Source organism: Leguminivora glycinivorella, chromosome 9, assembly GCF_023078275.1.
Source record: "Leguminivora glycinivorella isolate SPB_JAAS2020 chromosome 9, LegGlyc_1.1, whole genome shotgun sequence".
Classification (NCBI taxonomy): Eukaryota; Metazoa; Arthropoda; class Insecta; order Lepidoptera; family Tortricidae; genus Leguminivora; species Leguminivora glycinivorella.
In genome coordinates, this window is record NC_062979.1 from 20754118 (window position 1) to 20981538 (window position 227421).

Here is a 227421-nt window from a genome sequence, read left to right on the forward strand (position 1 = left end):
TATCGTCTTTCTAACCATGTTAGTTGATTTTGGCTAAACATTCTAAATTGTATTGATATGACCGTACAAATATACGCGTTGCCTGGAATTAAACTTTATTTATTTTTATTATGCTAAAAAGAATCCACCATAAATCCTTTTTTCGTAGAAAAAATAACGAGAATGATAAAAAGGAAGAAAATCTGGCTGTTAAAAATCCAAGAAATACCTATGAATCGTTTACTAGGAAATAAAATAAGCTCTAGATGTTATCGTCAGATGTTGGGATTCTCAGCTTTCATTTCATTATAAGAATGAAAAATAAACAGCAAATGGGTAGGGCACCCGATTCCTCTAAATACGTAAGCAGTGAGAGTATTTTCCATGAACTAGTAAACAATATTAACTTGTTTTGTATTAAAAAGCAAAGATACAATAATTACCAGTAGGGAGCCATAAGTATCGAGTTATCGACTATCTAGTGCAGCATTTTCTTCGTCCGCATACCAAACTTGTCTAAGAAACGAAGCCAGCGGCACAACATAGTACATATTATATTATGCCCAGGGACATAATTCCGTGAATAATTCAAGTCTATTAAACTTGACTGAGCTCTCGGATATTATTTTAGCAATTATCCAAAAGGCGTAAGTAAAATTAGATCTTTGGTTTTACCGTTTCTGCGTAGGATGGAGCGTGGGAGTCATCGCTTTACACTTGAAATGCCGGTAAGTATCAGGATTATTTCGTATATAAGACTTTGTCAATATAAAAGGATACTACTTGGTAAATTGTTAAGCGAAAGGAATTGAAGCGTATGACGCACCGAAACGGTCGGAATAAAATCGACTAAATCCCATATCGCTTGTCGGTAGTACATAATTATCAGTGAATAAATTTCAATTTATTTATTCAGATGGCAGTAGCTGGTAATGGTTAGTAAACAAAAACCGAAAATAGACAGTACAGTGAATACAGACAAAGTGCCAAATATATGTATACACACCTTTATGTACAGCCTGTACAGGCAATAAAGTTCTACCGTTCAATAACCTACCGCAGCTGAAGAAATACACATACAAAGGCTTTCAATGGAAGTGACATACCACATTTCATGGGTGAACAACCTTTCCAAAGTTTGCCTTACATATAATCTCCAGTGTTTATAAGCTTTATTTGAACCCATCCTAATTCCCAAACAAACATTTCTCGCTAATGTTTTCCCGAGAACGTATTTATTTAGCCTCAAATGAAACCAGTCAGTGTCTATATTCACTGTCAGATCCAAAAGGTAATATAAGTGTATGAATAGCCATGTTGATACGATGTTTTGGTGATGTTGGCAGTATTGTATCTATTATCCGAAGTTCGGCTCGCCTACGCGAGTCATACGTAGGGTTGCCAGATTGAACTTATCGGGAGAAGCAAAATAAAACCAAATTAACGGATTTTTCAACCCGATACTTCAAGATCACGAAAGTACGTACGTTATATATTGTTTTGAAAATGTTAAATTGATAATGATGATTAACAAACTTAGTTATTTAGTTAACCACGTGTAGGTGTTATTCTACGAGTATGTAGGTATACAAAACTAAAATGGAGTCGACGACATCCAGAAAATTGCGGGTCAAAACTGGATGAAACTAGCTCAGGATCGGGACAAGTGGCGTACTAAACGAGCGATAAAGGTCTGATATGATTAGGTATTATTGTGTATATGCATTTATTTCTTGCCTTTTCCAAGGGGCGCAGCAGCAACGTTTGCTGTTTTAGGATTTTTTTTCTTTCACTAAATCGGACATGTGAAAAATCGGTAGAATCCTGCCAAATCCCGTCCATCTGGCAACCCTAATCATAGAGTAATTTATAGACGAAGGCAGGCTCTAATTCATAATCATTACAGTGACATGTCCGCGTTTGTTTACCTGCTACATTCTCGTTTATTATCGATAGCCCATGTATTGATATACTTGATATATAGTCGACTAGACCTTGATGCAATGCATTAAGATTTATATTGTTAAAATATACTATGTCTGTTTGTCTGTAACTTCATTCTGGTAATGAACACCCCATCATCTACTTCCCACTACTTTATTATAAATATGACTTTATTTATGTAAGCGACTGAGTGTTTTTTTTTTACCATCCAGCCTACCCGCTTCACAAGCAATATAACAAAAGTTCATCATATTTATTTATTGTACATTACCTACCTAATTAAAATGTTCAAACAAAATAAAGTTTGAAACCAAAAAACAACAAATCCCTGTTATTTTACTACTCGAGCTCGCTTCGCTCGGTCTACCACCACAAATCGAAGTTCTTTATCGATCTCCACCAGAGTAAACGATTCAATAGAATAACAAGCAATTCTTAAAACAAGAGTTCATCAAACACTCAACGGGCTGAAATCTGAATTTGTCTCGTGTAATTGGCGCTCCTGACTGCATCAAATTGCAGCACTCTGGTGGTACGATGGCGCTTGAACCGAACGCCTCCGTGCCAAATTTCCTAGAAACTACAGCGAGCGAACAGTAGGCCAGCTTTAGGATTCTTTTATACCAAAGATTGATGACTTCTGGGCGAGCTCACTCCATCGTAGACCACGTAAAGACGTGGTCTACGATGGAGTGAGCTCGCCCAGAAGTCATCAATCTTACTCTTGGCCACAGACTAGCCAAAGGCAAAGGCCTTTGGCTAGTCTGTGGCCAAGAGTAAGCCCATTTATAAAAAAAAAACGCATCACGTTACAAATAGGTACTGCACGCTTGGCTCGCTTGGCTGTGATACTAACACCGCTGCCCTGTCACCAATTTTGGCGCAGTAAGGTAAAATTACATTGAACTGATTTATAGCGAATTAAATGCAAATTCGCAGCTCACTGTACCAGTACTCGACAGTATCCCGATAGATGCCAGTTACAAGCCTAAGTCAATGTCAATAAATGTGACAGTAGTGTTATTTATTGGGCATTTTAGCGTGTCAAGTTAAAATGAAAGTTCATCAAACACTCAACGGGCTGGAATCTGAATTTGTCTCGTGTAATTGGCGCTCCTGACTGCATCAAATTGCAGCACTCTGGTGGTACGATGGCGCTTGAACCGAACGACTCCGTGCCAAATTGCCTAGAAACTACAGCGAGCGAACAGTAGGCCAGATTTAGAAGTTCTAGCGACGATTTTATACGGTGAATATTAACGTTTTATAGAACTTTAAGTTACTTTCCTACTTTTTTCTTTTTTCCCATTTTTTTTCTTGTTTTTGAGATTGAGTTTAGCTAATTTCGAGTTGAACACATTTTATCTGTGTGAAAATAGAAAACCATTTAAATAGAACATCCATTAAATAAAAACTTAGTTAAGTTGCTCAGAGGCTTCGCCGCTCTCCTACTGGAGAGCAATGCTGATAAATATGTGTATGCTGACACCTAAAATAAATAAATAGCTCAACACAGGCAAACACATGATATACATTTTAGATATAAGTATATTCTTTTAAAATAAAAGCGAATTAAAATGTATGTGAGTAATTTCTAAATGTGGTTCGGATTTACTTTTTTTTTATCCTGATGGTAAGCGATCACCGCCGCCCATGGACACCCGAAACACCGGAGGTATTGGAGGTGCGTTGCCGGCCTTTAAGATGGATGTGCGCTCTTTTCTTGAAGATTTAGATTTACATACTTTGTTAGTCCGCCTGCTGTATTTTGCTCACTGCGTGGCCTTCAATATTAAACTGAACAACATAATGCCTTGCCTACTTACCAAATTATGCCCCACGGGACAGCCAAAATGGAGGAAGTCATATTTTTCTATTTAATACTCGTTTGCCTGTGTTTTCTGCTGTTTCGTAAGCTACTTCGCATACTGGGTTACTGGCCCGACAAAGTATGGGTAACTACTTACCATCTGATTACTCTACAAAAGTAACTACACTTAAGTAGCAAGTTTAGTAGCGGAATATTATATGATAACGAAGTTCGTGGCAAGTACAGTCAGCATCAAACGTAGCGGGTCAAATATCGCTTCCGAAAATAACTGGTGATTCAACTTTTTTTTGTCTGTTATTGGTTACAGTCCCCTGAGTCACGCTGGTTTTATGCAAAATTATGCCACTGAAAGCATGCAAACATGCGTGTAGCCCATGTTTGTAGGTGGCAAATGAAAGAAAGGGCTTGTTAACACCAGAAAAATGGATGTCTGTATAGTTTAAGTAGCATAATTTTGGCATAAAACCATCGTGACCGATCTGACTTGGCTAGTTTTCATATAAAAATTATATTATGACCCTCGCAAGTTCTAAACTTGTTACTTCTTATTTTATTATTCCGAAATTTGGCTTGCTGGTAGAAACTAATTGCTGGAGAATAATTCGTATATGAGAACTCGCCAAGTCAGACCTCAGGCTACAATATATTATCCTAAGTAATAAGAAGAAATGATATTTTATGTTGTCATAAATAAATTTCAGGACGGACCATTGAACTTGGCACCCATTTACATCTCACTTCTTTTTTCGTTGAAGTCAACAACCAAGGCATATAGGTATCATATTATTGAACTTGGCTCTCATTTCACATTTATGTTTTTGTTGGGATTTAAGTTTTCATGGCAACTGCTAAGAGTGGGTACGGTCACGGACTTTAATTTTGATCCACTTCTAGCTCATTTTATACTGGACATCTCATAGTTAAGCATAGTTAAGCTAAGACGTGTCCAGTATAAAATGAGCTAGAAGTGGATCAACAATTAAAGTCCGTGACATACATCATGAGAGCTTAATTATAACACCAGATATTTCTACTTGTGCTAAGTCAGCTTCTGAGTCTACATGAGTAACAAAACGTGAACATCGGTTAGAAAAGACAGAACAACCAAATCGAGCGCAGCTGCGGTAAACATTCAATCTCAGACGGGTCTGGGTGCGTAGCCGAATGGCACAAACGCTCACGAAACGAAACGCTCGTAGATATCTATCTCTATCGCTCTTGCGTATTGGCGCGACAGAGCCAGACTACATTTCGCGGTGTTTCGTTTTCGTTTCGCATCGGAGAAATGACATTCGGCTTTGGCACCTGAACCGAACTTCTACTAACAACATTTTATAAAAAAAAAACGTTTATTCTCAAAATAAACCCAATAGGTATGCCCCTTCGATATGCCACGACAGGTTATTGTATAAGAAATGTGATGTTTAAGCAAAAAAAATACCTATATCGACTTCCTCGCACTATGTATCAGCGTTGCGAGAAAGCGAGGAAATGCTGCACGCATCCTTGACGCAACTTCATGTCTCAAGTTTTCAAGGGCCTATTTTATTTAGATTTGAGCTAGCTATAAATATACTTACTAAGTCTTAGTTTCTTATGTAAATAAAAGTTTTCTATGACTATGATGATGAAAGACTATTTGACATAGATTGACTTGGTTCTGTGGTCCTAAATTAACTCAAAATTTTATTTAAAAATGCCTTTAATTTGTATTACCATATGTTGATAAACTGAACAACATAATGCCTTGCCTACTTACCAAATTATGCCCCACGGGACAGCCAAAATGACACAAGACTACATAAATGATGAAACACTGTGGGATACAAGTATTGCTGAAAACCATTAATTATATAGCTTATTAATGATGATATTGATAATTCAATGTATTTTACACAATTTTTTTGACATTTAGAATTTATTCTAGAAGTTTTTATACTAGTATTTTTTTATACTAGTATTTTTTTATACAATTTAGATTGATATCATTTTATTAAATCAATGTAGTTTTAAAACAATATTGTTTATTGCACCAATAAATTGCTCTGATATTTAGAATAAGATGAATATTGTACACTGTTGACAATTTAAAAGTGCTTATTGTAAGCCTATTTGAATAAAGAATATTTTGATTGATTGATTTGAATGGAGGAAGTCATATTTTTCTATTTAATACTCGTTTGCCTGTGTTTTCTGCTGTTTCGTAAGCTACTTCGCATACTGGGTTACTGGCCCGACAAAGTATGGGTAACTACTTACCATCTGATTACTCTACAAAAGTAACTACACTTAAGTAGCAAGTTTAGTAGCGGAATATTATATGATAACGAAGTTCGTGGCAAGTACAGTCAGCATCAAACGTAGCGGGTCAAATATCGCTTCCGAAAATAACTGGTGATTCAACTTTTTTTTGTCTGTTATTGGTTACAGTCCCCTGAGTCACGCTGGTTTTATGCAAAATTATGCCACTGAAAGCATGCAAACATGCGTGTAGCCCATGTTTGTAGGTGGCAAATGAAAGAAAGGGCTTGTTAACACCAGAAAAATGGATGTCTGTATAGTTTAAGTAGCATAATTTTGGCATAAAACCATCGTGACCGATCTGACTTGGCTAGTTTTCATATAAAAATTATATTATGACCCTCGCAAGTTCTAAACTTGTTACTTCTTATTTTATTATTCCGAAATTTGGCTTGCTGGTAGAAACTAATTGCTGGAGAATAATTCGTATATGAGAACTCGCCAAGTCAGACCTCAGGCTACAATATATTATCCTAAGTAATAAGAAGAAATGATATTTTATGTTGTCATAAATAAATTTCAGGACGGACCATTGAACTTGGCACCCATTTACATCTCACTTCTTTTTTCGTTGAAGTCAACAACCAAGGCATATAGGTATCATATTATTGAACTTGGCTCTCATTTCACATTTATGTTTTTGTTGGGATTTAAGTTTTCATGGCAACTGCTAAGAGTGGGTACGGTCACGGACTTTAATTGTTGATCCACTTCTAGCTCATTTTATACTGGACATCTCATAGTTAAGCATAGTTAAGCTAAGACGTGTCCAGTATAAAATGAGCTAGAAGTGGATCAACAATTAAAGTCCGTGACATACATCATGAGAGCTTAATTATAACACCAGATATTTCTACTTGTGCTAAGTCAGCTTCTGAGTCTACATGAGTAACAAAACGTGAACATCGGTTAGAAAAGACAGAACAACCAAATCGAGCGCAGCTGCGGTAAACATTCAATCTCAGGCGGGTCTGGGTGCGTAGCCGAATGGCACAAACGCTCACGAAACGAAACGCTCGTAGATATCTATCTCTATCGCTCTTGCGTATTGGCGCGACAGAGCCAGATTACATTTCGCGGCGTTTCGTTTTCGTTTCGCATCGGAGAAATGACATTCGGCTTTGGCACCTGAACCGAACTTCTACTAACAACATTTTATAAAAAAAAAACGTTTATTCTCAAAATAAACCTAATAGGTATGCCCCTTCGATATGCCACGACAGGTTATTGTATAAGAAATATGATGTTTAAGCACAAAAAATACCTATATCGACTTCCTCGCACAATGTATCAGCGTTGCGAGAAAGCGAGGAAATGCTGCACGCATCCTTGACGCAACTTCATGTCTCAAGTTTTCAAGGGCCTATTTTATTTAGATTTGAGCTAGCTATAAATATACTTACTAAGTCTTAGTTTCTTATGTAAATAAAAGTTTTCTATGACTATGATGATGAAAGACTATTTGACATAGATTGACTTGGTTCTGTGGTCCTAAATTAACTCAAAATTTTATTTAAAAATGCCTTTAATTTGTATTACCATATGTTGATAGCATCCGTAATTTAAAAGCAAAATGTTACCTACACAGATTCAAACTCAGAATCTCTAGCTCGAAGGCAGCCACTAATGTCTAGGCTAAAAGGTCGTCTATTTACTGTCACATAAAAAAAGACATACCTACTACATCAATGAACGTCCAAGTTGGACGGAGCTCCTTTGACAGTCTTGTTGAAAAGAATCCAGAATAGAATAGTTGAGTGGAACGGAACTCGGCCACCCTGTATAACTTGGAGTATTTTACTGACCGGCCTATTCAAGCTGACTATAGTACTACTAATAGTAGGTATAGTAGATTACTTATGTACAATGAGGTGCAAAATTGCATGGAAAAATTAAGAATTTTAACTTCTGATTAGCAGAAACGTCTGCAATCGATGCCACTAGGCTTAGAATAAATTTAAAAATGGAAAATGTCTGCCTTGGGTGAGACTTGAACTCACGGCCTCTGGATCAATTGGCAGAGCGCTGGAATATTGATCCAGAGGCCGTGAGTTCAAGTCTCACCCAAGGCAGACATTTTCCATTTTTAAATTTAAAATTAAGAATCTTTTAAAAAAAGAGCTTTTGCCCGAAGCTTCGCTCGCGTTGTTTGAAAATTGCCGAATACTCCATACAAACTTCCACCCGCCATTTTAGGTAAATGGGGGGTTAGAAAGAGACAAAAAGTAACTTATGTCACTCTCCATCTCTTCAACTACCTCTACTTAAAAAATCACGTTACTTCGTCGCTCCGTTTTGCCGTGAAAGACGGACAAACAAACAGATACACACACTTTAACATAAAAATTATAAAAAACAGTTTTGATATGCACTGATTCAAACTTTCACGATTTTTACATATATTTAAAATTGCAAACGGGACTTCAGCCAGTCTGCTCCGAGACCACGGGGACAATGCCGTCCTTGAAACGTCGGAGGTTAGTGTTTAAAACATAGTGTTTAAAACATAGTAAATACGCGATTAAGTCCCGTTTGCAGTTTTGATATGTACAATTTGAGCTCTTTCTAACGATACCCTACATGACCTGACTTGACATTTACATTTTGCCCCCCTTTAATTTTGGTAATTTTCTAAAATTAATATTAATAAATAAATAAAAACATACTTTCAATGTATAAAGGTTAACAATGTCAATAACTATTCCAAATTTCAAATCGATACTTCTCTAGATATTTAGGAATGTGACAGACGGACAGACAGACGGAAGGAGTCGCACCATAAGGGTTCCTGTTGTACATTTTTGGTACGGAACCCTAAAAATATAGCGCGGAGTACCATTAACGTAACTGCTAGTTTATGTATTTTTTTAAATTGCTATCGGCCATCTTAAGCGCCGGAACATTAATGTGAAACACGTACTTAATTCAAAAATTTGGCGCTGCACGTGCCTAATTCTGAATAATTCTATACGAATATTAGACATCTTTCTAACACAATGTTGCCAGATTATAATTCTGTAAATCTGTAGGCTGCGGCCAAAATATCCGTAGAATTCCGTAGATCGCAATTTAAAAAATCCGTAGTTCTACAGACTTTTCCTTTAAGTTTTTATGGCCGATTCCGTCTCTAGAAAAAGCGGAAAATTTAAAAAAAAATAGGATAATTAAAAGCCAAAAAGAATTAAAATTTCGCGCTTTTTTACAAACACACACACCTCTATTTGACAGACTATATTGAAGCATAAATAATGAGTAATGAAAAGTAGAAGTGTATGTAGCACTTCTACTTTTTCGCCATATTATTACAGTGCGTACCTACCAAAGGTATTGGTACGCTTCAATTCCGTTCCCTTTTACTACATTAGTGTAGCCTTAGAAAGTTAGATCTTGTACAGCGTGAGCGGCGTGTAACGAAACGCAAAAGTATAAATAGTTGCTATAGTCCGAATTGAGTCCGAAGCACATCCGAAGCGTGACAGACGGGAATCACGTTTCATTATTAGCAATAACTCACAATATCTTTATTGCTCACATGTATAATTTAGTAAAAAATTGTGTTATTGGAATTCCGTAGAAATTTCAAAAAAATCCGTAGGTCTGTGTTGAAGCCCCGAAATCCGTAGATCTACAGACTTTTCCGTAGATCTGGCTACACTGTTCTAACATGCCACTGCAAATGAAACATTCAAAGATATCTCGAATGCTTCACGAATATGAATGCTGTATTTACATGGATATTTGGTAATTTATCACCAGCTGCTTGCCAATGCACAGGAGCATGATTCTGTGAAATTTATAGTTTTGTTTCGATATCTTTCTTTCTTGCTTAAGTGGGATTGGGCAGGGCAGGTTTGCCGGATGCACCCGGAACGGTGGGCCAAAGCGACGACTGAGTGGATACCGCAAATTAGTCGGGGCAGAGGACGACCAAAGAAGAGATGGCGGGACGGCCTCGACGTATTTTGCAGCGACTGGCAAGAGCGGGCATCAAACAGTGAGAACTGGAGAAAGGAAGAGGAGGCCTTTGCCCAGCAGTGGGACACCATATTGGCTAATAAAAAAAGTCTTGTTTCGATGCGAACTTGCCCTATTGAACGATTTGTCTATTAATACAAACGTCGGTAAAACACAGCTCGAGGGGCGATTGACCTAAAGTAAAGCTTCATAGAGTCAAAGACAGTTTGTTAACGACGTTTCACCACATCAACTGGTAAAGGCTTTCTTTGCTATTCGAAAACAGATAGCAAAATTGCATTTTATCCACAAGGGAGCAAAGTAATTTCATACAAATTTTAACTCGATGTCTTAATCTGGCTGCTAGATTTTACCTATAAATGATGATTTTGAATGATAAATATTGAATAAATTGATGGATTTCATTAATTTTGATGTTTTATAGTCAGTATTTTGTTCGTGTTGGTGTGGTGAAAAATTTTGTGTTTCACTCGGTGGCAAAGTTTGTTTAACCTTCGTGCCTTGAAACCCTCGCATCGCTCAAAATTCCACTTTTTAATATTGGAATCTTTCGCTTGCTCGGGTATCAATATTGGCACGTGCGGTTAAACAACTACTTTGCCCCCTTGTAAAACAAATAACTATTGCCATACAGTTGGCCCGACGCTACGCTCGCGAGACGCTAGATGTGGGGGGGGACCTAGATGTTCTTGGCGTTCAAAGGGTTAAACGGTACGTGCATCTAAAATGAAATATAACGATCTCCCCATAACTATCGACATAGAATCAGCAAGAATCGATAAACAACCAACATTCCAAGCGTTGTCATGCTGAACTAAACAACAGATTTTTCTGCTCTTACTACACGGGTCAATATACCTAAAGTTATTACTTGTAGAAACTGTAACATGCTAATCACCCAGACCGTTGGCAAGGTCAAATCAAAACCACTTTTAAACCGAAACAAAATGTGAATAAGAACCAACCTCCATTCTTGGCTGGGCCAGTGCCTAATAGATTCAAATCACACGTTACGACGATTAACATACAATCAACATCATATTGACGGTTAGTGCTTATACGCCAGCGGACTTTCAAGGAGGAGCATATTCATGATTTTTATGGCTATTATGTAAGTTTTGGACCGTTACGTAGCTTTTTAATGCATATAACGGCTGTTATTTCTATTTTTAGGGTTCCGTAGTCAACTAGGAACCCTTATAGTTTCGCCATGTCTGTCTGTCCGTCCGTCCGTCCGTCCGTCCGTCCGCGGATAATCTCAGTAACCGTTAGCACTAGAAAGCTGAAATTTGGTACCAATATGTATATCAATCACGCCAACAAAGTGCAAAAATAAAAAATGGAAAAAAATGTTTTATTAGGGTACCCCCCCCTACATGTAAAGTGGAAGCTGATATTTTTTTTCATTCCAACCCCAACGTGTGATATATTGTTGGATAGGTATTTAAAAATGAATAAGGGTTTACTAAGATCGTTTTTTGATATTATTAATATTTTCGGAAATAATCGCTCCTAAAGGAAAAAAAAGTGCGTCCCCCCCTCTAACTTTTGAACCATATGTTCAAAAAATATGAAAAAAATCACAAAAGTAGAACTTTATAAGGACTTTCTAGGAAAATTGTTTTGAACTTGATAGGTTCAGTAGTTTTTAAGAAAAATACGGAAAACTACGGAACCCTACACTGAGCGTGGCCCGACACGCTCTTGGCCGGTTTTTTATTATATGGAAGCAAATGAGCAGATGAATAGTTTCATAGTACTTAAACTACATATTAAGCTGTTTATAGGCATGGACACCCGCTACACAAGGCAGTTTTTGCCATCTGCCATCGAGTACCAAATACATGTATGAAACTATCAATTTTTCGCATTGCACTATTCGTATATACTGTATCGCCTTTAACTCAAACATTGGCTGCTAGTATTGTCTTGTTACCGCGATAGTTACTCACGAAATAAAACTATGGAAACGGATTAAATCGCGTATAATGAATTTACAATTCATCCCGGCGTTTCGAACACTTTACAGCATTTTTTAACATAGTAATGGTAAATTTTTTGGATTACCATTATCTTGCATAATTTTTTTTGTCATATTTTACCTTCGCATAACAACGCTTGGCAGAATCCTCTTTTCGCAGATTGACTTTTTGCATAAATTTCTTGGCATACTGTCTTTTTGCAGAATTATTTAAAGCAGAGTAATACAATGGCATAATGGTAAATTATATAATAGTCGTATAATCGATTAATTGTTTTGTCGAAAATTGTGTCGCATTCAATTGACTTAGCATTCTGTCATTTCGCACAATTGTCTTTGGCAGAATAATACATTGGCATAATGTTGATGCGCAGAATAATGTCACTTATGTTTTATTTATTTTTTATATTAAAAAGGGTTTTCTGGTTTACTCACTGTCAACCTAACACGCTCCTCCTCGCTTCGCTCGTCGTCGCACCTAAACCGACTCTGTGACATATAAGATTATTTGAGAGTATTTTGTCTGGATAGGGATTCTAACCTAATCTACATTTCTGGTAACATGTCAAAATAAATTCGGTGGATCGTCTATTCGGTGCAAAATAAAATTACAGTCAGCAACATGAGAATTATGCGACATAAAATGCTGCAAAATTAAAGTCGACGATATTATCAGTATGCTATTACTAATTCGGTAAAATGTAATGTATACTATATACAATTCTGCTATATTAAAATCGACAATATTAGAATTACAATTCTGCCAAATGAATGATATTTATGCTATATGACAGATATGCTATTTGTACAATTATGCAAAAGTATGATTCGGGTAAAAATGTTTCTGCGAAAGCTGCTATGCCAAATGTATTTTGGACAATCGATATTCTGCAAGATAAAGGGAACCCAAATTTTTTGAATATTGTATAACTAGCTTTATTAATAGTTTGTGAACCTGCCTTAAAAATCTATATTATTTATAACGTCGGGATGAATTGTGAATTCATTATACGCGATTTAATCCATTTCCATAGTTTTATTTCGTTGGCTGCTAGACTACCATTTCTATATTATTATATTTCTGCAGGTAACTTGCACAAACTTTAATTTAAATAGGTATACAAATTCGCATTATCAACTCAACTAATTACTATAAAATCTGTCTGCCAAAAGTTAGTTCTTAAACCGCATTTTAATAAACATTAACAAACTAAGAACAGCTCTTCAAGAAGGATTAGTAAAATTACTTAAGCAAATGTAAACTCGCAACTATCCCAAGTTTAAGTTTAAGTTAAAGTTTTAACCCTCCTGCAATCTGCTCCCCTCGGGGGGTTAAGCTAAGCTAATAAAAGAATAATTGTAAGTTGATTTTTGCCCCCACGCGTGTCGTAACTTGATTGTCGCCAACTTACCCGTGAATGGCTTCCTTGTTGATAAACTACAGTAGGTCCGCTTTGTTTGATTTGTGTAATTAGAACTAGTTATAACGTAAGATTCCCGCTAATCGCATGCTTCTAGCGCTCAACAAATAATGTGCCTATTTATATTTAAATGTCCTTATTATTGGACTTGTGTACCTATATTTATTGAACCGTTTATCATGAATAGGTAAATGATTTTGATTCTGTGTATTTCAATAATATCGAATAATAAGGGATTGAAGAAAAAAAATCTACTTTATAAGTTTTAGCTAACTTCATAATATCAATTCTAATGACCTATACGAGTAGGTATACTGACGTATCGGTATACTGACAAGAATCAATAAATAGTTATAGTTTGTTCAGAAAGAGAATAGTCGTGAAATGTGTGAGCCCCTTGTATATTCAGTGATTTATCTTTCCGCACAGATTAGGGTAAACTCGCCTCCTTCGGTGACACGCCTAATTCGGTGATACAGGCTTTTAAGCACTATTCCGAAAGGCGATTTTTTGTTGTTTCACCGAATTAGGCGTGTTACCGAATGAGTCGAGTTTATCCTAGGTATATTGTGGCAAACCTACTGTAACTTGTTCCCTGTACTCATATTGCCTATTAAATTCACAGCTAGTAAAACGAGGAGCTAATTCCGAGTTACATTTTATTGTGTTTGCGTAACTATTTTACTGTCACAAGTGTTATGGCGGCAAAACAAATTCACTTTCGTTACTTTCTAAACAGTAGCTTTTATTACGATAATCAAAAGCTTTATGAAATATTTGTTCGGTTCTTAAGACTTTTTGGAAAGTTGCAATTGAAATTTATTGATATTAGGACGCTTTGAAACGTGAAGAATGATTTTGTCGATGTTTTAACAATGTTTGAATTTTTGAATGTTTTAACTTCCCCTTAAAGAACTTTATTGGCTTGAACGTTTGCATTTTAAGGGTTAGGGTAAACTCGCCTCATTCGGTGGCACGCCTAATTCGGTGATAAAAGCTTTGAAGCACTATTCCGAAAGACGATTTTTGGTTGTTTCACCGAATTAGGCATGTCACCGAATGAGGCGAGTTTACCCTACTTGATTGCTCAAAAATTAGAAACACTTGACCCAAAAAGTTAATTTAATCTACACTTTGTAGAATTTAATTTTAGGGGATTTTGTTAGAACAACTGCCTATAACACCTAACTGCGCCTGTGTGGTGATGGGTTAAGAATTTCACCACCCCATTTCTTCCCGTGGGTGTCGTAGAAGGCGACTGTGGGATATGGATTAAATTGTGGCGTAGGCGAGAGGCTGGCAACCTGTCACTGCAATGTCACAGTTTCGTTTTCTTTCAACCCCTTATTTGCCAAGAGTGGCACTGAAGCTTTAGTAGTTTCATGAGCTCTGCCTACCCCTTTATGGGATACAGGCGTGATTGTATATATGTATGTTGTTAGAACAAACTTTCTTACCTTGTGTGTGCCAACAGGCCAAATTTTGACTCCTACCTCGAAGAGACCTGGTCAGAATCGCTTTTCCTTCGTAACGTAACCTCTCCCTATTGGTCTTCTGTAGTGGTGGCGCGACAGAGTCAGACTGCGTTTGGATCGCCACTTAGTGTCAACGATTGTCAATTCGGCTACGCTCTTCTATTCCTGCTGCCGAGTACGAGTAACATATGTAGTAGACTTCCTTTGGAACTTAAGAGGGTTCAATTTTCCATACAAACGCTCTCGACTATTTCCTCCCTGGTTTTTGAAAATAGAGCAATGATTTTTTCAACACAGATTATTATTATTTTTATCTGTGTCGGACCGTTTAGATTTTTTTGATATTCTTATTTTTAAAGACGCTAGAGCCCATGAAAAATTTTCAAAAACGGCCTTATTGATTATGGCGCAAAAAAAGGTGTGGTATTCAAAATTGCTAATAATTAGCCAAAAAAACTAAACGTTCCGACACAGATTATTTCATTGTATTCAGATTCTCAAATTTCCTTACGATTGATTAAGTTTTGAAGGAGGAAAAAGTCGCGAACGGAATCTCGATTTTAAATATTTTATGGCAATATGTATCCTTTAACCGAGTTGTTCTGAATGGACAATTTTTTTTCGATAAATCTAGTTAAAAACACTAGTATACCTCTATTTAACTAAAATTCCCAAATTGAAAGGAGGGCTCGTTTCCATTTTAGCATTTTCGCTCCTGTAGCATCTAAAGCCCGACTCCTAACCACAATCAGTCATTTAAATACGCAATCTCTTCCTAAATATAATACAATACATGTTATAATATAAGTTAGACTCGTGCGGGGAACGCGCGTTCTCGGAACTGCACGAACACGATACAAGATAACACCAGCGCGTGTCGCATACGTGCCCAGAATGCTGCGTCATGGAATTAGGCACACATAACACACATTCTACTTTGCGTCATAATGTAACGATTTCTTTTGATATTTCTTCCGGAGGGTGCAGGAGGATTTAAATCAATTGTCTATTTAAGAATGAGCTCCAATAGATACGATGTAGATCGGTACGTAATGTCAGTGTCAAAAGTGACGTTTCTTCGGTGTTAACCCGCCGTGTTATGGGATATTCCTTCTTTAGATATCAAGTTTTAGATCTATGTCTCTAGTGAAAACCGATGTAAGTTTCCTTTTAACTTTCACATACGCGAAATCTACCTAATTTTCACTAAAGCCATAGAAACAAAACAAAGTATATATTGTTCTTTTATGTTGTCGACAGGACACATAAAACCAATACTTAATGATTTCTTCACGAGAAAGTTAAGGAGACCCTAATTGCCTTTTCATACGAACTATGTCCTCATTCTTCTCTAACATTTTTTTAGATGTTCTGACACAATTTGGTATTTATATTATACCCTATAGATAAGCAACTACGAAGTTTTCTAAGTATTACAAGAATTTAAATAAAATGTAGAATATTTTAGAAAATCATTAAATGCAAAATCACTAATATTTAAAAATAAAATAAAGTCTTCCTTCAGCAAAATGGTAATCTGCTTTTTACCCTGTAGGTATAAGTAATCTGCTTTTTACTCCTCTCCACCTAATAAAAAAAACTAAAAAGAAGCGTAGTAATTAACACACGTTATATTATGTAGGTAGGTATGTAAGCATAATTCATAAAGTCAATATCCAGAGAGGAAAATGGGGACCTTTTCTACCGAGAAGCGACCGTCCCCTTTTCACTTAATAATAAAATATTAGGCAAGATTCCATTACCACCAAGTGCCTTACGCGAGACATGTTCGGAACAGACGCACGGATTTGAACCAGGGACCGGCCCGCTATCCCTTATTCGGGGTTTTGTATGGGTATTTCGTTAGGCTTAACTTACCCTACCCTTTTGACGCGATACCCTTTCATTTTGCTTTTAAAGCCCTAACGAAAGCGCTTACCTAAAATAGCCCAATACCCTTTCAAAACCCTTATCATCGGCTCAGCCTAACGCCATAAGGGTAAGCTTTATATTGGGTTTTATTTGCTCTCCCTTATAGAGCATATCGTGCGAATTTCAATCCTGTACCTCGGTCATAAAGCAAACTTCGCTTCGAACGGAATAGCATGCGATCGGTGCCTACGCCGGTACTGTGTGAAGTTCGCGCGCTTCCGTTTGATCGAAGCCGCGTTAGACGAAATAGGGTTCGATTTTGAATAGCAAATAGTTCGGGTCAAGCGCAACGTCACAGCGCTCACAGCGCGGTGCAGCGCTTTTTTCTTTAGTGTTGATACGGCACACGTTCAGAGATCATTAAATTAATTAACTCCCGGTGTTTATTTTGTTAATGTTTACGTTTTTGTTCATTATTCAATTATTGACACATTGAATTGAATACTCCAGTGCTAGTGTACCTATTTACCGATAATGCCAAAAACGAAAACAGACGCCGTTCATCGGTACTTTTTGTTCAATGTTGAAACAAATAGAAGTAAATGTAGATTATGTGATAACCAGCTAAAGGTAAGTAACCTATATTTTTTTATTATTTTTGACTACCTAACTTAACTTTTGACCGCACGGTTAGGTGGTGAAGCACGTCAATTCATTACTTTATTGTATAAATACTTAGTATTTGTCAATATCTTCAACGACATTCACATTGATTTGATTGCTAATAATATAGATGGTTAACCAAATCTTAGTACAAAAAAATGGCGCGAAATTGAAATTTTCTAAGGGAATTAAACCCTCACCTCTATTTTTTCAATCATTTTTTAAAATAATGGCTCGTAGATTATTCCATCAACGTCAAGGTTAAGGAAGGCATGCGTTTTATGAAGACAATTAGCCGGCGCGGCGAGCCCAAAATTGTTTAAATTTGCCGCCTTTTTTTAATGCCAAGATTTGTTTGACCTGACCGTCTGTATGATGTATGTCTAGTGATTATTCTTTTCACACTAAATCTACATAGGTATTAGACCTATGTAGATGTAGTGTGAAAAGAATATTCACTCACGCGTTTGTTGTTGCAATATTCACGTATGAGTACCTACATGAAGGTCATTGAGTAGGTACATGCATCAGCGTGCGTAGCCGAATGTCATTTCTCCGATGCCAAACGAAAACGAAACGCCGCGCCAGTTAGTCTGGCTCTGTCACGCCAATACACACGAGCGATAGAGATAGATATCTACGAGCGTTTCGTTTCGTGAGCGTTTCGCGAGCGTTTGTGCCATTTGGCTACGCACCCTGTGCTTAAATCAGGCAGGCAATCATGGTCGCGCGATAAACGATAAAAAATGACACGTGTTTTATCCTTTAATGTCAGCGGGAAAAACGCATTTTATCCACTAGTGGATAAAGTAATTTGACCTTGAATATAGTCAAATTTTCAGTTTAAATTTTAAGTTTTTCAAGTTCAAATTTCGACCGCGCAACGCTAAATGCCTACAATTATATTCACGTAGAAGTGCTACCACTAAAGCCTCCGCCACACATAAAGCGTTTTGATAGCGTAGCGAGCGTTAGCGGAGCGCAATGATAGCGGTGCGCCGGACGAACGCTGGCCTTAATCCGCTCGCATTCCGCTCGTAATCCGCGCTCGTAAGTTCCCGCCGCCGGCGTCCGCTGGGCGCAACGCCAGCGTTCGTCCGGCGCACCGCTATCATTGCGCTCCGCCTACGCTCTCAAAACGCTCATGTGTGGTGTGACGTGTGACCGAGCTTCAAAATAGCTAAGTAACGACCGCACCGTACACGTCAGTGCGTCCTTTTCGCACTTACAGAAAGAGCAAAAAGGACACACCGACGCGATAGACTTTCTCACACTGCACTGGAGCTGATGATTTAGAAATTTAAAATGTAACGAACGCCGTGTCTTGCGTCTGCGACGGTCGCGTCGCGTCGCCTACTTCCATAGAGTCGAAGGTTTGATTGCGTCGCGTCGCATCGCCGTCGCGCGATCGTCGTTCACGCAAGCCACGGCGTAACGAGTAACAAGCGCGATATTCAAATTTTCTATAGGATGATAAACATTTGCCGCCACATTTATTAAATAAGGGGCGAATGCTTAATCAGTGTAGAGTGTAGTTGCTATTTTCTTGTTAAGTTAAAAATAAGTAAGGTGCACCGGGACAATTTCGGCTATGGATAGGGCAATTTCTTCTATATTTATTAGAGTGACATATGTGTCCACTGGTATATGGTACGCGTTTTCGTGTATGTGTGTGTGTGTGTGTGTGTGTGTGTGTGTGTGTGTGTGTGTGTGTGTGTGTGTGTGTGTGTGTGTGTGTGTGTGTGTGTGTGTATCTGTATATATCTGTATATATATATATATATATTATATGTATTGTGTGTGTGTGTGTGTGTGTATCTGTATATATCTGTATATATATATATATATATATTATATGTATTGTGTGTGTGTGTGTGTGTGTGTGTGTGTGTGTGTGTGTGTGTGTGTGTGTGTGTGTGTGTGTGTGTGTGTGTGTGTGTGTGTGTGTGTGTGTGTGTGTGTGTGTGTGTGTGTGTGTGTGTGTATGTGTATGTGTGTGTGTGTGTGTGCGTGTGCGTGCGTGTGTGTGTGTGTTCATGCAGTGTAATAAATATTGTAAAACATGAAAATATGAGTAACCTAGTTTAAATTGCTTCACAAGACGTCAAAAGACGCAAACACAAAATAGGTACAGTCAGCGGCAGAGAAAAGTATACTCCCTTTCGTACACATTTCTATTCAAGTAGGTCTACTTTTCTCTGCAGCTGACTGGACAAAACAAACATAAGGTATAGCGGGGCAAATGTGATAGGTGGACAGCTACTATAATGTTATACAAGTTTTACGTTGTTAAATAATTATATTGTAGGTACGGTCAGCCAAAAAAGTGGTTTAACCATATTTCGATTCCATTTATAAACTCATAAGGTCGAAAAGTGGTAAACCACTTTTTTGGCTGACAGTACCTACTACGGCTACTACCTACACTTGTCACATAAAATATGGCACTCATGTTATGGGACACATGACAAACAAGTTAATCGTGTGTAACATGGTAAATATTTCGATTAGGGGTCCAGGGGGACAAATTCGACTGCCAGATAATTAGTGACGTTATCTGGGTAAATGGACCTTATTGTCGGTGGCGCTTACGTCCCGCGGCGTCGTATATTGGTATACGAAATTCGCTCATAACGCCGTAAGCGCCATCGACAATAAGGTCACTTTACCTAGATAACGTCACATTTAAACACTATAATTAGTATATTTTTAGCAAAATATCCTATCTACGATATTTTAGACACTTTCCCTTCATGTATGGGACATGGTAATGATAAGAATTGCTTGCTTGCAGTGTGAAAGTGATGAAAACTGCTTGCTTTATTTAATATAGGTACATGTTTTTAAAGATCTCGTAAAACTATAATTTAACGTTATTTCTTGCAGGGGAAACATACCAGCAACCTGAAATGTCACTTATCAACGAGGCATTTACCTGAATACAGTGAAGTTATCAATATAAATAAATCAAACCAAACATCAAGAGTTTCAGACGAGACAAATGGTGAGAATAATAAGAATCGCGTAGAAAATCTCAAGGATCTATGCATGCAATTAATTGCTGTCAATGGGCGCCCTCTTGCACTAGTAAGTGACCAGCCGTTCAAAGAAATTTTGAAACTGGCAGCAATGGCACCAAAAGTAACAGCACCAACAGATTTAATTGCTCAGAATCAAATCAAAGAAATCAACGAAAAATCTGTTCGAGCTTTAATACCTGAGACAGCGTACCAAATAAAATTAAAAATTGCTGCAGAAATTCGTGAAAAGCTAATCAGTGTAAAACTAGACTCAGCTACTTGCTCCGAACGTAAATTCTTCGCAGTTAACATTCAATACCTTAATAACAATAAAATTATAGTCAGAAATTTGGCTGTTGCAGAAATTTTTCAAAGTCAAACCGGCGACTATTTAAAAGAAAAATTGTTAGAAATACTATCAGAGTTCTTCATTTCCACTGATCAAATTTACTCGTTGACTACTGACAATGGGGCAAATATGAAGAAAATGGTTAAGTTGTTGAAGGGTAACTATTGTTCCGAAGACTTATTTGAAGACACGCCTGCAGATAATTCTGATTCTGATATGTCTAGCGGTGAAGAAGAAAATGAGGAGCAAAATAACGAAACAGAAGAATCTGCCAATTTGGAGTTGACGTTGCTGCAAAATGCTCTCAGTAGTGATGTTTACAAAGTGAGGGGAATGTTATGCGCAGCACACACTCTACAATTAGCAATCAAAGATGCTATTAATGAAAATGTAGAGATCCAAGTAACTTTGGACTTAGCCAGGAAGATTGCTAGGATTCTTCGTATTCCTACAAACAGGAATTTGTTGAAAATGGCACATTTAAAAGTGCCTATCATTGATTGCGCAACAAGATGGACCTCAAAATATGATATGCTCGTCCGTCTTCAATCCTTAAAAGGATTTTGTGAAAATATAAATGACGTTAACATGTTAGCCTCAGTTCAGTTTTGGGAAGAAATCGATAAATTCATAACTTGTCTGAAACCGCTATATGACTGCACTCTGTTTCTTCAAAGAGAACAATTAACCGTGGGAGACTTCTATATGCAATGGATAGATTGCAAATCCGAGGTTAGCAATATGCATAATCATTCCTTCGCCACAAGCCTTCTTAAATATATGGAGACTAGGGAAAAAAGCCTTTTAGAAAATGATGTCGTTCTAGAAGCCCTATATTTGGATGGCCGCGTGAACGTCGTCTTATCACCCGAACAATGCCAAAAGGCTCAACGTCTGCTGCAAGAAACTAGAACGAAGCTACAGAATTATAAAAGCACTTTACAGGTTGATAATGACATGAGTGACAGAACCTTAGATCAAGGAATTGAAATGGAATTACCAGAGTCACAACTGGAAATTAGACCATCATCAAGCACCCGCAAATTCGCTACCTTAGAACGGCTACTATTGGAATCTGAAAGAGCTGTTTATTAACCAAAAATCTGTGCTAATCGCTAGCAATGCAATATTTGCATCCCCATAATTACGAACATTAAAATAAAAACAACATTTCCATGTAACATTACTAACATTTGAGAAAAAGCCATTCAATTTTAATTTTTCTAAACAATGACCTTCGCGCCGCCGCCAGCGTTTTATTTAATTTAAGTTGCAGCGCGAATCTTTAATTTGTATAGGTACCTACTCATAAAAGGTAGCTTTCATTGGTTGAATGACCATGACCATGGTTTCGTTTAGTTATATACCTTCCTATCCAAATTGAGTTTTAAATGTGAACAAAAGAATGAAAACTAAAACTATCATTCGATGTATGTATAATATATCGTTACGTAATAAGATAAATATTTACTTACCCATGTCTGATTTCCACATTTTCGACCTTGTTTTAAACTTTTTAACAGTACCTAGGTATGTAACATATTACGTAACACGATACGCGGCAACAACAACTGGTAGCTGCAATCGTACTAGAAGCGAAATGAATTTACAAGTTTTACAACCCCTTACCTAGGCACGTACCTATTTTCTATCCTTTTATTACACTAGCTTAGATATGGATGGTGATAAGCAATAATGTGTCAACCCACACGCCAACCATTTTGAGAAAATGGCGTCTAAATATTTTTTCTCATTTTTTTGTGTTTCTCTTAAAAAAAATTGTTTTTTATATAGATTGTTGTGTTTTTCAGCTATAATACGTTCAGTAGTAGTGATTATTGTAGCTTAATTTCAAAACAAACTTCAATTTGACGAAATAATGCCCTTTTCTTTTATTGCGAATTGTTCGACGACGTCAAACTTTTTCAAGACTGTGTTATGATACTTAACCCACTTTTGCTAATTGTTTAAAAATATCTATGAGTCTTAAATAAACATGTTAAAGCACATAAATTGTTATTGTAAAATACTCTACCTATGCATATTTTTAACTTTATAAGTGTTAAGTAACATATCAGTCATGGTCACTTATGTTATTAGGTATAAATAATAAAATAATAATAAATATTAAAGGACATTCTTACACAGATTGACTGAGACCCACGGTAAGCTCAAGAAGGCTTGTGTTGTGGGTACTTAGGCAACGATATATATAATATATAAATACTTATATACATAGAAAACATCCATGACTTAGGAACAAATATCTGTGCTCATCACACAAATAAATGCCCTTACCGGGATTCGAACCCGGGACCGCGGCGTAGCAGGCAGGGTCACTACCGACTGCGCCAGACCGGTCGTCATGTAGGAATCAATACATTATTTATTAATCAAACCTTTTAATGATTTTTCTACTCCCGAACTGTTATTCGTCATTTACAGGATTGTGCGTATCGAAAAAACTGAAAACGCATTGTTTGGTTCTGTAATCATGGCAACGCATTGCATTAACGATACTGCGTGCGTGCGCGGGAAGGCTTTGGGCAGCTGAGCTGACAGTGCAAACCTTTGCAATACAGGAAACAGTGTGAATTTCGCGAGAATTATTTAAAAAAACTATTAAAAACTAAGTGCATGGTCGTTGTAAAAGTATTGTATGCAATGGTGTTTAACTGACTCCAAAATACTCGTGGAAAGTACGCCACTCATATTTCTTGACCTCCTTTAAACGCCTGTTGAATAAAATACTATAAATTAACTATTATAGTAATGATCATTTCTAGACACATATTTAAATTATCTGTGCTTTTTCAACAAAAAATCGTTACAAATACCAAATAATCATCTTTAAAAAAACAAACTACTTATCTAAAATATACAACAAAATATTTTTTTACGCTAAGAAATAGACTAAGTCATTTAAATTATGAATAACTCATGACTTGTACAAGAACAAAACATAAAATATCTTTAACAAAATAATAAACTACCATTCAGTAAGTATTCAAAAATCAAACAATATTTTTATGCATACATTAACACGTCTTAATGTAATTAGTAATTATAAAAAAATAGTAGCTTATATTAGATTTTTATATAAACACGTACTTGTAAAAAATGTTTGCAAATTATAATAACGAATATGTATATTCATGACTTAAAATGTTCAATTTCGTACTGAATTTACCATTCATGTGCAAAAATATACTAATGGACTAAGTCATAACTTATTCAAACATAAATTAATATGAACAGTTATATTTTACAATATAGTGTCATGGTACTTACACCAAAAACGAACAATTTATGACCCGAATATAATTTAACAATAATGACTTATGTTTTATAACACGGGTCGTAGCATAAAACAACGAATAAAATATCATTTTGCAATAATCATTCAAGTCTCATAGTGGGTAACTATGTCATTTTTTGCATTTTGCAAGAATGAGTCAAGTGTAAAAAAATCGTTGAGTCAACCCTCATAACACATTATTGTAATTTAAATATGTCTTCTGCCAATTACTATAATAAGTTAAGGTTCTTGACACATTAATGCAAAACAGGCAACACACGATATAGGATTTGTGTTAACCTATTTTTTTACTTTTGGGATAGTAAAAATTTTCAAAATGAAAAGGTCATTTTTGCAAATAGAAGTTTAAAAATCCAGCTATAACATGGCATTAAAATCTCATTTTTTTAGTTTTTGTGGGTTGACACATTATTGCTTATCACCATCCATATATACTAAGCCTGTCTCTTTCACGCGAGGCTCGACTACGCAACATCAAAAGGGAAAGCCTTATAAATAGCGCTTAAAATAAGGGTAACCCTTATAAAAGGATTGCAAGCCATATCGGATAGCGCTAAGCCAAATGCACAGGGCTAGTTTTATTTTTTGCTAAGTTTTTTATAAGGGCTAGTCAAATGAATGGGCTTGCAGTTTCAAAGGGAGAGTCTCTCAATGGGTTGTCCTTATATAAGGGATTCCCAATGAACGGCTTGTAGCGCGGAAAGGGTTGTCCGGTCCCTGAAATTTGAACGCAGATTCCTCGGGCGAAAGACGTGTGTTATTTGAGAGGCGGTGTTATTAAAATTCATATTTGTATGCCAATTTGGTTCGACCTATTCCCTGAGTCTTACCGCGTAGTTTTACCAGTTGAACCATTGGGAATTTTCTTCCCAATAGACTTACTGATTGTAAGACTTTGCTTTTTTGTACGAAACCAGACGCGACAACAGAACCGTTTCGACGGAGCCCCGCTGCGCGGGCTTCTTTTTCTAGATTGTTTGCCCTTCGGGTATCTATAAATAGGTACCTACGTAACGAACCTAACACCTAGCTATTGTTTGGTTGTGTTCGAAAATGGCGCAATTCTACTAGAAGGCTTTCAATAATTGTAAGATTATTGTAATTTCTGCATAGATCAGAGCTTGTAAGCTCTTCTTTTACGTTAGAAAGGTATCTAATAATCTTACATAATTTAAAAAGGGTAGTCTTATTTAAAACTTAATTTCATCTCACACGTGACACTCCTCGAGTTGCAAGGTGAAGGCTTTCTATCAGGCGGACCGTATGCTTATTTGCCACCGACGTAGTATTAAAAAAATCATCTTACAAGGTTCAAATAAAAAATACAGTCTAGTTATATTGTGGCGTAGGCGAGAGGCTGGCAACCTGTCACTGCAATGTCTCAATTTAGATTTCTTAATTCATCCCCTTTTTGCCAAGAGTGAGTAGTGAGAGTACTGAAACTTACTAGTTCATGTGTTCTGCCTACCCCTTTATGGGATACAAGCGTGATTATATGTATGTACGTATTCTTATACATAATTTATACATTCACATTATCCGATCCAATATCGGTCCGACATCCGATATATGATCGGATAACGTGAAAACCTACTAAGTCTAACAATTTTGTTAGCCCCTCTGTACCTTATATTCGTGTTTGTGTATAAATATACATAAACACGAATATAAGGTACACCGGGGCAAATCTCGACTGGGGGACAAAAGGCGTTTTCAGTGGATACAAATGTAGAAGTCAACATCATACAAGAAGTTACAATTACCCCACCAGTCGAGATTTGCCCCGCTATACCTTAAAATACAATGCCTAATACATTCATTGAAATAGATACAAACACTACCAACACATCGAAGCACATACACTCAGTCCACAGACCATTCACGCCGGTTCACGGTACGCTGCCTACATTATCTCCCATATGCTCTTTATTCGTAATTATATTGGAGTTAGTGCGGAGCGGAAGCAGTAGCTACTGTTATTTAGAAAAAGGTTGTAAAGACATGGGAATGTTAGTGCACTTACGACGTTTGGGGATGGGGCTTGAGAACTGCGAGTCATCGGCGCCTGAGCATGGGCCACAGACATTGTAGTGCACAGTTTATAAACTTAGTACAGTTTAGAGACCAAACTGGTGAAGGACAGGCGCTCAGGGTACGTAGCCGAATGGCACAAACGCTCACGAAACGAAACGCTCGTAATCTATCTCTGTCGCTCTTACGTATTGGCGCGACAGAGTCAGACTACCTTTCGTGGCGTTTCGTTTTCGTTTCGCGTCGTAGAAATGCCATTCGGCTACGGCATCAAAGTTTCTTCACATATAGTAGTAAAACCAGTTCAAAAGACAGACACAGTTGTTTCCAAAGTTGTTAGGGCGTTGAAGGTTTGTCACCAGACCCGTTTCGTAAATGATAAGCGTCAGTACACAATTGTTAGTGCATAATTTCTTGTTAACCAATACTGATGAACAACTATCGGTCACAATGATGACTAAATGTGGTACTGAATCCACAATTAGATAATTTCTATCAAGACACGTTTTTTCCTTTTCTGTTTCTTTTTATTAGCTTTGCCGAAATTTTAATAAATATATAATATTAAATCATCTATGATATTTAAAGTACTTTGTTTTAAGATCACGAACGAGCTGTCCGAGATAACCGTTTATTCGCTTGTAAAGTCTGTTAAGTTAAAAAACTGTTTATGATTGTACTGTGATAAAGATGGTAAAGTGATGAAAATTATTAATATAATTTTATATTCATTTATTTAAAGTGGTGATTATCTACGGTCGTGCATAAGTGTAATTTTATGGACATAATATAATTTTCCCCAGTTCTAATCTAATGATGAGGGCGTATTATAGGCGAGACGACTAAAAAAAAACTAATTAGTCCGTCAGTTAGATTATCAAAGAATTTTAGACAAGTATTTTTCTTTTTTCTCGCAAACGAAAAATGACGACGGTACAGTGCGTTGTAGTTTTACGCCATTTTTTTATGTAGTCGTCATCCCGATTTTAAAATTATATTTCAACTTAAAAATTGGGTAATGTCTATTTTTGGACTAAGAAGTTACAAATAGACCACGTGACCACGTGACTCCCCCCCCCCCGGGCACGAAGTTGGATCAGTTGTTCTGTTTGGTGCCTACGAAATATTGTTAAATTGTTTCATCTGTTCATTCCTCGATTCCGTATTAATTTTGTGGTAATTATTTTATTTTCGTTATTAATCAAAATAACCCTCGTACGCAAATAATTCTCGCACATATCTAGAACATGAGATAAATCTAAAATAATACTTTTTGTAAGAAAAAGTGTATATGTTTGGAACCCTCAGTGTGCGAGGTCGTCTCGCACTTATTTGTTTTTTTTACAACATAGAAACAACAGCAATGTACTGACAGTACAGTACAGCCAAGGTATTAAAAATATAGTTGCGGAAAAAGTGACAAAAACATGTATCCACGACCTTAACACAAGGACAATACAGCCGTGTATACGTATATTTGGCGCTTTGTTCGCATCTATATTTGATACCCTTGAATGTACAAAAAGCTGACTGCGTTCTCCACAAATATCGCATCAATCTTCGATATCTCGAGCGCGGATAAAACTTTCGCACATAAAACAAAATACTTCGCCAGATTGCGGGGAGCGAATAAAAACATACATTTCTTCCTGAATGTAACATTTTTTATATCATGACAGAGTTTTATGATAATTTTTAAAACGAATCTGGGTGCAACGTTATAGGCATAGAGCCTGGTTTGGAGCGGGATATTGAACAATTTAATCAGAGTTTTTCTTTTCTTATGTCTGTATACAAACTTACTGTAAACATGCCTAACTATTGACAATATATCTTCACATAGAAAAGTATCTTCTTAGTAGACTATTTTATAAATTACATGATATCTTTGTTTAGATAGATTTTTCTAAGAGGTACCTATTTCTGCACTTAGACCTGAGATAGGTACTTACTTACACTAAGTGCGTTTTCACATTATCCGATCCGATATCGGATGTAGGACCGATATCCCATACATTGAAGCCGCCATCTTTATTTTTTGCCTTTGAAATCCTTCCGACATCCGATATCGGATCGGATAATGTGAAAACGCGCTTGGTTTTAGGTAGCAGCAGGAAACACAGCTTCACTACATAAAGAATGATAGAAGAATGTCACATCCTATTAAGGTACAACGGGGCAAATCTCGACGGGGGGGCTAATGTAACTGGTCCATTTTTTTCAATGTTTTACAATGTTTGCGTTATTAAATAGAGTGTCCACCGGTTATACAGTCATGGTAGGCGTGTTCAGTGGATGCATGTAGAACTCAACATCATAGTGTAATAATGAAAAAAATGGATTAGTTACAATGCCCCCCCAGTCGAGATTTGCCCTGCTGTACCTAGCTTTGACCACACTTACGCAGTTTATATTATATTTACAAGTGTGTCGCATATTAATGCCGCAGAATATCGATATTTATCAAAGACATATGTAACTCTGTAATATAGACGGATAAAGTCTAAGAAAAAAACGTACCTCAAAGCCATAGAGAAAAAGGTACGGTTAACAAGATGGCGTTACACCTTTGGGGAACGCTCGGCTAGATGGCGCTAATATTAATACTTAACATTTTAACACATAATATCAAGCTAAGAATATGGGCCAAATTGTCAAAACTGAGGTTCAAAAGTTTTAAGCCTGTGTCGAGAGATGGCAGTCTATGCACTGTGATTACACATTTTACTTTGACAGTAACTCTCTATAATACTCGATCCTCTTTGATATTTATAGAACATCAATCAGTCCGTGTCTCAGAATGTATGATTCCCATATTGCAAGACTACTTACACAGATTCAGGAACAACGTTTTCATGCCTTTAAAAACCCTCTCAAATACGCTTTTCAGCCTCAGAAAATATACTCGCGTAAAAACTCAAGAATTCACTTTTCTTTTTCGCTAGACAAAAACCTAGTCTTAATAACTAGATACGAAGCACGCGGCCCTGGGGAGCGGAGTGGAAAGAAAGACGAGTTTTTGCGACTCCGCATAAAGCGCTACTCCCACCGAAGGCGAGTAATCGAATGAACTATTCGGCGATGGAAAGTGAACTATTCGGCGATGGAATCGAACAAAAGATAGTCGCCCATGTAAATAACCTAACCACAAATTTAAAATTAAAAAAAAACCTCCGACATAAGGGACCGATTTCCATGAAAAAGCAGTTCCCGAATACTTTGTACATAGCCACGTCAGCAAATTTTAATTGATCCTATTTTGTTACCAACATTTATTATTATAAGTCGACTTTCGTAAGATACTCATACGAGTACTGTACTGAACTGTATTTTCTTAATTATAACAATTATCCTGTATATACACAGGATAATTGTTATAATTAAGAAAATACAGTTACTAGAGAACCTTAATGACGAAATAAAACTTACTAAAATCTCAATTCATCAAAAAAATCTTGGTAACAAAATAGGAATAATAAAAACAAATTTAACTTTTTCCTTAATTTTTGTACAAACTTTTCGAGAACTGCTGGAAACATGGCTATGAACACTCCTGACTAAAACTAAAACTGAATCTAAATCGGTTCATCCGTTCAGGAGCTACGATGCCACAGATAGACACGCACACAAACAAACGGACAGACAGACAGACAAACAAAATAAATCTAAATCGGTTCATCCGTTCAGGAACGACGATGCCACAGACAGGCACGCATACAAACAAACAAAATTTTAAATTGTATACCGAGGCATGTCTACCGTTTTTGTAAATAAATAAAATGAAAAAAAATCTAAATCGTTTCATACGTTCAGGAGCTACGATGCCACAGACACACGCACACAAACAGACAGACAGACAGACAGTCAGACAAACAGACACGCCAAACTTATAACTCCTCGTCGTTTTTGCGTCGGAAAGCGAGAGCGATTAGTTCATCGCTCGGTGACGATATATTTATTCGTTTCTATGATAGCTCCGCTTTTGGTGGGACCAGTGCCAAAAGTCAGGACGACTACACGTCAGACCGATAAGCTAGACTTTGTTATTACTCTCGGTAATTTGTTTGTTCATCGCTGTTTATTTAACCCCCGACGCAAAAACGACGGGTTGTTATAAGTTTGACGTGTCTGTCTGTGTGTGTGTCTGTCTGTGGCATCGTAGCTCCCGAACGGATGAACCGATTTAGATTTAGTTTCTTTTGTCTGAAAGCTGAGTTAGTCGGGAGTGTTCTTAGCCATGTTTCATCAAAATCAGTCTACTATGTCGCGGTCGGGGGTTTTAAACAGTTATTTTCAGTACAGATGGTGTTTTTTTTACACACTAGTGCGAGAAGTGGTTCATTATATGCCAGGTCGAAACTTCGGAGGCTCATCTGTACTGAAAAACGTCGTACGATACACGTGCGAAAAGGAAATTCGTAACTCGTGTCGATTTAAAACACTCCCTTCGGTCGTGTTTTAATTTATCGCCACTCGTTTCGAACTTCCTTTTTTACGCACTTGTATCGTAATGTACTATTGTTATACAAGGGGGCAAAGTTGTATTTTAACGCCGAGTGTGGAATTGAAAAACGAGCAAGTGAAAGGATTCTATAGTTGAACCACGAGCGAAGCGAGTGGTTCGAGAATAGAATCCTGAACTTGCGAGCTTTTTAACACACGAGAAGTAAAATACATTTGCACCCGAGTGTAACACAAAACTTTTTCCCTCACTATAGCGAGGAAACTACAACGCAAAAAATGCGTTTATCACTGCTTCCAGTAGTTCCACATCTTTATTACTAGATTCACCTACTTTTATCAAATTTAAAGCAGTTAATTTGACTTTATTCAAGGTCAAATTACTTTATCCACTAGTGGATAAAATGCGTTTTTACCCGCTGGTATTAAAGGACAAAACACGTGTTTCCGAGCTAGTGAGGGGAAATTTTTTTTAATTTTGTGGTTAGGTTAGTGTTCGGACAAATTGTCTATTTGCAAATACTTACTTGTATTCTGATTGATAGAATTGGTACTTAGCCTTTCAGAGATAGCTTACACATGCTTACACCAGAGAATTTGGGACGGATACCGCTGTGTCCGGGTGGTCTAGTGTTTCGAACTTCCTTTTTTTCGCACTTGTATCGTAATGTACTATTTCGTAACTAGCGCGACAGAGCCAGACTGCGTTTCGATCGGCGTCTAGCGTCAACGATTGTCATTTCAGGCCCCGTAGCCGAATGGCATTTCTCCGACGCCAAACGAAAGCGATACGCCGCTGGCTCTGTCGCGCCAATACGCAAGCGCGATAGAGATAGATATCTACTAGCGCTTCGTTTCGTGAGCGTTTCGTGAGCGATTGTGCCATTCGGCTAGCCACCCTGGGCCGGCAGGTACCAGGAATGCAGAGTGTACACCTGTGCTGATAATGAGTTCTGGATAAATGATAATTGAATCATCAAATACCTCATTAGCTGACGAGGCAGCTAATGTGTAGAAATTGAAGGCAATGCGTGAATGTATTCTCGTACCTACTTACTGACTTAAGACTACCAGGCCAAGATTACAATTCACACTATTCACAGGTTCATTTTAAACGCAAGGCAAGAGTCCGTTTCGTTCTCATAGCGCAAATATTTATCTGGCTACCGCCGGCAAACAATTGGCCAAAAAAATATAAAAATACCAGCGTATAGTCAACCAATCTGAATCCTAGGCCACCGTAGAACCCTTTCACAGTAAATGTCAAAGTGACTGCTACCACAGAATATATAATAGTACAAGTACAGAAGGCTCACTCCTTTGATGTTCACAAAACGCCGCCATTCTAAATTCTTACCTACATTAACAAACGGACCGCACGCGTGCAGACGACATTGAATTCTATTGCGCCGCGCAAAGATTGTCGCCACTGAATGGGCCGCGAACTCGCGGCCGCCGGCATGTACTTGTAGCGCGGCGAAAGGATCGCAGAGTGAGCCGCCCCTGCTGCTGCAGCAAATAAAGCACGGTATCAATACGACAGGATTCTAGAGTGGCCTAGGATTCTAATTGGTTGACTGTACACTGTACAGTCATATCATAGAAGTTTTACCTATTACCAAAACTTAGGGGATATCCAAACACACGTTGTCACACTTTTCAGGAATATTTTTCTTGCTGTAAAACTACAGTTCCTAATTTACCCACCTCACCTCCTGATCCAAAATCCAAAAAATACAACTGTGCACATTACAAAGCCTTTGACAACTTATGTCAAGAGAAACCTTTTCACTAAAGAGCAATAATATCAAACCACTTGCTTTGTAATAATAAGGTGACATGCACTGAAAGCGCTCTCGAATTATCAAAAGAATGTCTGCGCTGACGATGTTCTTAGATATTAAAAAAGTTTGAAGCTAGGTAGTCTAGAAAAAAGTAACGTGAATCGTGACTGTAAATCTTAAGATATTCACACTTCACTGAGCTCAGTTGAATCAAATATGTATAGCAGCTTTTATGTCAATTTTTAAAGCACAGTTAACTTAAGAATGGAACGTTTTAGCGACGTCTGGCATATGAAAGCGTGGACACAGAACGCTCGACTTGGTAATATGATATTTCCAAAACAGTTTAGACTCGGTATCTCCGTCGTAATAGTGCGCTATCAAAGACTCGTAGCGTTATTCCCCCGTTTGCAAAATGTGTAAAAGAAAACAAGTTGAATAGAAACATTGCGAGCAGGTTTGTGTAAGTAGATATTGAAAACATACGCCCCCGCTGCCTCGCCGCTCATTTTTATTCTGTTTACACGAACCAGCTGCCTCTTTCGTCGTTAAAACTGAATCGGAAATAGCACAAAACATCCATTTTAATACCGACTTTAACAGCTTCATTTCCATCCGGGAGGATCATAAAAAAATCATTTTCATAATTTATAAACCTTTTTATTTACATACGAACCTATTTAAATATCAGCCGATAAGAATACGACTACACAATAATTTACAGTCTTTTGAATTAATACTTAACAACTTCTATACAAAGTATAAATTAATAAATACTGAGAAGCAAATTGAAATGCAAAATTTGGTATCAATATTGTACAAAAGATTGTTACTATATACAATGCTCAACAATTTCTATAACAATGAATTAGCAAACTACGCTAAGGTTTAATAGAGGTATAGAATCGATTACGAGATCGTCCGAGGTTTTTGCTGTGGCCAAAGTCGGCTCATTTGCGCTAGTGAGATAAATGCCTACATTACCACACGGCCGTGCATAGTTAGCAAAATTGTGTGACATTTGAACAAGATACAATCGCCAGCTGGTCAATTATCGTCTGTTCGTGATCAACTGAACGGAATTACTAATTGCGTTTTCGGTTCGTTGATTGGCAATGCATTATATTCTAGCGTTTACCATGTTTAATTAGTGTTTTTAGGGTTCCGTACCTCAAAGAGGAAAAACGGAACCCTTATAGGATCACTCGCGTGTCTGTCTGTCCCTCTGTCACAGCCGATTTCTCCGAAACTACTGGACCGATTTACTTGAAATTTGGCACACGTATGTAAACCTGTGGCCCAAAGACGGACATGTAATTTAATTAAATGAAATTTAATCACAGGGGTCACTTTTGGGGGGTAAAATTGAAAATTAAAAATCAAAGTTATTAAAACTATATTGTGTTACATATCAAATGAAAGAGCATTTTATCAGCATCTGAAATATATTTTTTTTATATTTTTTGTTTTGGTAATTTAGAAGTAATTTAAGAAAATAAGCAAAAAATGACCATTCCCCCCCTTATCTCCGAAACTACTTAGCGTAAAATTTTCAAAAAAATACACGAGATAGCCCTCTCCATGTAGATTACAGGAAAACCTATTAGAAATCTACAGTCAAGCGTAAGTCGGACTTAAGAGAAAAAACTCAGATTACGAATTTCACTCACTGCCGCTGCAAGTAGTTACTAAACGTCTTAAAATTGTGTAATCGAGTTGGACAGGTATAAAGAAATTCATTTCTGTCTTTTTCTTTTTAGAACTTGATCAATTTTTTTTTCATTTGTACAAAATGACTTAAGTTCCTACTAAAAAGGAGGCGCTTAAGACCGTTTATAAATTGACTGAGCAAAATTTTATTCAAATCGGTCCAAAAAAAGGTGTCTGTTGACGAAAACATAGAATTTGTGCCACCGAAAGCCCAAATCTGAAGTCCATTTTGCTCTATCTCTTATCGTTTCCGAGATATATACGTAAAGTCTTGAAAGTTCGAAACGTTAACTTTGCCATTGTTGCAGACCGCGTCCGCAAAGCTTCCTATCGACGGCTCGGTGGAGAGAATGTGCTGGAGCTCGTGCGACTCACTCTTTCGTCCCGGGCCTGTACCTTGAGCTTCGATGTCGTCCTCAGCAATCAACCGTACCGATTATGATTTTGGATTAAACTAACTAAAAAACGAATCAAATCAAATGGTTTATATTTACAAAAATCAACGACTCTAATTTTAACGCGGTTATAAAAATACTCCTAAGCTAATATCCTAACGAAACGCTCGGTACGGACGATACGTCGCGATGCTGTCGTTTTCTGCTGCTGCCGCTACCCGTCGTGGAGAGTGGCTGGCTGCTGGCTGTAGGCTGCTTGTAGTAGGCTGCTGGCTGCTGGTTTTCCTTGGAGGCTGCTGGTTCTTCTTGTTCCGGTCGAATTCGAATGTCCCATACCGAGCGATCGTTCCTTTTATACCCCTTTTCAGAATGCGCCTACGCTTCACGGAAAGAAACATTTCAATTTATTCGCCCAATCACGACTCGGCTGAGCGCGAGGCTCCGTGCGATAGAGAGGTAAATAATTGCGCCCGATAGGCGACGGATGGCGCGTCGTGATTGGTCGAACGCGTTACGGCGCTCGATTACGTGAATTTAACGCTATCATTTTTCGTTCAAATCCTAATTACTTATAAACTAATTAGGCTATCGCTTCGAAATTACGTAACAATGCACCTGACACTAGGGTCATTCACCTCGAGTGGAATGCACCTGCGTTTGTTTACGTTTTTACACAATAGAAGAGGTGATTAGCCGTCCGGGCCATACAATAGACTGGTTTCTCAGCTTGCCTTGAGCTCCATTGTTATCGATAACGGCATATTACTATGGAAATGTTAGGTTATCGTGTTACGTAAGTTCCCAGCTACGTTTTAAAACTATTTACATCTTCATATGTCTTATAGTTATCGAGTTATTGGCTTGGATTCGAGTAATCCTAAGGCAATTTTCGGGTGAAAGGAAAATGATTTCGGAACTTTGAGGAAATATTTTTAGCCAATCAGAGGAGAGTTCGGTTTTCTCGCTCTAAGCCTCTCACGTTAGTGCTTATTGGCTATTAATCGTAGTCCAATGGACAGTCTGAGTTTAGATTGAACTTTGGACTCGGTTTCCGCGACTTGGGAAGGAAGGAATATGGGAATTGCCTGCTATCGAATACATCACATATGAGTCTTATTATCATACTTAATAATCGGAATTGACAAAATTAACTTAACTAACGCAGTTCTACCCGTTTCCTACCTACGAAATAATCTTTATTGCGAATACAGTCTTAATCGAATTCTTATGCTATTTTACATATATTTCGACGCGTCGCTAACATTTTGTCCCCGCAGTCGAAGACTCCTGGTGCATGGGTTGCGACGCGATGACCGCCAGCCTGCAGCTGGGCCTGCGTAGCGTCCCGTGCCTCGTTCTGATGTCAGCAGAGCGGACCCGTCCATCGGGTCCCGGGTAGGTAGTCTCGACGACGCCTCGGGGCCACACGCTGCGTGGACCATTGGGTTCAGCGACGATGACCACATCGCCTGGTTGAAGTTGCCGCCCTCCGTCGTGGGACGACTTCCTCGGTGCCAGTAGAGGAAAGTACTCTTTGGTCCAGCGCCGCCAAAAGTGGTCGGCAAGCGCTTGGGCCATCTTCCATTGCTTCTTTTCGTTCTCGTCGTAAACGCCAATCATCGGTAGGTTAGCGTTATGAAGAAGTAGAAAGTGTGCTGGAGTCAAACTTTCTTCGGAGTCTGGATCGACGTTGACATGTGTAAGTGGTCGTCGGTTGACGATATTCTCTATCTCGGCGAGTAGAGTTTCGAAAACTTCGGGTTTCGGTGCTCGTTCGTTGAAAGTGTAGGACATCGCTATCTTAACTGTCCTTATCATTCGCTCCCACGCGCCCCCGGCCGAAGGATTGCCAGGTGGGATGAATTTCCACTCCATTCGGTTCTGAGTGGCGTAAGTTTGCAGTACAGGCAGCCATTGCCGGTACGCCTCACGTAGTTCCGTCGCCGCCGCCCTGAAGCACGTCGCGTTATCGCTGTACATCGTCCTGGGCCATCCTCTTCTCGCGGCGAATCTTCGTAGTGATAGTAGCGCGCTGTCGGTTGAAAGACTGTGCACGCTTTCAAGGTGAATAGCGCGCGTCACTAGGCACGTGTATAGACACACCCAGCGTTTTTCTCTGCGCCGTCCGATCGTGACGAACATCGGTCCCATGTAGTCTTGTGCGGTGTGAGTGAAGGGACGTTGATACGCCTGTAGTCGCTCGGGCGGGAGATCGCCTAAGGGCTGCGCTCTCGGTGTTGCTCGTCGTAGTGTGCATAGCGCGCAGTTTCGAGCTACAGACTTCACGGTCGGCCGCAGATGTAGTATCCAATATTCTTGTCGCAGTTCGTTGATTACTGCTTCGTTGTGAATGTGCGCTGATCGTCGGTGAGCTCGCAGGATGAGTAGACGGGTGAACGGCTCGCGGCCATCCAGTATTATCGGTTGTAGCGCGGTGTACAATACTGGAGCGCTGCCCAGCCTCGTCTTCATGCGTAACACGCCGTCATCGCCTAGCTCGGGTGCCAGGTCGTATAATCGCGATTTGCGATCGATGAGCCTATTCTGGCTTAAGGCTCGAAGCTCTTCGGGAAAGCTTCGTCGTTGACTGTATTGCAACCACATGTGTTCTGCCTTTCTCAAATGTCTGACTTGTAGCTGCAAGGCTTTATTCTTCGTTCTCATTTTCTCGATGAATAGCAAGACGTTCGCTGTCGCGTTCAACAGTCTGTCGTAACTGCTAAACCGTCTCACGTCTGGCAGTACGCTCGAAGGGTCTGGCTTCGCTGAGATGATCGCCAGTGATGTCTCGGTTGACGGCCTCGCCTTCCTCTCAGGCAGGTCGTCTGTTCGATTCGATGTGTGACTAGGCCATGATGTCTCGGGTCCATAGAGAAAGCGCGGTCCTTCGTACCACTCGTCCTCGATGCGCACGCTCTGCGCTGGTTGACATCTCGTCGCTCGATCTGCGGGGTTCTGAGCGGTTGGTACATACCTCCACGCGTCTCTATCTGTTTTCTCGGCGATCTCCGCAAGTCGGTGTGACACGTACGGACGATAGTTTCGCGCGTCATCGCGAACCCATCCGAGAACAATCATGGAATCTGTCCAATACGTCACCTTTGTCACAGGATAACGCTGCTCGCGTAAAATTGTCTCCGCCAGCCGCACGCCGACGACTGCTGCGGTTAATTCGAGCCTGGGAACTGTCATTACCTTTAGCGGGCAAACTCGGCTTTTCGCTATAGCTAAGCTCACTTGCGTTTCCTCCTCGTCGTTCGATACTCGCCAATATGCCGCCGCGCTGTAGGCCTCGGTCGATGCATCACTGAAAATATGCAATTCTCTTCTAACTGCACCGGTGGGCGTGGCGTATCGTCGGGGTATTCGCAGCGCGGACACGTCGCTCAGTGCCCTCAGCCACCGGAAAAAGTCCTCCGCTTCCTCCGCCGGCAGCCGCTCGTCCCAGTCCGTGCCCTTTGTCCACACACGTTGGAATATGATCTTAGCGCTTATCATATACTGCGCTATGAGGCCTAATGGGTCGTAAACTGACATTACGGCACTCAAAAGTTCCCTTTTAGTGGGCGATCGCTCGTACCTTTTCACGTCGTCTGGCACTCGTAGCATTTTCGTGTTGTACCCCAGCGTATCCGTCTCTGGGTCCCACGTCATTCCGAGGACGGTCTGTTGCTTTTCTCCGAGATGAGAAGGTCCCGTCGCTCGCTCCTCCGGATCGATGTTTCGCATTAACAACTCGCTGTTGCTAGCGTAGCTGCGCAGCCGAAAGCTAGCCTCCGCGTGTGCTAGTCTCACCTGTGTCGCTGTTGATATGAGTTCCCGTTCTGTCTCATATGATGCCACATAATCGTCCATGTAGTGATTATTATGGATATCGTAGACCGCGTCCGGATAGCGATCCTTGTTGTCCGTCGCATTCCTATTCCGCACCGAGTGTGCGAGAAAAGGAGAAGAGATGTTACCGAAACATACCCGGTTTAGCTGGTACGTCCACGGTGTCACGTCACGCCGCGATCCCCTCCAGATGAAGAGCTGACTATGCCGATCCTCTCTTCGCAGCTGTATTTGAAGGAACATTTCCTGTATGTCCGCGGTGACGGCGAATTCCCACTCACGGAATCGAAGTAGTATCCCCAGCAGGCTCTGTAGTAAATCCGGTCCCGCGAGGATGAAATCGTTCAATGCACATCCCTGACTTTTCGCGGCGCAATCGAATACAGCGCGATACTTTCCTTTATTTAAATTGTAGACGCTGAAATGGGGCAGAAACCACATCCGATCTGACTGCGGTGGTTCCATGATGCGCTCTGCGTACCCCTTTTCCAGAAGCTTGTGTATCTGTGCTTGATACTCGTTGGCGAAGTCAGGATCTCTCGACATGCGGGCTTCTAGATTGCGTAATCTCGCCTTCGCCATGTTGAAACTCGGTGGCAGCTTTATGTCGTCGGCAGCCCATAGTTGGCCGACTTCGTATCTCTGTCCTACCTTTTTTACTGTTCGTTCGAATGTATCGATCGCTCGCTGGTCGTCGGGTCGAATGTTGTCCTTTGCCGTTATGCCAAGCGCCTCGACTGCCCAGTGTTTCTTGACCTGCTCCACGAGATCACTGTCGTCACTGTGGCAGTGCATCACGACCTGCTCGTTATTTGGTACATACCTCGGCATTCGCCCGAAGAAAACCCATCCTAACGAGGTTTTAACTGCGCACGGCTCGTCCTCGCCGCCCTGCCTCACCTCCGTCGGGTTTATAAGATGACTGAAGTCTCCGCCTATTAACATCTGCGGCACGCCCATGCCCGTGTAGCACTCGTCGCCCAAGTCCGCCAGATGTTCGTATTCCAATAGACGCTTCTTATTTAATGACTGCGAGCGTATCCCTAGTCCGTCTACCGTTTTTAGGGATATATCGTATGTCAAGCCGCCACGAGCGGGGCTTACTTTAGCCTTGACCGTCTGTGTCACTGAGCTAAGTTTCAACCGCTGAATACCTCTTATGCATAGCGGCTCGTCTTGACCGACCGCGCCGATCTCGTCCGCGACGTCCTGGTCGATCATTGACAAGGTGGATCCATCGTCAAGGAAAGCGAAGATATGCGCCGTTCCCTTTGGACCTGATACGGTTACGGGTAGTACCTTTAGCAGCACGCTGTAGTCCGGTGTTGACGACACGTACACGCGGGCGTCGTTCTCGTCGTCCGCAGCTCGCGGCTCCGTCGTGTCCGCTGGCTCGGCCGATGACGTCACTGCTGACGATGTAGGTACTGACCTGATTTCTTGTGTTAGCACCATAGCCGTATCCTCACGCACTTCCTGCGGCGAGTCCGCATGAAGCAGTCGATGGTGTACGTGAGGACAGCCTGCAACGCCGCACGCTTTGGCCTTGCATTGTGTTTTCATATGCTTCGCGTCGATACAGCGATAGCATATACGATTTAATTTCGCCCACTCCCATCTAGCGCCCACGGATTGGGCGGCTAACTTGCGGCAGTCCGGCGTCAGGTGACCGCCACCGCAGAACAGGCACGTCGTCGAACGGGATGTTGTGGCTTGACGTGTCGCGTACGTCACTTTCTGCACCTCGTGTTGACGTCCTGTGGGAGCTCTCGGCGGGTTGTGCGTTGCGGATATTTTCACGCGAGCGCCGGCTGCGCGCGCGTGCGGCACTGATAACGGCGCCTGCGCTCGCCTCGGGGCGGCGCGGGCGTGACAGAAGGACATCTCCTGTTCGCTCTCCTCCATGAGGAAATCCGCCAACTGCAGAATCTCCGGGTCCTTGCTGTCTCGATGTTTCTTCGCGTAGTCGCACCATCTGCTTCGAAGATGCGGCGACAACCTGTCCGTAACCTCTCTGATGAGCATGGGGTTATCGGCATAGTGCCTTCGATCGATATCCATAACTGTAGATACCACGTTCATTATTTTTATCGCGAAAGTGTTGAGGTCGTTCGCGGTAGGCCCCAACTGCGGCAACTTTCGCAGGTCGTCAATCGCCTTGTCTAACAATACCTCGCTGCGTCCAAACTGCTTTTTCAGTATTCTCACGATCATATCGGGTCTGGTGGCTGTCGATAACACGTGAGACACACACGTCTTTGCGTCCCCGCGTAAAGCCATCCTGAGCCGCGCCACGTTCTCGTAGTCAGTAAACTTATACCGCTTCGATGTCTCTGCGTAGGTATTGTAGAAACTTCTCCACTCGCTGACGTCTCCGTAGAAATGCGGCAGCTCGAATATATCTTTCGGGGCTGGACGGGCCGCCATCTGCATCCTCTCGAACAGGTGCAGCATGGACTCTGCTACAGTACCTTCGGTGGCGCGCGTGTGCGCCGTGTGCGGAGTACGCGCGTCCAGCTGTGGCGACGTCGATCGCTCGCGACGCGCCGGCGGCGTCGTCGATCGCCTGCGTCGCTCCGGTGGCGATATCGATCGCCTACGCGACTCCGACGGTGGCGATATCGATCGCCGATATACCTGGCGGTCCGGTGAGAGGCCTCGAATATGCCGCTCCGCCTGCGCAGGTCGTCTCGGAGTCTCGTACTTGGGTAGAGGTTCGTCGGTTAACCTCTTACAAATGGGTTTTGACGTCGCGTCTCGCGAGTTCTCTAGCCATTCGTCTAATCGATCTTGATTCGAATTCCGCACGCTACCAGCAGATTCGTGCTCGTCTGCGCTATCCGCATTAGCGCGGATCTGCAGTTTTCTGGCGTCTAGCCGTTTACGTACCATGTCCGCTTCTAGCTGCAACTCCCTCCGGGATATCTCCGCTAGCCGTTCGCTGGCCTCGAGCTCCGCCTGAGACAGCTGCGCTTCTATCACAGTGCGACTGCTCGCATGTGATCTGACGGACTGAGCTTTAATAATTGGTTTATTTACCTCCTTGGTAGTTTCCTGCAGCGACTTTCGTTTCTCGGTAGTTCTGTCTATGACGGCAGCCTTGGGATGTCTAGCTGGGATCGGCGTGGGTCTGGAACGACGCCGTAACCGCTTGGCTAAATCCCTTCGCCATAGCAATGTCGTGTCGTAGGACGGTGACCTCGGTGTCTCTACGGTTAATCCATACCTGAGTGTGCTGTTAGCTGTCGCCGCGCCCATCGGTTGCGCGCCGGCGACGCTAAGCCCTTCCGTTACGCCAGCGGGTCCGGAGGGAGGTGAGGGAGGGCGCGCCGCGTCGGCGCCCATCGCCCTCTCAGCGCTTGCGCGTGCGGCCTCTCGTTCGCGGGCCGCCGACGCGCCTTCGTCGAGTAGTTGCTGCCTCTCCTCTTCGCTCGTCACTGACGCAGCTCGGTTGGACCTGGACCTCGTCCTTACCATCCTGTCGTCGCTCATGACAGGTACGTCGCTGTAGACCCGTAGTCCGCACGAAGATCCGGTTCGAAGGACCAGAAACTGTTGCAGACCGCGTCCGCAAAGCTTCCTATCGACGGCTCGGTGGAGAGAATGTGCTGGAGCTCGTGCGACTCACTCTTTCGTCCCGGGCCTGTACCTTGAGCTTCGATGTCGTCCTCAGCAATCAACCGTACCGATTATGATTTTGGATTAAACTAACTAAAAAACGAATCAAATCAAATGGTTTATATTTACAAAAATCAACGACTCTAATTTTAACGCGGTTATAAAAATACTCCTAAGCTAATATCCTAACGAAACGCTCGGTACGGACGATACGTCGCGATGCTGTCGTTTTCTGCTGCTGCCGCTACCCGTCGTGGAGAGTGGCTGGCTGCTGGCTGTAGGCTGCTTGTAGTAGGCTGCTGGCTGCTGGTTTTCCTTGGAGGCTGCTGGTTCTTCTTGTTCCGGTCGAATTCGAATGTCCCATACCGAGCGATCGTTCCTTTTATACCCCTTTTCAGAATGCGCCTACGCTTCACGGAAAGAAACATTTCAATTTATTCGCCCAATCACGACTCGGCTGAGCGCGAGGCTCCGTGCGATAGAGAGGTAAATAATTGCGCCCGATAGGCGACGGATGGCGCGTCGTGATTGGTCGAACGCGTTACGGCGCTCGATTACGTGAATTTAACGCTATCATTTTTCGTTCAAATCCTAATTACTTATAAACTAATTAGGCTATCGCTTCGAAATTACGTAACAATGCACCTGACACTAGGGTCATTCACCTCGAGTGGAATGCACCTGCGTTTGTTTACGTTTTTACACAATAGAAGAGGTGATTAGCCGTCCGGGCCATACAATAGACTGGTTTCTCAGCTTGCCTTGAGCTCCATTGTTATCGATAACGGCATATTACTATGGAAATGTTAGGTTATCGTGTTACGTAAGTTCCCAGCTACGTTTTAAAACTATTTACATCTTCATATGTCTTATAGTTATCGAGTTATTGGCTTGGATTCGAGTAATCCTAAGGCAATTTTCGGGTGAAAGGAAAATGATTTCGGAACTTTGAGGAAATATTTTTAGCCAATCAGAGGAGAGTTCGGTTTTCTCGCTCTAAGCCTCTCACGTTAGTGCTTATTGGCTATTAATCGTAGTCCAATGGACAGTCTGAGTTTAGATTGAACTTTGGACTCGGTTTCCGCGACTTGGGAAGGAAGGAATATGGGAATTGCCTGCTATCGAATACATCACATATGAGTCTTATTATCATACTTAATAATCGGAATTGACAAAATTAACTTAACTAACGCAGTTCTACCCGTTTCCTACCTACGAAATAATCTTTATTGCGAATACAGTCTTAATCGAATTCTTATGCTATTTTACATATATTTCGACGCGTCGCTAACAGCCATCATAGTCGTTCAGGCGCTCATGAGTTCTTTGTATGGAAAAGTCGAAAACCGACTCGCACTTGACCAATGTTCATAGAACGTTGTGGTTTTTTTTTTATTAGCAAAAATGACTTAAGCGCCTTCAGAAGTGTAGGTGCTTAAGACCGTTTGTAAGTTAAAGTTAGCTGTGATGGCTCAACGAAGAAAGATGATTTCAGTATCCTACTTATCAGGGCGAGCGGTAGCGAAGCCACTCCTATAGTCGACAAAGTTCCGAACCTTGTGGTACATTTTTTGAAAAAACTATCACGCCTATGAAGTTGTGCTTAAACATAGTAATTTATATTCATATCTAGATTTCATATCTGTAAAAAAATATTATTTTATTGTCATTTAAAAAAAAATCAAATCTCAGTTTTGTGTTCAATATTGTACTACTAACGCCATCTGTTAGGACTCTAAGGAGTAAGAAAACATCGTTTACTATTTTGTATAACTAACGCCATCTGTTAGAAAACTAAAGAGGTAACGTTGTATTTTTGACGTCTGTCAACTATGACGATCAATCGAAACTTGGCACTGGAAATGGCGCGTAATTCAATTTTTCTATGGGAATCAAAACTTAGCCCCTACATTTTTAATATTATGTTATGGCTCGTCAAAGTTTAGGAAGCCAGCCAGAAGCCAAGGGAAGAAAGGGAGGGAGAGAGAGGTTACCAACACGGTGTTTTCAGTCAAAAGAAAAAGTAAATTTTATTTATTTATTTATTGTTGAGAAACCCAATGTACTTAGGATATGTTTAGGAAACTCAACGATAGAGTTGTTCGCTGTCGTTCGCTAGATGTCACTGTTACCCCCGCAAACTGGGCAATGACTTGTTTTCGTAAAATGTATAAGTATTTTTTGATGTCCACATTTTTCGTTAGATGTCGCTGTACCACCTGCAAACTAGCGAACGGCATTCTATGGTTCAATAACATATATTTAAATTGTATTAATTTCATCTTTTTTAGGGTTCTGTAGTCAACTAGGAACCCTTATAGTTTCGCCATGTCTGTCTGTCTGTCTGTCCGTCCGTCCGTCCGTCCGTTAGCACTAGAATGCTGAAATTTGGTACCAATATGTATATCAATCACGCCAACAAAGTGCAAAAATAAAAAATGAAAAAAATGTTTTATTAGGGTACCCCCCCTACATGTAAAGTGGGGGCTGATATTTTTTTTTTTCATTCCAACCCCAACATGTGATATATTGTTGGATAGGTATTTAAAAATGAATAAGGGTTTACTAAGATCGTTTTTTGATAATATTAATATTTTCGGAAATAATCGTTCCTAAAGGTAAAAAAAGTGCGTCCCCCCCCCTCTAACTTTTGAACCAAATGTTTAAAAAATATGAAAAAAATCACAAAAGTAGAACTTTATAAAGACTTTCTAGGAAAATTGTTTTGAACTTGATAGGTTCAGTAGTTTTTGAGAAATATACGAAAAACTACGGAACCCTACACTGAGCGTGGCCCGACACGCTCTTGGCCGGTTTTGAATTTCGAGCCAGTGAATTGTTAAACTGCTTTGTTATTGCTAAAAGTGCCATCAGCATCACGTATTTTAATGCATATTAATCTATAAAGTAGGTCGGTATTTATCTCATTAACACAGCCAATATTCAGTTTACACGAGATAGGTCTGCACAGTGTGTTGCATCACCACAGAGTGCGGCTGATGGTGGCGCGAGTGGTAGTCTTGAGAGGAGTAGTCGGAGTCGATGGTGGAGTAGATGTGCTCGGACAGCGGGCGGTCGGCCGGCGAGCGCTCGGCCGACGTGGCAGACTTGCCGCACAGCGTCTGGCACGTGCTGTTCAGCACCGACGCGTCCATCGTGTACGTGTTTGAACTCCTCCCGTAATTAAGACGCTTCAACTTGTGACTGCGCCGTTTGGACATCGGCATCGCGTAACGTAATCTCTCCCAGAAACGTTTCTCTTTCCACGTTATCTCCAAACCCGTTTTGAAATATGACTTCAATTCCGGGTCTCGTGGGACGAGGCCCGCGGCGACTATTATTAATTTATGTGGATTCTTTCTCAGCGCCCGCTGCAGCGCCTGCCGGAACTCCAACTGTGACCACTCGGTCGAGATGAAGTTCTTTGTTAGGACTACGATTATGCGACGAGAGGCTTCGGTCGCCTCGACTACCAAATCAGGAAACTGCGCGTATGTCGCCTCAAACTGAGGGACGTCGCGATAATGTAAACAAAGATGGTAAGACGGGTAACCGTTCTCGAGCTCTCTAGCTAAGGACTCGATAACAAACTCTTCGTCTTTAGGACTGTAGCAGACGTACGCGTCGTAAAGTTTATCCGCGTCCTCGAACGCTCCCGCCAGAGGCGACAATTTGATCCCACAATTGGAGAACAACCACATTCTACACGCGTATCTAAACGTAAACGCTAGCACTAGTATCAATAAAATAAGCATGAACCCCGTCAGCGCGGACGCCACTAATGGCAGGTTGTTGGACACGAAGAAAGCGCTTATCACAGAGCTATCGCTTATTTCGCTGCAGACCGTGACATTTAGATTCAAAGGCTTCCTCGCCGGCTCGGGCCCGTTCACACACCACACGCTACCGATATCCACAACTTTTTCTACGTTCTGCGATATGTACGTCAAAAAACCTTGTAAATATTTACAGTCGCAAGACCAACGATTCCCGCCCACGAAGAGCGTTTGCAACTTTTTGTTATTGTCTAAGTGCCACAGTCCGTAATTCACGAGTCTGTTTCCGTCCAAGCGTAAAACTTCCAGAGCTGTCAAGGAATAAAAAGTTTCGTTTGAAATGTGTTCTATTATGTTATTCTGCAGATACAATTCTTTCAAGTTGCTCAACTTTGCAAATTCGAGCCCGCGTAGTCGCGTCAGTCTGTTATTGTCGAGGTGCAATATACGCAGCTCGCTCAACCGGTTGAACGTATCATTTTCGATATGCGCGATGTTACTAGAGTTCAAATAAAGAACGACCGCTTTAGGCATCGGATCGAAAACAGTCCCATTTAATTCATTATAAACATTTCCGTCTAAATATACATGAGTTGAGTCCGAAGGAAAGTTAAGTGGAACTAATTTTAGTTGTTTTAAAGAACAATCGATAACGCTCGTCGACTTGGTCGAGTCGTGATAACAAGAGCAGTTTTTAGGGCAGACGGTTTTGCAGTCACAGTTTATGGAATCGCAGCAATTACAGCCCTCCGGGCAGTGAGTCTCGAACTTACATAAGAAGTCTTTGATATGCAGAGAGCTGACAGGGAGGTATTTCACCCCGCGAACGTAGGATTCCTTGCAAATTACATTTTCTAGGTCCATGACTCGCGGATATTCCCGGGAATTCAGTGAGTTGATGAGGAGAAGCCATTTCATCGTGCAATCACAGCGGAATGGGTTGCCGCTAATGTAAAACTCCGGCAGGGCGCGATCGTCGGCCACTCTCGCGAGCCGCAAGCTGTTCAACTCCAAACTTTCGATCTCATTGGTATACATATCGACTCGAGAAAGATTTCTCTTTTGAAGGAATGTGTCCGTTTCCACGCTGGCTATAAAATTGTTATTTATAAACAGAAGTTCGACGCTATTTGGTATAGACATCGGCGATATGGCCACTAATCGATTATGGCTCGCGTCTAAAGTTTTGACCTGCAGTTCGTTCTGAATTTTATAATAGTTTCCGAGAATTTCTATAAAGTTAGCGTGAATATCGAGCCATTTTAAACTGGCGGGTACGAAAGCGTAATCGAACCAGACCAAATGGTTTTCTGATAGATTTAGCCACAGCAATTTTGTCAACGACACAAACACTCCGTTTATATCTGAAATGAAGTTGCTATCCAATCGGACGGCTTCCAATTGCGTGTTCTTTTGAAAGGTTTCGGTCTCGATGGACTGTATTTTATTTTTTGCCATATTGAGCACTTGTAAACTTGTCAAACCCCAAAACATACCAGCTGTAAGGTTTCCTATTTGGTTATCTATTAAACGCAAACCGGTCAACTGTGAGAGATTGTGGAATGAATTATTTTTAATTTCAGTTAGCAAATTCTCCCCCAAGTCTAAAGATTTCAAGAACGGCAACTGCAAAATCGCCTCGGGAATGCTCGTTAACTTATTAGAACTGAGATCTAACTCTTTTAAATCGGAACAGTTTCTGAAAGCGTTTTCACTTATGTACGATAATAAATTGTTATTAAGATTGAGTTTGTTTAGTATAAATAGTCCGTTGAAGACGTGTTCCTCGATGGCTTGGAGTTTGTTTTGTCCGAGATTGAGGGTGTGGAGGTTGAAGAGCGGGGCGAAGGCGTTGTCGTCGATGTGCGCGATGCTGTTGTTGCCGAGGTTGAGGATCTGCAGGAAGAACAGGTCCTTCACCATGTGCGCGGCCACGCGCCCCACGGCGTTGTGCGACAAGTCGAGCACCACTAATCTTATTAGACCACCGAACGTTTCATCTTCTATGCGGTCGCCCTTCAATTTATTCGCCGAAAGATCTAAAACGAGCAATTGTTCCAACCGATTAAATATCCTCTTGGGTAAAGTTTCCAGCTCATTATTCTGCATATAAATCTCTCGAATTTCTCTCGTATTGGAAAATAAGCCTTCCGGTAAATAATTTATTGCGTTGTCGGATAGGTTCACAACTTTTAATGATAGCAGGTCGCTGAACACTTCGCCCGGCAGCTCATTTATCTTATTGTTTTGCAAAAACAGCTGCGTGAGCCTCCTTAGGTGGAGGATCTCCGAGTCGGCCGGCAAAGCCATGATGTCGTTGTAGCTTAAATCTATTGTTTGTAAAGTCGAACCGCACTTATGTCCGAAACCGAGTTCATCCACAAATTTTAATTTATTCCGCGTAAGATTAAGCGAGATAATATTTTCCAAAGCACAGAACAAGTCCGAAGGGATTTTCCTAATATTATTAAATCCTAAATCTAGCGTGTGCAGTTCTCTCAGACCGTTGAAGGCGCCCAGAGACAGCTCGAGTTCCTTATTGGGGCCCCAGTCATTGTTCATGGAGCGTATTTTGAGGGACTTCAAGCCCCGTAGTCCCTCGAACACGTTGCCGGGCAGACGGAGTATCTTGCAGTTGGCGATGGAGATCTCCGCCAAGCCGTGCATCCTGCTGAAGTGGTGGTCGCGCAGGGTGCTCTCGGCCAGCAGCGGGCCGCAGCGGAGCGCGAGCCGCTCGGCGCCGTCCGAGTGCATCGAACCGATGTCCCGGTCCGCGGACAGGGCCCGCACGTCGCACTCCAGGGAACCGTTCACTCCGGACACACGAAAACAGGCGTCCGCGTCCGGCGCCTCCGTGAGCGCCGCGCCCATCACAAAACAAAACAATATCACGTTAATTATCATTTTAACCACTGTGTCCATATCATTTTGATCACTTGTCAAAGTCTGATGAATGAAAGTCGGATATTTACGTCGCGCACGTCCATATTTACTATTCAACTGTCGCTGTGGGTCGACAGTAGGTGCGGAAAGGTTCCGATAGCCAGGAGCGCAGCAGTGCGCAGAGAGTGGAGCGGCATGGCGGAGCGAGCACACGTACCCCCCGCGGCGGCGGAGCCGCGACTGCCGTACAATGAAATGCGATGAATGCGTTTGGCGCGGCAAACGGCAGAAGGGACAGGGGGCCTACCGCGGTCGTCCAAATTCAATGCTTCTGTTTCCCCATCTCTACCACCCGTGCGTTAAGTTACAAAGATGTAGACACGGAGAATTCAGATTGGGGAGTTCGCGGTAGGCCTCGAGACCACAACAATTCTATTGCCGCATTCTAAACAACCCCCGGTGGTTTTCGTAGGGAACCGTTACATCACGTGACTTTTACTTGATTACGGTTATTTTCTCGTACAAAGCGTGCGGTCAAAACAGATGTACACAATAAGTATTGTCATTAATCTTGGGATCACACTGCCCACAGTAGAGTGTGATATGTATTATGTAAGTATTACAAAAAGTGTATGTCCTATTTCATTGTAGGTATCCAATAAATGTTCAGTTTGAAACCTTCTGATCTGATTATATGCCATGTCCTTTATTCAGGTTACATGTAATTGATTACTTGTGTTGTTTTAGATATTACACACACACGCACTAATTCTCCTAAGTAATCCTACCAAATATTAACCGTAATTAATCAGGACTTAATCTAGGTAAGTACTCGTACATCATCATAACTGTACAAAATCATATTTTCCCAGAGCACAAAGGAAAGACAAACTTACCAAATAAAGTTTAGAATTTTAATATTTCCAAGGAAAGTTATTTCTGCGCCATGCAGCCATTTTACTCAATAGCTACTGGAGCTTTCCGAGTGCATTTTGTGACAAACTTATTGTTTCTCTTCACTTTGTACTTGCCAGTTTGTTTGACTGTATTGACTTCAGTTAGGTTTACAACTATGCACTATTAAATTACCCACAGTATTAGCAAGCTGAAGTGGCAATGGGCTGGCCATATTAGCCGTAGAACCGACAACCGTTGGGGTAAACGAGTTCTTGAGTGGAGACCGCGTCTCGGCGCCGCTGCCACGAAATGTTGTTGTTGCTTCCTTTGTTAGATTACGGTGATATCGCTTTTCTGGACCTTAGTGAGGAGTTGCTTGACAAACTCGAGCGGTTGCAAAACTTGTGTATCCGTTACATCTATGGTTTGCGTAAGTTTGATCGCGTATCCCAGTTCCGATCTCAGCTTGGCTGGCTGCCGATTCGCCGTCGTCGAGACGTGCATGTCCTGTCACTGCTTTTTAATGTCTTATTTAATCCGTCTTCGCCACGCTACCTTTCCGAAAGATTTAGTTACTTGGCTGCTGGCAGTAATCACCGTTTGCGATCTAGCGCCAATCTTGCTCTTGCAATTCCACCCAATAAGACGCGGACATACAGAAAATCCTTTTCTGTCTATGCCGCTAAATTGTGGAATGAGATACCGGTGTCCGTGAGGCAATCCCAATCTGTAGCAGCACTCAAGAATAACCTTAAAAAACTATGGCTTTCCGACACTTAATTTTTTTTTTTTTTTTATCGGATTGTTTTTTTTTTCTTTTCTCTCTTTTTCTTTTTCTTTAATTTTTATCTATTTTTTTTTTATTGTCGTCTTGCTTTGTGGTTCGAATTAATATCCATATACTTTTTGGTCTAAGTACCTATATAAATATATATTTTATGAGTATTTGTTTATTTATTATTATATTATTATATATGTATATATTGGTGTATTAATGTAATTGTATATGTATATATTTGTTACCATGTGTATACAAAATTTGCATTTAATTCTTTTAGTGGTTGTACATTTTTGAATTCGTCACTCATCGTTAATTCGCTTCTACTCATTTCCTCAAAGGTTGACTGGAAGAGATCCCATTAAGGGATAAGTCCGCCTACATTGTATATTACTGACTCTGTAACTGTGTCTCTTTTGTTTCCTTTATGTACAATAAAGCTTATACATACATACATACATACATACAAATGTTGGAACAATTTACCGCCACCAATCAGAAACTGTAAATCCATTACCTCTTTCAAGCACAATCTTAAACAGCATCTACTTGAATCTCAACTAAATGATTAACACTAAGCGGCCACATTTGCAATTATTTACATTTATAAATAATATGTTCGGTCAGTAGGTAAACACACACACACTTTCTCTATTACGCCCAAACATAGTTTCTGTTTAAGTGCTCTTACGTTCTGTTTAGTTATAAGACTTAGTTATTAATTTTCTGGGTGCCCTGAAAACCAGTGCCGTGTCTATTAGACACGGTATTCGCTGAGTGGCATCCTATTTGGTGTACTAGTTATTAAATATTACTTGTATTTATCATGTATATGTATGCCAAATAAATATTTTCTATTCTATTCTATTCTCGGCAAGCGTAGTGTAGGACGCCCTCAGGCAAGGTGGAGCGACGATTTGCGCAGGATGGCTGGCAGCAGCTGGATGCGAGCAGCCGAAGATCGGAAACGGTGGCGTGAAATTGGGGAGGCCTATGTCCAGCAGTGGACTGCGATAGGCTGATGATGAGTATTAAATTAAGCAGCATTAAGCAGTATTGTAGCATTAAGTTCGCCTTTTGTAACTGTATATTTTTACTGTGCAATAAAGTTTAAATAAATAAATTACATACTGGAAAAAGTTAAGGGTGTGCTATGACTATGACTATGAGCTTTTCTCATGTCGTTCACAATGACGCGCAAATTTGGGAATAGTTATTGTTCAGTACAGATGGTGGCTTTTTTACGCACTAGTGCGAGAAGTGGTTCATTATATGCCAGGTCGAAACTTAAGAGGCTCATCTGTACTGAAAAACGTCGTACGATACACGTGCGAAAAGGAAATTCGTAACTCGTGTCGTTTTCCTTTTCTTGGTAATGGTAAATTACCTTATTGGGCTGTTTCAAGATGGGGATTTCATAATGTTTGCGGATGATGGATGCGGTGGTGACACTTTTGAGGACTTGAGAGCAAATATTAGTAATACGTTAATAAAATTAATGGGTTTTTAATTAATCTTACTAAGACATCTATTATGCATTTTTGGCTAAGGGGACTTTACCCGACGCCTCTTGACATTACAATAAATGATATTAATATTAGACTTCCACAGGTTCATGACATTCGTTTTCTCGGTTTTATTTTTGACTGCGGGTTGAAGTGGGATAAGTAGTAATGTAGAAATTGCAGAACATTCCCAAAAAGCGGAAACATTCTTGAGAATGTTCGCAGAACATTCCCGCAACATGCAATTTATTATTTAAACAAGAGAATATACTTGAAATAATGTTTAAATGGGCATAAAATAAAACTATATGTTATTGTAGGTATAATATTGTCTATTACAGTTAGCTATTTTGTTGATAAGTGATAAATTAAGTACCTAAATTCTCACTATAAGTTGCTTAAATTCTCACTATACTTCAGGGAACATTTCGACTTTCAGAGTTTTAGTCCTGACTTTTTTAAATTAGGTACCGAACTATTATTTCTTGATGCCTGTTTTTGGTCATGCCAATATATGTATATACAAAAAAAAACAAACAAAATAAAAACAAAAAGATCGCTGTCAGGATCGAACCTGAGAACATCGGCATACGAAGCCAGCGCACTACCACGGGACTACGTCTTGACTTGCTGAGTTCGACGAAATTATGGTATAAACTACGAAGTTACTAAGTATTCTGATAAATTCTCGTTCTCTAGAACATTCTCAGAAGTTACCGAAAATTCTCATTAGGAATGTTCTGCAACTTTGGAAACTTCTCGACCGTGCATTGCTAGGGATAAGCAAATCGATGCACTGACCAGTCGGCTTTCCAAAGCGTCATTTGCATTGTCCCGACTTGCTCCGGCACTTACATGTGAAAACCTTCGTGTGGCATATTACGCATACGTAAATTCAATCCTTGCTTATGGCATTGACCTGTGGGGGCTAGCGGCTGATAGGGACAGGGTCTTCTTACTGCAGAAAAGAGCTGTTAGGATGTTGGCTGGGGTGCCGCCGCCGCCGTTTATTCCGACTGCAGGGCTTTTTCGTGAATTAAAAATTTTGACGGTGCCATATGTCTATACATATTTGAAGTGGCAAAATATATGTATCGACACAAGAATGAATATGTCCTACGTCGACCTGACCAGAGAAAGACTGATCGTGATATTAAATCTGTATTAGTCAGGCTCGCGAAATCATCAAACTCATTGGAAGTGGTGGGTATCAAAATATATAATAGTTTGAGCCGTGACATTAAAGAGGCGGCTTCTTATGAGTTGTTTGTTAAAAAGCTGAAGGACTTCTTAATTGACAAGGCATTTTTTACGGTCCGTGAATTCTATAGTAAGTTTAAAATGGTGAATGTGTGTTTTCTTCCTTTGACATTTTGTTTTAATTTCTTGTGTTTTTTTTTATATATAATTATGGTTAGTATTTAAATTTATCATTATTTTTTGACTATTTAAGTTTTATGTTAAGGGCTGTGTAGATGTAAGTTATTAAGTTATAAGTTTAAAGTATTGTATTGGTATTTCATTGTGTACAATTTAATTTATATTTATGAAATTATTTAAATACAATTAAATAAAGCATGTTAAATTGACATAAATAAAAGCAAACACACTTAAAAGTTGTTTAAGATTATTTAAATTCCTTATTTATTGTATTATTGTTTTTGTATTTTTGACATGTGTTGTTTATGACATTAAAGGTTTTGAATTGAATTGAATTGAATTTAAAACACTCCCTTCGGTCGCCACTAGTTTCGAACTTCCTTTTTTACGCACTTGTATCGACATGTACTATTTCAGTACAGATGGTGTTTTCTTTACGCACTAGTTCGACAAGTGGTTCCTTATATGCCTGGTCAAAACCTCGGAGGGCCATCTGTACGCGTTTCGAACTTCCTTTTTTACTCACTTATATCGTAATGTACTATTTCAGTACCTTTCAGGTGCTTCTTTATCACACTAGTGCGAGAAGTAGGTCATTTTTTGGCAGGTCGAAACGAAACTTCAGAGGGCCGAATTGATCTGGCCCCGTAGCCGAATGGCATTTCTCCGACGCCAAACGAAAGCGATACGCCGCTGGCTCTGTCGCGCCAATACGCAAGCGCGATAGAGATAGATATCTACTAGCGCTTCGTTTCGTGAGCGTTTCGTGAGCGATTGTGCCATTCGGCTAGCCACCCTGTACCGAAAAACGTCGTGCGACACACGTGATAATAAATTAATAGTTTAAAAAACACTATAAAACACGCTTTTATAAATGCACGTAAAAGCCAAAAATAAATTATGGATCGTTCAAGTTGTCTCTATTTGTGAGCTGAAGTTTAAAAACTATGTGCTTTTAATTATAATATTTGATTGTAAAAGCGTGGGGCGCTGGAACAGGAAAGACTTTTTGTATAACTTGCTGATAAATCAAATTATGCTATGTTACGGGAAGGAGGTTACACAGATTGACGCGCTAACTGGAGTTGCAGCATCACTAGTAGGTTCTACATTAAACAGTCAAATCAATTAAAAGTCAGTGTTCAAAGTAGGTACCAGTTTGTCGAACTCAGACAAAATATGCGCTAGTAGCGAGGAGAGTCGACAGTCACCGACACTTAGAACGCCGCTTTTTTCCGGTAATCAAAGTACAAATGGGGAAAGTGTCTACAGTGACAGGATGCAGAGTTCTTGTTCGTGGACGAGATATCTTTGGTTCTCTTTGGTAACCCTTAGGCGGCATATGTAAACGTTATGTTCTTATGCAACTTCATTCGCCAGGAAGTTCGGATTAGTATTTGTTTACAAGAAAGTCTTTCCTGTTCCAGCGCCCCACGCTTTTACAATCAAATATTATAATTAAAAGCACATAGTTTTTAAACTTCAGCTCACAAATAGAGACAACTTGAACGATCCATAATTTATTTTTGGCTTTTACGTGCATTTATAAAAGCGTGTTTTATAGTGTTTTTAAACTATTAATTTATTTTATACTTTTTAGTCATTAATAATGAAATACTTTTAACATTTATACATAAATTTATTTCAAGTAGGCGGATTTTACATGCCATTTGTGGCTTAACGTGTACTTATTGCTAATTGCTACTTAATAATAACTAGCGGCTACCTTCTTATTACGGTATTATCATAAAAATGTTTATACCTAGTAAGTTATCCGTAAAAGATAGACAATATAGACATGTGCCATCGCGGACTTTTTGAAGACATTAGAGAGACATACTTTCGCCATACATTGTTTTGAAGCTCTCAGCTAGTGGGATTTTGTTTGACTCGATTAGAAAATATTGTCACATTTCAACTAATTCAAACAAAATTTAAGTATTTCTTTTTTGCCGAGCCCCCTTTATTTGCTCTTAAGGGTCACAGGAAAACCATTACCCAACTTATTTTAAATACAACGTTGATCTTTCTTTTATGCGGAGGCTTCGCCCCACCGAGCCCCCTTTGTTTGCTCTTAAAGGTCACAAGAAAACGCTAACCCAACTTATCTTAAATACTACGTTGATCTTTCTTTCATGCGGGGGGCTTCGCCCCCCGAGCCCCCCTTTGTTTGTTCTTAAAGGTCACAAGAAAACGCTAACCCAACTTATTCTAAATACTACGTTGATCATTCTTTCATGCGGGGGGCTTGGCCCCCCGAGCCCCCCTTTGTTTGCTCTGAAAGGTCACAAGAAAACTCTAAACCAACTTATTTTAAATACAACGTTGATCTTTCTTTCATGCGGGGGGCTTCGCCCCCGAGCCCCCCTTTGTTTGCTCTTAAAGATCACAAGAAAACGCTAACCCAACTTATTTTAAATACAACGTTGATCTTTCTTTTATGCGGGGGCTTCGCCCCCGAGCCCCCCTTTGTTTGCTCTTAAAGGTCACAAGAAAACGCTAACCCAACTTATCTTAAATACTACGTTGATCTTTCTTTCATGCGGGGGGCTTCGCCCCCCGAGCCCTCTTTGTTTGCTCTTAAAGGTCACAAGAAAACGCTAACCCAACTTATTCTAAATACTACGTTGTTCTTTCTTTCATGTGGGGGGCTTCGCCCCCCGAGCCCCCATTTGTTTGCTCTGAAAGGTCACAAGAAAACGCTAACCCAACTTATTCTAAATACTACGTTGATCTTTCTTTCATGCGGGGGGCTTCGCCCCTCGAGCCCCCCTTTTCTTTACCCTTAAGGATCACAAGAAAACCTTAACCCAACTTATTCTAAATACTACGTTGTTCTTTCTTTCATGTGGGGGGCTTCGCCCCTCGAGCCCCCCTTTGTTTGCTCTTAAAGGTCACAAGAAAACGCTAACCCAACTTATTTTAAATACAACGTTGATCTTTCTTTTATGCGGGGGCTTCGCCCCCGAGCCCCCTTTTTTGCTCTTAAAGGTCACAAGAAAACGCTAACCCAACTTATTTTAAATACTACGTTAATCTTTCTTTAATGCGGGGGCTTCGCCCCCTCTTAAAGAGCCCCCAACTTTTTTACTCTTAAGGGTAACAAAAGGTCACAAGAAAACCTAACCCAACTTATTTTAAATACAACGTTTATCTTTCTTTTATGCGGGGGCTTCGCCCCCGAGCCCCCTTTGTTTGCTCTTAAAGGTCACAAGAAAACGCTAACCCAACTTATCTTAAATACTACGTTGTTCTTTCTTTCATGCGGGGGGCTTCGCCCCCGAGCCCCCCTTTGTTTGCTCTGAAAGGTCACAAGAAAACGCTAACCCAACTTATTTTAAATACTACGTTTATCTTTCTTTTATGCGGGGGGCTTCGCCCCCCGAGCCCCCCTTTGTTTGCTCTTAAAGGTCACAAGAAAACGCTAACCCAACTTATCTTAAATACTACGTTGATCTTTCTTTCATGCGGGGGGCTTGGCCCCCCGAGCCCCCCTTTTCGTTGCTCTTAAGGGTAACAGGAAAACCCTAACCCAACTTATTTTAAATACAACGTTTATCTTTCTTTTATGCCCGGCTTCGCCCCCCGAGCCCCCCTTTGTTTGCTCTTAAAGGTCACAAGAAAACGCTAACCCAACTTATCTTAAATACTACGTTGATCTTTCTTTCATGCGGGGGCTTCGCCCCCGAGCCCCCTTTTTTGCTCTTAAAGGTCACAAGAAAACGCTAACCCAACTTATCTTAAATACTACGTTGATCTTTCTTTCATGCGGGGGACTTCGCCCCCGAGCCCCCTTTGTTTGCTCTTAAAGGTCACAAGAAAACGCTAACCCAACTTATTCTAAATACTACGTTGATCTTTCTTTCATGCGGGGGCTTCGCCCCCGAGCCCCCCTTTTCTTTACTCTTAAGGATCACAAGAAAACCTTAACCCAACCTATTCTAAATACTACGTTGTTCTTTCTTTCATGCGGGGGCTTCGCCCCCGAGCCCCCTTTTTTTGCTCTTAAAGGTCACAAGAAAACGCTAACCCAACTTATCTTAAATACTACGTTGATCTTTCTTTCATGCGGGGGACTTCGCCCCCGAGCCCCCCTTGTTTGCTCTTAAAGGTCACAAGAAAACGCTAACCCAACTTATTCTAAATACAACGTTGATCTTTCTTTCATGCGGGGGCTTCGCCCCCGAGCCCCCTTTTGTTTGCTCTGAAAGGTCACAAGAAAACCCTAAACCAACTTATTTTAAATACAACGTTGATCTTTCTTTCATGCGGGGGCTTCGCCCCCGAGCCCCCTTTGTTTGCTCTTAAAGGTCACAAGAAAACGCTAACCCAACTTATTTTAAATACTACGTTTATCTTTCTTTTATGCCCGGCTTCGCCCCCGAGCCCCCTTTGTTTGCTCTTAAAGGTCACAAGAAAACGCTAACCCAACTTATCTTAAATACTACGTTGATCTTTCTTTCATGCGGGGGGCTTGGCCCCCCGAGCCCCCCTTTTCGTTGCTCTTAAGGGTAACAGGAAAACCCTAACCCAACTTATTTTAAATACAACGTTTATCTTTCTTTTATGCCCGGCTTCGCCCCCCGAGCCCCCCTTTGTTTGCTCTTAAGGGTCACAAGAAAACGTTAACCCAACTAATCTTAAATACTACGTTGATCTTTCTTTCATGCGGGGGGCTTCGCCCCCGAGCCCCCTTTTTTGCTCTTAAAGGTCACAAGAAAACGCTAACCCAACTTATCTTAAATACTACGTTGATCTTTCTTTCATGCGGGGGACTTCGCCCCCGAGCCCCCTTTGTTTGCTCTTAAAGGTCACAAGAAAACGCTAACCCAACTTATTCTAAATACTACGTTGATCTTTCTTTCATGCGGGGGCTTCGCCCCCGAGCCCCCTTTTCTTTACTCTTAAGGATCACAAGAAAACCTTAACCCAACCTATTCTAAATACTACGTTGTTCTTTCTTTCATGCGGGGGCTTCGCCCCCCGAGCCCCCCTTTGTTTGCTCTTAAAGGTCACAAGAAAACGCTAACCCAACTTATCTTAAATACTACGTTGATCTTTCTTTCATGCGGGGGACTTCGCCCCCCGAGCCCCCCTTTGTTTGCTCTTAAAGGTCACAAGAAAACGCTAACCCAACTTATTCTAAATACAACGTTGATCTTTCTTTCATGCGGGGGCTTGCCCCCGAGCCCCCTTTTTGTTTGCTCTGAAAGGTCACAAGAAAACCCTAAACCAACTTATTTTAAATACAACGTTGATCTTTCTTTCATGCGGGGGCTTCGCCCCCCGAGCCCCCCTTTGTTTGCTCTTAAAGGACACAAGAAAACGCTAACCCAACTTATTTTAAATACAACGTTGATCTTTCTTTTATGCGGGGGCTTCGCCCCCCAGCCCCCCTTTTTTTTGCTCTTAAAGGTCACAAGAAAACGCTAACCCAACTGATTTTAAATACTACGTTAATCTTTCTTTTATGCGGGGGCTTCGCCCCCGAGCCCCCCCTTGTTTGCTCTTAAAGGTCACAAGAAAACGCTAACCCAACTTATCTTAAATACTACGTTGATCTTTCTTTCATGCGGGGGCTTCGCCCCCGAGCCCCCTTTGTTTGCTCTTAAAGGTCACAAGAAAACGCTAACCCAACTTATTCTAAATACTACGTTGATCTTTTTTTTCGCCCCCGATGCCTTCTTTCATGCTTCCCCCGAGCCCCCTTTGTTTGCTCTTAAGGATCACAAGAAAACCTTAACCCAACTTATTTTAAATACAACGTTGATCTTTCTTTCATGTTTCCCCCTCGAGCCCCCCCCCCCTTTTTTTCTGTTCATATCTTCCGGCACCATCATCAGGCCTTGAAACCTAATCGTAGTCATAGTTCATTACAAGGCTTTTCTAAGAAGCCCAAAAACAGCTATGATACGATGTTCCATCATGTAGTTCCAGTTCATATCTTCCGGCTCCATCATCAGACCTTGAAACCTAATCGTAGTCAAAGTTCATTACAAGACTTTTCTAAGAAGCCCAAAAACAGCTATGATACTATGTTCCATCATGTAGTTCCAGTTCATATCTTCCGGCTCCATCATCAGACCTTGAAACCTAATCGTAGTCAAAGTTCATTACAAGACTTTTCTAAGAAGCCCAAAAACAGCTATGATACGATGTTCCATCATGTAGTTCCAGTTCATATCTTCCGGCTCCATCATCAGACCCTGAAACCTAATTGTAGTCAAAGTTCATTACAAGACTTTCCTAAGAAGCCCAAAAACAGCTATGATACGATGTTCCATCATGTAGTTCCAGTTCATATCTTCCGGCTCCATCATCAGACCTTGAAACCTAATCGTAGTCAAAGTTCATTACAAGACTTTTCTAAGAAACCCAAAAACAGCTATGATACGATGTTCCATCATGTAGTTCCAGTTCATATCTTTCGGCTTCATCATCAGACCTTGAAACCTAATTGTAGTCAAAGTTCATTACAAGACTTTTCTAAGAAACCCAAAAACGGCTATGATACGATGTTCCATCATGTAGTTCCAGTTCATATCTTCCGACTCCATCATCAGATCAGCTCAACAGTACCATATTATTGTATTGTCATCGGAACTACATATAGCTGCCAATTTTCATTACGCTACGACTCCTGGAAGATGGTTAAATTAGCCTCCGCAGATTCCATTACATAGTTAGTTACATACACGACGACCTAATAAAAGCGTGTTAATAAAAATGAAGCCCGGCACGCGTCTTCGTGAATGAAACCGTCGCCTCATATCTCAAGAAGGACGGTTATCAAGTCGTCTGTATGTTTTTTTTTTTTTTTTTTATGTTTGTTCCTCGATATCTCCGTCGTTCCTGGACCGATTTTGAAAATTTTTTTTTTGATTGAATGTATATACATACAGATTGGTCCCATTTTTCTCAGAACCCAGTTCTGATGATGGGATCCTGGAGAAATCGAGGGAACTCCTCAAATCTGAAAGGCATACATATGGTGATTTTTGTGTTAATAAAGGAACAGCATGCATTTAGGTACGGAACAGTGACATTTGGTGCAGTGGAACTGCTGATGATGGCCAGAACGGAACTCTTCAAATCTGAACGGCACGCTTATAGTGACTTGGGTATTTTTATACGAACAGCATGCACTTTCGTACAGAACAGTGACATTTGGTGCAGTGGAATTTCTGATGATGGTCAGAACCGAACTCCTCAAATCTGAACGGCACGCTTATAGTGACTTTGCCATTTTTATAAGAACAGCATGCACTTTCATCCAGAACAGTGACATTTGGTGCAGTGGAATTTCTGATGATGGTCAGAACCGAACTCCTCAAATCTGAACGGCATACTTATAGTGACTTTGGTATTTTTATAAGAACAGTATCCACTTTCGTCCAGAACAGTGACATTTGGTGCAGTGGAACTGCTGATGATGGCCAGAACCAAACTCCTCAAACCTGAACGGCACACTCATAGTGACTTTGGTATTTTTGTAAGAAAAGCATGCATTTAAGTTCAGAACAGTGACATTTATTTAGTTATGTTTGGCATATGTTTTGAAGTCAAAGTTTGTCAAGCTTCGATTTCTTATAATATAATCGGATTCATGAGGAATTGAGGAAACTCCTCAAACCTTAACGTTATACGTATATTCATTTGTGTTTCCATCTAATAATTAAAGCATTAAAAGCAGTTTTAAAAAATACTTTTTTACACATTTCTACATAATCCAACATTCGCAAGTAGCTTTCACCAGAACCCGAAAGGCGACGGTTTTTTTTTTTCTTAAAAATTATAATCCAATTAATTCCATTACTTGAGTTCAATGCATTGTTAAACAGAGTTTAAAAGAACTAAAACACTAAGGGCTACTTGCACCAACAAAAATGGAGGGTTAACCCACCATTTTATATGAAATTTAACAGTTGAGCCACTTAACTCATGGTTAGTGGGCTAACCCTCAGTTAAGTGGTGGTGCAAGTGGACCTAACGGACCCTAATTCAAACGGGGTTAAAATATTCAATCGTTTTACGTAAAGCTCAAGGATCAGGACGGCGTGATTTTTCACATAAACAATCGTCTTTGAACCAATGTTTAACCTTGGGAGCACTTTGAATTTGACCAAATTCCAATTCAGCCCTTCCTGTGGCCTATTTCACAAGCGCCCCTCCTGTGGCCTATTTCAGAATATGTGACAATAAAATTGGCGCCCGACAGCAAAGAGGATCGAGTTACGGAGTTACATATCGTCACTATTTTGAAAAAAATCTCGTATCTCACGCTGCTCCTCAAAGTTAAAACGCAGTGTCTATATGCATTCCATACATACTTACTACAATTTTCTTTTCATTGACAGACGATGATACAAGTTTTTTTTTAAAGTAGTGACGATATGTTAGTTAATACCCGACAGTGACACTACGCCGTCCATTGCTTGTTCAACAAGGAAATATTGGCGCCGAGTAATAATTATTATGTTACTTATCAACCCAGAAATAGGCACATAATAAAATTGTCAGTGTCAAGTGAAATAGCCCACTGGACTTGACGCCCGGGGCGTCGGCCTTGTCTTCGCCCTGTTCGCGCCGAGGCCCCGTAGCCGAGTGGCATTCTACGACGCGAAACAAAAACGAAACGCCGCGAAAGGTAGTCTGGCTCTGTCGCGCCAATACGCAAGAGCAATTAAATAGAGATAGATATCTACGAGCGTTTCGTTTCGTGAGCGTTTTGTGCATTCGGCTACGCACGCCGGACTCACTCTGGGTCAAATAGAACTAGAGAACTCACACTAACTAGGTTTAGTCGTTAACCAAACTAATTTTAGGTACAGGGTAAACTTTATTGAAACCACATTATCATTGTTTCGTTATTTATTTCTATCCTTAAGCTAGCTATTTACAATAAAATCAACTGCAAGTTACAAAGTTATCAACTGGGCTTGTCACAATAACTTGTCAACATCTCTTTTGTACGCAATAAATAGTCAAGGATTAATTCGCCTACTCGAAAGTTCATGCATGTCCCTAGCCGAAAATACTGAAATGTAAAAAAATATACCTCTTTAGTAAACCGAAACACATTGTAATAGATTACAGCGTGTAATTCAAAAAAGCGATGTTAAATGCATATTAACACACTTTCCAAAGTTTAACCCTTTGATTGCCTAGAATGTCAGCTGACGCGCTCTTGCATTCTGACAAGGTTCACGAAAAGCGCCGCGAATGAAAGGGTACTCAAAGGGTTAAATTCTTTTTTAAAAGGACTTCTACAGCTTATATTTTAAGATAGGTACATCTATCAGTAGTTAACAGGTGTTAGAAATAGTTCATGATGACATGGTATCAAAGAAAACATCCTTAGTGATAATATTTACAAAATCTTTAACTAAAGGCACAAACTATGTTTAAATTAAATTCGTTGACGTACAACAAAATAAATATCCTGAGCTATTACAACGGCAGATGTCGCTTATTGAGAAATAACATCACGTCTAATAACAATGTCTATGCATAGCCATTAGATATACTATCACAATACTTTAGAGTCTATCTTAACAACTATAAGAAGAAACCCACTGAGTGACTGTAAAATTGAACTAATGAACTTGTCAGTTGCAGCTTGGATCTTTTCAGTCTTACGTAGCCCTTACGCGGAGGACCTAACCGCCCAGCCACGACATTGGTCTAAGCGCGACAGCGGGGAGCGGCAGCCATACGCTGTGTCTCACATGTATGGCCGCCGCTCACCGCTGTCGCGCTTAGACCAATGTCGTGGCTGAGCCGTAAGTGTAAGGACTGAGTCACACTAAGTGGACGCTTGGAGCGTTCAGTTCGGCGGGATGTATGCAGCGTTGTATAAGCTTAAATTGTTTGCCCCGTCCCGCTGCATGCCGTGTGCACTCAGGCCCTACACTAACGCGAACATCAAAGTTGGCGAATTGCGAGCACCGTCCTACTATTCTCACAAAGTTACAGAGAAAGATGCCAGACATTATTTAAAATCGATGTTCTCGATAGGCCCTCAGATATTAACAATAGAATTGGTAGCTTGTTGAAACATTTGAATAGTTGTCATTGACTTAGACTTGTGTGTCTGATACAACATAACGATATACACTTTCTAATGATAATGAGCTTGTCTCAAGTTTGACTGTATATTTTCAGCTCTTTAAAGATGAAACGATACAAATGTAAACGTTAATCTTACTGGGTTTCGAATTTTTTGTTCAATCTAATTAATATTATTATTTTTGGCAACTTCAAATGTGTCGTAACTTTGCTTATAAAAAGCATTTAGTATTTTTATGGTATCCACGTAGTACATACATTATTAGTCATACACAAAAGATTCGCCTGTCAGGCGTCAATGTTATCAACTGTGAAACTAAACATTGTTTCATTCGAAAACATCCATAAATATTTTCGACATGACTGATTTATTTCATACATTTCATTATATGAGTACCTATGTCGCACTGCAAACACAGTTAAAACAGCAACCAGCTGTATAAAGGCCACATTTCTATTGCTATATACTTTTAGCTTCAAAAAATATATTATTTGCGAAATAAAAGCAGATTTTTACTTTGTCGTTTTTTTTTCAGATTTATAAGTGCAATTCTGCTATACAGTATTGCCTGATTTAGGAAAAATCTAAACTGGCAATCGCTGAGTAACTTGGCGATTACGAATTCTATTTTTATTAGAGCAAAACTTTCCAAAACTTAATTTAATCTAACGGAAAAACCCTTCAACCCAATAAAAATCTGCCCAAATTACACAAACTATTGACTAGAAAAACTAAGTAGACGGGTTTTCACAAGCAGGGGAGGAAATTCTCAGGATATTGTCACACTCATAGTTGCTGCACTCAAAGTTTTCTCACTTTGTCTTTTGCCACTGACACTGATCACAGTACGAAACCAGGACGCATTCAGATCATGTTTAACATCTTCAATGTAACATACCCTAAACGGTACTAGGAAAATTACATTATTATGTCATTGCATGATAACAATCTAAAGCAAGAAATTTATGAGCTCATCATAACGTAAGGTTATCAACATCCTGAGTTACTTTAACAAGGTGAAATATATATGATCTTTACCACTCGTATTAATTAACGCTAATGCATCACAACTTTTGTCCGCGTAATCTTTACACTATTTACTATCGCTTTTGATTTGATGCACTTTAGTCTGTAGTCACGTTTTTTTAACACGTTAAATAAACCAATACTAAAGAAAAACCTTATCATGTAAGGTTTTGAGTAGAAACTCAACTAACTTCATTAGCACTTGTACACATAATCCTAATGCACCAAAGCATCCGCGATGTCCTTAAACACTATCGCTTAGTATTGAGATTAGATGCATTCTAGTCTGTCACTTTTTAAACACATTTAACGACGACGCCATTACCGAGTTAGATATGTCGTAACTCAGCAACGTGATAAGTCCGACACTAATGTACATAATACGCTCCCGACGTAGCCTTGGCGGGTGGATTACTACTTGTCGATGGCGGCTAGGTGGTCGGGCCGCTCGCCGCGCGCGTGGCGCTCCCACATGGCGTGATAGAGCATCTCTAGGCCGGTGGCGTACGCTTTGCAGTCGAAGAGCGGGCTGTCCGTTCGCGCCGCCCATACTTTCGCGCGGATGGCTTTTAAACTGAAATGAAAGGGTCATTTAAGAGCCACTTGCACCAATGAAAGTGGAGGGTTAACCCGGGGGTTAACCCAACATTTTATACGGATTTTGACAGTTGACAACTCACTAACCCTGAGTGGTTGGTGCAGGTGGGCCTTAGAATATATTCATTGGAAGGGCCGCTACGCAGGAAATAATAGTGTTTAGGCGGTTCGTTTGTGGTATTTGATTGGTAGGCTGAATTGAACGTAACCTTATTAGGGTTACAGTCTGCAGTACAAGAAAACTAAAATCGCATACGAGTTTACCATCTCAATGGGCCTAGAGTCGTCAAGACCGCTATTTTTATTTATTTATTTATTTATTTAATCTTTATTGCACAAAGAAAATACAATTGTACACAAGGCGGACTTAATGCTATAAGGCATTCTCTACCAGTCAACCTTCTTCTTTCTTTTTGACACTAGAAATTTGAATATAGATTCAAATTACATGCTAGATAGTCTAAAAGAATGTAAAATGTACTTACTATTCCTTATCGGTTCCTAATCTTACAGCTATGTCTTGATATTCTTGCCTCGTCCTAGCTATTAATTCTGGGCATCCCAGTGTGTTGAGTTGTGAAGCTGCCACTCTGCAAAAAACGATAAAATCCATGTTTAAATAATCCCTAAGTGACATAGGTAGCCCAATGTTTTGTCGGGATAAAAGTAACAGATTATTATACTATAACGTGACACATCACCGTATGATGTTATGAGTTTCAATTTATGTATACACACTCGATTTCGGCCTGTCTTAGGTTCTGGAGGAGTCCACACAACCCACGTTAAATACTCTTACTTGCACATTAAAGTTCAGCCAGATATACCGCGATGGCGTCTCTTCAGTGGAATAACCACCAGAATCCTGGTCCACAGCATGCTAGTGTTGTGTCCACACAAAAATCCAGGTCTTTTACGGCGTGACAAAGGCGTGCCAGTCCACAGGATGTCCAGGCAGGGGAGCGTTCGGGGACAGCTGTAGTTTTAATATGTCCTCACCTCGAAGCTAACGTCTCTCCAGGTAGCGTGACGACGGGCGTGCCGGTCCATAAGATGTCCATACTAGTTGTGTGTCCGTTGCACAGGGGAGTGTCCAGGCAAACGTCAGCCAGCTGTCCTCGTCGCACGTGCTCTTCTTTGGCCGCTACGTTCGAGAAGATTATGCGGCCGGGTGGCAAACCTGTAAAGCAATAAGGTTTAGAAATACTGATTTTGATTATTTTGAATATAGTAGAACGACAATACACGCTTAGTTGTTTAGTGAAGACGAATTAGCATAAAGCAACGAGTTCAACGGACACAGTTATGCTTTAGTATGTACATTTACATCTGCAGTGTGAGTGGTTCAATCTTGTACAGCTGGTTGAAATTGCAGTACTCTACGGCGTCTTCAGCCAAACCGTTTGTTGTGGGGTGGTGATCACAAGATAAAATACCAAGTCTAACTCACCTAACTGTTGAGCTGTGGCTTGCAGATTCGGTTCCCCAACCGCAGGGAACCTCAGCAACCATAGCACGCTGTTGGGCACATGCTTCAATATGTACACCCACATATGCAATGTGAGTGGATCTATTTTGTACAGCTGGTTGAAATTGCAGTACACTACAGCGTCGTCCGGCAGACCGTATTGTTGTCGGGTGGTGATTACTATGGACTGTGGGACCTCCTCGCCGGTTGCCGCTTTGTTGTTGGTTTGAGTGGTGGCCAGGCCGTTTTGGAGTATTACACCGTTTACTGATGTCTGTAAAAGATTTGCACTGTTAATACATAGTCACGAATGTCACGTCAGTATTTTATAAAACAAAGTAGTTTTCATCGTGGCCAAAAAAATTGTGACATATTCCTAAAGGAAAAAAACCTATATTACAATTACAAATGGGACTGAATCGATCGTATAATAAATACTTAACTTACGTACTCATACGCGATTAAATCCCGTTTGCAATTTTAATAACATATTATGTGTAAAAAAAACATTAATTCAGTGAAAAACCTTATCATAAAGATTGATGGCGATATTCTTAAATGCGATTTAACTTCAGCTTCGTTTGCCTCGGTCGTTCCGATTTTGAAGAAAAGAGATAAACATAATTCACTGAATAAGGTGGTAAAACATGATAAGTATTATAACAAGTGTTTACCTGAACTTGTCCGGAAGCAATCATAGTCTCAATAGGCGTTGTCGTCGGTAACTCTGCAACTTTCAGCGATATCTCCACCGGGCGAGCTGCTCTCACCACTTCCTTAATCTCCTTAATATCCGTGTTCTCCACTAATGGCGACAGATCCGTAGCGTTAATGACCGCAACGTTGTCCGCTAGGCTGCCCAGGTTGTTGTGGGATTTAATTTTGTCGCTTAAGATTAGACGCTCTTGAAGGTGAGGGAACATTTGCTTATGATCACCGACGAAGTATGTATTAGGCATGTAAGCGAGCTTCTCACTGTATTGGCTGGCTAGTTCTAGAGGAGATGTGACGGCGTCAGTTACTAGATAGTCCATGTAGCTGGCTCCACTGGTTCCTGGGTAACCCAGCCACATGACTTGAACAGGCGCGGGTCGAAGCGCGAAAATCTCATTCCTAGCTCCCTTGGTGTATCCATTCATGTTCACAAGAATATGGATACCGTCTGCGTAGATTTTGTCAGCGGCCTTTCCGTTACAGGGCATCTGGGACAGATCTATGAAGTGCTCAGCCTCTCTGGCGATCTTAGAGCGGAACGTTGTGCCGTCATCTGTGCTTAGAGCGTAGCAGAAGATCTCAACCTTGTTACGATCATGCAATCCTGGTACAGATTGCATCAAATGCGATGTTGGATGGTTTCCGAAATCACTGCTCACGTAACCGATACGAAGACGGCCTTGGAGATCGCGAGGGAACTTGTATGGTGGTTTGTGTAGCACTTGGACTTTCTCTAAGCAGAGGTTCGCGTGGCGAGCGGCGATAGCCTTTCTAAAGTCATGTGTTAGTGGGTACAGCATGGAATGATGCGGATGGACAGATGGAAGCCTGTTCTTATCCAACTGTTCAGCAACAATGCTGACTAATTTCTTCATTCGTGCTTCATAGTCCGTCCAGTCGCATACGATTTGCAAGCAGTGTGCAAGATTGCAGTACGCATCAGGGAAGTCAGGCTTCAGCTTCAGGGCGGTTCTGTAAGACTGAATAGCTTCAGGAATGTTTCCTGAGTCTTTGTGGATGCTGGCAAGGTTGCTGTGGGCGTCAGCGAAGGCTGGGTTAATTTGGATGGCTCTGGTGTAACACTGGAGCGCTCCCGCGACGTCTTGCATCTCTTTAAGCGTGTTACCCATGTTGCTGTAAGCATCCGCGAAAGTCGGCTGGATGCGGATAGCCTCCTTGTAATGCATGAGGGCTTCATTGAGCTTGCCTTGTTGTTGGAGGACCGAGGCTAAGTTGCTGTGGGCAGCGGCGAATTCTGGGAAGACTTCCAATGCCTTGAGGTATAGTCTTGTAGCTTCTTCAATGTAGCCTTGTTCACGTTTGATGTTGGCTAAATTGTTGAGAGAATCAGCGTGTGAGGGGCAGAGACGGAGCGCGGTGTTGTAGCACTCTTCAGCGTCGGCGACTTGGCCTTTCTCTTTCAAGGCGTTCGCCAAGTTGCAGTAGGCGTCGGGGAAGTTGGGTTGGAGCTCGATGGCTCTCCTGTAGGTGTCGATGGCCAGGTCGATGAGGCCCTGCTCGTAGTAGACGCAGGCCAGGTTGCCGTGCACGACAGCGTTGTTCGGTGATAGGTTTAATGCGCGTAGGTAGGCGGCTACGGCCCTAAAAAGGAAGCAAAATTTGAACATAGACCGGTAAAACTAAACCTTATTTATCTCAACTGTCAAGTTAACAATCGCAAGGTCAAACATAAGTTATTAATAAATCATTGGCAGTTATTTAATTCAAGACTCATTGTGGGACGTCTAAGTAAATCAGTTTCATTAAAATGTATACGATATTTTCTTATTTAGGTAACTACTTTTTTTTCTAAGAAAAATAACGCAGAAATTTTCGTACCTGTCAAAAATCCTTGCTTCCTTGAGAACATTTCCCAAGTTAATGTAGGCGTCCAAAAAGTTGGGATCCAAGGCCACGGCCTTCTCAAAGTGATGAATGGCCAACCAGATCTCGCTCTGGGCGTTAAATACACATCCCAAGTTGCTCCATGCCACTGCAAAGTCTGGCCTAGTTTCGATGGCCTTCAAGTAACAAGCCTACACACACGAAAACACAATATTTTATTAATTGAACGACGTAAAAGGGAGTGATGGTCTGAAATGTCCGTTACGCCAAATGTCGAATTACAAAATCGGGTGATGCCTGGTCGGACCGCCCGTAGACAAAAATAGACGCCGCAAAAAGGTACTTGCCATGTCTATCATACAATTTTTAAATGGTGCAAATACACTTGATGCGTCTATCTTGGTCTACAGGACGCCAGTCGACCCAGCACCAAGCCCGAAAAAAAGTAATTACGCAATATGCACCCTAAATCAACTACGCCGAATGCCACACGATCGGCAGGAAATGCAAACGACCAACCGACGTGATATATGAACGCGACCCAAAAACAAGCGAGAATCGTTCGTGTTTCGATACGCTTCCACTTCCTAGCCGATGGGATGATGACGACATGACAGAGACGGGCCTGACGGAATGTTTAGTCTTCCCTACCGGTACACTTTACCTGGAGCGAAAACGTTTGCAGTTGCGCGGCGACCAGACGTTACCAACCGTTATCCAGCTAGATACAGCACCCAGCTCACCTACTGTCTTACCAGACAACACCTTGTGAAAATATAATAATAGAAATTAGTTGATTTTGAGTCAAACTATTTCACCGGATTGTCGTCTTAGCACACATATTATTAAATCAAATGTTTATGAAGGATCACAGCGAGCTCCGCTGTCTCGGCAGGCGTGAGGTGGATGACAAATAAAGAAAACTCGCTACGTCAACCACTAATGAACTACTGCCTCCCTTGATCCTTAATGCAATGTATAGTTACTACAAGTACGATTAGGGCGCGTCCACATTAGGCTCAAAGCAAGGCTAAAGCAAACTGTTATAGTAACTTTTAGAATAGAATGTTTTCACTACGGTGTTTACCTCAAAGCTTAATGTGAACGTGGCCCTATAAATTCTATTGATATTGAAGAAAACAGGATGTTAGTATTAATGATCGTATATTCGAGCATGAACATTAGCGCGCTCTCCGCTCATACGTTAACATCCCACACAAATTGCGTTACACAAAATCAGAGCTCCAAAATGCACACCACAAATTGCAATTAACGAAATGCGGAAAGTAAATCTTATTTGTGTGGAATATTACGGTTGTAATTTACGCTTTGATGCTGTCGCAAAATATCATTTACCTTTGCGGTGGAATAATATTTTGTGACCTTCAGTTGTGTGTAACGAAGTTGAAAACAGAATGGACTCGACGCAATTTGGGCAGAGATGCAAGATAATTAATAAAGTAGATTAAAACGTAATTATAAATTTAATTACATGCCCGCAAGCGTATTAAATACTTAACTGTGATAAGCCGATTTCGGGATATATGTTTAAAGATTAATTATTGTTATCTGGCATCTCTAGAAACATGTGTTTTCCACTTCGATGACACTAACGGCTTAAACAAAATCGCATTTAAATTAAAACAAAAAGTCGCATTATTTAAACCGTCATAAAATACAAAGTTACGCTGTGCTGAAATTACGCAATAGCAAAAGACGCAGGGCAAAGAGAGAGCACGCTAATTTAATATACCTCAAAGGAAATACAAAATGAATCCTGTTTACTTGAGCAAACCAGTGTCTGGAGCGTTATTGCGCTTACCTTTGCCTCGTCCAGGCGGCCCAGCGCCTTGAGCAAATTTCCCAGGTCGCTCCTGACGCAGTATAGGTCCTGCAAAGACACAATAAATCTTAGTTTGCAATCGAGGAGATTTACCGAGATTGTCGCGCTACGTTCTTATATTGGATTTGCGCTGGGCTTGCGAAGTCGCGGGTGCCTCACGGGACTTTATTCTTTTGTTAACGCTGGATGATAGAAGTCGTAAAACGTATTAGGTTCGCACCAAATTGGTACTAGAACATAATGTGATTATTTTTCTATACTTTCTTTTGACACTTATTTTTGCCGCTGTTCGTAGTCTTTAGTAACAAAATATTACACCAACATCAACATTTCCGTCATAAATTCAACTCATTCGAGAAGGCAATTAATGCGAATTCGGCCAAATGAGACTTAAGTGAATACCTGCAGTTTACCTGTTAAGAAAAAAAAGGGTAACCCAAAACGATTAGGAGTTAGGACCAACCAATTATCAAGCTAGACCACCCCTTTTTTGGTCGCGGGGTACATTGGTACCTCATCAACAGAATTTTTGAGAGAAAGCTATTGTCATTGTAAATTATCATTTTGAAATACGGCGGCCTTTAAGAGAAGTCAAATTTATTTTAAAGCTGCAAACTTCAGTGTTTGACCGTCTAAGGTTTCTTTATTAGACATTGAAAAAACTCCGAAGTCTTACCACGACCTATGAAAACCAGATGTACCTACCTATATAACGGTCTACCTTATTTTAGATAGCGAAATTTCAATATTATAATTTTTGCGGTAGGACACGCGCACGTATATTATTACATTATCTGTGGCCAAATACAATGAAATACTGCACACTATGCCTTTCAGCGTACAGTATAAGTACAAAGGGAATCTTACTCTGCAACGACTGCAACCTAGTGAGAAAGAGATGGTTTCATGCGATGGAACAGGGAGAACAAAATTCGAGACCGCTATCAGACCTCAGCTTTGTTAGAAAGCAGGACGGGTATTCTGTACTATTATTATTTACTGTGTCCGAAGCCAATAAAAGACTGCACCCCATAGAGTGGCCGCAGCGTTTGCGGTAATTAACTACAAGCGGTATAATGCATGGCGCATACTCGTATTATATTACTCGATACGCAACCCATTAACATAATATTATTGCACGGAATACGATACTGCAACGCCGGTTATACCTAGTTGCATATTACCTATACCAATTTGCTACTTAAGTTTAAACTGTTGTGAGCTCGAAGGTTACATGTAAAATTAGGTAAAAATAATTAGTTATAAGTATAAATTTTATCTATTCTGTCAATCAGACCGATTACAAAGCGCCACCTAATAAAAGACAGGGCAACGATACACAAAAACTCGAAATATGAAGTAACTTAATAGAGTACATAATTTTATTACAAACTCTTGAAGTCTCTAAAACCGCAGTATTATTTTAATGCCTCTCATTATAGTCCTTATGTAGCAGTCACATAAACTACAATCCTATGATTAACATTTCCATTTGATTAAGAATAAAATTACAGGCTGGCCCAAAATTACGTTGAAAAAGAATAGGGAGATGTTGAAATAAACCAAACTATCGATGTTACCGAAAATATTTTTGGGCCTATATATATTGTACATTTCTACATTCACCATGGATATTTCAACAGCATTCATGTCCATTTCGCAAAGTAGACAAATTGTGTAAAGACATTTTATTTAGATTCATAAGCTCGTTACGTTTCAGCCTACTTACGTAAATTCACCTAACTTAAAACTATAAATTATAGTTCGTAACCAATCACAAAAACCTAACCCGTTTATTGATTACAAAAATTAGGATATTTACAAGCTATAGCAATAAGTTAGACGAAAGTCATACTAGAGGTGCAGCGGCATATCGTTAATTTTTTGTTCTAATATTTGCAAAGCCTAAGGAGGATATTTTAAAGAAGATTGGATTTATTTGAACAAAAATTATTAAGGTTTCACATTTTAATTTGTAGGACAATCATTCGTGTAAGGACAGAAAAATAATTATACAAACGTTTGTCAACATATTTTTGGGCCACCCTGTAAATTATTTCCTTGCGAGTTTACGAATCGTTAGTTTTGATAACATTTCGATAACATTTCGGCGGTAAACATGTGGTTGGGACTACTTGGGACCACACGAAATGTTATCGGATCAGCCAAACACTTGTGCACAGTTTGTTTAGATTGTCTAAAGTAATCGATGGAATAGGGTTTGCAATCCGGATATTCGAATATCCGAATTATTCGAATATCCGCCAATATTTTTATCCGAAAATATTCGAATAATCCAAGTGAAATTATCCGGATAAACGGATAATTTCTATAAACATTATTTTTTATTTATAAGTAATATATTTAATAAATAGACGTCACTGAAACCAATTTCGATCAATTCTTAATACGGATAATGTTATTGCTAACAAGTTAACACCTATTTATCTTCAAAATCAAACTAATATTATTTCATTCTAGCTTTTCTAGGCAAATATTTATTTTATTTACAAAACAAAGAAAGCATTCGTGGAAAGAAGATGAAGTAAGCAGAATGCTTCACCCCACGCACTCAGTTCTTATCGAATATTCGATTAATTGGATGATTTAAAAAAACAGAAAAACTTTCGATTATCATTTTTTTTATATGAAAACGTTACCCCAATCTACTTTCATTACTGATAATAGCTAACGTGAAGTTATCTGTAAAACCGTACTTAATAAGGGAGATTTATACCTAGATTTCCTGGTCCCTTGTTGTTTTGAAATTGAAATTTAGCGCCTTACACCGAATTTAGCTGTTACCAGTTCCATAGCAATTTAGTACGCCAGAATTCCCTCCACTTCACTAAGAAATATAAGGTATTTTCCTTTTAAGTCCTTAGTTACATGCATACACAAAAGTCGGTCTAATTACTACTTATACTTCGAAATCCTAGTCGATCTACTGATCAGCTTGGAAACTAAAACCCATCAAATCGCTGCCGAGCAATTTGAAGCATTTTGGATTTGAATTTTTAAATAAGTTCACCTTTGTGCCTCCTCCTTCTTCATTCTTTTAAATTTGATGTCTTGTATATTTTATGTTCGTAGCACAATAAAAATTTACTTACTTGCATATTTATCACCTATCCCCTTCCATTGGTACTTTGGTACCAGCCACTGTGCAACTAAAGTCTAAAATGATCCACACCTGGATAGGAAGTGTCTTCGACTAACTGGTCTTCTCTTTTTATTATTATTCTGTTTTGCACGAGTACCTATATCTTTGCTCATTCCTGTTCTAATACCCTAACCAGGACGCTTTTGTTTAGAGCCTACGAAGAGAGTTTTCAACTTTTTATATTAAGTATCCGATCCGGTCCAAGATGGCATCTGGTACGGGCGTAGGCATTTATGCAAATGACTACAGTGGTAGTATCAGCAAGGGCAATTATGCCACTGTCTTCCAAGCCGAGACATATGCAATAATTGCCTGTGTACATGAGAATATAGTTAGACAAACCCAAGGGAAGAATATCTATATACTCAGCGACCGTCAGGCGGCACTCAAAGCCTTCACATCGCCCAGAGTTGACTCTAGACTGGTATTAAACGGCATTTAAGCTCTTAACAAGCTTGGAAGGCAAAACAGGGTGCAACTGGTATGGATACCAGGGCACGAAGGCTTCACTGGCAATGAAAATGCTGATGAACTTGCCAAGGCCGGATCTGAAGACAACTTCATAGGTCCGGAACCTTTTGTGGGTCTTTCACAAGGAACCATTAAAACGGCTATCTATCTAATCACCAAAAAGAGTGGGATGCCCTGGTAGGCCTGAAGCATTCAAAGCTCTTTATGCGGAGGGTGGAGCAAAAAGCTAGGAAAGCTAGACAACAGACAACTCCAAATTATAACGGAGGTGTTCACAGGCCATTACGGCATCAAAAGAATTTTGGCCAAAATGGGGCACGCTGACAACACTGATTGTCGTATGTGTGGCGAAGAGGAAGAGACCGTCAGACATCTAATGTGTGAATGTCACGCCCTCGCCAGACAAAGAATGAAGAACTTTGGAGCAGGCTACCTAGTACCAAAGGACTTCAGAGAGCTACCCATGAGCCTCATCATCCGATACGTGGAGATGGTCGAGAAGCTCCTGAATAGCTGCCTTCAGATCTTAGGATCGTAGGGGGTAATTGCACAAAAGATCCCGATGGGTCGAAATGTATCCGGAAGGGCCCTCGCAGATTTAAGATAAGATAAGTATCCGATCCGATAAGGACTGACTCCTATACATTCTCGAAATCATTCAAGGCGTCATCTTTGATTTTTGCCTTTGACATCCTTCCTACATCCGATATCGGATCGGATAATATGACAACGCTGTATAGCCCTATAACCATCATCATATCCAATGATGTTGTTTCACGTTCCACTCTACACAAGCCATCCTCTCTACCATCCATTTCCAAGGTAAAGGTGTTGTCAGAAAAACTTCTCCTTATACCTAACACCTAACTAATCACTACTACTGTCTTATATCAACAGCTCACTATCTGATTGCAAGATTCTAGTCATAGAACTAAAGATAGAGAGTTAGGTGTGTTTTAATTTCTACAGTTTGCTGATTTACGCAAAAAATAAATAAAATATGTAGGTAAATTTCGCATTATGGCACTCATCTATCTCAGCCGTTATCAATTCCACGCTTATACGCACCTGGAACATTAATTTTGTTCCATTTCATAAATTATCCGAAATTATCCGATTATTCGAATATTCGAATAATAAAAATTGTATTATCCGAATTATTCGAATATTAAAAACCCGTCGGATAATGCAAACTCTAGTCATGAACAACAAACTATTATATTATCCCATATATGTCAAAATTGTAAAGTGATTACAAAATGTCTAAAATTCATCGAGATATACCTATACCTAATTACCTAAAATTATAATATAACATGTCTAAAAAAACAAAAGTTTGACTATGTAAACACTTATACTTCCTCCTTTGTCAGTTGCTGATAAATGGTACCGAGTTATCGACAGATGTAATTGTATGTAAATTAGCGCGTTCCTTAATGTCAATAGTATGACGTAAGATAAGATATAGAATAATTTAGCGAGTTTTGTAGATGTGCTGATAGTGTGAGGATATTAGTTATGGATTGTGGTGCTTATTCAAGCAAATATGAACGGAATGATTTCAATGTCTGAATGAAACACCAAACAATAAACATGACTAAGCTGGATTTACAAACTCATATTACTAAACGGACTCTTCTAACATTTCTTACAATTTTATTGATCGTACAGTCAACCAATTGGAACCCTAGGCCACTGTAGAACTATGTCACAGTGACGTTATAAATCAGATTGTAAGAAATCTCTTACTGCTTGTCATTTTGACATGGTTGTAGAGTGGCCTAGGGTTCCAATTGGTTGACTGTACATAAGTATCAGGGCAACATGTATCGACTCAACTGCAGAGTCGAGTAAGTCGAGTTCATAAATATGTGTATATTATTTCACATTATTGCTATGAGTTAAGGTGAAGAAATTTACAGATATTTACTGTACCAACTAAAATGTCTATGGCCTAGGCAAGTTGCCAATCGTTTGCGCCGTAGCGCTAGCGACAACCCCAAGCTCCGAAGTAAGTTCAACTGAGATAAAAGCATAGTAAGAGAAACTCTCAGAATTTTTTATCTATTTTGAATTAAAATATCCTTATACATCCTAATCATGAATAAAGTTATTAATCAGAATGGTACATTAACTACACAAGTTCGAAACGAGTGGCGATAAATTAAAACACGACCGAAGGGAGTGTTTTAAATCGACACGAGTTCCGAAAGGCGGATATACTGTTCATTAATAAAGCCTGCTGATGCAGTTGTGATCATTTCACGTGCACTTCAGTTCGCGTCCTGCAGAGAACACTGCATAGTTGCATGCTGCAATGATACGATCGCGTGAGCTCACCCAGTGGAAAGGTGTCATGTTCCGGGTAGCTTCCCGACACCAGTTTCAACCTCATTGTGGAGAGATAAGGTTTATTAATGGTTGAATAGAGGAACAATGGAGGAAGCCATTTTGTTTTTATTTTTTATTCGTGGCTCAAGGCTTTTCGACACCCCAACTGAGAGCCGTTACTTGAAGGCATTGTATCTAAAATGCAGTGAATGTATTTAAAATTCGCAGTATCATTCCACAGAACAAAGAATATATATGGAATGCTACGATTTCGGTAGGTAGGTAGTTATTGAGAATTTGGCAGGTAAACGTTCTTCCCAACTTATTTATTTATTTATTTAGTATTAGGGAAACAAACAGCGGAAATTACACATAAAAGTAGCACAGTAAAGATATTACATTAGCCAATACAGTTTCCACTTATAGATAATAACATTTCAGTTGCTCAGAAAAGACACAAGAAATTAAATCATGCATAATATGATAATGTTTACAAGTTACAAGAAACCCTATCCATTATATATTTTACCCTATCCATTATATATTTTATCTATTTACCATGGAAGTAGGTGAGAGCGGTCAGGTGTATGTTGCTGAGTTTAGTTCGAATACAATACATAACCAAACACAGCTTCATATTGCATTATTGATTAGCTTCTACCAAAATAATTGGTCTACTATAGAACCTTCAAATTAAATTCTCATCAAAGCGCTAACTAACATACAACCCACATACATATTTAAAACACCTACTACATCACATCCAAAACGAACTGTTTGTATGGTCTCTCATTTACAACTTTTCGGCACTTGATATAGTGAGTCATCGGTATATTATATGGAAAAATACAACCACAGCAGTCACAGCACTCTATATAGGCAGTTTCCTCTACAGCTAATTCTACTGTGTATCTTCCTAATGGAATTTTATCGTGATACGAGTAATAACAGCATGTGATTGGATCTCAGACTATTCTGGTTATTCAGAGGTGACCCGAGTGTTACCAGAGCTAACACTTGGGAGTTAAAGATAAACAAAACAATTTTGGGGTTAATCGGGTGTATTATCGGGTGTTTAAGCAGATGGATGAAACTTTGTGCAGGGTATTACCTCTGAAAAGGCATCATTTGATTATAGTTTCAACTCAAAAACGCTCTACGAGTCTGCAGTTCAAAAAAATACGTATTAATTATGCCTTTCAAACTTCATACTAGACTCTGTTCGGAAATAGAAAAGTTGTGAATTGTGAAATGTATGGGGTCCAATACATTCCACGACTCTTCAGTTAATAACCTAACCACAAAATTAAAATTTTGAAAAAACCCCCGACCTTGACATAGTGGACCGATTTTCATGAAACATGGCTAAGAACACTATCGACTAACTCAGCTTTCAGACAAAAAAAACTAAATCAAAATCGGTTCATCCGTTCGGGAGCTAGGATGCCACAGACAGACACACACACAGACAGACAAACAGACAGACAGACAGACGGACAGACAGACAGACACGTCAAACTTATAACACCCCTTAGTTTTTGCGTCGGGGGTTAAAAATATGCCCATCTTCGTATACACAATATGTAATATTGAGGGTGAAACCCGATAAGTTAAGCAAACTGGTTTTTGAAATTAGAACTATGTGCAAATTCCACAAACTTCTTATTTCAAAGAAAAAAAATTCTCGATTTATCCGGTTTCGTCATAGATTTTAGCAGTTTGATCGTCATATTATAAACGTCGCGTCGGCCACACTGAGCGAATGACTGGGACTATTAATGGGTGGGTCATATAGGTTGTCAAGGTTGAAGTAACGCTCCTTATCGGCGTAAACAACGTTGTAGTACCTACTCGATTACAACTGATCGCTGGAGTTCATAGTGCTACGACGGCATGTTTCTGGCGACCTAGGGCGGATATCGAAAATCGACTCTTTGATTATGATGAATCTTTTTTTTAATTGCCAATAGGTCTTCTAATCGTTTATAGGTTCCATATTAATATGAACTTTCTTTGGTGAAAGCAAGATAGACAGATTTCGTTGATCGATATCGGGATATCGTATTTAATTAAAAGCTGACAATGACATACAATCATACTAACATTATTGTATTATTGTTTGAAAATTGGCGTTTAGTTCACAAATCTTTACCTTTACTGCTTTTAGATTCCACCATGCAGTGCACATGACATGACTTAACAGATCGAATCTAAACAAAGATTTTTAACCCCCAACGCAAAAACGACGGGGTGTTATAAGTTTGACGCGTGTCTGTCTGTTTGTTTGTCTGTCTGTCTGTCTGTCTGTCTGTGTGTGTTTGTCTGTCTGTGGCATCGTGGCTCCCGAACGGATGACACGATTTAGTATTTTTTGTCTGAAAGCTGAGTTAGTCGGGAGTGTTCTTAGCCGTGTTTCATAATCGGTCTACTATGTCGCGGTCGGTGGTTTTTTCAAAAAAAATTATTTTGTTATTTTTGTTATTAAGTCCCGATCTCTCTAAGTAACGGTTCGTCGATTTTTAACGTTCACCATCCCAACATTCACAAAGCTTATTAATTTTTTTCCGACGAACCAGTTAAATCCTCAACTAGAATTACGAACTATTGTAACGAAAGTACAGGTCAAACTACACTACCATCAGAGGTCAATTACCGACTACCGAGCTCGGTTATAGTGTAAATATCAACCTTAGTGCAATACAATAAGGTTTTACAATATTCTGGCCGTTAAACTGACATTTCCTCAACTTTATTTCAAACCAATAAGGTCTACCGATAAACAAAAAAGCAACGTTTTTTAGGGTTCCGTAGCCAAAATGGCAAAAACGGAACCCTTATAGTTTCGTCATGTCCGTCTGTCCGTCTGTCCGTCTGTCCGTCTGTCCGTCTGTCACAGCCGATTTACTCGGAAACTATAAGTACTACAGTGATGAAATTTGATGGGAATATGTGTTGTATGAACCGCTACAAAATTATGACACTAAATAGTAAAAAAAAGAATTGGGGGTGGGGCCCCCCATACATGTAACTGAGGGATGAAAATTTTTTTTTCGATGTACATACCCGTGTGGGGTATCAATGGAAAGGTCTTTTAAAATGATATAAAGTTTTCTAAAAAACATTTTTCTTAAAGTGAACGGTTTTTGAGATATCAGCTCTCAAAGTCGTAAAAAGTATGTCCCCCCCCCTCTATTTTTATAACTACGGGGTATAAAATTCTAAAAAAAATAGAGGTGATGCATGCTAATTAACTCTTTCAACGATTTTTGGTTTGATCAAAGTATCTCTTATAGTTTTTGAGATAGGTTGATTTAACTGTAATTTTTGACATAATAAGTTTATTATATTTGCTGCTACGGAACCCTTTGTGCGCGAGCCCGACTCGCACTTGGCCGGTTTTTTTTTTAGTAGGAGCAAGCAAACCAAGCTGACGTCTGGGGTCTTATCTCTTGTCTCCCTCACTCTACCTAAAACCACGCGAGCGTGAATGAAAAGTAGTAACTATAGTAGAAGCAAGCTTATGTCAAGTAAAGTTTGTGGATAACGTAGGGAAGGGGAGACTCCCCTTGCATTTAATTCCGTTCGTTATAGGAATGGCTTTTAAATGAGTTTGGCCGTTTTTGTCTGCAGAGAGTATATTATTATTATTTTTCTACTATAACTAATGTTTGAAAAACTCGCATGACACTCATTTTTAAACCACCGATGTCAATAGCTCGGACAGGTTATAGCAAATCAAATATGGTATGTACATAATAGCAAAAGGCACAAACTGAGAATTTTGTGTGTGGCTATTTTAAAACATCTTGTTCTATTTTCGAGTTAGGTACAGCTATTTTTAATGGCCAAACGGCTATAACCCATCCGAGCCATGTTAATGTTCAGAAATTTGCAACAAAACTTGTCTCAATTGCAAACAAAAGGGAACTGCTTTTGAAAACACATGACATACAGGTTGATGTAGCTAAGTAGCTATCCAGCCATGTGCTTTCAGTATCTTACTATCTAGCAGTGGCAGAGCGTCGATACAACTCGATTCCCAACAGGTTCCCTAAAATTCTCTAGTAGTTATCTGTAGAAGTCCATACAAAACAGATTCCAAAAACCCATACGGCTTTACCAACGAAAATTTTCACCGCCACTGCTATCTAGAGAGCTACGAATTTGCTCACCTCTTAAGTTGCTTGCAGCAGCTTTGGCTAAGTAGCAAAGTATTATAATGTTTGATAAATTTCACGATTATTTTTAGTAGTGCTGTGACATATTATGAAGACTGGCATCAGTCTGACAGTATGTCTGTAGTTCTCCAATGTGTTCAGGGTACACTCTTTGACCACACGGTCAACTCCAAGAAACCACGATCTTTGAACACATTGCCAAAGTTATCTGGGGATAAAAATAGTCTAGTACTTACAGGATTATATTGAAGTGCTGTGACGTAGGCCTGCACGGCCTGCTCCATATCCCCGGCTGCGACCAGCGCCGCAGCCAGGTTGATGTAGCCATCTATGAAGTCTGGCTTCAATCTGACGGCGTGTCTGTAGTTCTCCAGAGCCTCTTGCAGTTGACCACGCTCTTTGAACACATTTCCCAGGTTGCTAGGGAACAAAACAAAAAGGTTATCTAATATTGTAGATATTTGTATGAAAATAGAGCCTTAGGTTAAAATCAAAATATGTCTTACAAAATAAGTTAAAGTTGATTATCACTCTATTTGGAAATATGGGTCCAAAGAGCTGACCTCTACCATTTCATTAAAAACATACCTAACTGTTATCAATATCTGAACTTAAAAATAACACATAATAATCAACTTGCAGCTCTAATATTAGTAAATTGCTAATACTAAACATTGCCAGGAAAAATGCCCCAATTTTTAATGGCATGTGAGTGCCAAAACCGGCCTAATTATATCAGATTTATTGAGGCTAGGCAAGCTATGGAACATATTCAATCAAATTAGCCTTGGCGTGAGCGGCATTGCAGTCACAGCTGTCATAATTATGAGGGTCTTTTCTAAAGGTTAATTCCAGTTTGGAAAGCATACAATAATAAGAGTTCACCACTCTGGCTCATTTTGTATTGAAAATATGGCACTTGGTGATAAATGTTTTAACTAAGTTATAGCAACAGCAATCTAAGCTGTGTCTGAAATATGTATTTTTTATACACTAAGTTATTATCCTGTATCACTTGTAACAACCAAAAATATTAGACTATCGCCATAATATTGAACTTTGTGTATTGGTAGAATGCCGTCTACACCAGATTTTGTTGCATTCATTTTATTATGCATGAGTGTGTTCAATAGCAAACCCACAGTTATTCAATATCCCAGTAAAATTATGCCAAGAACACACATTGCTTTATTTTGTGTAAGTACAAGTGGTTTCTTTCATGCAAAATAAGCACAAACCGTGATGTGATAAGAGATGAATAACAATTTTTTTAGATGCTGCACACAAAGAAAACTCACAGTCACAGTTGTTTTTTAAACTTCATACTTGTTTTATAAATACACTTGCTTGAGTCCAGTCATAGTTTAGCAAACAAGTTAGTTCAGTAGTCAAACTATAAAGTAACATGGAGCTACACTTTAAAAATGCAAATTTTTGATGTTTCAGTACCTATAAAAATAATAACAAAGCCCAAAATACAAAGTTAAAATCCCATCCATCTTACCTATACGCTTCCGCCAATAAAGGATTTTGCTTTATCGCCAGCGTCGAAAAGTGCGCAGACTTGTCCAGCCGCCGGCACTGGAAGTGTATGGACGAGAGCAGCAGGAGGACTCCCGTGTTGGAGCTGTCCTGTCGCCAGAGCTGCATGCAGTGCAGCTCGGCGCTCTCGTAGTCACCCGCCTGGTACTCCCGGTGCGCGAGCTCTAGGAGCCCTAAAACAATTTTAAAATTTCAGACGCATTGTTCAAGAAAATCACCACAAGGCTATTTAAAGATTACAGTAATCCGAGATGTTCCAAGATAATTTATTTATCTACACTTACCGACTGTCGATATTTGCTGGATGTCAGACATCTTCAATATTACGGCATTTGCGGGGACACCGACTATTTGCTGAGGCTGTGTGGTGACAGATTGAGGCACAGCGACGTTGGCTTGAGGTTGCATTTTAGTTATCATAGTTCGTGTGATGTAATTAGTTTGCCATTAAATATTACATCATATTTACAACACGTAATTCATTTAAACGAGAAGTTAAAAACGAATAACACAATTTTTCCATGGGAATATTCCACCACAACACCACAAATCCGTAAGCCAATCAATGGGCACGCGGAGCGGAGGACTACAACCGGAAAGCCTTTCTTGCTCAGTTGTCAAAGTGATGCATTGCAGGTTGTCTATGGTTCCTGTCATATTGTATTTTTGTTTCTAAGAAAAGCGTTTAATAAGAGATTATATAAATTGTTTTGGTATATAAAAAAAAACTTTTATTTATTAGAAGGAAATTTGATGGAAATTAATAATGTATCATGAAAAAGTAATATGCTTACCATAGACATTAATTCGTTGTTATAAACCTCCTTTTACTACACATTTCCGGTTTGTGTAATTAAATTTAAGCGCGGGAGTTTCTTATTAATGATTTGTGTTACAAAGGAATTATCTTGTGTTAGTTTTTAGCATAGTTATTTTAAAATGTTTTAATGTCAAAGTTAAATATATCGCTGGCTACAAAACTTTTACAAAACCGTTAAATCTGAAAAAGAAACATTTTTTATATTTCTTTATTAATATTTTAAGGCATTTCTGTTTTTTCTTGACTGTTCATTGCCAGAAGTTCAACCACCATGTGGGCAAAGAGGTTTTAACACGGCTGTACTGTAAAGGACGAGTTGTGTTATGGCCGCTGCACACGTGGAGCCAACGGTTGGGCCAACCCTTGGAGCACCCTCTTGGACAAGCGTGTAGAGGGCTACTTGGCCGTATGTTGGCAGTTGTGTCCACACATCAAAGGATCTTGGCGCCAATGGCCAACTGCGTTCACACGTTGGTGCCTCATTCAGTTTGTTGTCAGCCCTCAGTGAGGACAGTAGTGAAAGATTTACGAAAATAATAAGTTTATCTATGCCAATAATAGTGTTGGTTTTAGGAAATACAATAATACCCTTGCAAATGTTTAATGTATTGCCTAAAAAAGATAAATGTGCTTATCAGAATATTCAAAAAATTGTTGATATTTCAGATAATTTAATTTTTCACGAGGTTATTACTTATTAATTACATTTTGCTGACAACGTGAATGACTCTTATCTTGGCCAAGGGGCTGCTCCAAGGGTTGGCCCCATGTGTACAGCAGCCATTACGTTTGGCATACTATACTCTGCTACACTACACTCTGCTCTGCCACATCAAACTTATTAATTGAAATTGGCAAATAGCGGCAAATTTAAATAATAAAGATTATATTTTGTCGAGTAGAGTAGTAGCCCGACCAAAGAATATCTCCTAGATACATTATCAGAAAATCCGTTAGTAAATTCGAATGAAATTATCGCCCAGAAGACTCAGTTCCGTACAAATTGTACTTATTTAATTTGTTTACATTTTTTTTACCTTTACATTATATGACTAGTTTTTTAAAGCTGCGCGGGGCCCGAGGGCCCCGCGGTCTTTCTTGTTGCTGTTTTGTTTTTTTGCTTTGCTTTTTTGCTTTTTTGTTTCTTTGCTTAGCTTGTTTGTTTTTTTGCTTTACTTGTTTGCTTTTTTGCTTTAGCCTTTGTGTGCTTGGAAGCACTCTCTGCCCGCAGCTCGGCCTGCGGCCTTCGCGTGCTTGGGAGCCTGTCAGACACGCTCCGGGCCTTCGGCCCTCCGCGTAGTTACTGTGGGGGTTGTAGGGAAGTTGGAGCTTAAACACGATCCAATAGTTAAAGTGTCTTGAGAAGCTCACGACGGGCCTGCGGCCTGCGGCCTCCGGCCCATCGTTTTGCTTCTCTAAGACACTTTTACTATTGGGTCGTGTTTAAGCTCCAACTTCCCGGACCGCCGGCGAGTCGATCAGGGACGCTCCGGGCCTTCGGCCCTACGCGGAGCTCGGCCTTCGGCCTTCGCTGGGTTTCGAAGCTCCGCGTCGGGCCTTCGGCCCGCCGCTACGCTTATTATGACACTTTTAATTATTGTTCTGCTTGGGAGCACAGTCTGTACGCAGCTCGGCCTACGGCCTTCGCGTGCTTGGGAGCACTCTGCCCGCAGCTCGGCCTGCGGCCTTCGCGTGCTTGGGAGCCTCTCAGACACGCTCCGGGCCTTCGGCCCTCCGCGTAGTTACTATGGGGGTTGTGGGGAAGTTGGAGCTTAAACACGACCCAATAGTAAAAGTGTCTTGAGAAGCTCACGACGGGCCTACGGCCTGCGGCCTCCGGCCCATCGTTTCGCTTCTCTAAGACACTTTTACTATTGGGTCGTGTTTAAGCTCCAACTTCCCGGACCGCCGGCGAGCCGATCAGGGACGCTCCGGGCCTTCGGCCCTACGCGGAGCTCGGCCTTCGGCCTTCGCTGGGTTTCGAAGCTCCGCGTCGGGCCTTCGGCCCGCCGCTACGCTTATTATGACTCTTTTAATTGTTGTTCTGCTTGGGAGCACAGTCTGTACGCAGCTCGGCCTGCGGCCTTCGCGTGCTTGGGAGCACTCTGCCCGCAGCTCGGCCTGCGGCCTTCGCGTGCTTGGGAGTCTTCAGACACGCTCCGGGCCTTCGGCCCTCCGCGTGGTTACTGGGGGTTGTAGGGAAGTTGGCGTCCCTCCCAGGGACGCTCCGGGCCTTCGGCCCTACGCGGAGCTCGGCCTTCGGCCTTCGCTTGGTTTCGAAGCTCCGCGTCGGGCCTCCGGCCCGCCGCGTCGCTTTTTAGACACTTTCATTATTGTTCTGCTTGGGAGCATTCTCTGCCCGCAGCTCGGCCTGCAGCCTTCGCGTGCTTGATGGGAGCCTCTCAGACACGCTCCGGGCCTTCAGCCCTCCGCATAGTTACTGTGGGGGTTGTAGGGAAGTTGGCGCCCCTCTCAGGGACGCTCCGGGCCTTCGGCCCTACGCGGAGCTCGGCCTTCGGCCTTCGCTTGGTTTCGAAGCTCCGCGTCGGGCCTCCGCGGCACTTTACTTAGATAGATAGATAGATAGATAAATTCTTTATTCAACCACAAACTTACATGCTTTGCAACCATTTTGCAACACAAAACAAAATAAAGAAAGAAAGACGAAATACTAAAAAGTACAATAATTAGGACACTTATTAATTTAACTGAAGTATTGGTCGTGGAATGTCAGTTGTGGTATAGAATAGGCGCTGACTCAGCATACATGCTACGGAAGCCGCAGCGCTGATCTTCCGTCAGAACCTTATAAACTTAAAAAATAAAGAAAGAAAGACGAAATACTAAAAAGTACAATAATTAGGACACTTATTAATTTAACTGAAGTATTGGTCGTGGAATGTCAGTTGTGGTATAGAATAGGCGCTGACTCAGCATACATGCTACGGAAGCCGCAGCGCTGATCTTCCGTCAGAACCTTATAAACTTAATACTAAGGGAACGACCTAGTGCAGCGCAAGTCTTAGTAAGTACTTATATTTTTAGACACTTTTACTTATATTTTTTTGCTTGGGAGCACTATCTGTACGCAGCTCGGACCTCGGACCGGAGCAATGACCGTTGGGCTGTGGAACGCTCCCTCAGGCTGGTAGGGAAATTTGACTTTGTCCCCTCTCGCCGCCGTTTTTGACTTTTCCAAAAAAATTTTCTTCTCATTTCTATTTCTGGCCCCCGTTCTTACCACGTGCCAAATTTGAACGCGCTCGGATCGAAAAAAAAAAAAAATTTTCAAAGTCGGCCATTTTGAAATTTTGTAAATGCCATTCGATGGATCTCAGATAACTGTACAACATTAGTTCAAGCACTTTTAACCTTTTCCCTACCGTTACGGAGCTATGGGGATTTAAAAAAAAAACCTCCATACAAACTGGTAGGGAAATTTGACTTTGTCCCCTCTCGCCACCGTCTTTGACTTTTCCAAATTTTTTTTTTCTCATTTCTATTTTTGGCCCCCGTTCTTACCACGTGCCAAATTTGAACGCGCTCGGACCGAAAATAAAAAAAAAATTTCAAAGTCGGCCATTTTGAAATTTTGTAAATGCCATTCGATGGGTCTCAGATAACTGTACAACATTAGTTCAAGCACTTTTAACCTTTTCCCTACCGTTACGGAGCTATGGGGATTTAAAAAAAAACCTCCATACAAACTGGTAGGGAAATTTGACTTTGTCCCCTCTCGCCACCGTTTTTGACTTTTCCAAATTTTTTTTTTCTCATTTCTATTTTTGGCCGCCGTTCTTACCACGTGCCAAATTTGAACGCGCTCGGACCGAAAATAAAAAAAAAAATTTTCAAAGTCGGCCATTTTGAAATTTTGTAAATGCCATTCGATGGACCTCAGATAACTGTACAACATTAGTTCAAGCACTATTAATCTTTTCCCTACCGTTACGGAGCTATGGGGATTTAAAAAAAGGACCTCCATACAAATTTCAATTGGCCTTCAAAGGGCGCCATTTTGAATTTTTCAAAATTTTCTTTTTGTATACTAATCTTGGGGTGGCTGTCTACCCGTGTGCAAAATTTCAGCGCGCTCGGACCATTTTGAATTTTTTCAAAAAAAAAAGTCGGCCATTTTGATTTTTTTTTAATGCCATTCGATGGACCTCGGGTGACTGTATTTTTTTTTTTTTTTTTTTTTTTTTTTTATACCACGTCGGTGGCAAACAGGTATACGGCCCGCCTGATGGAAAGCGGTCACCGCAACCTATGGACGCCCGCAACTCAAGGGGTGTCACGTGCGCGTTGCCGACCCATTAGAAACTTGTACACTCCTTTTTTGAAGGACCCCATACTGTAGTTCATCGGGAATACCTCGACAGGGAGCTCATTCCACAGCCGGAGCGTTCGTGGGAGGAAATTCCTCTGAAACCGTACGGTGCGCGACCATTTAGGTTGTAAGGTGTGTGGATGAGCGCCCTGTCGATGGCGAGCGGTGCGATGATGAAAAGTGGCCGTTGGCATCATGTCAAACAGTTCTTCAGAACACAACCCATTGTACAGGCGATAGAACACACATAAGGAGGCGAAGTCCCTCCTTAGACTTAATGGTTCAATACCGCCCGTGAGTTTGGGATCGTCGACAATTCGTACAGCGCGTCTCTGGATCGAGTCAAAGGGTCCAAGCTGGTATCCAGGTGCTCCTGCCCAAAGGTGACAGCAGTACTCCATGTGGGGTCTAACTTGCGACTTGTACAAGAGCAGTCTTTGCCCCGGAGTAAAGTATCCCCTCGCTCTATTGAGCACACCGAGCTTTTTGGATGCCAACGTAGCTTTCCCTTCCAAGTGACACCGGAATTGGACGTTACTCGAAATGTCGACTCCGAGGATCCCAATACTTCCTGACAAGGCAAGGGCTGTGCCTTGGAACTGTGGAACCACAGTAAATGGGGTTTTCTTAGCGGTGAACGCACACACCTGTGTCTTAGTGGGATTGAAACAGACTAGGTTGTCCCGACCCCACACCGAGACTCCGGACAGAATCCTCTCGATGTCCGACACAAGCTTTTCACGACTTTCCAGCACCATTGAACGAGGGATATTAGCACGGCCCGTGTAAAATGTATCCCCAGTACTGTCATCCGCATAGCAATGAATGTCGCCGATAGACAACATGTCATTGATATGCAGCAAGAACAGCGTTGGGGATAGCACAGAACCTTGCGGGACGCCAGCGTTTATGTCCATGCTATCGGAGCAGCTACCGTCTACTACGGCTCGTATGCGTCTGCCGGACAAAAAGCTGGCAATCCATTTGCATAATCCCTCGGGCAGTCCATAAGATGGTAACTTCGACAAAAGGCCCCTATGCCAGACCCGATCAAATGCCTTCGCTATATCTAGGCTAACTGCCAATGCCTCACCTTGACTCTCAATGACCGAAGCCCAGCGGTGAGTTAGGTACACTAGAAGATCACCAGTAGAGCGACCGTGGCGAAAGCCATACTGACGGTCGCTTATTAGATCGTGTTCTTCTAGGTATCCAAGGAGCTTCGAGTTAATTACACGCTCCATGACCTTAGAGAGAAGGGAGGTAATAGCGATAGGCCTATAGTTTGACGGATCCGATCTATCGCCCTTTTTTGGGACAGGGTGCACAAGGGCCGTTTTCCACGAAGATGGAACTTCCCGTTTGCTAATAGAAAGCGTGAAGAGATGCGTTAGCACGGGACACAACTCTGGAGCACAGCGTTTGAGCACAACTGCAGGTATGCCGTCTGGCCCGCTCGACTTGTGAACGTTTAAGGACAGTAGCTCCCGCCGAACATCCTTCTGGGAGATACGGATTTCCGGCATGGAGTGTGCGCACCGCGGGATGGTAGGCGGCACGGTGCTACCGTCATCACTCACAGTCGAGTTCGACATTTGTTGTCGACTGTATAACATTTGTTTGAGCACTTTTCACTTCTTTGTACCGTTACGGAGCTATGGTAATTAAAAGAAAAACCTCCATTCAAATTTCAATTGGCCCTCAAAGGCCGCCATTTTGAATTTTTCAAAATTTTCTTTTTGAATACTAATCTTAGCGCGACCGTCCACCCGTGTGCCAAATCTCAGCGCGCTAGGACCATTTTGAAAATTTTCAAAAAAAAAAAGTTGGCCATTTTGATTTTTTTTTAATGCAACTTTTTTCTACTCGGATACCTGTATGACATTTGGTCGAGCACCCCTCGGCTATCTCTTACGGTTTAAAAGTTGCCATACAAAATAAAAGTGGCCAGTTTTCCCACATTTGTAGCACTTTTCAATTTTTTTTTATTTCATTCGAATCGAGGCCACTTGGAGATTCTATGACCAAAATTTGAGCTCTCTACGACAAACTTGAAAAATCGTCAAAAAAAAAAGTCGGCCATTTTGAAAAAAAAATGACGGCGTCAAAAACTGTCCAGGGTCCTCTATGACATTTGGTCGAACACTCCCCGGCTAACTCTAACCGTTTGGCCAGGCCGTCCAACATTTTTTTACCCGGAACCGGTAGACCGACGGTCTGATCTATCCGGGGTCGCAGGACCAAACTCTATACGACCACACCAAACACTGCCACCTTCAAATCCCCCTTCTGCCTATTTTTTGAAAAATGTCAGTCGGGTTGTAGCTTTATATTATATAGACTAGTTTTTTAAAGGTGCGCGGGGCCCGAGGGCCCCGCGGTCTTTCTTGTTGCTTTTTGTTTTTTTGCTTTGCTTGTCTGTTTTTTTCCTTTGCTTATTTCTTTTATTGCTTTGCTTGTTTGCTTTAGCCTTTGCGTGCCTGGGAGCACTCTCTGCCCGCAGCTCGGCCTACGGCCTCGCGTGATTGAGAGCCTGTCAGACACGCTCCGGGCCTTCGGCTCTACGCGTAGTTACTGTGGGGGTTGTAGGGAAGTTGGTGCTTAAACACGACCCAATAGTAAAAGTGTCTTGAGAAGCTCGTCGGTCGGTCGGTCGGTCGGTCGTCGGGCGGCGTGGTCGTTTCGCTTCTCTAAGACACTTTTACTATTGGGTCGTGTTTAAACTCAAACTTCCAGGACCGCCGGCGAGTCGATCAGGGACGCTCCGGGCCTTCGGCCCTACGCGGAGCTCGACCTTCGGCCTTCGCTGGGTTTCGAAGCTCCGCGTCGGGCCTTCGGCCCGCCGCTACGCTTATTATGACACTTTTAATTATTGTTCTGCTTGGGAGCACAGTCTGTACGCAGCTCGGCCTACGGCCTTCGCGTGCTTGGGAGCACTCTGCCCGCAGCTCGGCCTGCGGCCTTCGCGTGCTTGGGAGCCTTCATACACGCCCGGCCTTCGGCCCTCCGCGTAGTTACTATGGGGGTTGTGGGGAAGTTGGAGCTTAAACACGACCCAATAGTAAAAGTGTCTTGAGAAGCTCACGACGGGCCTACGGCCTGCGGCCTCCGGCCCATCGTTTCGCTTCTCTAAGACACTTTTACTATTGGGTCGTGTTTAAGCTCCAACTTCCCGGACCGCCGGCGAGCCGATCAGGGACGCTCCGGGCCTTCGGCCCTACGCGGAGCTCGGCCTTCGGCCTTCGCTGGGTTTCGAAGCTCCGCGTCGGGCCTTCGGCCCGCCGCTACGCTTATTATGACACTTTTAATTATTGTTCTGCTTGGGAGCACAGTCTGTACGCAGCTCGGCCTGCGGCCTTCGCGTGCTTGGGAGCACTCTGCCCGCAGCTCGGCCTGCGGCCTTCGCATGCTTGGGAGTCTCTCAGACACGCTCCGGGCCTTCGGCCCTCCGCGTAGTTACTGGGGGTTGTAGGGAAGTTGGCGCCCCTCCCAGGGACGCTCCGGGCCTTCGACCCTACGCGGAGCTCGGCCTTCGGCCTTCGCTTGGTTTCGAAGCTCCGCGTCGGGCCTCCGGCCCGCCGCGTCGCTTTTTACACACTTTCATTATTGTTCTGCTTGGGAGCATTCTCTGCCCGCAGCTCGGCCTGCGGCCTTCGCGTGCTTGATGGGAGCCTCTCAGACACGCTCCGGCCTTCGGCCCTCCGTATAGTTACTGTGGGGGTTGTAGGGAAGTTAGCGCCCCTTCAGGGACGCTCCGGGCCTTCGGCCCTACGCGGAGCTCGGCCTTCGGCCTTCGCTTGGTTTCGAAGCTCCGCGTCGGGCCTCCGCGGCACTTTACTTATATTTTTAGACACTTACTTATATTTTCTTGCTTGGGAGCACTGTCTGTACGCAGCTCGGAACTTGGACCGGAGCAATGACCGTTGGGCTGTGGAACGCTCCCTCAGGCTGGTAGGGAAATTTGACTTTGTCCCCTCTCGCCGCCGTTTTTGACTTTTCCAAAAATTTTTTTTTCTCATTTCTATTTTTGGCCCCCACTTTTACCACGTGCCAAATTTGAACGCGCTCGGACCGAAAATAAAAAAAAAAAAATTTCAAAGTCGGCCATTTTGAAATTTTGTAAATGCCATTCGATGGACCTCAGATAACTGTACAACATTAGTTTAAGCACTATTAACCTTTTTCCTACCGTTACGGAGCTATGGGGATTTAAAAAAAAACCTCCATACAAACTGGTAGAGAAATTTGACTTTGTCCCCTCTCGCCACCGTTTTTGACTTTTCCAAATTTTTTTTTTCTCATTTCTATTTTTGGCCCCCGTTCTTACCACGTGCCAAATTTGAACGCGCTCGGACCGAAAATAAAAAAAAAAAATTTCAACGTCGGCCATTTTGAAATTTTGTAAATGCCATTCGATGGACCTCAGACAACTGTACAACATTAGTTCAAGCACTATTAACCTTTTCCCTACCGTTACGGAGCTATGGGGATTTAAAAAAAGGACCTCCATACAAATTTCAATTGGCCTTCAAAGGGCGCCATTTTGAATTTTTCAAAATTTTCTTTTTGTATACTAATCTTGGGGTGGCTGTCTACCCGTGTGCAAAATTTCAGCGCGCTCGGACCATTTTGAAATTTTTCAAAAAAAAAAGTCGGCCATTTTGATTTTTTTTTAATGCCATTCGATGGACCTCGGGTGACTGTATAACATTTGTTTGAGCACTTTTCACTTCTTGGTACCGTTACGGAGCTATGGTAATTAAAAGAAAAACCTCCATTCAAATTTCAATTGGCCCTCAAAGGCCGCCATTCTGAATTTTTCAAAATTTTCTTTTTGAATACTAATCTTGGCGCGACCGTCCACCCGTGTGCCAAATCTCAGCGCGCTAGGACCATTTTGAAAATTTTCAAAAAAAAAAGTCGGCCATTTTGATTTTTTTTTAATGCAACTTTTTTCTACTCGGATACCTGTATGACATTTGGTCGAGCACCCCCCGGCTATCTCTTACGGTTTAAAAGTTGCCATACAAAATAAAAGTGGCCAGTTTTCCCACATTTGTAGCATTGTTCAATTTTTTTTTATTTCATTCGAATCAAGGCCGCTTGGAGATTCTATGACCAAAATTTGAGCTCTCTACGACAAACTTGAAAAATCGTCAAAAAAAAAAGTCGGCCATTTTGAAAAAAAAATGGCGGCGTCAAAAACTGCCTAGGGTCCTCTATGACATTTGCTCGAACACTCCCCGGCTAACTCCAGCCGTTTGGCCAGGCCGTCCGACATTTTTTTACCCGGAACCGGTAGACCGACGGTCTGATCTATCCGGGGTCGCAGGACCAAACTCTATACGACCACACCAAACACTGCCACCTTCAAATCCCCCTTCTGCCCATTTTTTGAAAAATGTCAGTCGGGTTGTAGCTTTATATTATATAGACTAGTTTTTTAAAGGTGCGCGGGGCCCGAGGGCCCCGCGGTGTTCTTTTGTGCTTTGCTTTTTGTGCTTTGCTTATGCTTTTGCTTTTTGTTTTTGAGCTATGCTTATGCTTTTTGTTTTTGAGCTATGCTTTTTTGTTTTTTTGCTTTGCTTGTTTGATTAATTGCTTGGGAGCACTCTCTGCCCGCAGCTCGGCCTGCGGCCTCGCGTGATTGGGAGCCTATCAGACACGCTCCGGGCCTTCGGCCCTCCGCGTAGTTACTGTGGGGTTGTAGGGAAGTTGGAGCTTAAACACGACCCAATAGTAAAAGTGTCTTGAGAAGCTCACGACGGGCCTACGGCCTGCGGCCTCCGGCCCGTCGTTTCGCTTCCCTAAGACACTTTTACTACTGGGTCGTGTTTAAGCTCCAACTTCCCGGTCCGCCGGCGAGCCGATCAGGGACGCTCCGGGCCTTCGGCCCTACGCGGAGCTCGGCCTTCGGCCTTCGCTCGGTTCCGAAGCTCCGCGTCGGGCCTTCGGCCCGCCGCTACGCCTATTATGACACTTATAATTATTGTTCTGCTTGGGAGCACAGTCTGTACGCAGCTCGGCCTGCGGCCTTCGCGTGCTTGGGAGCCTCTCAGACACGCTCCGGGCCTTCGGCCCTCCGCGTAGTTACTGTGGGAGTTGTAGGGAAGTTGGAGCTTAAACACGACCCAATAGTAAAAGTGTCTTGAGAAGCTCACGACGGGCCTACGGCCTGCGGCCTCCGGCCCGTCGTTTCGCTTCTCTAAGACACTTTTACTATTGGGTCGTGTTTAAGCTCCAACTTCCCGGTCCGCTGGCGAGCCGATCAGGGACGCTCCGGGCCTTCGGCCCTACGCGGAGCTCGGCCTTCGGCCTTCGCTTGGCTTCGAAGCTCCGCGTCGGGCCTTCGGCCCGCCGCTTCTCTTATTTAGATACTTTTTGTTATTGTTTTGTTTGGGAGCACAGTCTGTACGCAGCTCGGCCTGCGGCCTTCGCGTGCTTGGGAGCACTCTGCCCGCAGCTCGGCCTGCGGCCTTCGCGTGCTTGGGAGCCTCTCAGACACGCTCCGGCCTTCGGCCCTCCGCGTAGTTTCTGTGGGGGTTGAAGGGAAGTTGGAGCTTAAACACGACCCAATAGTAAAAGTGTCTTGAGAAGCTCACGACGGGCCTGCGGCCTGCGGCCTCCGGCCCGTCGTTTCGCTTCTCTAAGACACTCTTACTATTGGGTCGTGTTTAAACTCCAACTTCCCGGTCCGCCGGCGAGCCGATCAGGGACGCTCCGGGCCTTCGGCCCTACGCGGAGCTCGGCCTTCGGCCTTCGCTGGGTTTCGAAGCTCCGCGTCGGGCCTTTGGCCCGCCGCTTCGCTTATTTAGATACTTTTTGTTATTGTTTTCTTGGGAGCACAGTCTGCACGCAGCTCGGCCTGCGGCCTTCGCGTGCTTGGGAGCACTCTGCCCGCAGCTCGGCCTGCGGCCTTCGCGTACTTGGGAGCCTGTCAGACACGCTCCGGGCCTTCGGCCCTCCGCGTAGTTACTGTGGGGATTGTAGAATTTGTACGGAAGTTGGACCTCCGGCCCGCCGCGTCGCTTTTTAGACACTTTTACTTATATTTTCTTGCTTGGGAGCACTGTCTGTACGCAGCTCGGAACTTGGACCGGAGCAATGACCGTCGGGCTGACAGAACGCTCCCTCAGGGTGGTAGGGAAATTTGACTTTGTACCCTCTCGCCGCCGTTTTTGACTTTTCCAAAAATTTTTTTTTCTCATTTCTATTTTTGGCCCCCGTTCTTACCACGTGCCAAATTTGAACGCGCTCGGACCGAAAATAAAAAAAAAAAATTTCAAAGTCGGCCATTTTGAAATTTTGTAAATGCCATTCGATGGACCTCAGATAACTGTACAACATTAGTTTAAGCACTATTAACCTTTTTCCTACCGTTACGGAGCTATGGGGATTTAAAAAAAAACCTCCATACAAACTGGTAGGGAAATTTGACTTTGTCCCCTCTCGCCACCGTTTTTGACTTTTCCAAATTTTTTTTTCTCATTTCTATTTTTGGCCCCCTTTCTTACCACGTGCTAAATTTGAACGCGCTCGGACCGAAAAAAAAAAAAAAAATTTCAAAGTCGGCCATTTTGAAATTTTGTAAATGCCATTCGATGGACCTCAGATAACTGTACAACATTAGTTCAAGCACTATTAACCTTTTCCCTACCGTTACGGAGCTATGGGGATTTAAAAAAAGGACCTCCATACAAATTTCAATTGGCCTTCAAAGGGCGCCATTTTGAATTTTTCAAAATTTCCTTTTTGTATACTAATCTCGGGGTGGCTGTCTACCCGTGTGCAAAATTTCAGCGCGCTCGGACCATTTTGAAATTTAAAAAAAAAAAAAGTCGGCCATTTTGATTTTTTTTTAATGCCATTCGATGGACCTCGGGTGACTGTATAACATTTGTTTGAGCACTTTTCACTTCTTTGTACCGTTACGGAGCTATGGTAATTAAAAGAAAAACCTCCACTCAAATTTCAATTGGCCCTCAAAGGCCGCCATTTTGAATTTTTCAAAATTTTCTTTTTGATTATAAATCTTGGGGCGACCTTCCAGCCGTGTGCCAAATCTCAGCGCGCTAGGCCCATTTTGAAATTTTTCAAAAAAAAAAGTCGGCCATTTTGATTTTTTTTTAATGCAACTTTTTTCTACTCGGATACCTGTATGACATTTGGTCGGCCACCCCCCGGCTATCTCTTACGGTTTAAAAGTTGCCATACAAAATAAAAGTGGCCAGTTTTCCCACATTTGTAGCACTTTTCAATTTTTTTTTATTTCATTCGAATCGAGGCCACTTGGAGATTCTATGACCAAAATTTGAGCTCTCTACGACAAACTTGAAAAATCGTCAAAAAAAAAGTCGGCCATTTTGAAAAAAAAATGGCGGCGTCAAAAACTGCCCAGGGTCCTCTATGACATTTGGTCGAACACTCCCCGGCTAACTCCAGCCGTTTGGCCAGGCCGTCCGACATTTTTTTACCCGGAACCGGTAGACCGACGGTCTGATCTATCCGGGGTCGCAGGACCAAACTCTATACGACCACACCAAACACTGCCACCTTCAAATCCCCCTTCTGCCTATTTTTTGAAAAATGTCAGTCGGGTTGTAGCTTTATATTATATAGACTAGTTTTTTAAAGGTGCGCGGGGCCCGAGGGCCCCGCGGTGTTCTTTTTTTGTTTTGCTTTATTGTTTTTTTGCTTTTGCTTTTTGTTTTTGTGTTTTGCTTATGCTTTTGCTTTTTGTTTTTGTGTTTTGCTTTTGCTTTTTGTTTTTGAGCTATGCTTTTTTGCTTTTTTGCTTTAGCCTTTGCGTGCTTGGGAGCACTCTCTGCCCGCAGCTCGGCCTGCGGCCTCGCGTGCTTGGGAGCCTGTCAGACACGCTCCGGGCCTTCGGCCCTCCGCGTAGTTACTGTGGGGGTTGTAGGGAAGTTGGAGCTTAAACACGACCCAATAGTAAAAGTGTCTTGAGAAGCTCACGACGGGCCTGCGGCCTGCGGCCTCCGGCCCGTCGTTTCGCTTCTCTAAGACACTTTTACTATTGGGTCGTGTTTAAGCTCCAACTTCCCGGTCCGCCGGCGAGCCGATCAGGGACGCTCCGGGCCTTCGGCCCTACGCGGAGCTCGGCCTTCGGCCTTCGCTGGGTTTCGAAGCTCCGCGTCGGGCCTTCGGCCCGCCGCTTCGCTTATGAAGATACTTTTTGTTATTGTTTTGCTTGGGAGCACAGTCTATACGCAGCTCGGCCTGCGGCCTTCGCGTGCTTGGGAGCACTCTGCCCGCAGCTCGGCCTGCGGCCTTCGCGTGCTTGGGAGCCTCTCAGACACGCTCCGGGCCTTCGGCCCTCCGCGTAGTTACTGTGGGGGTTGTAGGGAAGTTGGAGCTTAAACACGACCCAATAGTAAAAGTGTCTTGAGAAGCTCACGACGGGCCTACGGCCTCCGGCCTCCGGCCCGTCGTTTCGCTTCTCTAAGACACTTTTACTATTGGGTCGTGTTTAAGCTCCAACTTCCCGGTCCGCCGGCGAGCCGATCAGGGACGCTCCGGGCCTTCGGCCCTACGCGGAGCTCGGCCTTCGGCCTTCGCTGGGTTTCGAAGCTCCGCGTCGGGCCTTCGGCCCGCCGCTTCGCTTGTTAAGATACTTTTTGTTATTGTTTTGCTTGGGAGCACAGTCTGTACGCAGCTCGGCCTGCGGCCTTCGCGTGCTTGGGAGCACTCTGCCCGCAGCTCGGCCTGCGGCCTTCGCGTGCTTGGGAGCCTGTCAGACACGCTCCGGCCTTCGGCCCTCCGCGTAGTTACTGTGGGGGTTGTAGGGAAGTTGGAGCTTAAACACGACCCAATAGTAAAAGTGTCTTGAGAAGCTCACGACGGGCCTGCGGCCTGCGGCCTCCGGCCCGTCGTTTCGCTTCTCTAAGACACTTTTACTATTGGGTCGTGTTTAAGCTCCAACTTCCCGGACCGCCGGCAAGTCGATCAGGGACGCTCCGGGCCTTCGGCCCTACGCGGAGCTCGGCCTTCGGCCTTCGCTTGGTTCCGAAGCTCCGCGTCGGGCCTTCGGCCCGCCGCTACGCTTATTAAGGCACTTGGGGTGAGCAGTTTGACCGCGTGGGTTCGCCCCGCGGGCCTTGCGGCCCGCCGGGCTCACGTGCCGGCCCCTCTCAGGGACGCTCCGGGCCTTCGGCCCTACGCGGAGCTCGGCCTTCGGCCTTCGCAGGGTTTCGAAGCTCCGCGTCGGGCCTTCGGCCCGCCGCTTCGCTTATTTATATACTTATTGTTTTGCTTGGGAGCACTCTCTACCCGCAGCTCGGCCTGCGGCCTTCGCGTGCTTGGGGGCCTCTCGTACACGCTCCGGGCCTTCGGCCCTCCGCGTAGTTACTGTGGGGGTTGTGGGGAAGTTGGAGGTTACACACGACCCAATAGTAAAAGTGTCTTGAGAAGCTCACGACGGGCCTGCGGCCTGCGGCCTCCGGCCCGTCGTTTCGCTTCTCTAAGACACTTTTACTATTGGGTCGTGTGTAACCTCCAACTTCCCGGACCGCCGGCGAGCCGATCAGGGACGCTCCGGGCCTTCGGCCCTACGCGGAGCTCGGCCTTCGGCCTTCGCTCGGCTCCGAAGCTCCGCCGTCGGGCCTTCGGCCCGCCGGCTACGCTTGTTTAGACACTTTTGTAAGGAAATTGTATGGGAGCACATTCTGCCCGCGGCGAGGCCTTCGGCCTCGCCTGAAATTACTTGGATTTGGCCCGGGTGGGAGCCTAAAGTCGAGCTCCGGGCCTGCGGCCCTCCGCGGGGTCGGCCTTCGGCCTCCCACCCTGAAGCTCGCCCTTCGGGCTCGCGAAATTACTTGAAAAATTGATTTTGCCATAACGGCGGCCATCTTGGATTTTCGAAAAAAATTTTTTGACATTTGTAATCTGGGGGCCCATACCTCTAGGCATGCCAAATTTGAGCGCGCTCGGACCAACTTGAAAAAAAAAAAAAAAAAAAGTCGGCCATTTTGAATTTTTTTTGATGCAACTTTTTTCTACTCGGGCTCCTGTATGACATTTGGTCGAGCACCATATAGCTATCTCTTACGGTTTAGAAGTTGCCATACAAAAAAAAAGTGGCCAAATTTTTCGCATTTGTAGCATTTTTCAAAAATTTTTTTTATCGTTCGAATCTAAACCCTAGAGAGATTCTATGACCAAAATTTCAGGTCGCTAGGATGAATTTGAAAAATGACCAAAAAAAAAAGTCGGCCATTTTGAAAAACAAATGGCGGCCTCCAAAACTGCCCAGGGTCCTCTATGACATTTGGTCGAGCACCCCCCACCTAACCCCCACCGTTTGGCCAGGCCGTCCAACATTTTTTGACCCAGGAGTCGGAGACGAAAATCCATATTTTTCCGGACCACGCGTCGACCGTCTCTATACAACCCCGTATCGACCCCCCACCTAACCCCCCCCGTTTCCAAATAAAACATCTATATTAGAAATGAGTGGTTTTGCAGCTATATATAATATTAATAAGACGATTTACCTCCCAACACAGTTTAGGTTAGGTTAGTACTAAAGACTTTCACAGCTCTAACAATAGGTAAGTCAAACGGGAAGTGCCCTATTTATTTTTATTCCCTTGAGTAAGTATGTAGTATTACCTAAGAAGCGCCTACCCGCCTTGCAGCGCTTTTGCTGCATTACATTACGGAAGGGTAATGTAAGTAAAATTTTTCGTTTTCGTCCTTCTTCCAGATTAAGCAGAAGATTATGGAATATGGACCCTTTTGGCATGGAATGCCGAATGCCACGTATCATTTTATGGGATGACCTTGGCTCGGTAATGTATTCGGCATAATAACTAAAGCTCTGCCAGGCAATCATGGTCGCACGACAAACAATAAAACATCAGACCGTCTCTATCGCATTTACAAATAATTTAGAGAGAGCGCACACGGGCAACTTTTGCCAGCGACTTTTTTGTCGCGACCATGGCCTAGTATGAAAGTGCGCACACGAAGCGACACAACTTTTCATACAAATACGAAAGTCGCCAAGCAACTTTGTCGCCCGTAGGCGCGCACCCTTAGTGTGATAGGGACGGCCTGATGTTTTATCATTTATCGCGCTACCATACTTGCCTGCATGGACTTCTTAAATAAAACAACGGCAAATATCTTGAAAAGTGTATAATTAAAACATTTTTATTATCACAAAATACTTCAATTCATGTTGGACGGAAGAACATACATTACATTATTAAAGCTCACGATGGAAGATCATTATAACATGGGCAAATTTTTTTTTTGTTGTATGGTACCAAATTTGGCATGTCCTACCTCTTCTGACAAAGATTGCACAAATTCTATATCACTTTTTTACAGTCGTTTGATATTTATGCATAAATAAATAAATTGTCTTTCAGAAATTATTACTTTTGAATGAATATTAGTCATATTTTTAATAAAAACTTCTGTTTGAAGTCAACAAAAGTGTTGTTTTTCCCATGTCCTACCATGAAGTACTTATGTTTCATAGGCGTTAAAATATTATTTTTGTATCATAACAATATGTTTTTATTTACTTAAATATTTCTTTGTAAATTAATTTCTAATTTAAACAACGCTTTATCTATCAAAAATAGTTTTAGAATACTAAAAAATCATTTCAAACATAAACCACAAAAAGTAGCTCTGTGGAAAATCCTACTGAGTTACGGAGAAATTTCGTCAATATTTACTTATTTTACTACTAAAGTGGTAGGTTATTTTTTATTCTGGCAACATAATAATGTCTTGCCGTGTACGCCATATTGGTTTGTTATTTGTTGTCAGTCGCACGCCACAACTCGTGAAGGAAGTATTTGTTCGAGCGTGTTTTAGAGGTCCGTTTCTGAGTTCCACATAGTGACTACGTTTTCGAAGGTATATTGTATATTTTATTAAGAAACTACCTGTTCATATTACTAGTTAGTTTATCTATTTTAATAATATATAACGTTTATGGGAAGAGTTTGTATAATTTAATTTACAACCAGAATTTTGTTTCTCAAAGGCGTAACCGTTACGTTCCATTGAGAAATATTGTTTCTCAGTGAATGAAAAAGTAACTCAGTGGAACGATAAAGCCGCGTTATAAGTACACATTTATATTTTCATATCATATTACATTAAAAAAAAATATCGTCACTTTTTATATGGAAATTTAATTATTTTCATGAATGTGATGCAATATACAAAGAAAACAAATTACTAAATTAAGGGCCTCAATTTTCATACGTGAGGCGTAAAATGAGTCCAAAAAGTTAATATTTTGAAGACACTGAATATGTACACTTTTTCTGAAAAGGGCTCAGTTAATTTTTTATTTTTGTATTTAAGATATTAACATCCACGTAAAAAACAGTTTGCTTAATTGTTTGACGTAGTTAAATTAGCTCCATGTTAATCGCACCCTTAGTTTTATGTTACGTTCCACTGAGAAATTGTCCTAGCATTTTCTTAGATGTAAATTTAAATTTTTATAAGATTTTGTTAGCCTTACCTACCTGTGAGTATGATATTATATAAATTTAACATCTTCTTTACATTTAATAGGAGTTTATAGTTAATTTTTCTACAGATTTTTATGTTTTTACGAAAAAGTTTTGAAGTTTTTTGACCACAATGTCACTCAGTGGATATGTAAAAGTGATTTTTAGAGGGTTCTTTTGTGTTTATTCTACTGTTTTTTTTTAAATTTAAGTTCATTTTGTTTTGATTTCTAATATTAATAAAAGATTTCACATATATACGTCTTTTTTTGTTATTTTTATACATTAGTAAGTTTGTAACTCAGTGGATCACCCAGCTCCAGAAACACCGATTAAAAGTTAATTTTTTTCTCAGTTCTTACAAAAATGCTATTAATTTCATTGGATTTTATATAGATGAATGACTAATGAACACGAAAAAACAATTATTATCATGCAAACTAACAACATTTATAAAAACACAAGTTTTTCAAAACGCTACAACAAAATAAAAATCCGCCCACATAACGATTACAATACTTAGACTATATTTTATATTTATGTATTTAGCCTATTTCTAACAACAGTTCTGCTGTTTTTTGCTTCATTCTTCTTCTTTAGACCAATTAGACCTGACTTTATGGTATGAAAGATGAAGATGTATGGTATGAAAGAAACTAACTGATGAATAAAAATCCATACTAATATTATAAAATTTATAAATGGGAAAGTGTGTGTGTCTGTTTGTTTGTCCGTCTTTCACGACAAAACGGAGCGACGAATTGACGTGATTTTTTAAATGGAGATAGTGAAGGGATGGAGCTTTTGTCTCTTTCTAACGCGAGCGAAGCCGCGGGCAAAAGCTAGTATGTATAATCTTAATATAGGTAATTATACAACACATGTGAGTAAATTAAGAAGCATAAGGAATGTCATGGATATGTGACATACTAACCTCATTATTTAAGTAATATTTATTCTAAGCTTCATGTTTGGCGGTTTTCAAATATACTATTTTAAGTTCACTTCTTGTACCTAATACCTACCTACAGTTACAAAATCGTGAAATGGTCAATTGTTTGCATGTCTTTTATACATGACCTTCAATGTAGTCATCTTAGTACTAAGTCATGGACGGATAGTGACATGTTCACGGACGGCTAGTGACGTCATCTGTCATAAACCAAAGGAAACAAATGACTATGCGTATCCTATAGCATACGTGTCCACGAATGTGTTAATACCGTATTCGTAGATTCGTACGTATCCTGGCGAATAAAGAAATTCTATTCTACACAGACGAGTCGAGTAATCTGATTTATTAAAACGATATCAAAAACGCTATTTATTCTAAATAGGAGAGTAAATATGAGATTTCGGTGAGATCCTGCGGCACGGATTCGTGGTAGCAAACGTACAGTTCGCGTGGCTCCGGCTCGCTGAATACGCGTCTGAAAATAATAAAAAAATAATAGTTTTACCACATATAGGGAACTTGACTGTAGTAAAAATAAAATATTTTATACCATGCACGAAATAAAGCATCAGATAATTATAAGAAAAACATGGACAGAAGTTATTTTTAAATCTTATTTCTATTTAATAAGTCAGGAAGAAATATATAAAGTAACTGAATTGAAAGTGACGTCACTCAATTCAATTTCATATAAATTCCATATTAACAAGTCGTTCAAATTCGTTTTGACCACAGATGTCATATATACCATAGATCAAGCAAACGTATCTACTTAGCGTGTCAAATGAACTCAGTGAAATCCACTGAGTTGTCCGTCTTTACTCGCAGCTTGCAGCTTTCGGGCGTCAATTTTTGTAAGTTGAAGTCAACCAAAACATAAAAAATGCCTCGTTACGTGATATTCAATTGCAACAACACAAAAATTATGAACAATCAAGAGCCTGAGACATATTTAAAATTACAGGCAAGAATCAACTTCAGTACAAAATTTGACACGCTCGGCCCCTATACAAATATATGAATTTGTTTCTTCTATCTTTCTGTGGTTTTGACAGTTCTTAAAAAGAAGCTGATTTGACTAGAAGACAAGCAGCCTATTGAAGATAAAAGCCGGCAACACAAGTAACACAACCCCTCTGTGGGAATATCACCACAGTGACTTTGACACGACACTGACAATTATGTGCCTATTTATGGGTTCGTAAGTACCTAACATTGTTGCTCATCATCAATATTTTCTTGTTGAACAGATAATGAACGGTGAAGTGTCACCGTCGGGCGACAATTGTCACTAGTAGGCCACAGGACGGTTAAACAGGAACAAGGTAAAATAATGTAAATGATTGTTTCATATTTTTTGTTAAATCTATTAATTAATGTTATCGGTCACCATAGGACGACATATTTGTTTTATGAAAAATTCTCCTAATAAAGATTTAAAGATAAAATGTTTCTTAGCCGCGGTTGGCCTGCGAGTGACAATAATAATGTCATTATCCAAACTAATATTATAAATGGGAAAGTGTGTGTGTCTGTTTGTCCGTCTTTCACGACAAAATGGAGCGACGAATTGACGTGATGTTTTAAGTGGAGATAGTTGAAGGGATGGAGAGTGACATAGGCTACTTTTTGTCTCTTTCTAACGCGAGCGAAGCCGCGGGTTAATGCTAGTATCATATAAAGTGTAATATTGATGGTGTTTATACCCGACTACCCAGAAGTGAAAAGGCTGATTTTTAACCCCGCACTGGTACAGGACTGCCTGCGGCGCCCGAAACAGCATGGAGTACTCCTTCACGGCCACTAGTACTTTGTTGGGGTTAGGCGGCGTGTAGTTTCTTTTAAATCTGGAAAATAAAGTTTTTGTTGCGTTTTAATATAGCTTTCTATCAGAGAAAGCATTTATGCATGGAAAACCATAATTCCACGAATTTTACAGACTGTACTGAGTATAGACAGAAAGATAAATTCTCAAAACATTACGACCGGTCTGGCCTAGCGCGTAGTGACCATGCCTGGTACGCCGCGGTTCCGGGTTCGAATCCCGGTAAGGGCATTTATTTGTGTTATGAACACAGATACTTGTTCCTCATGGATGTTTTCTATGTATATAAGTATTTGTATATTATATATATCGTTGTCTGAGATCCTGCAACACAAGCCTTCTTGAGCTTACCGTGGTACTCAGTCAATCTGTGTAAGAATGTCCTATAATATTTATTTATAATTAATAAAAATAAATTGCTATCATAAAATTAAAGTATATTTTGGCATTACATTTTTTCGAGACTATTATATTTTTTAAGAAGTAGGGCGCTACAGCTTGGCAAAAAATCGAAAGCAAAAAGAGCAGAAATTGAACTATTTTTTTTATCATAGCAACACTTAACTATTCTCATAGAAAAGTGTCAAAATAGTTGCCACATACAAAACGGTTTACATTAGACGGTGGCGCCACTATATTTTTCTACTCTTTTTGCCTGGCTGTACAGAAAAGGTAAGGTAAACAACTGTTAGCTTTCGACATCAAGTTCATACTTTTTTCTACTCCCGTACTGTTATTCGTGAGTTACAAGGTCGTGCATAGAACTTTAAAACCCTACATAAAAGATGTCAGGACAAGTCTATCTAGTCTATACCCTGAAAACATTTAGTAGCAGTAGCACGATATAGCTGTTACAGTTCAGTAAATACATTGCTACCAACTTAACAAACCAATTCGCAGATCGAAACTCCTTCGTTTTCTGCTGCGTTCGTTGGCGACGCGTCGAATCGCATTCAAATGTATGAGAACTCGACTCAACTCGGCTCGATTCGTCTTAGTGGCCAGGCTTCAAAGAACCATACCATAGACAGTTTTATTTTCATGTTTGCACTCAAACTGCATATTCAAAATGGTAGGCGGTCCACTAGATAACTAAGATGACTGAAAGTAGGTATTTGTTGATTTATAATTTTCTTTCAAAATAAGTGCTTGGTCGTAGAAAAAGTATTGTATGCAACGGTGTTTAACTGAGTCAAAAAATGCTCGTGGTGTCTTTATTAACAATTTTCGGCTTCGCCTCAAATTGTTACCCACGCCACTCACCTTTTTTGACCTCTTTTAACCACCAGTTGCATAATAGTATTTTATGCAACAGGCGTTTAAAGGAGGTCAAAAAAGACGAGTGGCGTGGGTAACAATTTGAGGCGAAGCCGAGCCACGAGTATTTTTTGACTCAGTTAAACACCGTTGCATACAATACTTTTTCTACGACCATGCACATACTTTTGAATAGTTTTCTAGAACAACTTTCGTGAAATTCGCACTGTTTCCTACAAGTATTTTGACTTGTCCTCTGCAATGTTCCTGCCTCACCCTGTCGCTCGCACTCCCCCGCGCCGCCGCCCGCCCCCGGCCGGCGCCCCGCGGCCCGCTATATCCCTTAACGGCTACCTAACAATGCTGTAAGAGCTATATCGTATGCGTGGGTACGCGGGGCGCCGGCCGGGGGCGGGCATCTTTTATGTAGGGTTTTAACGATCTATGCACGACACGGTAAATGACGAATAACAACACGGGAGTAGAAAAAATACTATTAACTCATTGATTTTGTATGTGTTGGCCTTTATCAAATTATCAGTAGTCATAAACGTGCCTTAATAAGATTGGGCCTTTTTAAAAATAAAACTTTAGGCGGGAACCGCAAAAATCTTGACAGATGTCGGGGGTGGAAGAAAGACATTAAGAAAAACTAGAAAAGCAACCGTATAACGAAGCTGTGATAATTTTAGGAATTTTGGTATTGTATTGTCAGGGCCCGTAACTTTCATGGCGATGACATCAATTTGACGTCACGCTGCATATAGAAGGATTCAAATAGTTTTATTGTAATAATTAATCATTAATCAATTTTTATCATGTACAAATTACTTCAAAAGTAAGCTATTCATACGTGGAATAATTAATACCTACTTGATACGTGAAACGAAAAGGAAACAATTTGTTTTGTTTTAATAATTTATTGAGCTAGTGATGTGCCGTTACCGTAAATTACGAGAACTATGAGAATCCTCGGGTAAATTACGGGGTCACATCTCGGACACTAAAGTTCTCTGCACCGGTAATTAACGAGAAAGTTGTCTCTACCGGTAATTAACGAGAAAGTTGTCTTAAGTTTCGATTTTTCTTACTTTTTTTACAGAATTGTATTTTATTTAGTTCATACAATCTGTGCAAGAAATTTCGAAAACATACTATGAAAGGAACTAGTTTATTACCAAAATTACCGTAAATTACGGCCGTAAATTACGGAGAATCTTCTCCGCGAATGTTACCGGGTAAAATTACTGACAGAAAATCAAGTTTTTTCTCAAAAGTATAGTCAGATTAAAGTGGTGAAATACATACTGATATTCAATTATTTTAGATGTATTAACCTAATTTCATTATTTATACACAGTTTGCTGAAAACTGCGTTTTATGGGCATTGAGTTTGATTTGTTATTTATTGTTTCTTAGAGTTTGAATGTAATAAACCTAAGTCTAAATATATTATCAGGTCGCATTGTATTAGTTACTGCAGGTAAAAAAAAACACGTGGTTCTGAACTAGGGCTTGTGATATACGTGTTACACGCGGAACCGTAGCTACGTAGCCTTAGTACCGGCGGTGCTAAGATCCCGTACTACACGGTCACGTCAAAGATACGTATCCGTTTCTGGATTCGGCTACGTTCCCGCGAATCTCGGCTTCGGCTCCGCTCCGCTCGGTTGTTGAAAGAGAGCTTGTAAGTGTCGAACGGACCCTTCGCATTATGTGTTATACTCGTGGTTTTTGCATTGATTTGATTCCAGATGTTTTTTTAAGTAATTACATATTAGTATTATTCTGTTCTCTGATAACCAGACATTATGAGTTTGTACAAAAAAAACCAGAGGTGGTATTGGTGGGATTTTTGAATCTCACCGGTGCCTTGTTTTGTATGCAGCCGATGACTATTTAGTACGAAATAAGCCACCCGATGAGAATCAAAAATCGCACCTCAGGTAGGTACTAGGTACCTACTTGGGGATGTCGATGAATATGAAAGTCCATCCAAATAAATATATTAATATCTCTAATTAATATTTACTCCCTAGTAAGAAATGCTACAGGTAGACCAATGCAACAATTTAAAAGTATTTTAAGTGAAATAATAATATACACTGTTCATAAATATTATTACTGGCTGGACAACCGTCTTTCGTCGGTGAAAATACTAAGAAATAGTTGCACGTGCAGATAAAGATAACAAACAATAGTTTGCGGGCCATTGATAATAATTACCTTCAAGGCTTTGGGATTTACCTGTTATTAAGTACCATGTGTTCCTATTGTTTGTGAAGTTAAGTGAAAGCAAAAATAACAAACTATTTGACTACTTCGGATACTACCAACTATAAGACGCTGACTGTACATGTTAGATTATTTAAAAAAAAGTTGATTAATTATAGTCTGTGTCATGTGAATGAAAATTAGAATTTTACCTATTTTTTTATATGTTGATTATACGCGAATTCTTTTGATACACATCTTTTACAATTTGTACTGGTCTATTATTTTTGCCTCCAAAATAATATTTGCACGTAGAACCGATGGCCGTTGGGGCGGAAAGGTTCTCGAGTGGCGACCGCGTACCGGAAGGCGAAGCGTGGGTAGGCCCCCAACAAGGTGGACTGATGACCTGGTGAAGGTCGCAGGAGTCCGCTGGATGCGGGTGGCGCAGGACAGGTCATTGTGGCAATCTTTGGGGGAGGCCTATGTCCAGCAGTGGACGTCTTTCGGCTGATATGATGATGATGATGATGATAATATTTGCATCTTATTATTTTTGATCACTCTTAAAACTTTATTTATAAAATGCAAAAATATGGAAACTGAAATTAAAAACTCGCCCCTTGCATTACATTCGGGGGTCTTAGTGACACGCATAAAATCTACACTAAACGTCACGGTCACGACTGGATCCGATCTACGTATAAATAAGATACGTATCTCCGTGTACACGTAGCTACGTATCTTAATTACACGTAGCCGAATCACACGGAGCAAACGGAGCGGATCTCCGTTGCCGAGTAACACGGCAACGGAGATTCGGCTACGGGTACACGAAACACGGTCACGACCAGGAGCTCTATTCTGAACTGCAGGCCTGCAGGTTTGGGTATTCACTGATTATAATGGCTCCTGATTGGTCCTCAGTTTTTATCAGTTGGTCGTGTCTAAGTGGGGAAAGTGTGTGAATATCATAGATGGGTCATATTGTGCAGTTTAGTTCATCTTCAAGGGACCTACAGTAAAGGGTTGTTAATAATTGAAGAATGAGGCCGAAAGGCAAAGTTTTAGACTATTATAGAGAAACTACCGAAAATGGACGAATTAAGTACAGTTGCTTATTTTGTGATTTGGTGTACACCGCCAAAAATGTTACTCGTTTCGCTCAACATTTGGCTAAGAACTGTCAAAAGTGTCCTAGTGATGTTAAAACAGAGTTCAAAAAAAGTGATGCACAACCACAAAGCAGTACTTCTACGCATGCTGAGAACAGTTTTGGACGAGTATCTTCCGAACAACTCAATGATTCTACTGTGGACGAGGCAAGTTTTTAAATTATACTAATTATTTGGATTTTAAACCACTTATTTTCAAACACAAAGTTAAACAAGCTCTAAATTTGTTTCAGAAAACAATTCACAAGGCATTTGCAAGAGCAGTTTACGTAACCGGCATGCCTTTATCAATATTTGAACATCCTTTATGGATTGAAGCTTTTCATTTACTGAAGCCGGACTATAAGCCTCCATCACGCAAGATTCTTTCCACTACACTTTTGGATGAAGAATACACGGAAATGAAAAACGTGATATCAAAGAAAATTGAGCAATCGAAGGTTTTGCATTTAGCGGCAGATGGATGGTCAAACATCAGGAAAGATTCGATAATTAATATCATGATATATACTCCCAGACCATTTTTTCACACATCTATTGACGCCGAGACAAATAGACACACGGGAGAGTATTTAGCTGAAAAAATATCAGAAGTTATGGAGGATATTGGCAGCGAAAAGTTCCTCGGGATTATCTCTGACAATGCAGCGAATATGAAAAAGTGCGGCAAACTTCTAATGGATAAATATGAAAAGACCACATGGGTTGGATGTCTTGCACATACATTGAATTTGCTTATAGCAGATGTATTGAAAATGCCCGAAGTACACGAAGTGTTTACGATGGTAGTTGATATCGTGAAATGCGTGTTAAAATCGAATTTGCTTTGTGCAGAATTCAAAAAAATCGCGAGTGATAAATGTTTGAACGTAACTTTGGTGTTGCCTGTGAAAACGAGATGGGGAAGCTACTCACATTGTCTTGAAAATTTCATGAAATCGAAAGAGATTTTACAAACAATGGCAATCAATGAAAGTAACAGGGAATTTCAAAAATTCAAGAGCGAATTGTTGGAAGAAAATACATGGCGTATTGTTGAAAAACAAATCAAACTTTTCAAGCCCATTGTAAACTGGATTTTCAGGTTTGAAGGAGATGCTTGCACTATTCATCTAGTGCCTCAAGCTTTACAAGACGTTGAGAACTCTCTAATTAGTGATGTGGCTAAAGAAATATTCACTGAAGAGCATTATGCCAGTATTCTTCAAAAATTTCAAGACAGAAAGCAAAATTGTTTGAAGCCCATCCACTTGGCTGCAGTTATTTTAAATCCAAAAAACCAAGGGATACATTTAACATCTGAAGAGTACCTTGATGGCTGTTCCATAATAATGAATATTGCTGAGTGCGATGCACAATCAATTCTTCAAGAAGTATCAGATTATAAAAGTCGGAATGGTATTTTCGAAAAAGAATTCGTGTGGCTTACAGCCCAGTCGATTGAGCCTGTTGCATGGTGGCAATCACTATATCCAAACTGTTCGTTGGGAAATGTAGCACTAAAGATTTTATCAGTGCCGACAACTTCAGCGTCTGTGGAGCGATCGTTCTCCACATTCGCTAATATTCATACCAAGAAAAGAAACAAGTTGCTGACTGAAAGATGTATGAAAATATGCTATATTTCACACAACTGGAAATTACTTCACCGAACAGACCAACAACAGAGAACTAACACCTCTATGGAAGAAAGGCTTGAAATCGATTTTTCCAGAAATGATTCCGAAGACGACCTATCAGACTCTTCCTTCGATTTCTTATCAGTGTTTGACGAGGTTGACTAGACAAACAAAATGTTAGATCATCATCAAAGAAGTTAAATAATGCCAGCATTTAGGCAGGTATATATGTCATTGATTATTTAATATACATATGTCATTTTTTGATAGTAATTTATATGTATTTATGCTAAATTTTTGGAAGTAAATACACTTATACAACTTGTTGTTCCTATGTAAAGAAGATTTTTTTTTTAATATAAACCCCATCGTAGATTGTATTTTATTGTAAGATGATTAATCATAAGATGTTTTATTTTTTAATATTAAGTCAGATGATTATATTGCTGAATTTCAAATGTTTAGACATGTTTTTATTATTGTTGATTTTTGTAAATTTCTTCATAAATGTTCCAACATAAAGAAATAAATATATCTAGAAACCTACTTGACTGTCTTTCATTGTACCTTATAAATATGAATAGAAAAAAATAAAAACATTTGCACAATATTGTTAATATAATTATACTAATTTACCACACCTTGACATTAGTATGCTTAACAATAACATATAAATTAATCAAATATTTACAAGACATGAAATATGTTAGTAAATTTCAATCTTAACTGAATATGGTAAGGGTAATTTACCGAGAATTCTCGGTAATTTACGGTAATTTTCACCAATGAGAATTACCGTCACTGCGTAATTTCTCGGCGGCACATCACTATGGAGATTGGTCTTGTAATAAAACAAAGAGCAAAAAGTTCTTTCGTTTAAAACCAGAGCACAGCCGTCATAACTTACCGTACACTATGCTGTAAAAGCTCATGTATCCGTTTACTCGCAGCCCGGAAAGTGCGTACTATGTGCGTGTATAGCGCGTTGTTAGCCTGTATCTCTATACTTTTGACTGGAGCTATGAGGATGCCCTTCGCGGATTCTAACTGTAGGAAATGGAATAGTACGTTCTCATCGCCTGCGGTTATTCTGAAAAAAAAAAGTTCATTGAAAACAGTACATTGCCATAAAAAAATGGATAAAGAGGATTATTTTCAAAGTATGATTTGAACCTATGGTGCATTTACTGCCAGCTTAACACAGTTTAATTTTTTTTAGAACTGAAGTTTTAACAATTTGACTTTTTTTTCGGTTCTAATAGGTAAGCATTTGGGGACGCAGTTCAATTTTTCATTTTCCAGATTGTATTATTAAATGATGAATAAACAATTGAACTTACCTATGAACAGTGACATGGTCAATTTCATTGAGCAACGATTTTCTGATGTCTGACGCGTCAATACTCCCACTAGCTCTGCTGCTATCCTGAAAAGAGAAAAATGTTTTAAATTAACAGCTTCTAAGCTTTTAAATCAGTTCGAAATCATAATGATATTTCCTTGTTAATAATTAAATTTGTGACTGTGTAAATCAATGTACATTTGTACATATTACAGGTATGTGTAATAAATTGATTAAGGAAAGTTCATCTTGAGAATAGCTCAGGACCGGGAGAAGTGGCGTACTAGAAGAGAGACTGCTCAGCAGTGGGCGATAGAGCTGACAGAATGAAGCTTGTACTATGGGCACTCGACGATAGGTACATACATCCATTATTAATATTATAAATGGGAAAGTGTGTGTTGTGTGGAAAGTTTGTTTGTCCGTCTTTCACGGCAAAACGGAGCGATAAATTGACGTGATTTTTTACGTGGATATAGTTGAAGGGATGGAGTGTGACATATTAGGCTACTTTTTGTCTCTTTCATCAAATGCTAGTATAATATAAATGGGTCTATTAATTCCCATAAAGTCTGAAGCCATAATGTATCGTTTGTCCGAATTTTCGGTAGTTAATAAGGTTTTTCAGTTCAGCATTGCCATAAAACATCCTAATTCCTAACGTAACCTATCTATAGACTACCTTTATGAAAACCCTGAAAAGTTAACCGTTTTAAAATTATTATATTATGACTTTCAGTCGTTATGTCAAACAAAGGGACCCCAATATAAATACACAGAAAAGAAAACATCATCTTTGCTTATTACAGAAATTCCCTCACTATATTCGTATTCGAATCCAGGACCATCGGCTTCACAGGCAAAGTAACTTCCCGCTAGGCCAGAACGGTTGTCGAGAACATAACAAAAAAAAATTGAAATAGATACCTGTCTGTCCCAATCGGAATCAGAACCAGAGGAATCCCGGCGGTTCCTTTCCCGATCAGCTCTCCGTCCTTGTATGCGCTCTTCGCTCTTTTCGCTGGAACAACATAAACAAAAATATACGGGTCTCTATTGGTTCTCTTTTTTTAGTCCGATTTTTACAATCCATAACGTTGTTAGTCATAATTTTTAATAGTCATATTATCATTAGTCATAAAGTTGAATGTCAGAAATTGGAGGTCAGGTTTTTGTAAGTCATCATTATTGTTAGTCATAAACATTGTTTGGCATAATAATCAAATTGCATTTTGTATTATGGACATAATGTTGAAAGCAATAAACATGTTTGTCATAATTGTCGTAAAATATATTTTCGCAAGTAATAATGATTACTGTCCACATTAACTTTAATCATAACATTCAATGGGATCTATATTATTTTTCATTATAAGGAACACAAGGTAACTAACGAACCTACCCGAGAAATGAAAATTTTCTCGTTGGGCTCACTGATTTTCCCGCCATTTCGTCTTTTACATGTTATGTGTTTTATTTTTTCATGTTGCTTTTAAAAGTATTAGGCCCCGCCAGCGATTCGACGGAGCCTCGCTATGCGGGGCTCCTATTTTTGCTCTGAATGACACAAGGTAACTAGCGAACCTAGCTGAGAAATGAGGATTAAAATACTCAATGAGCTCACTGATTTTCCCGCCATTTCTTCCTTTGCATGCTGATTTTTGTAGTATTCGGCTTCGTCAACGAGTAGAAGGGGGGCAGGGGTCCTATTTCCGTTCTAATGGACGCGAGGTAAATGCGGACTACCAATAAAGTCATAAGGTATAATGTATCGATTGTCCACATTTTCGTTAGTCATAATTTGGTTTTTCTCAAAATCGCATAACTTTTCAGGATTGCCATAAAACAAACCTAACCTATCTATAGGTGACCCTAATGAAACCGTTTCAGAATTATGACTAATGATAATCTGGCTAACAAAGGGATCCGTTTTAAATGTTATATTCATCAACTTTCTTGATTCTAAGATTATAGTATTCTATAATATGGGTTGTTAACGTTAGAACTATTAAACGTTATTCGTAACAAAGATTATGACTTATGAGGTTTATGCCTTAAAACTGTATGCAGAACAATCAGTAGGGCTTCAAAAAATATGCCTAGTAATATTTCTGGATAATTATTGTTATGCCTTTCAATTTTATACTCATCAACTTTATGACTTTTAAGGTTATGGCATCCAATATTATGGGTTGTTAATGTTAGTACCATTAAGCATTATTCGTAACAAAAATTATGACTAGTGATGTTTATGACCACAAAATATATGAATAACAACTTATGACTAACGAAATTCTGACCAAAAAGTTTATGGGAAAGAAAGGGGTCCCAAAATATACATTTGATATAAAAATATACAATAGAGGGCGTATCTGGGAAGACCAGCTGGTGGCCGCTCGGTGGGTCGGCCCAGATACCGCTGGGGAGACAGTGTGATGGCAGATCTGCGTCAACTAAAAGCCGATAATTGATGCCATTGATGGCAGAAAGCTGCGCAAGTGACTTCACGCTTAATTGTAATAACCCTTTTGACTAATATTGTCTAAATGAGTTAATATTTTACCTATTGCTCTTCAAACTGTTCGAGTCTTCAGAGTAACTGACGTCCAAGTTGCTCGCATGTCGTTTCCCGTTATACCACTGCCCGTACAAACTCTTCTGACTCCCATAGTTGACGGAATCGGTCGAACCCGCGTTGATGTGACCGCAAAGGTCTTTTGGGGGCTACTCTAATGCAATGACTCTTTTAACTGATATTCTCTACTTGAAACTATAGTTCTCAACTTAAAATTACGAGTAAATTACCTGTTGCTTTTCAAACCGTTCGAGTCTTCAGAATAACTGACGTCCAAGTTGCTGGCATGTCGTTTCCCGTTATACCACTGCCCGTACAAACTATGATGACTCCCATAGTTGACAGAGTCGGTAGAACCAGTTTTAATGTGTTCGACCATTTGTGACCGTGAAAGTCTTTTAGGAGCTACTAATTCGAGATGACCCAATATTGTATACATTATACAGTACTTTATATTATAAACTGAAATAGATACCATACACTAAAGAAAAAGCGATCAAGCCCACTGGTGGCGAAGTCGGGAATCGAACCCGGCCAACCCGGGTCTCCAGCTAACGCGGCTGACGTGATAAACCGCTACACCACCTCGACCGCCGAGGTACCCGTCGAAATTTCTCTAGTGTATGTTATCTCTGAAGGCTAGGCGCCTTTGACCAACTCTAAGGGCGAGCAATTTGTGCTTGCACCTCCTATATGAATTCTTTTGCAGGATAGTACTTTATATTACCTATTGCTTTTCAAACTGTTCGAGTCTTCAGAGTAACTGACGTCCAAGTTGCTCGCATGTCGCTTCCCGTTATACCACTGCCCATACAAACTGTGGTGACTCCCATAGTTGACGGAATCCGTCGAACCAGAGTTGATATGTTCGGTCGAGTAGTGACGACGGTCTTTTGGCAGTTTGAGAGTTGAGGGTTTTAGAGTGCCGTCGGATTTTTGACCTGAAAAAAAAGGGTGTCAACACATTCACTACCAGACAAAAAAAACCCCGACCGCGACATAGTAGACCGATTTTCATGAAACATGACTTACTCAGCTTTCAGACAAAAAAAAACTAAATCCAAATCGGTTCATTCGTTCGGGAGCTACGATACCACAGACAGACATATACACAGACAGACAGACAAACAGACAGACAGACACGTCAAACTTATAACACCCCGTCGTTTTACGTCGGGGGCACAGTATAATAAAGAGTACTATCGTACAGTATGGCCACTTCCGCTCCCCGCTGAACGTGCCGCCAACCTCCTCTCGGTTACCTCACAGTTACCGCCTGTCAAAAAAGCGAACAGTCGACCTGTCATATCTCACTTATACAAGCATGGTACGCGTTCACCTACACGAGCTTAGACTGTGTGCTTAGGAACGCGCCTCTTTCATATATTTGATCGCCAGTGTCCGAGGTGTGTCGGAGGCATTTACTTACTTATTTTCTTCCCTTGCTTGGTCAAACACTCCGGTGAGCATTCTAGTTGGGGTTGCGTGTTAGACCGTAGCCAGGTAGAGAGGTACTTGTCTAGCCCTACGTCGTATAGCAGTTCTATACAGCTCTCGCATTCTTCCACGTAGAAGGGAGATGGCGGGGTGATGCCTATAGCCTGGTGAAAAACAATACACATTATATTTTGTGGGCTATATAATATTCTTGAATATTACCAAAAAATGGACTAGGATAAGAATTGATTGTCTTATAAAACTAGGTATATGTATAGACAACTTTGGTTAGTCATAATCACTATAATCAGAGATCGGACATTTGGGCGTCATTTGTATGACGTTTTCGGAATAATGAACTTTTATATTGTTAATAAGGTCATAATAGGTAATAAGGTTCCCTAGGCACAGTCATTAACATAACTTTAAATGAAGTTAATGTCACAAAAATTCTAAGAAACATATTTGTGACGTTTTCAAACAAAAGGTAACACATTGTCGCTTGCCTTAAGGATGCTCTAACAAGTTATTTGTATGAAAATTCATTAAAATATTGACCGTATGTGGTATTAATTAAACAATGTCGAGAACATAACTCACATCTTCAGTACATCCCCCAGCCTCCATTAAAGTAGCCAGAATAAAGTGCCCCCTTCCGGCCACAAGCAGGAACCATCGCCCATCTGGAATTCTGAAAAATATTGCCATCAGGGTCATTACACGAGAAAGTAGAGCCAGACAAAAAAAAGAGTAGAAAATAATAGGTGCGCCACCGTCTACGAAAATCGTTCTGCATGTGGCCTTTTGTATGAGAAAACTATTGCTACTAAATAAAAAAATTGGTCCCATTTCACCTTTTTTTTCCCGAGCTGTAAAGCTGAATAATTTACACCTGCAACTTATTGCTGCAAGTTTTGAAAAAGAAAGAAAGGATTGCAGATATTTGCCTCTTACTCTTAGTTGCGCCTCAAAACTTGCAGAAATAACTTGCAGGTTGCAGGTGTAAACTCAGCTTAATAAAAACAGCATGGTTTAGGGGATTTTTAACCCCGATTAGGGTTGTAAATAGAAAAAAAACCAAATGTTTTTTTTTTCAGAATTATGAAAAAAAAACATGAAAAAAAACCGAGCACCTTGGTTTTTTTTCTAAATATGGTTTTTTTTCAGATGAACAAATAATACGACAATAACGGTTTTTCGTGAGTTGTAACGTGTTTCAATAACAATAACGTACATTTTAATTCAGTATACAAACGTTTATTGGGTAATCCCCGATGCGGCGTGTAGCGTGGAGAGGCGGTGGTGTTGCCAACAGTAAATAGTGATAACTACAAACTACAGATTTCGTAAATGTTACTTTTATAAGACCAGAAATTAAAGTTATTTGATTAAATTCGTTTAATAGTTAACATTAAGTCTAAAAAACCGTATAAAAGTATTAACTACTTTGCAAATTTTGAGATTTCGTACTTTAGAAAAAAAACATACTCCAGAAAAAAAACTGTTTTTTTTCACGGTTTTTTTTTCATGTTTTTTTTTCAAGCCAGAAAAAAAACCGTTTTTTTACAACCCTAACCCCGATCCATTTAGCACTAGTCAGTCATCAAAGCCTATGCGCTGACAGAACAGCCCCAAGCCTTCTCTATGTATATAATCTATTTGATTTATGTGACGTGCGTGAACGGAACGGGCCCGGGAAGATTTAAGCCTGATATTAGACTAACGATTGTCCATTTGAATCGGCGCTTATTGAAAGACATATTATTAAATATCTTATTGAAATATCTAAATAGGATAATTGTTCTTATTCTTACGAGCACGGAAAAGGAAAGCGGAAATGACCCAGACCGGGTCATTCAAAGAGTACGTCAAAGAGTTACGACCTCTGAGATAAGTATATGATAAAAAAAATTAAGACGTACCTGTATTCATTGCCATCATTTTTGTTCTTCCTATGTTCATGTATATAAACCTCTTTCCAGATAATAAGCTTTTCCAGTTCCTTCTCCGCGCTCAACTTCAAAATACCGTTGAGTTTCAAAAATGCGTTGATTTCGAACAAATCTTCGTCTTGTACGTGAGAACTTAGTAGGTGGCCTGAGTAATACAAACAGGTTCCGATCACTGTGTATAGCCTTTGAAAATTTTCAATGTCATCAGTCTGAAAACAAAAATAAATCTTAACATAACTATAACAGTACGAGCCTACCGTTATATCATTTAATTCAGAAAAAAAAAAACAGTAAGAACCTATATGTTTTGACCTACCAGTTTGAATTTCGTACATTGACCCGCCGTTATAGCATGAATTTTCTGAGATGGTTTTTTGGCTTTTGCCGTAATCTGTTAAACAAAAGCCTTTGTTTCTATTATTCATAGCGGCTAGCTCCCGTTTCCACAGCACGTACTAAAGTCTCAGTGTAGTTAAAAAGCAACTATCATTTTTTTGAAGATGACAAAACGTGTCATCTTCGAAAGGGCTTTTTATGGATTTGAACCTTATTACTATCATAATAGTTACTTTTTAACTACACTGAGACTTTAGCACGTGCTGTGGAAACGGGAGCTAGCCGCTGTGAATAATAGAAACAAAGGCTTTTGTTTAACAGATTACGGCAAAAGCCAAAACCCATGTCAAAAAATTCATACTATACCTATCCTTATCGTACGTACGTAATTATGCCTATTGCTGTCCTACCCATTACGAAGGCGGTCAATGCTACTTTTTCAGCGAGATAGCAAAATATGCGTTGCCACAGGGCACAGAGATAGGAAATGGCAATAGGTACGAATTTCTTCGCGCGTAAAGAGTAAAAATTTGTGACTAGCTGGGTCCACACAGGGCAAGGCTCAAGGCACCTGACGAAGCAATTGGTTCTCGTGGCAAATGTTCAATGAGAACACATTGCCTCGCGACGTGTGGTTCTGGCTACAAAATATTATACGATGGTTGAATTAAGACCAATCAGTGCTTCAGTAGTTTAGTGTGTCTATTTCATTTATTTTTTTTTTAATTTTACTACTAATTTAATTTAATTTTACATCTAATTTAATTTAATTTTACAGTTTTTAAGTTAATTTGTGCTATTTGTTGTATTTTAATATGGGCTCAACTCAAGGTCTGAAACAAATTATATTTTTTTTTATACATACCCATTCTCTGTAATCTGCCGCCTGCAACTCCGTCATAGCGTCATCCACTTGTATCCTTACTTCTAGAGGCAACGTTATACTGTGCGCCGCCAGAACATCCTCCACAAACAACCCCTTACTCTTATCCGTATCTTTATCCACATTACCAAACAATAAACTAATAAACACTCGCGAAAATAAACTATCCAGCTTATCAACATTATTAGGCTTAGTAAAACAAGCCTTTAAAGAACCATACAAAAATTCTAATATCCTTGTTATCTGAATTATTACCCGCTTTGCAGCAAATAAGTCCACTTCTTTATTAGGAAATGCTACTAATAATAAATCACTATAATGAGCCATGTAGGCAATATTTATTAGATTACTATTATGTATTACTGTAGAAGTTATAGGCGGACTTGTTCCTAATGATTTTGGAGTTAAATGATTTAAAGTCACATACGCTCCTCGGGTATTGTAAAGAAAGTTTTGATTAAACGGTCTTGGATAGCAATATAGGACTCCCTTATCGTCATTACTATGGTATTCTATGTCATTGCAGCATATATACAAAACTGAACAGTTGGAATCTTTCAATACTTGTGTTAATGAATTCTCCGGAGCTTGTTTTGTGGTGAGAAGCTTTTCTATATCAAATAATGATTCTTCAGTAGCTTTAAACTGAAGTTTAGGATTATCATAATCATCAGCAACTACTTGAAGAATACTGTTGATATTGTACGCATTAACATCAATGTTATTTATTTTCTGTAAGAAATATCCTTTTTTAACTTTCTGAGAATAAATAGCTCGGGCTTCAGGGAGGAAGTCAGCTACTATGAGGTTCTTTCCATCTGAGTTAGTTTCTAGACTGATGCCAAACATTTTTTCTATTTGGCAATTCTTTTCACTGTTGAACATCATGTTTTTGCTGACCTGAAAGTAGAAAAAGAAAACTTTGATGTTTTAAACTGAATTTCTTCTCAAATCCATCACTTAGCTTAGTTACTACTAAGTGTTCATGATTATGGAAGAAAGGGGTAGGTATTTTGGGTATGATATTTTAGGTCAATACCTAAAGAGGTTTTTTAAAGGTTAACCTTCCAGTCACAGTAGACTTCGCCAGAGTGGCGTGACGAGCTTGACGCCTTTGATGAGGACTGCTAGGAGACTTCAGGGGATAGGGATGTGTGGAGGAAAATATTGTAACAAGTGTAAAATTCCTACTTGGAAAATATTTCGAAATCTCATATTTTATATTTTAGAAATAATAATTTTTCTGACTTGTAAATCAGTATCAAACTGCATCTCTTACAAAATGAAAAAGTTAGTATAAATACTTATAAATTACCTGTATAATAACTATTTTGCTATCCTCTAGAGTAGTTTTCTTCAGAATACCAGAAAGAGTGGAGGCTCCCTGGTCATCTTTCTTTCGCCCAAAGACATCCAGCTGTTTTGATTTATGACTTTTTAGAACTCTAAATATTCTTCCTGAAATTATGTGAACTGAGTAAGTAATCTAATTTGCTAAAAATCTTGAACATATTCCATACATTGTTCATTCTTTTCAATTACTGTACAAAAGCAATTAAAACTGTGTTTGGAAAGAAAAGAGTCACAGACTCTATGGTGTCCTATACATTCCAGAACTCTTGACAAAAAAAAAAAAATCTTGGAATAAATGGAAAAAAAAGGGCCCAAATGACATTGTTGCTCTAGTACATGTTATTGTCACTGAACACAGATTTCTGATTTAATATTTACCTTTAGTTGACCGTCTTGTAGATGTTCTCTTAAAACTATTTCTCCTTTTAAATGCTTCACAGTTTTCCAACAGAGGGGCCTTAGAATCGTCCACAGCATCATTGCAGGCTTTCACTTTAATGTAAACAAGCTCTCCATCTTCACCGACATCCGAGTCCCATTCAGGAACAGAACTTAAATAAAATAAATTTAAATTGTAGCTCTGAACATCATTGAAACTTTTTTATAAATTTTTGTTGTGTGAAGTGGTGGTTATAAGAATAAGTACCTGTCGGAGTCCGAATATTTGGAATCATCTGAAGAAGTCCAGTCGTTGTCCGAATCACACGGACTATCGTAATTTAATTTGCTCTTATAGTTATTCATTTTACCGAAATGCTAAACTTCTAGTTCACTTTGATAATTACAATACCAAATAATAGGCGTCGTATTAAAGATAACATGGTTAGTAAATGCATTCCTAAAAATTGGAATAAATTTAATCTTTTAACATGATTTAATATACTTATAGATATTTAAAAAATTCGGAAAGTAAATAAACCAAATTCCAATCTCCAAACAAAATTTGCCAATTTTGACAGTTCTTTGACGTTTATCGGCTTGGGCTCCTGTACTGTTCAAGACACTGGTAAAAACGATAGACCTACATAGAATTTTATCAATCATGGTGGCAACATCTAGCAGTGTTGACATCTCAAAAAAGACTAATTAACATGAGCGCAAAAATTCAAAAGGAATACAAAATGTAAAAACATAATTTGACTAACGATTGGACACCGGCCAACTACCAAAAGCAAATGAGAGTTTAATTCGGTAAATTCGTGGGTACATTGGAAGTTACCACACTTCCACGTAGTAAAATGGCGACACCAAACACCAATAGATCTTCCACCGATACCCACGACAGTAACTTTTATAGTATTATAAGTGAAGGAATCGACAATGAAGAAGAAACGGAATTAGTTGCAGCACATTCCAGCTACAATTCTTGCGACATCATATCTAACAGGATTGACCAGGCCAACTGCATGTCTGGAGATAAAGATGACGACTGTGTGCAGTGCAAAACTTCCAATGTACCTGTGTGTCATATAAAATTGGTAAGTCAAATAAGTAGTTGATAGGGCTTTGTCACTTCAACTAATTTCCTAAGTATCTGTATTAATGTTGCAGAAGCAACTAGAGAATCTCAAAAATAGCACTAAAAGGCTTCTATGCTTATTAGAAGATGTGCAGGCAAAGACTCATTCTACGGCGCTGGTTCCCGATGACCCGCCGAAAGTGGCCGACGTTTTACGACCTATGGCCATTTGGAATCCTGAAGAGGTGGATATGATGGTAATCATTCAAATTAATTACTCATGGATGTTTCAAATTATAGGTTTTATTTTTTCTGTGGCAAACATGGCCAGCATACGGCCCACCTAATGGCAGTAGGCAGCAGTATCTGTAGCATATAGACGCCTACAGTTCCCGAGTTATTACATGCGCGTACTGACCCTAACACCCTAACACTGAGCAACCTCGTTGAGCTCTGGCACCCTTACTCACCATCAGGAACATAAAACTACGAGTAGGGTGATAGGGTCTAGCTACTGTTATTAGGCTACGGTTTTCCGCAAGGTGAATGAAAGGAACTTCACTTGCTTTAAATAAGTAAAAAAAAACATAAAAGTAAAGGTTATGCCTTAACGAGGCCTAAATAAATAAAGTTAGTTACTTAGTTATTCTTTTACCTACATAGTACATTTACTACATACTACATTTCTTTCATATTTTCAGGAACGATCAGTAACTGATATCATCGGTGCCGCAGCCATGAAAAGATTGGAAAAACAGACTAAAGAATTGGACGCCATTGTCATTAGAGTAAGGCCTATTTTTAACACTTTCGCAAACAAGAACCCGTCTGGTGGGCACTCGTGAACTGTGCTCAGATGCCGGAGAACCCGCTGGTCGGGTTCTCGCCATACAAGCGGGCGGTTATAAATTACGACCGGTTTCTGACGTAGTGCGCCATTTTTTGTCTGGCAGTGAAATGAAAAGAGGAAATGAGCAATTTTAAAAAGTTTCTACATTTCGATTACGTCTTCTATACTGATAAAAATTAGTAGGCTGCTATATTATATAGTATCTACATAATGCTGAGCAAGATCTACCAGATTAGGTACCACTCAGGGCCGGATCTAGGGTAGAACGAGTGGAGCGGCCGCTCTAGGCGCCAAACCGTAGGAGAGGCGCCAAAATAGCAAATGATAAAAAAATACAGCCTCCTATGCGAGTATGGTAAGAAAAAAGGTAATGAAAGGCGCCATAACTCCATTTTGTTCTACCCTGATTGAGTGCTGCTGCTGAGATTATAGTTGAAACTTGAAATTGTCGCTCAGCCGAAATTGTCTCGGCCCACTTTACATAATTATACTTTTTTTGTTAACTCTAGGACAGAGATGACGATTGTTCAGTTTACAAAAGACTAACTAGGAAGTGTCACTGTCTGAACCAACAAGAATACAACGACTTCATTATACATTTTAACGAGGAGACTAAGTTCGCCACCAACACAATTGGAGAAATCATAAAAAACATTATAATCATCAAAAGGTTTTTATACATGGGCAACAAATATACGAGAAACGCTTTGATGTTTTTGAACCAGGTATTTGACTAATTTATTACCTTGATTTTGTTATTATTGGACTAATTTCTCGTATGTTATCGTTGTGATACACAACATGTAAGCATAGGAGGCGTACCTTCTGATAGTGATAGCTTGAAGGAAGTTCTTGAAACTTTGTAGTAGTTATTTGGAGGTTTTATCATTAAAATTAATGCCTAAACTAAATCCCTAGAAATAATTTTGGTGTTGTGACAATTGCCTCTACCTATTCAAGCTTAGAACATTTAATTTAAAGTACCTAGCTCCCGATACATAAATAACCACATAAAATTCGTGCACTCTTTCATTCATAGCTATTAATAATTTTTAGGGCCTAGAAGAAGGCACATATACGGAAAAGTCGGAGATCATACAAGCGTGCGCCTTCGCTGATATCTGTTGTATATTCGACACATACACGATTGTGATCATGTGCATTTCTTGGCCGTGTAAGAACCCCAGCTTGATAGAAGCTGATACGCAGGTCAGTGACATATGATATGTAACATCACAAGGACGGATCCAGGGGCGGGTTATGGGGGTAATGACCCCTCTTCCCCCTGGACCTGGGCTGATCCTGGAATTTGACCATGTGACCGCCCCTTCCCTGAGTTTAAAGCTAAATCCGCAATTTATACTAAAACATAACTTTAACTACAACATAACCATTATCAACCCAAGGTTAACTGGAAGAAATCCCTTAATGGAATAAGTTCGCCTTTGTACAAATGATGTGTGTGTTCTTTTTTTCTTTACTGTGTGTGTTCTTATCTTTGTACAATAAAGTGTATTACTACTACTACCACCATTAACTATCAATATCATACTTTTAAAATAGGTCCTACAACTCACTCTACAAGATAAATAATATAAAATAAACATTTCCTTCTTAATATTCTCAGGAGATGACTGCGAAATTCCTATACAATCTCTCGAGACTCGAAGAAGGCCGACGATATTTAAATTTCAATGCAAAAATAACATGCGACATAAAGAAGCTCCTCAAAAAAAAACAAGATAAAATAAGTTGTGACACGATAGAAATGCTCACTTCAGTTTTAAATACATGTCAGCCGCAGGTTCCGCAAACTGGAACGAGTCTAACATACCATTGTCGGCCCATGCAAGAAGGTAAACAGCCACAACCATCTGTAGCTCAACCAGCGGAATTATTTAAGTTTGCAAACATTACCCAAACATCAATAACATACCGAGACGTGTCTACACATAAAAGGTCAAAAATAATACCAGAATATACAGACTGAATAAGTTTTAAAAACTCGGACTCTATGTAGGTAGGTATTGCCTAAACCAGGTGCCCATAGACTTATTGGTCTCTTCGATAAGTTTATGGGTACCTGGCAGAATGTATTACAAGATTTTTGAATCAATTTCTAAATTTCCTTTGTTTTAGGTATCGGAAACAAGACATTAAATGCATTGATAGCCTATCGACAGTATATGACTTTAAATGAGTTGTTTATGCACCTGGATATTCTTCAAAATATATCTGGAAACCAAGAAACGAAAAAGCAACTCACGCCTCATTTACCATCAATATTGAGCTTGTTCAGGAACATGCTTCTAGAGTTTGATAACAGTGACATAAATATTATAGTTACAAATATTATGGCCAATTTAGTGGGCGAAAATGTTGCGAAGATTAATGTAAAAGAAAGTTCGAATGACATGATACGCGACACGATCACATCATGTATAGCAACTGAGGTATATTATGCTTAATTTATTTACATTTACCATAAATTGAGATAAGTGAGGACCCTGGAGGCTTAACATCAAACAATTCAAATAGTCCCCTATTTACCTCCATCCTCTGACAGCAGTGTATTTTCTTCTATCTTTGAATTAGGATTTACCAGTCTTAGATTCTTTATATTGAGGCGAGACTGCACAACAATTTTTAATACATCGTTAAGTATTATTTTCAGCCAATTCAAAAGAAAAACGTAACAATTCAAGTACCAGTGAATAAAAGAAAACATCACAAAAAACACTATCCCGCAAATTTTGTACCCGCCGTTGCATACCTTCAGAAAAAGGACTACGCTAATAAACTACAACAAAATAACCGTTAGTAACCTATTCTGTATGAATCTTATAATGAGAGATCCAGTAACGTAGAAGTAAAATGTAGCAACAGTTCAGTCTTTCAACTCTTTCAGGAATCAGGAAACCAGGAATGGATATTAGTTTATTGTCTGTACAATCACCAACTGATATATAAGACGGATTACGTGGACGATTTGTATGCACAGCCTAGGTTCCAGGGGGTGGGGTGGGGGCCACAAAACTCACGACCTCAGCCTTAGGCCCCCCTTGCTTTGCTTGCCTTGAGTTGCTTGGAGTTACACTCCTTTTTGCTGTGTACTTAACACAGCAAAAGGGAGTGTACAAGTTTCTAATGGGGTGGCAACGCGCATGTGACACTGTTTGAGTTGCAGGCGTCCATAGGTTACGGTGACCGCTTTACATCAGGCGGACCGTATACTTGTTTGCCACCGGCGTAGTATAAACAAAAAAAAAACATATTCTGTGTTCAAATAATTATGACCACCTCGGGCGCTCCGATATTTCTGATGGCGACTGTACTCATCCATACTTAATATTATAAATGCGAAAGTAACTCTGTCTGTCTGTCTGTCTGTTACGCTTTCCCGCTTAAACCACGCAACCGATTTTGATGAAATTTGGAATAGACAATCTTTAGACCCTGAGACAGAACATAGGCTACTTTTTATTTCGAAAAAAAGGGATGAAGGGGTTGAAAAAGAGGTTGAAAGTTTGTATGGGATTTCTTAATTTTAAAAGATAAAACCATGAAACTTTATATTTTAGCACTTGATAAGAAATCATTGAACATCTTGATAACGGATAGGGATAGGGATTGGGATAGGGATAGCGATAGCGATACGGATACGGATACGGATAATATGGGTATCGTTAGAGGGATACGGATAATCGGTTGGCGGTCTCTTACAATCAATGTGCTCTAAGACGATCGTTGTTTGCTTGCTTGAAGATTACGTTTGCGATAAGTATAAGCAAAATGTAAAAAAATTTAAGGAATAATAGAAAAAAGTACTTTTTACCCACCGATCATAGTGTCGAAATACGGGCTATGTGGGATGTTTATAAAGGTTTCCCCAGCGTATATAGAATTACCTACGCTGTGGTCGATGTGTAATATTTCTACAATCATTGCAAGCAAAAGTATTATGTGCAATCGAAATAATCGCAGATAAATATACCTACAGAGAAACCTAAGGATCCAAATGAAAATCTTAATGAATACTTTTATTACGCGGGCGAAGCCGCGGGTAAAAGCTAGTACCAAATAAACTCAAAGTAGGCTAAAGAAAAGTGTATAGGTATGGAACTTACATTTTTTAATTGTCTACATTTACCTTTTTTCCAGCAATACAAAAACCACAACAAGCAAGAAAACTAAACATGTCAAAGAGCGTTGATAGACCAAAAACCGCTCCAATTTTAAGCGCCGATAGAGTTCTGAATTCGATGAATTCGGCGCCATTAAAACCAAACACAAGTTTTTTCCAAAGGGAAAATACTACAACCTCTGTATACACTGCTTTTATCAACAAGTCAAGGAAATTCATGGGCATATCGTGTGGAGGTAAACTCCTTTTTAAATACCTATTACCTATAAAGAGTGGAAATTTAAAAATGGCAAAGTCGCAGTGTCGTCGCGTATTACTCACGTCCATTCCATTGATAAGAACAGGGCCACACTACTATGACGCCACTTTTTAATTTCCCGGCCGGCTGCCCGGCTGTGATCGTACAGCGTAAATTATTCTAGTTGTTTAAAAAAGTAGGATCATCAAGCAACCCACGATTATTCACTCATATCATACCAGTTACGTATTTATGGTTTTGCCGCCTCAAAAAAGTCTGTCGCGCTATAGAGTATGTTCATACAACATACTCTATAGCATATCACTTTTACATGAAACTGTCTACGTAAATAAGAGTGTGACCGAGTGTGTCCGTGGTCTTTCAAATGTCCTTATAAATTGAAAAACATTTTCTTTTTTTCAGATAAAACAAATGTTATAGTCGTACCAGTGGAACAAGAAAACATTGCAGTAAAATAAAGTGTCTATAATTTCGTAAATTTACAAAAACGTATATACATTTTCTACCTCCCTTAACCATAGGAAATCAGATACATAAATTACATAATATCATATCATCTTATTATCACTGCAAAATAAATAGTCTAAAAAATAAAATAAATTGTATACAAACATGTGTAAATGCTGTGATATTGTTTTGAATCCTTATAAAATTACACAATGCACCAAGACAAAACATTAAATTAGGGCTGGCAACCATGGAATACTAAACTAAGTTTTTTTTCTGTGCTGGCAACACATTAGGGTGATTACAGGGGACAAACCATAATGGAACTTGTTAGTCTCTTTTACAGCACTACAATACAATACAATACAATACAATATAACCCTCACTTCTTATCTTTGTTTTTGTTTCTGTACATGTATTGTAATATGCATGAGGTGTGCAACAAAGAATGTTGTCATTAAAGTTCATTGTGGCTTGCTCCAAAAACACTACACAAGGCCAAACAGCCCCTAGAATGGAATGAGGTGGAAAATAAGGAATGTTATTTAAATATGGAAACATAAAGCTATAGCTATAGACATATAAGATACAGATAGAAGTTGGTCCAATATTTTATGAATGTTAATATTTTGTTCGGGTATTTATTAAGTAGGCCTTTTAAATGTAGGCAAAGCACTTTTACATTTTAGTTGAGGTCCAGCCTCCTTATTCCATCTTTTCTTGTATTTTTCTAATCATATACAATAGAAATTACATGTGTACAGCCAGAAAACCACATAGGGACACATTATGACTTGTATGAAGGCAATGGATGTGGCTGCATTTTGGTGATTGTCCTACCATTACTATTTCTGAATATTGCAAGATAAAAGAGAAATAGTAAGGAAAAAGAGAGCCCACTATTTCAGGTATCTGGATAAGAAGACAGAATAGAATGGTGCTCAAAACATCAACATCAGTATACCGACATGTAAGTTTTCATCTTATTTCTACCACATGCAGATTGGTCAAAACATAATAGCTATACACAAATGTATGTAATATGGGGAGTATTTGCTTATAATATTGCATATTGGTTTGCTAAGAGCTTTCTATTAGTTGCAAAAAGAACAAGAGTGTAGCATGAGATAGTACAAAGGCATCTCAATGGTTAGATTCCTTTGAAAGCTATGCTACAATTTTACGCTTTGGCATAACAAAATTGAGATCTACTCAAACTAAATTCATAACAACTTTTCATTGCAAACTCAAGATCAAAATCATGAAATAAAAAATCTAAAGACAATCAGTCAATATATCTGCTGTCATAATCATTGTTGTACCGAGATGGTGTCTTGTCATGGTATCTAAGTGATCTCTTGTTTTGTGGAGGTGGGTTACTCGGCTTAAAGAACATAGCTAACAGAATATAGAATCCCCCAACAATTTTACTCAAAAAATCTAAAAAGCCCAAAAACATTGGAGTTGAATTTTTAACCAAAATTGACAATTCTCTCAACAAAGCTAAAATGAAATTTCCAAGGAAATTGATAAATGCAGTGCTCCCTGTAAAAACTGCAATAACGAGTGCAAATATGAAAGTGAAGAATTCTTTTACATTGGTTATAGATAATGCACTTTTTAAATTAGCTTTTATCTCTTGAACAGTGTCACTAAGAGCCTCAATAGGCTTTTCTACTTTGCTCTCAATCTTTTCCTTACTTTTGCTTGTCCCTGTAGGCCCTCCAGTTAATACAGGCTCCAATTCCAGAAATGCATCTGATATGTGCCGCAGACACTTGACAGTCACTATGATTTCTTCTTCCCTGAATTTGAGGCTCTTTACTTGAAACCAAAATGGCCCGAAGGGTTGGTTATCTATTTCAGTCCAAACGCATACGCCTGATGTGTAACCAAGCGGTTCAGTGTCTGTGATGCCTATCCATTGAATGTTTGGGCAAACAACGCGAAGACTGTTCTGCACTTCAAGCAAATCTCTCTTCAAGTCGACCTCAGCCGGACTAACAACAACAACATCTCTGTAGCCGATGCGTGGGTTAATTAGCCGCCTTTCTAAGTAGCGACCCAAGAAAATTCGAGACTTCAAGAGATCCTTTGCAAGATTTTTCTGCTTCACAACGTTTACGTCGTCTTGATCGTGGCTCTCTTGTGAAGATGCTGTTGAATCGAACAGCGTGCTCCTTCTAATAACACTCATCTTTCTTTTACACAAAACAAACTAATAATTTCGTTATCTTGTATTGTATTGAAATAATATGGAAATTAATGACGAAAGTGCACTGCTGCGATTGCGATGACATTGACATTGACAACAGTCTGACGTTGACGTTTAAAAAGTAAATAAACCGTAGTGTGCTATTTGGGACATATTTAAAAACGATACCAATTTTAAAAAATTGTACTTTGCAACACCAAATCCCAGGTGAAAAGACTTTTTTTATTATGGGTAACATAGATCGTAACTGTCACTGGACGGTTGTCATGCGATATTATTTTGGAAAATTCGTGGTGTTTTCACAAATTCTCTACAATTATGCGACTTCCTAATTACTTCAAACCGTGATCGGATTCGCATGTCTCGGTTACATTCAGTCTAATTCATCGTTTTCGTACAATTTGCGGTGTTCCAGTAACAATAGCTACGATGGACAACGGTGCGATACAAACACTGGAGACTGCAGCCCAGATGTTGATGGTATGACTAAAATTAATATCCATAAATCTATCCTAGAATTATACTGAACAATGACACACCAAGCTCCATAATGAAATCTAGGACAAGCTTAAACTAGGTGCTGTGTCTCATTTTGACGCACTAGGATCTTTTTTTATAATAAAGGCCTAATTGAATATATTGTCCTACCACCAATCCTACTGTCGAATGGTTTTAAACTCGTGTGTTATACCAAATCCTGCTTGTAGCTCGTTAGACATATTTTAGGGTGCATTATTTATGTATTCATATCATTTATGTCTTGAAAAGCAGATTTTTCCTCTACATTACTATAACCATTTTATGAGAAAAAGCATTAGTAATAGTAATTAGGATTTGATGGTAAGTATCACAAACTAGTTCAACATTGCCTTGATAACACAAATTTTCCACCGAATTCCTAACCTTTATTAAATTTTATTCTTAAAACTGAATAAAACTGGCTATTCATGTAAGGTAAGAGAAATACAACAGCTATACAGAAATTTGAGGGTGTTGAAAAGTTTATCAATTTACCACTTTCATCTTTCGTCTTTGTCGCTGTTGATCTTATTTGTTTGTCTTTTTCTTACTCGCAACTCATTTGTTTTCTAAGCTTGTATACATAATTATATCATCAGCCCTAGATTTCTTTTCCATTGTCACATTACACTTACCTGGGTTGTGGTTGTGTTTACCACTCTTGTGTGCTTAGCCGAATGCACAAACACTCACGAAACAATCACGATAATATATCTTTTGTAGCTGTCTATCTCTATCGCTCTTGTATATTGGTGCAACAGAGCCAGACTGCAATTCTGCTGCGTAGTGTAGTCCAAATAAACACTCAATGAAGTCGTGACTCACGTTACTTTTTTGTGGATTTACCTTAGTGTACATTATTGTAATATTTGTAAGAATGGTCATTCCATGATTTCATTTATTTCCTTATCGTTATTATCAATACCTATTACAAAATACTAGTGTAGCAACTAGGTAACTAATTTTATTTTACACTTATTTTTGCTATCCTTATCATCAAGAATCATCATTATTATCTTCATTCACAGGCCCCACCAACCCTGGTGACATCAGAACAGCGGCATCAAGCAGAAAGTGTCTTCCTAGAGTTCCGGAGTACCAAGAACCCTTACCAACTCTGCAGGGAGATTCTAGAAAAGTCTAGAACCGACTATGTCCTATTCGAAGCAGCTGGGCTGCTCAAAACCGCACTTATCAGAGAATGGACATTGTTGTCAGAAAGCGATATTTCTTCTCTCAGAGAATATTTGCTGAATTATTTGCTGAGGCAAGACACTCCGCCATTTTTGAGAGAAAAGTTGTTGCAGGTATGTGTTTAAAGTTTTTATGATGACAAAAATAATATGTAAAGATATGCTTTCAAACACACATTAATATTACATTTACAATTTGTAAAGTTATATCTGTTTCTTAAAAAAATGTTTCTTTCACAGACAATTGCAATAATCATCAAAAGAGGCAGCATAGACGATGGTGGAAGAGAGAGAAAGGCTTTACTCACGGAACTAGAGAAAATAATTCTCAGCTCTCCTATCAGTCAACAGAAGCTCGCCTGCTCTCTCATTCTCGCTATCATGCAAGAATACGCCATCACGGTAAAATCCGCTGACGTAGGCTTAATATGGGAAGTACATTTTAGACTTAAGAAATCCTTCGAAGCGTTGGACTTAAAAAGGATATTCAGATTCACTGTCAGCGTACTTGAACAGATAGTCCGCTCCGGACATAGACCTGAAGGAGAACAAGCGTTACTAACTAAGCAACTCTTAACTATAGTCGAAACAGTATTATGCTGGGGACAAGTATCCCCGCTACTACCGAAGCGTTTAATCGGAGCATTTGAAGCTATATACGAAAGCGATGCAGCTCCTGCTCTAAGATTAAGTTTAAATTGGAGAGATACAATATTGCAACCGGAGTTGATAGCTTTATTCTTCGAGATACATATGTATGTGAGGATGAACCCTGAGTTAGCTAACCCGTCTTTGACTTGTTTAGTGCAGTTGGCTAGTTTGAGCGGTGGAGTGGTGTCGGCTAGTAATTTGAAGCAGCAGTATTTGGAGAACTATGTGAATAGTTTTTTGAATATGATGGCTAATATTCAGCCGATGGAGCGAGAGATGCTGGGTATATCGGATATGTATAGGAGATTGATTCAATTTTTCGCGCCGAGTATGATAGCTAACACGCCACCGACTTTGCTGCAGAATTTGACGACGCTGACTTGCCATTGTATTAGAGGAGCGGTGGTGGAAGAAGGGGTAAGTTTTTTATAGTTTTCTCAGACAATCTATATGCTCTGCTTCTCAGTAACATTTATTTTAAACGTCCATAATAGTGAAGTAAATAATTACCTACCTGTGTAGGTATTTGAATTGCAAAATAAACTTCACTTCTAAGAAGTTTTTCTTAAAGAAGATTCCTCTAAGAGCCCTATGTCCCTAGTGAGGGATAACAGGAACACATCATCATCATCAAATTCTAATTTACCTTATCTGATTTTAAGAAGTCACTGTTATAGCTTGTTCAGTGCCTGTTGTCAAAACCTGCTTTAAAGGATTATTTTAATCAACAATGTTGCGTATCAAACGATGTGTCAGTTTCAATAAACTTTTGTTTCATTTCATAGTAATGTTATTGCCAGGTCAGGGTAAATATGTAAAAAAAAATCAATAAAAAGAACACAACTGTTTGTGTTACACAAAGACAGAACATTTTTGTTAAATTTGTGTGCTAATTAACACAAAACTTTAGAATATACTGTATCTTTCGCATAAACTCCGCGTGGCTACACCCTAATGGAGTGGCATCATTCATAGGGTTTAAATATAATGATCAAGTAAATAAAATTAAAAATATTCTTTCAGGTAAACGACGACTCCGTATGGCGAGAGTCCCTGAACAAATTCCTGCACACATGGAGTTCTATAGTCCACGACACAGATGGATATTCTGCAGAGACGCTCACGAACCCGTGTATAGAGATATTCAACACTTATCTACAGTGCCGCTTGGCACCGCCAGATGGCACCAGGTATGTCACACAAAAATAGGCTTTATAGACATTGTAATAAAATAGTGAATACCTAAATTCTAATGATTAGATTTATTATTATGATTACTTATTAAAATAAAGATTGCAATAAACTATTTTAACACCGTTTATTTGGACATACATACATACAATCACGCCTGTATCCCATAAACGGGTAGGCAGACCACATGAAACTACTAAAGCTTCAGTGCCACTCTTGGAAAATAAGTTTTTTTTTTTTTGCTTTTACTCCCTGCCAATTGCACAGGGTGAATTTGCCAATGTCAGTGTTGGCTTGGTGTTACCGTAGTGTTGACTTTCACACGTGAGGAGAATGTTCGGTTTTTTTTTTTTTTTTTTTTTTTTTAATACATATATTTTTTGATGAAGGATGTGGAGGGAAAACCTTAAACAAAACATTTGTTATGAACGTCACTGACAAACACATGACAACACTTACACAAAATTGATTAGCGAAAAAGCGGGAAGCGGATGACAGAATTTTAATAATACCAACATGAAGGAAATGGAAGAAAATGGAAATAAGGGGTTGAAAGAAAACGAAACTGTGACGTTGCAGTGACAGGTTGCCAGCCTCTTATTCTTATTTGAACACCGTCCCTGAAACGTTGGAGGTCAGTTTAATATGTAGTCATACGCGATTAAGTCCCGATTTTTAAAATAATTATGTATAATAATCTTGAAAGTTTAAATCAGTGTTCAGCAAAGTATAGTTTTCTAAAGGGTCGGCAACGCGCATGTAACACCTCTGGAGTTACAGGCGTCTAATAGGCTACTGTGACTCTGACTGGCTTGCTTGCCACCGTGTGGTATAAAAAAATAGATATGAGATATGACACGTACGGACATTCAGCAATAGACGGGTTCACAGCTGTGATTTAGCTGATTGAGGGCCGCCATCTTGCCGAGCAAATTGGCTCGAGCAAGGGAAAGGTCAGTGTAGACTTGGCTAATTACTCTCACTATACATACATACATATAATCACGCCTGTATCCCATAAAGGAGTAGGCAGAGCACATGAACTACCTACTCAAGTTTCAGTGCCAGTCTTGGCAAAAAGGGGTTGAAAGAAATCGAAATTGTGACATTCTACGACAACCACGGGATGAAAGGGATGGTAAATTTCTTAACCCGTCATGTCACCACACGGGGCCACTATACCACTACCAAAACGACTGCCCTCACCACTAACAAAACTATATACATTATTAATATTATTATAATTAAATAGTAGATAATCTATACACTACACCTATATCTTGTTCACAGAGGCGTAGAAAGCAGCGACGGATGCGCCGACGACATAAAAGACGATGTTGAAGAAGACGAACGAAAACAACACAGTGACGTTTTATTGACTATTGGAGCCATCGCCAGAAAAGCCCCCGCACATTGCTGCCATGTACTCTTTGCCATACTACACGAACGGAGCAAGAGGTAAGTGCTTGTATATTTTAATATCAAGTAAGAGACAGTACAATAGGCTAGTTTCCTACTAGTCAAATCAGCTTCTTTTTATGAACTGTCAAAACGATTTGCTAATATGGAATTACTATGAAATACTGAGGAGTGACGTCTCGATCAACTCATTTACTTTATATCTTTCTCTTCGGCTTATTAAATATAAATTATGTTTAAAAATAACTACTGTCCATATTTTTCTTCTAATTATGTGATGCTTTATTTCGTGCACTGAATAAAATATTTTATTTTAAGTATAGGAAACTAGCCTATTATATCCTAGGAACACTGGAACATCGAGAACTTGGTTATCAATAAGAATGGGTCTACTACGATATTTATTTATTTATTATTTAAATAAGTTACACAGCATAACAGTAAAACCAAGGCACTGTGAAACTAAAAAAATAAAAACAATAGGTGTAGCACATAAATAGTAAAAAACAGATTAAAAACAGACGAGAAAAAAAAACAATATTCTATTTAGGCGACGACGTAACAGCGTGGCTCCGTTGCGTCGTCTGACACGGCGTAGGGTTCGGCAGGTTGCCCCGGAACCACCGAAACACGACGCCTTTCGGCCAGAAGTCTGCGCTGACGATGGTGTCCTGCAGCGGCCGCGGCACTCGCAACACAATATATACTTTACTAGCTTTTGCCCGCGGCTTCGCTCGCGTTAGAAAGAGACAAAAGTAGCCTATGTCACTCTCCATCCCTTCAACTATCTCCATTTAAAAAATCACATCAATTCGTCGCTCCGTTTTGCCGTGAAAGACGGACAAGCAAACAGACACACACACTTTCCCATTTATAATATTAGTATGGATTATTGGTTACCTTAAATATGACGTTTTACCAGCTGTGGTCCCTGAAAGACTCTTACTCTCAGTACTCTCTACTGTAACACTGTAAACTCTATCGTCTTTTGTACAGTGAGCTGCACAAGTGCTTAGGGAATTTATCAAATTATCAATGAATTCATTCATAATTTCTCCATGCAATTTTGCACTGTACACATATTGTATTGTACTGTACGGTTATCTGGAAGCTGGACACAAAATGGTGTCAGAAAGATAGTATAGGCCACTTGCCTCCTAGTCCTAGAATTGTCAAAACGAATTTGAACGACTTACTAATATGGAATTAATATGAAATCGAGTAACGTCACGGTCAATTCAGTTACTTTATATATTTCTACCTGACTTATTAAATAGAAATTCGATTTAATCGATAATTATCTGATGCTTTATTTCCTGCATCGTATAAAATATTTTATTTTAAGCACAGTCAAGTTCCCTTTTACATTGTCCTATGTGATTTTTTTTGTAGATTGGAGGAGCACCTGCAGCTCATGCACATGGGCAAGCTGCCGGTGAGCGGCGGCGAACAGCTCATCAGCTTGTTCGAGGACCTACACTGGACGCTTATGATTGCAGGTTAACTACCTATACAAAAACCTTTTTTATGCCTATCCTTAAATTGTAGATTAGTCAGGTCTTTAAAGGGATTCATGTGAACTTTATCGCGGTAGTATAGAAGCTATCTCCTAAATTTGTTAATTGATCCAGAGTTTTGAATTTTTCGAAGGCTTAAAATTGACATAGGTAACGCCAGTAGCGTTTTTGGCACTTAAGACCATCGAATTACCTAAATGTTTTTCACTTTTACATTTTGTAAGCTTATCCCACAAAACAAACCATTAGTTTGATAAGTTAAATAAAAACAAGTTGACTATAATAATTTGCCATTTTCAAACAAAAGGTATCCCTAGGCTATATAACATGGTATATTTTACTTGAGAACGTTACGCCATCGACAAAATGTTAAACCAAAATATAATTTCCAGGTCATTTCCTAGCGATCGACTGCACAGAAGGCGAGACAGTGATGATGCCCCCCGAGATAGTGCAGTTCAGCCTGCGAGAGAGCGCCAATGTGGACTCCTCGCTCCGGTATCTGATCGGCGAGAGCGCTAGTGCCGACAACGTCGACCCGGTGCTTAAGTAAGTCTAAAGAAATCTCCTAAAACATACTAAAGCAAAAATACGCATTTTCTAAGAGACAACAGATAGCTGTAGATTTTTTACCCCAATTACCTCCATATAGTAAGTTTCAAAGAAATCGTTAAGCGACGTAGACATCAAGAAAATTTTATTATATGTACTCTTATAGTTGGCGCCCCACTTTTGGTGGTTACTGTGAGGCACTAGTCAAATTGACAAAAATGATACTCTAAACCTTAACTACATATTTTGGCAATAATCCTCACTCGGGCGAGACAGTGATTACGCCCCCGAGATAGTGCCGTTCAGCCTCCGAGAGAGCGCCAACGTGGACGCCTCGCTCCGGTATCTGACCGGGGAGAGCGCTAGTGCCGACAATGTCGACCCTGTGCCTGTGTAAGTTGTGTAAGTTTTTTAACCTTAGCATTGTTCGGAAACCATACAAAAACTCAAAAATGCGCGTTTCCTAGAGTTCAGACCATGTTAGATTGATTTTTACCCACAAATACACCTATTTAGGAAATTTACTTGTAATAGTTAGGAGCTGGAGACAAAAAAAATCGTTGCAGTTGGCGTCCCATTTTTGGTAGATAATCTGTTAGAGTGCGACACTAACTGCATATTTTGGCAATAATCCTCACACTGGTGAGACACTGATGATGGCCCCCGATATAGCGCAGTTCAGCCCCCGAGAGAACTCATTTCAACTCACAGCGCGGCGGCGACAAGGGGATGTTCGCAGAAAAGTTCTAAGTGGTTAAAAGATTAACAACGGATTTTTTTTGGGGTCAACTGTACAAGGGGGGCAAGAATAGTGTTGAACGTCTTTAACGACATGTGCAGCTTTCTATGTGAAAGTTATCTACGAGTATGTAACATATGTTATTATATTACTGACTATAATGTTAAAACTGTATATTTAAGTCATGCATATTTCAATAGATATGGTATGAACTTTGAGATAAGATCTCGAAACCGGTCATTGTTGTACCTATACAAAACACGCAAATACTTATAAGATAACATCAAGGAAAATTTTATTGTAACCAAACGGAAACCCGTTTCTAAAAGACTTTTGGAATGTTCCAGTACCTTTGCAGGGTACTTTGCCCACCACTGGGCTACGTATATCTATATCAGGTGCCCCCTAATATTTGTTTATATGTTTGCAGATTGATAGGCGAAATACTCCGCATCAGCGCGTACGAATGCGCCGCCCTAGAAGCGGGTCTAGCCAGCGTTTTCTCCCCAGAGCTCTCCGCTACAATATCATGGCTGCTCAAGATATGGGCCAACTCGTATCTTATGCCAGAGCCTTCTTTATACTCTGAGGTTAGTTTAGAATAAGCTATTTAATCATTATGTAAGGCAGTTATAGGTTGGAGCGAGACACAGCGGTGGGATCTTTCATTCGCACCTGTGGCAGCCGCTCACCGCTGTCGCCTTAGTGGTCAGAGCGGGCGCCTTAATAGTCTAGAGGCGGGGCTACCCAGCGTTTTCTCCCCAGAGCTCTCCGCTACAATATCGTGGCTACTCAAGATATGGGCCAACTCGTATCTCATGCTAGAACCTTCTTTGTACTCCGAGGTGAGTCTACATTCAACCAATTTGAATCCGAGGATAACCTTTTCATAGTAAGCGTCAAAGTGACTTTTAAGGCATATAAAGCACCTTGTCGATAGGACAGGGTTCTAGAGTGGCTTAGGATTCAATTTGGTTTGGTCAATAAGGCTCAGAGTTTAGAAGATTAGAGAGAAGGTAGCGGTGTCAAGTGTTCGTCCCCGGAGCTCTCCACAACATTTCGACCTGACAAGAAATTAACCACTTCTCTAGTAAAGAAATTACAATACAAATGCGAAAAACGTCGTACGATACACGTGCGAAAAAAAAGAAGTTCGAAACGAGTGGCGATAAATTAAAACACGACCGAAGGGATCGTTTTAAATCGACACGAGTTACGTAATGTACTTTGTCCTCGAGTCACTACAAAAACTCCCTCTCTTGAGGTTATTGTACTCTCTCCATACAAGTTGTTGCTATACTCTGTCAAACAAGTCTGAATCAAAAATATCTCGGTAACAAAATAGGAATAATAAAAACAAATTTAACTTTTTCCTTAACTTTTGTACAAACTTTTCGAGAACTGCTGACCTATAGTTTTGTTTGTTCTTATTTAGTGACAGACTTGTTTGACAGAGTATACCTCCTTTATTCCCAGATATCACCGATCTTAGAGATGGCGTTCGGTCGTTCGTCGCGCGGCGCCGTGTGGACGGTGCGGCGCCTGTGCGCGCGCGCCGCCGCCGTGCTGCGCCACCTGCCCGCGCAGCCCGCCGCCGCCGCCGCCGCCGCCACGCTGCTCACTACTCTGGCGATGCATCACCACAAGTAATAACCTCACTTTTCATTACTAAACTTTCTTTATGCTTCAAGCACTGTGTAATAAAGAGTACTATCGTACAGGATCGCCACTCTCGCTTCATTCTGAAATGCTGAAAGAAGTCCAGTCGACCTGTCATAACCCCACGCCGAGTCAGATGACGCGACGGAGCCACGCGGTTACGTCGTCGCCTGAATAGAATATTAATTAAATAATAATTACGCCTGTATTCCCAAACGGAGTAGGAAGAGCATATGAAACTGCTCAAATTTCACTGCCACCTTTGACAATTAAAGGGTTGAAAGAAAACGAAATTGTAATATTGCAAATACAGATTGCCAGCTCATTTACACCACAATGGAACCTGTATCCCTCACTAAACGGGGAAAAGGGACCACTAAAATTTTAATGAAAATTCGTCCTTATTAGCTGAGTAAGCGTAGCAAACAGAAACCTTTAGGCATTGATTGTCACATGCCAAACCTCCAGCTGAACTTGAACCTGCGACCATTTGATCACCGGTTCAATCTCTTCCGCCAACTGACAATGAGTGGCGCAGGCAGTATACCTCGCCGAAGTGACAATCGTTGACGATATCGAAACGCAGTGTAGCTCTGTCGCGCCACTACAAAAAAGCTATAGAGAGAGCTAGCTACCGTAGGCTTACGAAACGTAAGCGATCATAAGAGTGCCTAGATAAGAGTGATTTTTTTTCTTTAAGGAATTATAAATCTAATCTATTATTTTCAGACAAAATCCACTAGCGAGTTGCGAAGAGTTCTTAGCCCTTGTAGCTTGGGAGGCGGCTGGCAGTAACCTACCGGGAGAACTGAGGAAGGAACTACACAGGGCTTTCGCCATCGCTGCGACGTATGCTGAAGGTATGGACCTTGATCTTATAGACAGGAGGGAAAATCCATTGGCATTTTCCCAAACTTCGCATTTTTATTTGGTTGAAAGGCAAATTTGGCAGAAAGTGAAACTTCTGGTGGTCACCATAAGGATGCCATATTAATTTTGTGTACACATTTTACATTCCGAGTACTGATGTGCCGACGGAATTCTGAAATTTTCACATAGGAAAACTTCCGAAACTTTCCATACTTTCTATGGACAATTGTATGGATGGAAACATTCCATTTCATAAATTTAAATTCCCTTTATTTTTCGTGAAAATTTCGTGAATTTTTCAAGAAATTTAAGATTTTTTTTGGAACCGCACTTCACTAACTCCGAGCCACGAACAGGTTTCCATGACTAATTGCTTCCCGGTCGGGACTTCGTATAGTGGTTACGGCCATGAATAATTAACAGCAGTCAGCTGGCACTTTGTTGGTGGATTGAGAAACATCTACCGCAAGGGTGTTACACTACTTGAATGGCTACATGAATTCTAAGTCCTACTGGATTTTCTACAGATTCATTATGCTAAGCTAATTAGTATTTTTACCTAAATGCGGAATTTGTTACCCTTTTCAAGTTTTTCCTCTCATTTACTCAAAGGTTAACTGGAAGAGATCCCTCAAAGGGAGGGGGGGGGGGTTCGCCTTTGTACTTCACATCTCAACAACAACAACAACATTATTTTTTCCACTTTCAATTTAATTCTGAATTTAGATAGATAGATAAAAGCTTTATTTGAATGCTGCAATAACACACAATTACAAATGCAACACAGAACAACAAAAAGAGAAGAAGAAAAAAAACATACAATTGACTTAAAATTACGTACACAACATTAAAAAAAATGCTTACCAACACTGTGTGCATTGCAGCAAAAACAAAAGGGTTCCGACTCAGCTATACGCTTCACCCTTTCGAGTGAGGCATTGATATTCTGCCGGCACCCAGATCACGTTACAGTTAAATAAATAAAGAAATGTGTATAAATGAAGAAATAGGTTAAGGTAATTTTAAAGTAAGGTGAGAAAACAATTTATGATTATAAATATAATTATATACATTGCTGTGAAATGAAATACAAATTAAAGTGGAAATAATACATACATATACAATGGGTACGTATCACAATGTCTAAAGTTAAAAAACCTAACGTCAAATGACCTACGTTCAAAATACCTAAAATCAAAATACATAATGGTGTTTCGACCGAAATTCAAAATACCTAAAGTTTAAAAAGGTGCATATAATAATATCTAAAATAAAAAAACTAACGTTAAATGACCTACGTTCAAAATACCTAAAATTAAAAAAACGAACGTTAAATGACCTACATTCAAAATACCTAAAATCGAAATACCTAATGATTATGAAATGGGGCTTAAATAACCAGTTTATGCTTGAATCGTCGACAGACAATTAATCGAATATTATTTCAAAGACAACGTTTAAAATAATTTCATTTCATCGACAGTTCATATCGTAGAATGATCGATACAAGTCAAATTAAACCGTGGACTTTTACTTCGTAGATAACTTATTCCGATTATACTTTATATCGTGGTATTTTGTTTTGTATTTTTTCATTTCATTTTGTTCTACATTAAATAAAATTTACTACGCGTAATATAATTTCAATTGTGTAATTGTGTATACCTAAGTATTTCAAAAGTTAATTTTTCTAAAATTTTACAATTTGTAATTTTTTTGTTTTTATGTTTGGTCACAACTAATGTAACCTTCTTCTAACCTATTTTAAAGGTCGTGCGTTGATGTGTAGGATCGCAGTTCTAATCTAACCTAAACCTACTCTGTAAGCCGTTCTTTTCTGTGTGATCGCAGTTCTAACCTAACCTAAACCTACTCTGTAAACTGTTTGTTTCGTGTGTGGTCACAGTCTCACAGTACTAACCTAACCTAAACCTAATCTGTAAACTGTTTTTGCGCGTGGTCACAGTTCTAACCTAACCTAAACCTACTTTAAAAGCCGTTCGTTGTTGTGTAAGGGCGGAGTTCTAACCTAACCTAAACTTACTCTAATATAGGATTTAAACCAATCGGGTTCCCTCTATTTGGCATACCTTTAATTGTCCGAAACGATTTTCGCATAACAGACTTCGCATAATCGATTTTCGACGAATGTTAATTTGGCAGAAAACTTATTAATTTGACATAATATAAAATAATAATAATATTACTTTGTACGAAAATGAGTTCGCATAATACTTTTTACGCCGATTGTTTTTTATGAATAACATTGATTTGCAAAATTGTATTTGGAATATTTCTTAAAATCAGAATAACCACCCATACCAAATGCAGTCAGGAGAGTCGGTTAGGTTAGGTTAGAACTGCGACCTCAAGAAATACAATATTTTGTTAAGAATGCACGAATGTCGGTTAGGTTAGAACTGCAACATCAATATAGTAGTATTAGCCATGATAAAAATTCTGCGTGATAAATTTCGACTAAACAATGTTAAATGCATAAAAACCACTCGACGAAAAACCTTTATGCACAACATATATTCGAACAAATAAAAATATGCCTAGATAAATTATGCGTAACTATACGATGCTTAAAATTAATACTTCAAATACCCTCTTTTACGCTCGCGGAACCTACGCTACTACTTCGGTATTTTGACCGGTTAATCATTTTAGGTATTTTGACCATAGGGTATTTCAAATCTTGGTGTATAAAATGTAGGTTACATAGTTTTTGGTATTTCAAACATTAGGTATTTAGTCCAATAGGTATTTTAAATTTCGGTAATTCGTGCGTAGGTGAAACTTGCTTAGGTATTTAACCCTTAATAGGGCAGAAGAATTTCGGAAATTAGTCAAATTTGAATTCTGTCAAATTGTCCAATAAAGTCCAAATTATGGTGGTAAATATATGCCCCCTGCCCTATTAAGGGTTAAAATCATTAGGTATTTTGATTTTAGGTATTTTGAACGTAGGCCATTTAACGTTAGGTTTTTTAATTTTAGACATTGTGATACGTACCCTATACAATTAATGACCAACAAGAATATAGAAAATGTGTAAGTAATGTTATAAAGTGTTATAAAGTGCGCAAACGTGCCGTTAAGAATGTACCGTAAAAATAATTATATCCTAAAATCCGCGACCAAAAAATCCGTATGGTATCCCTGTTTTTTGTTTCTCCAGTAATATCTTTTTAAATTTAATTTATGTTTTGTATAGGTGAAGTCCGAAGTCGCCTTCTGGCTAGCACAGTGGCCTTACAAGAGAAGTTGAGGAACATAATAAACATGGAGTCCGACACGGAACCCGTACGGAACATGCTAGCTGACACGTTAGACTGTTTCATTGGAGTCACAGATGGCGTATTTGAGGTAACATTTTTTTTTTACTTTTCCTTAGACTTTGGTTACCTTTAATTTTTTAGACAAGCTGAAAAATGTGATCAAAGCTTTTTCATATTTCCTTTCTGTTACTGTTCATTCGAAGGAAGTAGGGAATCGTAAAAAAGTGTTTGTTTTGTATACAAGAGAAGCTGAGGAACATAATAAACATGAGAGTCAAACATGGAACCCATACGGAACATGCTCGCTGACACGTTAGACTGCTTCATTGGAGTCACAGATGGCGTATTTGAGGTGACTTTTATTTTAAATTGAACTTATTGCAGAATTTGGTGATTATTAATTTTTTAGTCAAGCTGAAAAATGTGATCAAAACTTTATTATCGTATTTCCATTCCGTTACTGTTCATTCGAAGGAAGTAGGGAATTGTAAAAAAGTGTTTGTTTTGTATACAAGAGAAGTTGAGGAACATAAAAAACATGGGAGTCAAACATGGAACCCGTACGGAACATGCTAGCTGACACGTTAGACTGTTTCATTGGCGTCAAAGAGGGCGTATTTGAGGTTATGGAAATTTAGTTTTTGATTTATAAAAATCATTAATGCATGTTAATTATAAGATGTAATGTTTTGAAAAGAAGTGGCCCGCCGAGTTTCTTGCCGGTCCCATAGTGGATACCCCCCTCCAACTGAGGGGGGACTGAAATCTTCTCGAGGCTGAGGCGTAGGGTTAGAGCCGGCGTAGCTTTATTTGACGTTCATAAGCGCATTGTAATATGCCTACTTGGAAAATAAATATTTCATTTCATTAATGACGACCAAGAAAAATATACTACGTTACAACATACATATTTATGTAGGTACATAAACTCACGCCTGTAGTCCCAAAATTAAGATAGAGAACATGAAACGACTCAAGTTTCAGTACCACTTTTAGCAATTAAGAGGTTGAAAGAAAACGAAATCGTGATATGGCAGTCACAGGTTGTCCCATCGCCATCGCCCTACCCCACAATTGACTTCTACGACTTCTACTAAAGGTGGGTAGTGAAATTCTTAATCCGTCACCACATGGGCATGAGGTATGAGGTATCATCATCATACCACATCCTTCCTCAGTGTAACTTTTTTGCGGAATTTTGTAACCTTGGTTTTAAACATTCACAGGAGTGACCTCGGTGTGAATTTTCGTAAAGACGTTCTTAGTAGTACATTATGCAACAAGGGGAGGAAGTTGAATATTACTAACGAGAGTAAGTTAAATCGCGACGGCTTGCCGGAAGACTCGAGTTACACACAATGTTTTTCATCACACTCACAATATAAAAACTATGTAAATAGATGTAAAAAAAATAATTACGGTACTAAAAATTTCATTATTCCCTTGGGAGAACGGTTTTTCTATCTCACGCTCCACCTGCGTGCAATAGCACATTTAGTTTGCGGGTGTGGTGAAAAATATTTTTTTTAACTTGTTAATAGGTCGGGACAATGGACGAGCAGTTCATGATGCTGATCGACGCGCTAGACTGCATACCCGGTATAGTGTTCCGGTACCACAACTACCCGGGGGTAGTGCTGCCGGCTCTTAGACTACTCGCCAAGAGCGCCAAGCGGATGTTACATTCTGTGCAGCCACAGAATGTTAGCAAGTACGTATTCCCATTTTGTTACTTTCATACACAGGTTACTGAAGGGAAAGAAAATTGTTACAATTTTTTCAAGTTTTATAAAACTTAGCACAGAAGTACAAACAGACAAGCACGTAGATATATGTATATGCGCGCAAGCATACCAAGTATAGCGTTCCGTTCCGCTACCACAACTATCCAAGAGTAGTCCTGCCAGCTCTCACGAATACTCGCCAAGAGCGCCAAGCGAATGTGCAGCCACAGAATGTTAGCAACTACGTATTCCCATTTTCGGCCCACCAGTTCCGGAAGGGAATAACAATTTGAACCAAATAAAATGGAAGGCAAATAACAGTATCCACAACCCAGCACATATACGTAGATGTAAGCATACCCGGTATAATGTTCCGGTACCGCAACTACCCGGGGGTAGTGCTGCCGGCTCTCAGACTACTCGCCAAGAGCGCCAAGCGGATGCTGCACTCGGTACAACCACAGAATGTTAGTAAGTACGTATTCCCATTTTGTTACTTTCATACACCAGTTACGGAAAAGAATTGGGACCGCTTTTTACAAGGCAAATAAAAGTCACATAGTATCAACAGCCCAGCACATAAACATGTAGATGCAAGCATACCCTGTATAGAATAGAATAGAATAGAATATTTTTTTATTCGTAAGCACTTAACAACGACGATAACAATATAATATACACAAAAATTAACGACACATAAACAAGTAACCATACACACAAAGGCTAACAGACAAAAGTGCCACGAAATGGTCTCATCTCAGCATGTTGCTGGCGACTTCCAGCGCTGGTCTTCCGATGAGGCCATTCGGTGAAAACAATCACGACAGGTAACAATTTATGAATACAACACTAATAAAAATAAAAAATAGCAAAAAAAAAGTATGCAAAAGACAACAAAGATTTATAACAGACATTACATTATTACACAATATTATCGGGTCGGACTCGTCATAGCTGTACATTAAAATATGACTACATCTAGCGCCATAGTATAGTGTTCCGGTACCGCAACTACCCAAGAATAGTCTTAAAAGTTCCCACACTGCTCGCCAAAAACGCTAAGCGGATGCTGTACTATGTGAAACAGAATGTTAGGTGTGTATAATTTTAATTACGTTTTTCTATTTTGTTACTTTCATATATAGGTTATGGAAGGGAATTAAAATTGGGTCGTCATTATAAAAGTCAAATACAACGTAACACACAACTACAGACAAGCACGTAGACATAGAAAGTATAATGGAATATAAAAGTATATTTTGCTTTTGGGGTATTATGCGTTTACGAAATTTTGCGACTTTAGGGCATTATGCGCCTGACGCGATTCTTTTCCATGGTAAATAAGTATAACGTAATTTGATTGACATCCAGGGGTTGAGGATTTGCCGTATGATTTTTGTCAGCGTCGCGGACGAAGAAATTTAAAAGTTTTTCATTTTGCAAAAGAAAAACTTTGTATAAATGAACGTTATAAACCTGTTGCAGGTTCCTGGAAGTGTGCAACACAACGTTCGACGTGTACATGCGGTGGAACTCCGGCAAGATCTCCAGCATTCCCCAGGACGCGGAGGAGGAGGCGTATGAAGTAAGATTATTCGACCACCGGTCTGGCCTAGCGTGTAGTGACCCTGCCTGCTACGCCGCGGTCCCGGGTTCGAATCCCGGTAAGGGCATTTATTTGTGTTCGTTTGAACGTCATGAGACAACAAGGTCGATTTCCGCCGCTTGCAACAATATTATGTCAGTGAAAATTGCTCTGTCTATATGATACTACTCATGCGATGTGTCTAGTCAGCCTTAGCTGTCGTTAGAGCTCACTGAAACTTTTGTCAAAACTGGTAGACCACTTTCTTGGCCCACTACAAGCTTTGTTTAGTTTGGGGCCAGGTTGATCTGTGTAAGGTGTCCCCCAATATTTATTTTTATTTATTTCTTTTATTGCGGTAAAAATAAAACATATATTTACACTGAAATATTTATTAGGACAACCAAGTATATATTTTACTGCTCTTATGCTCAGTATTGACATTTTATTGAAAGTAAGAATGTCCTATTTTTTTCATACCTACATTTTTCGATTTTCCATTCTGTTACTTTCAGGTAACAAAAGGCAATAAAAATTCTCGTTTTTATGCATTTTTACTACGTAATATTATTTTCTATAGATTATTGATTGCTTTCAGAAAACCCTATACATACACCTTGTTAATAGTGTCCAACCGAAATTAACTTTTAATGCAGAAGGCACTAACTTTGCTTGGTCACTATCGAAAATACAGTTTCCGAACCGTTGTCTGAAACAGCATCTCTAAGCTAAACAGAAACTTCGATAGTATTGATTCGATTGTAGACGGGTGATTTTCCGCCTTTCTTGCGCATATTTTGCGTGATGATGGCTAATCCTGCCATCCCAACTCCTCGAGAAATCCTACCAGACCCTTGATGTTGAGTAGGACCTCGGGGAGGTCTCTCGGAGATCCGAGATATTTTGCCCTGTATGAAGCCACCCCACTGCACTCCAGCACCACGTGAGCAGCTGTTTCCTCTGTCTCCATGCACCCTCGGCACAGGGGACTGTCCGTAGCACCTGTTATGAAAACATTTTTGTTAAATAGTCCATGACCTGTTATGACACTGGTTACCATTCTCAGCCGGACCTTCCCTAGTTGAAGAAGCGTCCTAGTGAGTTTTCCATTGATGCTAGGCATGGCTAGTTTCGCCTGTCTGGTTTAGCCAGTATGTTGTGTGTACTTTCTCTGTATATGATAGTAGCATTGAGCGTACCTTGCTTCGATAGTAGCTTTATTTAAAATAAGTTATTTCTTTGCCCAGGACATCTGCGCACTAATGGAAGTGGTCTGCTCCATCGCCCGCTGCGGCGCCGAACGCGCCGTCGGCGACACGTGTGCGAGAGGCCTAAGGCTGCTGCTCCCTCTTATCACACCGTCTCTCCTGTCGCTACCCACACTAGCGCATCAGGCATACCGCACACTACGCGAGCTACACACGGCAGAGCAGGTAACTTTAACTACTACATATTAGTGTACCTTTATTATGAATAAGGGGGTAATTAGGCAACTTAACTGTACTTAAAATAAAATATTTTATACCATGCACGAAATAAATCATCAGATAATTATAAGAAAAACAGCAACAGAAGTTATTTTTAACTCCAATTTCAATTTTATAAATCAGATTTCGTCACTACTTTAAAAAAAATCTTCGTCTGTCAATGAAAAGAAAATTGTAGTAAGTATGTATGGAATGCATAATTGCATATAGACTTACTGCGTTTTAACTTTGAGGATCACCGTGAGATATGAGATTTTTATAGTGACGATTTAAAGTAAATCAGTTGACTGTGACGTCACTCAATTCGATTTCATATTAATTCCATATGAGCAAGTCGTTCAAAGTCGTTTTGACATTTCTTAAAAAGAAGCTGATTTGACTAGGAGGCAAGTAGCCTATTATTCATAACATAAACGTACGCTTAAGTTATCAAGCCGATAAAGTTACTTTATCCCTTTCTATCACACCAATACCTTGATATGAACGATACTCGTACATATCAAGGAATCAAAAAAGGAATTCCTTTCCTAGTTTCCTAGACGTTCTCTTGCAAATAGCTAGTTTCATATCATTAGAATAGATAAGAACAAATTGGCTTATTTAATTCTGCAAACTGTTTGAATATATGTATGTATGTATGTAAACACTTTATTGTACATAAGACAAGTTAGGACATAATGTGGAATGTTTTACCGTTTGAGGGCAAAATCACTTCAAACAATGTTTAAACCTCTAAGAGATTTTTTTTTATTGAAGTATTTTCTACTTATCGATAATATTATTACATACTGACCAAAAAGAGTAGAAATTAAAACATTGTAGTGTCATCCCTTTCAAATCAATATGTGTGAGAAAACGGGACGACAGTACGATGTTGCCACTTTTTAATTTCTACTCAGACAGACTGTAATTCTAAAATGTTTATTACAGCTAACAATCCTACCAATAGAAGATTTCAACATGGTGGTCGCCGCGCTCCGCGTCGGCCTGACCGCCGTCTCTTGCGACGTGTCCACACTCTGCTGCGACACAATAGTAGGTCTCTCAAACAAAACACGCACTCTAGGAGACGACAACCCTTACTCGCTATCCCTTCTATCCCTGGCCGAGTTACTACTAATGCTCATCATTAAGATGGAAATACCTCCAGATTCCATCCCCGCCGCTGGCGCAGCCATCTACGCCTTAACGTGCGTCAAACCAGCTCTCTTAGAAGGCTTAGCCCGACAACTTATTGAGGCATACGCTGTCAACGATCCAGCGAATGTGCCCAGATTGGAAGAGGCCTTTGGGGTACTCACAAATGGCGTTCTCTTTGATGGCTCGAGACCACATAAGTTGCGTTTCCAGGATAACTTCGATAAGTTCCTTGCGAGTGTACACGGGTTTTTGATTGTGAAATAATTGTCTTAAATATATTTGGAAGAGAAATGTTGATAGTGCAGCTCTAGATGAGTTTGATGATATTTTTACGTGATGTAACATTTGAAATATTATCTTTTAGTTTAGTTAATCGATTTTTTTTATTTGACATGTTTGGACAAAGAATTATAATCTCAGGAATGGAATTGTTTATATCAAATGTTATATTTAGTATATCAAATATCGCATCATCTAACAGAGCTAGCTACCTAAACTTCTAAATGTCTCAGGACTCTCAGGTAGGTAATTTTTTTCAAAGTTGTCCCCCACTTTTTTTAATTTGGAAATTTTTATATGGTTTTCACTCAGAATCGCGAGCTCTTTCAATCCTAATAGGAGAAAAAAAGTTTCCCAAGGTTTTTTTCCATTCCGTTACCATTTGTTCATACATTTTGTATGGCGGTAACGGAATGGAAATTTTTTTCTTCCATCAGGATTGAAAGACCTCGCGATTCTAAGTATGAATCGCGTAAAAAATACCCATGTTACGAAAAAAGGGAGGTGGACAAATTTGAAAAAAAAAATGGCCTAGGTATTTGTTGCGCGTTTCTAAATGCGCTTTGTAATTTAAGGAAAAACTATTATTTTATTAAGTTTAATAACTAAACGTGAGTAAAAGGAGACTTATTGTAATATAAGTTCTTGTAAGATAGCGCTTTTATCGCTACTATCTAATTTATTAGTCTTAGGGTCGGTTTTTTAATCTTAGATAAGTATTCTCGCAGACGGTCTATTTTATCGTGCAATATTAGTACAATCATAGTTATAATGAGTAATTAACTTAAGGAACGCACGGCAAATCTCGTATGATAACCCGCATGTAGCAACCTTATTATGGTAATTTCGTTTAAGGTTTCTACACAAACAGCACAAGCTCTTTCAATTCTGATAGGAGAAGAAAAGTGCCCCGAAGATTTCATTCCCATTATGTTACATTTTTCATAGAAGTATGTCAGTAACGGAACGGAAAAAATAAAAACTACATACATGGATTTTTTAAATCTTATTATTATCGAAATAACTCGTGATTCTGAAAAAAATGTGGGTACAACTTGACATATAAAAGGGTACATTATAGGATAGGAGTTATATAATTATTGAATAAATATTATTGACCGTCTGACTTCTAACTTAGATTGAAAAACCGATTCAGAATTGGATTGGCGTCCCCCAATGGGCTGTGCGAAATCAAAGTAAGGTAACACTATTGTGTTAGGATTAGCGATATTGTAAGTATATTTAGTGCCATTGAGTCAGACTAGAGGTCATAGAGTTATACGCTATTGTGGTTGAAACATAATTTCTTGACGTTTTTTATTGGAAAATTGTATCATGTTTTTTTCGTGTTTCTACTCCGGGTCATGAACTGTGTCGATAATTATAAAAGAAACAAAATGTCGCGATATTTCCAAATATTTCTCAATAGTTCCCATCCGTTTCCGCCATACAAGATATAAAAAGGTAACGGAATGGAAACATTTTTTGACATTTTTTCCCACATCAAATTCGTTGGAGTTCGTAATTCCAAGAAGGTAATAAAACATTATTTAAATTAAAAAGTAAATGTACATTTTTACATAAAATCTCAGACCTTAGGTTGATTGAACGCTGCGCGCTGTCAGAACAGTACCTAAGACCTCCTCTGTAAGGAGTGTAAGGACGCCATTTTTAGGGTTCCGTACCAAAAAGGTACAAAAGGAACCCTTATGGCGCGACTCTGCCCGTCTGTCTGTCAGTCACATTCCTAAATATCTTGAGAACTACTTATGCTACCGATTTGAAACTTGGCATAGTTATGAATTTTTTTTTTTTTTTTTGCTAATATAACTCTCTGCCCTCTAGTCAAACTGACAACTTTAGTCGCTGTAATTCTATTGTTTTTGGCCTAAATGTGTACACTTGTACAGGGTGCTTATTGCTCCATAGTCCTATAACCTTTCTCGGCTAGCTAATCATGTATGGTAATCTGTTTTAATTTAAGAAATAATGTTATATCTACTCAGAATCATGAAATTTTGACTTCGATTGATTTATTGTTAAATAATGAACATTTAGCATTCGAAACTTCGAGTTATAATTTAAAATTGACTAAATACTCCATTTATATGTTTTATTACAGATTCCAGTTATTCTTATTCCAAAAGAGAAGGAGTAGACCCTTTTTCCATTGTGTTACCTTTTCCTTATAACGGTAACGAAACAGTAACACGAAAAATACGTGAACCTTGACTTCTAAGTATTTAATATTGTTAGTATACCAAACTAAAATTTTATTTTTAAAATCTGAATAGATATAACATAAGATTTTCAAAAATGGGATTTTACCCTTGATTATGTGTTTTTTTTTTAGTTACACAATTACCTATAGGGGCGAGTCATTAAAATTAAATTAGAGTATGGAAGATTTTTTTATACAAAAATGACAATGATATTAATTTCTTTTCCAGATATTTTCTCTAGTCATACCAAGCGAAATTGACAGCTATTTTGACAGCCCTTCCCGTACAACGGTATTTTAAACGTCAAACGGGTTTTAAATTATGACAATTACTTATTAGCCCTTGGACATGTAGGGTGCCAAAACGTCTGCCAACTTAGCTTGGTCTGATTCCATCTAGTTTTTTTTTAAATATATGGACAAAATACGGTAAGGAAGCTAAGCATGCATATTTCACTCGCCGTTTACTATCTTTATTGCACAATTATATTGCTATCTCGTTCTCGCACTGTAGACATCATCAGCGGTACAGCAATATAAATATCGTCACTATTTTTAAAAAAACTTGTATCTTCGTCTATCAATGAAAAGAAAATTGTAGTAAGTATGTATGGAAGGCATATAGACTTACTGCGTTTTAACTTTGAGGAGAAACATGAGATACGAGATTTTTTTAAAGTAGTGACGATATGCATATGCGATAATGATGGGTCAGTGTCAGGAATTCTTCGTGCTTAGGGTCCTTACTTTAGTAACGCTTAAAGAAATGACTATTTCATTTGTTTATGTTATCCTGTCTCTGGTTATTATGAAATAATTAAAATTGATGTTTATTGCGTTAGGAATGCAAGAATCTTATGTTCACAACACAACGAACTTTGTACGTTTAGAGACGTGGTTGTGAATGTCTAATTTCTCTAAATTGGGCAATATAAACCTTAAATTGATATTAGGTCTAAAAAATATTGCTCAATGTATCTTCTTACTTGAAAGATGACTTGAGACAAGCAATGAGACCTATGTTTTTTCTAGAGCAGAGTTACTCTGTTATTTGTAAAACTATTTCTCCTGTATTTTAGTTGAATTCATTTATAAAAAGAAAACGTACCGTACCTGAACGAAGATTACGTATACGGACCCCTATTCCCATCTTTAGTTCCGTGTACAGTGAGCTGCAAAAGTTCATGGCGAAATTATCAATGAATTAATTAACACTGTACCTACTATATTACCCGAACACACTGAGCGAGTGAGATCATAATGCGCGTGTAAAAGAGATGGGAATAGACCGGACAGTGTACAAATTTCTTTATGCTTGGTGTCTTTATTTACAATACAATATCATGAATAAGTGGGACTACTGTCAAAGTATTGACAGGTAACTAGTACCGTTGCACTAAAATATTAAATAATAATTACTATGACAGAGTGCTAAAACGTTCAACTATTATTTTACAGTTTCTAGAATGTTCTGTTTATTTGTCTCATCGAGGACATATCCCAATAGAGTGGTAATATGGGGCTGTCCGTCTGCGCAACGGATATGTGATTTGTCACTTATAAATGTTAGCGCTCGCTCTCAATAAAACAGTACAAAACCAGTATTGGATCCGTGCGTACGTCTCTGCGAATTACGAAATAAATTATAGTTTGTTTTACTATTATTATAATGGCGTGCTTTTCTATTCAGTTTCGTAGAAAAAACAGCAAAACATCTGACTTTAAAACATAAGGAATAACTTTTCATCGGTAAGTTACGATTTTAAATTATAAACTACTTTATATTAAATTTTGTCCGGAGATCAAGTTAAACTGGACAACAAAAGTGAAAGGTGATGACGCAGGCTAGACGTATGTCGTTATCTCTTGCTTCCACGTAACTCAATTCACATCACACCATCTCTTTCCAGTCTGCACTAGTGTTGTACATGCTTAATTTATAGCATCAAGTGGTGTATCGATATTTAAGTAATGAGTAAGGAATATTATTGTGTGTACCTACTACATAATGATCACACTCTATTTAGATAAACAAACGAGAAAGCTATCTTGCACTTATGTTTGCATTGAATTAATGGTTTATGTCGAATAATTGTATATTATCGATTATGTTAAGCTTGATTGATTATATGTACTGTTGTATTATGCATAGCTGGGCATTAACTCGTTAATCCGTTAATCGTTAATTAACGAAGTTAACATTTTGGTTAACGGATTAACTTTTAAGTTAACTTTAAAAAATGTTAACGGATTCGTTAACTTCCGTTAAATTTCTTCGAGTCCGTTAATCGTTAATCTAGTTCCGCACGCGCCGAGTAAAACTTGCTCTGACCGCTACTGTAAAAGCCCGGAGTACGGCGAAACCTAGGATTTTCCCGAAAATTCACAGTCTACATATCAATTGGTGCCTTTGGATCACTTGTTCGAGACCTGCTAAAGTTTATTAGTCCTACTGCACCCATCACTAACTGCGAAACCTAATGTAAATCATCAGGCACGACGCATGGCACATAAATCGCGCAACCGACGCATCAAGCCAGAGTTCGGCGGGCCGCGCTATCTACCAAGTTACCGTGGATCACAACTTCGATTAGAGGTGTCTCAATCCAAGGAACCTACCCACCATGACTACGACCGCATGAATGACCCAATACCTACGGGTCTAAGGTAAAACCTAGGACTTACCGAAACAACGTCGGTATAAGTCCAAAGAGAACAATATTTATTAACATTTCGCTTTTACCATTTTGCAGCTGGGATTTTTCAAGAGATTTTGGCGATCTTCGGTCTTTTACAGTAACATAATAAACTTACCCAAAAACTTAATAGTTGATAACTGATGCAACTGGCTACAGTAAAGTTATTTTTTATCACGATTAACGGATTATCGATTAACTTTAACTTCCGTTAAATTTGTTGAAATGTATCGCTTTAACGATTAACGAAGTTAACTTTTTTAGTAACGGATTAGCGATTATCGAAGTTAACTATTTGATTAACGGTGCCCAGCTATGGTATTAGGTACCTAATTCTTAGGTGTAATTAGATATGTTTTGGGTATATTTAGGTGACACGATTTCGTAAAATCTCTATCTGATATATGTAATAATTTAAATATCACGTTGAAGTAATTTGTAAAATAATAAATTGCTATTTAAATCGAAATAAAAAACACAACTTGAAAAAATCGAAGATACATAATTAGGGATTGGAAAATTTCATGATTTTTACTTAAAATAATTATAATCTGATTATTATACCATTTTGACTTCCAAGAAATAGTTTTTCCTTTTTGTATACCGTGTTTTATGTAACAGATTTTTGCTCCACCGTATGTGCATGTAATGTTACGGACTTTTGGGGCTTGCACAGACGGTGGTGCATAAAGCGCGTAAGGGGTTAAAATATCGTTATCGATAAACCTTACTTACGCACTACCTCATCCCTAGCACCTATCACTTGACCTTGTATCAGCCAATGGGAGCGCAGTGAGAGGGGATATGAGTAGCTGCGAGTTGGCGGAATTGTTCTCGAACAAATTAAATAACATTTCTACTCTATTAGGGTATGTACTCGATGATTTGACTTTAACCAGTCTTCGAATTTTTGACATATTTTAATAATTATAAATGGGAAAGTGTGTGTGTCTGTTTGTTTGTCCGTCTTTCACGGCAAAACGAAGCGACGAATTGTCGTGATTTTTTAAGTGGAGATAGTTGAAGGGATGGAGAGTGACATTAGGCTATTTTTTGTTTCTTTCTGACGCGAGCGATGCCGCGGGAAAAAGCTAGTATTATAATAAAGCTACGGCTAATTCCTTCATCACAAAGCTTGCAGTGACGAGTTGTTTTTCAAAATCCGTATTCCCAACTTTTATGTAATTTTAATTCTTTTGAATTGAGCAAGAAACGAGTCGAGATTGTCGAGAAGAATTTTCTATCAAGTTTAATGTGAGCAACGGAAGGGAACATAAAAATATCGGTTTTCTCCTGTGATTATCGAAAAAAACTCAAGGTTGTGTAAAAAATAAAATAAAACCATAGATTAAATATAAGAAGATCATACCATCCCATACATTAAAATGCGACCGCCTAAAAACGCGCATACACTACACCACACATAGATGGCGCCACCAAAAAATGTAGCTTTCGATTATACTTGAAGATGGCGTTAAGTGTCACTTTTGACATAGATTTATGGCTCGAAAGTGACACTTAACGCCAGTCTAAAAATAATCGATGGTTGGTGTGAAGGCAGCCAAGCTGAAGTGGGATTGGGCGGGACACGTCTGTCGGATGCATCCGGAGAGATGGGCCAAGGTAGCGACCGAATGGGTGCCACAAATTACCAGAGGCCGAGGTAGACCAAAGATGAGATGGCGGAAAGACCTGGACTCATTTTGTGGCGGCTGGCGAGAGCATGCACAGAGCCGTGACGAGTGGCGGAAAACAGGGGAGGCCTTTGCCCAGCAGTGGGACACACTATAGGCTATTAAAAAAAAACCGGCCAAGAGCGTGTCGGGCCACGCTTCTGTGTAGGGTTCCGTAGTTTTCCGTATTTTTCTCAAAAACTACTGAACCTATCAAGTTCAAAACAATTTTTAGTTCTGTGCAATTTTCCTAGAAAGTTTTTATAAAGATCTACTATTGTCATTTTTTTCATATTTTTGGAACATAGGGTTCAAAAGTTAGAGGGGGGGGGGGGGGACGCACTTTTTTTTCCTTTAGAAGCGATTATTTCCGAAAATATTAATATTATCAAAAAACGATCTTAGTAAACCCTTCTTTATTTTTAAATACCTATCCAACAATATATCACACGTTGGGGTTGGAATGAAAATAAATATCCGCCCCCACTTTACATGTAGGGGGGGTACCCTAATAAAACATTTTTTTTTATTTTTTATTTTTGCACTTTGTTGGCGTGATTGATATACATATTAGTACCAAATTTCAGCTTTCTAGTGTTTACGGTTATTGAGATTATCCGCGGACGGACGGACGGACGGACGGACGGACAGACAGACATGGCGAAACTATAAGGGTTCCTAGTTGACTACGGAACCCTAAAAAAGGATTTTGTAGCGCCATCTATGTTTGGTGTAATGTATGCACGTTCTTAGGGTACACAGAAATCACAGAATAAGTACAAAAAGTTGGGGAACGGATTTATTTACAATGACCCACTTGTAATTTTTATGAAACTAGGACCTTTTTGGTACTTATTACTAGTTAGTATAATTGTGATTTTTACTACTAAGCTATTGCTAACGTAAACTTCAGTTTACATATTTTAGATAAAGTTAGCTCTATACTGTTGCAGTTTTTGCTCCATTATTACCTATTAGTATTTAATAATGTCTTCTCTATTTCTAACTCTAAGAAAAAAATCTCCTTCGTAATTCTTGAACTTACTGTTTACCCTATTCTAGCGTTTTTAGTTTAGTAACAATTATGGCAACTGCAAAGTAACTGAGAAACGAAGAGTGGCATTTTAGAGACGGGCCTAGCTTAGTTTACATGGCAATTGCAATGAAAAAGTGCCAGAAAATATGCCAGAACCATGAAGCACCCCAAACCCAATGGCAAGCAAGTTGTATGTCGTGATATTACAACAATGATGAAAAACACACTCACTATAAATGTTGACCATGATTAGAATACACAAAAACACCAACCATGTAAATTATACAAACCCGATTTTAAAGTACATAATTAAATAATCTTAAAGAATGCCTTCTCTTATCCTCCTAAAAAAATATGCCCATTTCTTATCTTCTAAGGTGGCTGATATAATTCGTAATTCATCTTCCAGCACTTTAAAAACAGACAAGTGATCCTGATTATTTAATTCTAAAGGCATCATACTTATGATCGTGTTCAACATTTTTATGTTCCCAGGTTTATCACAAGGTATGATTGAATCACTCTTTATTGATTGTTGGAGAATCTCCTTGTAACCGATGTATGCAGCCAATTTCTTATATTCACAGGACAACCTTTCAGATTGGTTATCGAGTGTCCCAAACATGTCATTCTTTTCCATTTCACTGTCTTCAATAGATAACTTTCTCAACTTAATTTCGTCTAAAACCAACACTTTGTAGTTTGTGTCAATCTCATTGTCAATATCACTTACTATTATATAAAGAAGGGGGAAAAGAAATACCGAAGGATATGCTGGTACACAAGCATCATTTATAAGCTTGTAAATCACTTTTTTCAGAGGGAACATATTAAAACTGTTTTCCAGAAATTGTAGGTATTTGTTCTCATCAATCCTATCCTTTTGGTTTTTGTCACTTTTTACATTTTTTGAGTGGAATAAAACATTCTGATAAAGGTTGCTTATGAATTCATCTTCACTTTCTTCCTCTTTTATCTCTTTTGGTGGGATTATGTTTTCTACATTTAACACTTTCTTACTTAATATTAAACCTTTGAACTTTTTGTTTAATTTGGTTATGGGGTTTTCCCCTTCTTGTAGTGCTTCTCTTTTTTTCATTGTATTTGTTTCCTTATTTGGTTTGAATTTGTAATAGTCTGTTACTGCTGCAACATCTTACTTCGTGCTTCAACTTCATGTACTGTAGCTGGCTATGCATAGGTTACGGTGACCGCTTTCCATCAAGCGGGCCGTATGCCTGTTTGCCACCGACGTGGTATAAAAAAAATGTCTTAGAAATCACATTGGGCAGGACAAGGCTATACACAGCTGTACACTAGAGCAAATTTTCTACTCGCGCCAGCGATGACATGAAATGAAATATTTATTTTCCAAGTAGGCATATTACAATGCGCTTATGAACGTCAAACAAAGCTACGCCGCCGGCTCTGACGCAAACGCATGCGCCCCTTAATATATACACGGTGTTTCCGGTATCACTCAAAACCTCAGACACCCCAACTGATTTTTAGTTTTTTAAACTCATCTAGAGTATTCATCTTTTAATCTGATCGTTACTTTTTTTTAAATTGAATTTTTAATTTTCTGTACAGCTCTACTTGACTTTTAGCTCTACACTCAATAAAATAATTGCTAACTACCATCATAAACCATAAGACTATTTATTTGTGTACGTTACTGCAACGACATAAGGTTTACCAATAGACAGCTAAGATGTCACTGTAAAACACTTTAAAGCTTTGTCACAGTAAACTTCAAATTGGACAGGTAATCGCAGTAAGCAAATAAACTCAATATTCAAAATGACAAGGTTGTAATTAGGTACGAGTTCAATTTGTTATGACTTATGATAAACGTTAAGATTAAACTGACAAACAACGTCAAACTAGTAGCGGAAAAAATAATCGTCCAAGTAACCGGCCAGTATTAATACCCCTAAATACAGAAAAAAGGTAAACAACCTCTAGCAATGCGATATACACAATGTTGTATTACGAGTACAATAGAATGGGCACGTAAAAAATAACTAATAATACTAATTTAAATAAAAATATTACCCCCATCAAGATATAGCTCAATCGATTCTACTCTCGATTCTGAACAAACTGTTTTCAGGTTTTTAGTGTTAAGTGAAACACGGTGTAGAATTCTGTAACTTATTAACTAGTTGGATCTAAAACTTCTAGAAATGCATTTAATATAAATTGATTTATTATTGTATTTGAGGGAAATGGTTTATTCAGTTATATTTTGTCTTTTGCAGTTGTACCTTCTCGTATCGTTTATGATCTAATGCATACCTGCCAATCAAAAGTTTCGTGTTTTTATTGTAATATAATTTTCCATAATTACTGCATTATAAAGTTAAGCTCAAAAAGATCTTTACATAACTTGACCATAGAAGAGTTTTTTTAATAGTATTTTATACAATCGTGATATAATACAACGCTTTTCAGTCGAGTTCCATGTTAATAGTACGGTACGAGAGTGAAAAGCTTAATTATATCACTATTGTATACAATACTTTTTCTACGAGTCATCATCTTCATCATCAATGGACGGAAATATCATCATTCATGCAAGTTAAAATTAATGTTAATAGAGTCGTTCACCGTTGTATCAACATCGAATTACCTAGCAACCAATTGTTTGTAATAACCGTCTCTGATTGGCCGATAACGCCGAATAACGCCGATAAAAAAATGTGTTTCAGATTCAGGAAAATTTGCCAGGTATCGCAAATTAGTATATAAATTGTATGAAGTTCTATTTTTGAAATTATTACAGTTAACTAAAGTCAACTATAATGAGCTTATTATAATTGAGTCGGAACTGCCATAGAGTATCCAACACTGAAAAGTTAGCACATAGTTTAGTCTGTGGTGCCCTAATTGACAGATTACAGTCGACAAGTAGAAGAAGATAATTTTGAGCCTTTCTTTTAGATATAAATATCAGAGTGCCTCCATTTCTTCCAATGTTTTTTTTTTATTTGTGTTATTATATTTAACTTTGTACGTATAAACTAAAAGTACATTATCGATTTAAACTTTGTATAATGTAATTAATGTAGCACAATAATGAGGAGGCACACTCAAAGGTTATGACAGATGGCGCCACCCTATTAGTCCATTGCACAGATAAAGAATTTCATACGTGAGAGCGAGATGATATGTTTTTTCTCTCTCTCACATATGAATGACAGTGACATGCCTAGACACTTGTACAGGCGCCGCCTGGCGGGATAAAATGTAAGTGTACCTCCTCATTCGTGCGTCCTAATGACGTTTGAATTCTATGGGTTAGGTCTCGATTTGAATCTGCCAATTTACACATATATGTGTAAACACACCATAAGATAAGGTTTTTCTTATCAATAATGAACTTTTATTGTATCGTGTTACTTGCAGTATAGTTTAACCTATACAGTCTCCATCAGATATCAAAACAGTCATGGTGTAAAACTGTAAATATCTGAATGAATGCCTATAATCAGAACATTAAATTGCATGTTCAGATATATTTACGACCCGGCCACAACATTGGTCTAAGCGCGACAGCGGCGGCCATACATTGGAGCGAGACACAGCGATGGGACTTTTCATTCGCACGTATGGCTGCCGCTCCTGACGCGCTTAGACGAATGTCGTGGCCGGGCCGTTAAGGACCTCGACAGCTCCCTAGAAAAACGGTCTTGTATTTGTTCCATTCCGCGTGACTTTTCAAAGTCTACCTTTGTTATGGTAACAAAATGGAAATACAAAAATGTACATTTTGGCATATTACAATAAGACACGATTATCTAAGAGATAAAATTCCGCGTGACTTTTCAAAGTCTACCTTTGTTACGGTAACAAAATGGAAATACAAAAATGTACAATTTGGCATATTACAATAAGACACGATTATCTAAGAGATAAAATGTACAATATATTTTAATTGGAAATAATGGGGAGGGGGGGGGGAATTTTTTTTACTAGTCCTTTTAAACAATACGTACATATGAATTGTCACTATGGATTAGATGTTATCGTATCTTGTTTGTTCCCTATGTGTGTTAATTTTGTAGCGGTTATGTTCTTAATAATATTTTTGGTCAGGAATCTGACATTTTGAAACTTATCCATATAATAGAATGTTTGTTTATTCATACTAATTGTTCCATATATATATACTGAGCAATAGAAATAGTATCTAGATAGGAGACATTTTGTAAATACTCAGACAGAATGTATTTTACTACCTGTAATTTCCTTTTCAAATTACCTAACTTTTCCTGTATTAAATAAATTATACAGGTTTTATAAATTAACTGCGTTGTTTTATTGTTCAATATATCTATAACAGAAAACGACGCTAAGCGCGATGAGCTAAAATCCAAACCACCTGTGGCTATTACTTACAATTATGTCTGAGGGGTGCTGATGCTGACCTGCCGCGAGTGTGGTCACATTCGTAGCAAAAATTGGCTACCTCAGTCACCTGAGAGCACGCCAACGACGCTCTCAACCGTAAAACGCAGTCGCCGTAGCCTAAAACGGCTAGGAGACGATGAGATGAATATAAGAGGTCAGCAGATTATTAAATCGATTCTGATTTTCATTTTCGCGAATTGAAAATCGGAATCGATTTTCATAACCATTTCAAAAATATTCCCACTAAGTTGTTACCAGTGTTTACTGGTGGGAATTCCAACCAAAATGTATTTTATATATTATAAACAGCTGTTATTGCGAAATAGAAAGTTTATAAAACAAATACTTCGGCCTATACATTCAGTTCTGTCTTTGGAACTTGGCGAGAACAAAATACAAACCATAAGCATCTATCTTGATTATGTTTTTTATTTCCGCTACCCAAAGGTTGTCTGGTAGAGATCGCTCTCTAGCGATAAGACCGCCTGTTTGCCTCTATAATCATTTGTTTTGTCTCCACTGTATCTTTTGCTGAGGTGTGGCAATACGGAGTATTCTATTTATATATCTATCTAAAGCATACATACCTAAGCTTTTAGTGCTAGTTCAGACCTACTGGAACGTTCACACTACAACCGCGCGGTGTAGTGTGAACCTTTGGTGTGAACGGTCTAGTACTATGCTATTAAAATAAGATACGCGCGGTTTCCGCTGTGTCTTGCTTGTTTTAAGTGCTCATTGCACTTAAAACAAGCAAGCAAGCATGGTCGCAAATGATATAACGTCAGGCCATCCTTTTCGCACTATTTGTAAATGCGATAGGGACGCACCGACACGATAAAGTTTATAGAACTACTCGTAACGTGCTACGCCCGATATCTTTTTCTCTGATAAAATTATTTTTTGGTTAAATAACAAAGAACTTCCTGTACTGAGACGTCATAGCATCATGTATATTTCATTATGCGCATCGATATAATCGATGCTTTATTATATGTTGGAAAATATTCAAAGATTCCATCTGTAAAGCATCTAATAATACCGTAGACCCATATCATTACAATCTCATGGAAAACACTCACTAGTGTATAATTATTAATGTAATATAATAATATGAGCTGTGTCTTTATTTATACTATATTAATTTGAGAGCTAAAGAAATTTAACTGTATTACTGTTCCACAAGAATTAAATTCCTCTAGCATAGATTTTATTTCTACAGTTGGCGTTAAGTGGATAGGTGTTAAAAAGAAACATTTTTTTCTGGAATCTTCATTACAAATTAATTCTACTAAATACTGCATGCTTTTCACTTATATAAGGTCAATGTTTACTTAGCTAACTCTTGTTCAATTATTTGCAATCTTCTCTCAAGTAGGGGCTTGTTCAAACGATGCATACACAGAAAATGTCCATTTAAAAACAACACAGGAATATCGTGTCTGTATAACCTCAACCATCTTACATTGCCTTGCTCTGTTATATCAACTTTTTCTATAACTATTCTGTTCTTATAAGGTTCTAGTTCTTCCATTACTATGTCACATAACTGACAAGGGTTTTTCGTATAAAAGGTTATAACGGGAGGTCTTGTTTCTTGAGATCTGCAAACAAATTACAATATCTCAAGAACGGAATCAAACATTTCATTAATAAACAGCAAATAAATGATTTAATAACGTCTTTCATGATATAATATAATAAATTACTATTTAACGATTGCTATTTGAGTTATTTCATATTTACACAAGTGAAACATATTTGTTGAAAACAATTCTGTCTTAAAGCTAACGTTTATATAAAATACAACCCTGCAGGCCGATGCCTTGCTGTCTTATTTGTAAAAGGCACAAGAGAATACAATATCAATACTATAAAAAAAATTAAAAGATTCACACTACGGCAACTTACAATTTTTCGATCATAATAGACGACGCGCCGCCTCCACCATTGCAAATGGCGGCCACTCCTTTTTCTCCCTTCTTCAGAGCATGACATAAGTGGACTACGATACGCGCGCCCGACATGCCAATAGGATGACCGAGACTCACTGCTCCTCCGTGGACATTGATCTTAGAAGCATCAATATCGAGCATCTTCTTATTCGCAACAGCGACTACACTGAAAGCTTCATTTATCTCCCATAGCGCCACATCGTCTTTCTTAACGCCAGTCTTCTCTAATAGTTTAGGTATAGCGACTGCGGGTGCAATAGGGAAATCGATAGGATCGCATTCACCATCGGCGAAGCCGACTACACGCGCAATGGGTGTCACTTTTAATCTCTCCGCTGCTTCCCTGGTCATCAAAACTAGAGCTGCGGCGCCGTCGTTTAGTGTAGACGCGTTACCGGCCGTAACTGTACCGTTTTCTTTCTGGAACACCGTTGATAACTTGTTAAACTTTTCAAAGTTAACTCTTTTATATTCTTCATCTTCTGCAAAAATGACAGGCGCTGCGCCTCTCTTTTGTGGCACGGGGACCGGGACTAGTTCATCAGCGAATGCCTTTGCTTCCCAAGCGGAAGCACTCCTCTTATAACTTGAAATAGCGTAATCATCTTGATCTTGCCTTGAAATGTTCATTTTCTTGGCTGTGTTTTCTGCGCAGTTGCCCATATGGAATTTGTTGTATACATCAGTGAGTCCATCATGGACGATACCATCGACTAGTTGCATTCCACCGTATGAGGTTTCTCCTCGCTTCAAGTAGAAGGGTACGTTTGACATGGATTCCATGCCTCCGGCGACCATGACGTCTTGAGCTCCGGTCTGGAGGCCTTGGGCCGCTAGCATGATGGATTTCATGCCGGAGGAGCATACTTTGTTGACAGTGGTGCAGATCGTGCTCTTTGGCAGACCGGCGAAGATGACTGCTTGTCTGGCGGGAGCCTGTCCAAGGTTGGCCGAGCAGACATTACCAATGTATACCTGGAACAGAAACAATTGATTGTAAGCGTTAAAATAATAAAATTGTAGTTAATAGCAGGGGCGGCTCACTCCGCGATCCTTTCACCGCGCTACAAGTACATGCCGGCGGCCGCGAGTTCGCGGCCCATTCAGTGGCGACGACCTTCGCGCGGCGCAATAGAATTCAATGTCGTCTGCACGCGTGCGGTCCGTTTGTTGATGTAGGTAATAATTTAGAATGGCGGCGTTTTGTGAACTTCAAAGGAGTGAGCCTTCTGTACTTGTACTATTATATATTCTGTGTTAATAGTTATTTGTTATACAAGGGGGCAAAGTTGTATTTTAACGCCGAGTGTGGAATTGAAAAACGAGCAAGTGAAAGGATTCTATAGTTGAACCACGAGCGAAGCGAGTGGTTCGAGAATAGAATCCTGAACTTGCGAGTTTTTTAACACACGAAAAGTAAAATGTACATTTGCACCCGAGTGTAACACAAAACTTTTCCTCTCACTATAATGAGGAAACTACAACGCAATAAATGCGTTTATCACTGCTTCCAGTAGTTCCACAGGTGGTAAATCATCTTTATTACTAGATTCACCTACTTATATCAATTTTACAGCTGTTAATTTGACTTTATTCAAGGTCAAATTACTTTACCCACTAGTGGATAAAGTAATTTGACCTTGAATAGAGGCAAATTTTCTGCTTTAAAATTGATAAAAGTGGGTTAATCTAGTGATGAAGATGTTTTACCACCTGTGGAACTACTGGAAGCAGTGATAAACGCGTTTTTTGCGTTGTACTTTCCTCGCTATAGTGAGGGGAAAAGTTTTGTGTTACACACGAGTGCAAATGTATTTTACTTCTCGTGTATTGAAAAACTCGCAAGCTCAGGATTCAATTCTCGAACCACTCGCTTCGCTCGTGGTTCAACTATAGAGTCCTTTCGCTTGCTCGTTTTTCAATTCCACACTCGGCGTTAAAATACAACTTTGCACTCTTGTATAACAAATAACTATTACCTACAATAATTTATTTTGCATTCTTTATTCAAACAAGATTATACATGTCATGTCATTATGAATTATATATTAAAGTGATAGGGTTCAAGTTTGTGTAATTTCTGAAGGGACTTTATCAGTATGCATTTGTTCCACGAACACACGTTACTACTACTGATCCATATGTTATATCGGCTGTCAATTGTTTCGTTATTATGACGCAGATCAGATGGCACAAGCTATACCTATTTATTTGATACAGACTTCAAAAGAAAATGTGGTATTATTACTTTATTAGGTACTATCAAAGTTTTACAAATATTTTGCTTGTTAATATAATATTGCTAGGTCTCAGGTGATTTGAATTAAAATAGCATGATTAGGTATTTAACTATACTTATATACCTACATATACTAATTTCATATCCTTAATTTTTCATGAACAATTATAAAATAAGGGCCGTAATGCATGATGAATATGATGATCTAATGAAATCAGCTGAGAATATTTAAATGCCAATGGTTTAAAGTTATTTATGCAAAAATATTAATTAATCAATTAGCATTTTTTACTTGTCAGTAATTATCATGTATATTTTGTGTTAAATGCATTGTTTTTATTATATTACTCACTTATATTTATTATTAGTTTTACTTAATTATATTTGTGGACTACGAAACTATGCTCCAGAACTGGAGTTGTAGATGTGGGCGTCAAGACCGCTAAGCTAAAGCGGGACTGGGCTGGACATGTCTACCGGCCCCCGCCGGGCCGAGACCCGCCGGGCCGAGACCGGGACCCGCGAAACACCATAGACGGGGCAGGCCGGGGTTCAGACCTGGACGTATTCTACCCAAAATGGTGGGAAAATGCCGACAACAGGGTCGAGTGGAGAAAGCTAGGGGAGGCCTTTGCCCAGCAGTGGGACACAAAAGAGGCTAATTAAAAAAAAAAAATGTGGACTTGACAAGTTGAAATAAGATATTGGAAAATCCATCTAGGCATTCCTAATATTATGCTACTTTGGGATCATTCCTTTATTACAACACAGCAACAGGGAGAGGGGTCATGTCACACATATTTAAAGAGTTAACTTTTTCCTACGAAAAATTAAAATTGGTGACACGAGAGGGCTCCAAGAACTCTCATTTGGTGTGACATAGGTACTTAAATGGAAATCATATTTTAATATCTACACCAAAATTTGTATGACTTAACATTGCATGTAGTTGAGCGGAGTGATTGCATTTGCACCATGCTTAAACTTCTTTATTTCTGTTGCACATCTTAGTTTTAAGTAATTTCTTATTTTTGCGATATGAATAAATAAATGGGTGATGTTTTTGGAGTTCCTTATTCTTTAGAAAGAAACATTTAGGATTATTCCAATCTGTCTTTGGTCTATTCATGTGTCAAGCCCCACATGAACCATGTTCTCATACACAAAACATTCAGAAATTAGGAACAGTTACATCCATTCACCAGGATTTGAACCCGGGTCCTGGTGCTTAGTGATATATTCTGGTATGACATTGCGATTAGGGGAATTGAATGCAAGTACATTTTTCATATAAGAAGTAGGATGTGCACCAAGCACTAGTTCAAAAACAGGAGCTGAACCGGGGTGCCCACCCAACTGGCAATTCAAATTAATTATCATAATTCAAAATACAATACAATAAATAAATTTTACTTTACTTAACTTTAAATGTAAGAAACATTTAAGAACTTTGTCAATATTATACATTTTTAAACTTATATCCTAATTGTGTCTCTTAACTTCAAACTCGGGTAAACCCATTATGCTATAAGGTTGACCCGGGTTCGATTCCCGGCTTCACCACCAGTGGGCTTGATCGCTTTTTTTTAGTGTATGGTATCTATTTTAGTTTATAGGTTGATTCTTTTTTAGATTATAAACATTTTTATACATAATCAACCTTAACTTCAAACTTGGGTAAATCAATTCTGCTTTAAGGTTGAATATATAAAAAATGTAATATGATCTGAAGGATAATCAACCTTATAGCAGAATGGATTTACCCAAGTTTGAAGTTAAGCGACACAATTATCCCCCAACATCCTATCTAGAATCACTTTTTTATTATTTCCACAAATCTTAATACTGTTATCATAAGTGATAATCTAAAATAGTAAGATAAAACAAGTTACTAGCAATAACAGTGCACACCCATAAAAATCCAAGTATGTCATATAACTGTAAATAGGTATGGGATTTAATTAACTGTAAATTGGAAAGTAGGTAAAATAAATTAACCTCTTTGACTTCCTCCTTGGGAATGCCGGCTCGCTCGATCGCGGACTTCACGGCCACGGCTCCCAGTTCCGACGCCGACAAGCTCGCCAGACTGCCGCGGAAGGACCCTATAGGAGTCCTCACCGCTGAAGCTATCACCACTTCATTCAGAGACACTTTCGACGAATACGGCGCCATGGCCTGCAGAAACTGCAAAAACAAACGATTCTTATTAGACACGTAACAAAAAAAACGAGGGTTAAAGTGATGTAAAGCGGAAACCACCTTTCGTTACCCGGTCGAATAACTTGATTTCGCTAACTTAACCAGTTAGCTGAGCTGCTCATGCAAGACTGACTGATCGTCTGACACACAAAATATTTAAGTAAACACGAACCTTTCGCGGCGCACATATTTTGACGCTGATCAAACTAGTCCCTTTCAGGATAAGCATGATTATTCTTTAGAAAAGTAATATAATTGAGCAAAACAACAATGAGGCAAGCGACTGGCTGATTTGAATGTAAAATTACTTGTAACTTATCGCCAGTAGTCAAAAAACATTTACATAAAATTTATCTTAAAAGATATGACCCATTTAAATGAATCCTGAACTCTATTACAATAATGTAAAGTCTGTTTCTGGTAGAACAAAACCAGAATAGTTCACATATTATCGCATTTTTGTGATAAGATACTTTGACCCCTCGAGGTGCGTTCCATTGACATTTAAAGTGAATGACTAAGGGTGCGCGCCGACGGGCAACAAAGTTGCTCGGCGACTTGCATATTTGTATGAAAAATTGCGTCGCTTCGTGTGCGCACTTTCATACTAGCCCATAGACCGATGATGTGAGCGACAAAAAAGTCGCCGCCAAAAGTTGCCCGTGTGCGCGATCTCTAATTAAAAATTAAATCTGTTATACCGCAAAATTCGAAGTTTTAATTTCTGTCATTCGTTAGTGTCAGTAAGTGTTAATAAAGCGAATAGAGTCAACGGGAATTCTTTCATAGAGATCCAAAAAAAATCATAATTGGGTTGATATTTTTGCTTTCCTAATCCGCTATTTTAAGTACATAGTTATGTTCACTTAGTCTATTTTGCATTCTATACCCACGTATCAAAAACTGCACCATTCGATAATTCACGTGGCTGTTACACCATTAATCTATTCAATCTGTCTTCGTCAAAAACTAACAACACGCAATCGCACAGGCTTAACCGCCCACTATGCTGTACGTTCCGTGAACGCGCGATAGAGCGACTGTGTAAAGGCGGCTAATGTCTTGCGCACAAAACTTCCTTGCTCGTGAGCGCACGTTTGCCTCACCCGGTCAATTGCTCAGCCCTCAGACAACCGTTCAGAATAGTTTTGCACATATTTGCCTCGGGAGGCTGTTCGATCAGCATGTACCCGGCTATTGCCTCGCAAATCACTGTATCATATGGCCCTACAGTATAAATTAGCCTTGTATTGTAAATTCTCATGAAAACCTATAACTAATTAGCTAGGACATGATATTTATATTCCGTCGCTTTTTGGTGAAGGAAAATATCGTGAGGAAACCGGACTAATTCCAATAAGGTCTAGTTTACCCTTCGGGTTGGAAGGTCAGATGGCAGTCGCTTTCGTAAAAACTAGTGCCTACGCCAAATCTTGGAATTAGTTGCCAAAGCGGACCCCAGGCCAGTATCAGCCATGGCAAATGCCGGGATAACGCAAGGATGATGATGATGATATTATATTCCGTATGAAGTTATTTACAAGAAAATGTTAATTACATGAGCGTGATATTAAGTCGTATTTGCGAAGTGGAATGCACCATATATTTGCTTTGAAATCCTATTGTCACTTTGCCACGAAACGAATTTTTAAAGTTTAATGAAATATTGATAACCTCAATGAATGACAAGCTCAAACATTTATTTATATAGTAAGTTATTGAAATAAACTTTTTATTATAATAAAAATAAAACTATAATTTCAAATATTTTATAAGGTATCAAAATAGTCCTTTAAGCTACTGAGCGTTTTACCCCAGTACTCAAACATGTTTCGTTGTATTCGTTCATTATATTCTTTTATTCGTTCGATCAGTATTTGAGTCACGTTCATTTCATTCGTCATGGTCAGCTAGTATCAATCAGCAATTACTCATTCACTCATCTCAGTCAGGAGAAAATGTCGAAGTAAATGTGACACTGTGTGCTGTGCTTTAATTTTATTTCATTGAATGCTTCTTCGCTAAGAAACAGGTGTAAAGTCAAAATCATCACAAAATTTCAAAACAAATTAATTCACCATTTATGCTATAAGTGTTTTAAAAGCTTCTATTCTGATTAAGTGTTGTGTTATAAATAAAAAATACTGCTTCGTGGGTAAATGTCGTTAAACATCAAGAAACAAGTGCTAAAAAGGATACTCTGGTAATTACGTTTCTTATACTTTTAAATAAATAATTGCTTGATGTGGGTACTATGTCCCAAGTGTCCAATATTAGTGAGTTAATGAGTTTTTGTTAGATCGTAACCAGTTCACTGTTTCCAATTGTTTTTTGCCGTATATTTGTGTAAAAATTAGGTTACTGCTAATCAAAACAAGTAAATTAAACATATTCTCGTAGACAATGAGGATAGCTGCGTAATGTTTTGTTTTATTATCTTTGAACGCATGGGTAGCTGGGCTTATCTTTTGTTTCTTGCAGTAACGACGGCGTTACGAAACTGTTATCTTTTCGTTACTTCACTGTTATGTGCAATTGAAATTTAGTCGCTCGGTAACTCAATTTTTATTTTCGCAATTTTATATTTTAATTAGCTTTTAACATCTTTTAGTTGGTAAAAAAATCATAAAGTTTTATTTATAATAATACCTACTTAACATTGCAAGTTTTGAATAACGGCATTTCTTGAAACTTGTTTGTAGTAAGTATTTTTATTTGCATTTTAAACATAAAATCACTAATAATCCTTACGTTTGTTGCAATAACCACAAAAAAAAAATAACCACATTTTTTAGGCAATGTGTGTTCAGTTGTGAGATGTTGCAACAGCAAGAATAGTCAAAGAACTTATAATCTGTCTAGCGGCTTAGAGTACAGTGCAAATATGCAGGAAAATTTAAATTAATAATAATAGAAAATAAAGTTGAATTTCAACTTTTGGACAAGCACAAATGTCTGATCTAATTGATCCAGAGGTTGTGAGTTCAAGTCTCACTCAAGCCAGTACTTTCCACGTGCTTTTAATTTGTTTACTTAATTTTAAAACTAAACAAAAATACAGGAAACTATGTTCAAAGTATTGGCTTTAAAGGTGTAAAAATGACAGATTTATTACAATTGGATTTGGGTGAATTCACATAAAAGTAATGTGAGTCACAACTAGGGTTTGCAAAAACCGGTTAACTTTAAAAACCGGTTAATAATCGAACCTATACCTTCAAAACCGGTTAACCGGTTTTTAACCGGTTTTGCGGATTTTTAGTAAATTACCGTACTACGCAATAATATTACCATTACCTTCAAGAATTCTGTTGTTTATGATATCGTAGCAGGTATTACTTGCACGATGAAGATCATTTTAATCCAGTTTTTGGAAATTTTGTAAAATGCAGAAGTTGCCATAAAGGACTTGAGTGCCCATAGCGTATATGGCGCTTAAAACTGTCGTGACTTTACTGTGATAATCACTTTAAGAACTAAATATTTGTCAGTTGTGCGTTTTCTAAGCATGTCGCGGAGGTCTACAGCTCCCAGAGACGCGGAGACACTTGTAATACAAGGAATTAACGTAAGAAAACCAAGATCTACATTTTCCCTTTATTTTAAAAATATAATTTGAAATATGTGTCGCTTAACTTCAAAACTGGGTAAATCCATTCTGTTATAAGGTTAATTATCTTTCAGATCATAATATTATATTTTTTATATATTCAACCTTAAAGCAGATTGGATTTACCCAGGTTTGAAGTTAAGCGACACATATACAGTAGAGTCCGGATATAACGACGCCCAAGGGACCGCTGATATTACGTCGTACTCACTGGACGTCGTACAAAACGAATTTCATTTCGGTTTAAAGATATGTCATTTTTTAGTATGCGTGCTTGCTCATCACCGACAAATTACTGTCGTATTTCGTAATAATAAATAGCCGCATTCCTTGAACCTCGATTTACGTAATTAATATGACAATCGATTTTTTTATTAAGTAAAACTAGTTTATACGCAATCGAAAAATAAAAAGTGGATTCTATTTAGCTTATAAGATTAGACCCGAGGCGAACCAATTGTTAAAATTATTAAAACCAATGCTCCAAAAAGTCACATGGCCACAATCTCATCTTGCTACTTGTAGGCAAAACAAGGGGCCGTGCTTGGGGTGGAAATAGCGTTGTTTCCTTAATTTACTAGTAAAAACGTTGTCGTCGTTGTTACCGGACTTGACGGACGGATTTTGCGTAAAATTAGGTCGTAAAAAGCGGTTGGTTGTTAAAACCGGAGTCGTAATAAACGGATGTACTTTCATAATTTCACAATATCTGGGCGACCGAGCTTCGCTCGGTTCTATTTTAATATATCACGTCTTTAGATAAAAACTTATAAATACAAAAACAAAAAAAAAAGACAAAAACTTAATTTCTGGCCGGGATTCGAAACCCTGACACCTACGATCTATCTGCGTACATTAGACCGACCTCGTACGACTGAGTTAAGCGGAATCGATGCGCGCGCGGCGAAATTAACGACCATATTTTACGTTTACTTCGCGTTTTCCGGGATCTAAGGCTACGCTAGATCGATTTTTCACCCCCGAAAACTCCCACATAACAAATTTCAGCGAAATCGTTAGAACGGTTTCCGAGATCGTCGGTATATATAAATAAATATACAAGAATTGCTCGTTTAAAAGTATAAGATATTTATCACATAATATGAAAACCAAACAAATACCTGTGCTTCCGTTATTCGGTTATTGTAAGCGGTTGGACGTTAGGTATATGCGGAGTCGTAATACTAACCGGACTATACTGTATAAAATGTATATTTGAGTGGACTCGGGACTGTTGTTTAATCTTCACGTTTAGTTAGATTATAAAATCATGATTATACTATGACTTCTTTAAGAAATTCAGTGCAGGTGCGTAATGTTGTCAATGAAAAGTAATAAATAAATCATTATTGTTACAAAACATTGAAGAATTACGTACTTTTGACCCTTTTTTATGCCTAAATTTGGTCATTTTGGGAAATAAATATAGTTTCGGTTATTAACCGGTTACAGACTTTGAAAACCGGTTTTTAAAAGAGGCTAAAAAGTCTCGGTTAACCGGTTTTTCGGTTAACCGGTTAACCGGTTTGCATACCCTAGTCACAACTTCATTGATTGTTTATTTGAACTACAGCTGCTAATAAAAGGATATTTAGATATCAGTGGTGGGGCGTGAAAATTTTCGTTGGTAAAGCCGGAGGGGTTTTCGGAATCTGTTTTGTATGGACTTCTACAGATATTAGATAATTTTAGGGAACCCGTTGGGAATCGAGTTGTATCGACGCCCCGCCACTGTTAGATATAGATTATCACTTCAAGTTGGATCATGAATAAATGGAACATGCTATAAATTTATGTTTGCTGCTTGACCCATTTGAATTTAGGGTAGTTTGCTTCTGCAAAGTTGTTTTAGTTAAATCCATACTGATAATTATAAATGGGAAAATGTGTGTGTCTGTTTGTTTATCCGTCTTTCACGGCAAAACGGAGCGACGAATTGACGTGATTTTTTAAGTGGAGATAGTTGAAGGGACGGAGAGTGACATAGGCTACTTTTTGTCTCTTTCTAACGTGATTGAAGCCACGGGCAAAAGCTACACTAAATAAATGACAAGCTCTGAATTTTTAACCAACTTCAAAAAAGGAGGAGGTTTTCAAGTCAACTGAATTTTTTTGTATGTACAGCCAACCAATTGGAACCCTAGGCCACTCTACAACCATGTCAAAATGACAAGCAGTAAGAGATAAAAAAAAAAAATAAGCAGGTTACTCACGTATTAAGTCGATATAGCGTTCGACATGTTTCGGTCCAATTTCGAGGACCTTAAAATATATTTTTTTTAAATATGTATGAGTCTCACGGGAGTTTTATAGACTTTATAGTAAGAGATTTCTTACAATCTGATTTATAACATCACTATGACATAGTTCTACAGTGGCAACCCTAGGGTTCCAATTGGTTGACTGTACGTTACTCAATAGCTCCCAATAATTGTAAACCAATTTTCAAAATTTTAATTGTACTGGTATAACCCTGATATGGTCCCGTTGGCACCAAGTCAGGGTCTGATGATGGGATCTTGGAGAAATCGAGGGAACTCTTCAAATGTTATGTGTCTTTTACATAATTGTAACAGTGTTTGACAGTGTATGATTAGTAGTACCAATAAATGTATCTGTCTATAGGCACATGTAATATTTTTAGTGTATTTTTCAAAGGTACACCAGTATTTACACCAGATGGTAGTGATTTTATGTGGCTGAGCTGATGATGGAAGGTCAAATCCTCAATGGTTAGGAATTAAAAGATCATTCTTTCACTTCTGTACGCATATTCAGATGAGGAACAGGGCTGGTACCAACTACAAAAATAATTGACTATTTTATAATTTGGATGTTTAGATATGGTGGCCTGTGTGGTGACGGGTTAAGAATTTCACCACCCCCTTTCTTTCCGTGGGTGTTGTAGAAGGCGACTATGGGATATGGGTTAAATTGTGGCGTAGGCGAGTGGCCGGCAACCTGTCACTACAATGTCACAGTTTCGTTTTCTTTCAACCCCTTATTTGCCAAGAGTGGCACTGAAACTTTAGTAGTTTCATGTGTTCTGCCTACCCCTTTATGGGATACAGGCGTGATTGTATGTATGTATGTATGTTTAGATATTTAGGTTTAGGCAGGGAATCTAATCATCATATTATTTTTTGCTTTTTAGTTTCTCCGTGTTTTCTAAAGCAGTTATTTTTTTAAGGGCGGTTTTTTTTAATGTTTTTCTTTTGAAGACTATTGTCAGTGATAAAACAAGATACATAATAAGGTTTACGCTAGAATGTCCAGTAAGACTTATGAGCAACAGATTATTATCACATGGCAAGTGTGACTAATTGCAAAGATGGATACATAATAGAGACTGCTATGTCCATAGTAGTTCCTGTCACCTCAATGTCCTCAATACACTGTCTTTTGTCCTTTTAGTTTTTTTTTTCAGAGTAGTCAGGTTGCTCTTTGTTTGTCCTTTAGGGTGACTGGTGTAGTGATTGGCTACTATATACTAATTGGCCACTTATAGACTTTCTTTTTAACTCCCCACGCAAAAACGACAGGGTGTTATAAGTTGGATGTGTCTGTCTGTCTGTTTGTATCTGTCTCCCGAACGGATGATCCGATTTTTATTTAGTTTTTTTTTTAAAGCTGTATTATTCGAGAGTGTTCTTAGCCATGTTTTATGAAAATCGGTCAACGGTGGTCGGGAGATTTTTTAAAATTTTAATTTTGTAGTTATTGCTTGTTTCTTTCTGATTTGTTAGAAACGAGCAATTACTACGTAGTACCAATCACTATACAGTTTTGTATAAGATAGCTTTGTATAGCAGATGTCACACACATCTTTACAGTCGGTAAATACAGTTCCTTTTACAGTAAAAGCAGGTGTCAATACGAAAGGGTTCTAGAGTGGCCTAGGATTCTAATTGGTTGAATGTACCTCAAAATATGTTCATGTATCTCAAAAAAAAAATCATGGTTTTATGGAACATTAAAACTACAAAAACCAAACATAAGGAGTCTTTGTTTTACCTAGTCGTTCATCACTATACAGAGCTACATATCTCAAACTGCCATGGCCATGCTAACAACCACCTCTCCCAGTACTAATTGTGCCTATTAGAGGCTTAGTTCATATGTAGATATGTTTCTGATGCAAACAGATCGACATGTACAAACTGTGGAAGATCGTCTCCACTAAATACTGTGCGTACTTATTTGGGATTTGTAATGAAGGTTGTGTGTGTGTGGGATTGTGTGAAGGTTGTGATAAAAGCTATGTGCTTAGGCTGTTTGTGCATCTTTATTAGAAGAATTCAGTTTTATAAATGGAATTTAAAGTTTATCTTTTGGTTCCCAATTGTTTCTTTATGTTGACACTGCATTCGTCATCATACTGAGTGCTGTGACTCTCTTGCATAGTTCAACCAAAAAGTATGGTATTTTAAGTTGAATGTGGTCTGATCAGAATATCTCATTAGACTAACTTCTATTGAACCAGCTCTTTGTTTCAGGGTTAACGCCGAAACGCGCCGGTTATGACTTAGGCCATGCTATAAAAATGGAAGTGATCAATATAGATGAGGGCCGCTATGAGCAACGAGACCTTCTACCAAGCAGCAGCGGCTCTAACACTTCCAGCATCACCGAGAGCAACTACAGCAGCGAGCAATCAAGCGATGACTTGGACAAGTCAGACGAAGAAGACTTAAGAGAAGACCTACAGAAAACCATTAGAGAATGCTACAAATCCGACTCGAACTTCACATCACAATCTACAGACATCACAAACGACGAAGAGTTCCAAGCTACAGCGCTATGCCAATTTATGGATATTTTAAATGACTTAGATGAAGTTTTAGACAAATCTCTGCTTGCATGCCTCGACGACGGAGCTAAGAATTATGATAGCGATGAAGGAGACCTTATTTGTAAGATTAAAGAATGCATAGGGGATGCTGGCCATTCCGCACACTGTTCCATTGATGATAATGCTCAAGTAATAACTGCAACTGTCGCTCGCGAAGAAGCAACTAACATTCCTGAAAGACCTCTTGCTCTTGGCCGGTCTAAAAGCTTTACGGAACTTTCTGGAAATCATAGAGAAGTCCCATTAGAACGTGCAGGCACGACGAATGAAAACTTACGGAGTTCAATGCGTCGTCTAGACCCGATTGTGCTTCCGGCTATATCGACTGAGGAATCAAATGAACCGTTAACATTACCTGTGATCTTATTTCTGGAGCATCATGTGAATTTGAGGCCGACCAGTGCTCCGATACAGTTGCAAGTGACAGCGGCTAACTTGAGTAGTGATGGGGCGTCGGGTCCTTTGATAGTTGGTCGTAGGGCTTTGCTCATGAACCGGGCTTTGAGCCTGCCGTCACCGGGCGATAGTGATGTGACTGGGGATTGGACGGGGCGCAGTGCTAGGAGCACGGCCCGGAGCTCGAGTTCGTCGAGCGATTCTAGTGAGAGTTTGACTGGGGTCCCTGCTCCGGAACAAACTGCTATTGGTGCCACAGAAGACAGGTGAGTTATTTTAATTTTGATAATGCCTAACCTTGTTAACGTGTCTGTGTCTTCTGATGGGCTTTTCGACAAGCGTCATTGTCGAAGTGGTAGCGATTGTGACATTGTGACCTTGCCTAGGCCGTTAGCTGTTTCAAACATCATTCATATTTCATAGTAACGTAAACCACTACCAAATTACGTCCCTCTATCTGTGTCATCTCATCTCATAATGGCCTGTGGAATCCGGTATTGTTACCGCTATTATGACGACCGATCGTTTATTATGATTTACCTAATCGTCCTACGTAGGTAAATTTATATTATTTAACAATTTATTTCTTGGTTTTTCATACCGTATAAATAACGTATTATCTTTTTTCCTTAAAATATCAGATACAAGCCATTAGTAATTAATTACTGTGTACAGTCGAGTTCAGTTACATCTCATCAGGACTCTAATATCATGAGCATAAAAGCGTGTTTAGATATTTTTGTTCGCATGAGTGTTTAGATACTAAGCCAAGAGCGCAGCGGCAGAAAGTGCCTAAATTTTGACACGTAATAAATACAGAAGTCATGGCAAAGAATATTTTTTGTACCTTTTGGCGTAGAAACTCTAGCCCCAGCGCGAACAAGTTGTTTTAGTTGTTCACAAAAATCGCGAAGCGTCTGGTTAAGGTGACTGGTTACCGAAGAGCTGGCGACTTCCTCGCACAACATATCACCATTGCGATACAGCGAGGAAATGTCGCCAGTATCCTTGGTACAACGCCTCAAGGGCCTATTTTAGACATTAGCTAGCTTTAATGTTTAGTCTTAGTTTCTTATATAATTACAGTAGAACCCGCTTAAAACGATTCTGAGGGGACCCAGCCAAAAAAGCGTATTATACGGGAAATCGTGTTAAACGTGAAATAATTGTGATTTTTTCATCGTAAACTTTTAATATGGTTACGTTTTCTTGGAGCGATAATGCTTTTCTTCTTATTTTTGTCATCACTGAACCAAAAAGATGGGACAAAGAATTCAGAAATTCAACACCGACACTCAACACCGCAGCAGTGATAATGAGCGAAGTGTATGTAGGTAGATAGTAATTATTGCACTAACCGCTGACAGGACGACAAATTAAAAAATTATCTTTACGGGTGGCGGTATCGCCAGAATCGCATAATTAGTACAGTACAATTAGTTCCGATTTTTGTTACCCGCATAAATAAAGTTGTAAAGTAATGCAAGATAGGTGGTTTTAGATGGTGTATTAAGCGGGGACGCGAGTCGTATTAACCGTGAAAAAATGTCTGAAAACAAGTCTCAAATTGTAGGGACCGGCGAAAAATGGCGTATAATGCGGTAAATCGTATTAAACGTGATCGTTTTAACCGGGTTCTACTGTATTTGATATCTTAGACAAATAAAAAAAAATGTAATTAAATGTGACTTAAAATAAATATTTACAAATAAGCCAAGAGTATACGCAGAATAAGAAATGTGTATATATTAGCTGGACGCGACTGTACAAGTTTGTAAGACGAAAGAGCTTTTTTTTTTTTTTTTTTAATCTTATTTATTTTATAAGCCATACATCTAGTAGACGAAAGAGCTTCACTATATACATCTTAATTGTCTTACAATATGTGGAACTATAAAAACTCACATTGTTCCAGAAACGATGAGACTGAAGAGCCGCCGTTCGGTGTATGGCCGCACCGCATGAGCGCCATGCTAGCTTGCCTGAGTTGTACCGTCGGAATATTCAACATTTCCCGCTTCGCCATATTCAGTGTCCATTTCGGAGCTAACTTCATCATACAGTTCCTTATACTGTCACTTTTGATCGGTAAGTAACTCAAGAGCTGTTGTTCGGATTGAGATACATGCTAGCTTGCCTCAGCTGTACCATCGGCATATTCAATATCTCCTGCTTCGCCATATTCACCGTCCATTTCGGGGCTAACTTCATCATACAGTTCCTTATGCTGTCAATTTTGATCAGTAAGTAACTCAAGAGCTGTTCGGATTGAGATACATGCTAGCTTGCCTGAGCTGTACCATCGGCACATTCAATATCTCCTGCTTCGCCATATTCACCGTTCATTTTGGGGCTAACTTCATCATACAGTTCCTTATACTGTCACTTTTGATTGGTAAGTAACTCAAGAGCCGCCGTTCGGAGTATAGCCGCATCACTTGAGCGCTATGCTAGCATGCACCGTCGGCATATTTAACATCTCCCGCTTTACATTATAAATTGAAATAGATATACACGAAAAAAAAAACTACAAGGCCCACTGGTGGCCGAGCCGGAAATCGAACCCGGGTCTTTAGCTTACGCAGCTAACATCATTACCACTAGACCACCCGCCCGCCGTGGTACCCGATGAAATGGAGTCCATAGAGTTTGAGTTTTCTAAAAAAATGATTTTTTTTTAGAAAACTCATCAATTTGACCTGTATGTTTCTACTAAGTCTATAGGGCCCCACAACCCTTTAAAAGATAGATGCTTTGTGATGCCTCAGAGCTGCCTTCTTTAATAACCTCTGCATTTTCAGGTATCCCACTATTCACTCTCCATCTCTGCCTAGGCCAAGTCCTAGAATCAGGTCCAGTAGACATGTGGCGGATATCACCCATATTCCAAGGAGTGGGAGTCTCAATGCTGATCATGCAGACAGTGACGGGCATATACAGTATTATAGGGCTGTCCTGGATTTTCGTGTACTTCAGAGACTCGTTTATTACGTCGAATGATAGATACAAATGGGCGCTGCCGCATGAGTTTAATTTTGATGGTGAGTTGATATTTTTCTTTATAAATAAACACTTTTTGAGCAATCGAGTAGTGAGATCTTGGAACAAGCTCCCAGAGGACGTGGTCTCAGCACAAAATGTGAATCAGTTTAAAAATAGACTAGACAAGCACATCACATCTACAACTCGGCTATGATTACTGTCACAATGATCACTGGATACAGGCTATATCAGTTCTTTAACTGCCTGCCTGCTTATTAAATAATACACATACATACATACATACAATCACGCCTGTATCCCATAAAGGGGTAGGCAGAACACATGAAACTACTAAAGCTTCAGCGCCACTCTTGGCAAATAAGGGGTTGAAAGAAAACGAAACTGTGACATTGCAGTGACAGGTTGCCAGCCTCTCGCCTGCGCCACAATTTAACCCATATCCCACAGTCGCCTTCTACGACACCCACGGGAAGAAAGGGGGTGGTGAAATTCTTAACCCGTCACCACACAGGTCATAATAATAATAAAATATGTATTTAAATATAAGTGATTAGTGAATTTACTTCACAGTTTAAATCAGTGGTGGACAATCTTTTTTGAAGGACCGGTGGTGGGCCGAATACAATCCTTTGGCGGTCATGGCCCGCGGGCCGTACCATCGCCAACACTGTTAGCTGTACATTTGTAATCCTTGTTACAAAGGGATACAGTCTACCGATGGTTAGCTAAGAGTGCTGCTGTTAGTACTTTACCCACCACTGGTTTTAAGGATAAAATAAAAACAAGCATAAAAAATTCATACGAGCAAAGTACTCAGAATTATTTCATTGGTTCCGTTATAACTAAATATAAAATAATGCAATCGTTTTTATTTGTCCTAAATTTATTGTATATTTAAGAAAAAAAAGCGCTGGTGGCCTAGCGGTAAGAGCGTGCGACTTTCAATCCGGAAGTCGCGGGTTCGAACCCCGGCTCGCACCAATGAGTTTTTCGGATCTTATGTGCGAAATGTCGTTTGATATTTGCCAGTCGCTTTTCGGTGAAGGAAAACATCGTGAAGAAACCGGACTAATCCCAGTAAGGCCTAGTTACCCTTCGGGTTGGAAGGTCAGATGGCAGTCGTTATCGTAAAAACTAGTGCCTTCGCCAAATCTTGGGGGTTCGTTGTCAAAGCGGACCCCAGGCTCCTATGAGCCGTGGCAAATGCCGAGATAACGCAAGGAGGATGATATTGTATATTTAAGATATAGACGGTCAACCAAATGTAGGGCTCGCCGGCCAATTGTCTTCATAAAAAGCGTGTCTTCCTAACCCTTGGCGTCTTCCTAACACTTAAAAATTGATTGAAAATGTAGGGGCAAAAGTTAAAATCCCATAGAAAATTTGATTGCGCCATTTTTTACTGCCAAGATTTGGTCGACCGTCTGTAAATGCTCAGATATTTTTGGCCATCTTAGCCTCTCCAAGTCACCAATTATATCTGAGAGTAAATTTAATATACTATGAGATTGCTCTCATTGTATTGTCAATGTTTTAAATTTTAATGGCTTCTGCCTAATGGACGAGACAGGAAACAATCGAAGGTCGGCCAGGCGGCAGTCATTTAGTCAATTGTTTTTTTTTTTTTCTAGACTCCATTTACATAGGCAATGATAGTAATTCTAGTCCGTCTAGCTGTTTATTGGAAAGATGCATTCATCATTTTTTTGAGCAATAGCAATTAGGCTTGGTATTTTTGTGTATTTTTTTTTATTGCGGATGTGTATCGAGGTTTCAAAGTAAATCAACATTTTACATAATTAATAATCAAACGAACTTACCTGTGAAGTTTGATTACAATTATACGAGTATCCAAATCCGAGACAACAAATATTATTTACTATGCAGCTCACGGAATCGTACCGTCCAAAGTCACACATTTCAGAGATATAAAATTTAAAAAACAAGTTCTCGCCATGCATACCTACTACCTTCAACATAGCCCAGCGCCCTGCGGCGTAAACCCATCATTATTTTAGAGTAGATCTTTTTGTGTCGTGAAACCATTTTATTGTTATTTTCGGGGATGGGGGGCGGGACTTTGTTGTCTCGGATTTGGATACTCGTATAATTGTAATCAAACTTCACAGGTAAGTTCGTTTGATTATTAATTATACTTCCTATCCAAATCCGAGACAACAAATATTATTTACTATGCAGATGTTCAGAGCCTTGCATGTCAATACAAATACTGAATGCGAAAATAAAATAAAGTATGGACATCAAATTATGATATAGTGTTAAGTTTCGTATGAGTACCTACTTAATGGTATTAAGTATCTGATGATGTGACGTCATGATGACGTCATCAAGCAAATTAAAAGTTATTCCTATTATTTAAAGTTAAGTTATTCCTATTATTTTATATATAACCTATTGAAAATGTTATAATTATATTAAGCTTTAACTTATGAATGTTTTTGATATTCCCTGGTTATGGTAACACTGATTAGTTTGCAACTTCTAAGGTCTTAGAACGGCGCTTTTTGGCTTTTAATTAAATGTTTTTAAATTAGTATTAATTACGTTTTAAAGTCAAGGTCATTACAGTTTCATCAGTTTTCATTTAAGGTTTTTCTGATGTACAAGAAATCTCATGTAAAATTTTATTATGCGTAGCAACAAATTCCCTTTTGTGCATTGGCAATGCAAGCAATAAGCATACGCAGTTACAATGTTTTATTTATATTCTAAGGTGAATTAAAAGTCAAATTCAATTACTATGCAATTAAAAAGTAAGTCCATACAATGCCTTAGTATACTACTTTCTAAATATTGTTTTAAAACGTCATATCACTTTGTTCATATAACATAAGTAACCTGGTAAGTATTATATTAATTTATATAGATGCCAACAGAAAAGGCTCCTATACTTAAAAAGGAAGAAGTAAACTTAGCTAGTTACTAGTTTAATACTTAAACAAGTATTATGTAATTATTGCCGATGTTTTGAGGACAAACTATACAACATTCAATTTTAACATCTGATTGTAAAGTTGTAAAGAAGGCAAATGAGCAGACAGATCGCTGTCACCCATGAACACCAAAAACCTGAAGCATTAGAAGTTTTTTAAAGGTGTGTTTGTCCGGTAATCCTTCAGAAGACAGTTCTGCTTATTCCACACTTGCCACAGTTTCCTTTATTTATTAATTGAGGGAGTAACAAACAACAAACATACATACTAATAAAATAAAATAACGTTACAGTAAAGCTGTACTATGTATTGTGATACAAAACTACAATTAACAAGAAAGAAAATAGGTAGTTGTGTTATACAATCAACTATCATAACTATTTAAACTTTCTAGTTATTAAGCGAGACAGTATGTCAGTCAGGGATTTCAAATTTAAATATTAATTTCATTGGAAACTTTATTTTCTAATTGGATTTATTAATCTAGCTGTTCACGGCTGCAATAACTCTGCATAACTGCACAACTATATTGGGTGTATTAGTTTCCATCAGCGATTTTACGCCCCGGGTATATAGGCCTAGATAATGTGCACCACCCACGAGTCAGCCCCTGTTTTCCGTGCCACAATTCCCCTATAGTTTAGAGCTCTAAATATTGTATTAGATTTCTCTTTCAATCGAGGTATGTTAATTAAAGTGTAGGATGTAGGTAGTTAATGCGTTTGTGGCAACGTAGAGGTATAGTCGTTGCTCGCCTGAAAGGGATTTATTGCGCCTTGATTATTTATTTTCATTATTATAACTATTATAACAGCGAGTAATTAATGATGACACGTACACACACGTACACGTGACATTGTAAAGTGATTTGTGTAGGTATAGGCTGTGGTATAGGTCATAGAGCTATGACTGAAGGGTTAATACGGCGTATATTTTATTATTTTAGTGTATGCATGATGCTCATATGGTGTAGCAACATTATATTGTATGTCTTGTCAGAGCAATAGTATTAGCAATTTTAAGGAAAATAAGATTTACATTTTTGTTTACTGTTCAATCATTGGTTCATTGGTTCAATCCTTAGACGAAAGTGTTCTTATATTCTTTCTGTATAACGTGCGTTAAGTAGGTAGGTACCTACATAAGTTATATAACAACATTACATTACATTAAATCTGATTAACAAGTCTCGAGATAATGTAAATCTCATTAACATTAACACTTTTAAAGCGGAGTAATGTTACTATCTTTAATTTGTGAGAGACCAAGGAGCGGAGCGGCCGAAGAATAAACAGATTGAATACAGCGAGGAGAGAAGCAATCGAAGAACGTTGGAGTTGCGAGCGAAGAGCGAAGTGACCGATGAACGTAGCGACAGAAGCGTGAATCCACCGAAGCGTAAACCGATTGAAAAAACACAGTGGATAATGCACTGTGAGACCGGAATTCTCAATGTAGTTTGAACGAAAGAAGAGCTCCTGAGACTATTTGTGGAGAAAATATAGTCATTTTTAGGTTGACTTGATGTGCATATAGCTAGAACGCTATAAATACAATGTTCTCTATAAAATGTATCTATAAAAGTGGAGCCATCGATACAGTTTTGAAGCAAAGATCACACTATTAATGTTTATTTTATTTATTTCCTAATAAAGTGGAGCCCACAAAGTTCCAACAGTCAGAGAGCGGAGATCTCGACTTCATTCGTGGAGAATTACATAGTAAGTTTAATTTAAAATGATAACATTTTGTTTTAATTTCTTGTGTTATATATATATATAATTATGGTTAGTATTTAAATTTATCATTATTTTTTGACTAAGTTGTTTAAGATTATTTTAATTCCTTATTTATTGTATTATTATTTTTGTATTTTTGACATGTTTTGTTTATGCCATTAAAGGTATTGAATTGAGTTGAATGGATAGCCTATCACTGTTAAAATGTGCCACAAACAGCTACTACGCCTTAAGCGGAGCCTTCGATACAACTTGTGAACAAAGATAGCAACGTTACTGTTAAAGTAGGGCACATATAGCTACAACGCATTTAGCGGAGCCCTCGACACAATTCATGAAAAAAAATAGCCACGACACTGTTAAAGTGGGGCACATATAGCTACAACGCATTTAGCGGAGCCCTCGACACAATTTGTGGAGAAAAATAGCCACGACACTGTGAAAGTGGGGCACATATAGCTACAACGCATTTAGCGGAGCACTCGACACAATTTGTGGAGAAAAAATAGCCACGCCACTATTAAAGTGGGGCACATATGGCTACAACGCATTTAGCGGAGCCCTCGACACAATTCGTGGAGAAAAAATAGTCACGCTACTAATAAAGAAGGGCATTTTACTGTAGGTTCAGATATAATTTTGCATGCCATTTTTGGCTAAACATGTATTGCTAGTCAAAAATAGTAATGTACCAACTAATGTATACCATGTTTATCGCAATAAATTAATTCATTCAATTCATTCACAAATGGCTACAACGCATTTAGCGGAGCCCGCGACACTATTTGTGGAGAAAAATAGCCACGCCACTATTAAAATTTGGTACATATAGTTACAACGCATTTAGCGGAGCTCTCTCGACTTTTTTTTTTTTTTTTTTTTTTGGGGTACCCAACATTGTAATCTCAATTTTCATCACTCATCAGGGTTTTATTTCTTTTCTACCCGATCTCAACCAATCATCCTTGACGCTATTATACTATCGGAGTACTATTTCAAGACATGCTTACAATATTTATTATTGACACAAGTAAATCTTTATTTACAATAAGCTCTTATAATTATAATCTCTAATGTCTTAACAATGTCAAACAATATCTAATGTTCTAATGTCTTTATTTTTATTTCTGTATGATTTAATTGCTGGACATAGACACATGTCATCCAAATAGTAGGTAATTACTTACAAAAAGAGACTTGCTCACATAGGGTACTTGTCTTCACACAAAACTGATAGAAAAAATTTTGATGTGATCATGATGCCGAGCTAGAAACCCGTAATGTTCGCATAAATCCTTTCGTCGGCATCGAAGTACGGCCCGTACTATATACAACAGCAAGCAACAGGCAACACTGTCAACACATTTGTGATCCCTATTACCACGGCATAAAGTCTAACGATAGTCAGTTAAAGGTGTTGCTGTTTGTGCCATGGATTCGGTATTAGTTAAGGCGCCTTAGGTAAGATCGCGCAAGCGCGTCCTGTTTAAATGCATCAGTTACTGGCAATGTGCAGTCGGTCATTATATTTATTAATACATTATTGAATGAATCAACAGAAAAAATATAGTTTAATTATTGGTTCCAGTAATTGTAAATATTGCTACAACTATTGCTCGTTTGACTTATAAATATTGTTGAATGTTGTTACAATTTACATAACGATGCGTTTTTCTTTTAAACTTTTTATAAAAGGCGCTTTATCACCAACCAGAAAAAATATGTTTATAGATCAGACATGTTGTTAACGTATAATATACTGTTCTATACGCCTACGATATATACGAGTAAAATCATATTCGTAAATATTGAAGTCAGAGATCACATCGATTGTCAGTAGGTAGTTTAATAGTTACATATTACTGTAAGTAATCTGTGATTTACGTATTACTTAAACACATATACTAGTAATAAGGTAACACTACATCGTATTACTTTCCTACTGCAACTTAAGTATTCATACCGAAAGCCTTTTGTTTGAAAAAGAAGGTAGTCGTAGAAAATCCTATCGTATGACCAAATATGACCGCAAATAAGTTTAGTATTTCGTTAACTTCTTAGTTCTAGTTATCAATAGGCAAGTGAGGCAAGCTACTTAAATGATAGTACAATTGTGTGTTAATGTGTAAAATCACATTAGCTCGTAGCTACGATCGAATGAAAAACGAAACTATTATACACTCGCCGATAACTAGACTAAACTCGCCGGTACTATACGGCGGTCGGCAGTTGTTCAAATATGGTTTGAATTCTATAATCACCATTTAGCGCACTATAGGTACATAAGTAGGTATTAAATCACTTACCGAACTTCATAAATTCACAACATTTACACTTTTAGAGGAACACTTATTTTGACGAAATTACGTGTGACTCGGACGACACAAAAACATGTAATGATGGGTTTACGCCGCAGGGCGCTGGGCTATGTTGAAGGTAGTAGGTATGCATGGCGAGAACTTGTTTTTTAAATTTTATATCTCTGAAATGTGTGACTTTGGACGGTACGATTCCGTGAGCTGCATAGTAAATAATATTTGTTGTCTCGGATTTGGATAGGAAGTATAATTTAAGAGGCACAGGAACTCACAACTACATAATATATATGGTATAAGGATTTTCAGGGTTCCGTAGTCAACTAGGAACCCTTATAGTTTCGCGATGTCTGTCTGTCCGTCCGTCCGCGGATAATCTCAGTAACCGTAAGCACTAGAAAGCTGAAATTTGGTACCAATATGTATATCAATCACGCCAACAAAGTGCAAAAATAAAAAAATGAAAAAAATGTTTTATTAGGGTACCCCCCCTACATACATGTAAAGTGGGGGCTGATATTTTTTTTATTCCAACCCCAACGTGTGATATATTGTTGGATAGGTATTTAAAAATGAATACGGGTTTACTAAGATCGTTTTTTGGTAATATTAATATTTTCTGAAATAATCGCTCCTAAACGAAAAAAACAAAGTGCCCCCCCCCCCCCCTCTAACTTTTGAACCATATGTTTAAAAAATATGAAAAAAAAATCACAAAAGTAGAACTTTATGAAGACTTTCTAGGAAAATTGTTTTGAACTTGATAGGTTCAGTAGTTTTTGAGAAAAATACGGAAAACTACGGAACCCTACACTGAGCGTGGCCCGACACGCTCTTGGCCGGTTTTTATTTTGTATGCAGAGATGCTAAGCTAATAGTTTTCCCGAAATTTCGGTTTGAGCACATTTCGATGTAATCATGTTTCGGCGGAAGATTGGTTTTCGGACAAAAAACTGCTGAAACATTCTGACGCGTCGAAAGTTTCCTCTCAGGAGTGACCGATATCGAAATTTCGTACGAAACCTGATTAACGAATCGTATTCTAAATTGACAAAAATCCGACTTTGGCTGTATCAACTAGAACCAATATCAACTAAAAACAATATTTTTTTCAGATTCAGGAGGAAAAAACGCAAGCTTCAAGATCCAAGACACATTACCACAATATTTTCACGGAGAGGTTTTGCAGAAGAACCAAGGTGCTAGTGGCCTTGGGACGATAAAGTTCCAAGTGGCGTTTAATCTGGCTGTAGTTTGGATGATTGTCTTCGTGGCGCTTAGTAAAGGACTACGGTCATATGGCAAGGTAACGGTTATTTTAGTCAAGAGCTACCGTTCGATATATAATTTAAGTTAGCTCTTTATGAGATGTAGAGTTGTTACTAAAGAACCAAGGCGCAAGCGTTCTTGGGACGTGGCGTTCAACTTGGACGTAATTTGGATGTTTGTGTTCGTAGCAGCCCTATGGCAAGGTTCTCGTTATTTTAGCCAAGGGCCCGTTCAGAGTATCTTTTATTTTGTGAAGAGAAGGACCTTTTAAAAATGGCTCATTATTTTAAATTTAATTTAGCAAGCTTTAATATGTATAGGGCCTTCGTAAATTTTCAAGAAGACATTCAAGGAACATTGAGAACCCAAGAAAACTTATGAATATACATTAGCTTCTAGCATCGGTCGTAGTTTCTATTAAACTAGTATTTCTGTTGCAGGCCGTCTACATGCTAATATTCCTTCCAATGTGCGGCACGCTGGTCCTCTGTACGAAGCTACTGACGCTCATACCCTACGACTCTGTCACAAATATATTCTCGGAGACTGACTGGAGTGAATTCTTCAAGAACGGCCATGTAAGTACATTTACTGAACTTTTCCTAAAAACAACGTCTTCTTCTTCTTCTTCGTCGGAACCTCATGACTGAGGGTCGTGACCACCATAAGTCGCTGTACGTTGCAGTGCTCTCCACTCAGGCCGATCTTTTGCCTTCCTAAAGGATCCCTGGAGCCCAACGCGCGTGACCTTCTTTATTGTGTTGAACCAGCGCGTGGGTAATCCGGCTCTTTTACGATGGCCCTCCACTGGTCCGACGATCAACGCCAACGACGTAAAAACAACGTAGGTATAGTCGCCCTCAGGTATATGCCAGAAATATCTGAACAAATGAACACGCTTTCTTGCCTTGATAATAGAGGTGGGTGCGATATTTGTGAGCATCTTGGCAGCTAATATATCTGATGGCGACTGTACTTGAAATGGGCGCTGACGATGATGATATGATTGAACAAAATTATTTTGAGTCGAAATTTGTATCTATTTAAAATATGTTAGATGAAATATTATTGTTGCCTTCCGTGATTTTTCTCACATAATGGTTTCACTGGAAGACGAGCGCTGGAAGTCGCCAGCAATATGCTGAGATGAGGCCATTTCGCGGCACTTCTTTATTGTTTTATGTCAGTGTAAAATTGTTTCTTATCAGTGTGCTTTCGAATATAAAATATTATATTCTTTTGAATTCTATTATTTTGTGAAACGTTGATCAGACTTCTTTTTAAATAGTTGTTTATTCTAAGTTATCTTTGGAGACAACTACTTGTATTAATTACTGTTTAAATAGACATTAGACACTTCATGTGTATGAAATAACTGTTACATTTACATACAATTACTTGTAATTTCATTCAGAGTCGTTGGATAGCTTCAATACATTTGACTTTATATCCTAACTTCATACTTATAAGGTACATAATATCTGCTATTAGAGGTATCTTAAAACAAGGTTTTGTTTTATTTAGAGTCAATTGTAAAATTATGATAATAATAATAATAATAATAAGTAAGTTGTGCTACCCGTACGACCCAGAACTGGAAAAGTCCTGGACCGGACGGATTGCACAACTTCTGGCTAAAATGGTTTCGATGCTCGCACTCGCGTTTGGCAACGCAATTTCAACAAGCCCTCGATCTTGGTTCTCTCCCACCTTCCCTAACAACTGGTGTTACTTTCCTGCTCTATAAGTCCGGTAGTACCACGGAAGCAAAAAACTACAGACCCATTACGTGCTTGCCTACACTTTACAAGCTCCTTACATCCATTTTGAGAGCAAAAATTAACGCGCATATTGTCGCTAACAACATTCTGGCTCCCGCTCAAAATGGATGTAGGGTTGGGTCCCGTGGTACTAAAGAGCTCCTCCTCATAGACATGACCATCTGCCAACAAGTTCGGCGGAACAAGGGAGCCATCTCGGCCGCTTGGATTGACTATAAGAAGGCCTATGATTCGGTGCCTCATTCATGGCTGAGAAGGGTATTGGAGCTGTATAAACTTGATGCAGCTTTAATATCCTTCCTGGCTGCATGTATGAGGCAGTGGATCACAGTCCTTCGTCAACCAGGAGGCAGGGATGGCCCCCCTGGCCCGCAGGACTTCATAAGGATTGAGCGAGGAATATTCCAGGGTGACAGTTTGAGTCCATTATGGTTCTGCCTAGCTCTGAATCCCCTCAGCACGCTGCTGAAGGATTCTGGGCTAGGTTGCCGGCTTCGGAGAGAGGGTGAAGTCATCTCTCACCTTCTGTACATGGACGATCTCAAACTATTTGCACCGAACACCCAAGACCTGATGGTGCTATTGAAAACCACAGAAGTTTTCAGTACCGCCATCAGAATGGAGTTTGGTGTCGATAAGTGTGCGGTCATGCATGTACAGCGGGGGAGGTTGTAAATTCAGAAAATTTACAACTTTCTGAGACGATGTCGTTCAGATCTATCTCTGAATCAGAAACCTATAAGTACCTTGGTATGTCACAGTCGTTGGGTATTGAGGATGTTGGCATTAGACGGTCGGTGAAGGAGCGCTTTTTCAGTCGGCTCACAAAAGTCCTTAACAGTCTTTTGTCAGGAGGCAACAAAGTGCGCGCCTTTAACGCCTGGGTAATGCCTCTACTCACATACTCCTTTGGCATACTACGGTGGACCCAGACTGAGCTGGACGCCCTGGATCGGAGGGTCCGTTCACTGCTTACCACACATCGTATGTTACACCCGCGCTCGTCTGTTATGAGATTGTACATCCCACGGAAGTGCGGAGGTCGAGGCTTCCTAAATGCCAAAGATCTCCACAACCGTGAGGTGTACAATCTCAGGAATTACTTCCTTAACAACGAGTGTGGGATGCATCGTGATGTGGTGGCAGTTGACGGAAACCTCACGCCGCTCTCCTTGGCGAAAGAGAACTGGCGCAAACCTGTGGTACTAAGTACTGCGGACCGCAAGGCGGTATGGGAGAGCAAGCAGCTACACGGGCGGTTCTACAAGGCCCTCACGGGACCCGATGTAGACCTGCTCGCATCGGTGAACTGGTTACGATTCGGGGACCTCTTCGGAGAAACCGAGGGTTTTGCCTGTGCAATTGCGGACGAAGTTATGATGACGAACAACTACCGGAAATATATCCTGAAGGACGGTACGGTCGACATTTGTCGGGCATGCCGCCGTCCCGGAGAGTCACTCAGGCATATCATTTCCGGTTGTTCTCATCTTGCTAACGGCGAGTACTTGCACAGACATAATCTCGTAGCCAGGATTATTCACCAGCAACTTGCTCTTCAATACGGCCTTGTGGACCGCGAAGTACCGTACTACAAGTACTTGCCTGCGCCAGTTCTTGAAAATGGTCGTGCCACGCTCTATTGGGATCGATCTATTATCACTGACAGGACTATTGTAGCCAATAAGCCTGACATTGTGATAATAGATCGACCGCAACGCCGGGCCGTGCTCGTTGACATCACCATCCCCCATGATGAGAATCTCGTGAAAGCCGAGAAGGACAAGTCCAGTAAGTACCTAGACTTGGCTCACGAGATAACCGCCATGTGGGATGTTGATTCAACGATCATTGTTCCGATAGTCGTTTCAGCGAACGGTCTCATAGCGAAGAGTCTCGACCAACATCTTAAGAGACTCTCGCTAGGTGGCTGGATCAAGGGCCAGATGCAGAAGGCGGTGATCTTGGACACGGCGCGGATAGTCCGACGGTTCCTCTCTCTGCAGCCCTAACCACCGGCAGCTTGGGCCCTGCCCCGCTGCTGGCGGCACCCTAGGTTAGGTTTTTTATAATATGTTTATATGTTTTTATATTGTTTTGTAAATGTTTTTATATTTTATTTTTATATACATATTGTAAAAAACCTAGTAGCCTAGAGAGTGAAAATAAATACTGAGAATAATAATAAGACTGAGCTGGACGCCCTGGATCGGAGGGTCCGTTCACTGCTTACCACACATCGTATGTTACACCCGCGCTCGTCTGTTATGAGATTGTACATCCCACGGAAGTGCGGAGGTCGAGGCTTCCTAAACGCCAAAGATCTCCACAACCGTGAGGTGTACAATCTCAGGAATTACTTCCTTAACAACGAGTGCGGGATGCATCGTGATGTGGTGGCAGTTGACGGAAACCTCACGCCGCTCTCCTTGGCGAAACAGAACTGGCGCAAACCTGTGGTACTAAGTACTGCGGACCGCAAGGCGGTATGGGAGAGCAAGCAGCTACACGGGCGGTTCTACAAGGCCCTCACGGGACCCGATGTAGACCTGCTCGCATCGGTGAACTGGTTACGATTCGGGGACCTCTTCGGAGAAACCGAGGGTTTTGCCTGTGCAATTGCGGACGAAGTTATGATGACGAACAACTACCGGAAATATATCCTGAAGGACGGTACGGTCGACATTTGTCGGGCATGCCGCCGTCCCGGAGAGTCACTCAGGCATATTATTTCCGGTTGTTCTCATCTTGCTAACGGCGAGTACCTGCACAGACATAATCTCGTAGCCAGGATTATTCACCAGCAACTTGCTCTTCAATACGGCCTTGTGGACCGCGAAGTACCGTACTACAAGTACTTACCTGCGCCAGTTCTCGAAAATGGTCGTGCCACGCTCTATTGGGATCGATCTATTATCACTGACAGGACTATTGTAGCCAATAAACCTGACATTGTGATAATAGATCGACTGCAACGCCGGGCAGTGCTCGTTGACATCACCATCCCCCATGATGAGAATCTCGTGAAAGCCGAGAAGGACAAGTCCAGTAAGTACCTAGACTTGGCTCACGAGATAACCGCCATGTGGGATGTTGAATCAACGATCATTGTTCCGATAGTCGTTTCAGCGAACGGTCTCATAGCGAAGAGTCTCGACCAACATCTTAAGAGACTCTCGCTAGGTGGCTGGATCAAGGGCCAGATGCAGAAGGCGGTGATCTTGGACACAGCACGGATAGTTCGACGGTTCCTCTCTCTGCAGCCCTAACCACCGGCAGCTTGGGCCCTGCCCCGCTGCTGGCGGCACCCTAGGTTAGGTTTTTTATAATGTGTTTATATGTGTTTTATATTGTTTTGTATGTGTTTTTGTATTTTACTTTTATATTCATATTATAAACAGCCTAGCCTAAGAAAGAAAATAAATAAAGAGTATAATAATAATAATAATATATACTTTATTGTACACCACTTATTGACAATGAGATTCAGTACAAAAACAAAACATATTAAGAAGCAGGTAACAACAGGCGGTCTTATCGCTAAAAAGCGATCTCTACCAGACAACCTTAGGGTAGCAGGAAACAGATTGCAAAGAACAATGAACGGGTAGTGCCAACATAAAAATAACAATAATAATAATGATAATTTGAGCACTAACCACTAACATCACAAGACCTTGTCCATACAATTATGTCATAGTCATAATAGATATTATGTATGGTCTACTTTATAATATGTGTATTGTCTTCAAGGTCAACGAAACAGATGGACTTTTACTCTCTTAGAACAAGTTTCCTTTTTTTATTTTATTAACTACTAGTTTTTGATCGCGGCTTCGCTTGCGTTAGAAAGAGACAAAAAGTAGCCTCAGTCACTCTCCGTCCCTTCCACTATCTCCACTTAAAAAATCACGACAATTCGTCGCCCCGTTTTGCCGTGAATGACGGACAAACAAACAGACACACACACTTTCCCATTTATAATATTAGTATGGATTGATAAAACGATTTTTTTTTCGTTATCAGTTTGGGTATCGGGGTTTATTTATATTACGCTAACAATAGTATTTTCTCAAACATGCAATGAAATATTGTCTTTACGTTCCTTAAAATGGGCTGGGAAGTATCGCTTTTTGGGCGCAACAACTCGAGAGGACTGTAAAGGGATTTCATATTATTTTTCAGGCCTAGGCCTGCAAAGTGACTTTCTTTTATAAAATATTGTCTTTTAGAGCATTTTTTTTTTATTTCATAGTATGTTTGAGAAAAGCACTATACATGCCTCGGCGTGAAAACATCGTCATTTTCCCGGCCTCTGATGTAATGTACTATTTTTTTGTTATATTGAATCTTCAAACTTAGTTATATTTTACTTTCATAGCTCTGTTAATTTCCCCATATCTATTTTTCCATTTAAAATATGTTTGTCAAGGGCCAACCCTTGCATTTCGTCGCCACATTATCGAACCGAATGCCAACCTTGGTGCTAAAAATTAATGTGTAAATACTTTACTAATTTTATTTTAAGATTTTAAACCGAATAAAAAATGTCTAAACATAGTCGCGAAAAGTAAATTTCAACTTTTTTTTTAACAGAGTTGGACGGCAGCTGCCCAAGAAACCTTCCTAACCTGGGGCCTCCTCGGCGCCTGCGTGATGCAGCTAACCTCACACAAGAACGCAAAAACCAAAAGCAGCAAAGTGCTGCAGAAAGAGAGCGCGTGTATAGTGGCCTTTACATTCGCCGTGTTACTGCTAGCTTCGTTCCTGGCTAATACTTGCGTGCAGATACTGAAGAACTATGGATACGCGTATATACCGGGGAGCTATGGTGAGTCCTTTTATATGAATTAGTTTTAAAAGTCTGGCCAAAAGCAGCATTGCTGCAGAAATTAGATTTAGTCACTTATTGCCTGTTGTCACAAATGTCGCAAGTACAAAACATTAGGTCTAACGTCTAACTTCATAATTTGCTATATTATGGTGTACTTTGACAAATGTACTACGGGATTCGACTAGCGTCTACGACCAGTCGTAGTATAGATAGTTCAGAATAAATACTCTAGATAATGTATCATAGCCAATTTAGGGAATTTACCTCCTGCTATTCAAATAATCTAATTGTTAATTTGAGGGCATTTCAATGTGTCATCTGCAACTACTGATAGATATTGTTGCAGAATGTAGTTTGTATACCTATGTATAAGACTAGCAACATTAATTTATTCACGGTTTCCATGGTTACATATGTAATATTTCTTCTTGGATATAATCATTCGTCTCACACGTACAGTCAACCAATTGGAACCCTAGGCCATTGTAGAACTAAGTCATAGTGACGTTATAAATCAGATTGTATTAATAAATCTCTTACTGCTTGTCATTTTGACATGGTTGTAGAGTGGCCTAGGGTTCCAATTGGTTGACTGTACTTCTGGTTTTATATTAATTTAAAATACTTTCATGGACCTTAGGCCAATGTTTCTTCCTTTAACAGATATTATGACAAAAGTTTTTATATTACCGGTACAATAGTCTCGACTTATCCTTAATGAACGACTGTCTATCGTTTATAGTTAAATAATAGGTAAAACTATCAATTAACCAATCAATATTGACACGTGAGTGAAATGCCACGGTATCGTTTAATCAATTCTAATCGATCATTAATAATTAGTAATATCATTTGTGTGAAGGTAAATACAAATCTGGTTAACCACTTTTATGGCAAACCTCAGACACTGGCGATCAAATATATGAAATAGGCGCGTTCCTAGCACACAGTCTAAGCTCGTGTAGGTAAACGCTTACCATGCTTGTATGAGTGAAATATGACAGGTCGACTGTTCGCGTTTTTGACAGGCGGTAACTGTGAGGTAACCGAGAGGGGGTGGGCGGCACTTTCAGCGGGGAGTGGGAGTGGCCATACTGTACGATAGTACTCTTTATTATACTGTGCTTATGGTCAGCTGAGATTCTTAATTAAAGTCATACAATGCTAGACTATTTGGTATTTTGTTGAATAATTATATCAGCAGCCGATTGAACGGCAGATCGTGAAACGTGAAAATCTTTTTCAATAAGGAACTGGTCACACCAAAAGCGAGTATGCGATGAGGGTGAATTCACGTAAAAGTAACGTAAGTCACGACTTCATTGAGTGTCTATTTGAACTGCAGCTGCAAATGAAAGGATCTATGCATATATCGGGAAAGTAACTTATTTAGAGATAGATTATCACTTGGCTTGGCTGGGAATAGAGTGAATGGAGCACTAAACGCTTTTATGGGCAGCCAGAAAGTGTCGCAAAAAGCACGCCTGGCGGTGCATAGAGGAGTTTTAGTGCCTACACTTATGTATGGTAGTGAAAGTTGGGTGTGGGAGAAAAGACATCAAAGTCAAGTGAATGCCGTGGAAATGAGAGTGTTAAGAAGCATGGCTGGTGTGAAGTTGAGTGATAGGATCAGAAATAGCGTGATAAGAGAGAAGTGTGGAGTGGATGTAGATGTGGTGACAGAGATTGAGATGGGTATGTTAAGGTGGTTCGGGCATGTACTAGAGAGGATGGATGAGAGGAGAGTAACGAAGAAAGTATATGAAAAAAGAGTGGAAGACCTAGGCGAACTTTTCTTGTTCAAATCGGGGAAATATTGCAAAAAGGCCAGGTCAGAAGTACTCGAAACCGACGAGCGTGTATGAGAAACGTTATGAAAGTGTGTGAAGCGAAAGTGATTTGTCAGGATCGTATTAAATGGAAATCCGTGATCTCTGCCTACCCCTCTGGGAAACAGGCGTGATTTTATGTATGTATGTATGTATATTGTATGTATTATCACTTGAACTGACATCGTGACTCATGTTACTCTTGCGGTTGATTGACCCATGAGCTATCGGCGACAGAAACGAAACGAACAAAAGATGTCGCTCCCGTGTAAATAAAAGAGACGCGATGATAGCGCGGCGCGAGCGAGTTATAGTTCGTCGCCGAGCGATGAAGCGAGCGAGCGATGTCGTCGGTTCGCGCTCTCTTTTTAACCCCCGACGCAAAAACGAAGGGGTGTTATAAGTTTGACGTGTCTGTCTGTGTGTTTGTCAGTCTGTCTGTCTGTTTGTCTGTCTCTCTGTGTGTGTGTCTGTCTGTGGCATCGTAGCTCCCAAACGGATGGACCGATTTAGATTTAGTTTTTTTGTCTGAAAGCTGAGGTAGATAGGTCTACTATGTCGCGGTCGGGGGATTTTTCAAAATTTTAATTTTTATTAACATCTTTTGTTGCTGTTGATAACTCATCGCTTACTCGTTTGGTAGGACCAGTGCCTAATCAACAAACAAAAAATACTTACTTTATTTTCCACTTGCTCTGGCGCTCCGGGAAATGCAATCTTTTGCATCTCGGTGTATACGTGTGCACCCGCTAGAATAGGACTGCATTCACTGTGGGCCTCCGGCATTGTATCAATGATGGGCTGATTAGGCCGCGATTTTATTCGGCAAACCGAAAATTTGCTTTCCAAATGGATAAATGTCAAATTTGGCGTTTTGTCCCGAAATTATAAAAGTCAGAATAATTGAGGTTTTAAACCTTTTTCATTTGCCAGTAGGTATATTTATTTCTGAACGATTTGTCATTTCCATACATGTCAATTTACAGTCATGTCAATTAATGTCAAAGTTAATACCCTGTCAATACGGCAATTCATAGTGAATGCATTAAACATAATATTCCCAAAATACTCTGCGAATCATTTGGGGGATATTCTAGTATGTATGTACATAATATTAAAATAATCCCTTAACGTTAAAATCTATAAACATTCGTAGAGAGAAAATAACACAAATAATGTTTCTAATTATCGATATTTTAAAAACTTACAGAATATTCTGACCCTGCCTGCTAAGCCGCGGTTGACGACCGGTCTGGCTCAGTCGGTAGTGATCCTGCTAAGCCGCGGTTCTGGGTTCGAATCCCGGTAAGGGCATTTATTTGTGTGATGAGCACAGATATTTGTTCCTGAGTCATGGACATTTTCTATGTATATAAGTATGTATATCGTCGCTTAGCACCCATAGTACAAGCTTTGCTTAGTTTGGGGCTAAGTTGTTCTGTGTAAAGTGTCCTCAATATTTATTTATTTATTCTTAAATCTGTATCTTGTTTCAGAAACTGTCGAGTCCACCCAATTCCTCTGGCCCACCTCCGAGCCTCTACCCGGCAAAGTTGTGTCCCTACCCGTCCGTAACCGGGGCCACTACGCAAGTCTTGTAGGAGTTACAGTATGGAAGACTGATAACGCGGCGAAGCTCACGCTCAGTGGCTGGCAGCCTTTGCAGTTAGCGACGCAAATTGTGCCTGCTACGCTTGCTGTATTACCTGCAAATGTGGTGAGTTTTCTTTCTTGTATTTGAAAGTCTTTGGTAAGGTTCCGCCAGCAAACGAGTGCACTACGCAAGTTTTGTAGAAGTTACTGTTTGGAAGACTGATAATGCGGCGAACCTGACGCTCAGTGGCTGGCAGCCTTTGCAGTTAGCGACGCAAATTGTGCCTGCTACGCTTGCTGTATTACCTGCAAATGTGGTGAGTTTTCTTTCTTGTTTTTGAAAGTCTTTGGTAAGGTTCCGCCAGCAAACGAGTGCACTACGCAAGTTTTGTAGAAGTTACTGTTTGGAAGACTGATAATACGGCAAAGCTGACGCTCAGTGGCTGACAGCCATTGCAGTTAGCGACGCAAATTGTGCCTGCTACGCTTGCTGTATTACCTGCAAATGTGGTGAGTTTCTTTCTGAAATTTGTATTTGAAAGTCTTTGGTACCATCGGCAACACTGTTAGTTGTACATTTGTAATCCTTATTACAAGGACATAATGCCTACCGATGATGATTAGTTAAGAGTGTTGCAGTCACCGGCATAAATAAGTGATGATTTCTGTACCTTGTCGCTTTAAATCGTTTGACCATTTCGCATGACATTTCAAAAAAGACGTTAATGTGACAAGGTATAGAAACCGCAAGGTATGCCGGTGACTGTAGGTCCCGAGTCCCGACAGCCAACGAGATCTGGTAGGAGTTATTGGAAGAGATAACACGGCAAGCTGACGCTCAGTGGCTGACAGCCTTTGCCCTGCTGTTGCCTGCTTTCTTTACTTAATATCTGTTTAAAATATTTACTATGGTCTTATCAGCAACTGTAAGTAGAACAGTCAGTCCGAGTTACAGTTTTAAAGATCGTGGCAATGGCAAGTAACCTTAAAAAAATAAAATAGTATTTAATTTCACAGGAAAGATAATTTTCCGTTAAAAGTTTTCAACTTGTATGCCTGACTATTTTCCTGAAAAAAAAAAAAACAACTACATGAAAATAAACAGGTTATTAACCGGTAAGATTACTTATATGTACATTTGAAGGGCTTTTCAACTATCCTTAATGCAATAACGTCTAAATTTCTTTATGTCGCTAACACTGGCTTACATTGTTAGGAATGAATTAGTGAGTGACTCACGACCGGAATACAAAGATAATAGCACCTGCTACACAGAAAGAAACATTCCTTTCCTTTGTATGTTTCTTCAGGAAAATCACAATGCCCTGTAATTAAAATGTTCTATAAAAAACCGGTAGTAATATTTATAGAATTTTATCGATGAGGATGTAACAGAAAATTCAGTCACTATAAGTTATATGGGAGCGCTCGAGGTACTCAAAAATAAATGAACACGCAGTAACCCCTCAACAAAAGAGAATCGGCCTAGCCGAAATGATAGTCGGGTTGACGCTAGACGCCGATCGAAACGGAGTCTGGCTCTGTCGCGCCAATGCGGAAGAGCGATAAAAACAGCCACGATAATGATATTATCAAGAACGTTTTTTTTATTCATCTAAAAACAATTATATATTATATACTCATTTTATACATCGGAACAGCGAGCGAAAACCGCTAACGGTTTATCTGCCGTTGTTGTCGTTCGTTTACGTTGTAGGTATTTTATTTAATAAAGTTATTAATCTGAATGTGTATCTAAGTAGGTACTTAAACAGTTTTTATTTAATTAATAAGGAAAGAAGCTTAACTTTAGCTGGTTGTTGGTAAACAACCCGGGTGCGCACCTGTACTTGGCAACAATAGATTTTTTATTATTGTTTTTGTCTTGTGCGTATTATCAATCATCATTAGGTCATGAGTTTGTGCATGGTGGTTTAAAATATTCGTGAAAACCTTGACCGCACAAACGTATGTAATCGGCGACTACACGTTCGTATCGTAAATTGTGGGTGTGTCATTTATCAGTGCGTATTCCGTGCGAAAACACGTAGCGATGACGCTTTTGTACACGAGGTTTAAACAAAGATAAGCCGGCCTAGCCGAAACAATCGTTGACGCTACGTGGCGATCTAAACGCAGTCTAGCTTTGCCTCGCCACTACATAAGAGCGATAGGTAGAGCTATTCATGTACCGGATCTGTAAGTTCACATTTTTGACACATTTGTTTTGAAGTATGTTGCGATGTGGCTAAGACGTATCGTTTGCCAAATCTAGCAATTAATTTCGAATTGGTTGAATCGATTAGGCCCTATGTACAAGGAGTCGCTTACGACAAGTACACAAATATACGATTTCTGTCAACTTACTGAAATGTCATTTGAATCGAAATGACTCAAATGACAGACTCTGCCACAGCTCTAGTTTAAAAATAAAAATGAATGATAAATGACATAATAAGTAAATCCCGCATGATAAATTAATATCGTAAAATACTCACTAACGAAGATCCGCAAAAATGTAACATGTGTTAGATTATGTTTAAAGTAAGCGAAATATTGTTTTTAAGTACTTGATTTTTTTAAATATTATTACAGGATTTTATTTAAAATTTCATTAAGTTGCGCGAGTTTACGTTTTGTGGACGCTGTCATGTGTCAAAAAGAGGTTCTTACAGCTCGGGGACAATAGACAAGATACGCGTACGAAGCGTTGCGATAGTGACGTTGGCTAGGTACAGTCACCGGTATAAATAAGTGATTATTTGCAACTATGGGAACAAATCAAATTATTTTTAACAAATATTTTGATTTGTGTTTTTTTTTTAAGTAGTCACACTACTAGGTATATATAAATTAAAAATCGAAATAAGATGTCATATAGAAAAAATGACGAGCACCACTAGTGGTGAAGGCCGGATTCGAACCGGCGTCTTTAGCAATCCGGACTAACGCCATGAACCCCTAGGCCACCTCGCCACAGCGGAAGCCGTCGAAATTTCTCTTCTATATGTCATCTTTGTAAGACTAGGCGTCTTTGACCAACTCTAAGGGCAAGCAGTAGGTGCTTGCACCTCCTATACGAAACCTTTACAGGTTTACGATATAGCTATACGCAACTATGGGAACAAATCAAATTATTTCTATACCCTGTCACATTAACGTCTTGTTTTAAATTTCATACGAAATTGTCAAACGATTAAAAGTGACAAGGTACAGAAGTCATCACTTATTTATGACGGTGGCTGTACCAGGTGTCTTTATAGAAGAACGTTAAATTATATTGTTTATTTAATTATTGTTTTGACACGGCTCATTAAAACTCATTGTTAAATTCCTGTTATTTAATTACTTTACTTATCTTATCTTTACATCTCCTGTATCACATTTTAACGCGAAATAAATATTTGATATTTTTATAGCCTTAGCCTTACTTATTTATAAGTTGCCGTGGTTTTTACGATATTTTATTTGTGACATGACGCATTTATTATATATAAGAAATATGAGAGGTCGCAGTTTTCGTGTTTGAGCTGCAGGGATCTCATTTATCACTTCCATGTACATAAAATGTCGTTAAAATGTAACAGACAACCTATTAAAAGTTAATTCACTAAGACAACTATAGTACGCTGAATTATTTGCCAAAAAACACCTTAAAACCGTAATATAAAACTCAGAATATATACATAATACATTACCATTCACGAAACCTAATTATTTTATATAAAACTAGCTTTTGCCCGCTGCTTTGCACGCGTTAGAAAGAGACAAAAAGTAGCCTATGCCACTCTCCATCCCTTCAACTATCTCCACTTAAAAAATCACCTCAATTCGTCGCTCCGTTTGGCCGTGAAAGACGGACAAACAAACAGACACACACACTTTCCCATTTATAATATTACTTTCCTATTTATAATATTAGTATGGATAATACATAAGCATTCACGAAACACCTAATTATTTTCGTCCATGTCCATGCCAACCGAATCACAAAAGACTCACCATTGATATGACTTCCATACGTTCTTGGCTCATTTCTCTTTCGTTGCATTGTTGCATTCTCCACGGCCTGCCGTTTCGCAACACTATGTAGGAATAATTTAAACTTGTTTATGCATGCGTTTGTGCAGTGGTTAGTCATTTGCTTATTTTGTTAGTAAAATGGGCGACGGATTCTAAATAGTAAGTACAGTCAACCAATTGGAATCCTAGGCCACTACAACCATGTCAAAATGACAAGCAGTAAGAGATTTCTTACAATCTGATTTATAACGTCACTATGACACAGTTCTACAGTGGCCTCAGGGTTCCAATTGGTTGACTGTACTTATTTGAAAAGTACCTACTATTACTTGTTTAGGGCCTAAAAAGCGGAGCGGAGGCTAAAAGATATTTTGTAGGTATTTAGTCTGTGATTAGTCTACAAATGTGAATGTGTTCAATAAAACGTCCCACTTTGTCGGTTACCATTAAGGTGAGATTTACTTGTATCTTTTTATGACTAATCTGACAAAGCGGCTTTATAGCAATCGACAAAGTGGGACGTTTTCCCGTGCACACTCACACATTAAAATATGCTTAATAATGTTAGAGTCCTGTTCAGATTATTTATTTGCCTGAGTGTGTAGACGTAAATGAACTGACTTTATATGTGGGTACTTACTTGTGATACTCGTAGGGCTAGTTGCATCAGCCACACTTAAAAGACTGATGAAACACTAACGCAGAAAAAAATGCATTATTATCTTACTAACTTTACTTACTATTACTTGCTATTACCATAGATTAAATATAACAAGATCATATACCATCCCATACATTAAAATGCGACCGCCTAAGACCGCGCTTACACTCCACCACACATAGATGGCGCCACAAAAAAATGTCTTGTAGCTTTCGATTATACTTGTAGATGGCGTTAAGTGTCACTTTTGACATAGATTTACGGCTCGGAATTGACACTTAATGCCAATCTACAAATAATCGGTGGCAACAAGGCATTTTTTTGTGGCGCCATCTATGTGTGGTGGAGTGTAAGCGCGTTCGTAGGCGGTCGCATTTTAATGTATGGGATGGTATAATCTTGTTATATTTAATTTATACTATTACTAACTTTCGACTGTCGTACATATATAAAAAATAAAATAAAAAATAAAAAGTCATTTATTGTCGCAAATAATTTTAAGGTACAATTACTTAAGTATTTATTTCGATCATGCAACTAAGAGTAAGCTACGCTATGATACATTACAATCATGTCTTGTTCTATATTAGCTATGATCACAACTTTGAGGACTAAAATAACTAAGTAACTACCAACAGTTAAATACTAGGTGCGACAATAGGCTCGAGACTCAGCTTGTGCCGCGAGTCTAGTGACTGCACAGCGCTGTTTTTCAGCCCGTACCTATTTCTTTGAGTGTATGAAAAAAAAAGAATTGCTAGCTATCAGGGGTATAATGACTTCTAACCCTATATCGATTTTGTAAGCCTTTAGGTACTTACGGAACGTCAAAATGGTTGCAATCTCATCATTAGTCTTACAATGGAAACTGGGTTAATTCTGATGGCAGGTGTCGATGTTCAATTTGTTTCGTATGCGGCGCCGTTTTTACACGGATTATGTGGTAAGGACTTTAAAGTACAGCTATATTATTTCTTTATATATTAATCACATATTACTACAACTAGGGAATTTGCCTGTTTTAAAATCGGTTAGTAAATCCCGTCTATATGAACTGAAAATCGTAAATGATTTTCTGTTTCTAATCAGGTATAAATATGTGATAAATATTAATCTGTTTGAAGTTGGAAATAAAACCGCTCCTTTAATAATAATTTGAAAAATAAAACCTTTTCTTTCTTGATATATGAGCTAGAAAATCAATATAATGGCTCATTCATATGTTCGAACAATAGTTTCTAAGTCATAGACACGTGTTATAATTATGTTTTCTCCATATTATGCGTCACTTAGATAAAAGTACAGGTGATTCCCATTTGTTCTTTTCTGTAGAATATACACTGTATTGTATTAGCTGTAATGAAGTCAAAACTTAATACATATAATCATTATAAACTTTACTAGATAAGTAATTTCGCAATACATAAATATAATAGATAGATAGATAGAATACTCTTTATTGGCACACCTCAGCAAAACATACAGTGGAGACAAAACTAATGATTATAAATAGAGGCAGACAACAGGCGGTCTTATCGCTAAAGAGCGATCTCTACCAGACAACCTTCTAAAGACAGACAATCTAAAGTTTATACGGTTAAATCCATTGTAAAACTTGTGCTAGCAGATACGTTACCTATGTCTGATATGCATTGTTGTCTGTGATCAGACCTACCAAGTATAGCTTTATTTTCAGCTAACTATTATCTATTTAAACTTTCACAATTTTTAAACATACTTTTAAAATTGCAAATGAGACTTAATCTCTGAAATGAAGGGCGGTAGGTTCAACGCCGTCCTTGAAACGTCGGAGGTTAGCTTATAATAGTTATTTGTTATACAAGGGGGCAAAGTTGTATTTTAACGCAGAGTGTGGAATTGAAAAACGAGCAAGTGAAAGGATTCTATAGTTGAACCACGAGCGAAGCGAGTGGTTCGAGAATAGAATCCTGAACTTGCGAGTTTTTTAACACACGAGAAGTAAAATACATTTGCACCCGAGTGTAACACAAAACTTTTCCCCTCACTATAGCGAGTAAACTACTACGCAAAAAACGCGTTTATCACTGCTTCCAGTAGTTCCACAGGTGGTGAATCATCTTTATTACTAGATTCACCTACTTTTATCAATTTTAAACCAGGTAATTTGGCTTTATTCAAGGTTAAATTACTTTACCCACTAGTGGATAAAATGCGTTTTTACCCGCTGGTATTAAAGGACAAAACACGTGTTTCCGAGCTAGTGAGGGGAAAATTATATTATTGCTTAATAATACGTCGTTCTTCTTCAGAGAAAACATATCAAATTGTCACAGAAAAAAAAAAGTAAAATGTAAGGACTGTATCGTTAATTATAGGGACACAACAAACCTCGTCTAAATGTTGACATGTGCATAATTTTGTATTATTATGGTCCGAGAGTATGATCTGAAGGTATTGGTAAGTACTATTTGATATAAGAAGGTCTGATATTTTTTTTATTTTAGGGACTTTATGGTACTTTCATTAAGGTCTAGCAAATACATTTCGGACAACCCCTAATCTGGCTTAATTTGAGAATATCTCAAAGACTTTTTGTACGATTTCGACAAACAAAGGTTAATATGCTGCCAAAATATATTTTTTAAGGGTTCTCTTCATGGTTGTTCAATTGGGTACTTGCAGAATAAATGCGGTGAATTTATATAATTAAAAAAAACGCATTTTTGAGCAACGTTCCGGTTTGCCGTAAATTTTTGATACAAGCAGGATGAGAGAAATAGATAAAAAAATTAGGCATAGGCCAATGTCTAATAGACATTCATGGTGTTTGAACAGTGCCTAAACCAGATCGATATAAACAGTGTATGATAGTTAAATTCGACATCAAAGTCGGAGTTAGCGTAAGCACCATGCCACATTCTCTAAATGGCCGCCATACACAGATCATGAACTTTATTTTTTTTAAATAACAGTGGCTAGACTATGTCTAGATATTCTGCTTTGTGGATCATGTGTCGTTGAGGTTCGCACTGTACAATTTTTTTTCGCAATTGTGTCGTCTTGTACGCTCTTTGTGAATTTTCTAGTAGCATTTGTCCGAAATCGTAATTGGTACTCGGGAGGATTAAGTCAATGCTGTCTAAACCACATGCTTTACGTCGAGTTTCTAAGACAAAATGCGTACCTTATTATGTGCCTTATTAAGCCCATGTCTTGTTATAAGAAAAAAATATAACAGCAAATAAATACGGCTACTCAAAGTTGTGCCCATATTTAACGATACAGTCCTTAGTATAGATGTACAATAAATCTTCCTGTCACTATCCCCATTTTATGCTAATGCTAGTAAATATAATGCAGCATTGTTAGAATACTTTTTCTCAGAGACCGCTATCGGCGATTGTAACCATGAGAAAGGCCACACAATGTGCAAAATATTTCCGTCTTATGCAACGATGCTACAATAACCTTTTACTGAGTGTAATGCAGGTCATCTTATATTTCAACAGTCTACTAATACTAGGTTCAGACAACAACACATATATGAATACAGCCAAAGCGCCAAAACTATGTATACACAACTTTATTGCCTGTAGATTAAGGTCGTGTGTACATAGTTTTGACACTTTGGTTGTATTCATATCTTTCTGGCGTAAAATAGGTGATGATTTCTGTACCTTGTTGCTTTTAATCATTTGACAACTTCGTATGACATTTCAAACAAGATTGTTAATGTGACAAGGTACAGAAATCATCAGTTTATTTATGCCGGTGACTGTACTAAGCATATCGGCACAATAAATTTTATTAAAATTTTTGTAACATTGACGCCATTTACGGTCTTATTATCTGGTTGGTATCGATAATGTTAAATGTTACATGTGTTAAAATACTAACAACCTTCATATTTAAATACTGATACGGGAATTGACTTGTTATGCGCACTTAAAACCTTGTAAATTACTATACTTCGCATGATATGCATATTGCATACAAAAAAAAAACAATTTCCTAATGGGAAAATTCAAAATATTTATTCAGCAAATAGGCCACAGGGTCACTTTTACACGTCACATACATTTTAACATAATTTTTATATTTGAATCTTCATATAAAATTAAAACATTAAATCTGCTTAAAATTTTCTATTCAATAATTATTTGGTTGTCAACTTTCATAGCTATCCAAGCAAACGCGCGTTTATAAAGCGATGACCTATTTCGCGCTAGGCGCCAAGAGGCAGCGTGGCCGAGTGGTCTAAGGCGCTGGTTTTAGGCACCAGTCCGAAAGGGCGTGGGTTCGAATCCCACCGCTGTCAAATCTTTTGGCATTTTTTTTTGTTTCAAATCTATTTATCAAAATAATTTGCAGAATTTTTCTCTTTCTTAAAAAATGCACTTAAATCTTTTACATTAATTTCTTTCCGTGATTTTTTTCCACAATCGTATGTATTCTCTAAAGTATAAACATCAAGATAATAGAAACAAATTAGAACTAAACTAAACCTAACTTAACCTAGGGGGACTACACTGTACCTACAGATGTCTCCCAAGTCGCTGCCAGTACCTAATGTGCCCATAAGACTGGCTGCGTTCTCTGGATCTTAATATGCATGCGCTTAAATTTAAATATTTCTTAGCGAGAAACACGACCAATAAATTTTTTTGGGCTATTATTTATTTTAAATTCAGAAATAGATAAAACTCAAAATTAAAACAGTGATAATGCTGACGTCACACAATACATTTATTGTCTTACTGCCTAAGTTCACTATCGTTTATGAATAAGGGGGTTAATGAGGGGTTAATCTATCGATTTTTCATAAATAGTATATTATTATTTACATAAGTCGTAAATATCGTTTAGTTAAATTGATAGAAATTGTTACTTTAATCCGGCCACGTTACCGTATTTCGATCTTGCTGCTATAAAATTAAATCATTGTTACCGAACACTACCTCTTATGATATTTATGATGTTATAAGATAAAGAATATAAAGATCTCCGCATCTTTGTTGATTTTCATGCAATGGGAGTCAAACTTTTGTTATTTTAAACAATGCTAGCTAGAACGTCACTCGGTTGTGTGGGACACTCATTTGAGTCATTTGTTCAATCAATTTTTACCAGCGCGTTCTATTGTTCTTTGACTTATTTGTTTACCAAACTATATGTGTAGCAAATTATATGTTATTTATTATGAAGTGTATATCAAATATGTGTGTGTTCCGGTATTTGTAAGAGCTTTAGCAGCTTCGATAAATATATCTGTTGGTGACTGTGCTGCGCATACCTAATTAACCAAAGTGCAAATCAATCATATGGTATGGCCAGGCTGTTAAATTGCATAGCTATAAAAAAAACAGATCAAACAAGTCTGTCACTAGAGAAAAACGCGAAATTCACTTTTTCTATCCGACATAATATTTGATAATATTGTCTTCGGTTACCGCGATAGTTACTAATGAAATAAAACTATGGAAACACTTGACCACGAGCGCTGTAAAGTGTTCGAAACGTCGGGATGAATTGTAAATTCATTATACGCGATTTAATCCGTTTCCATAGTTTTATTTCATGATTTTCTATCCGACGTTAAACATTCACGCCTACATTTTTAGCCGCGTTTTTCTAGTGACGGAAACGACTTGACGGACTATATCTAGATAGTATAAAACAAAGTCTCTTCTAGCTGACTGTGTCTACATATGTGAGTGTGCACGAGAAAACGTCCCATTTTTTTTGTCGATTGCTATAAAGCCGCTTTGTCAGTTTATTCATATAAAGATAAAAGTAAATTTCGCCTTAATGGTAACCGAGAAAGTGGGACGTTTTACTAAACGCACTCACATATGCTTATATCAAAGACGTATAGAACTCCGTATAAACAGATATTCTACGAAAAAAAAACGTTCCTCGGAACCATGAAGATAAATGTACGGTCGACTAGATGGCGCTTATATTAATATTTGACAATTTCAACACATGAAGTTAACAATGTGGGCCAAACAGATGACAGTCTATATGCATTGTAACCACACATTTTACTTTGACAGTAATTAAATTCTATATATACAGTGTGAAACCTAATACGGGCGAACCTCTTAACGGTGGTGAGTATAGGACATAAAAAATGGAATTAGATAACTTTTACTTAAAATTGAATTTTTTTTTAGCCATACAAATTAATTCGGCCCGCAACGTAATCGCGTTAAACGCTCGTTGACAGTTGTCATTGATTGTCATCGCAACCACGTTTACAGTAAGTACATTGCTGCTGGGAAATTTTTCAAAAATTCTCTATGGGGTGAAAATTAAGAGTAACCCAAAAACACCTCTTAATTAATGATAACAATATTGAATTATATGCCTGGTTTCATTTATCGCCCTTATTACGTTTACGCGCTGTATATACTCGATCCCTTAGAGCGTTTTCGCATTATCCGTCTCGATGTCGGATGTCGGAAGGATTTCAAAGGCAAAAATCAAAGATGGTGGCTTTTAAATGTACGGGATATCGGTCCTACATCCGATATCGGATAATGTGAAAACGCACGTATGCTCTTATTAAAACCTATATCTAATTTAGTCTTTTTTTTCAGCTATCACCAGCCTGGGCAGTAATCTTCTACTTCATTCTGATCATGTTCGGAATAGCACAGCAGCTAGCCATATGGCATTGCGTGATAACCGGCATCATGGCTATCAACGCCGAAGCTCTGAAAGTTTGGGAGACCACCATCACATTCCTCAGCTGTGTCATCGGACTTGGCGTAGGACTTGTTTTTACTACCGATGTAAGTTAACTGAACATTTGTGATATTTTCATGATAAAGATTAAAGATACCACGTTGTCGCTTAAGCACAAGGACGCTCTAACAGGTAATTAGTATAAAAATATTAAAGATCAAGAGCAAATTTCGTCCTTATATGGTAAGCGACAATGTGGTACCTTTACCATGAAAATGTCACATTTTATCACTTATACAACCTGTTTTTATTGAATTCCATAAATTAACTTTAAGGGCAGGCAGCTTTACATCATATACAATTAATTTCCCTAAGAAACAAGCGTCTTAACTTTTACCACAGAATATATAATAGTACAAGTACAGAAGGCTCACTCCTTTGAAGTTCACAAAACGCCGCCATTCTAAATTATTACCTACATTAACAAACGGACCGCACGCGTGCAGACGACATTGAATTCTATTGCGCCGCGCGAAGGTCGTCGCCACTGAATGGGCCGCGAACTCGCGGCCGCCGGCATGTACTTGTAGCGCGGTGAAAGGATCGCGGAGTGAGCCGCCCCTGCTTTTACGGTTATCGAGTTATTAAAAAAATTAAGCTAATTACTGAACATGTGTGTGACAGCCTTTACCAATTCCTAATGTTATTTGTTTTGACATCTGCCGTCAATAACTTGAATGTAATTCTTAAGGGTCTCTCACTAATAAATTCATTTTTTATGTATGAAAACGATGAATTTTTTTTTTGCGAATTTAACTAAAAGTGTAATACAGGATGGTTCCTGATAATGAACCTAACGACGTGTCGAATTTAACGGAAAACAAAAAAAAACACGGTGTATAGCATAAGAACCCGCTAAAACCCGTGGTCGTGGCAAAGCCGCCCCTGAGATGGAGAGATGACATCTGCCTACAAGGCGAGAATTGGATGCAGATGGCAATGGACATGCGTGGAGAATGGAGAGGCCTATGTCCGAAGACGGGCCCTTTAAGTCTGCTATAGACATAAATATAGCATAAGAGACTGTTATTATGATGAGAATGGCGCAGCAGCTGGCCATATAGCACTGTATGGTAACTGGCATCATGACTATCAAATCAACCTTACCTTACCTTAGCTTTGAGAGTTTGGCAGACCACTTTCCGAGTGATTTTTTTAATAAAAACGTTTTTTTTTGTAATGTTACCATCAGACCCTTTAGCCACACCTCGGACACTGGCGATCAAATATATGAAAGAGGCGCGTTCCTAGCACACAGTCTAAGCTCGTGTAGGTGAACGTGTACCATGCTTGTATGAGTGAAATATGACAGGTCGACTGTTCGCGTTTTTGATAGGCGGTAACTGTGAGGTAACCGAGAGGGGGTGGGCGGCACTTTCAGCGGGGAGCGGGAGTGGCCATACTGTACGATAGTACTCTTTATTATACTGTGCTTTAGCACAACTTGCCTTGTTGCGCGCGTGTCCATACATCAATCGCGACTTTTAGTATGGACTCGCGACAAGGCAAGTTGCGCTGGAGGGGCTGATATATGGGAACATCCAAGTTGTTCAAAAAATATCTGAAGACGCCTTTGATTAAGGTGCTGTGCCTGTTCAGATATTACCTTAATCAGCACCTTATTCAAAGGCGTCTTCAGATATTTTTGTCATCAGGTCATCATCATGTTCATCAGGTGATGGCAACTGCACAAGTGTATACACACGGGATAGCCCGGTGTTTTCGCGGCAAAACAAAAGGCGGCTTATAAAATATTGAGCTCTGAAACTGATTGTATTAATTGTTTAACTCCTATGCAGAGATAATGATTCAGTTTTAGGTCACACTTCTTAATTGCTTGTGAGGTCAGCACACGGCTTAATAGAATAAAAATAAATAAATCGATAGTCTCAGTCTAGAACCACGGACCAACCAATTATAAAAAATCAAATTAATATCTAACGACAAAAAGCATTAGACTGATTTAACATTTATACAATATTAATGATATTTCTAATGAATTTAATCTTATCTTAAAACAGTCGCATCATATGTGAATGGCAATGACCCTCAACAGTATAATACAATTTAGTAGTTACATAAATTAATTGTAGCAAGAAATAGCAAATTAAGCAATACACTTGACTTGATGCACTAGCTGTTTGTCGTGCTCTGTTGGCGGAATGAAATGTCAAGGTCAGTTGGTTGCATGCTTTGGTTTTTATTATTTACTCTAAACACCAGCTGATAAGACTAGAACGGTACATAGGGCTTAATCGTATTTTCCGTGGTTTAGTATTATTAAATTGAATTAACAAAGTCGAGCGAAAATATCTGATACAATTTTTTTTGTTGAGTATTAAACATAATTAAATTCAATTAAATTCAAAAAATATCTTTATTCATGTAGGCCTAATTACAAGCTCTTATGAGTAGTTCATTACTTTACATATATTATGATCTTAATCTAACCTAATTATCAGGGCAATTTATTGTTGTAATGTCAAAAAAAACTAGAATATTAATTTCATCAACAATAATAAAAACAAATTAAATTATCCTCATAGAAAATAATTTAATTTGCATTTTCAGCAGAAACACTACTATTTTAACTATAAACTGAAATAAATGTCATATACAAAGAAAAAATGACCAAGATTGAGAAATGATTTATTTTCTATGAGGATAATTTAATTTGTTCTAAGAATTAGCATGGCAGCGCCATCTCTCTTCGCTAACTCGTAATCACATGAGTTGATTCAGTTAGGAGATCGAACTAGTTTCGGTTCTATCTCAGAGATGGCCGGGGGCGCCTTAGCCTTCGTATGTATGTAAGTAATAAATAATAATCATTGGCTTTTAAGTCTATTACAGGCTATTAAAACAGTGTCTTGTCAAGTAGTAGAGCGGTAGTGTTTTTCATGACTGTGTAAGCCAATACGAGAGCGGCAAACGCGACCATAAGCCATGGAAGTGTAAGGGTCGGCTCACACCGGAATGGCAGCGGCCGGCAGCGACGCGGCGAGCACTTTTAGTGTAAATAATTTTAAACTTTATTTACATATTTAAAAAGACCAGTATTGTTGTATTCGATGAGTAATTAATTAATACGCCATCTCAGACCAAACACACAAATGCTTTATTTCGCAAGCTAAAACATAAACTGACACATTGACAGTATGTCATAACACCATAAACTATTTCATATTCATATTTCAACAAGGAGTATTTATTGTTACTACACTCTTCCCCGCTTAGTAAATAAATATCAAAGAAAAACTGTTCTAAAACACAAAACATTTTGTCGATTACTATATCTTTAATGTCTCCTCTTCTTTCCTTCCTCCTCGTTTTTTTATTTTTACGGTAGTCCCTTGCCATAAACGTTGTGACAGACATGAATATTTCTCTAGTATCATAGTAAAAGCCTTATTGAGTACTTGTAAGATACATTTTCGTCCACATAGAAGTTCACAAACTTTAGTTAAACCTAATGTAATGGCATAACCATCTTTTTTAAAAATCGGGTATTTTGTGTGAGTACTATTGTTTAGAATTCTGCTTTCAAATGTAATCGGTTTAGTAATGTTACTGTTTATAATTTGCAATGGTTATACGGTTTTAATATTACTTTTGGTATTTTTCTTAACATTTTTGTCAATTCCAAACTTTTCGTTAACCAATTTACTGTTCTCTAATTTAATTCTCAGTCCTAAATTGTTCAATGCTCTTAATACCGATTTAAATCTCTCATAGGTCTCCAAAAATGATTGTGCAAGAACAACTGGTTTTGCTTTAATCTCCAATTCAACTTGCTCGTCTTTATAATTCTTCATATCATGTTCAAAAACAGATTGAGTTTTCTTTGCAAAGGTCTTTTGCTCCTTAGGCCCTGTTTCACTAACTTTACTTTGTTCAAAAGTAGGAGGCCAAAGTTCAAGTATAGACAGCCATGTTCTCCCAATTACTCTAGGTAATCCATCTTTTACGACAAATAATTTTTGTTGTTCTACGTTTACAGTTCCATACGACAAACTTAAGTCTTCCAAAATAGCGAGTGGTGTTGAAGTTGACTTGTCAAAATGTGTAAAAACTACATTTCGTTGCCTCGTTTCTAAATTTGGAAAATATTGCTTCTTATCAGAACACGTAATCGTACTTACATCTGCTCCGGTGTCTACTTCAAACTCCAGCAATTTACCATTTACTTGAATACTTAACTTTTGCGATGGAATTCTGTCTTTTTCACCACAATGAAGCATATCGTAAGATACGGGTCCTGGTGTATCACTGTTCCTTTCACTTTTTTCGTCATTTCCAATGAATTCGTAAGTCTCTTTATCGACCACGCTTAAGGTTTTCACCCTCCAATTATTTTTATTTTGGTTACACATTTTGTAAATGTGACCCTTTGTACCACATTCACTACAGAATTTCATGCGCAAGGTACATTCGGCTTTCATGTGGCCCTCTTTTCCACAGCAAAAACAAACTTCAGTGCTTCCATAGCCTCTATTCCTTTCTAACTTGAACATTTGCGGTTTCGTCTCTTTTTCTTCATTCTTGTATGTTAAGTTATATGCGGCCTCGACAGTTTTTCCAATCTCCACTAGTTTCTCCATTGGCAGGTCTGCCTGTTTAAGCATTTCAAACTTAACTGCTTCGTGTAAAGTGCCATTAAGGAGTTGCTCTTTGATTTCGTCGTTAATATTTTTGAAATTACAATTATTAGACAATTTTTTCAATTCGAGTATATATTTGTCTAAATTTTCATCTTTCTTTTGGTTTCTCTTTCGGAATTCAGCCTGTTCTAATGCATAATTTCTAACTGGGTGATAATGCTTTTCCAACTTGTCACAAATTTGCTCATATGTTAAAGTTACTGGTGAGTCTGGAGTGCATATAGTCGTAAGGAGCTCGTAGACACTCGCTCCAAGCTTTGTAATTAGTAGCGGCACTTTTATACTGGCATCTACGTCATTTAGCAAGAAAAAACATTCTAACTGCTGTTTATAAGCCTTCCAGTTTCCTCCGATAAAAACTTCCAAATTTGAAATCGAGTTCATCTTAATTGCGTACTTTTTCGCAGTGAATTCTCTATATTCCTCCTGTTCTTCAATATGATCCCGAAGGAATCGTCGAATCTCATCAACCGAATTTTCGTTGGAAAATTTAATATCTTCGTCACTCACTGCTGAATTTGCAATGATAATAAGTTCATCCTTCTTTTTACTTTGAATCCAAGCTTTTTTTCCAGACTTCAGGAGAGCGTCCATTCCCGTTTGTCGTTTGTTAGTTCTTTCAAATTCTCGAAACTACACATTCAAAAATTCACATTGACTTTTGACAAATAATTTACATAAATCGCACATTCCTTTTAATTATTATTTATAACACGTTGTTCGGGACCGTCTCGTCGCCAGATTGTTGTATTCGATGAGTAATTAATTAATACGCCATCTCAGACCAAACACACAAATGCTTTATTTCGCAAGCTAAAACATAAACTGACACATTGACAGTATGTCATAACACCATAAACTATTTCATATTCATATTTCAACAAGGAGTATTTATTGTTACTACAAGTATCACTTGACTAGCTCAAACAGGTCGCGCGGCCGCCGGCGGGGCCGAACGATAACGTGTGGACTTTTTACTGGACTAAAAAAAACCCACCACCTGTATAAAAAATCTGCTTATCGTTTGCTACTCTATAAAAGTAGAAAAACAAAGTCTTGAAATGTAGAAGACGGGACCTCAAATAGTTTCTGAGAAATAAGATACCTATTTTTGGGTCCCATAAAAAAAAAGACAATTTTTTTCTGCTGTCAATATGCCTTATTTCGAAAAAATTTATTCCACAGTTATTGTTCCTTATAGTATTCTCTATCAGACAGCATTTTTCAAAAAATGATTTTCTGAAAAAAATGCGAATGCCCTCTTTTCGAGCCATCCAGCCCACCGTGAGGCGTGATTGTATGTATGTATGTATATATTTTTCATTACAGGCGGGAGTCCGTCTCGTCCACTTCATAGACTACGTGTGGGTGGGGTCCTGGGTGACCTGCGCCGTGCAGGTGGCCCTGACCGTGGGCGTGTTCGTGGTCCGCGGGCGGCCGTACTCCGCCGACAAAGTGGTCACCGCGCTATACTCGGCGCGGACGAGGACTGAAACTGCTCTGGCGACGTTGCTCAGCTTCACGTGGACCGTGGCGCTGCCTGTTCTACTTTGTGTGAGTCGCTTTTATATTTTTCTTATTCTGGATATGAGTGACAGAGACAAGACTATCGCTGGTTGAGAGTGACAAAGACAGCACTAAGCTTCACTTGCTCTTGCTGAGCTTCACGTGGACTGTGGTGCTGCCTGTTCTGCTTTGTGTGAGTTACTTTTATATTACGCTTTCTTATTCTGGATAGGAGTGACAGAGACAAGACTATCGCTGGTTAAGAGTGACAGAGACAGCACTAAGCTTCACTTGCTCTTGCTGAGCTTCACGTGGAGTGTGGTGCTGCCTGTTCTACTTTGTGTGAGTACGTTGTTGATACTTTTATATGACAGGGTCGCCATGTGAGGTTGTCACAAGTCAAGTTTCTTTTAATTGCCAGATGCATTTTTCTGTTTTTCGGGTATCAAAGGTGTACTTCCGCACCGAATACAGTTTATTGGGTTCTGAAACTGAAAATTGACTCAAGTATGAACTTCAGTTTGATAATTTATACCTGTAATTACATTTATTTTCAAAAATAATGAAAAGTTTCCTTCCCTTATTTCTTTCCACACTGTATAACAAAAAGTATTAATTTTTCAGGCTATCAGTGTAATGGATTTCCGATGTGGGCAACAGAGGCAGCTCTACAGCTGGAGGAAACCCGCAGGGTGAGAACACTGTTTATATTACATTTTTAACCCCCGACGCAAAAACGACGGGGTTTATAACACCGTCGTTTGACGTGTCTGTCTGTACGTGTGTGTGTCTGTCTGTGGCAACGTAGCTTTCGAACGGATGAACGGTTTTAGATTTTTTTTTTTAATTAGTCGGGAGTGTTCTTAGCCAGGTTTGGTGGAAATCGGTCCACTATGTCGGAGTTTTTTCAATATTTTAATTTTGTGGTTAGGTTATTCAGTTTCAATAACTCCATTGGTTGTTTGTTTGTTTGTGCAGGTACTGGCCAGTATGGGCGCGACAGACAGCGGTGGCGTTACAACAAGGGGCATTGCTGTGTGTGCCGGCCGCTGCCTTCGTGCAAACATGGAGATATATGAGCAAAGGCCCGCCTGATATTTTAGATGTAAGTATTTCTTAAAATTATTAGCTTCTGCTCGTGGTTTCGCTCGCATTAAATTCGAAAATTGCGGAGTTTTCCATACAATCTTGCATCCTTCCTCCCTATTTTAGGGAAGTGGGAGTTAGAAAGAGACAAAACTTTATTAGCCTATAATATTGTCTTCGGTTACCGCGATAGTTACTCATGAAACGTTACTGTTAGTTTAAATTCATTATACGCGATTTAATCCGTTTCCATAGTTTTATTTCATTTATTAGCCTATGTCATGTAAACTCGTCGCTCCGTTTTGTCGTGAAAGACGGATAAACAAACAGACACTCAGTTTCTCATTTATGATAGTACTATTGAATAAGGATTCGTTTGTTACCGATTTTGGGTGCATTAATAACATAATGATGGTTTTATTGAATATGTTATTTAATTTCATGCCGCTAGGAATATGAAGAGTACAGGAGTGCGAACAGTGAATGTTTGGAGGAGTTGGTAAGATTTTTTTTTAGGTTTTAAGGATGCGACGTATAATTTTCTTGTTTGTAAATAATTCATATCACTAAACGTACGTGTTTAGTAGTATTGTCGGAAGGTAAGACGGTCGTCGTTTTCATTAGATTTGTCTTTATGTCAAATCTTGGGATCGGTCGTTTCAGGAGTCATGGTGAATACCGAGATAAAGCAAGGAGAATAGATAGATAGATAGAATGTTCTTTATTGGCACACCTCAGCAAAAGATACAGTGGAGACAAAACAAATGATTATAAATAGAGGCAGACAACAGGCGGTCTTATCGCTAAAGAGCGACCTCTACCAGACTACCTTTGGGTAGCGGAAATAAAAAATATAATCAAAGAGAGTAGGTGTTTTGAAATAAAAAAATCATAATTATTCTAATTTCCAACACAGAAATTGAATAAACATACACAATAACGAAACGATGTTATTAAAATCGATGTATTGTTTTTCACAGCGTATCCAGAACCTCTACCGGCCGCCGCTCGGGCGCTTGGGCGCCGCGCCGGCCTCCCCGCGCGCCGCGCCCGCCGCGCCCGCGCCCGCGCCCGACCCGCCGCCCAAGTACACGCCGCCGCCCTCCTACTCCACCGCCACCGGCGCGCGCCTGCTCAACACCATACGACGCAGCTTCCGCACGCTCAGAAGGTAAACACCACGTATTTCATTCTTTACCAACAAAAAAATCAACTAAATATAGTATTTTCTACTACCGTAGCGTTATTCGTCATTTACAGTGTCGTGCATAGATCGTTAAAACCCTACATAAAAGATGCCCGCCCCCGCCCGGCGCCCCGCGCACCCACGCATACGATATAGCTCTTACAGCATTGTTAGTAGCCTTTAAGGGATATAGCGGGCCGCGGGGCGCCGGCCGGGGGCGGGCGGCGGCGCGGGGGAGTGCGAGCGACAGGGTGAGTGCAGAAACATTGCAGAGGACAAGTCAAAATACTTGTAGGAAACAGTGCGAATTTCACGAAAGTTATTCTAGAAAACTATTCAAAAGTATGTGCATGGTCGTAGAAAAAGTATTGTATGCAACGGTGTTTAACAGAGTCAAAAAATACTCGTGGCGTCTTAATAACAATTTTCGGCTTCGCCTCAAATTGTTACCCACGCCACTCGTCTTTTTTGACCTCCTTTAAACGCCTGTTGCATAAAATACTATAAAATTACGTGAATTTCACACTGTTTTCTATATTTTGACGCAAAAGTTTGCACTACCGGCGCCCGCGTTTGGCCGCCCGAAGCCGACCCCCACCGCAAACATTATAACGACGCGTTACCGTGGTTACAGAGCCAAACAATACTTGCTCAATTTTTTCATTACTACGTGGGTACGCAGGAAACCGGCAAGAACTGACTTTAGGGAATAAACTTTTATGTAGGTCAAATTGAAATAAAACTATGGAAACGGATTAAATCGCGTATAATGAATTTAAAATACATCCCGACGTTTCGAACTCTTTACAGCGTTCGTGGTCAACGGGTGACTGAGGAAAAATTACAATGTGCAAAAGCTACCCACATAGAAGAAATATTAACGAACCATGACCACAAATAATATAGATTTCTAAGGCAGGCACGACGAAGGCTGTGAGGCATTTGTGTTGTATGGTGTTGGACATTTGCAGTTTGTTCTTTGTCAATTTTGTGTAGATTAATTGGTTAATTATTTTTTAACATAGTAATGATAAATTTTTTGAATATTGTATAACTAGCTTTATTAATAGTGTGTGAACATGCCTTAGAAATCTATATTATTTGTGGTCATGGTTCCTTAATATTTCTTCTATATGGGTAGCTTTTGCACATTGTAATTTTTCCTCAGTCACCCGTTGACCACGAACGCTGTAAAGAGTTCGAAACGTCGGGATGTATTTTAAATTCATTATACGCGATTTAATCCGTTTCCATAGTTTTATTTCATGAGTAACTATCGCGGTAACCGAAGACAATATTAAATAGGTCAAATTGGTCAAAAACGCCTAGTCTTACAAAAAAGACATAAAAGAAAAATTTCGACAGCACTGTGACGGGGTGGCCTAGGAATTCATGGCGTTAGGCCGGATTGTTAAAGACGCCGGTTCGAATCCGGCCTTCGCCACTGGTGGTGTCCGTAATTTTTTTCTTTAATATATGACATCTTATTTAGATTTTTTATTTTATGTAGGATTTTAAAGATCTAAACGACATTCTTAGGCCTGATTTAGACGACGTGCGAACTCGCATGCGATTTTAGTTACATTGCGGGCTGTTGAGGTTACATACAATTTTGCACAGCCATCAAATACCGCAATGTAATAAAACTCGTATGCGAGTTCACGTACCGTCTAAATGGGCCCTTACACATAATAACTAAGTCCCACGGTAAGCTCAAAATAACTCGTGTTATGGGTGCTCAAACATATTATTTACTTTTGTTCCAGAATAACCTCCGCCCGCTCGCCATCCCCCTCGCACTCAACAACCGCGCCCATCACCCTGAGCGAGACGGTCGACCGCGCCTCCCCCCCGCGCTACTCCCCGCCCACGCTCACCCTCGCTCACGAGACGCCATCCACCTCTCTCTCTAGAGACTTTCTCCGTCGCTCCTTCGTACGTAAGAGCGACTCCGCTAAAAGCATACGTTCTAGTCTCCGGCGCAGCTTCAAGTATGGCGGAGGACTAACAACCAGCCACGAGCACTTAGTGCGCGAAGCGGAACCCATCTCCAACACTGTGGCGATGGCCGCCATGTTAAATGCCGGGGACGCGGACGACGGTGCAAGCAGTCGGGCTTCTGTCATATAACAATGTTAAAAACGTTAAGCTCAATTTATGGTAATCGAATTTGTGACAAAATATGAAACAACAATATTACAAATATCACAAAAAATTACATTCAGAAGAATTACCGGATTTAATGAAGCCCAGCTCTTCTATCTCAAAATTATAGACACTTCCAATAATAGATTTGTAACGAAATGCCGTCATATTACACTAATTTCAAAAAATTCAAAATTAGAAACACAATCACTACCACATAAAAAATTGCAGAAACAGGTCCTAAATAAGCGCCCGCTTGTATGGTGAAAACCCGCCTAGCGAGTTCTCCAGCATCTGAGCAAAGGTCACGAGTGCCCACCAGGCGGGTTCCCGGTTGCGAAAGTGTTAAAGGCCGGCCTTTAATGCACCTACATCTGGTGAATCGTGTGTCCATGGGCGGCAGTGATCGCTTATCATCAGGCGACCTGCCTCATAAAATAAAAAATATATACATTCCTACTTCACAATTTTGCATTAATTGTAAGATAACAACAAATATAGTATGTGCTATCTTTTGAACCTTATTTCAATTAAGGTTGAAAATGATACGTACATGTAGGACAACAAATTTTGGCATAAATACTTATAAGACTTGATATTAGTGATCGTCAGAACCAAGATTGGGTTTAGTGAGTATAGACTACCCAGTGTATTATGGATTGGGATGTAACAGACCTAAAGAGGCATTAGAAGTAAACTAAAGTGTGCTTAACGAAATGTATAACGAATGAATAGATTTGATTGTAAGATCTGAATTATCTTTGATAATCGAATTCTAAATGATAGAATATGAATTAAACAGTATTGTTTGTATAAGTCGTCCTGATTAGTGAAAAGTTTTAGTATCAATGATGGTGTCAAACTGTAGTATACCATACAGTTATTTTAAATCCATTATTTAATTTATTACATCATCATATTTATCACTTTCCTTTTAATCACAATATTTTATTGAAAGCGTATACTTTATTATAATATTCCACCATCGTATTTCGTCGGAAACGTTCGTATTAGTTGTTCTAGTTCGGTTTACGTTAGTACTAGTACTTCTTGTACTGACGACTGAAATAGCACGACTCGCTCGTTCGTTTCCGTGAAAATACTGAGGAAAAACATTTCGTACTACATCTGTATAGATTAGCTGAATTTCATTTTATTGAATCTGTAGGCAGACGGTGTTAAAATCAGGGACCGGACAACCCCTTCCGCGCTACAAGCCTTTCATTGGGAATCCCTAACGTAAGGACGACCCAAACGAGAGACTCTCCCTTTCCAACTGCAAGCCCATTCATTTGACTAGCCCTTACAAAAAACTCAGCAAAACAATAAAGCTAGCCCTGTGCATTGGCTTACCGCTATCCGATACGGCTTGCAAGCCTTTAATAAGGGTTACCCTTATTTTAAGCGCTATTTATAAGGCTTTCCCTTTTGTTAAAGCGTAGTCGAGCCTTGCGTGAAAGAGACAGGATTATGAATCTAAGCTAGTGTAAGAACAGGAAGGAAAATGCGCTGTTGCCACTCCGCACTATGCGCCCCATTTTTAATTTTGCAACGAAACATGTTTTCGTTGGATAAAAGTAGAACACGGCTAGAAATTATTTTTAATGAACTGGGATACAAGGGACTGATGGATCGCCTGATGATGGTAAATGATCATCGTCGCCCATAGATCAGTATGTATGTTCGTACGTATGAATGTATGTAGGTATGTATGAATGTATGTAGGTATGTATGTATGAATATAATTATGTAAATATGTATGTATGCATGTAAATATACAGTGTTGGCCGAAAATCAATACAATTAATCATTAACATTACACATTGAAAACGTTAATTGCCAACATAAAAACAAGCCGTTTTCGTCATCTAACTCGCCTTGATGAGTTAATTGGGTGAGCAGTTCCTAAGATGGAGCTGATGCTGAACCCTGGCTTTTCCCAGGGGAACGCGGGTTTGGTTTAACATAGGCAAGCGCTGTTTTCGTCATCGGACTTGTTTTGATGAGTACTTGAGTGAGCAGTAACCAAGGTAGAGCTGATGCTGAACCCTGGCTATTCCTAGGGGAACTCGGGTTTCGTGCAACATAGGCAAACGCTGTTTTCGTCATCGGACTTGTGTTAATGAGTACTTGAGTGAGCAGTAACCAAGGTAGAGCTGATGCTGAACCCTGGCTTTTCCCAGGGGAACGCGGGTTTGGAGTAACATAGGCAAGCGCTGTTTTCGTCATCGGACTTGTCTTGATGAGTACTTGTGTGAGCAGTAACCAAGGTAGAGCTGATGCTGAACCCTGGCTATTCCTAAAGGAACCCGGGTTTCGTGCAACATAGGCAAACGCTGTTTTCGTCATCGGACTTGTGTTAATGAGTACTTGAGTGAGCAGTAACCAAGGTAGAGCTGATGCTGAACCCTGGCTTTTCCCAGGGGAACGCGGGTTTGGAGTAACATAGGCAAGCGCTGTTTTCGTCATCGGACTTGTCTTGATGAGTACTTGTGTGAGCAGTAACCAAGGTAGAGCTGATGCTGAACCCTGGCTATTCCTAAAGGAACCCGGGTTTCGTGCAACATAGGCAAACGCTGTTTTCGTCATCGGACTTGTATTGATGAGTACTTGAGTGAGCAGTAACCAAGGTAGAGCTGATGCTGAACCCTGGCTTTTCCCAGGGGAACGCAGGTTTGGAGTAACATAGGCAAGCGCTGTTTTCGTCATCGGACTTGTCTTGATGAGTATTTGTGTGAGCAGTAACCAAGATAGAGCTGATGCTGAACCCTGGCTATTCATAGGGGAACTCGGGTTTCGTGCAACATACGCAAACGCTGTTTCCGTCATCGGACTTGTCTTGATGAGTACTTGAGTGAGCAGTAACCAAGGTAGAGCTGATGCCGAACCCTGGCTATTCCTAAGGGAACTCGGGTTTCGTGCAACATAGGCAAACGCTGTTTTCGTAATCGGACTTGTCTTGATGAGTACTGGTAAAGCTGATGTTGAACCCTTGCTGTACCTAGACGAACATAGGTTTGGTGCAACATAGACACACCCGGTTTTCCTTATAGGCCCTGCCTTAATGAGGACTTGGGTGCGCAGTACCCAAGCCAGCGCTGTAGCTGAGACCTGGTGGTACCTAGGGGAACTCAGGTTCGGTCCAATATAAATAAACGCTGTTTTCTGTTCATAGTATTTTTCGTGTGATATATCTTAGACTTGTCTTTATGACTGGTACTTGGTTGAGTTGAGTAGTACCATAGAATCTGTCAAACTATTTCTGTTGATTGTTGTGAATTCTATAAATATCGTTTGAAACAGAAATACTCGTACTTTTCTAGTGGCAATCAAGCATACAGCCCGTCTGATAGTAAGTAGTTACCGCAGTCTATGGACGCTAGGAACTCCAGTATTCTCTTTATTCCCTGTGTTACTATTAGTGAAATCGACTGTACTTAATTTGGATATACATACGTATTTTTTTTATACATTAATAAAGTGTTTCATGTATGGCAAATTAATAAATTTGTTCTAACTACTTGATGTTAATATTCACTTCTGGTAGGATTTTTGTTTATTAATATTATGTTTTTATGCCTAACTTGACATTGCAAGAAATATTTCTATATTATAATACACTGAAACCAGAGTTGCCCTAGGTACCGCCAGGGCTCAGCTACAGCGCTGTCTTGGCTACTGCGCACCCAAGTCCTCGTCAAGACAAGTCCGATGACGGAAACAGCGTTTGCCTGGGTTACACTAAACCCGAGTTCCCCTAGATGCAGCCAGGGTTCACCATCAGCTGGACTTTGGGTACTGCTCACTCGAGTACTCATCAAAAAAAGTCCGATAACGAAAACAGCGTTTGCCTGTGTTACACTAAACCCGAGTTCCCCTAGGTGCAGCCAGGGTTCAGCATCAACTGGACTTCGGGTACTGCTTACTCGAGTACTCATCAAGACAAGTCCGATGACGAAAACAGCGTTTGCCTGTGTTACACTAAACCCGAGTTCCCCTAGGTGCAGCCAGGGTTCAGCATTAGCTGGACTTTGGGCACTACTGCTCTCTCGAGTACTCATCAAGACAAGTCCGATGACGAAAACAGCGTTTGCCTGGGTTACACTAAACCCGAGTTCCCCTAGGTGCAGCCAGGGTTCAGCATCAGTTGGACTTTGGGTACTGCTCACTCGAGTACTCATCAAGACAAGTCCGATGACGAAAACAGCGTTTGCCTGTGTTACACTAAACCAGAGTTCCCCTAGGTGCAGCCAGGGTTCAGCATCAGCTGGACTTTGGGTACTGCTCACTCGAGTACTCATCAAGACAAGTCCGATGACGAAAACAGCGTTTGCCTGTGTTGCACTAAACCCGAGTTCCCCTAGGTGCAGCCAGGGTTCAGCATCAGCTGGACTTTGGGTACTGCTCACTCGAGTACTCATCAATAAAAGTCCGATGACGAAAACAGCGTTTGCCTGTGTTACACTAAACCCGAGTTCCCTTAGGTGCAGCCAGGGTTCAGCATCAGCTGGACTTCGGGTACTGCTCACTCGAGTACTCATCAAGACAAGTCCGATGACGAAAATAGCGTTTGCCTGTATTACACTAAACCCGAGTTCCCATAGGTGCAGCCAGGGTTCAGCATCAGCTGGACTTTGGGTACTGCTCACTCGAGTACTCATCAATAAAAGTCCGATGACGAAAACAGCGTTTGCCTGTGTTACACTAAACCCGAGTTCCCTTAGGTGCAGCCAGGGTTCAGCATCAGCTGGACTTCGGGTACTGCTCACTCGAGTACTCATCAAGACAAGTCCGATGGCGAAAACAGCGTTTGCCTGTGTTACACTAAACCCGAGTTCTCCTAGGTGCAGCCAGGGTTCAGCATCAGCTAGACTTCGGGTACTCATCAAGACAAGTCCGATAAAAAAAACCGGCCAAGAGCGTGTCGGGCCACGGTCAGTGTTTTCATATTTCCTAAGTTTTTCATATTTTTCTCAAAAACTACTGAACCTATCAAGTTCAAAATAATTTTCCTAGAAAGTCGTTATAAAGTTCTAGTTTTGTGATTTTTTTCATATTTTTTAAACTTATGGTTCAAAAGTTAGAGGGGGGGGACGCACTTTTTTTTCCTTTAGGAGCGATTATTTCCGAAAATATCAATATTATCAAAAAACAATCTTAGTAAACCCTTATTCATTTTTAAATACGTTGTGGTTGGAATGAAAAAAAAAATCAGCCCCCACTTTACATGGGGGGGTACCCTAATAAAACATTTTTGCCATTTTTTATTTTTGAACTTTGTTGGCGTGATTGATTTGATATACATATTGGGACCAAATTTCAGCTTTCTAGTGCTAACGGTTACTGAGATTATCCGCGGACGGACGGACGGGCAGACAGACATGGCGAAACTATAAGGGTTCCTAGTTGACTACGGAACCCTAAAAAGCAGCGTTTGCCTGTGTTACACCCGAGCAAAGCAGGAGCCTATCATAACTATAAGTATTTGGTATTGAAAATTGAACCTTATTTTATCTACAGCCGTTTCCATTAAACAGAAACGCGCAAATATCACACACAGTGCCGCCATAGGTAACGATCGTATGTTATTTCGTTCGGAGTAATGTGTGCTTTATGAGCGAGGTACAGGATTTAAACTCGCACGATATGATCTATAAGGGAAAGCAAATAAAACCCAATATAAGGCTCACCCTTATGGCGTTAGGCTGAGCCGATGATAAGGGTTTTGAAAGGGTATTGGGCTATTTTAGGTAAGCGCTTTCGTTAGGGCTTTAAAAGCAAAATGAAAGGGTATCGCGTCAAAAGGGTAGGGTAAGTTAAGCCTAACGAAATACCCATACAAAACCCCGTATAAGGGATAGCGGGCCGGTCCCTGGTTAAAATGTCAAAAGTATACGCTTTCGTATTTTGAGCCATGTTAATAGTTTTACAATTATATACTATAGCTTAAGACTAATACTTAATGAACTTGATAATAAATTCAGAGCTTAGTAACGATGTTTTGAGACTTGAAATTGTAAAGAATACTTGTGGCAGTTATTTTAGCGTAGTTTTTGTACTAGCAAATGTGTTCTCTGTAGGATAAGTTGTTGAGTGCATGTTTATTGTATTGAATAAGATTTTTATGAATGTTTTTGGGTGTGAGGTTTCTGTAGGATGAAAATGAAATGGTCGAAGTTTTGGTACTTAAAGTGCAACTGAACGACGTAGATAACACTTCGTTGTAGCATCCAATGTTACAAAGAATAGTTACATTGGTGACAATACAGGACAGCCTTCGAAGTCGTAGACTTTTTGCAGTTTTGAGTGTGAAATCTTTCAATAAATTTTAGTCTAAAATAAGAGTTGAGTATCGCTTTAAAGGACATTGGGACTTAGAAGGATAGATGTAGCTAGCACATCACAATGTATTGAACAGAATTGTTACTTGTTACATAACTTTTTCATGTTAAACACCAAATAGTCTTAAAACTCATTACTACTAAATATTTTAACATTTACTCATTTGAAAGTTATGTAGCAACGGTTAGGTGATTTATATAAGTACAATGGATCTACAGTTAGTGAGTTTTTTTAGTTATATTCTAGATAAGTTTAGCTTCGCGGCAGTTCCTTTTTGCATTTAACAGTGCTCGTTTGAATTATGCTCTTGGAAAATATTCTTAGTTCTAGTCACTAACATGCTTCCTTATTTTTACAAGTTTTAGAAAACATCACATGGAGCCTTTATTTAGCACTTTTTCTTTTACATTCCTTTGTTGCAATATGTAGTAACAAATAAACAAAATATTAATAAGTAGCATAATAAGAAGAATAAAAGTTTTTACAACAATCTTTCTTGTTTTATTCTATTATTTACTCAATTCCAAATAAAAATAAAATGCATCTTGCTTATTTTAAAAACGGAATTTTAAAAATGACATGTTAATTTAAACTAAGATTCTGATAAGAAAATACTTTATTTAATAAACAAAATCACACATGACAGTCAACATCAATTCATAAATTCATTACATAATAAACAGTACCCGCAAAATATTACAAAGCTCAAAAAATAACTGAAGCTGAGGTAATTTAACGTGTCAGTAACTTGAAAAGGAAATCGAAATTACAGAAGAGAAATAACAGCAAGAGAATCAGGAAAGAAGATTTCTCTATACATTTAATGACCTCAACTTCCATATTTTTGTCAAATAAAGATGTTAAAAATCATCTTGCGTGTAATAGACGTTAATAAAAAAATACTGCGCAACGAAGTAAAGAGATAGGAAATTAATAATTAAATTTAAGTAGGTAAAGACAATCACAGTTTAGAAGTCAAGAAATAAAACATGATGTTTAAAGATAAGTACCTATATATTCCTACTTCTACTATTATAGTTTACACTAAATAGTAAGATCACAATTGTCAGTCCTTATTTTATATAAAGTACAGTGTACATGCACTGCATGAGAATATGGCAAACATGATCGGTTTGAGCAATAAGACAATTTATTGTAAATACATTGGATTCATAAAAAGTACTCGTTTTCGTATACATAATTATTACATGAATTACTATTCTTCATTTTAAATATTCCTGATATTTTCATGTCATCAATCGCCTATACTAAGTCCAACTAT

General features: G+C 39.3%; 8 protein-coding genes and 1 non-coding gene across 12 annotated transcripts; 4 read left to right on the top strand and 5 right to left on the bottom strand.

Annotated features, from left to right (window-relative positions):
* Nucleotides 1-44783: 44783 nt before the first annotated feature.
* LOC125229438 (toll-like receptor 7) lies at nt 44784-48855 on the bottom strand. Its single transcript, XM_048134274.1, has one exon. It carries the CDS (start codon nt 48659-48661, stop codon nt 44912-44914), a length of 3750 nt encoding a protein of 1249 aa, XP_047990231.1. The 5' UTR covers nt 48662-48855; the 3' UTR covers nt 44784-44911.
* Nucleotides 48856-62038: 13183 nt separating this feature from the next.
* On the bottom strand, nt 62039-82893 carry LOC125229388 (UDP-N-acetylglucosamine--peptide N-acetylglucosaminyltransferase 110 kDa subunit). The gene is made up of 10 exons (XM_048134208.1): nt 82714-82893; nt 82392-82602; nt 81124-81307; nt 70724-70792; nt 68896-69092; nt 67017-68658; nt 66325-66616; nt 65874-66054; nt 65360-65464; nt 62039-64851 (listed from the first exon to the last, which is right to left on the bottom strand). The coding sequence occupies exons 1-10, from the start codon at nt 82847-82849 to the stop codon at nt 64692-64694; spliced, it is 3177 nt and encodes a 1058-aa protein (XP_047990165.1). The 5' UTR covers nt 82850-82893; the 3' UTR covers nt 62039-64691.
* Nucleotides 82894-101606: 18713 nt separating this feature from the next.
* Nucleotides 101607-120919, bottom strand: LOC125229937 (protein inturned). The gene is made up of 13 exons (XM_048134886.1): nt 120648-120919; nt 120380-120552; nt 119964-120106; nt 118631-119548; nt 117400-117638; nt 116078-116168; nt 115470-115641; nt 114768-114981; nt 112393-112486; nt 111464-111549; nt 111031-111213; nt 103740-103880; nt 101607-102508 (listed from the first exon to the last, which is right to left on the bottom strand). The coding sequence occupies exons 1-13, from the start codon at nt 120743-120745 to the stop codon at nt 102403-102405; spliced, it is 2658 nt and encodes an 885-aa protein (XP_047990843.1). The 5' UTR covers nt 120746-120919; the 3' UTR covers nt 101607-102402.
* A 140-nt stretch (nt 120920-121059) lies between these two features.
* LOC125229778 lies at nt 121060-128093 on the top strand. Of its 2 annotated transcripts, XM_048134719.1 has the most exons (10): nt 121060-121479; nt 121553-121717; nt 122162-122248; nt 122820-123035; nt 123367-123519; nt 123938-124166; nt 124450-124763; nt 124985-125126; nt 126472-126690; nt 127116-128093. In XM_048134719.1, the coding sequence occupies exons 1-10, from the start codon at nt 121240-121242 to the stop codon at nt 127169-127171; spliced, it is 1821 nt and encodes a 606-aa protein (XP_047990676.1). In that variant the 5' UTR covers nt 121060-121239; the 3' UTR covers nt 127172-128093. The 2 variants fall into 2 exon arrangements, with proteins under 2 accessions (XP_047990676.1, XP_047990675.1); XM_048134718.1 differs by having other exon boundaries at nt 126472-128093.
* Nucleotides 128094-128245: 152 nt separating this feature from the next.
* LOC125229779 lies at nt 128246-129444 on the bottom strand. Its single transcript, XM_048134720.1, has one exon. The coding sequence runs from the start codon at nt 129355-129357 to the stop codon at nt 128446-128448; it is 912 nt and encodes a 303-aa protein (XP_047990677.1). The 5' UTR covers nt 129358-129444; the 3' UTR covers nt 128246-128445.
* A 197-nt stretch (nt 129445-129641) lies between these two features.
* Nucleotides 129642-149494, top strand: LOC125229533 (exportin-4-like). The gene is made up of 15 exons (XM_048134395.1): nt 129642-129855; nt 130923-131201; nt 131328-132155; nt 132762-132928; nt 134220-134387; nt 135741-135847; nt 136258-136414; nt 137587-137746; nt 138633-138802; nt 139545-139675; nt 142906-143057; nt 144511-144680; nt 146179-146278; nt 147526-147711; nt 148696-149494. The coding sequence occupies exons 1-15, from the start codon at nt 129805-129807 to the stop codon at nt 149167-149169; spliced, it is 3300 nt and encodes a 1099-aa protein (XP_047990352.1). The 5' UTR covers nt 129642-129804; the 3' UTR covers nt 149170-149494.
* Nucleotides 149495-162875: 13381 nt separating this feature from the next.
* Nucleotides 162876-168042, bottom strand: LOC125229750 (acetyl-CoA acetyltransferase, mitochondrial). Of its 2 annotated transcripts, none has more exons than XM_048134682.1 (3): nt 167795-168042; nt 167419-167607; nt 162876-164156 (listed from the first exon to the last, which is right to left on the bottom strand). In XM_048134682.1, the coding sequence occupies exons 1-3, from the start codon at nt 167849-167851 to the stop codon at nt 163134-163136; spliced, it is 1269 nt and encodes a 422-aa protein (XP_047990639.1). In that variant the 5' UTR covers nt 167852-168042; the 3' UTR covers nt 162876-163133. The 2 variants fall into 2 exon arrangements, with proteins under 2 accessions (XP_047990639.1, XP_047990640.1); XM_048134683.1 differs by having other exon boundaries at nt 167683-167824.
* A 1499-nt stretch (nt 168043-169541) lies between these two features.
* Nucleotides 169542-220974, top strand: LOC125229376 (sodium-dependent transporter bedraggled). Of its 2 annotated transcripts, XM_048134198.1 has the most exons (15): nt 169542-169825; nt 175729-176746; nt 178396-178568; nt 179282-179521; nt 187607-187797; nt 188201-188338; nt 194138-194372; nt 197701-197921; nt 209066-209260; nt 215204-215428; nt 216005-216072; nt 216359-216485; nt 216918-216965; nt 217447-217637; nt 219419-220974. In XM_048134198.1, exons 2-15 carry the CDS (start codon nt 175776-175778, stop codon nt 219780-219782), a joined length of 3387 nt encoding a protein of 1128 aa, XP_047990155.1. In that variant the 5' UTR covers nt 169542-169825; nt 175729-175775; the 3' UTR covers nt 219783-220974. The 2 variants fall into 2 exon arrangements, with proteins under 2 accessions (XP_047990155.1, XP_047990156.1); XM_048134199.1 differs by lacking the exon at nt 216918-216965 and having other exon boundaries at nt 169544-169825.
* Trnal-uag lies at nt 206702-206781 on the top strand. Its single transcript has one exon. It is a non-coding gene; the product is annotated as a tRNA-Leu (tRNA).
* Nucleotides 220975-227421: the final 6447 nt, after the last annotated feature.

Excerpts from the sequence above, each read along its gene's own strand:
- LOC125229388 (XM_048134208.1), bottom strand. The coding sequence starts at position 82,849 with ATGATAACTAAAATGCAACCTCAAGCCAACGTCGCTGTGCCTCAATCT. Across the intron at positions 70,793-81,123 it reads CAGCACTTCAATATAATCCT|GACCTATACTGCGTCAGGAG; the intron begins GTAAGTACTAGA and ends GTGTCTTTGCAG. Across the intron at positions 64,852-65,359 it reads TTAGGAACCGATAAGGAATA|TTTAAAAGCCATCCGCGCGA; the intron begins GTAAGTACATTT and ends CTTTCATTTCAG.
- LOC125229779 (XM_048134720.1), bottom strand. The coding sequence starts at position 129,357 with ATGAGTGTTATTAGAAGGAGCACGCTGTTCGATTCAACAGCATCTTCA.
- LOC125229937 (XM_048134886.1), bottom strand. The coding sequence starts at position 120,745 with ATGAATAACTATAAGAGCAAATTAAATTACGATAGTCCGTGTGATTCG. Across the intron at positions 119,549-119,963 it reads GCAAAATAGTTATTATACAG|GTCAGCAAAAACATGATGTT; the intron begins GTAATTTATAAG and ends TTCTACTTTCAG. Across the intron at positions 103,881-111,030 it reads CTTTTACAGCATAGTGTACG|ATTTAAAAGAAACTACACGC; the intron begins GTAAGTTATGAC and ends TTTATTTTCCAG.
- LOC125229438 (XM_048134274.1), bottom strand. The coding sequence starts at position 48,661 with ATGGACACAGTGGTTAAAATGATAATTAACGTGATATTGTTTTGTTTT.
- LOC125229778 (XM_048134718.1), top strand. The coding sequence starts at position 121,240 with ATGGCGACACCAAACACCAATAGATCTTCCACCGATACCCACGACAGT. Across the intron at positions 124,167-124,449 it reads TTGTCGGCCCATGCAAGAAG|GTATCGGAAACAAGACATTA; the intron begins GTAAACAGCCAC and ends CCTTTGTTTTAG. Across the intron at positions 125,127-126,471 it reads TAAACTACAACAAAATAACC|CAATACAAAAACCACAACAA; the intron begins GTTAGTAACCTA and ends CCTTTTTTCCAG.
- LOC125229750 (XM_048134682.1), bottom strand. The coding sequence starts at position 167,851 with ATGCTTATCCTGAAAGGGACTAGTTTGATCAGCGTCAAAATATGTGCG. Across the intron at positions 167,608-167,794 it reads AAATATGTGCGCCGCGAAAG|TTTCTGCAGGCCATGGCGCC; the intron begins GTTCGTGTTTAC and ends TTGTTTTTGCAG. Across the intron at positions 164,157-167,418 it reads CCAAGGAGGAAGTCAAAGAG|GTATACATTGGTAATGTCTG; the intron begins GTTAATTTATTT and ends TTTCTGTTCCAG.
- LOC125229376 (XM_048134198.1), top strand. The coding sequence starts at position 175,776 with ATGGAAGTGATCAATATAGATGAGGGCCGCTATGAGCAACGAGACCTT. Across the intron at positions 194,373-197,700 it reads GTATATACCGGGGAGCTATG|AAACTGTCGAGTCCACCCAA; the intron begins GTGAGTCCTTTT and ends ATCTTGTTTCAG. Across the intron at positions 216,073-216,358 it reads AGCTGGAGGAAACCCGCAGG|GTACTGGCCAGTATGGGCGC; the intron begins GTGAGAACACTG and ends TTGTTTGTGCAG.
- LOC125229533 (XM_048134395.1), top strand. The coding sequence starts at position 129,805 with ATGGACAACGGTGCGATACAAACACTGGAGACTGCAGCCCAGATGTTG. Across the intron at positions 135,848-136,257 it reads CTGGACGCTTATGATTGCAG|GTCATTTCCTAGCGATCGAC; the intron begins GTTAACTACCTA and ends TATAATTTCCAG. Across the intron at positions 146,279-147,525 it reads CGGAGGAGGAGGCGTATGAA|GACATCTGCGCACTAATGGA; the intron begins GTAAGATTATTC and ends TTCTTTGCCCAG.